General features: G+C 39.9%; 5 protein-coding genes and 1 pseudogene across 10 annotated transcripts; all 6 read left to right on the top strand.

Annotated features, from left to right (window-relative positions):
• Window positions 1–7,598: 7,598 nt before the first annotated feature.
• On the top strand, window positions 7,599–10,015 carry LOC311616665 (stonin-1-like; annotated as a pseudogene). The gene is made up of 2 exons: window positions 7,599–7,741; window positions 7,974–10,015. The product of its transcript is annotated as a stonin-1-like (transcript).
• Window positions 10,016–17,727: 7,712 nt separating this feature from the next.
• Window positions 17,728–105,612, top strand: LOC311616677 (guanylate-binding protein 1-like). 4 transcript variants are annotated; one of them, XM_084872349.1, is made up of 11 exons: window positions 17,728–17,955; window positions 20,225–20,443; window positions 20,953–21,080; window positions 29,729–29,838; window positions 30,103–30,299; window positions 30,663–30,905; window positions 32,445–32,725; window positions 33,495–33,707; window positions 34,470–34,572; window positions 34,854–35,035; window positions 38,387–41,981. In XM_084872349.1, the coding sequence occupies exons 2-11, from the start codon at window positions 20,254–20,256 to the stop codon at window positions 38,477–38,479; spliced, it is 1,740 nt and encodes a 579-aa protein (XP_084728475.1). In that variant the 5' UTR covers window positions 17,728–17,955; window positions 20,225–20,253; the 3' UTR covers window positions 38,480–41,981. The 4 variants fall into 4 exon arrangements, with proteins under 4 accessions (XP_084728475.1, XP_084728477.1, XP_084728474.1 ...); XM_084872351.1 differs by having other exon boundaries at window positions 20,235–20,443; window positions 38,367–38,825; XM_084872348.1 differs by having other exon boundaries at window positions 17,729–17,955; window positions 20,235–20,443.
• LOC311616676 (guanylate-binding protein 7-like) lies at window positions 49,527–77,890 on the top strand. The gene is made up of 12 exons (XM_084872347.1): window positions 49,527–49,606; window positions 51,356–51,432; window positions 54,116–54,311; window positions 57,313–57,440; window positions 64,167–64,276; window positions 64,492–64,688; window positions 68,214–68,459; window positions 69,709–69,989; window positions 72,733–72,945; window positions 73,921–74,023; window positions 74,347–74,537; window positions 76,977–77,890. The coding sequence occupies exons 3-12, from the start codon at window positions 54,122–54,124 to the stop codon at window positions 77,085–77,087; spliced, it is 1,770 nt and encodes a 589-aa protein (XP_084728473.1). The 5' UTR covers window positions 49,527–49,606; window positions 51,356–51,432; window positions 54,116–54,121; the 3' UTR covers window positions 77,088–77,890.
• Window positions 105,613–109,147: 3,535 nt separating the features above from the next.
• Window positions 109,148–140,193, top strand: LOC311616664 (guanylate-binding protein 6-like; the record flags this gene model as incomplete). 2 transcript variants are annotated; one of them, XR_014793968.1, is made up of 15 exons in its annotated part: window positions 109,148–109,337; window positions 115,845–115,972; window positions 120,037–120,146; window positions 120,355–120,551; window positions 122,333–122,578; window positions 123,696–123,976; window positions 125,765–125,977; window positions 127,024–127,126; window positions 127,454–127,647; window positions 129,601–129,655; window positions 130,587–130,626; window positions 131,026–131,204; window positions 132,200–132,251; window positions 136,310–136,488; window positions 138,641–140,193. XR_014793968.1 is itself a non-coding variant. In XM_084872331.1 (14 exons), the coding sequence occupies 14 exons, from the start codon at window positions 109,148–109,150 to the stop codon at window positions 138,722–138,724; spliced, it is 2,211 nt and encodes a 736-aa protein (XP_084728457.1). In that variant the 3' UTR covers window positions 138,725–140,193. The 2 variants fall into 2 exon arrangements, 1 of the variants encoding a protein (XP_084728457.1); XM_084872331.1 differs by lacking the exon at window positions 130,587–130,626.
• Window positions 140,194–152,526: 12,333 nt separating this feature from the next.
• On the top strand, window positions 152,527–201,184 carry LOC311617443 (guanylate-binding protein 7-like; the record flags this gene model as incomplete). The annotated part of the gene is made up of 20 exons (XM_084873805.1): window positions 152,527–152,716; window positions 153,534–153,661; window positions 157,777–157,886; window positions 158,097–158,293; window positions 159,993–160,238; window positions 161,131–161,411; window positions 167,617–167,829; window positions 169,045–169,147; window positions 169,429–169,622; window positions 170,458–170,628; window positions 187,984–188,188; window positions 191,203–191,330; window positions 194,418–194,527; window positions 195,272–195,468; window positions 196,131–196,373; window positions 197,367–197,647; window positions 198,454–198,666; window positions 199,080–199,182; window positions 199,421–199,614; window positions 200,732–201,184. The coding sequence occupies 20 exons, from the start codon at window positions 152,527–152,529 to the stop codon at window positions 200,849–200,851; spliced, it is 3,627 nt and encodes a 1,208-aa protein (XP_084729931.1). The 3' UTR covers window positions 200,852–201,184.
• A 35,830-nt stretch (window positions 201,185–237,014) lies between these two features.
• On the top strand, window positions 237,015–255,028 carry LOC311616675 (guanylate-binding protein 1-like). The gene is made up of 11 exons (XM_084872346.1): window positions 237,015–237,176; window positions 241,306–241,514; window positions 244,296–244,423; window positions 245,328–245,437; window positions 246,161–246,357; window positions 246,929–247,171; window positions 248,232–248,512; window positions 249,794–250,006; window positions 250,396–250,498; window positions 250,737–250,930; window positions 253,564–255,028. The coding sequence occupies exons 2-11, from the start codon at window positions 241,325–241,327 to the stop codon at window positions 253,681–253,683; spliced, it is 1,779 nt and encodes a 592-aa protein (XP_084728472.1). The 5' UTR covers window positions 237,015–237,176; window positions 241,306–241,324; the 3' UTR covers window positions 253,684–255,028.
• The last annotated feature ends 31,893 nt before the right edge of the window (window positions 255,029–286,921 follow it).

Raw genomic sequence — 286,921 nt, forward strand, 5'->3', positions numbered from 1 at the left:
TTGCTTTCTTCAGCTTTGTGACTGCCACCATTTTTGTTGGTGTTAATTTATCTTCTATAATTGAAACTTTGTAGCCTTAAGTGGAGGCCAAGGCAGGTGGAAAGCTTGGCTTCTTCTATTGCCAGGGTAACCCAAGCATCCTGCTCTCTCTGTGGCCACAGCCATCTTGTTTGGGTTAATTTGCATACTCACTCCTGATTGTCCAGTGTATTATGTTGACGATTATTGTGGCTTTAGGAAAACAACTCTGCCATGTGTTCGTATATCTAGCAAATACCAATCTAATCAATGTATTGCATTCTCTGCACAATCTATTCAGAAATGAATGTGATCCCTAGAATAAGATGGACTTTTCATGATCCTATCATCTTCACGCAATGTGGTGATAAAATGATAACATGCGTAGCTCACACAATAGCATGAAAGGCCATCAGGTACAATAGGTTTCTATAATAGGTGATACTCTTGTCTGAAAAAAAAAAAGCATTTGGACATTAAACACAGCACTGCAGTGCATGTTGGGAAATACTGAGCTTGAAGGTCATAGAGGGCTGGTTAGTCACCTGATACGACTGTGCCTGAAAAATCTCTATCTCAACCATCTCTCTCTCTCTCTCTCTCTCTCTCTCTCTCTCTCTCTCTCTCTCTCTCTCTTTCTCTCCATTCTTCTTCTTTTTTTTTTTTAATCCAATAAAACATAATACCCAAGTGTGGTTTGTGGTCCAGGCACCATCAAAAGCGTCTCCTAATTCAAACTTCAAGGAAATGTTACTTTCAGATTCTTCCTTCCTATAAGATCCAATGCTGATGGTGAAAGGGGAGACAGAATATCATCAGTCAACTTGGAATTCCTATACCATCAATACATGTGAGTAATATTGGGTCATGTAACTGGGTCAGTGAGTCCTTATAGAAGTTGTAGCCTCAGAAGAACTTGGACAGAGAACTATAGTTATAGCTAGGCAGACCTCACCCCTGGTCATTGGACAAGAGAAACTGCTGCCTCAGAAGATTCTTGGAGCAGAAAGCAAGAGGGGGATCATTAATGCTTCCCCTTCTCATTCCTACAAAAGCCTTTGCCATGCATAGCAAAACAATACCTTGAAAAGAATCAGCACAGCGGTGGTGAGAGGAGGCCAACTCTACCACAGACTGACTTCTCTCAATCCACATTGCCATTGTAATAGGCTGGCTAGTTCACAATCACTTGGACCTTTTCCTCGTTTCATATCTAACAAGACCGTTAAACTCAATAGCTAGGATGGTAATGGATAACTGAATAACTCTCAATTATATGTTTGCAGAACAGGTGTATTGTTGCCTACACCTTTGGAGTTTACACATCAACAGCTCAGAGAACATAGAAACTAAACTGCAGAAGATCCATACTTCAGTGGGACACTTATCAGCAATATACCCACAGTCCCACCTAGACACTTTTCTTTTAAAATCTCTTTAATTGGCTTAGTCCAGATTCACGAAGTTTTTAGTTTAGTTCCATCCTCCAGGGAGGACTGATCATGCTGCTGTGTCTGCTTCTCTTAGTGATCCCGATGAAATGCTGTCTCCAAATGAAAGGGAGGTTCTGTGAGCAAGCTGTACCCATGTAAGATGTTCAGGGACCATATCAGAACCAGCTCTGCCTCCAAAGTTTGGATGGGCAGTGGTCTTCCCAGATTTTATGTGCTTTTTCTGGTATTTTAGCAGCTGATCAGGGTGTGGGGGTGGACTATTGGTAAAGGCAGTCTAATGAATACACTCTTCTGACCCCTGCACAGCTGCATAAGAGACACCATTGGCCTAGAACATTTCATTACATGAAGATTAGGAGGTCACACCACCTATGCTCAGCTTATTGCCTTGTTTGGGAATATTTTTCCCTGTTCTGGGCTTGATGAGTGCTTTTTCACTATTCGTAAAGAGTATGTCACATGGCACCTTGCCAACTCCACTGCTATCTCTCTCCCTGGAGGTGAGAGAAGGGTGTCCTTCACTTGCAACCCAAGAGAGCTGTGTGCAGACAATCTCCCTGTACTAGCTCCAAGGCAAGGCCTGCTGGCCATGGGAGATTAGTGCTTGCTATTGAAACTGATCTCTTCTCTGTGTGAGTTATATCTTTCTTGAAGACCCTGACACCTGCAAAGCATGCAGTGTGTTGACGTCCTGGGACTGCTGTGCCTGGTGGTAACCATTATTATGCTTTTTGTTATCCTCCAGATAGTGGACCACTCCCACCAGTAACAGTGTAATAGGTGGCAACAGGTGGCACATTAGTTTTGTGTCAACCTAGGTAGGCTATGGTACCCAATTGTATGGTAAAACATGAGTGTAAATGTGATATTTATTTTTTTTTAGATGTAATTAATATTTTAAGCAGGAATGTTTGAATAAATCAGTTTATTCTCCATAATGTGAGCAGGCTTCAATATATCAGCTGAAGACTTCAAAAGCAAAGACTGAGATTGCCTAAAGAAGAATTTCTTTAAGATGGTAATATAGAAATCCTGATGTGTTTCCAACTTGGTGCCTGATAGATTTTGAAGTAAAGAATGCACTGTATGCTCTTACCTAAATTTTTAGCCTGCAGAATTTGTCAGCCCTACAATTGATCCATTTCCTTAAAATAAATCTCTGCCTCTGTCTCTGCCTCTCTTTCCTCTCCCCCTCTCATTCTTTTCCTTTCTGTATTGGTGTGTGTGTGTGCGTTTGTGTGTGTGCACGCGCGCGCGCAGCCTATAATATAAACACACATACAATTCTGGAGAATGATGACTGGTATACCATAACTACCAAACAAATTTAACAACTGTGTTGTGGAAGAGGAAGCAATTTTGAGTATTTCCTAGGCATATGGAAATACAAGATGAGCTTGAAATATCTGCAAAAATTAGTAACGTATAAAAACTGCATTTAAGAATGCATTTAAGAATGCATTTAAAATGATCCTGTGAACGACTAAAATTAAAATTAGCATTATTAATGTAAAAATTCAGAAGATAAATTCCACAGCAGGTTAGAGTCAATTGAAGAGAGATTGAATGACACAAATCAGGGAAAATGTAAGAAACACCTGGAATCAAAGTAGAAAAAATAATAAATTCACACCTGGATAAATCAAATTGTCTAAAGGTGTTTACAAAGAAAGGATAATTTTTTTTAAATGGTAAGCTGACTCCGTGGCAGTATCAATGGAGGTCTGACAAAAGTGCAATGATATTTTTAAGGTATTCAGAAAAATGTGATCCTCAACCTGCATGTAACCAAAACTAAAATGTTTCAAGTATAAGTGCAAAGTTCATATTTGGAGGGGAGAAAAAAATAAAGGAGGAGGAGGAGTAGGAAGAAGAGGTAGAGGAGAAACATGGAAAGAAAATGGCTACTTTTAGCCAAGGAGAGAGGCTTGGAACATATCTTTTCCATATAGTCCTCAGAAGAAAACAGCTCTGCTAACATCTTCCATTTAGATTTCTAGCCTCCAGGACTGTGAAAGAATAAATTTTTGTTATTTAAGTGGCCCAGTTTGTGGTAGTTTGTTATGGAAGGCTTGGCAAAATAATGTAGATTTTGGTACCTGGATGTTGTAACAAATACCTAAAAATGTGGAGGCTTTGGCATTGGATAACAGGCAGAGGCTAGAAGAGTTTTGAGTGAATAATACAACATTTCTATCGATAGATTGTCTTAAAAAGACTATTGATAGAAATATGGACATTAAAGGTGATTCTTGTGAGAGCTCAGAAATAAGAGGGAGACTGTAGCAAGAGCTTCTGCCATCTTAGAGAATTTGTATTTTGTCATGAATAAAATGTTGTTGGAAGTGTGAATGTTAAACTTGCCTCTGGTGAGGTCCTGAACAAAATGGGGAACTTACTACTGGAAACTATAAGAAAGCAATCTTTGTTATAAAGTGGTAAAGAACTTGATCAAATTGTATTCTAGTGTTTTGTGGAAACTGGAACTTAAAAGTAATTAAATTAAATATTTAACTGAGGAGATTTGTAAGAAAAGTTTTTGAATGTATGGCCTATTTTCTCTGTGCTGCTTATAGTAAAACCAGAGGCCCATTGCATGAAGAGATTCATGCAACAGGTCTTCCTTCCCTTGGCTACCAGCACCTGTTTCCCTCCCGGGACCCAGGCCTTTGCTCTGGCCAGAGTCTGCCTTCTTTTTCTTTTGATGCAGACTTTGGCTGGAGTCTGCCATCTTCCTCTTCACTGCAAATTATGGGAGTCTGCAGTCTTGTCTTCACTGTGGCACTCTGCTCCTATAGATCCCTTTGCCTCCACCCTCCCTCTCATAGCAGGCATGCTGCCCCACCTGGCCACTCTGTGCCTGGACCAGCTGGGAAGCTGCCATCTTTGGTCTTCTAATTTGCACACTTGCTCTGTTTGGCTCTGGGCTTAGCAGAGGTATGGTCAATTTACATGTTTGTCTATTATTAGGTAAGATGCAAGAGAAGACAGAAAAATTGAAGTAATCATTAAGCAAAAAGCAATGAGCACTTGATTTGGATGATTTGAATGATTCTCAGCCCATCCATATAGCATGTTCTGAAAATTGTGCCAAGGGTATGGCTGGACAACCATTTGCTAAACATATTGGATATTTGGCTGTAGATCCATTCAACCATCTCAGTAGAAACCAGGAATCAGGATGTAGTTATCCAGGAATGCTCTATGAAAGACCTTCTCTAATGGCTTGGACCCCTAGGAGGCCAAGATGTTTTTTGAGAATTTCACATTAGCAAAATTAATGGCAGCCTGTACCAAAAGTGACATATCTATGACCAAATGGAGGAAGAAGGTCTTTGAGGGTAGAGCCACAGATGTCACAGCCAGTGGGGTTGCTACTGCCTGTGATCCCAAAAGACACAGGCCCATGTGTAAGCTGATATGGTCCTTGCATCCAAAGGGGCTAGCAAGGCTGGCCCCCTACCCATACAATTTTCCCAGACTTGTCTGGATGGTGACTATTAGTAAAATGAGAGCAATCTTTGTAGAATGAGTGCAACCTTTCATGGCTTGCCAAGAAGTCTGTAACTATTTACTGAGATTTGTTGTATTGAGAATCTGTCTGATTTGCTGTACTGAGAATTTGTCCTTCTGCTCTGTCTCTCCCTTAGAGATTAAAAGGAACAAAGAATACATTCCTCTTGACAGACCTCCTATTCAGTGTTTTGTGTATAAAAAGCATTACACAGTTAATAAAGTTGCTCCAGTCTCTACCTGTAGTCCTCCCAATCCCGCTTTCCTGTCTTTCTTTCTTTTCTCAATTCCCACCTCCCTACCTCAGCCTGGTTCAACCTGTCAGGCTGGCCCTGGCACCCATGGGTCAGGATCATCTCCTCCTCAGTTCCAGAAGGCAGGTCTGCCACCCAGTGTAAGGGCATTGGTTTGCTGCTTAGGTGGTCTTGGTGGACAGGTATACCATTCCAATGGGGCAAGAAGGACAGAGTATGGAGCCAGAACAGATCATTCTCAAACTTTAAAATCTAATGTAATTTGTTGTACTAGGTTTCTGACTTCCTTAGGACCCAAAACTTCTTTATTCCTTCCAATTTTTCTCTTTTGGAATGTGTATGTCTATTTTATGTCTGTCCCATAATTGCATATTGGAAACAGGTAACTTGTCTGATTTCCCAGTACCGGATCCAGCCGGCATCACAGGTCCTGGAGGTAGGGCTAGGAGGTTTTAAGAGAAATAAAGACAAGAGAAAGCGGGACTTCAGGAGGACTGCTAGTCCATGATGAGACTGCAGTAACTTTATTAGTTGCAAGCATACATTTATGAGGCTTTTCTGGGCATTTCTCCAAGTGCCCCTTTCCCAGGACAAGGCCGCTCGTCAGCCCCTCAAGACATTCTTGGAAAAGATACATAGAGCAAGCGTCTGGTTAGATATCATTGAGAACAGCCTAGCTGAGAACATCCAGATAAGTCGTGCATCACGCGCACTCTCTAACAATGGGGCTATGGTCTGCCCTGTCCTTGGTTGACCCTGAAGGCTTAGGGGAGAGCAGGTAGGCGTCCCTACCCTGCGCTCAATCCCCTGTAGGAGAGCAGGTAGGCGTCCCTACCCTATGCTCCATCCTTGCCCTCGGGCCCCACGGAACACGACTTCCCACATCCGAGGTTCACAGTGGAAAGAAGTTTCTTCCCAGGATTATAAGATGACAATGATGGTGATGATGACAATGATAGTAACAAATAGAATAGTAACAGGAGCTCACATTCACAAAGTCATGTCTGAGCACTGAAGGATGCATTTTTCCACATTTTGTTTTACCAGGTAAAACACCCAAGGTGCTATGAACCAAACTTAAATGTAGATAAGAATGACACAAAGAATGCACTTTTAAACATTTAGATCTGTGGTTAACAAAATAGCCATGGTCCCATGCTCATGCATGTTAGACATTAATTAATTGTCTTACCAACAGGTGTAATATTTCAATTTTTGCTAAGCATTTAAAGGACTAATACAGGGTGCATAGGTAAGTGTAGAAGTGAGACGACCCAATCTAGATTAGTCAGTCAGAAATGCCTCCCTGAGAAAATGAGAGTTAAAATGAAGTTTTCATATGAGTGCAGTTGAGTTAGTAAATAACAAAGGAAGTGAATTCCAGGCAGAAGGAGATTTTGAGCAAATCTATTGATTGGGGAAGGTCCATGCAGTGAAGCAGAGATTGCCTAGGTTTAGAGAGGGGCAAGGCAGGAGCCAGAGTATGTTATCTTGCAGATCATGGAAGAGAGTGGACTTTACAATAATTGCAAAAGGAGACTTTTAAGATTTATTGGCAGAAAAAAATGACTCTATTCAACTTACATTTTAAAAATATCACTTGCTATTACATGAAGCATAAGTTGGAGAGAACCAGAAATAATGATTGTAAGTCATGGCATCTGCCCTGATGATAGCCCACCTGTCAATTCTTACATTAACCATACTGTTTTAGAAAGATTTGAAAGAGATAAATGTCATATACTTGCTTTTGAAAAGCAATAAGAAGGGAAGCAGTGGAATACTCTTATTCCCTCTAGATTTCATGCACTTCTAGATATTGCTTTTAAATGTCCTAATATAAATGTTTTTTCAGTCAGGCAAACAATTTCTTAGGTTAATTCAAGGCTATTTGAAATGGCATTTCCTAAAATATAATTCAGATAGAAACTGAAAGCACAATGAAGAACTATTTATTTAATATACTCAATTTTAGAAAACCAATTACTTTTTTTTGTTGTTGTTCAGGCAAAACGTGAACATAATTTCTTTAAAAAAGTTAAATTCACACCACACTGCATAAAAAGTATTCAAGAACAATTAAACCATTCTCCCTGAGGATGCTTTTGCAGACTCTCTCTAGTTATCTTCTTCTTTCACTGGGGCCACCTGTTTCACTGGCTAGAAAAATTAGATGCTGTGGGAAGCTGCTGTTTGGCTGGAATCTTCACTAAAGACCTAGAGTCCCCCTCCCCGACCTGCCCCTCTAACTCCCACCTTTCATCCCAGTGTGGATGGCAGCAGCCTGAGTCAGATCCTCAGCAGTGCTGTCCAGACAACACATCTGACTCATTGACAAGATCACAATCTGATTTCAAAGATGTGTTCTACGAACCCAGGCAACTGGTCACATTTGGTGATGACCCTGCATTTCAGTCTTATCAGAAGTCAAAGAATTTCTCTCCAGAGGATCAAGGCATCTATAGGCCAAGCAGACTTAAGCTGAACCTTTCTGCTCCTAAGGTAGCGGTTCTCAGCCTCTGGGTCATGACCCCTGTGGGGGTCGAACAACTCTTTCACAGGGGTCGCCTAAAACATCCTGCATATTAGATATTTACATTATGATTCATAACAGTAGCAAAATTATAGTTATAAAGTAGAAATGAGAATAATTTTATGGTTGGGGGTCACCACAACATGAGGAACTGTATTAAAGGGTCGTGGTATTAGGAAGGTTAAGAACCACTGTCCTAAGGAATTTCCCAGTGGGTCTTCCTCCACCTGTAGTACCCCTCTCCCATCTCTCATCATAGACTTCTACTTCAGTCCAGGACCTCCAAGTAACTCTCCTCTTTCTACACCTATCAAAGACTTCCCAGGAATTCCTGGCATCCTCAAAGCAGGGACTCATGTGCTCTATCCTATTCCAGAATTATTTTCAAACATTCCACCCATAACACCTGAGCAGATTCTTCCTTATTGCCTACTAAACCAACCTGTTTATACCAGGCTTCCTTATCTAATGATCACTCATGTACACCTACAGCTCCAAAAGCGGGTCTTCCAGATTAAGTTAGTCCTCCACAGGCCAAAAGTCTAGAGTTCCAAAGTGATGTTTTCCAGTTTCAGTATTTTTGTCAGGACTGTGCCTTTTCAAGTCCATTTTGGAAAGAAGAAGGCAATGCCTCCCAATTCACATTTGAAAAAGGGCCCCCATCAAGCAGCAAAGACATGACAATTTATCCAAAAAGCTGAAATCAGTGTTCACTCAGCTATATCTGTAAGAAGCTTGTCCATCACCAATCAGCTGAGAACCAAGACTCATTTGGAAATTTGTCTACCCAGTGTTTGCATGCTGAAGACACAGCCTCTAATTTTGTCCCCCACATGCTTTTCAAAAGTCAGCCCAAATCTGCATGGTCTTTCATGTGAGAATTTCTGAGAAGAACAACATGATGTTTTCCCATCAGTGGCTACCAACTTTTAAAGAAGTCTTACCTGGAGAAATTTTGAAAATATATTATGAGAGGAGGTTAGAAAACAGATTTACAGAGTTCTCAACTTTCTGAACCCAAACTTGAGAATTTTAGTGTGGCAGGGAAAATCCATACTGTGAAGATTAAACAGGAGTCTTACACAGAAAAAAGAAAAAAAAAAAAAAACTATTCTAAGACAGAATTAGTTCACAAGCCAGACATAGAACATATGCTAAAGTTGGGGTCCACAGAGTACCATGACTTCCTCAACTTTTTGACTACTGTAGAGGATCTAATGAAACTGCCAGCTGTTTCACAGCCAAGAATGAACTATGAGGAGCAAGACATTTTCCTTGAAATTGTGGACAACTTTGGAGGTAAAAATCACTAAAGAAGAAGGAAATTGGTTGAAAGTGCTGTGATAATTCAGATCTTTTGCCTCTGCTTTGTGAATGGGAACAGGAAGTGATTTTTAACACTGAATGATCTTGAGTTGCAAAAGTGAATTGAACACTATTTTGAAACTGACCCAGAAAAGAAGGGAATTGATATTTTTGAGTATAATTTTCATAAGTGTGTGAAAGCACAAGAGTTTGAGCAATGGAGAATCATTAAGTTTGTATCTCTGGATTCCTGCTGGTTTGAGCTGATGCATTTCAAGACCTCATATAATGGGGAAGACCTTCTATTTTCCCAAAGTCTGTAGTGGTTTTCCAGGGTGCACATGTGGAGCTTCAGGCCTTTGTTAACCTGCCCCCATTGCTTTGTCAACCTGCCCTCATCCCATGTCAGTTCCTTGAGGTCCTTTGACAACATAATGGTACACTTTCTGTCCCACCACAGTGGACCAAGGCTTTCTGGACCATGAACCTCCAGAGGAAGAAGTTCCTGAAGGCCCAGATGAACTGGAGGGCATGTATGGGGATTTCAATGAACCTGAATCTAAACCTATCATACACGTGTCACTGTGGGGTCAGCAAAATATGAGAGTGCCTACCATGGTATGGAAGATAGTCTGGCTTCCTGATAAACACTGAAATCCTGATCATCCCCATTGTTTGTCATACAAACTAGAACTTGGATCATACCAAGAAATTTCCTCTGATTGGTATCCATTTGCTACTATTCAGTTTGGGATGCTTGACCACTGTGCCTCAAAGACAGAGGTTAGGTCTCTGGGGGTAGAGAGTGATGTGCAGCCACAGAAACACATTCTGCTACAACTGAGAGCTTGCTACAACATCCAGGTTGAAATAGAAAAGAAGTGGATTAAAATCAATGGAGAAGATCCAGTTAAGCTGGTGACTGCATAAGTCAGTAGGAGTAGCAAGAGTTAATGATGACAACCCATTTTTCAAATATATAATTTATAGAAACCAGACATAGTTATGCCACTGTATAGTGAAGATGACTTTTGAATAGAGGGCTTAGGATGGGTCCAGTGGCTGTGTTTAGATAAGTTTAGACCTAAAACCAAACAATCTATATTTTATGCTTTTGATATGTTTATACCCAAGAGTTTGATCTAAAATGTGTCCATAATTTTCACGGTGTTTCTGCTTCCTATCAAAACTCAAAGGCTGCCGAGACCGGTTTCTCAATGGATAGAGTGTCGGCTTGGGGACTGAAGGGTCCCGAGTTCGATTCCGGTCAAGGGTATGTACCTTGGTTGCGGGCATATCCCCAGTAGGGGGTGTGCAAGAGGCAGCTGATCGATGACTCTCTCTATCTCTCTCCCTTCCTCTCTGTACAAAATCAATAAAATATATTTAAAACAACAACAACAACAACAAAAAAAAAAACACACAAACCTCAAAGGCATTGTTATTAAATGTGTGATCCACCAGGCAGTTTGGTTAAAGGGTTTTTGATTTTTGATTACTCAGTGGCTAATTGGTTTGTGCTTTGGATTAGTCAGGTGTCATATTCATTATCCTCCAGTCCTTATTTCTTCTTGTTATGTTAGCACCTGTATTGAAGTGTGAGACAATCAAAGGAGACATAAAACAAAATACTTAATTTTCTCACTTGCTTACCTCTGAAATGGGTCTAGGTGTAGAATAATAATGAAACCTCAAGCTAAAATGGAGGTGCGGAAGTATCTGTGACTCTGAATTATTTATCTTCCTGTCCTCTTACCACATTGTGAGTAATCATTGGCTGTATTTGGTACCTGTCTTTCCCCCCTGCTATTACTGTTTTCAAAATGTATTTGTATTCTGGTGTGTGTTACAAAGAAGCTCTTTCTGTTGGTATACATAATTTAGTACAAGCCACTAGGACCTATTGCTTTTTGCTTGGAGAGGTTTCTTTTAAAATGGAATCCCAGTCCTAGTTGGCTTTGCTCAGTGGGTAGAGCATCAGCCTGTGGACCGAATGATTCTGGGTTCAATTCCAGTCAAGGGAACATGCCCTGGTTGCGGGCTCGATCCCCAGTAAGGAGTGTGCAGGAAGCAGCTAATCAATGATTCTTTCTCTTCATTGATGTTTCTATCTTTCTCTCCTTCTTTTTTCATCTCTGAAATCAATAAAAACATCTTTTAAAAATGGAATCCCAGTATTAGACACCAATTAACATATTTATGCATACTAAAGATGAATTTTTAAACTTCATGACTAATCTTTCCCAAAAGTATAGTCTCTATGAATATATTTTAATAAAGTATTCTTTGTGATTAACACAATCTTTTCTTGAGTAGAAGTCTAATTCATGATTATTTTATGCTACTTCTACTGAATTCAGAGCAAAATGAAAGATACTAAGTTGTCTAGATTTTTTAAAAAAAATATGAATTTTTATTAATTTAGAGAAGAAGGGAGAGGGAGAGAGAGAGATAGAAACGTCAATGAAGAGAAAGAATAATTGATTGGCTGTCTCCTACATACCCCATACCGGGAAGAGAGCCCGAAACCCAAGCATATGTTCTGACCAAAGAATTGAACTGTGACCTCCTGGTTCATAGGTCAATACTCAATCACTAAGCCACTTTTGCTGGGCAATATTTTTTATTTCTGTTCTTTAATCAGCTAAATGTTTGATTTCGAATGAAAAGCCAATAGCATTAGCAGTTATAATTTTGTTTATAATTTTCTTTCTATATTTACATCAAAAGATAAAGTTTTAAATTCTATATTCTAGATATTATTTAGCCTGAAAAACAAAGTCATCCAATGGGTATTAACACGCCTTCAATTTATGTTGAATCTACAGTATAATTAGGAGGGTTTTTTTTTTCTATTTACTAGATTTGTTTAGAGTCAAAACTGATATAATAATGTTTTACCAAATAACATGTATTTGTTGGCCCAGAGTTTATGTGTTACGTTTTACTTAATATTGTGTTACATTCATTGTAATCTGTTTCAAAACCAGATTAAAACAAACATGTATGATGGTTTGGTTAAAAAAGAAGACCCAGATTCCTCAAAATATATAATTCTATTTAAGCTGCATGCCTCTGTCCTCACATAGTACATTTTCCCACAGAGTTTCCAAAGAAAGGGTGTCTGCACAAATCACAACTCTCACCATTTTTTTTTTAATTCTCATCAGATGACGTGTGATATGTTTATTGATTTTAGAAAGAGAGGAAGAGAGAGAGAGAGAGAGAGAGAGAGAGAGAGAGAGAGAGAGAGAGAGAGAGAAGAAAGAGAGAGAGAAAGAGAAATGAATAGATGTGAAAGAGAATTATAAATCAGTTGCCTCCTGTATTCGACTCTATATTAAACCTGCCACCTAGGTATGTGCCCTACCCAGGAATCAAACCTCAACCTTCTGGTGTATAGGATGACAATCCAACCAACTGAACAACCCAGCCAGGGCACAACTCTCCCATTTTCAATACAACTTCCTTCTGTCTTGCAGTGATAGAGGTACTAGATAATATATTACATAAATGTAAAACAAAATGTTTATTATTTTAACACTTTACTCCAAAATTCTTGCTAGAGTCATGTCAATCAATTTTAACCAAGAACTGCAAGGCAAACAAATATTTTATTTTTTAAAAATGCAACCTAGGTGACAAAGATTTGGATGAAATCCAAGGCTGAAACGGGGACAGAGTTTATGAAGACAGAAAAAGGGGGGATTTCAAAACAAGGTGTTTTGAAAGAGCTGTGGTATGTGTTCTCAAGCAGATTCAAACTATGCTGTACGTGATTGGTTGCTATTTCTCTTGCAAGGTGAAAAACTTGTTTTTCACAAAGAGTTCATGTAATATAGGCCAGTTCCAAGAACTGTATCAGGATGTGGGAGCTGGTTTAAACCACTTGAATAGCTCAGTTACTTTGCTGAGTTTACCAATTCAAATGCTAACCTCATCTGGAAACAGCTTTTCAGACACATCCAGAAATAATGTTTAATCTGGGCAATCTATACCCAATCAATTTGACACATAATGTTAACCATTACAAGTTTACTCCTTGTCAACTTGGCACTCATATGCATCTCCTTAAAACATACTTTCTCTGGTCACTGTGGTTCATTTCATTGACCGTTGTGAAATCAGTCAGACAGAGAAATCAAGTATCATATGAATTCACTTCTATATTGCCAGGGCTGATCAGCAGTTCCTGAGCGATGGATGAATAATTACTCTGATACTCATTTCTGTGAAAGAGAGGGCTGAGGACTGCTTGGCTTGAGAAGCCAAAGAGCCCCATTCACCTGCCTCCTTAGGCTTTTATTGTTGCAACCGACTGAACTAAAATTAACTTCTAGATACTATCAGCAGGGTACACATCCTTGAGAAGATCCATGCGTCTGCAGTGTTCTTTAAGCAAGGATGTCTAAAGACTAAAAACATAAAGATTCCAGTAAAATACCTGCGGGCTCAGACTTATTTGGAAAAGTCAAGGCAGGGATTGATGCCTTCAGCAATGTCCCCCTAAAGGCCCCTGACCTTTCAGAGATTCCCCCTTACAGACTTTCCATCCAAGTCCAGTACTTCCCCACAATATGTGGAATCTAAATAACAAAATAAATGAACAAACAAAACAGAAATAAACTCATAGGTACAGATAACCAATTAATGATTTTCAGATGAGTGAGGTGTTGAAGGAATAGGTGGAAAAAGTGAAGGGATTAAGAAGTGCATATTGGCAGGTACAAAATAGTCATGAAGATGTAAAGTACAACATAGGGAATATAATTTATAATCTCTCTTAACATATATATATATATATATATATATATATATATATATATATATGGCCAAATTATGCAAATAGACCAAATGGTGGAACAGCCAAACAACCAGTCACTATGACGTGCACTGGACCACCAAAAGCATGCGTGGAAATTCAATTACTTGCTTGATATCTCCACCTGTATATCCCATCATCTCAGTTGGTGCTTTGATCAATAAACTTTTTCTTACTCCAAACTCTGAAGCGTTGGACCCATGAACTGGGTTTTATGACACAATCTCTGCTCTGATCTGGATCTAGCACCTAGTGCAGCAGTGGCCATTTCTTGAAATAGTCACAGGACTACACCAAACTAAAAACTTTCAGCAGAGCAAAGGAAGCCATCAACAAAATGAAAAGACAACCTATCAAGTGGAAGAAAATATTTGCAAATCAATAAATGTGACACACCAAATAAACAAATTGAAAGATAAAAATCACATGGTCATATCAATAGACTCTGAAAATATGTTTCACAAATCCAACACCCATTTTTAATTTTAAAAAATCTCAGTAAAATGACTGATCATTTTTTTTAATTGTATTTTTTTAAATTTCCATTATAGTAGACATATTATATTAATTTCAGGTGTAGAGCATAATGACTTGACATTTATATACATTACAAAGTAATCATCACAATAAGTCTACTAACCATTTCTAACCAAGGCTATTACAATATCATTGACTATACTAGAGGCCCAATGCTCAAAATTCGTGGAGGGGGGTATCCCTCAGCCCAGCCTGTACCCTCTCCAATCTGGGGCCCCTAGAGGGATGTCTGACTAAACTAGCAGTTGGACATTCCTCTTGCAATCTGGGACTGCTGGCTCCTAAGTGCTCAATTACCTGCCTGCCTGATAACCCCTAACCACCTCTACCTGCCAGCCTGATGCCCCTAACTTCCCTCTCCTGCCACCTGATCACCCCCAACTGCCCTCCCCTGCAAGCCTGACTGCCCCCTAACTGCACTCCCCTGCAAGCCTGGTTGCCCCCTAATTTTCCTCCCCTCCCCTGCCAGCCTGATTGTCCCCTAACTGTCCTCCCTGCTGGCCTGGTTACCTCTTATTGCCCCCCTCCCGTTGGACTGGTCACCCCCAACTGCCCCCCACCTGCTGGCCTGGTCACCCCCAACTGCCCCTCCACCCCAGGCCAACTTGGTTGCCCCATGGGGGAGCCTGCTATTCAATCATTTGGTGATTCCCTCACTAACCTCCATTCTCCCCCCCCCCCCAACCCCCTCCATGCCAGCCTGGACATCCCACGCAGCCTGCTGTTCCATCATTTGGTTGTCTCTCTCTAACACCCCTGCCAGCTTGGTCGCCCCATGTAGTCTGCTGTTCAATCATTTGGTCATCCCTCACTAACCCCCCTGCTGGCTTGGTTGCCTCCACTGCCTTCCTCTGCTGGCCTGATCACCCCTAACTGCTCTCCCCTTCTGGCCTGATTGCCCTCAACTGCTCTCCCCTGCCAGCCTGGTTGCCCCTAACCACTTCTGCCTTGGCCCCCACCACCATGGTTTTGTCCAGAAAGATGTCTGGAAGATGTCTAGTCTAATTAGTATGTTACCCATTCATTAATTTAAATTCCCTATGCTGTACTTTATATCATAGTGATTTATTTATAATTGAACTTCTGTAGCTCTTTCCCCTTCATCTTCTTATGCATTCCCCAAACTTCTTCCCCTCAATTATCTCTATGAGTTAGTTTCTATATTATTTTGTTTGTTTATCTGTGTGGTTTTTTATATTCCACATATAAGTGAAATCATATGATATCTATCTTTCTCTATCCAAGATATTTCACCTCTAAGTCCATTCATGCCACAAATGTCAAGATTTTATCTATCTATCTATCTATCTATCTATCTATCTATCTATTTATTTAATTGAGCAACTAGGGGCTGGTGCATGAAATTCACACACCAGAGGGGGTGTCCCTCAGTCAAGCATGCGCCCTCTCCAATCTGGGACCACTCAGGGAATGTCCAACTGTTGGTTTAGGCCCAATTCTACACTGGCAGTTGGACATCCCTCTCACAATCTGAGACTGCTGGCTCCCAACCGCTTGCCTGCCTGCCAGCCCGATCATCCCCTAACCACCCCCCTGCTAGCCTGATCAATGAGTAACTGCTTGGCTGCCAGGCCGATTGCCCAAAATTGCCCTCCCCTGCCAGCCCAATCACCCTCAACTGCCATCTCCTGCCTGCCTGGTCGCCCCTAACTGCCTTACCTGCAGCCCTGGTCAACCCCCATGTCCCTCCCCTGCTAGCCTCATTATCCCCAACTGCCCTCCCCTGCTGGCCTGGTTGCCCACTTTTCTCATCTTTGACCACATGGGAGCAGCCATCTTGTGTGAAGGCATGAGGGTCAATTTGCATATTACCTCTTTATAATATAGGATATTCCATTTTATATATGTACTACATCTTCTTTATCCATTCATCAATTGATGGACATATAGGTTGTTTCCATAGTATGGTTATTGTATATAATGCTGTAATAAACACAGGGGTGTATATATATCTCTTTTCAAATCAGTGTCTTTTTTTTTTGGATAAATACCTGTAAGTGTAATTGCTGTCTGGTAGTTCTATTTTTTATTTTTTGCAGCCACACTGTTTTTCACAGTGGCTGTACCAGTTTACATTCCTGCTCCAACAGCCCTCCGGCTGGCCTGGTTGCCCCATGCAGCCTGCTTGTTCAGTTGTTCGGTCATCCCTCACTATCCCCCTTGCTGGCATGGTCATAGGCACCCATCTTGTGAGGGTTAATTTGCATATTACCTCTTCATTATATAGGATTATTATATAGGATTGTCTTTTTTATAACGTCCATTTTGACAGGTATTAAGTGATATTTCATTGTGATTTTGATTTGCATTCCCCTAATGATTAGTGATGTTGAGCATATTTCATGTGTATATTGGCTATCTCTATGTCTTCTTTGGAGAAATGTCTATCCAGATCCTCAGCCCATTTTTTAATAAGGGGTGTGTTTGTGTGTGTGTGTGTGTGTGTGTGTGTGTGTGTATGTGTGTGTTTGATGTTGAGTGGTATGAGTTTTTTAAAATATATTTTTAGTATTAAACTTTTATTGGATATATTATTTGCAAATATCTTCTACTCAATAGGTTGCATTTCATTTTGTTGATCATTTTCTTTACTGTGCAAAAGCTTTTTAGTTTGATGTATTTCCATTTGTTTATTTTTGCTATTGCTGCTTTTGCCTGAGAAGACATATTAAAAAAAAGTTATGGCTACGATTGATATCAAAGAGTTTATTGCTTATATTTTTTTCCTAGAAGTTTTATGGTTTCAGTTGCTACATATAAGTCTTGAATCCATTTTGAATTTATTTTTGTATATGGTGTAAAAATCTCATCTATTTTTTTTTTTCATGTATCTGTTCAGCTTTCTCAATACCACTTACTGAAGAGATTATCTTTTCTTTCAATTCTTTACAATTGTTCAGCATTTGGCTTATCTATTTAGTAAGTTAATTTTTCATCGGCATTATACAGCAATGTATTCTATATATGCTTACTCAATTTTATCAGAGAAAATTCTACCAATATCTTTAATGCAAAATACAAACATGCTCGCTATCTTAAAAAGGAAAAAAAAAAGTATATTTACATAGTTTAGACATACTTAGAGTTATTAACTGTAGAATTGTGGGTTCTCACTTCCCTGAGAACAATTTGAAATAGAAAACAAAAGTGAAACTCTTTTTCATCAATGTTATGCAATTTCTGAGAAATCAAGTCAAATACGCCCATCAGGCAAAACCACAGGACATGAGCTGCCCAGTCAGAGAGCTTGCCTCCTGGTCTTTCAGTTTCCGTTTGTGATGTTGGGAAACCAACTTCTAATCCTCTGCTCTGTGTGTGTGTGAAGGAGTGGGGAGAGACTATAAAGAAAAATAAAATCCCTACGACCTGGTTGGGAAGAAGTTTAGCACAAACCAGCACAGCTCAACTGAAAGACAGAGTTAGGACTCTTACAACAGTCTCCTGAAGCAGCTTTGTTAGCAGCTCTAAAAGATCCCTGCTGTTGACTTTATAGTTAAGGTAAGATTGGGGACAGGGTGGTAAAAGATGTGCAAGCGTCAGGAGGTTTTAAAAACATTTTATCCAGGATAGGCTGCATATGAACCTGGTGTGGGATATCAGACTTACTTAAAAACAAAACTGAGGTGCCGTCAGACAGGAAGCAGCATTCATTAAGTGTCAGCTACGTTTGCTTCCTGCTGAGCTAGACAGAAACTTGTGTAGAGACTAACCGGAGTTTGAAATGTCTTAACACTATTTTTCTCACTTTGCCAGTTTACGACCTATGGGGATCATAATTGCCACCTCAGTTATCTTAATCTTTGATAAACTCTGATTAAGTTAGTTCAAACGTCATCCTGAAAATTTCAACAGCTATAACTATTATTTTTGTGAGAAAGAGCAATGAATGATATGCAATGTAAATAGCTTGCTTACATCGTTAAAGCCCAAAAAAGTTAAAACCTAAAATAAATAATAAAGAGCTTTCATGAAAATGACTACTATATATTTTTAGTCATAGTCTTATACATTGTTTGAAGGTAGATTTCTTCCTTTAGAAATAGCATGAATCAATTAGCTTTTGATTTCTTGACACCCACCCTTTCCTTAAGTCCCTTTATGCTGGATTCTGTTTCTATTAGGCTAATGCCTCTGTTATTACTATCACTTGCTTCAGCAGTTGCCCAACTTGACCCTCATTACAGCCTGATAATTGTGTTTACTCCTCAGAACTCTCTTCTCTGAATCACAAGCTCCACACATCCTCCTTCTCCCTGATTTGCAGCCAGCCCATGAGCCATAGACTACTTGGCAGGAGTGATGATCAGTGTGCCCCCTGCGCCAGCCTGAAAACATGAGACTTTCATCCCCAACTCCAGCAGTGGGCCTGGGACGTGGGGCTTGCGTCCCCACCCCCTGTACGAGCTGAGCCCCAGGACATGAGGCCCTTGTCCCTGCCCCTGGCAACAGGCCCTAAGATGTGAGGCTTGAATCCCAGCCCCGTGCACCAGCCCGGGAACTTGAGGCTCATGTCCCTGACCCTGGCAACAGGTCCAGGGATGTGAGGCTCATGTTCCTTCCCCCTGCACTGGCCTGGGACATGAGGCTCCTGTCCCTGCCCCCCTAATTAATTCCCTTTTAATGTGCACAAATTTTGTACACCAGGCCACTAGTTACTTATAAAATGAAAGAAAATTGTTCTTTATAATAAGGCAAGGCAGAAGAGCTTAAATCTCAGCTAGCTTAAACATGTTTTATTAGGTTATAGGAATTGATGCCCCCAAATAAATGGTTAAGTATTATTTTTAAAATCTTTTCAGCCCTAGCTGGTTTGGTTTGGTGGGTAGGTCCCAGGTTTGATTCCAGTCAAGGGCACATGCCCGGGTTGCAGGCTCAGTCCCCAGTAAGTGGTATGCAGGAGGCAGCCAACCAATGATTCTCTCTCATCATTGATGTTTATATCTCTCTCTCCCTCTCCCTTCCTCTGTGAAATAAATTTTAAATATATATATATTTTTAAAGTTTTTGTTGTTGTTGAGCATTGACCCATGAACCAGGAGGGCATGGCTTGATTCTCAGTCATGGTACATGCCTGAGTTTTGGGATCAATCCCAAAGAGTGTGCAGCAGGAAGCCAATCAATGATTTTCTCTCATCATTGATGTTTTTCTCTCTTTCTCCCTTTCTCTCCCTCTCTGAAATAATTAGAATTATATTTTTTAAAGTAATTTCACATTCATAAAATGATCATGCCTTAAAAGTTTTGATTGAAAAAGGCACACCGATTGCTATATAAAATTATTTTAAACAACTATGATTTGTTCAATAATGCTATGTAATGACCTGCCAGGATTTATAATACACTTTGTCTGGACATACCCCTACATTCCAGAAAAGAAAGTTTAGATGGGGTAAAAGCAAGAACTGTAATATAATAAAGAGTGCTCATAAAGATTCCATATGGAGATTTCAGGGAAGTAAAAAATTAGAAGCATAGCAAACCAGAAACCAGCGGAGGAGAGTCAGATTCAAACTAGCAATAGATGAGATTTAGGGAATGGTTTTCCACGAGCCCACCACATATTTAAGAAGCAGCGGAGTACCCTATAGTAGACCTCTGGCAGATTTAGGACTTATTTTCCTATGACCTGCTTTGTTGTCATTAAATAATAATAATAATGCTTTCTTTAGAAACTTGGGCCATATTGGGTAGTAGAATGTCCCCAGATGCAGAAAGCAAAATGACTTTCTCTGCTTAGAAGCTGGAAATTCTAATCCATCCCATCTAGTCCCTTGCAGACAAGGTCTCACCCTGGACATGGCCTCAGAGATCCTCATGCCAGGCCCAGTGTGCCTCATTGAGAACATCGAAGGGAAACTGGTAGTTAATCAGGAAGCTTTGAAGATCCTGTCTGCCTTCACCCAGCCCCTTGTTGTGGTGGCTATTGTGGGCCTCTACCGCACAGGCAAATCCTATCTGATGAACAAGCTAGTTGGAAGGAATGAAGGTGAGTGACACCAACTAAGTCGTTCTTTTCACCCACACGCTCAGCATGAGCACAGGGATATGAGGAGAGAAAGTGAGAGATGGGCAGGAATATTGAAAGGTAATGTTTGGGCCATAGCTAGCTAATTACTTTCTGGGAGGTAAAGGACGGAGGTCTGTTTTTTTGAAATATCATCTCTTTTCCTTTTACTTAATAGCTCCTTGGAAAAAGCAAAATGTTTCCCAGTCATAAAGAGGAAGACATCAATAAAACAAACATATATAAAATTATACACTATTAAAATTTTAGGAGTATAATATTCATGTTTTTGAAAAAAAAAATCATCAAGTTTTCAAGCTTTGGTACCTGATACTCTTATTTTCCCATCTCTCTATTGCAGTTCAGATCAATATTGGTTCTTCTTTGCTCCATCTCCACATCTTGTTCTCCTTAAGCCCTAGCTTATTTGTCAAGAACACCTCTTATTGTCAGATTGCTCATCTATTGCAACCTCTCCACTTGCCCTGCAGGCTTCTCTGTTGGATCCTCGGTGCAGTCTCACACCAAGGGAATCTGGATGTGGTGTGTGCCTCACCCTGCAGATCCAAACCATACCCTGGTTCTGCTTGACACCGAGGGACTGGGAGATGTAGAGAAGGTAAGGAACAAGGATTCCTTTTGATCAACCTTCTCATCTCTGAACATTCTTTACAGAGAATATTTTTGTACTTCCACTTGAACAGAGTATATCTTTATTTCCCTTTCCATATTTAATAGACAAAGTTTGAAAACCTGAAGTGAGAAAAATATTTCTAAGCCAAAGTCATGATGGAGAGACTCCACTAATGTGGGGCTAGGTCATTAACCAAAATGCAGAAAGATGTTGTAAATAAAATCATTGTCCCAAGTCTGATCCTACAGAGAATAATGATTAGTACCCAGCTCTGGCTCAGAGTTCAAATTGGGGCTCTGGCAGCTGTAGCTCTCTGACTTCTCAAGAGTAAATCTCCTTAAATCTTTGATTTTCCTTTGATCTTACCTATCTTATCATGTAAACATACTTGAGCTTTTCCCACCTCTTTGCTGGTGTTTATTTAACAACCAGCCTCCTGGGGGTGGGGAGTTGAAAAAGACTTGCCTTGTAATACTTGCCAATAATCTAAATGCCCCATCATAGCTGAGTCCAAGCTTCCAAAGTGAAGTCAGGAAACCCAGGGTTTGGAATTTAATAGTCAGCTTCTGTGGGCTGGTGTAAGCTGGCTCTAGCACATAACTGATCTTTCCCTTGAATTTCCCTGTTGTTTAGTTTTTGTTTTGCTTTTGATTTACTATGAATTCTTCATAGTAGGGTCAACCTCAATTTGTGCTTTAGTTTCCTCATAGGTAACATGGAGATAGTTATAAATCTATCCTATAGTGTGGTGGGTGCTTCTCCTTCTTCCGTGTCCCGCACTGAAGGGGAGAAGGACAAGTTCCTGAGTGAAGGAGCTGGGGATTGAGAAAAAAGAAAGAGACAAGAGACAGAAATAGGTTCAAGCTGGGTGCCTGGGTGGAGGCTGTCACTTTGATGAAGGGACAGCCACCCCCACCACAGACAACACAGCACATTTATTAAGGGGAGATTAGAGGTCAAAAGGAGTTTCTATTCATTGAGACCTGGGTAAGTTCCTTTTTTTTGTACAAGGATGAGATTTAGCATATAAAGACCTGGGTAAGTCAAGGTCCTATTTGTTCCTCATTCCAAGCACATGGATGAAGAAAAGAAATCTGTACTGATTACAGTCTCCGACATTCTGGGAGGCTGTTTCCGGAGTTGGCCATGCCAGTCACCTGGGACTTAGCTGACATTAATTTAAAGGTCATGCATGTGCATTTCCAAGGGGGCCTCATACACTAAGCTTTGTTTTGAGTACTAGATAAGATTAAGTAGACTGCCTTGTGTATAATAAGTACTCAGACCACACTATCCCAGACAAGTGCTTGATTTCAACATTGCCTGGAAGCTGGCCCAGAGGGTGTCTGTGGGAGGGTCACGCATCAGAACTGCAGACCTCACCAGGGTCTGAGCAGATCACCCAGCAGTAAATCTGAGGGTCAGATTATTTTCTGAAAGAACTTTCAGCAGAGAGCAGGTTGGGGGCCAGACAGAGTGCCCTGGGAAAGAGGTGCAATCCTCTCCCCCTCCCACAAAAAGGAGGAGCCCCTTCCCCCACTTGTGGGATGGCTCATGGCTGGAAATCTACCCACGGGACTGGACATCTGGCCCCGTGGAAGCCTTGGGAGACATTTCTCCCAGCAAGAGCCAGCTATGCTGAAAGATTAGAGAGCCAAGCCAGGCTGTTTTTGTTTCTGTGTTTGTTTTTATCCCCTCCTGCTTGAGGTGGTGATAAGCAGGTGCTAGTGACCCAGGCAGAGCTGAGGCATTAGGAGAAAAAATGCCTGCCTATCCCTTCAGCAAGCTAAGAGCATGGTGCCCCAACACCAGTGTGTTTAAATCATCCTCACCAGGACCCCTCCTCACAGAGTCCAGATCCATGGGGGAGGGAAAGCAGTCCTGAAGCTGACTCAGTCCCTGGGCTAGGGAGGCCTTGCCCATGGATTACTTGGGGATCTGCCCTGCAGGGCTTGAGTCAGGTTGCCCAAGGTCAGGCAGGGACAGCAACTCATCAGAGAACAACCAGGGAGCAGAGGCCACATACCATGTGGTCAGATCCAACAACATTGGAACATTGGAGTAAAATCCAGCAAGCTCCACAAACAGCAAATGCAAAAGTTTTTTTGTTTGGGGGGATTTGGTTTTCCTTTCTCTTCTCTCTCTCTCTCTTATCTCTCTCTCTCTCTCTCTCTCTCTCTCTCTCTCTCTCTCTCTCTCTTATATTCTCTTATTGCTATCTTTCATTTCAGTCTATTTGTTTTCTATTTCTCTTTAATTTTATAACATTTTTAATTTAATTTTTTTCCTTTCTCTTTTCTTTCCCAGTTTTTTTTTTTTATATTCTATATTTTTATTGTATTTTATTATTACTTTTTAGGTTATTATTTTATTCATTTTTCCTATCTTTTATTTTTATAGTTATCCTGTTATATCATAAATCAGTGAGCTAGATACAAGATGCCTTAACAAGCCAATTAATTAGGAATCATCTTTATTACATCCCTTTCAGAGCAGAATATCTCTGTCAAATTCTGAACAAACAAAACAAGAAGCATTCTCTTTTTATATCTTTTCAGTTCTTTGTGAATGTTACTTTTGCAGATAACTTGTAATCTTGAGTATATATCTATAAAACAACTTATAACCTTGAGTACATATCATATCTAACAAACACCTGGCATGAGAATATTATCAGTATCAGTGTATCAGTTCCTTATGTTAGATGGGTAGCTTGCAAGGTCATACAGTTAAGTTTATCTTTTCTATTATTAAAGCTTAAAAAAAGTTATTTTATAGAATAAGAAACTGTCCAAAAATGACAGAGTTTACAGAACAAAGGACTATTTAACAATAGATGAGAATTTCAAACAGCAGTTTTAAACATCAGTTTTTCCAAAAGAGGGATTATTATGCTTCATTACCCATTGGTTTTATGTATAAGAGTCAAATCATTGATTCTTGTTTTATTTCTGGGAGGGAGTTATAGTGACCCCTGAGGACTATAAGCTTGGTGGAATTAATTTTCTGTTGAATAAAGTTAGTAAACCAGTTTATAAGACAGGATCCCAGACTGAGGGCCAGGAGTACATGCAAGAGGGTCTCAGCTTTAGTGGGTCTGATGAAGAATCCTGGATTTTCTATTCTGCCGGTGCAGCCTTAAGCCCAATGTGATGAAGCCACATTGGGATCCCATCGACCTTGACCTTGCCATGGGTATGGTCAAGTTGATGGTGTGTGGTCCTCTTTAGGTAGGAATTAGTCTTTGTGTGGTAAATTTCTTAATCCCAGAGTCACCAGAGTGGAAGGGATGAACTGGATCAGAAATTGGTATAGGCAGTACATCTCAGGCGTGCTTCTGGACTGCTCCTTGGGTGAACTATAAACCTATAAAAACTTGAGTAAAGATTGGTTAAGGATTTTAGCTTTTCTAGATTGGGATATTGTACTTATCTTTTAGAAGCTCTGCAAGCTTAGCATGGCTCCATGTAAGCTGGTGTGGTGGATAGGTCAGGGTCTGGAAGAGTCACTAGAATCTGCAGAGGCCCACTAGTTTTAGGGCAGCCCCCCAGGCTGTTTCATCCACATTTTAGTTCCCTCTTGCTTTGGGGGAGTCCCCTTTCTGGTGTCCCTTACAGTGGACCAATGACAAGCCCCCAAATGTTACACTCAGACTTCATGATCCCCAAGGGAGCCGAGTCCGATGCAATAAACAAAAGAGCCTCTTCCATGCTAGCATGGGCTCTGTCCCTCTCACGCTGACAGCATGGCGGAAGAGAGCTGAACTTCGACAGGTCAAGGGGTTTTATAAGGGTGGTGATGTCACTGCTTTGGCTGACCCTGATTGGTTGGGTGAGGGCTAGGGTCCAGTTACACAAAATGGAGGATAGCTCCACCCTGCTCGGCCCTGCCCCACAATACAAAATGGAGTCAGGATTTAGCCTTGCCCTGCCCTGCCCTTTCACTACTACCTTAGGTGCCAAATGGCTTCCAGTAGTGCCAGAATCTCTTCCTTATTTTTGATGTCCTTCCCAGCTGAAGTCAAAAGTCTCCATTCCTTATAAATAGCACTGTGTACATAATCTGTTGCAAATGCATATCTGCTATCAGAATAAATTGTTACTGATTTGTCTCTTGCCCACTGGAGAACCTGAATAAAGGCAATTAAGTCAGCCTTCTGTGCTGATGTTCCATGGTTGAGTGCCTGAGACCAGATGGTTTGGTCTAAGCCCCTTATCTATATACATAGAGGTGGAAAGACTTAGTTACATTTGGTAGTGCCAGTTGGCCCATCGTCCTTGTTCTGCTCATGTCTGCCTTACTGCCTGATATATCCCAGCAAGGATTCTGGCCCTGAATTCTTTCAGGGAAAATGGATGTCTATTGGGCTCCTCTGGCTACTTCCAAGCTGAAGAAAGATAGAGTTTTCTTTCAGAGCCAAGAGATCCTTGCTGTCTGTCATAGGGACAATGAGGTCTGGGCCCAGAAGGAGGTGGGCTTGTGACCTGGCAGAGACAAACTGTATTATAAAAATTAATATTATTGAGCAATTAGAATAGCAACAGTTATGACAAATGGTCTGGTGGAAGGGAAAGAAAACATTTCAGCTCTAATTACTTTTATGAAATAGAATTTTTATCTTTAAAATTACCCTTATGTATTTTAAAAGAGCTAAATAAAGACCAATTTATCTATTGCATTCAATTTGGCCTGATTGTTTGCACAAATATAATAAGAATGGTAACTGAAAATTTTTGCCAGAATTTCATGATTGAATCTTAATGTGCACCATAGGGCAGGGAAGCCAAGTCATCCAGTTGCCCTCAGGCCTGCCTGCAGTATCTGCTAAGTTAGGTGAATTCCTCTCCTGCAGTGACTCTACCAGGGCCCATTCCCTAGGCTTCTAGGCCCATCTCAGTAGCCCTCCTACTCTTCGTGGCCTAGAGTGTGTGGGGATCCCACAAAGACACAGAGGTGCCCTAATTGATCCCCTTAATAAGATAATAAATGTTGACTTCGATTACCATATATAACGATGACAAAAGTCTGAGAAATGTAGGTTGGTGAAGACAATTTGAGTCAAATATACAACTCTTTACAGAATTCTTTCACTGCTGCTAAGAGAGAATGGAAACATTCTGTGACTATAGAGAAGCCCGCCTTTCTTGGTGAGTGCAGCAAGTCTTGTGTTCCTTACATGTGGAGGGATCTTCCTGAAGGAGCTGAGCACTGTGTACAGCATGTGGAGGAGGAGGCATGCAGCCCAAGAATGCACCACTGGTCTCAGGGATCCTCAGGTGGAGGCGGAGGCTGGCGGCACAGCTGGCAGCTGGAGAGGCCTTAGTGGAGAGGACCCAGGTCCACCCCTGAGGAGGGGGCCATCCAGGCAGGTTTGGAACAGCAGCTCGTGAAGTGGAGATTTTCACGGCCTTTTCCGGGGACCTGAGGGTCTTTAGCGTCTCCACCGTCTCCTCTTCTTGTCTGGAGCATTTGGATCTCTCTCCCTTCAGTTTGTGAACCAGGGATGTAATTTCCTGTTTCAGCGCCCAGTAGGTCTTGGTCACCTTTCTGCAAGTGTCGGCAAAGCTGGGTATATTTAATGACTCTTTCTCATGCCTGGCATTGTCTAAGGGTGACTCTATTCCCCGGCACTTCTCTTTAGCAGCATTCAACTTAATGAGTTGGCATTTCTCCTCCATCTGTCCGGCCAGTGCCTTTGCCAGGTGCACTTCACATCTTATGTAAGGTTGACCCTGAACAGACAGAACAAATCTGATAATAACTATGAGACCCACCAAGAAGCGATGGCAGGTGGACATGCCAATATCTCCCATTGGAGGACATGGACAGGGAGGCATGGACCCTGGCCATTGGGCAGCAGCCCCACGCCCTCCTCACCCCACTTCCCAAGAATGGGCTCTGAGCCAGCTCTATGGAGGACCACAGCGCCTCCATAGACCATCAATACAGGGCTGCCACATGATCATGGAGCCTCCAGGCACAACAGAATCAATGACACCCCAACATCCCACCTAGAAATAGACAGCAAGGGCTACCTTCATTGGTCATCAGTGATATGGTTGAGATAGGGAAAGATTTGTAAAAACATATGCCAAATGTCCAATGACATTCAGTAGTCAATAGCATGTATGTTTTTGTATCAGTATAAATTAAAGTATAGTGAAAATAGCATAAAAAATTATCAGTGCTAATGACAGAACTATTCTATTCAAAGTTACATGTTTCTCACAATCATTTTTGTTTGTTCATTTAACATTGTAGGTCAGGGGCTTATTTTTATTTTTATTTTTTTAAATCAATCTTTGTTGTTCATATTATATTATTACAAAGGTTCCTCATTTCTTCCCCCCTCCACCAGGTTCCCACCTCACCGTCTGCCCCCTCCTCACCCCCCATTGTCTTCATCCATAGGTGCACAGTTTATGTTCAGTCTCTTCCTGCATCCACCACTCTCCCTTTCCCTGAGAACTATCAGTCCACTCCCCTCCCGTATCTCCGACTCTACTACAATCAACAGCTAATATTGTTCATCAGGTTTTTCAATCTCCTTTTTTTGTTGTTGTTGCTGTTTTTTGTTTTTTTTCAATTAATAAACTTTTACACTTCTAAGAATAAATTTTAAAATCTAATAATTTTAAACCTTGTTTTTTCTGCCCTGGGAATTGAGAAGCAAACTTGTTTACATGTAAACTTGCCCTTAGGCTATCAAAAGGGGTATCGATTCAAATGTAAATGAACACATTGTTTAAAGATAGCTGCTGGTTGGAATTGGATTACCTGTTCTGGGTGGGAAGGACTTGTCCTCCCCTTTCTCCATTAAAATTAAGGTGTTAGCTTTAAAACCTCTTTTTGGCAAGAGACCTTAAACTTTCAGAACTTTAAATTTTTCAGGTAGTAAATCAGTTACTTAGCATTTTCTCAAATCAATAATACCTCCACATGCCCAAGATACACTTCACACAAAAGACATTTCCAAATAGATCAACCAACCTCATCCAGACCCCACACAAGGCAGTCACGGATCAACACCCCAGCGCTATAATAACTCAACACATCCAGATCTAAGCCTTCATAACTTGATTTAGCAGACCCTCAAGTTCCCCCAAAAGTTTCCAGCCATATCTGAGAGGCAGCCCTGGGGCATGGGCAGGCGAGGAGCGAGCAGTTCCAGGCCTGGCCTCTGTTGCTCTGGTTTGTTCCACAACCAGCTGCTCCGGGTCTGACCACTGCCGCTCCCGACCTGGCTGCTCTGGGCCTGGTTTCTCCTGACCCGGCTGCTCTGGGCCCGGCTGCTCCGGGCCTGGTCGCTCTAGGCCTGGCTGCTGCTGCTCAGGGCCTGGCTGCTCCTGACCTGGCCGCTCCGGGCCTGGCCGCTCCTGACCTGGCTGCTCCCGGCTTGGTTGCTGCTACTCTAGGCCTGGCTGCTCCCGACCCGGCTGCTCTGGGCCCGGCCCCTCCGGGCCTGGCCACTCCTGGCCTGGCTGCTCCGGGCTGGGCCACCCTGGGCTTGTCCGCCTCCCCCCCAGGGCTGGCTGCCACTGCCCCGAGTCTGGCTGCTCCGGGCCTGGCTGCTGCTGCTCTGGTTTTGGCTGCTGCTGCTCTGGGGCCTGGCCGCTGCTGCTCTGGGCCTGGCTGCCACTGCCTTGGGCCTGGCCACTCTGGGCCTGGCCGCGGCAGCTCCAACATTTTTTTTTTTTTTTAAATGCTTTTATGTTGCAATGTTGGCTGCTGAGTTGAGTTCTGTCTTAGTCTTCTATTTTTCAAGATCTTCTTTGTATTCTGTCTTAAGTAATTTTACTATCTTTTGCTATAACTTGATTTCTTCACATTGAAAACTTCTTCGGTTTCTTCCTCCTCGTCCTGGAAGCTCAGCAGGCTGGCCTGCAGCGCCCCTTTGTTCTCCTCAGCCTCCTGTGTGGCTTCAGCCTGTTGCCGGGGTCAGCGCAGCACAGGAAGCTGCCCCCGGCCTCGGCTCCGTGGCATGTGATCAGCGGTCGAGGGCCCAGCGGTCAAAGCTGCCCCCGGCAGCGGCTCCTGCTCCTCATCGCATTCCTCCCAGTCTAGAACTTTTTTTCTCCTTCCACTAGGGGAGTCTAGCATCAGAGTCAACTGACTGTCCTCTGCGAGCAATGTGCGCGACTCCGGGGGCTCTGCTTTTCGCCACTCCCCTGGGATTTCGCCTCGCAGCCCTGTCTCCCTCTGTTTGAGCCTGGGTCCCCAGGGTCGGGCCTAGAACTGGGGCTCAGCACTGCCGATTCTGGGGTTCAGCCAGTCCAGGGCTTTTATTTTCTTCCTGCTAGGGAACGCCAGGCAGGCACCCAGCCTTCCCCTCCTCTCTGGCTCTGTCCTCTCTGCTTGCGCGTGCAGCATGTCTCTGTACCTTAGGCTTTTTCAGATCCTCTGATTTTCCTTCTGGTTTTCTCTTTCCTTCTTGTTGTAGAATTTTCAATCAGTCGACTACCTGGGCAATGTCCATTTTATATTTTAGTTGTATTCCATTGAAATTGTTGTGTGGGGCTGCGGTTAGGTGTCTACCTGAGCAGCCATCTTGGATCCTCCCAGCGGGCTTATTCTTAATGATTTCTCATCTGGGAATGCCACAAGACATGACTTACATTTGTTTTGACTTCTAGGGTGACCAGAACAATGATACTCAGATCTTTGCACTGGCAATACTATTGAGTAGTACCTTTGTTTACAACACCATCAATGTAATTGACCAGAGGGCTATCGATTTATTATAGTATCCTTTTATGATCCAGGATGGTACCAAAGCCAGAGAAAACTCTTCTATGCACCAGCTGTGTTTATGAACCTTTTGAATCAAACACAAACATAAAAACATGATAAACATTAAAAGTACAAGAAAAACAGCCCTTATACTTAGTGATGTTATGAAGAATTGGTTACAACCAAAAGAGAACATAATGGTTTAGGGATGTAAGGATTTCAATATGGGCTTAGATGAAATCCTATTTCCAACCAGTTTTCCTTAATTATATCTCAGTTATGTAATAGAACTGTCAAATCATCTCAGCACAGTATCTCCACCTGATCTTGATGGGGTTGAAGATGCAGCTGATGCTGTGAGCTTCAGTCCAGACTTAGTGTGGACTCTGAGAGATTTCTACCTGTCCCTGGAGGCAGATGGGAAACACATCACAGCAGATGACTACCTGGAGAACTCGTTGAAGCTGAAAGAAGGTAAAAGGGACTTCAATTTTGGAAAGGGAGAGAAAAGTAACATGAGGATATCTCTGTATGTAAATGGTTCCATTTATAGTTTCCTATATTTAATCACTTGGTTAAACTGCCAAGCAATAATGAACACTACTAATTTAAAGTGAACTATTAGATTCAATATGAGATACTATTACTCACTGTTCTTGGAGCAAATTATTTTCTTTCTTCCTTTTCATGATGGGTTACCTTTTAACTTTTTTTTTTTTTTTTAAGAGTTTTTGGAGATGTGTTGAAATAGATAACATCAGGAAAATTTATTCATGGGAAATACATTAAAATGAATGCTAGTTCTATACTAAATAAATCCCATTTTTCCTTCCCCAGACACTGATGAAAATCATCAAATTTTCAATTTGCCCCGTCGTTGTATACAGACGTTCTTTGCAAGAAAGAAATGCTTTGTCTTTGACTCGCCCATTCACCGGAAGAAGCTTGCCCAACTTTCAACACTGCATAACGATGAACTGGATCCTGAATTTGTGCAACAAGTGGAAGATTTCTGTTCCTATATCCTTCACCATTCCAAGACAAAAACTCTTTCAGGAGGCATCAAGGTCAATGGACCTCGTGAGTATCTTCCTTAGGATTTTCCTTCAACTCAACATAGAGACTGGGGCTTTCAAAAGTTTCTCCTTTCACTGTCAATGCTGAAAATCCTTCATCGGTTACGACTAAGAAAATTATATGAATCACATGATTCATATAGGTATCCAAAACATTCTTACTGATTTTTTTTAGTAATGCCTCTGAAATAGTATAAAATAGAAATATCATTTGAAGAAAAGGTCAAGTTAAAGAGTTCTATTCATAAGTGGTTCATTCTTGGACTAGACTAACCACATGAGTTGGCAACTTTTGTTCCATGAATATAGTGGATTAAGCACAAGATAATATACAGGTTCTCTGTAAAAAATGAAACTTACTTGATATAAACATTAAACAAACAGAGGCTCAAGTTGTCTAGAGCTTTAAAAGAATCTAAGCAAATATCTTGGACCAGACTTTTTTCTAAAGACACCATGCCTCAGAACTCTATGAATTATTGCTATACTCTTGAGCAATGATTTTCAACCCCTTGTGTGCCTCAATAATTCTTTTTTAAAAATATATTTTATTGATTTTTTTACAGAGGGGGAGATAGTTAGAGAGTTAGAAACACTGATGAGAGAGAAACATCAATTAGTTGCCTCCTGCACACCCCCTACTGGGGATGTGCTCGCAACCAAGGTACATACCCTTGACTGGAATCGAACCTGGGATCCTTGAGTCTGCAGGCCAATGCTCTATCCACAGAGCGAAACTGGATAGGGCTCAATAATTTTTAAAACATGCAATACCTGATTGTTTAGTCAAGGACACTGACTTCTTTTCCTTCAGAAAGTCAAATAAAAATATGACAACAGTTAATACAACAATATCTAGCTGGTATGAATGATTCTAAATTATACCTATTTTTTTTTGTCACATCAACAATAAAAAAAACAAATATATTTTGGTGTGCAGCAGAATTTTAGTAATAGTTTATGTGTGTCATGAGATGAAAAATGTTGAAAATCACTGTTCTAGAAGGATGGTGAATGCAAAGAAAAGTATAAAAGGGATAAGTAAAGGGGAGCCAGTCTAATTTGCTCACTTTGTGTTTTTTTCAGCTAATACGCATACCAGCTTTACATACTGAAGTGGCAGAGAAAAGGGAATTCTGAAGGAAAATGAATCCTGAGGAAGAGGGAAAGAAAGGAAAGAATAAAGAGGCAAACAAGGCCTATAGCAGTCTAATAAAATGAATAGGCATAATTTTAACCATTTCCTCATTTCTCAATAGAAAAAGGGTGGCATGAGGATGATTACATAGATATTGATATTTCTCCTTTGAACACTTTCTTTTCCTAAAGAAAGATCTGGCTTCTTAGTCACACAATTTTCAAACAAACAAACAAACAAACAAACAAACAAAAACAACCACGAATTTGAGCCACTTTAACTCAATGCAGAATACTGAAAAAGCTCGGGAATGCATTGCTAAATTAGCATTCTCAGAACTATCCAATTTTAGAGCATGCCCTCTTTTTTCTACAAATAATGCAAGTATCTCTTTCCTGTCTAAAGGTCTAGAAAGCCTGGTGCTGACCTATGTCCATGCCATCAGCAGTGGGAATCTGCCCTCCATGGAGAATACAGTCTTGGCCTTGGCCCAAATCAAGAACTCTACTGCAGTACAAAAGGCCATTGCCCACTATGACCAGCAGATGGGCCAGAAGGTGCAGCTGCCCACGGAAAACCTCCAGGAGCTGCTGGACCTGCACAGGACCATTCAGAAGGAAGCCATCGAAGTCTTCATCAAGAATTCCTTCAAGGATGTGGACCAAACGTTCCAGAAGGAATTAGAGGTAATTAGTATTCTTTGCTCTAGCTTCTGGGGCTTATACATGTAATACAAGTATTGCTATGAAATGCAAAATGGGAACTTAAGAAAAGCAATTCTTACTAGACTGGGAAACAATTACTCTTCCTTATTTGACTCTCACTTTTATTCTGAAAAGAAACAAACAACATGAAACTACTCTGAATTGTATGGATTTTAATACTTTAACACACACACACACACACACACAACTCACCATGTTATATAAACCCATAGACTAATTTTTTAAAGTTAATCTTATTCTTTAAAAATTGCATTTATAAAGTATTAATTAACTTTCTTTTTATATTAATCAAGTACACATTGCCAAATGGTTCTACTAAAATATCACGTCTCCAGGTTTAATAGCATTCACTCATAACATTCTAACCAATTATTTCACTGTGCCTTCTTGTTGGGAATCCAAGACACAGGAAAATGCAGAAAGAAGGAGTGGTTGTAAATGAGTAGGTTGTAAACAAAATTAGGGCGTAATGAGGGTAGGTATTTGTAGTCTGAAGATCACATCTAAAGCAGAAATATTAAGAGAAATGGGTTTCAGGAGAGTTGGAACACAAAACTAAAGTCATTTTTCTATACCATAACATCCTTGGATCTTTCCTAGGCTTGGTAGAAAGGATATAGTCTTGCTGTTGTTCTCTAGTTTCTAGAAAATCAATACTCTCTCAGAGAATCATTTATAGAAATACTGAAGTATTGCTAACATCTTTTCCGTGGCCTTTGCCCCTTTGAAGACCCTGCTGAAAGGAAAACAAGATGACTTTCGTAAGCAGAACTTGGAGGCATCATCAGATCGTTGCTCAGCTTTACTTCAAGATATCTTTGGTCCTCTGGAAGAATATGTGAAGCAGGGGGTTTATTTAAGGCCTGGAGGGCACCGCCTCTTCATTCAGAAGAGAGAGGAGCTGAAGGCAAAGTACTATCAGGAGCCTAGGAAAGGAATACAGGTATTCCTCGTTTCATACATTAATTGTGGGAAATTGTTGGGGGTTTGGAGTGGGGAAGGGCTTCTTTCCAAATCCAGGGAAGACATGAAGAAAGTATGTATACTCTAATGTAGCCGAAGAATTAAATTAAACTACCACCATAATCACCGGAATTGTGATTATGCTGCAACTATCATCATTCATGGCAACAAAGGGACTTTTTTGGTTACATGGGGCAGAATTGCAGTGATAGAAATGTGCAGGAAAAAACAGTAATTCATTGGCTTACATGAAACATTTAAATTTAGTTGCAACTACAGCTACATTCAGGATTTTAAACAATGGCATCAATTTTCCCCTACCTTTTTTTCTTTCCAAGTCCCACTTAGTTTTCTGTTCTCTTTTCCTACGGGCTTCATTCTCAGGTATGGCAGCAAAGAGGACACCAACATCTCCAAGTATAACTAGTTCTTTTGCCCTCAATCTCAGAGGAGAGAGAACATTTTCCCCAGCATCCATATCAGTCTGTAAAACATCCATATTGAGCATTTTCTCACCTATACCAAATTATTTTGTACCAAGTGTGCTGGGGGTGCTCTGCTTAGCCAGCTCAGAGTTTGTGCCCACTCTTATGACTGAAGAGGCTTGATTGACAGTTTCACTGAGTGCAGGCTGAGCAGTTCTGAGGAGGAAAAGATTCTGGGAAGAAAAGGCAGTAAAAAGGTTTACAACATGCCCAATCACCATTTCCTACTTTTAACTGCATGGTTTTGGGGTTCCTAGGCGGAAGAAGCTCTGCAAAACTATTTACAGTCCAAGGAGTCCATGAGTGATGGCATTCTATATGCAGACCTGGTTTTCACTGCGAAGGAAAAGGAGAGGAAAGGTGAGAGGAAAATGGAAGAAATGCAAGATAGAACTTTCTGTACATTTTCAATTTATTTGGCCTGGTTTACCTGGGGTCATTAAACTAGAGCAAGAACGGCAAAGATGACTTTTAGCTCTTCAAGTTTTATCCAAGTAGGGTGCCTACTGTCATCTGAAAAGGCAAAATGGCCCCAGGCAGTTTTCTCTCTGAAGCAGTAATAAGAAATAAGCAATAAGAGCAGGAGACAGAAGGAAGGACACTTTAATCCTAGAGGAATTTGTCATTTTCTTCTTTCTCAGAAGCTTATTTAAAAGCAGAGGCTGCAAAGGCTGACACACGAATGTTGGAGGAGTTTAAAAGGCACAACCAGCAAATGATGGAGGAGAGGGAGAGACAGCATCAGGAGCACCTGAGGCAATTGGAGATAAACAGAAAGCAACAGCTGGAAGAGCAACAGATGGCTATGGAACGTCAGCTCCAGGTACTCACCCGTTATTTCATCTCATCATTTTAATCATACCTCCCTCTCTGAATTAATTAGAGCATGAAACAGTGACAGAGAGGGAGAGACAGCATAACTTTATGGCTCAGGGAAAGGGCTCTGGAGTTAAACAGCCTGTTAAAAATCCCAGTTCCACATCTTACTAAATAAATGGCTTGGGCAAGTTATCTGTTCCTTAGTTTCCACTTGTGGAAAAAGGTGACAGTATTAACATTTCTTTTATAGGGTAATTTAATAATAAGTGAGTAAATATTTGTGTTTAGATTAGTGCTGAGCACAGAATAAGCATTATGCTTTGTTAAATAAGGATATTTCCAACTCACAGTAGTTAGTCTTTTTTGTTAAGTGGTTAATTGCTATAAACAATCTTTTCCTTTGGCCATAGATTATTTTGTTAAATTGATTTAATATTATGTCCCTGTTTTTGCCTTAGTTGTCACTGGTGCTGAGGCTTTTAACTTGCAGTTTGTTTCATCCAAGATCATTACCATCACTAGAGGCCTGGTGCACAAAATTCGTGCACAGAGGAGAGGGATGGTGTGTGTGTGTGTGTGTGTGTGTGTGTGTGTGTGTATGTGTGTGTGTGTGTGTGTCTCAGCTGCAGCCTCTCCTATTTGAGACCCCTCGAGGGACATCCAACTGCCCTCTCACAATCCAGGACTGCTGGCTCCCAACTGCTTGCCTGCCTGCCTTCCTGATTGCCCCTAACCACTTCTGTCTGCCAGCCTGATCACCCTAACCACTCCCATGCTAGCCTGATTGATGTCTAACTGCTCCCCTGCCAGCCGGTTTGCCCCCAACTTCCTTCCTCTGTCAGCCGGGTCATCCCTAACTGACCTCACCTGCAATGTTGATCACCTTCAACTACCCTCCCTTGCAGACCTGGTCCCTCCAAACTGCCTTCCCCAGCTAGCCATCTTGTGGTGGCCATCTTGTGTCCACATGAGGGCAGGATCTTTGACCACAAGGGGGCAGCCATCTTGTGTGTTGGAGTGATGGTCAATGTGAATATTACTCTTTTATTAGATAGGATAGAGGCCTGGTGCATGGGTGAGGGCCAGCTGGTTTGCCCTGAAGGATGTCCTGGATCAGAGAGGGGTTCCCTTGGGGCATGGGGTGGCTTGGGTGAGGGGCCTGTGGTGGTTTGCAGGCCATCCATGACCCCTGGTGACCCAAGCGGAGGCCCTGGTATCTGGAATTTTTTTATTTACCTTCTACAATTGAAACTTTGTAGCCTGGAGCGGAGCCAGCTTGCTCTGTGGTGGCAGCCATTTCTGTTTGGATTTGTTTACCTTCTATTTTAAAACTTTGTAGCCTTGAGTGGAGGCCTGGGCCTGCCAGGGTGTGTGGACAGCTTGGCTTCCTCTGTTGCTGGGGAAACCCAAGCCTCCCTCCTGATAGCCATCTTGATTGGGTTAATTTGCATGCTCACTCTGATTGGTTGGTAGATGTGGCTAATGGGCGTGGCTTGTGGGTGTAGCGGAGTGATGGTTAATTTGCACATTTCTCTTTTATTAGGTAAGATAACTCAATAAGCAGTAGTTCCTACTTACTAAGTACTGTACAAAGTACTTTAAGTGCATTCTCTCATCTAATCTGTTCATTATGAAGCAGAACCATTATGTCCCCATTTTTCTCATTAAAAACATTAGGTTCCAAAGAGATAACAAAATGTCATTATCACATATCCTAGAAAGTTATTCAAACTGCCTTCCCAGAGAATGAGAACTGCAGTATTTTTATTTCTGCAAACCTAGTATGAATTCTTATGTGAACACTTCCACCAGGGTGACCAGTCTACCTTAGGTCTTAGTTTTCCAGAAGCTCCAAGACATTTTTGTGAATACAGATCTATAGACTAGGGCAGCGTTTTTCAACCGCTGTTCCGCGGCACACTAGTGTGCCACGAGATGTTGCCTGGTGTGCCGTAGGTGCAGACAAGACAAGAATTTTATAATTTTTCACTATTTTGTTTACTTAATATTTCATAATAAAGTAATTATAAAATACTTTCTTTGTGTTTATTTGATTCCTATTCAAGAGAATTACTTTATATATAGTCAATATAGGCACAGAGTTAAATTTTTTATCATTTTCTAATGGTGGTGTGCCTCGTGATTTTTTTCATGAAACAAGTGTGCCTTTGCCCAAAAAAGGTTGAAAAACACTGCACTAGGGCATGATGGTCAACCTGGGATTCTTTTTTTTTTTTTTTTTTTTTAATATATTTTATTGATTTTTCACAGAGAGGAAGGGAGAGGGATAGAGAGTTAGAAACATCAATGAGAGAGAATCATCGATCAGCTGCCTCTTGCACACCCCCTACTGAGGATGTGCCCGCAACCAAGGTATATGCCCTTGACCGGAATCAAACCCAGGACCTTTCAGTCCGCAGGCCGACACTCTATCCATTGAGCCAAACAGGTGCTGGCTCAACCTGGGATTCTTGTTCTCCTCAGTCTTTCATCCACTCTGCCCTATAACTGTGGAGACTGGAAACAAATTCCCTGATCTAAGGCCCAGATGCATCACCTGATTGGGATTGTCACTTAGATACCCAGTTGTTGTATTAGCCTTTCTTCAAAGAATTAGATCTGATATTCCTCTGTGTAGAAATAAAAACTGAAGTTAAGATGTGACTCAGATTGCTCAAAGAGGAAGGGGGAAGGGACCACACGATGCAATTCTTGAAATACCAACCCTTCAGGAATTGAGAGATGGTGATGTTTCTGGAGTTAGAGAAAGAGATATGGGTGAATTATTTAGGTAGGAAACTAAACATGAGAGGTAAAATGGGCATGAATAAAAAGGAGAATTTAAGGACTGTCCTGTTTACTGATGGCTTAAAATAACTGAGGCTATGCCCTAGGCTCAGTGGCTAGAGCATTGTCCTGCAGACTCAAGGGTCCTAGGTTCAATTCTTGTTAAGGGAACATGCCAGGTTGTGGGCTAGATTCCTAGTAGAGGGCATGCTGGAGGCAGCTGATCAATGCTTTTCATCATTGTTGTTTCTATCTCTCAATCCCTTACCCTCCCTTTCTGAAATCCATAAAAAATATGGATTTCAGATCATCCTAACCACTCCCATGCTAGCCTGATTGATGTCTAACTGCTCCCCTGCCAGTCTGTTTGCCCCCAACTTCCCTCCTCTGTCAGCCTGGTCATCCCTAACTGACCTCACCTGCAGTGTTGATCGCCTTCAACTACCAAAGTTCTTAAAAAATAAGTGAGGATAGTCAATGATTTTGGCTTATCTTCCCCACCCCGCACTCCCAGTGATGTGGACATTACTTTTTGTTAATCTCTTTAGTTTTATTTCTCACTCTTTAGGAAGAGGCAGAAAAGCAGTTGAAGAGACAACAATCTGAAATGAGAAGCCTTCTGAATGAGTTTCTGGAAAAACGATCGCAAGCAAAATCTTGAAATGATGACTGTACCTTACTCTAAAGCTAAACATCTGAACTTCTTTTTATGTTCACTTTTCACTGAAGATAGAAAGAAATAAGAAAGTATAAAATGTGGGAGAATTACCACTTAAATAAAAGTTATAATAATGATATCAAACTTTTGTATTGTTATAAAGTTATGATTCTCATAATTGGTAAAATGTGCATTTCAATAGTTTCAGTGATGATTACTTCCTTGAAAAGATTATGAATTGTATAACAGAGGGCATTTGATCACTGCATTTATATGGTAGAGGTAATGGGCTGGTTCTCTCAGGGGAAACTTCCTCTTCTACTTCAATGCCATCTCTCTAATTTTCTCGGGGGGGGGGGGTGTGCAAGTGACCAGGGGAGGGGGGATGATTCACAATAGGCTCAGTCAAATGGGACTTAATCAACTGCTTAAGTTAGAAAGAACTTCCAGTATGGAAATTGTGTCATAGGCCAAAGAGCTAAAGAAGCTTTTCCTTTTCATTATCCTCATCAAGAGCTAAAGAAGCTTTTCCTTTTCATTATCCTCATCAAGAGTATAACTTAAACAGGACTCTTTATATCAAAACAGTTTATACTGAATTAAGTAATTGTGTGCTATGGCTTTATAAACCCTTAGAGCCTATAAATAAATGGTTTAAGAAATGCTAGGTAAAATGTGTCAAAATATTTGATGGGGCTCATTTTTTTAATGCTTGCTTTTAATGCTAAAGTTAAACAATCTTAATTCTTTGCAATCATGTATGAAAACCTACTGATTTTTATTAATATTTGTGACTTATATCTACACTAATAAAAGAGAAAGATGCAAATGACCTTACCTTCACTACACCCACCAATCAGGAGTGAGTATGCAAATTAACCCAACAAAGATAGCAGGTTAAATTGCATACACAGGTGCCCAGGAGGGTGGGGGTGGGGCAAGAGCTTGCATCATCACCATGGCAAAAACATAGGCCTTTCGCAGCACAGCTCCAGCTGCTCTGGACTCTGGGCAGCATGGGAGGGTGTAAAAGTGACGCCAGGCCAGAGGAAAGGCTGTACCAGCAGCCAGGGTAAGGAAGGCCCATTCTGCATGAATCTTCGTACATCAGGTATCAAGTACATATAAATTTGTATATATTTTTAAACATAAAAAAGCATAAAAAGTTTTAAATAACTCTACCACTTTGCTTTCCCAATTGTGAAAAGTCTATGGAGGCCTCCTGAATTTCTCTAAGGAAATTAACAATTACTTTAAAGACTGAAAATTGTGATTGGCGATGAAAAGTGGATTTATTTTGAGAATCCCAAATGCATAAAATCATAGGCTGATCCAGGTCAACCATCAACATTGACTGCAAGACCTAATCACTTCAAAAAGAAGACAGTGCTCTGTGCTTGGTGGGATCAGGAAAGTGCGGTGCATTATGAGCTTCTAAAAACAGGTGAAACCGTTAATACTGATTGCTACCAACAACAAATAATCAATTTGAATCACAGGGATCAGCCTAAACCAGCAGTCAAACATCCGGCGAGGGGTCCCAGATTGGAGAGGGTGCATGCTGGGCTGAGGGGAACGAATTTCATGCACTGTTCCACTAGTATTTTCATAATAGGACTGGACAACACAATTTTCTGTTACATCCTAAACTTTCTGTGCCTTTCTCCATAGAGTTTACACTATGCTCATTTGAAAACAGAGGTAGCTTTTGTAATTAATGACCCTGATCAGAAAGCATAATAAAATTTTTCTTATCCCCGAGAAGAAATGGTTACAGCTAGAAGAGGCACATGAATTAAATTCCCAAGGTGTCAAGGAGCCTGGAGCTCTAGCTTTTTGGGTGTTTATCTTACAAAAAAGATGAAGCCCAGATAGTGAGTTGTAAAGCTGACAGTAGTTTTATTTAGTCCCTGGAGAGTTTTATTTATATTCAGAAGTTTAGAAAAAGGACACTGGCTCATTGTTTCCAAAGAAACATTACATTACATTATATACAATTCACAGTAAGATTCAGTTGTTTCTGGAATTGTTTTACGGGTTGCCTGAAATAAACAATAGACTTTATTGGCCAGAAGAAGCAGCTGATTTCTCGGTATTAACCCCATTTCAAAGCAGCCCTGCCTTACTTCCACTTTCAGACTCATATTAACAGGATATGAAGTTTGAAATTTTGTCCTGAAATAGACAACAGAATTTTACTTTTATGAAGTAAATGGGGATAAACTATAGACCTTATCGTTGACAAAATATTAATCGGACTAAGTTGAGGATGGTAAGAAGAGAGACAGGAAGAATGGGTGCACCCATGCCCAATTTTTTTTCCTTCAGATTAGAGTTTACAATAGCCCTGAACTCTGTCCACACACTGACTGGTTATTTTAGGATCTGAGACTATTTTCCTAGAAGTGTGGGTGATTTTGGACTAGGCTTTAAATTTTCCAGTTATTTTCACAAAGGTCTCCAAATACCACCAACTGACCATGGCATGGAAGAAGAGGCATGCAGGGCATACTCTTTTACTTTTCTTTGTATTGGGGAGAACCCATTTATAATTATAGGCCCAACTGCCCTATTTATTAAAGACATCTCTCAGAAATTAAATCTTTTAAAATATATGTGTTATATGAGAACAGAAAATTGCTTAAGATCAAATGCATACAGTAGCTGAAATATCACAAAATGAGAAAAACCTTGATTAGATAAAATATTAACATTTGGAATTATCAGTTTTGTTAACTTAAGCCATTTTGCTAGGTGTACCCTATAATATCAGAATGATGTTAATTAGCATTTATTTTGTAATTTATATTAGCCCTTTTCTAATGTTTATGGCCATTTGAATATTGTCTTTTTGAAGTGCCAAAATCCTCACCCATCTTTTTCTACTGAGTATTCTGTCTTTGTAGAACTTATTTATATATTCTCTATATGGGTCATTTGTTATTTATATGTAGCTTCTTACATATGTGGCTTGCCCTTTTCCCTGTATTAATGGTGTCTTTTGATAAAATATCTTAATTTTAATATAGTCAAATTTGTCACTTTACAATTGTGTTTAGTACATTTTGTCCTACAAATCTTTCCCTGCCTTCAAATATTTGAAAATATGTTTCCATATTATTTTCTAAAGGATTTTATATTTAATTCTACAATCCTTCTGGAATTGTGTTTATGTATGTATAAGGTAAGAGTCATTTTCTTGTGGGTTTTTTTTTCCTGTGGATATCTGATTGGCCCAGGGCCATTTATTTAAAAGATCATCATTTCTGCCTATAACAATTTTGAGTGAACCCTGGCTGGCACTCCAGCTCCTGGATTTGTGAATGATGCTGGATAATATTTTAAAGGGGGCACCAACATAGATTTAGCATTACAATTTGTTTAGTTCATACTTAACTTTTGTTTCCACTGATTCCAATCCTCCCATTTAGGAATTTACTGGTATTTGTAACTCTTTCTTCAATTAAATAGTATATTCCATTGAAAATAAAGATAATTTTATTCATATTTATACTATGTTGAAATTTACTTGTACCTATATTCCCAGATGGAAACTCAGCGATGGAGAATAGAATGAAGAACAGATAAAGGAATAAATGTTTATAAAATATACATTTACAAAAACATTCACTGTTTAAAGCAATAATAATATTGTTCATTGAGTTTAAAATATCTAGAGAATTAAAAAGCAAGATAATGAGCCGAAACCGGTTTGGCTCAGTGGATAGAGCATTGGCCTGTGGACTAGAGGGTCATGGGTTCGATTCCGGTCGGGGGCATGTGCCAATAGGGTGTGTGCAAGAGGCAGCTGATCGATGATTCTATCATTGATGTTTCTAACTCTTTATCCCTCTCTCTTCCTCTATGTAAAAAAAATCAATAAAATATATATTTAAAAAAAAATCAAGATAATGAAACCAATTAAGTTGAGTAGAGGTTAAAATACGATCAAAGTATCTAAGATTTCTGCATTCTCTCAGAGGGGTATAAACATACCGAGTAATTTTGATGAGTCCAAATTGTGAACAATGTAATGCCCAAATATAAAACACATAAGAACATATTATATTTAAATACAAAATTACATTAAATACACTATTGTAAATTTGCATAATCCAATATGGTGCCCACTAGCCATATTTGGCTGTTGAAGACTTGCAATAAGACTAGTCATGTTGAAATGTTCTGTAAGTGTGCAATATGCATCAGATTTCCCAGGCTTAGTAAAACAAAGTATAAATTGTCTCATTAATAGCTTTTTTTGTATTGAATATATGCTGAAATAATATCCTGGAATTTACTGGGTTAAATACAATACATTGTTAGAATATATTTCACTAGTTTCTTTTTATTCTCTTAATGTGGTCACTTAAAATTTTAAATTACATATGTGTCTTATAATACATTTTTACTGGACAGAGCTGGTCAAAATGCTGCAGAAAATACCAGCATTGTTTGAGTGGATTAAAAGTTAAAACCAAATTCTATGGTGCAGTAAAATAAAGGAATAGAAAAAGATATATCACATAACTATCAACCAAAAGAAAGCTGGAGTTGCTATATTAATATCAGAAAAAATAAACTTTAAGGCCAATAGGATTAGTGGAGATAAGAAAAGTAATTTCATAATGATAGATGCTTCAATTTGCCTAAAATATATCAAGTATTTAAATTTGTGTTACATTTAAATTTAAATAGATGCTTACACCCCATAATAAGGCTACAAATTTATATATGGCAGAAATTGAGAAACAGAGGAGAAATCACAATCAAAGCTAGAGATTTTAAAATTGTCTCAGTAATTGTTAGAAAAGGCTAACAAAAATATAAAGCTAAAAAATTATGAGCAACATTATTAACAAAACTGGCCTAATGAATATCCATAGAACACTGGATTTTACAGGATATATTCTTTTTATTATTATTAATACTAGAGGCCAAGGGCATGAAATTCATGGATAGCAACGTATGTATCCCTCAGCCCAGCCTGAACCCTCTCCAATCTGGGATCCCTCTCACAATCCAGGACTGCTGGCTCCCAACTGCTCACCTCCCTGCCTGCCTGATTGCCCCTAACTGCTCCTGCCTGCCAGCCTGATCACCCCCAAACCACTTCCCTTCCAGCCTGATAAATGCCTAACTGTTCCCCTGCTGGCCCGAGTGCCCGTAACTGCCCTCTTCTGCTGGCCTGGTCAACCCCAACTGCCCTCCCTTGATGGCCTGGTAACCCCTAACTGCCTTCCTCTGCAGGACTAGTACCCCACAACTGCCCTCCCCTGCAGGCCTGGTTGCCCCCAACTATCTTCCCTTGCAGGCCTGGTCCCTCCCAACTGCCCTCCCCTGCTGGCCTGGTCTCCCCTAACTGCCCTTCTCTGCTGGCCTGATAACCCATAACTGCTCTCCCCTGCAGGCCATCTTGTGGCAGCCTTCTTGTGTCCACACAGAGGCAGCCATCTTTGACCACTTGGTGGAAGCCATCTTGTGTGTTGAAGTGACAATCAATTTGCATATTACTCTTTTATTAGATAGGATTTTTCAAATTCTAAATCATTATTGTAAAAAGTATTGCATATTTTCCCTCTTTTCCCCATTGACCTCTCCTGGCCCACCCTGCCCTCCACCCCAGGTCTTCACCAACCTATTGTCTGTGTCCATGGGTTATGCACATATGCATGAGTTCATTGGTTGATCCCTTTTCCCACCACCGACTCACCCTCCCATGCTCCCTCTGAGACTTGACAATCTGTTCGATGCATCTATGTCTCTGGGTCTGTTTTTGTTCATCAGTTTATGTTGTTCATTAGATCTCACGTATGAGTGAGATACTTATCTTTCTCAGATTGGTTTAGTTCAATTAGCATAATGCTCTTCAGGTCCATTTGCTGAGAGAACCAATTCCAGCATGTAATAATTACAAGGGTTCCGTCAAAAGGTTGATGAGACTTGGGGGGCTCAACAAGTGTGAGCCACATATGTAGTTTACCTGTTGAAAATGGCACTTCCCCCAAACCTGAATAGGATTGTTAACTGCCAGACAGCTCAGGGCATTTTACTGCCTCCTGTTGGCTAAACACCTGAACAGCTGTAAGCTATTCCCCAAACTGGCAATGCTTCTGTATATCTTTTGATAACTTACCCTTTGAAGTATATATTTCCACCTTGCCTTGGCACAAATTGTGTGATAATAAAAGCACAGGGTCCTAGACAAAGAAGAGTCTTTTGCTCCCTTTAGCTGAAGCTCCTCTGACTCCCAATGCCTTTCAAAATTATCTTTCATCTCTGGACTCTTTAATCATCTATGTGCAGCCCCTTCTTTCAGAATGCAGAACCCTTAGTAAGGCTGGGATAAGAACCCCGACATCCATCCATGCTGTTGCAAATGATAAGAGTTCTTTCTTTTTTACAGCTACATAATATTCTATTGTACATATGTACCACAGTTTTTTAATCCACTCATCTGTGGATGGGCACTTAGCTGTTCCCAAATCTTAGCTGTTTTCTCTGACCAGGTAAAATAATGTTAGAAATCAGGCATTTAGAAAAACCTACCATAAATATAAAATTTAAGAAATATGTTTCTAAATAGCTCAAATAGAAATTACTATAGAAATAAAAAAATCTTTTGAACTAAATTAAAATAAAAATACATTTGAGCCCTACCTGGTTTGGCTCAATCAATAGAGTGTCTGCCTGCGGACTAATTCTAGTCAAGGGCACATGCAGAGGTCGTTAGCTAGATCCCCAGTAGGGGGTGTGCAGGAGGCAGCCGATTAATGATTCTCATCATTGATATTTCTATCTCTCTCTCTCTCTCCCCTCTCTCTTCCTCTCTGAAATCAATAGTATATATATATATACATATATATATATACATATATATATATACAATAATATATATATAATAATATATATACACAATAATATATATATATATATTAAATTCTACATTTGAAATGTGCAGGATTCATTTAAAACAATATTTATAAGCAAGTGTAGAGTGATAAATGCATATGTTACAAAAGAAGATAAAATTAATATGACAAATAACAATCTTTCTCTCTCTTTCTCTGGACAGTGCAGAGTAGAAAAATAAGTGGTTTTAATCAAACAGATTTAATGTTTTAATCTCATTTAACTAATTGCTAGCTTTGTACACAGACAAAGTGGCTTTACATAGTCACATTTCTTAATTTCATGTGGAAAATGTTTGGAATTGTGTGAGTTCAGTCTCTACTTTCTCTTTCAGAAACATGAATGCCTTCTCAAGGAGAGATTCCAGGAACAGAGCAGGAAACTTCAAAATAAGCTGAGATATATCTAGATGAGAAGCAGAGAATCATTGTCAATGTGTAACATACTCTAAAAATCCCAAGAACATAACTTCCTAATCAGCTCCCCTCCCCTTCACTAGGAACACTTTAATTAGCAATGTCAGAAAGTTAAAAAATTGCCATGAAACTAAAATTAAAATCATGATGCTTGCAATTCTGTTGAGCCATAAAGTTTACAAAGATGAAATAAACCACAAAGGCAATGTATTTCCCTACAGAGTGATTCAATTCCTGCTGAATTATAGTAATAATGATTACTATGATTCTTACCTGGATTATTTATTTAAAAGCATGGTTACTGAATCTAGAAACACTTGAGATTGTATAATGGGATGCATTTTACAATGAGGAGGTTATCAGGTGGTCTGTTCTGAGTAGACTTGCTCTTCCTCACATAGGTCACCCTTCTAAGACATCCTAAGCCCCATACTATTGCTTAAGAGTTTCCTCTGGTCTTGGGATAGAGTTGGAGTGTTGTGATCCTAGGGCAGAGCTGATGGAAGTGAATAAAACCATGGAACACAGTAGATCATCACTCCTACCAAGTGGTCATTGGCTCAAGATGTAACAGGAATGAATATTTTATACTACTCTGACTAACAATGAAATGGAATTAGAATAAAACGTGCTAATAAACTAATGAAATGAATTCACACACTGACAGTTTGTGTATAAGGATATCACAGGCATCAGCAGTTTCAGTTTCTGCTTCTACAAGAAAAGGCCTTGACTAAGGACAAAATAAATAAATGGGACTACATCAAAATAAAAAGTTCTGGACAGCAAAAGAAACCATCAACAAAACAAGAAAGCCCACTGCATGGGAGAACATACACTGAGTGGCCAGATTATTATGATCTCTGAATTCATAATAATTAAATAATATATATACATTAGAGGCCTCGTGCATGAATTCATGCATGGGTGGGGTCCAGCCAGCCTGGCCAGAGCCGGGGGGGGGGGGGGGGCACATGGGCTGTTGGCCGACCTGCCTGCTGGTAGAACTCCTGGTCAAGGGGACAATTTACATATTAGCCTTTTATTATATAGGATATATACTGAGTGGCCAGATTATTATGCATTCAGAGATCATAATAATCTGGCCACTCAATGTATTAGCCAATGCTATGTCAGATATGGGTTCAATCTCCAACATTTACAGGAAACTCATACAACATAATAAGAGGTAGATAAATGATCAAATAAAAAAATGGGCAAAGGACCGAAATAGACACTTTTTCAAAGAGGACATACAGAAGGTTGAGATACATGTGAAAACATGCTCAAAGTCACTAATTATCTGAGAGATGCAAATGAAAACATCTCAATGTGGTAACATCTCACACCTATCAGAATGGCTATCATCAACTAATCAACAAAGGACAAATGCTGTCAAGGTTGCAGAAAAAAAGGTACCCTTATGCACTCCTGGTGGGAATGCAGTCTGGTGCAGCCACTGTGGAAAACAGTATGGAGTTTTTTCCAAAAGTTAAAAATGGAACTCCCATTTGTCCCAGTTATCCCACTTCTAGGACTGTATCCCAAGAAACCAGAAATACCAATCAGAAAGGATATATGCATCTCTGTGTGAATAACAGCACAATTTACAAAAGCTAAGATTGGGAAACAGCCTAAGTGCCCATCAGCAGATGAGTGGATTAAAAAGCTGTGGTACATCTACACAATGGAGTACTATTCTACTGTAAAAAAGAAGGAACTTTTACCATTTGCAACAGCATGGATGGAACTGGAGAGCATCATGCTAAATGAAATAAGCCAGTCAGAGAAAGATAAATATCACATGGTCTCACTCATATGTGGGATATAATGATCAATATAATTTGATGAACAAGAATAGATCCAGATACAAATGGCAGGGGAGGGAGGGGGGTTAGAGAGCAACCAAAGGACTTGTATGCATGCATATTAGCATAACCAATGGACACAGACATTAGGGCGGTGAGAGTTTGCCCAGGGTGGGAATGACTGGGGTGGGGGAAGGGAGGTCAATTGGGGAAAAATGAGACATATGTAAGACTTTAAAAAAATACAGAAAACAGAAACAAAAAGATATCAGAAAATAGAGGGAGGGGGGAAAAGACAATATGCAGGCTCAAGTAAGGTAAATATTGACCTTTGTCTGGGAAGATACCAGACAGGAAGATGACTACCCACCATAAACTGCTTTTAGTTTTAGAAGTTTTAATTTTGATTAACCTTTGTGGTTACTTTAGGTCTCTGAGTTTGCAAGGCAGTCATGCAAGGCCTTCCCTGAGCTAGTCAGGTTAGCATGTTACCCATTTTCTCCCACATAGAGTTCAATACAATGGATTGCAGTTTTTAGAAGTGAATTAAAATATCCCTGATATACAACTAAAATGTATATGCCAGCATTCTGACAGACACTTAAATTCAAATGTGATAGAGTAGCTTAACAGAAGTAGGAAACAAACTGATGAGAGAAAATGTTGGCACTATTTTTTTTTCAGCTTTATAAAAATATTGGTTATGTGTTTTGACTCATTTTAAATATTGATTTTTTTACTTCATATTTTTCAATTATTTGATTTTAAAAATGCCATCATATTCTATTTAATACTCCCCATCCCCACCAAATCTGGATACCCTAGTAGAAGAAAAAAAAAAAAAACACCTGCAAGTTTATGCAACAAAATATTTATAAATATGTCCGGACTATAAAAGTAGGCATTTTATATACACATACACAAACATACACGCAAACATGCTAGAATTTATATTGATAATGAAAAAAATCACTGTTGAAGGCAAAAAAATTTTTGAAAAAACAAAGAGAAAAGAATTGAACAAGATTTAAAAAATGAAATAAAAATAAGCAAACCACTTTTCTCTCTGAAAGGTGGGGAGGGAGCTGGAGGGATTGATTGAGGAAGAAAAAGAATGAAAGAGAACTCATGGCCATGGACAAGAGAGTGATGATTGGGGGAGGAGGGTGAGAGAATAGGGGGTGGAAATGGAGAGGGATGGGTGGAGGTGGAAGAGATCATAGAGGTGATAAATAGTGATGGTAAAGAAAAGAGAAAAAAGAAAAAGAAATGGAAAAAAAAAATGTCTGTGAAAGACAGGCTGTAGACCTCAGGCAGCCTGCTATTACTGGTTCACATTGGACCTGGGCTCTGTGTTCATTGTGGGGTCAGGGGAAGGAACACAGAGGAAGTGAGGGGAGGGATCAGCCTAGGAATCCCAAGCCCCTTATAAAAACCAATGCTTCCCTCCACCAGGACCAGTTTCTTGCCTTGGGGGTGGGAGTGGGGAGTGGCATGAAAACCCGAACAGTAGAATTACCAGAAAGAGATGTGTCCTTTCCGGGTAGAGGTCAATGGGGGGGGAGGAGACATATGTAATACCTTAAACCTGTGGTAGGCAAACTGCAGCTCACAAGCCACATGTGGCTCTTTGGCCTCCTGAGTGTGGCTCTTCCACAAAATACCACAGCCTGGACGAGTCTATTTTGAAGAAATGGCGTAAAAAAAAGTTTAGGTTTAAAAATTTTGGCTCTCAAAAGAAATTTCAATCGTTGTACTGTTAATATTTGGCTCTGTTGACTAATGAGTTTGCCGACCACTGCTTTAAACAATAAAGAATGTAAATTTAAAACAAAATAAACTAAAAAAAAATAGAAACGGTGTTCCACTTCCCCACATCCTCACCACAAGCCTCTTGACTATAGTATCCCGCTGATGTTCACTTCTAAAAAAGAACAGTCATTCAGAGGGCAGCTGAGAACTTGTGTGCTGACTGCAGGCAGCAACCAAGCCGGGTGAGTTTGAGGTAATTTGTCTTCCAGCCACTTGTCCTTAAACAGCAACAAATGCAGAAGGCAAGGCTGGGCACTGGCAGGGGAAAGGCGGATGGCACAGGGCTTAGGTGGCATGAGGCCAGCGAGAGATTTTGCTGTGGGCAGCTCAGGGACTCCATTTGGATGTGAGTGGCTGCCAGGCCGGAGAAGGCAGGCTCGCACAGTGTGTCCTGGATGCCGGCTCCCCTGGCACCGCCCAGGGCTGCAGGAGGATCCCAGCTAGGGAAGTGGAAGGGCATCTTGCCTCAGCTACAGAAAGGTGCTGAAGTCCTCTCTGGGACCAAATCCTGACCCCCTCACGGAGTCAAAGCTACTGATACATAAGAAATGAATCAGAATAATCTGAGATGATTGTTTAGAGGACAGGGGTGGGGTATTTTTAAATATCCTTTCAGATCTCTCCTGAAAAGGAAACTTTGGAAACCTATGATCATCAAATTCCATCTATTAGATTCTAATAGAATGATTTCATTCCAGTTTATTTGGAGTTAATGGCTTCTGGGTTTGGGTATCTCAGTACACTAGCATTTGAAAGTAATTTTTTTTTTTGTAAACACAACTATTTCTATTCAAAAATATTAAATATTCAGTCCAAGAAATAAACTCTGCAATTCTGCCTGCTTATAACAAGGCAATAAAAGGCTCGTGATTTACCACGTAACTGCTCTCAATCACCTATTGAAAAGCAGAGAAATGTTACAGAGGACTACTGTTAAACAAATTCAAAAAATGTATTTAGATACATTTTTATATCTTGCAATTTGCAGTTTACTGAATATATTAGCACATTTCAACACATTGCCTAACTTGCTCATTGTTCAACACTACATTAATTCTGGAAAAGTCTGTTTGTTAGGCAAGGATTCTTACTTTATCACACAGATACGAAAATGGAGGCTCACAGAGGTAAGTTCTTTTTTCAAGGTCTCATTGATAGTAAGTGATTTGAAGCCTGGTAACGACTCCAGAATCTGTGCTCCGACAACCCAGGACAGCTCTGGGTTCCTTCCACAGGACTCACTTCCCCTCAGTGTCATCCTTCCCAGCTGGTACTGCTGCTGCCAGAGTTCTACTCATGGGATGTGTCCTCCAGGTGCTCACAACTGGATAAAGATGTCACTGTTCACCTTCATTTAGAACTTAACCTTATTGCCCTCTTAGACTAAGGTGACCAGACATTCTGCTTTTGGCGGGACAGTCCCGATTTTTAACAATTTGTCCTGTGTCCCACGGCGTTTTTAAAAAGTCCCGATTTTTGGAAAGAATGCATGACAAGCTAGGGAATGGTGGGAGAACAGAAAGGGAATATACAGTTTTCGGTGGCCATGTGGCTATTTAGCCAGAATATGAGTTTTATATTGTTTTTGTTAATTTTATAATGTTAAACTTTAATAATAACAAATAATTGTTGAAAACTGATTATCGAGAACTGCTTATCAAAGTTCGCATTGTTGATCAGTTGTCCAAACCACCATAGTTTGGACCTAATGAACGATGGCATTTTTTGGGATTGGCAACAATGAAAACATTTTGTAACTGTCTCTCAAACGATACACATCATACTGGGTGCTAGTAAGCTAGTTAAACAAGTGATGTCATTACAAATCAGCTATTCAGATAATTTTGGTAAGTTATTTATTTATTTATTTCATAAATACATAAATCTTCTTGAATTTAGCAGACAGTACTCATATTATTTATATTTTATAGTTGCAGCAAAAGTCTAGTGCCAGCCTTAAAAGTGACATGACTTACATTCCGGCAAATTCAGAAGAAAAGTAACACAAGTTAGTATTTTTATTATTTAGAAAGAAATATATGATTAAAATTTAAATAATTTTTAAAATATAGTTACTTTATAACAATAAAATTAATTTAATTATAAACTAATTATAAAATATGTTCATGTAATTATGTACCTACTTACTGAGTTTTTAAGCAATATGTATATAATAATTTATAATATAATATGGACCAAATTTTCAATCAAGAACCACCCCCCTCCCAGCCCCTGCTCAATGGTGTCCCGCTTTATCAATGTTAAATCTGATCACCTTATCTTAGACTCAATTTTTAAACAATACTTACAAAGGATTCAGTATGCAACACATGATTTTAAGAGCATCATAAATTTTAACATATAGTTAATCTTCTTAATGATCTTAATGACCAATAGATTGTTATTTTTAAATATTTTAATATGTTTTATTGAATTATAGAGAAGAAGGGAGAGGGATAGACAGATAGAAACATTGATTAGAGAGAAACACTGATCAGCACCTGCACACCTTCTGGGGATCCAGCCTGCAACCCAGCCATGTGCTCTGATTGGGAATCAAACCTGTGAACTCTTGGTTCATGGGTCAGTGTTCAACTACTGAGTGACAGTGGCCAGGCTAAATTGTTATTTCTATTTATTTATTTATTTATTTATTTATTTTTAAATTTAAATTTCTTATTGTTTAAAGTATTATATATGTCTCCTTTTCTACCCATTGACCTCTCCCTCGCTGCTCCCACCACCAGCACATGCCCTCGCTCTCTACTGTCTGTATTCATTGTTTATGCTTATATACATGCCTATAAGTCCTTTCATTGATCTCTTAACTGCCCACTCCCCTCCGCTCCCTTTCCTGCTTCTATGTCTCTGAAACTATTTTTGTTTTTCAGTTTATGTTGTTAATTATATTCCACAAATGAATGAGATCATGGGATATTTATCTTTATGACTGGCTTATTTCACTTAGCATAATGCTTTCCATGTCATTCATGCTGTTGTGAATGGTAACAATTCTTTCTTTTTCACAGCAGAATAGTATTCCATTGTGTAAATGTACCACCATTTTTTAATCCACTCATCTGCTGATGGGCACTCAGGCTGTTTCCATATTTTAGCTATTGTAAATTGTACTGCTATGGGCATAAAGGTGCATATAATCTTTCTGATTTCTTGGGATATATTTCCAGAAGTGGGATTACTGGGTCAAATGAAAATTCCATTTTTTTTTTTTGGAGGAAACTCCATACTGTTTTCCACAGTGGCTGCACCAGTCTGCCTTCCCACCAGCAGTGCAGGAGAACTGCTATTTCTCTACTTCCTTGCCAGCACTTGTTGTTTGTTGATGATAGCCATTCTGACATGTGTGAGATGGTACCTCATTGTTGTTTAGATTTGCATCTGTCTGATGAATTACTGACTTTGAGCATATTTTCATATGTCTCATGGCCTTTTATATGTCCTCTTTTGAAAAGTGTCTATGTAGGTCCTTTGCCCATTTTGATTAAATTGTTTATTTTCCTTTTGTTAAGTTTTATGAATGAGATGGTTATTTTTAGTGTTGCCATTTTATGGAAGAATAAACTGAGGCACAGAAAGTACTCTTTCCAATGCACACATCTAGAAAAGTGTGGGAGCACATAAATGTTGGTTAGGATTGTCTTTGAGAAAGTGAAGAGACAGTTAAAGCACTTTGCTTCCTGTCCCTAATTGCATGAAATGCCCACTGTGATGAAAACAGTAAAGTAGGACCTCTCCCAGCTGTGGGGCTCTGGCAGCAATGGCTCACCCTAAAATGCCCTGGTTACAGCCTCTCTTCCCTGTCAGATCACAAACAAAAAATATCCTTTTACTCTAGTTAAGTAAATGAATTCCTGCATTCATAACTGTCCCTGTATCCTATAAAGGTCTGTATTGTAGTGTTTTAAGAGGGAGTCTCATTCTTTGTCTTCTTCTTCCTCTCAAAGTCTCCCCTCCTCCAACTGCTACAGCTCCCAAGATTCACTACATTTGTCCTCTTTATGGTCACAGAGCACATTTATTTATCTTTTGCTGAGAGGCCTATTCTGACCATCCTCTATTTAAATTCAGCCCCCCTGCTCTCTATCTCAGTTCTTGCTTGCTTTCTCCTAAGTGCTTTCCATCATATACCATGCATGCTGCTTATTTGCTTTCTGTATTGTCTGTCTCCTTCCACTAGAATAGAGCTCTACAAGGCAGGAATTGGTATCCATTTTCTTCACTACTTGATACCGAGCACTTAGACCAGTGCCTGGCTCATTGTAGATGCTCAGAAAATATATGCAGTTAATTAGAAACCAAACCATTCTGGAAGTCCGTGGATCTTCTCTGGTCACTCCTCATCTCCTGAATATCCCATTCTACCTCTACTCACCTTCAACATGTTAATGTTTTCAAATCTCCATCATCAGTGTTTTGTTTTGCTCATTTGTTTCTTTTATGCATCACATGGGGAGGGTTGTATTAGGGTTTATTTAAAAAGCAATATAATAATGTACATAAGGAATCTGTGCCAGGCCTTGACACACTAGGCTGAATACTTACCTTTTAGAAGCAGACAAAATGTAGGAGTCTGTTCAACACAGGGAAAGCTGACAAGCATGTGACTTGTGTAACCATTAGATATGATGTCTGGACCTTGTATTGTACTGAGTTGTTCCTCTGGGTTACAGCTCACCATGGCCGCTGGATTCAGCATGATGGACCCCATCTGTCTGGTGGAAAATCAGAATAATCAGCTGACAGTAAATCCAAAAGCACTGGAGATTCTAGACAAGATCTCTCAGCCTGTGGTGGTGGTGGCCATCATAGGTCTGTATCGGACAGGAAAATCCTACCTAATGAACCGCCTGGCAGGACAGAACCATGGTGAGTGTTGTTCTGGGGCGGGGACCATTTGTTTGGAGACAGGGGTAACACAGACTGAGCACACCTCTTTCAGGGTCAACTTTAAAAAAGAAACTAACTCGTTCCACTGACAAAAAGCTTTAACTGTCACCACCAAATAGATATCTTTTTAAAAATACGTATATATATATTTTATCGATTTTTTATAGAGAGGAAGAGAGAGGGATAGAGAGTTACAACCATCAATGAGAGAGAGTCACTGATCAGCTGCCTCTTGCATGCCCCCTACTGGGGATGTGCCCGCAACCAAGATACATACCTTTGACCAGAATCGAACCCGGGATCTTTCAGTCCACAGGCTGAGGCTCCATCCACTGAGCCAAACTGGTTTTGGCCACTTTTCCTTTTAAAAATGGTTTTACAAGCTGTGTATGCATTTGTAAGAATAACTTAAATATTATATAAAGGGAAATCCATGCAGGTATTCTTTTGAGTCTTGCTCCTTTTGCTCAACAAAAAGCTTAAGTTTTACCTAGTTTGTGAAATGTATATATAATTTATTCATTTTCACTATTTTATAATATGCTGAAAGTGAGAAGATACCATCACATATTTATCCATTTGTTGTTGATAAACAATGGTTTTGTTTCTAGTTTTTTACTTTTATGAATAAAGCTGACATGAATCTTCTTGTTCATATATCCTGGTGCACATGTGCGCAAACCCCAGAAATCAAATTGCTGGGTCATGGAGTATATATGTTGTCAGCCTTTCTAGACACTCTCAAACAGCTTCTCAAACTTTAAATGCAATGTATACTTTTATTAGCAGTAATTGAGAATTCTCCACATCCTCATAAAAATGTAGAAGACTTTTAAAATTTGGTTATCTGGTGATTGTATGGTTACATATTATTTGTTTCATTACAAATAAGTTTGATCTCACATATTAATTTTCTCTTTGCATTTTCTATTTCCTGAGGTCATTTTTCTTTTCTATTGGGTTGCCTTTTTTTTGTTCCTCCTGATTTTTAGAGTAATCTGCCTATGTCTTGTAACTCATTTCTCTCTCTGAAGACTACACACATTTCTATTTTAAATGTCTTCCTCTGTGTCTCATCAGCTCAGCATCACTTTGGATTAAACCTCAATAACTGAACTGCAATGATTAATAGCAACATCTCTCATTGTCCGCTCACTGGGTCTCTTTCTGTCTCTTCTCTCCTTTCCTTCTTTCTCCCTTTCTCCTTTTTGCTTCACAATCTTTCCCATTTGCTTCCAATAAAACATTTTTTCTTCATCTTTCCTGTAGAGAAATTCTAGACCCGGAGAGAACATTTTTTCTTGCCTATCTTAAATTCATTAAAAGTTCTTTTTTGAGAACCCTAACAGAGAGATATAAGTTAAATTCTACTCAAGATAACATCAGGTGGTAACGAGGTTATGTTTCATTGCTGAGAAAGCCCCATGCCTCAGAATATTTTAACACACCTAGGTATAGTCAATAATATTGTATTGTAATAACTATGTATTGTGCCAGCTGGGTCTTTGAAATATCAGTAGGAACACTTTGCAAAGTATGTGCTTGCCTAACTACTATGCTGCACAACTAAAACTAATACAAAATAATGTTGAAAGTAAACTGTAATCTTTAATACCTGAATTGTGATTCTAACACCCAACAGGAAAAAAAAAAAAAAGAAAAAAGAAAAAATAAAGATTCATGCCCAGTCAAGGTCCAGGAGGAATACCAGGCCACTACAATATTCCCTTGTTGTTAACTTTCTTTGAGAGTTTTTAACTCATAACTGAGAATGATGATATCCAATTACATCTACATTTCCTCCCTGAGGCACTGGAAGTTCAGATTATTCTGTATTATTTAGCAAACAATCAAATACTATCACGATGTAGAAGAATGAAAACCACCTCAAGCTTTATACCTTCTCTGTAAAGACCTCAGAGGATTTCTGAGAAAGTCCTAAGCCTCAAAATTTGAGTGGCTTGAGCCAAGCTGAACTTACTTCTGGTACACATTCCATCATTTCCATTTCTAGTCACCATTGAATGCAAAATTGGCCTATGCTGGATGTTAAAAATGTTAAACTGTTGGGCAAGATATATCACACATTCTTGGATATACCTCTCACTTGTTCCCCACCTGTAGTTTTAAGACTTTTGAAAGAGGAGCAACCAAGTTTCAGAGGTGTGTTTTTTGTTTTGTTTTGTGTTTTTTTTTTTTTTTTTGCCTTCACTTCCATTACATCCCCACCTGAGTCAGGGGAAAAACAAACAAACAAAAACACCTCATCATTTCATTGCAAAAGAGAGAAGAAATGAGAAACATATGGGAAGAAAAGGAAAGAAAAAAATCCAATAATGCTGATTATCAATCCACATCCTGGCAGAACACACAAGAACCTCTCAAACGCTGACTACGAGTGTTTGTTTATTAGAGGGACACATATAAGGTCATAATGATGTCACAGAAAACTAATAGGAGATGAGGAAGCACCCAGAGGGTGGCAATAGCAATGGTCAGGGAACTATAATCACTCCTATAGCCTGAACAGCCAAGCAGAAAGGGAAACCAGAATGTGGCAAAGACCAGCATTTTTGGATGGAGTGAAATGAAAGGGCTGTGACCCATCATAGAGTAACAGAGGCACTGGGACAGGATGGCTCACTACATAGTCTCATGCTGGCACCTCCCACTGGTAGAACTCTACTAGAATCTGAAGGACAAGGGAGCCCTTCAGTGCAAAAAAAAAAAAAAAAAAAGACTCTAAAGATCAATAGAGGTTACAGTAATTCTGAGATGTGACATAGCTTGAGCCATTGATAGCATGGAGTGAATAGGAAACACAGAGCATTTCCTGAGAAGGTCCTGAACATGTATAAAGGTTGAATAGGCTGTCCTTGCTAAAACTGAAGCAACCTTCCTCCCAGCCTGGCACTTACATTCTATGGGCAGCCTGGACTATCTGCTGTTACTCTGTACACTTTCTCCTCTTCCTTTGCAGGTTTCCGTCTGGGCTCCACTGTGCGGTCTGAAACCAAGGGCATCTGGATGTGGTGTGTACCCCACCCCTCGAAGCCCAACCACACCCTGGTCCTTCTGGACACTGAGGGCCTGGGCGATGTGGAAAAGGTAAGGCAAAGAGGCTTCTTTGTTCTTGATACTCCACTTACATTTTAATTTGCAAACTTTACTCAACTTCTATGATGTATTTCTATAAACTACAAATCCACTTAAGAATAATGAGGTTAAATTTTGTTTCCTTGAAATTACTTTCTTGGAAACTCAATATTTTCCTTGTTAGATATATATCTTCTTATTTTTACACTTGGTTGAAAGTTACAAGACAATAAATACTTATTGAGCATCTAAATTCTAAGGTTTTGTGTTAATTAGTACAGATCTGCATGATTGAGGAAAAGGCCCAAAGCCTAGTTGGGAGATATGAAATAAGCAATGTTATCAGAACAAGGATATAAGGAGTGACATATTTAAGCAGTCTTCAGGATAAGAAAAACAACCTGGAGGAAGCTATAACTATGGGATGAAGGCACTCTAGTAGTTAAGGTGCCTGAGGTTGATTGTCTTGAAGGTACGAAATATAAAAGTGGGGTTTTATTAAAATAACATCCCAAACTATTTAATAAAAGGCTAATATGCAAATTGACAGAACTGCAAATGGATGTCACTATTATGTGCAGATGCTCAACCCAAGAGTTGCCCCCTGGTGGTCAGTGCCCTCTCACACCAGGAGCCCTGCTCAGCAAGAGGCCTGAGCTAGGCTTATGGCTAGTGAGCACAGCAGAGGTGGCAGGATCCTCTCCCATCGCCTTGACAGTGCTAAGGATGTAAGCCTGCTGGCTTAAGCCCACAGGACCGTCCTAAGCCATCAGCCAGACATCCATGAGGGCTCCTGAACTGAAAGAGGGCTCAGGAAGAGCTGAGGGACACCTCGTGTGCCGGGATGTCATGCACCTGACTTATAGTATTGAAATAATCTCCCAGACCACTGCAGCTACACCATACATGTTGATTAAGGTTTTAGTACAAGTTTCTGGTTTCTAGAGATTAATTCCTTCCTGATTCTATAAATTCATGAGCTAGACTCACAAAAAACATAAATGAAATAGTTTTAGGTATTTTTCTTTGATGTGTTAGTTGCAGTCAATCTTGTCTTTATTTGTATTAAGCAGAGTCTGAAGTGCAAGTAGGAGCAGTGTATCTTTGGCTTTCAGTACCCAAAAATGTGTAGGGGCAGGAATTTAGATATTCTGAATTTTAATATTAATTTTTCATTGAATTTATTGGGGTGACACTGGTTAGCAAATTTTTTACAGGTTTCAGGTGCACAATTCTATAGCACATTATCTGTACACTATAGTGTATTTACCACCCAAAGTCAAGTCTCTATCCATCACCATTTATCCTCCCTATTCTCTCCTCCAATTTCTCCACTCTTCCCTGGCAACCACCACACTGTTGCCCTGTCCATGAAATCTTTCTTTTGTCTTTTTTTTCTTTTTTCTCAATACCTCCAACTTCACCCCCCATTCTTTCACTCAGCTCCAACAGTTGTCAGCCTGCTTTCTATCTATGAATCTGCCTCTATGTTTCTTGTTGGTTCATAATGTTCATTAGATTGTACATATGAGTAAAATCATAGGATACTCTTCTTTCTCTGACTGGGTTATGTCACTTAGCATAATTCAGGTTTAAAATACTCAATAACCTCAGTATAAGAGCTAGATGGTCTACTGATTGCTAACAGATTACAGTTTACAAAACCATCTTCTTTTTAGCTAATTACATTTATAAAAGAGCAAAACATAACTATCAACTGATAGCAGAAGAAGTACTTTCTGTCCATTCAACTCTAGAGTTTTTAGTAGTACCCAATTCTATTGCACAGTTACTCATGATTTACCATGAGTGTGTTATGTTCAGCCTCAACATCTATTCCTACCACATACATAACCACTACTTCAATCAAATAAAATAACATGTAGTGCCTTTGTATTAACACACTCTCTGACAATTCTGATTAACTTCTATAGATCCTTCCACCAGCATGGTCCCTTTCATACCAGAATCCCAAATTGTGTCTGCTCTTTAAAGCAAAGCCCTACTACTACTTTCAACTAATAGAATCGTATCTTATTCATATATAATCCCTTCTTGCCCTGAAATCACAAAGTAATTTTTCTGGGTTACCACACCCCCATTTGCTTTAAAACACACACACACACACACACACACACAAAACAAACAAACAAACAAACAAACAAACAAACACCTGGACTGTTTAATTAGATACATATCACTTTTTTTTCTTCATAATCACAGATGATCACATTTAAAGATACATTTTAAATCCTGAATATAATGCCAGAAATACAGCTTTGGGAAAAAATTTCTTTGTGAAAACCTTTATAGATATAGTTTATGTTTTTATAATTAGTATTATATAATATTTTTAAACATGAGTTACCTTAACCTCATATACCTTTTTTTTCTTTATTGATTAAGGTATTACATATATGTCCTTACCCCTCTTTGCCCCACCCATGCACCCAGTCATGCCCTCAACCCCCTGATGTCTGTGTCCTTTGGTTAGGCTTATATGCATGCACAAAAGTCCTTTGGTTGATCTCTGCCTCTTATCTATCCTCCCCTAAGTTCCCTCTGAGGTTTTTACAATCTGATCTATGCTTCTCCAGATCTGTTTTTGTTCATCAGTTTATGTTGTTCATGATATTTCACAAATGAATGAGATCATTGATATTTATCTTTCTCTGACTAGCTTATTCCATTTAGCATAATGCTATCCAGTTTCATACATGCTGTTACAAATGGTAAGAATCCCTTCTTTTTTACTGCAGCATAGTATTCCATTGTGTAAATGTATCACAAGTTTTAAATTCACTCATCTGCTGATGGCCACTTAGGCTGTTTCCAAATCTTAGCTAAGGTAAATTGTGCTGCTATGAACATAAGAGCGCATATACCCTTTCTGCTTGGTAGTTCTAGTGTCTTGGGATATATTCCTAAAAGTTGGATCACTGGGTCAAATGGGAGTTTCATTTTTAGTTTTTTAAAGAGACTCTATACTGTTCTCCACAGTGGCTGCACCAGTCTGCATTACCACCAGCAGTGTCCCAGGGTTCCTTTATCTCTGCATCTTCACCAGCACTTGTCCTTTGTTGATAATAGCCATTCTGACAGGTGTGAGATGATACCTCATTGTCATTTTGATTTGCATTTCTCAGATGATTAGTGACTTTGAGCATGTTTTCATGTGTCTCTTGGCCTTCCTTATGTCTTCTTTCAAAAACTATCTATTTAGGTCCATTGCCCATTTTATGATTGAATTGTTTATCTTCCTTTCCTTAAGTTGTATGAGTTCCCTGTAAATGTGGGAGATTAAACCTTAATCAGTGATAACATTGGCAAATATGTTCTTCCATGCAGTGGGCTTTCTTATTGTTTTGTTGATGGTTTCTTTTGCTGTAAAAAAAAGCTTTTTATTTTGATGTAGTCCTGTTTGTTTATGTTTTATTTATTTTCCATTGCCCCAGGAGTAGTATCAGTGAAGAAATCGCCTCAGCAAATATTTGAGATTTTGCTGCCTGTGGATTCCTCTAGTATTTTTATGGTTTCCTATCTTATGTTTAAGTCCTTTATCCATTTTAAGTTTATTTTGTGTATGGTGTAAGTTGATGGTCTAATTTCATTTTTTTTTATATGTATCTGTCCAATTTTCCCAATACCATTTATTGAAGAGACTGTCTTGACTTCATTGTATACTCTTGATTCCTTTGTCAAATATTAACTGAGCATAGTAGTTTGGGTCAATTTCTAGTTTCTCTATTCTACTCCAATGATCTACATGTCTATTCTTGTGTAAGTATCAGGCAGTTTTGAGAATAGTGACTTTGTAATACAGCTTGATATCTGGTATTGAGATCACTCCAATTTTGTTCTTCTTTCTCAGGATTGTTGCAGCTACTTGGGGTCTTTTTTATTCCAGATGAATTTTTGGAGAATTCATTCTAGATCTATGAAAAACACTTTGGTATTTTAATGGGGAGTGTATTGAATCTAGATTGCTTTGGATAGTATGGACATTTTAATGATGTTGAATCTACCAGTCTATGAACAGGGTATGTTCTTCCATCTGTTTTTATCTTCCTCTATCTCTTTTTTTCAGTGTCCTGTAGTTTTCTGAGTACCAGTCTTTTATCTCCTCAGTTAAGTTTATTCCTACATATCTTATTTTTTTTTGGTGTGATGGTAAATGGGATTGGGTTTTTTTGTTTGTTTGTTTGTTTGTTTGTTTCTCTTTCTGTATGTTCACTATTGGTGTATATAAATTCCACAGATTTCTGGATATTAATTTTGTATCCTGCTACATTGTTGAATACATTTATTAGGTCTAAGAATTTTTTGATGGAGTCTTTAGGGTTTTCTATGTACAGTATCTTGTCATGTGCAAATAATGAGTTTTACGTCTTCTTTTCCAATTTGAATGCCTTTTATTTCTTCTTCTTGTCTAATTGCTATGGCTAGCAGTTCCAGAACTGTGTCCAACAGGAGTGGTGAAAGTGAGCATCCCTGTCTTGTTCCTGTTCTTAGGTGGCATGGTATTAGTTTTGGCCCATTGAGTATGATGTTGGCTGTAGATTTGTCATATAAGGCATTTATTATGTTGAAGTATGATTCCTCTATTCCCATTTTTCTGAGGGTTTTTTTTTTTTTTTTTTTTTTTTTTAATCAAGAAAGGATTTTGTCAAATGCTTTTTCGGCATCAATTGATATGATTATGTGATTTTTATCTCTCAATTTGTTTATGTGATGTATCACGTTTATTGATTTGCAGATATTGTACTATCCTTGTATTCCCAGGATAAATCCTAGTTGTTCATGGTATATGATCTTTCTGATGCTGGATCTGATTTGATAGAATTTTGTTGGGGATTTTGGCATCTATGTTCATGAAGGGTATTGGCCTGTAATTCTCTTTCATTGTGTTGTCTTTATCTGGTTTTGGTATTAGGGTGATGCTGGCTTCATAGAATGAGCTTGGAATTGTTCCTTCCTCTTGAATTTTTAGGAATAATCTGAGGAAGATAGATTTTAACTCTTTCTTGAATGTTTGCTAAAACTCCCATATGAAGGTATCTGGCCATAGGCTGTTGTTTGCTGGAAGCTTTTTGATGACTGCTTCAGTTTCTTCCCTAGTTACCAGCCTATTGAGATTTTTAAATTCTTCCTCATTGAGTTTTGGAAGGTTGTATTTTTCTAGGAATATGTGCATTTCCTTAGTTTGTAGGAATAGAGTTGTCCATAGTATTTTGTAACAATCCTTTGTATTTCTGTGGAGTCTGTTGTTATTTCACCTCTTTCATTTCTGATTTTATTTATTTGGGTTTTTTCTCTTTGCTTCTTGGTGAGCCTGGCTAGAGGTTTATTAACCTTGTTTGTCCTGTCAAAGAACCAGCTCTTGGTTTCATTGATCTTTTGTATTATTATTTTGGTCTCTGTCATTTATTTTCTGCTCTGATCTTTATTATCCCCCTCCTTCTGCTCACTCTGAGCTTTTCTTGTTGCTCTCTTTCTAATTCTTTAAATTGTAGAATTAGATGTGATTTACTACCAGTTTTTCTTGTTTTTTAGAAGTAGTTGTGTAGACCTATAAACACCTCTCTCAGGACTATACTCATTGTGTCCCATATATTTTGAATTGTTGTGTTTTCATTGTCATTTGTTTCCAGGATGATTTTTATTTCTTCTTTTATCTCTTTAGTAACCAGTTATTATATGATTTTCCTTTTATGTTATAGCATTGGCTTGCACTCATAGAAAAGCTGATCACCTTTCAGTCTCCAAGTGTTTGAATTTTTTTTTAAATTGTTTTTTTGTAGTTTATTTCCAATATTATGCCATTGTGGTCTGAGAAAATGCTTGATATGATTTCAATCTTCTTGAATTTGGAGAGACTTTGCTTGTGACCCAATATGTGGTCTATCTTTGAAAATGTATCATGTGTACTTGAGAAGAATGTATTTCTGAGGCTTTCAGGTGAAATGTTCTAAAGATGTCAATTAAGTCCATATGATCTAGCAAGTCCTTTAGATTGCTTTTTCTTTGCTGATTTTTTTGTCTAGAGTACTTATCCAGTGATATCAGCAGGGTATTAAAGTCTTCTACTATTATTGTATTGTTGTTAATCCCTCCCTTGATATCTTCCAAGGGTTGTTGTTTTTAATGTATTTATCATAGTTACATCCTCTTGTTGTATCTCATTTGCCTTTTATGTTATAACATTGGCTTGTACTCCTGGCAGAGTTGATTACCTTGGATGCATTTACATGTTGCTATGTATATTTTCACTTCCAGAAAGTCATCTCTGAAAGTCAGAGATTTCCCTATGAAACTTTATATCCCCAAAACTGAATCCTGTGTCTGGCATTTTTTAAATTCACCAACTTCTCATTTTTTGCACAATGAGAAGTTGGTGAATTTAATTGACTTGCATTTGTGTCACTAATAAGCTCATGGTCAAAAGAAAGTTGCAAATACATCTTACCCACTTATCATTTCATACTTCTATGTTTTTGAGACTCATTTAAATCTTTGACACACACTTATATTGTCATTCACTTCTCTTAATTGCTAAGAAACATGGGCCATGAGAGGTCTCAATGTGAATACCCAAAATGAGGTTTGAATTTACCACTGTCTTTACAGTGTATGTTATTTGTTTTACTGTACAGTTTTAGTAGAGCTGGCATAGTGCATAAACAACTGAACGGGAGAATGAATTGTAGACACCTAAGTGCCCTTCTGTGTATTTTCTAGGGGGACTCAAAAAATGACTCATGGATCTTTGCCCTGGCCGTGCTTCTGAGCAGCATGCTTGTCTACAACAGCATGGGCACCATCAACCACCAGGCCCTGGAGCAGCTGCAGTATCCTTCCAGGAACCAAACCACCATGTGTCATGGAGGCTGTGGGAATGTAACTGAAACTATTTTGTTATTGTTTTCATTCTTCTTTCATCGTGTTAATAATCATGGTTGAGGAGAAAAGGACACTGGGTGAATAGATATGTTAAAAATTGTTTCTGGGTAAGATCTGAAAATTTTGGTAGGAAATGTTTCTCATTCCTTAGCTAAGATCTCAGCTATGTAACTGAACTAACAAAGTTAATCAGAGCCAAATCCTCCCCCAGCTCTGGCGAAGGAGGTGACTCAGCAGAGTTTGTGAGTTTCTTTCCAGACTTTGTTTGGGTGGTACGGGACTTCGTGCTGGAGCTGAAGTTAGATGGACGCACCATCACTGAAGATGAGTACCTGGAGAATGCCTTGGAGTTGGTTCCAGGTATCAGAGAATGGTCTGGGTGGTGGAGGTATAACATTTGACTCTTAGTTTAGAACTCACATTATATTACTGACCAGAGGACTATAATATAAAGTTGTATACGGCAATCTCTGAACTCCAGAGATGACTTGCTAGGGTGTAAATACACATGGCAGCATGTAAATGCCTGCAAGGTGATCAACCCTGCCAGTAGTTAAACCCAAGGTAGTATTTGATCAGTGAATCCTATAATACAATACTTAAGGTCATTTTTTATTTTTTATTGAATTGAGGCATGTGCTAATGGTGATATGAACATGACAGGTTGGGTATGGTTTCAATTGTTATCAATACTGAAAAAAGTCGAGTGACTGGAATTTAAGCTGGGTGAGGAAAATTGACACCATGAAAATTTGAGGATAGCAACTGGTGTCCTGACCAGTTTGGCTCAGTGGACAGAGTATGATTTATGATTCTGGTCAAGGGCATGTACCTTGTTTGTGGGCTCAATCCCCAGTAAGGGGCATGCAGGAGGCAGCTGATCGATGTTTCTAACTCTCTATCTCTCTCCTTTCCTCTCTGTAAAAAATCAATTAAAAAAAAAAAGATATCCTAGGGCTCAAATACTGTGTTCTGATTAAATTTAGAGCTCCTCTGCTTCTAGTTGGAGAATAATGCCCATCACATTGGAAGACAGGATCAAAAAGATATCAAATGACTCATTTTTAAAATATATTTCATGTTGTCTATTTTAATGGCCCCTCAAATTAACATATTCTTCTAGTAAGACTGTCAAATCATTCATTATCCCTCTTTTATAACATCACTTTTCATTCTATAGCCTATTATCATGTTAATAGAATAAATTCATTACACAGAATAAATTGTAGCAAAGAGAAAAATGGGTACCTAGATGCATTTTTGCTTATTTAATATTTTATTTATATATTCAAGAATCATTTATTGAATAACTGATATATGCCCAGAATTATTCAGTGTGACATTGTCACATCCAAAATAATCTGATTTAGAGAACAGGTAAGGTCTTAGGTGGCATTATATTAAGCTTATATATTTATATTATCTGTATTTTTAGAAGTTGTTCTTTACTGTTCTGAGTATTGTCTGTCCTGGAAATATCATAAATTGCCATATATCTACCAGGAAATATTTGACTCTGGTTTACAACCCACAATATATTTCTGACATAAGGACTATAATATCAAAAGTATTTCTTACAATTTGGGGGATTAATTGTATCATTCAAAAATATCTAAATAGCCGAAACCGGTTTGGCTCAATGGATAGAGCGTAGGCTTGGGGACTGAAAGGTCCTGGGTTTGATTTTGGTCAAGGGCATGTACCTTGGTTGCGGGCATATCCCCAGTAGGGGGTGTGCAAGAGGCAGCTGATCGATGACTCTCTCTCATCGATGTTTCTAACTCTCTACCCTCTCTCTTCCTCTCTGTACAAAATCAATAAAATATATTTTTTTTAAATCTAAATAATAGTCAAAACTTTGGACAACATGGAAAGTCTAAAGGAAACAGTCATAAGTTTCTTCAAATGGGATGAATGTCTTCATGCCTCCTCTTCTTCAGAAGTATTTCTTCCCCCCACACCCCCCAATTTTATTAAGGTATTACATGTGTACATATCTGCCATTACACCCCCAATCCCACTCCCATACATGCCCTCACCCCCCAGTGTCTTGCGTCCATTGATTATGCTTATATGCATGGATACAAGTCATTTGGTTGATCTCTTATCTCCCCACCTCTCCCTAAACTTCTTGCTGTAATTTGACAGTCTGTTTGAATTGTTACTGCCTCTGCATCTATCTTTTTTTGTTCATCAGTTTATAATGTTATTTATTATCCACAAATGAGTGAGATATATGGTATTTGTCTTTCATTTACTGGCTAATTTCACTTAGCATAATGCTCTCAAGTTCCATCCGGGTTACTGCAAATGGTAAGAATTCTTTCTTTTTTATGGCAGCATAGTACTCCATTGTGTAAATGTACCATAGTTTTCTGATCCAGTCATCTGCTGACGGGCACCTAGGCTGTTTCCAAATCTTAACTATTGTAAATTGTGCTACTATGAACATAGGGGTGCATATATTCTTTCTGATTGGTGTTTCTAGTTTCTTAGGATATATTCCTAGGAGTGGGATTTCTGGGTCAAATGGAAGTTCCATTTTTAGTTTTTTGATGAAACTCCATACTGTTCTCCACAGTGGCTGCACCAGTCTGTATTCCCAGCAGCAGGGCATGAGGGTTCCTTTTTCTCTGCATCCTCCCCAGCACTTGTCCTTTGTTGGTTTGTTGATGATAGCCATTCTGACAGGTGTGAGATGGTACAGCATTGTCATTTTGACTTGCATCTCTCAGATAATTAGTGACTTTGAGCAGGTTTTCATGTGTTTCTTGGCCTTCCTTCTGTCTTTTTTCAAAAAGATTCTATTTAGGTCTGTTGCCCATTTTTTATTAGATCACTTATCTTCCTTTTATTAAATTGTATAAGTTGCCTGTAGATGTTGGAAATTAAACTTTTATCAGTGATAACATTTGCAAATATGTTCTCCCATTCAGTGGTCTTTCTTGTTGTTTTGTTGATGGTTTCTTTTGCTGTAAAAAAAGCTTTTTGTTTTGATGTAGTCTCATTTGTTTATTTTCTCTTTAGCTTCCATTGACCTAAGAGTAGTATCAGTGAAGAAGTTCCTTTGGCATATGTCTGAGATTTTTCTGCTTGTGAATTCCTCTAGAATTTTTTATGGTTTCCCATCTTATGTTTAAGTCTTGTCTCTATTTTAAGTTTATTTTTGTGTATGGTGTAAGTTGGTGGTGTTGTTTCTTTTCTTCTTCTTCTTTTTTTTTTTTTTTTTTGCATGTATCTGTCTAATTTTCCCAACACCATTTATTGAAGAAACTGTCTTGACTCCATTGTATGATCATGCCTTATTTTTCAAATTTTAATTAAGCATAGTGGTTTGGGTTGATATCTGGGTTCTCTATTCTATTCTAATAGTCTATGTGTCTGTTCTTATGCCAGTACAAGGCTGTTTTGAGAACAGTGGCTTTGTAATATAAATTGAATTCTGGTATTGAGATCCCACCTACTTTTTTCTTCTTTCTCAGGATTTCTATGGCTATTCTTTTTTTTATATTTATTTATTTTTATTCCAAATGAAATTTGGAGAGGTTTTTTTCTAGGTCTGTGAAATATGCTATTAGTATTTTAATGGGGAGTGCATTAAATCTATAGATTGCTTTGTAGTATAGACATTCTAATTATGTTGATTACCCCAATCCATGAACATGGTATGTTCTTCCAAGAAGTATTTCTTTTATTCCTGGCTTTGCACAAAAAATAAAAGTAAATCTGTTTGGAGGAGATTAGCATTGTGTTCATTTTCATGATTTCATAGAAGAATATATGAAAGCACAGAGAAACAATAATGCAAAGACCCCTGGAAAAGTATGTCCTTTTCTGAAGACTGTCTCACCAATCAATGCTCTTTTTTATTTTTTTCCCCTGCAGGCGAGAATCCCCAAATCCAGCATTCCAACATGCCTAGAGAGTATATCAAGAAGTTCTTTCCCAAGCGAAAGTGCTTTGTTTTTGAACGCCCTACAAATAATATAATGTTGTTACAACATTTGGAAGGGGTGACAGAAAACCAACTAGAGTGCAATTTCCAGGTTCAGTCCCAAAATTTCTGTAACTATATCTTCACAGCTGCAAAAAGCAAGATTCTCAGAGAGGGAATCATTGTCACCGGAAATCGTAAGTCTCCTTTGTTACAGCATGTCCTTCTGCATTTTACTTCATGTGATGAAGCTGTGACTGTACCTAGGGTTTGTCAGTAGTTCTGTTTCCTGCTGTATGGGATATGGAAAAGCAGAGATTCAGTCTGCACATAGACATGCATGTTTTTCACTAATGTTTTCCTATCTGAGGGATTATTGAAAACTAATGTATCTCATGAAACTAGTAAACTAATGACATAAGCACAAGATGCTGTTAAGGAGAGGAATCTGCATGATGATGACAAGACCAATGAGATGAATGTATCTTGGCAAGGATACAGAAGATATTTTGTGAATTTACACCGTTTAGAAAATATATACAGTAGAACATAAGCCACTGAAAGTTCATTATAGCTTGAGAAGAAAATTTAACTATAGTCTTATGTTCAGGCCTAGATTCATAGATCTATACCCCTAGAGTATACCTACAGGGTCCTGGGCTGAGATGTACCCATGCTTGATTTAATATTTTAGTCACCATCCTAAAATGTTTGATGATTTTTTTTTATAGGGGCCCAAATTTTCATTGGAAATTATGCTCACAAAATTATCTACTTTACCTATCTGTAAAATAAACTCTTAAAATTTATTTCTATTGGGAAATGGTTCCAGAAAACTCTTGAACATATTGGTTGAAATCATTAAGTTTAAATTATCATGAGATGAATTTGAGAACCATACAAGAGAGAATGTATAGGAGATACAATGATGTTATTATAAGGAAGTGGATTTATCCTATATAATAAAAGACTAATATGCAAATGGACCAAACTGCAGAACAACCAGTCACTATGATGTGCACTGACCACCAGGGAGCAGATGCTCAAAGCAGGAGCTGCCCCCTGGTGGTTAGTGAGCTCCCACAGCGGGAGCATTGCTCAGCCAGAAACCAGGCTCTTGACTGGTGAGTGCTGAAGAGCAGGGAGCCAAGCAGTAAGAAACAGGGAGCAGGCTAGTAGTAAGGTCCCACAGTGTGAGAGACCACATGCCAGGCTGAGGGACTCCCCTACAGTGGACAAATCTCATGCACCGGGCCTCTAGTATAGATTATAAAGGAGGAAGAGACAAGAATGAGGACAAGGAGGAAGATGGGAAGAAAAGGAAAAAAGATAAAACAGGATTCTTCATTTCAACAAAATTGCTGTTATTTTTAGAATACTGATCTCTAAAGCTTATGAAACAAGTAAGAACTTCCTGCCATTTCTTAAATATCATGTGTCATTCAGGGCTGGGAACCTTGGCAAAGGCCTATGTGGATGCCATCAACAGTGGAGCAGTGCCTTGTTTGGAGAATGCAGTGACAACTCTGGCCCAGCTTGAGAACTCAGCGGCTGTGCAGAAGGCAGCCGACCACTACAGTGAGCAGATGGCCCAGAGAGTGAGCTTCCCCACAGACACCCTGCAGGAGCTGCTGGACCTGCATGCAGCCTGTGAGCGGGAAGCCATTGCAATCTTCATGGAGAACTCCTTCAGGGATGACAACCAGGTGTTCCAAAAGAAGCTTGAGGTAATAGGTCTTAGTATATATCCTTCCTAATTTCTGGTCTTGTAGATTGATGCCAACAAGTTTTTTATAGATAGTTCATATGTTTCTCATTTTAAGAAGTTTGGGTTCATGTGAGTGACTGGGCTCTATATACTACTATTCATCATTTTTCTGAATGATTGGTTCTTTATTTCCATTATGGCAAAGCAAAGTAGCACGTGTTTATTAACAGTTTACAGAAATACTCATTATTATGTCAAAATTCTTCAGGTGAGTTCCATAAGATGCATGGTTGCTTTGCTCTGTTTACCAAGAGCTAAAAACAAGATTTAGATGTTGTACACCTGAAACTAATATAATATCATTAGGATGCCTTCCCATCTTCATTGCAGCAATGGTGCATTGTATCCTGGTCTTGTTTCTAATATATTTGACTGACTCTCTGCTACCAACTAGAGAAAACTGCTTTTAAAGGCTCATGTGTTTAGATATGCCCACTTGAGTAATCTCCATTTCTTAAAGTTAGCCACTGCCATGTAAAAAAATCTAATCAGAAGATCAATATTTAGCATATGTATAGGCCTAGAGACTATTTGTGTGGATGCCAGAAGAGAGAACTCTGGAGGACAATATAATTGTGCCTAATAAAAACACCTTCGCCTTGTTTTTCAGTCTGTCATTGACCATCCTATGAGTTCCAAAACTCTTTACTTCAATACAGAAGAAAATCAATTTACACTAATAAAAGAGAAACATGCAAATTAACCGTACCTCTGCTACACCCACCAGCCAGGCCCACTAGCCAATCAAGAGTGGGCATGAAAGTTAACCCAACAAAGATGGCGGTGTCCATGGAGCTGGAGCGAGCAGGAGGCCTGGATTATCCCTGTCAGTAGAGGAAACCAAGCTTCCCACCAACGCTTGGCTATAAAGTTTCAATTATAGAAGATAAATAAATCCCAGACACCTGCTTCCAGCCAGTCCTGGCCTCTGCTCAAGGACGCACTGAAAAAAAAGTAAAAGAAAAAAAAAGAGGGTCTGGGAGCCATCAGCCCCTCACCCAGGCTGGCCAGGAACCCCTACCCTAAAGGGGGTGTGGCCAGCCTAAAAACAGCCTTCAGCCCCTCACCCAGGCTGGCCACACCCCCATGGAGTGAGGGTCTTTGCTGAGGGGCTTGGCCATCATGCAAACAGCCCTTAGCTCCTCACCCAGGCTGGCTAGGTACCCCAGTGGGGACTCCAACCCTGAACAGCTTGAAAACAGCCCTCAGTCACTCATCCAGGCTGGCTATGCCCCCACCAGAAGGGACCCTCACCCCATGGAGGCATGGCCAGCCAAACCACAACAGGCCCTTTGCCCAGGCTGCCCCATGCCCTGGAACCCCCACCCTGATCCGGGACACCCTTCAGGGCAAACCAGCCTATCCTACCCATGCACTAGGCCTCTATCTATACTAATAAATTGGTAATATGCTAATTAGACTTGGAGACCTTCCAGGAGACCTTCTGGGCGTTCTTCTGGACAAAGCCATGGTGGCAAGGCTGAGGTAGAGGCTGTTAGAGGACAAGAGGGAAGGGCAGTTGTGAGTGATCAGGCAAAGTTGGGATGGCAGTTGTGAGTGATTAAGCTGGTGGGTGGCAGGGCAATTGGGGATAAGCAGACCAGCAGGAGGGCTAGTTGGGGTCAAGCAGGACATCAGTGGGAATGAGTTGGAGGTAATCAGGACAGCAGGAGAAGGCAGTTTGGGGTGAACAGGCCATTAGGGGACAGTTGTGGGGTGAGCAGGCTGACAGGGGGGATAGTTGGGGACAAGCAGGCCAGCAGGCAGAGTAGTTAGGGGCAATTAGGCAGGCAGACAGACAGTTGAACAGTTAGGAGCCTGCAGTCCTGGATTACAAGAGGGATGTCCAACTACCAGCTTAGCCCCATCCCGATAAACTGGCAGTAGGACATCCTTTGAGGGGTCCCAGATTGGAGAGGGTGCAGGCCGGGCTGAAGGAAACGTGCACTGGGCCACTGGTAAAATTATAATTTTTAAAGTATAGCAAAAATTTATTTCCCTATATTTTTGTACAATCAAGCCCTCATTAAAATAATTCATGAGGACTTCAAAACTCTGTTCAGTGAACACTTACCTCATTAATGGACAATTGGTTTACTGTGTATATATTTTTATCCATAGCAATCCATTTTTGCAGAGGAAGGTCTAATTTCAGTTATATTGAACTTTCCATTGCTCATTGCCAATGGATGGACCACTGTAAATCTGATGCTTGATAAAGGAACCTTTATAATACTGGATTGCATATTTGATATTTGCTAACAGAATTGAATTTAAAGGTTCCTATCAAAGAAAAAACAATCTTTATCACTATGTAAGGTGACAACAATAATTAGACATTGTGGTGACCGTTTTTGCAATGTATACAAATATCAAACCTTTACATTGTACATCTGAAGCCAATATAATGTAATATCTCAACTTAAAAAATAAAACAACCCTGGATTTTATGTGTACCAGTCCCATCATTTCACAAATGTTGAGCCTGAACACAAGAGAATTGAGGAACTTTCCACAGGTCACACAACAAATTGGTCTAATCTGTGACTAAAATGAGTGAGCTTCTTGAGCATGGTCTATGGTTCCATGCTCCAGTCCAATTCGATGCCATCAAACTGTTTCTTCTAAGAGGATCACCACTGTCTCTTCCCTTCTTTTATAACAGCCTCTTTTCTTTGCATTTTTCCACATTTTTGTGCCAGGGCATCATAGAGAAAAAGAAGGAAAATTTTTTGCTGAAGAATGAAGAGGAATCTCTCAAATATTGCGAGGCTCAGCTTACACAGCTTTCAGGTCCGCTGATAGACGGCATTTTTAAAGGAACTTTCTCTATACCTGGAGGATACATTCTCTACTCAGAGGAAATGAACAAGGTTGAACAGTCCTATGAATTGGTGCCCAGGAAAGGAGTGAAGGTGAGGAATAAAACGAGGGGGAAGAGAGTTCTTGTGGGTTGTTTTGAAAATCTGAGACAATAGGTCCATTTGTGAAGACATAGCAAAGCATAGCAATATGTGTACATTTTTACCTTTTACATCTACAGTTAGTTAAATACTCTTAAATAAGCCAGAATTTTTCTCCTAAATATTTACTGTTAGGAATGTAGGTGAAAGAGAACATGTCTGTCTTTTAGGAAACAATGTAATAGTTTATCACTCTGTATAAGAGATACATAATTTTTCTCAATAAGCTGATGATCTTACCTAAAAAGGAATATAGTCTATTGGATTGGTAGGATAATGACTATCATGTAAGTATAAACTTATAGTGATGATAATAATAATGATGAAATGATGATGATGATTGATCTATATTGAGCACACACTTTCTAAACCAAGTATATTTTTATGTTGACCACTTAAGTTGATTATCACTTTAATCTTTAGAATAATATGACTTTAGGTACCAATGCCATCCCCATAATACAGTTGAGAAATGAGATGCACTGAGAACCTCATAAGTTACCTAAGAACATACCTCCAGCAAGTGGTATAGCTAGTGGGAAGGTCTGTGCACCTGGCATCCAGTCAAATCTCAGAAGGAAGTTTAGCACAGCTTCTTGAAAGAGGAGGTGGAAGCTGTAAGTTGAATTATAGATAATAGTATCTGAGTAAAGAAGGATAGATAAGCATCCAGTCAAGAGAAAAGAATGTGCAGATATTGTGTAAAATTGAGGAGGAGTGTTTGTAGTGCCATCATTAAGAGGAGGATGGGGTTGCCAAATAGAGTTTTTGGTGTTTTTTTTTTTTTTTTCCAACTAAAGATGTTGGATTTTTTTTTTTATTGTGGCCCATGAAGGAAGGGAACCACTGTTGGATTCTAAGAAAGATGATGAATTTACAGGGTCCAATTTGTAGTTTTCTTGAACAATGACTTCCTTGTTTCCTCAGGCAACAGAGGTCCTCCATAACTTCAGGCAGTCACATGCTGCAACAAAGGAATCCATCATGCAGATTGACAAGGCCCTCAGTGCTACAGAGAAAGCTCTAAAAGGTACTGGGGAGGGCTGTGAGAATGGGGGACAGGGAGGTTCCTGCAGTATCTCTCAAGAACATGTTTTTCTTGAAACAAGGTGTTTCCACAAAAGAATTAGAACAACTGGGCTAAATAAAAAAAAATAACCAGGTGAGTTTTAAATGCTACTTCAGGCAACCAGTGCCTTTCAATTATATTCTTAAACATGTTTTGCTGGTATTGTTAGTAAGAATATTCAGAGATTCCTCTCTGCCATTATAAAACCATTTTGGTCTTGACCTTTGAAAGCTACAGCTAGCTATAACTTATTTTCTTCTCCCTGTAAAACCACTGTGGGACAGCTGAACAAGCCAAGACAGAGGAATTGGGAAAAAAACAGGAGTTTCTAGCACAGATACTGAATGAAAACATGAAACAATTGGAGGCTCTGGAGATAAGGTTTTTGGAAATCAGTTCCCAGCTGAACGAGAAGATGAGAGAGCAAAACACAAAGCTGAATGAACAGGAAAACAATTTGCAGAACATGCTGATGGTAAGTCTTTGTGGAGTGTGGGCAATACCTAAATGATAGTCACCTAGTTTCCCACGAAGGGAAGACCAAACACTAAAGTCATAAACTGTAAAGTATATATAAAGATATATGATTCAGTGAAATGTCAAGTTAATAGGATCATTCTAAAACTCCAAGTCTTTAAGACTCAGAGCCTTCTGTGGCATTAGAATTAGGGGTTTCAAATAACAGATTCATCACTGTTTGTGGTGATTACAGGATCCTATTGTGCCCCAAGTGAATATGACTTCAGTTCTTAGGATGTTTGGTACAACCATCAAAGAGACCTGCCAATAGAGCCACTGGTCTCAAAGTATCAGATTGTATGTGATATGAAGTATGGGATAATGAAGCTCTAAAATGTGCTACACTGGTTTCCACAATGGCCTGCTCCATCCTACACATCCAGAGTAAATGCATTTTTTTTGCCCCCACCTCAAGTTTGATAACTGTATTTTCTAGAGAGTCAGCAGTAACTATTAAGCTTAATGTGTATGGTCATCCTGATTCAGTGGAATCAAGAAATAGAACTAAATCTCCATTCCTCCCAAAGAACATCTTTAGGATTGAAACTAAACCTCCATTCCTCCCAAAGAACATCCTTGGGATTTTCTAGCCCAAACACTAGTATACACTTCATTCTCATACTGCTTCTACCTGTGACCATCTCTGGTTACTAAAGGGTATTACTTGCAGGATAAAATCTCATGGGATCCTTTATTATTAAATTAGAGGCCTGGTGCACAAAATTTGTGCATGGGGCGGGGAGGGTGTGTGTGTGAGGAAGTGTGTCCCTCAGCCTAGCCTGCACCCTCTCCAATCTGGGTCCCCTTGAGAGATCAGGCCTAAATGGCAGTTGGACATCCCTCTTACAGTCCAGTTACTGATGGCTCCCAACTGCACACCTGCCTGCCTGATTGATGCCTAACCACTCCCCTGCCAGCCTAATTGCCCCTAATTGCCCTCCCCTGCTGGCCCGGTCACCCCTAACTACCCTTCCTTGCCAGCCTAGTCACCCCTAACTGCCCTACTCTCTTGGTCTGGTCACTCCCAACTGCCCTCCCCTGCAAGCTTTGTCCCTCCCAACTACCCTCCCCTGCAGGCCTGGTCCCTTCTAACAGCCCTCCCCTGCAGGCCCCCACCCCCCCGAACTGTTCTCCCCTGAAAGTCTTGTCCCTCCCAATGGACCTCCTCTGCCGGCCTGGTCCCCCTCCCCCAACTGCCCTCCCCTGCAGGCCTGATCACCCCCAACTGCCCTCCCCTGTTGGCCTGATTGTCCACAACTGCCCACCCCTGTCAGCAATCTTGTGGTGACCATTTTGTGTCCACATGGGGGCAGCTATCTTGTGTGTTGGAGTGATGGTCAATCTTACATATTACCTTTTTATTATATAGGATCACTAGTAAGCACTGCCAGGCACTGTGCAAAGGCTTTACAATCAATCTGTTATCAAATCCTTATTTTAAGTTATAGATACTATGATATTCTCTTTTTCAAATGAGGAAATTGTAATTTCATGAGGAATAAGTAATGTTTCAGAATCCTGCCTTGTGGAAGAATAGAAAGTGTGTCTATCCTACTTATTGGAGTTCAAGTGGATTTTCTTTCGGCCATACCTTGTATCTTTATCTCTGCAGGAGTCCTAATGAGTAAGAGGAAGACCCCGTGACCATATACAATATTAATCATGTAATTACATACCCATGCTACCTGTATCATCCTGTTCTCCAGGCTCTACTCCAAGTCATTGTTGTGTCCCCATGTCCACCCAGAAATACAGTGTGGACCGGCACAGGCCCCGACCTCCTCAACTTATTACCGTTTCCTTGCCTCATCAAACATCTGCCATGATTCTGAATCACGTAGTAATCTTCCCAATGGAATTCACTCATCTGTCTCACCTTCTTAGATAGATATTTGAGAGGGCACAGTGTTGAAGGAAAATATCAAAACAGTTCAAGTTGAAATAAATCTTAATGAGAAGAAAACAGAAAAAAAAAATGTACCATACTCTAAGAATGCTAGGATATTAACTTCCTAACCAGCTCCCTCCCTCCACAGGGGACTACTTGATTGAGCAACTTATAAAAGTCACACAGTTGAAGGAAAAAATGATATAATTTCCAGGAAGAGTGTAGTGCATGTGGGTGAAGAGGGCCAAGAATATGATTCAGTGTCCCTAAAAGTTTAGAAACTATAAGTAAACAGCATTTCTGTAGCTGAATAGAATTCAGAAATATTAATGAAAAACAGATACATTGGAGAGAGTGAAATATTAGAAATTGAGAAGTGCACTTAGTTCACAAATAAATTTCAAAAACTCATGAAAGATTAACATAGGTATTAAAAAGGGAAATAATTTGGCAAATGTGGGAAATGTTTTACATTGTGTGAGTTCACTCTTCATTTTTTCCTTTCAGATAAATGTACAGCATCTCAAGAAGAAATGCCAGGAAGATATCAAAACAGTTCAAGTTGAAATAAATCTTAATGAGAAGAAAACAGAAGAAAAAAAATGTACCATACTCTAAGAATGCTAGGAAATTAACTTCCTAACCAGCTCCCTCCCTCCACAGGGGACTACTTGATTGAGCAACTTATAAAAGTCACACAGTTGCCACTAAACTAAAATTAGAATCAGGATATTTATAATTGAACCAAAAAAACTGCAAATACAATGTTTCCCTACAGAGTGATTCAATTCTTGTTGAATATAGTAATAGTGATTAGTATTATTCTTACATGGATTCTTTATTTGAAAGCATGGTTACTGAGTCTAGAGACACATTAAATTGTATAATGAGATTCACTTTATAATGAAGAGATATCAGGTGGGTTGCATTCAGGATAGAATTGCTCTCCCTCACTTACCTCACCCGTCTAGACATCTTAGGCCCCTTGCTATTGCTCAAGGGTTTGTTTTGGTTTGGGGACAGAGTTGGAGTGTTGTGAATTTAAGGCAAAGCTGATGGAAGTGAACAAAGCCATGGGACACATTGATCATCACTCCTGCCAAGGAGTCTATGACACGTGGGCTGTCTGCAAATCAGGGAGACCTGGGACAATGGACTGCAAGGCCCAAAGAGAGTACAGTTCTTGGTTGGGTGGTGGCTAATGGTCTGTGGGCACAGATGGGACTCTGGGATACTGGTAGAAAAAGTACTTGCCTCTGTAAAAAATGGATTTATGTGTGGATGCTTCTCCTTCCATGTCCACAAAATTATTCTGGGTAGTTACTGTCCATCCAGCTCTCTGTCTTCTACTCTCTTTCCTTAGTCTTATTTAGTCTTATTCTCCCCACAATTCAGAAAGTAAATTCTACAGTCATAGAAAGGGGAATTTGAACTCAAACTTGAAAGAAATTTATTTTTATTTCTCTGAGAACTACATTATATATATATATATATATATATATATATATATATATATATATATATATATATATATATATATAAATTTTTTTCTTTTTTTTTTGGGGGGGGGAGGAATATTGACCTTCAATCACATCATATGCAAATGAAATTTGAGATGAATCATAGTCTTAAATGTTAAAGTGAGTATATAAAAGAAAGCTTCTGGGGAAAAATGGAAGGAATTTTTATAATCTTAGCTTGAAAGAAAACTCTCATGTACTGATGATGAGACTGAAATTGATGTCACCATCATGAAAAACATTATGGAGATTATTACCATTAAAAATAGAAATAAAACTATCATAAAATTCAGCAATTCCATTTTTGGGTATTTAGACAGAAAAAAAAGAAAAGAGAAGAAAAGAAAACACTAACTCAGAAAGATATATGTAGTTCTATTATTGGAATCTCTTTCACATCCCGCCTGGAAAGGGTTTCAATTCAGGGTTTAGGTTCTCACACAAATGAAAAGAGACTTGAAGAAATTCAATTTGGCGATATAGGGGGCCAGACGGTAGTCCAACTTTAGTGGGAGAACTACTCCTGCTCTGGCCCTGCCATCCCTTTTATTGAGGCTTTGGGGAAAACATCTTAGGCAAGATAAACAGAAATCTACATGTATCCCTTAGCCAGGAAATAACAGAAACTTACATGGGACAAACAAGGTGGAGGCTGCTTCAGCTAACAATGTCTCAACAGACGGGTGAGTAGTTAGAGCAATTAAGGTTGTTGACCAGCCTTCCTGGCTTCCTGTCAACATCTCTCTTTTAATGAAACTGATTTGTTTCCAGCATCCTATATTCATGGTAGCATTATTTATAATAACCAGTGTATGAAAACATTCTAAGGGTTCATTGACAACTGAATGGATAAAGAAAATGTGACATATACACTGAGTGGCCAGATTTTTATGATCTCTAAATGCATAATAATCTGGCCACTCAGTATATATAATATATTATATAATACTCAGCCATAACAAAAAATGAAAAGTTGCCATTTGCAACAATAAGGATGGACCTTGAGAGCATATGCTAAGAGAAATATATCAGAACAGAGAAAGTCAAATACCATATGGTATCCTATGTGGACAAAAAACAAAACAAAAAGCCCATTTATAAACAGAACTAGAGGCCTGGTGCACAAAATTTGTGCATGGGAGAGAGGAAGGTTGTCCCTCAGCCTGGCCTGCACCCTCCTGCAATCTGTGACTGATCAGGTAGAATCCCTAGGCCTGACTGGAGATCAGGGCTTTCCTTCCCCCAGCTGTTGGCAGCTGTTCTGGCTCCTGGATTTGTGAATGATGCTGGATAATATTTTAAAGGGGGCACCAACATAGATTTAGCATTACAATTTGTTTAGTTCATACTTAACTTTTGTTTCCAGTGATTCCAATCCTCCCATTTAGGAATTTACTGGTATTTGTAACTCTTTCTTCAACTAAATAGTATATTCCATTGAAAATAAAGATAATTTTATTCATATTTATACTATGTTGAAATTTACTTGTACCTATATTCCCAGATGGAAACTCAGCGATGGAGAATAGAGTGAAGAACAGATAAAGAAATAAATGTTTATAAAATATACATTTACAAAAACATTCACTGTTTAAAGCAATAATAATATTGTTCATTGAGTTTAAAATATCTAGAGCACACATGTCAAACACAAGGCCCGCGGGCCAAATCTGGCCCGCCAGGCCTTGCAATGTGGCCCGCACTGCGCTGTCATCACTGCACTCCGCTGCGTTCCATCACAATGACGCGCGGTGACATAGGAGGCTTGTGATCTCGCCGGCTGCCTCGCCGGCCGCTGTACTTGCTATCTATTACGCATGCGCATAGATAACAAGTCACGCGAGATTCAGGAGGCGTGACCTATAGTCCGGCATCCAATGTGGTTGTGCCGGTGGCAGAGCAGAGGAGAGAGTGAGTGTGCGGGCATAAAAATACACAGCAGAAGCTGCCAGTTCCTGGCATAAAGTGCAGGCATAAAAATCGCAACAGAATCTGCTATCTGTACCCAGCCAGGCATTTATTGACTGACTTTTTTTTTCTCCACTCCATCTGCCAAATCAAGCTATCCCTGTGCAGTTTTCAACTTTTTCCTTCTAACGCAGATTTCCAATAAACTACATCTTTTATTGCCAATATTGATCCCAAAATGTCCAGGAAAAGAAAAGGCAGACAATTTAATGACAAATGGGAAAATGAATACATGTTTGTGCTTAGAAAGGGCAAACCAGTGTGTATATTGTGTTATGAGACGGTGTCGGTGATGAAAGAGTACAATATACGTCGTCATTTTGACACCAAACATAATGTTAAGTATGGCAAATATACTTTGGAAGAAAAGCATAAAATTGTTAAAGAACTAAAAGGCAAACTACAATCACAGCAGCAAATGTTTACAAAGGCTACAGCGAAAAATGATGCTGCAGTGAAAGCAAGCTTTATAGTGGCTGAAGAAATTGCCCGTACTTCAAGGTGTTTTTCAGAGGGTGCCTTTTTGAAGCAATGCATGCTAAAAGTGTGTGAGCAAGTATGCCCAGACCAGATACAGAGTTTTCAAAATGTCAGTTTGTCAAGAAACACCATTGCAGATAGAGTTCAAGAACTCTCAGGAAATCTATCATCATAGCTGGCCGAACAGGCATGCAGTTATCTCGCTTTTTCACTTGCTATCGATGAAAGCACAGACAACACTGATATAGCGCAGCTGTCCATCTTTATACGTGCTACGAAGACCGACCTCTCTGTCACTGAGGAACTTTTGGATGTAGCTGCCATGCATGGGACTACGACTGGTAGAGATATATTTGAGGCTGTGGAGAAATCTATAAATAATTTTAAATTACCCTGGGAAAAGTTGGTGGGGCTAACTACCGATGGCGCACCTTCAATGTGCGGAGAAAAGAAAGGCTTGGTTGGACTAATGAAGGAAAGAATGCAAAAAAGTCACTGCCACACACCCTTGATTACTTATCATTGCATTATCCACCAAGAGGCTATGTGTGGAAAAGTTCTGGACATGAATGACATAATGACCACAGTCATTAAAACTATTAACTTTATACGGGCACGTGGCCTGAATCATCGCCAGTTCCAGCAGTTTTTACAGGAGGTGGGTGCAGAGCATGGAGACGTGCCATACCACACAGAAGTAAGATGGCTGAGCAAGAGCGCAGTCCTCAAAAGATTTTTTGAGCTCAGAGAACAAATTGCTCTTTTCATGGAAAGTAAAGGAAAGCCCTTGCCTGAACTGTCGGATCCCACCTGGCTATGTGATTTTGCTATGATGTGTGACATATGCGAGCATCTCGCCCAACTGAATCTGAAGCTGCAGGGATGCAAACAAGTCATCACAAAGATGTCTGACATGATCACAGCATTCCAGTGTAAACTTCAACTATGGAAGTCCCAACTGGAACAGGACAATCTTGCCCACTTTCCCGTTTGTTTGCGTATCTCAACCACTATTTCTGGTACTTTTCCTTGCAGTCGGCTGGCTACCAAAGTTAGCCATTTACTAAGTGAATTTGAGCGGCGCTTCTCTGACTTTAGAACACAGCACTCAGGCTTTGACATCTTTGCCAATTCTTTTACAGTTGATGTCAACAATGTGCCCCATCACCTTCAGATGGAGATAATCGAGCTTCAGTCTGACAGTGGCCTGAAATCAAGGTTTCAGGATGTTGAAATTGAGGACTTCTACCCTCTACTGCCCCCTGACTCAATGCCAGAGCTCCGACTTCATGCTACCCGTATTCTATCCATGTTCGGGAGCACCTATCTTTGTGAACAGATGTTTTCAATAATGAATCTGAACAAAAACAAGCACAGATCACGCGTTACCGATGACAACCTCCATGCTGTTTTGCGGGTTGCTACAGCCCAAGAAATAAAACCGAACATTGACTCATTGATCTGGGGAAAACAGTGTCAGACATCTAGCCAGAAAACAAAACAATGAGCATTTTAGGTATATTCCAATATTACTGTTTTGCTTGATACCAATATTACTGTTTTGCTTGATAGCATGTGACTTGGTTAACAGCACTGTTAAGGAAAAGATTGTTCCACTCATTTTAAATTCACATTTCTGGTTAACATTGTCAGTTTATGACTGTTCAGTAAACCATTCGGCCCGCGATTTAGGCTGGATTTTAGATTTTGGCCCCTTCTCTAATTGAGTTTGACACCCCTAATCTAGAGAATTAAAAAGCAAGATAATGAGCAGAAACCGGTTTGGCTCAGTGGATAGAGCGTTGGCCTGTGGACTAGAGGGTCACGGGTTCGATTCCGGTCGGGGGCATGTGCCAATAGGGTGTGTGCAAGAGGCAGCTGATCGATGATTCTCTCATTGATGTTTCTAACTCTTTATCCCTCTCTCTTCCTCTCTGTAAAAAAAAATCAATAAAATATATATTAAAAAAAAATCAAGATAATGAAACCAATTAAGTTGAGTAGAGGTTAAAATACGATCAAAGTATCTAAGATTTCTGCATTCTCTCAGAGGGGTATAAACATACCAAGTAATTTTGATGAGTCCAAATTATGAACAATGTAATGCCCAAACATAAAACACATAAGAACATATTATATTTAAATACAAAATTACATTAAATACACTATTGTCAATTTGCATAATCCAATATGGTGTCCACTAGCCATATTTGGCTGTTGAAGACTTGCAATAAGACTAATCATGTTGAAATGTTGTGTAAGTGTGCAATATGCATCAGATTTCCCAGGCTTAGTAAAACAAAGTATAAATTGTCTCATTAATAGCTTTTTTTGTATTGAATATTTGCTGAAATAATATCCTGGAATTTACTGGGTTAAATACAATACATTGTTAGAATATATTTCACTAGTTTCTTTTTATTCTCTTAATGTGGTTACTTAAAATTTTAAATTACATATGTGTCTTGTATTACATTTTTACTGGACAGAGCTGGTCAAAATGCTCCAGAAAATACCAGCATTGATTGAGTGGATTAAAAGTTGAAACCAAATTCTATGGTGCAGTAAAATAAAGGAATAGAAAAAGATATATCACATAACTATCAACCAAAAGAAAGCTGGAGTTGCTATATTAATATCAGAAAAAATAAACTTTAAGGCCAATAGGATTAGTGGAGATAAGAAAAGTAATTTCATAATGATAGATGCTTCAATTTGCCTAAAATATATCAAGTATTTAAATTTGTGTTACATTTAAATTTAAATAGATGCTTACACCCCATAATAAGGCTACAAATTTATATATGGCAGAAATTGAGAAACAGAGGAAAAATCACAATCAAAGCTAGAGATTTTAAAATTATCTCAGTAATTGTTAGAAAAGGCTAACAAAAATATAAAGCTAAAAAATTATGAGCAACATTATTAACAAAACTGGCCTAATAAATATCCACAGAACACTGGATTTTACAGGATATATTCTTTTTATTATTATTAATACTAAAGGCCAAGGGCATGAAATTCATGGATAGCAAGGTATGTATCCCTCAGCCCAGCCTGTACCCTCTCCAATCTGCGATCCCTCTCACAATCCAGAACTGCTGGCTCCCAACCGCTCACCTCCCTGCCTGCCAGATTGCCCCTAACTGCTTCTGCCTGCCAGCCTGATCACCCCCAAACCACTTCCCTTCCAGCCTGATCAATGCCTAACTGTTCCCCTGCTGGCCCGAGTGCCCCTAACTACGCTCCTCTGCTGGCCTGGTCAACCCCAACTGCCCTCCCTTGATGGCCTGGTAACCCCTAACTGCCCTCCTCAACTGGTCTGGTCTGCCCAACTGCCCTCCCCTGCAGGCCTGGTTCCCCCCAACTGCCCTCCTCTGCAGGACTAGTACCCCACAACTGCCCTCCCCTACAGGCCTGGTTGCCCCCAACTATCTTCCCTTGCAGGCCTGGTCCCTCCCAACTGCCCTCCCCTGCTGGCCTGGTCTCCCCTAACTGCCCTTCTCTGCTGGCCTGATAACCCATAACTGCTCTCCCCTGCAGGCCATCTTGTGGCAGCCTTCTTGTGTCCACACAGGGGCAGCCATCTTTGACCACTTGGTGGAAGCCATCTTGTGTGTTGAAGTGACAATCAATTTGCATATTACTCTTTTATTAGATAGGATTTTTCAAATTCTAAATCTTTATTGTAAAAAGTATTGCATGTGTTCCCTATTTTCCCCATTGACCTCTCCTGGCCCACCCTGCCCTCCACCCCAGGTCTTCACCAACCTATTGTCTATGTCCATGGGTTATGCACATATGCATGAGTTCATTGGTTGATCCCTTTTCCCTCCACTGACTCACCCTCCCATGCTCCCTCTGAGGCTTGACAATCTGTTCGATGTGTCTATGTCTCTGGGTCTGTTTTTGTTCATCAGTTTATGTTGTTCATTAGATCTCACGTATGAGTGAGATACTTATCTTTCTCAGATTGGTTTAGTTCAATTAGCATAATGCTCTTCAGGTCCATTTGCTGAGAGAACCAATTCCAGCATGTAATAATTACTAGGGTTCTGTCAAAAGGTTGATGAGACTTGGGGGGCTCAACAAGTGTGAGCCACATATGTAGTTTACCTGTTGAAAATGGCATTTCCCCCAAACCTGAATAGGATTGTTAACTGCCAGACAGCTCAGGGCATTTTACTGCCTCCTGTTGGCTAAACACCTGAACAGCTGTAAGCTATTCCCCAAACTGGCAATGCTTCTGTATATCTTTTGATAACTTACCCTTTGAAGTATATATTTCCACCTTGCCTTGGCACAAATTGTGTGATAATAAAAGCACAGGGTCCTAGACAAAGAAGAGTCTTTAGCTCCCTTTAGCTGAAGCTCTTCTGACTTCCAATGCCTTTCAAAATTATCTTTCATTTCTGGACTCTTTAATCATCTATGTACAGCCCCTTTTTTCAGAATGCAGAACCCTTTGTAAGGCTAGGATAAGAACCCCGACATCCATCCATGCTGTTGCAAATGATAAGAGTTCTTTCTTTTTACAGCTGCATAATATTCTATTGTACATATGTACCACAGTTTTTTAATCCACTCATCTGTGGATGGGCACTTAGCTGTTTCCAAATCTTAGCTGTTTTCTCTGACCAGGTAAAATAATGTTAGAAATCAGGCATTTAGAAAAACCTACCATAAATATAAAATTTACGAAATATGTTTTTAAATAGCTCAAATAGAAATTACTATAGAAATAGAAAAATCTTTTGAACTAAATTAAAATAAAAATACATTTGAGCCCTACCTGGTTTGGCTCAATCAATAGAGTGTCTGCCTGCGGACTAATTCTAGTCAAGGGCACATGCAGAGGTTGTTAGCTAGATCCCCAGTAGGGGGTGTGCAGGAGGCAGCCAATTAATGATTCTCATCTTTGATAATTCTATCTCTCTCTCTCTCTTCTCTCTTCCTCTCTGAAATCAATTTTATATATATATATATATATATATATATATATATATATATATATATATACACATACATACAATAATATATATTAAATTCTACATTTGAAATGTGCAGGATTAATTTAAAACAATATTTATAAACAAGTGTAGAGTGATAAATGCATATGTTACAAAAGAAGATAAAATTAATATGACAAATAACCATCTTTCTCTCTCTTTCTCTGGACAGTGCAGAGTAGAAAAATAAGTGGTTTTAATCAAACAGATTTAATGTTTTAATCCCATTTAACTAATTGCTAGCTTTGTACACGGAAAAAGTGGCTTTACATAGTCATATTTCTTAATTTCATGTGGAAAATGTTTGGAATTGTGTGAGTTCAGTCTCTACTTTCTCTTTCAGAAACATGAATGCCTTCTCAAGGAGGGATTCCAGGAACAGAGCAGGAAACTTCAAAATCAGCTGAGATATATCTAGATGAGAAGCAGAGAATGATTGTCAATGTGTAACATACTCTAAAAATCCCAAGAACATAACTTCCTAATCAGCTCCCCTCCCCTTCACTAGGAACACTTTAATTAGCAATGTCAGAAAGTTAAGCAATTGCCATGAAACTAAAATTAAAATCATGATGCTTGCAATTCTGTTGAGCCATAAAGTTTACATAGATGAAATAAACCAAAAAGGCAATGTTTTTCCCTACAGAGTGATTCAATTCCTGCTGAATTATAGTAATAATGATTACTATGATTCTTACCTGGATTATTTATTTAAAAGCATGGTTACTGAATCTAGAAACACTTGAGATTGTATAATGGGATGCATTTTACAATGAGGAGGTTATCAGGTGGTCTGTTCTGAGTAGACTTGCTCTTCCTCACATATGTCACCCTTCTAAGACATCCTAAGCCCCATACTATTGCTTAAGAGTTTCCTCTGGTCTTGGGATAGAGTTGGAGTGTTGTGATCCTAGGGAAGAGCTGATGGAAGTGAATAAAACCATGGAACACAGTAGATCATCACTCCTACCAAGTGGTCATTGGCTCAAGATGTAACAGGAATGAATATTTTATACTACTCTGAAAAACCATGAAATGGAATTAAAATAAAATGTGCTAATAAACTAATGAAATGAACTCACACACTGACATTTTGTGTATAAGGATATCACAGGCATCAGCAGTTTCAATTTCTGCTTCTACAAGAAAAGGCCTTGACTAAGGACAAAATAAATAAATGGAACTACATCAAAATAAAAAGTTCTGGACAGCAAAAGAAACCATCAACAAAACAACAAGAAAGCCCACTGCATGGGAGAATATACACTCAGTGGCCAGATTATTATGATCTCTGAATTCATTATAATTAAATAATATATATATATTAGAGGCCTAGTGCATGAATTCATGCATGGGTGGGGTCCAGCCAGCCTGGCCAGCGCCGGGGGGGGGGGGGGGGGGAGGGGGCACATGGGCGTTGGCCGACCTGCCTGCTGGTAGAACTCCTGGTCAAGGGGACAATTTACATATTAGCCTTTTATTATATAGGATATATACTGAGTGGCCAGATTATTATGCATTCAGAGATCATAATAATCTGGCCACTCAATGTATTAGCCAATGCTATGTTAGATACGGGTTCAATCTCCAACATTTACAGGGAACTCATACAGCATAAAACGAGGTAGATAAATGATCAAATAAAAAAAATGGGCAAAGGACCGAAATAAACACTTTTTCAAAGAGGACATACAGAAGGTTGAGATACATGTGAAAACATGCTCAAAGTCACTAATTATCAGAGAGATGCAAATGAAAACATCTCCATGTGGTAACATCTCACACCTATCAGAATGGCTATCATCAACTAATCAACAAAGGACAAATGCTGTCAAGGTTGCAGAAAAAAAGGTACCCTTATGCACTCCTGGTGGGAATGCAGTCTGGTGCAGCCACTGTGGAAAACAGTATGGAGTTTTTTCCAAAAGTTAAAAATGGAATTCCCATTTGTCCCAGTAATCCCACTTCTAGGACTGTATCCCAAGAAACCAGAAATACCAATCAGAAAGGATATATGCACCTCTGTGTGAATAACAGCACAATTTACAAAAGCTAAGATTGGGAAACAGCCTAAGTGCCCATCAGCAGATGAGTGGATTAAAAAGCTGTGGTACATCTACACAATGGAGTACTATTCTACTGTAAAAAAGAAGGAACTTTTACCATTTGCAACAGCATGGATGGAACTGGAGAGCATCATGCTAAGTGAAATAAGCCAGTCAGAAAAAGATAAATATCACATGGTCTCACTCATATGTGGGATATAATGATCAATATAATTTGATGAACAAGAATAGATCCAGAGACAAATGGCAGGGGAGGGAGGGGGGTTAGAGAGCAACCAAAGGACTTGTACGCATGCACGTTAGCATAACCAATGGACACAGACATTAGGGTTGCGAATGACTGGGGCTGGGGAAGAATGTCAGTTGGGGGAAAATGAGACATATCTAAGACTTTAAAAAAATACAGAAAAAAGAAACAAAAAGATATCAGAAAATAGAGGAGGGAAAAAGACAATATACTGGCTCAAGTAAGGTAAATATTGACCTTTGTCTGGGAGCTTACCAGCCAAGGAGATGACTACCCACCATAAACTGCTTTTAGTTTTGAAGTTTTAATTTTGGTTAACCTTTGTGGTTACGTTAGGTCTCTGAGTTTGCAAGGCAGTCATGCAAGGCCTTTCCTGAGCTAGTCAGGTTAGCATGTCACCCATTTTCTTCCACATAGAGTTCAATACAATGGATTGCAGTTTTTAGAAGTGAATTAAAATATCCCTGATATATAACTAGAATATATATGCCAGCATTCTGACACACACTTAAATTCAAATATGGTAGAGTAGCTTAACAGAAGTAGGAAACAAACTGATGAGAGAAAATGTTGGCAGTATTTTTTTTTCTGATTTTAAAAAATATTGGTTATGTGTTTTGGCTCCTTTTATTTTTATTTTTTATTATTTATTTATTTATTTATTTATTTATTATTTTTTTAAAATTTTTAATTAAATTATTATCTCTGTATATATACCATTACCCCCCCCCTTCCATATGCCCTCTCTCCCCAGAGTTTTGTGTCCATTGGTTGTACTTATATGCATGTATACAAGTCCTTTAGTTGATCTCTTATCTTCCTCAGATCTCCCTACCCTCCCTGCTATAATTTGACAGTCTGCTTGTTGCTTTACTGTCTCTATATCTATCTTTTGGTTCATCAGTTTATAATGTTCCTTATTATCCATAAATGAGTGAGATCATGTGGTGTTTTTCTTTCATTGACTGGCTTATTTCACTCAGCATGATGTTCTCCAATTCCATCCAGGTTGCTGCAAATGATGAGAATTCCTTCTTTTTCTGGCAGCATAATATTCCACTGTGTAGATGTACCATGGTTTTTTGACCCAATCATCTGCTGATGGACACCTAGGCTGTTTCCAAATCCTAGCTATTGTAAATTGTGCTGCTATGAAAATAGGGGTGCATATATTCTTTCTGATTGGTGTTTCTAGCTTCTTGGGGTATATTCCTAGGAGTGGGATTACTGGGTCAAATGTGAGTTCCATTTTCAGTTTTTTAGGTAACTCTATACTGTTCTCCACAGTGGTTGCACCAGTCTACATTCCCACCAGCAGTGCACCAGGGTTCCTTTTTCTCCGCAACCTCGCCAACATTTGTAGTTTGTTGATTTGTTGATGTTGGCCATTCTAATAGGTGTGAGATGTTACCGCATTGTTGTTTTGATTTGCATCTCTCGGATAATTATTGACTTTGAGCATGTTTTTATGTGCTTCTTGGCCTTCCTTCTGTCTTCTTTTGAGAAGATTCTATTTAGATCCATTGCCCATTTTTTAATTGGGTCATTCATTTTCCTTTTATTAAGTTGTATAAGCTGTCTGTAGATGTTGGAGATTAACCCTTTATCAGTAATAACATTTGCAAATATGTTCTCCCATACAGTGGGCTTTCTTGTTGTTTTGTTGATGGTTTCTTTTGCTGTATAAAAGCTTTTTATTTTGATGTAGTCCCATTTGTTTATTTTCTCTTTGGCTTCCATTGCCCTAGGGGCAGTATTAGTGAAGAAGTTCTTTTGGCATATGTCTGATATTTTGTTGCCTGTGGATGTCTCTAGTATTTTTATGGTTTCCTGTCTTATGTTTAAGTCCTGTATCCATTTTGAGTTTATTTTTGTGTATGGTATAAGTTGGTGATCTAGTTTCATTATTTTGCATGTATCTGTACAATTTTCCCAACACCATTTATTGAAGAGACTGTCTTGATTCTATTGTATGCTCGTGCCTCCTTTGTCAAATATTAATTGAGCATAGTGATTTGGGTCGATATCTGGATTCTCTATTCTATTCCATTGATCTATGTCTCTTCTTGTGCCAATACCAGGCTGTTTTGAGAACAGTGGCTTTGTAATACAGCTTGAAATCTGGTATTGAGATCCCTCCTACTTTACTCTTCTTTCTCAGGATTGCTGTGGCTATTCATGGTATTTTATTGTTCCAAATGAATTTTTGGAGAGTTCTTTCTAGGTCAGTGAAATATGCTGTTGGAATTTTAATGGGGAGTGCATTGAACCTATAAATTGCTTTGGGAAGTATGGACATTTTGATTATATTGATTAGACCAATCCATGAACATGGTATGTTCTTCCATCTGTTTATATCTTCCTCTATCTCTTTTTTCAGTGTTGTATACTTTTCCGAGTATAGGTATTTTACCTCCTTAGTTAAGTTTATTCCTAGGTATCTTATTTCTTTTGGTGCAATGGTAAATGGGATTTCCTTTTTAGTCTCTGTTTCTGTAAGTTCACTATTGGTGTATAGAAATGCCATAGATATCTTGGCATTAATTCTGTATCCTGCTACATTGCCAAATGTATTTATTATGTCAATTAGTTTTTTGATGGAGTCTTTTGGGTTTTTGATGTACAATATCATGTCATCTGCAAATAGGGATAACTTTGCTTCTTCTTTTCCAATTTGGATTCCTTTTATTTCCTCTTTTTGTCTAATATCAATGGCTAGCATTTCCAGTACTATGTTAAACAGGAGTGGTGAGAGTGGGCATCCCTGTCTTGTTCCTGTTCTTAGAGGGAATGGTTTTAGTTGTTGCCCACTGAGTATGATATTGGCTGTGGGTTTATCATATATAGCTTTTATTATGTTGAGGCATGATCCTTGTACTCCCACGTTGTTGAGAGTTTTTATGAGGAAAGGGTGTTGGATTTTATCAAATGCTTTTTCTGCATCAATTGATACAACTATATGATTTTTATCTTTCAATTTGTTTATGTGATGTATCACATTTATTGATTTGCAGATATTGTACCATCCTTGCATTTCTGGAATAAATCCTATTTGGTCATGGTGTATCATCTTTGTGATGCTCTGCTGGAGCCAGTTTGCTAGAATTTTGTTGAGGATTTTGGCATCTATGTTCATGAGGGATATTGGCCTGTAATTCTCTTTCATTGAGTTGTCTTTATCTGGTTTGGGTATTAGGGTGATGCTGGCTTCATAGAAGGAGTTTGGAAGTGTTCCTTCCTCTTGGATTTTTTGGAATAGTCTGAGGAGGATGGGTTTTAGTTCTTCCTTGAATGTTTGGTAAAACTCTCCTGTGAAGCTATCTGGCCCTGGGCTTTTGTTTGCTGGAAGCTTTTTGATGACTGTTTCAATTTCTTCCCGAGTTACTATTCTATTGAGATTTATAGATTCTTCCTGATTGAGTTTTGGAAGGTTGTATTTCTCTAGGAATATGTCCATTTCCTCCAGGTTGTTCAGTTTGTTGGAATAGTTGTTCGTAGTATTTTGTAACAATCCTTTGTATTTCGGCGGGGTCTGTTATTATTTCACCTCTTTTGTTTCTGATTTTGTTTATTTGAGTCCTCTCTCTTTGTTTCTTGGTTAGTCTGGCTAGAGGTTCATCAATTTTGTTTATTCTTTCAAAGAACCAGCTCTTGGTTTTGTTAATCTTATGTATTCTTTCTTTGGTCTCTATGTCGTTTATCTCCACTCTGATTTTTGTTATTTCCTTTCTTCTGCTTACACTGGGCTTTTCTTGCTGCTCTTTTTCTAACTCTTTGAGTTGTAGAGTTAGATAATTTGTTACCATTTTCTCTTGTTTTTTGCAATAGGCTTGTAGGGATATGAACATCCCTTTCAAAACTGCTTTTGCTGTGTCCCATAGATTTTGGATTGTTGTGTTTTCATTGTCATTTTTTACCATGATGTTTTTGATTTCTTCCTCGATTTTTCTGGTCACCCAGTCCTTGTTCAATAGCATGCTATTTAGTCTCCATGAGTTTGATTTATTTGGATTATTTTTATTGTAGTTGATTTTCAATTTGATGCCACTATGATCTGAGAAGAAGCTTGATATGATTTCTATCTTGTTGAATTTGAAGAGACTTTGCCTATGTCCAAACATGTGAAGAAGACTTTCAGGTTCATCTGGAAGGGGAATATATTTCCCTCATTGGGTTGGGATGAGATGAGTCGCTATCGTCGGTTGGTGAGAAACCATCATCCATTCTGGTCTGGATTTGCTCCCATGGAGTTGGGAGGCTGGTTTTTGGTGCTTTCTGTTTGTCTTTTATTGTTTTCTTTTGTGTTATTCTTGTGACATACTGGACGGATAAATTGGGACAGACTCAGACAACTCCTCTTTTTCTGATGGTTGATCATTTCAAGGATGTTAAGAGAAGAGCAAATGACCTCTCAGTGGAGGTCAAGAAAGGAAAATTATGACCATTTTGAAAAGAACTTAGAAGTTTACTAAATCAAATGATAAAAACTTAAATCTAAGTGTGTTGAATTGTTATAATATTGAAGGGTTGATCTAAATATGCCTTGCATAGTCTAGAGCACATGTGTCAAACACAAGGCCCGAGGGCCAAATCCAGCCCGCCAGGCCTTGCAATGTGGCCCCCACCGCGCTGTCATCACTGCACTCTGCTGTCAGTTTATGACATTGTCAGTTTATGACTGTTCAGTAAACCATTCGGCCCGCGATTTAGGCTGGATTTTAGATTTTGGCCCCTTCTCTGATTGAGTTCGACACCCCTAGTCTAGAGAATTGAAATTAGTCTATTTATTAAATATGCCTTACATTTTATTTGAAATGCATCTTTAAAAACTGTAAAAGTATTATTGATTTGGGAAATGCTAAGCATTTGATTTGCTACCTAAAAAAAATTTTTTTTTTAAAGCTCTGAAAGTTTAAGATTCAAATTGAATTGGGAGAAGTTATATAATGTGGTAACTAAATGCCTAGAGTATAGCAACTATTTTTGAGAAAACAAAATGTGTTTTCTCTTAAATAATTAAGAATTCAAAATATATTACTTGGTCTGATTTTAAAAAAATTAAAGAAAGAAACCTTTGATTTGTTTTAAAGCTGAGTGCTCTGACAGCTAGCCAACTGCCTCGAGTGGCCACTGGGATTCCTTTTTCCCAGAGGTGCTTTGTTTTCTGTCAGAGGGGAATCAACCTACCTAACGAAATTTATGTCTATATTTATTAATTTGAAGGTATGAATTTGTAACAATTATAATCCAGAAAGTTAAAAGCAGGGACCAAATTCTAAAGTTAACTACTGTTTGTTTCAATTGGCCATTTAAGGTTAATGTGATTAATGATTATAGTACATTGTAAAATTTTTAGAAGAAAAGGAAAATATTTTGAGGGACACTTGGTCCTTGTGTGTGTATGTCAACTCTTAATTTATAGTTTTAAAATCAGTAATATTAATGCAAACACACATAAACAGAGGACCTTTTCAGAACGTTCAGGGAGTCTGATTGCAGTGTAGGGGTCACCAGTTCCCCCATGCCACCTTCGTTGGCAATTTTCCCAGTGGATTGCCAGATGAAAACGCCCTGGTGGAAGCCACCTGGGACCTGCGCTGCTCCCTGTCTCCACCCACCCAGTGTCCATTCCTTCCAGGGGTTGTTTAGTGTAGCTGGAGGGGGCGGTGACAAGGAGGGAAATTTTCCTGTGACCCCCTTCGCCCCAATGAGACCCCCCCCCCCCCCCCGCCACCTCCCTCCCCTGCAACTCCTTGGACACTTAAAGGTTCTGTTAGGGGATTAAAAACGCAGTTAGAAATTCCCCCATTCCCCTTTTCAGGCTTATCAGAATCTGAGATCCTTATCTGTAGGAAAAATGTGGCAGTCTAAATTTCAAGCAGCTGGAGGCCTGGGAACAGGTGCTGGGCTCGCTCTCTCTTCCCTTTGCCTTCTCTAAATATTTTAAAATATATATTTTTTCTTCTCAGAGAAACCAAGATGGCCGCATAGGTAAACACCTAACTGCAGCCTCACACAACAATTTCAATAAAATACAACTAAAATACAAAATGGACATTATCCAGAACTACAGGAAAGTCAACTGACTGGAAATTCTACAATGAGGAGAAAAGAGAAAACCAGAAGGAAAATCAGTGCAGCTGTAAAACCCTCAGGTACGGAGACATGGTGCACGCACGGAGAGGAGGGAGACGGAGAGGAGGGGAAGGCTGAGTCCCTGGCTGGCATTCTCTAGCGCAGGGGTCTTCAAACTACGGCCCGCGGGCCACATGTGGCCCGCAGAGGAGTCTGATCCGGCCCGCCAGGTTTTTTGGGCAGTGAGAGCAGCCGAGGTGTTACAGTAGGAATTAGTAGTTCATATAGTCCAGCCCTCCAGCTCTCTGAGGGACCGTGATCTGGCCCCCACTTTAAAAAGTTTGAGGACCCCTGCGAAGGAGATAAAAGCTCCAGACTGTGCTGAGCCCCAGTTCCGACAGCACTGAACCCTAGTTCTGGGCAAGACCCTGGGGACCCAGACACATAAGGAGGGAGCCTGGGCTGTAAGGTGGAAACTCAGGGTAGCAACGAAAGGCAGTCCTGGAGGCGCGCACATTTCACACAGAGAACAGAGTGTTGACTGTGCCGCGGGATTGCCCTAGCAGAAAGGAGACAAAAGCTCCAGACTGCTCTGAACCCCACTTCCAACCCCACTTCCAACTGAACCCCAGTTCCGGGCTCATTGGGGGAGAGACTAGACTGTTTGGTAGCAGGCAAAAATCGAGGGCACCTTTCTCTCAGAGGTGCTTGCAGCGAGTACCTAAAGACATTAAGGAACACTGAGACTCAGGAGCCTCATAGGGCAGGGCTGACAGAAGTCAAGGCTGTAGGCTCCACCCTGAAACTCTGCCCCATCTACCTGAACACAAATACTTTTAAGGCTACCAAATCAGGGAAGCTGTGAAAATACCAAGACAAGGAAACAGATCACAAACAAAAGAAATGGAGGACAAAAAGTGACTGGATATAGAGTTCAAAACCATGCTTATAAGGTTTTTCAAGAATTTCCTAGAAAAGGTCGATAAGACCTATAAGGATATGAAAAGGGATCAACTAGAAATAATAAGAGATCAACAAGAAATAATAAGGGATTGCCGAAACCAGTTTGGCTCAATGGATAGAGCATTAGCTTGGGGACTGAAAGGTCCCGGGTTCAATTCCGGTCAAGGGCATGTACCTTGGTTACGGACATATCCCTGGTAGGGAATGTGCAAGAGGCAGCTGATCGATGAATCTCTCTCATCGATGTTTCTAACTCTCTATCTCTCTCCCTTCCTCTCTGTAAAAATCAATAAAATATATTTAAAAAAAGAAATAATAAGGGATAAACTAGAAATAAAGAATACATTGTCTGAAATAAAAAAATATTATACAGAGTCCTAAAAACAGAATGGAAGATTGAAAGAATCAAGTAAAAGATCTGGAACATAAAGAGCCAGAAGACACTCCTCAGCAGAAGCAAGAAGACAAGAGAATCAAGAAAATTGAAGATAATGTAAGAAACCTCTGGGACAACTTCAAGCGAACCAACATCAGAATTATGGGGGTTCCAGAAGATGAGAGAGAGCAAGATACCAAAAACATACTGAAAGAAATAGTGACAGAAAACTTCCCCCACCTGGTGAAAGAATTAGACTTACAAGTCCAGGAAGCACACAGAACCCCAAACAAAAGGAATTCAAAGAGGACCACACCAAGACACATCATAATTAAAATTCCAAGAGCAAAAGACAAAGAGAGAATATTAAAAGCAGCAAGAGAAAATCAGGTAGTTACCTATAAAGGAGTACCCATATGATTGTCAGCTGATTTCTCAACAGAAACCATACAGGCCAGATGGGAATGGCAAGAAATATTCAAGGTGATGAATAGCAAGAACCTACAGCCAAAAATACTCTACCCAGAAAAGCTATCACTCAGAATCAAAGGCCAGATAAAATAAAGCTAAAGGAGTTCATCACTGCCAAACCAGAATTATATGAATTGGTGAAGGGGGTTCTCTAGGAAGAGGAAGAAAATAAAGATAAAAATTATGAACAACAAATACATAAATATCAACAAGTGAATCTAAAAACCAAGGAAATTAAAAAATCTGATGAACAATATTAACTGGTGAATATAATAGAATCAGAGGTATGGAAGGAGTGAACTGACGATTTTCAGGGAAAAGGGGAGTATGGGGTGTGGGAAGCGACTGAACATAAACTGTGCACCTATGGATGAGGACAATGGGGGATGGGGAAAGGGCAGAGGGTGGGGTGGGAATCTGGTGGAGGGGAGCAATGGAGGGGGAAAAAATGAGGAACATTTGTAATAATATGAACAATAAAGATTTATAAATATATATATATATATATATATATATATATATATATATATATATATGTGTGTGTGTGTGTGTGTGTGTGTGTGTGTGTGTGTGTGTGTGTATACATGTAAAAATAAAGTTCTTACCTGTTTTGTTCCTCCTCAGTGTAGGTTGGAGTATTTTCTGTCACTTCTCTGTCTTTCACCTGATGGTTGGGCTTTTATTCCCCTTTTCTGATGTCATGTGACATTCTGGAATTCCTAAAGACCCATTAATTAGAAGTGAAGGATTTAGAGTAATGTGAAACTTAAAGTACTGCAAAGTAGTGATTGGACAACCATCAAAGGAATTTCTGAAAGCTGTAAAAACAGAAGGGTATCTGGATTTCACAGAATTCCTTAACTAGTTCAGTTTGACAAAAGCTCTGCTCTTGGTGGGTGTGCTCAACAAGATGTGGCTCCCTCTTCTCTCTTTCAAATACTGGGAGAGGCAGGCCACCAGTATTTCTCATGGCCTCCAGCACTGATTGCAGAGACTAAATTCCTGGAAGCTGGGGTTTCCCACATGCACCCAGGCACACTCACAGAGTGAAGACTTAAGCTGATCAGTAGGTGGAAGGAAGGATGGGGGCTGAGATGCCTGGCCTGATCCCTCTTGGCAAACTTGTAGGAAGGAGTTTCCAAGCTGGGAGAGGCAAATAGAGAAGACCAGAGGCTACCACCCCTTCCCAGGGAGGATCAGGGGCTCAGATATTTTTGCAGGGAGAGAGGCAGTGCATAATCACAGAAATCGCTGAATTTCTTCCCCAAAGAGCTCGTTTTATTTGAAACAGTGTGGAGACTTGAAGAAACTTTATAGCAAATTGACTTTAGAAAAAACACAAAGGGAGGTTTTCAGCAGGAAGCAAGCGACCTCAGATGGTAATACAAATCCACATAAAAAAAACAAAGAACACCAGTAAGGGAATTGTGTAATTATAAAAGACAGTATAAATTTTAATTATAATTATAAAAGATAGTATACAAATTTAATTATAAAAGACAGTATACAAATTTCCTCTTCTTTCTCCTCTTAACTGGTTCAAGAAGCAATTGTACACAACAATATGTATATATTAATAATTGTATCTTAGGGCCTATTTCATACTTAAAAGTAACATATTTAGCAAAGCAGAATAAAGGAGGTAAGTGGTTGCTCAGCCTATTGAAATAAAGAGATGTTACACGAGCTCATAGGAATACAGAGAAACAGAGACTGTATGAATGAAAGTTACTATAAGAAGCCCTATACATTTATTTTTCCTCCTTCAGCCTTTTTAAAAATAGAAAATCATGCAAATTGGTAATTATCAAAATGTATTGTTGGGGGTGTTATATATATATATATATATATATATATATATATATATATATATATATATGAAAAGTAGACAGGCCGACTGGCCAGTAGGTATGATGTGCAGTGACCACCAGGGGGAAGATGCTCAACACAGGAGCTGAAACCTCGGGAGGTTGGTTCTAGGGCATGTCCAGCCTGTCTCACCCAGTCCCACTCAGCCAGCCACCTTCTAATTCATTTCTTTTCTTTTTTTTTTTCTTTTTTTTTTTTTTCTAAATATATTTTATTGATTTTTTACGGAGAGGAAGAGAGAGGGATAGAGAGTTAGAAACATTGATGAGAGAGAATCATCGATCAGCTGCCTCTTGTACACCTCCCACTGAGGATGTGCCAGCAACCAAGGTACATGCCCTTCACCGGAATCAAACCTGGGACCTTTCAGTCTGCAGACCGACGCTCTATCCACTGAGCGAAACCGATTTTGGCTAATTCATTTCTTTTCAATGGTATGAATCTGTGCACTGGGCCACTAGCCCTATATATTGTAATAAAAACTTAATATGTAAATTGTCCCCTCAACCGGGAGTTCACCTGCTCTCTATGACATGCGCTGACCACCAGGGTGCAGGAGATGGCGGGTGTTGGTGATGCAGCACTGGCAGTGGGCAGCAGTGGAGGGGCTGCCAGGCCTGATAGCCCTGCGCTAGAGGGGGACTGTGGCAGGATGGTGGAGCAGGTGAGGGGGTAGCACCAGGCCAATGCAGGTGGGAGTGGAGGTTCAATCACCCCACAAATTGCCCTGCAGATGGCAATGAGTGGAGATGGGGGGTGTGGGGCCTCTGCCCAGCACCCAGTCACTGAGGGATCTGGGCACGGGGCCAGGACTCATCCCATCACCCCACAGACAGTGACTAGTGTCCGGCAGGCTTTGATCGTCCAATTGGGGCCAAGCTCTGGGCTGAGATGGGGAATTGGAATTGGGTGGTGGTGATCACTCTCCCATGGTTCCCGGGTAGGGGGCTCTGACCTCTTGTGGGCTACCTGGGTGCGGGATGAAGGGGACGGAGGTGCAGTGAGAATGTGCAGTGTCGGCCAAGCTTGCTCTCTCTCCCCCTGCTACCCTCTCCCAGGGTGCCATTTTCACTTGCTAGGGATACTCCTGTCCTCAGATGCTGAGCACCTGCTAGAAGCTGGCACCGAACCCACACCACTACTTCCTATTAGCCAGGCTGCAACCACCAGGACCACAGGAGCCAGTTGGGCTCCCTTTGGGTTCTCCCAAGAGCTGGTCTGTGAGGCCAGCTTGGAGAGTGTGCAGATGCCCATGCTGTACTCTGGCCCATGGTGTCCAACTATGCTCACCACATCTCTGCATGGGCTCCGTGACTCAGGTGGAGGGGGTGTTGTGAGGGCCCGGTGGCCCAGGTGCTGCCCAGAGCCCAGAGATCAGCTGAGACCTGCCCTTCCACACCAGACACCCACGCTTTGATAGTCAGCCCGGCCTAGGCATCGCACCCATGCATGAATTTTGTGCACCAGGCCTCTAGTGTAAATATAATGTGTAATATGTGTGTAAAATTAATAGCACTAAATGGAGGTAAGAAGGAATAGAGTTATAGAAGTAACCATTCTGTATTTCACTGGAATTAACTTAGCATACATTTCAGGTCTATTATTTTTCTTTTTAATTCATTGAATTCATTTGGGTGACATTAGTTAATAAAATTATATTGGTTTCAAGTGTACAATTATATAATAGATCATTTGAATATTGTATTGTATGTTCACCACCCAAAGTCAAGTCTCCTGTCACCATTTATTCTTTTCTCTCCTCTACCTTTCTACCCCCCTTTACCTCTGGTAATCACCATACTGTTGTCTGTATATATGAATTTTTGTGGTTTTTTGTTTAATTTCTCTACCTTTTGCACCCAATATCTCAATCCTCCCCCCCACCCCTGCTCTCTGAGGTCCTGGAGAGTATTATGTTAAGTGAAGTAAGTCTCTCAGAGGAAGACATATACCATATTATTAAACTTATATGTGGAAACTCATGAACAAAATAAACTAACAAAAAAATAGGAAATGGAATCATAGATATAGAGAACAGACTGAAATATGTTCCGTTAAATATTATATATATATATATATATATATATATATATATATATATATATATGCTCTGTGGCACTGCTAAGCAAACAACAAATCTCAAATTAAAATCCTTTCATTTTAGGACACTGTAACATAGGGGTGTCGAACTCAATCAGAGAAGGGGCCAAAATCTAAAATCCAGCCTAAATCGCGGGCCGAATCGTTTACTGAACAGTCCTAAACTGACAATGTCATAAACTGACAGCAGAGTGCAGTGATGACAGCACGGTGCGGGCCACATTGCAAGGCCTGGCGGGCTGGATTTGGCCCGTGGGCCTTGTGTTTGACACATGCGCTGAGTGTAACATAAAAGCAAACTAAATCCAAAGTGGGCAGAAAGAAAAAAATAGAGATTTATGTATGTGAATGTTACGATATTAGTGAACTAGATAATGGTGAAAAAAATCAGTGAAAGCATAAGCTGGATCTTTGGAAAGAGCAGCAATTTTGACAAACTTTTAACTAAACAGGCCAAGAAAACAAGAAAGGAGATTCAAACTTCTAAAATCAGAGATGAAAGAGGGGACATTACTGAAATAAAAAGAATTATATGGCAATACTATGGACAACTGTATGGCAACAAATTAGATTTAAAAATAAACAAATTATTAGAAAGACACAAACTACTGAAAGTCTCTCAAGAAGAAATAGCTCACCTGAATAGACTTGTACCAAGTAAAGAGTTTGAAACTGCCACCAAGAAAAGCTCAGGCCCAAATGGCTTCACTGGTGATTCCTACCAAACTTTCAAAGAAGAATGAATACCCATTCCTCACAAACTTGTCCCAAAATACAAAATCTCCTTAATGTTATCTTACCACATACTTTGTTTCTGTGTCTGAACTGTTTGAGAGTTCATTACAGAATACACAATAATCCACTGGTTATTTCCTTACAAATTTACCCGGAAGAGAGACCACAGCTTCTCCATCTTCTGCTGCTAATTACACAGTCCATATTGGCCACCTCCTGATGTCCATGCACACAGTTGACTGGTTGTGTGAAACATGTGTTTGTGATGGACAAGTTGTTTATCTCACAAAACTTCCTGAGCTGTTTTCCTGCTTAGTTTCTGATCCCCAGTCCAAATTTTTCGGTGACATTTGATTCTGCTTTATTTCCTTCTTGTGCATTCTAATCACCGATTGTTATCAGCACATCTTCTTTTGATGTGTCATCAATTTCTTTTTTAATACTTGCATGAAAGTATTCAATTTCATTTTATTCAGCTCAGTAAAATGAATAAGGAAGAGAGGGACAAAAATCATAGTAAAATGAAACAATGGTTTAGAACTTCCTTTGGCTGTCCAGTATGTGGGTCCAAATCCCACGTGTGCTGGGTTCCTGGTGTCAAAATCACCAAATGTGAGCGCCACTGTGGTTCTAAATTCTATACGGGTGTTACTAATTAAACTTAAGTTATTCCTCAGCATGGTATTATGTAGGTATTACTTGCCTTTTTTAAAATTTTTGATAGAGGTGATGTTTTAATGACACAGTCAACACCCACAATTACACGTGGCTCATCAAATAACCTGATTTTGGGGACAACTTTGTACAAAGCCAAGCAGAACATACAAGTGCACAAGTGACAGTTCCAGTGGGTTGTGTGCACAGGCATGGAGTTCAACGATGGGACACTCTGGAGCATCTCTAGATCCTTCAGGAAACCCCGGGAGTTGAGTCCTCTCTTCACTGCATACCAGTAGAGATAGGACTGGATGTCTTTAAATTCAACATTGTGATTCTCCCAGGTTGGTGAAGATACCTAGACAGGTGTGTCCTAGTTTGTTCCATTGTACCATTGTGCTATGAACTCCACTCTGATTCAAAGTGCACCAGTTCCCCCCAAACACTGCACACTTCCTATCTGCTTCTACCGGATTGCTGTGCTGTCCTCCCAAGGGCAAGGCAGGAAGCATGGGTCCGGAACTCTGTGAGGCCCAGGATCGGCAGATACTCTGGTGGTTTAGGTTACTGTCCTTAGAAATCTTCTGCTCCACCTTCCTCACTACAGGCAATACCCAGGCTGGTAGTCATCCACGTGATAAGCTCCCACTCCCAGGTTGATTTTGCGGGGATCCGCATCCTCCAAGATTTCTGCAGTGAGCTTACAGATGAGGACCAGCGAGGCCTGGGAAGTTCAGCAAATACTGATGAAGGCACCACAGAGAGAAGCTAGGCTCTTATGGTGCTGCCGCCAGGAGCCTGGAGCCAGCCACAGGTTCAGTCGTACTGGCTGGAGGAGACTCTCACCTTCATATTATTTGCATTTCACACAGCACTAAATACAATTTAAAATATTTAATGTATTTTTTTAAAAATATATGTATTTTTACTTATTTCAGAGAGGAAGGGAGAGGGAGAGAGAAAAATATCGACGATGAGAGAGAATCACTGATTGGCTACCTCCCCGACCACCCCTACTTGGGATCTATCCCCCAACCAGGCATGTGCTCTGACAAGAATCATACTATTTATTACCTCCCAGTTCATAGGCTGAAGCTCAAACACTGAGCCATACCCACCAGGCTGTGTAATGTTTTTGTTTGTTGGCTTGTTTGTTTGTTTGTTTGTTTGTTTTAAATACATTTTATTGATTTTTTACAGAGAGAAAGGGAGAGAGATAGAGAGCTAGAAATGTCAATGAGAGAGAAACATCGACCAGCTGCCTCCTGCACACCCCCCACCGGGGATGTGCCCGCAACCAATGTACATGCCCCTGACCGGAATCAAACCTGGGACCTTTCAGTCCGCAGACCAACGCTCTCCCACTGAGCCAAATCGGCTTCGGCGTTTGTTTGTTTTTAATAGCAGCTTATTGAGTGACAAGGCCCTAGTGATTATTTTGGGATTTCTTCAAATGATGAGTCAGTGTGCTAAGAGGAAGGTCAAATTAGGTTCATCCATGGCTCTGTGTTTGCAAATGTGAACTGAAATACTGGTGCTGTGTGTCTCCCTTTAACCTCACTGCTTAGGACAGTGAATCAATGTTTCTAGAAACTAAAAGTCTCTGGCCCTTGCCCTTGTTTTTCTCACAAGTGAGGATTATCTTGTGTTGAATTAGGACAAGTGCAAAGTATTTGTATTGAACACACATCCTTTGTAACTGGAAACAGAAACAAGCTCAGAGTTTCTCAGAAATGGACTAGCTGTCAAGAAAACAGAATTCTCTGCAAAAAAAAAAAAAAAAATTTCCTGTTTCTTTTTTTTTTTGGTTTGTTTGTTGTTTTTCATGTGAGTCTGTTTGAAAACCTTCCTAGGGACTTTTAATAATGCTGGGTAGAGAAAGGTATATTTCCTCTCTTCCCAGTGTACTTGGAGTTGCAGTCTCTAGAATACTTGTATTATTCTAAAAGATAGCCACAGATCCAATACTTTGCATGTTAGTATTATTATATTAAAATTCATGTGTATTTATGTGTTAGGGATTTCAAATGCTGTCCAGACAGACTCTGAATTTCAGGTGTGGGATGTTTTTATACTAAGCTGCTTTTCACATGAAGAACTCCATGCAGGATGTTCTAGGGTACTCAGGAGCAGGAAGTCATTGATTCAACTGGGGTCAGTGAGTCTCATATACAATGGAGGCAGGACCAATAATCAGCAGCATGTGCGTACAGAGAGTGTATGTGCGGTGTGCACAGCACTGTGCTAGGTGCTCAGGGGTGGATGAAGATTAATTGCACATAGTCATTGCCCTAAAAATGACTTAATCTTGTGGGTGACACCGACTTGCACCCAAATAATAAAAGCAAGTGAATGGATGAGAGAGGGAAGGAGGAACCCTCATTACTGAAGTAGCAAATCTCCCAATCTCAAATGGTAACATTTAAAAGTTTATCCTTGAGAAATTTATTTTGAGGTCAATGAGAGGAAATAGACTGAATTTTATTTTAAGGGTAAAAAATGGCCTGACAGTTATTCTAATTCATATTTTAAATTTACTTTGTAACCACCTATTCTGTTCTGCTGTCTATTCTAGTAAACTCAGTGCAGCACTTTAAATGATTTGTTTTAATAATAGAATCCATTATTTTCCAGTGTATTGTGTTGGCTCCACTTACCAACCAATTTCTCAGTGAAAACTAGGGGCACTTCATGACATTCCTCCAGAATTGGGATTATATTGGATATAATAAGCAAATATAAGCTGATTTATAGATACTGTTTTAAGCTAATCTCTTTCATTTGGTATATGTTTCATTGCTCTACTTATTTAAAATGCTTCTTATGGTTTTATTGGTTAATTTTATTATTGCATTATTATTTACCCATTTTTGTTTAATTATAGTTAAAAAACAAACAACATAACATTTACCATCTTAACTATTTTTATGTATGCAGATTAGATACACCTACATGTTAGTTATATTCACACTAGAGGCCCAGAGCATGAATTTCATGTGCAGGTTTGGTCCTTAGGACTGGCCTGTGATCAGGGCCAACTTCCCTGGCTGCCAGCAGTCGGCCCTGCCCCTGCTGACATCCAACCCCAGTTCTCCATTTGCCATTGGGTGATCAGAGCCTGCCATCTGGGGGGAGGGACTGCGAGGTGGTCAGTGCACCTCATAGCAATTGGTCGAGGGGTCCTTCTGTCTTTCAGTCAATTTGCATATTATACTCTTATATGTATAGATGTGCCCCAATCCTTCTACTTCAAGGGAAAGGGGCAAAGGAGGGCTGTTGAATGTGATAAGGGAGGCAGCAGGGTGAACTTTTTTCTTGGGGGAGTGGGGAGGAGAGTTTCCTCCTGATGAGGAGCTTCAAAGAACAGCAGCCTACTTCTGCTACCCTCTGTCTCCAGAGACACCATTTCTTATTGGCATCTGGCAGGACAGAGCAGTTGCAGGTACAGGACTGGGACCGCCTTTCTGCATGCAGCTCCCTGAAGAGTCTCTTCCAGCCAAGGAAAGCTTTGTTCTAACGATTTCTCCCAGAGCCAGGGCTGCTAGGTGATCTGGGACAGGAGGGAAGAATGGAGGTGGAGCAGGGCAGGAAGAAGTAATGGGTAGAAGACTCACGGTGGGGAAGGGAGAGGGTGAAATCTGTGTTTGAGTGTAGGGGAAGGTTTGGTACAGAAGGAGAGTTGGGGTCAGCATAGGAAGGTTTGGAGGTATTGGGGGAGTAGAGGGGCCAGTAGATGCCAGAAAAATGGAAAAGGTTCTACAGAATCAGGTGAGGGTTCACAAGGGTATTTACCCTTGCATTATTATTTATCCTGCTTCCCCCTGCCCCCCCCCGTTTGATTATAGTTAAAAGACAATAACATAGCATCTACCATCTTAACTACTTTTATGTATACAGATTTAATATACCTGCATGTTAGTTGTGTTAGTTCTACAGACTAAATCCCTTTCCCAGACCCTGCCATCCCAGGAAGGATGGGGAGGGGGTCCATAGCCAGGCGCTGAGCTCCCTACACTTTGTGCCTGAGGCTCCAGAACATGTGGCCAACACACCCCGCCCCTGCCACCCCATGGAAGTGCTGCCATTGGGAATGCATTTGCAGACACATGGATTGTTTTTCAGTTAGTGCTTTTTAATTCACCCTGTTTCCCACTTCTCATTTTTTTATTGAAAAGACAAGTTCTGCTGGTGTGTGTTCCATTGTGGGGCCGACAGGGATATTCTCCACAGGCAGAGATCCCATGAGAGGCAGAGACAAGAGGCCCAGCGAGACATGGGGAATGAGTAAAGAGGACCAGAGACCAAAGAACAGGGAGAGAGATTCACAGGGTGAGAAAGAAAGACACAGAGAACCAAGGAAGACTTAGGGAGGGACTCTGTGAGTGTGCTGAGAAGGCCTGCTTTGGGAAGGCAGATTCCTTTCAGAAATTCCTTTGATGGTTTTCCAATCACTACTTTGCATTACTTTCAGTTTCACATTACTCTAAATCCTACACTTCTAATTCATGGGTCTTTAGGAATTCCAGAAAAGTCACATGACATCAGAAAAGGGGAATAAAAGCCCAACCATCAGGTGAAAGACAGAGAAGTGACAAACTACTCCAACCTACACTGAGGAGGGAAAAAACAGGTAAGAACTTTATTTTGAATATAACAGACATTTTAGTCCATCATATGAGCTTAGTTTCAGAGTGGATTTCTTGGTTTAGAAGTAACCCAGGTTCTGGTTGCCAGGTAGAGAGGAAGGTGGGTGACAATGTGGAAAGGATTAAGGAGACACATTGGTAGTTATGAAACTGTCACAGGGATGTAAAGTACAGCCTAGGGAATGTACTCAATAATATTGTGATAATTATGTATTGTGCCAGCTGGGTACTATACCTACTGTGGCTTTCACTTCTTAAGTTATAGAAATCTCTAACAGCTACTTAGTATGCTGAAATTTATGCAGTATTGAATGCCAACTGTAATTTAAAATAAACTCTTAAAAATAAAATAAAACAATGCCCAGGTCCACTAGATCCAATTTCTTAGTGTCAACTTCTTTCTTATGCCTTACAAGTAGAATTTGGCCCCACTATGTTATGAAAAGTTTCTCTTTAAAGAATCCACTGTGGTGCATCACTAAAACCGACATTTTGTTTACCTGACCTCTCAGTGCTCTGAAGCAGTTTTGTCTCTGCTTTCTGGAATCTGCCTCTGAACTTTTTGGCTTGGCATAAATTTCATTCCTCACCTACTTCTCTAACAGCAAAAAAGCAGTGTCCTTTCCATTTTGATTTGGGTTCTAATCAACCTGGCCCTTTACTACTTTGCTGTAATATCTTCATTATTTTTAGCCTCCAGTGAGAACAGTCAGTATGGGGAGGAGCCAGATGCAGAAGAAGGGAGGGAGGGAAGGAAGAACTAGGACAGCTGAGAACTTGTCCTCTGTCTGCAGACATTTAGGTTCCCACTAAACTAGCTCTTCCAGGACCATGCTCATTAACAACAACAACAGGTGCCTAAGCCCAAGCCTCATATTGGAAGCACAGGCTTGGCTCTGGAGGGTAGGGGACAGCAGGAGGCTAGAACTGGGCCTGGCTACCAGCAGCTCAGAGTCTCTGTTTGGATCAGAGGCCTCTCTGTGAAGTGACCAGCGCTCATCCACCTTGTCTCCAGGGTGAGCTGCCCCTCTGGCACCCTCTCAGGGCTACACAAACAGCCCTCCATGGGGAGAGGAGGAACACATCCTCCCTCAAATGCCAAAAGGGGCTAAACCCTTCCTGGGATGGATGGAGTGAACCCCCATCCACTTGCAGAGGCTCCTGGTGGAGTCTCTCCCTCTCCATCCCACTCCCTCCTCAGACTGTCCCTGCACCACAACCACCATCTCCACCTCACTTCCATGCACTGGAGAAACTGAGAGAAAAGGTGGTCCTTGACTCACAGACAATTTAAATCCTGAAAGGTTGTCTCTGATTATTTTTGTATTTAAGAATACTTAATATTCCTATGAGGGCACAAAACTGTGTGATATAGAATACTTCATTCATCATCAACTGCTAGAAATAACTATAAGATCTAGACTGTTTGTTTACCAGGCATTATAAGAACCATCTCAGAATGTCTGTCATCCTTGCTGAGAAGTCAAGGCTTGGGGTAGTTTTCACCATCACTTCAGATGACTGTCTCTCCTGAGGAGGAACTTTGGAAACCAACTAACTCCACATAGGAGAATTATTTCATTTTACTCATTCATTTGAACTTAACAGCTTTTGGATTGGGCATTTCAGTTTTCTTACATTTTTTAAAATTGTTAACCTATCTATTCCTACCCCAAATTTTAAATATTCAGTTCAAGAAATAAACTCTGTAATTTCTCCTGCTTATACCACAGCGCTAGAAGATTCATGTTTTACTCTCCAACTCTGCTCCCAATCACCTTTAGACAAAAAAGAGAAATGGTACAGGGAAAGTATGTTAAAATTTTTTGTTATTTTCTGAGGAAAATATTTTAGACACCTTATTATTTGTTGGCAATTTGCAGCTTATTGAACATATAAACACATTTCAACACAATGCCTAACACTACATTAATTATTAATTATTGAGACCCTGTGTGTTACCAGACCCTACAGGGATGAGTCAGAAAGGAAGACTTGCTTTATCTATCACACTAAGAAAATGCAGGCTCACAGAGGTAAGTTTCTTTTCCACGGTCTCATTGACAGGAAGTGATTTGAAACCTGGTAGCCACTCCAGAATCTATGCTCAGATATCCCAAGACTGCTCTGGATAAAGAGATGTCACTGTTCAGCCCAAATCCACAGTGTCATTTAGAACCTAACCTCCCTGGCCTCTTACACACTCACCTTTAAATCAATACTAACATAGGATTCAGTAAGCAACACATGATTTTAAGAGCATTAAAATTTCATCATATATTTTGTTTTCCTAATGATGCTAATGAAAACAAGATCGTAATTTTTAGTGTTGCCATTTTATGGAAGAACAAACTGAGGCACAGAAATTACTCTTTCCAGTGCACACAGCTAGGAGAGCATGGAGCACATTATGTAGGATTGTCTTTGAGAAAGTGACGGCACAGTTAAAGCACATTGACTTCTTCCTGTCCCTTGATTGTATGAAATGCCCACTGTGATGAAAACACTAAAGTAGGACCTCTCCCAGCTTTGTTACTCTGCCAGCTCTGGCCACACTCAAAATCACCCTGGCTACTGACTCTCTTCCCTGCCAGCCTAGAAACAAAAAAAATGTCCTTTATTCAAGTTTAAATAAATGACTTCCTGCATTCATAACTGTATCTGAGTCTTATACCGATCTGTATTGTGGTGTTTGAGAGAGAGAGGCATTCTTTGTCTTCTTCTTCCTTTAAAAGTCTCCCCTCCTCCAATTGCTATAGCTCCTGGGACTTACTACATTTGTTCTCCTCAGAGTCACAGAGCACATTTATTTCTCTTTCTGAGAGGCCGATTCTGAACATCCTCTATTTATATTCAGCCCCCTTGCTCTCTATCTCAGTTCCTGCTTGCTTTCTCCTGAGCACTTTCCATCTAACATATATGTACTATGCATGCTGCTTATTTGCTTTCTGTATTGTCTGTCTCCTCCCATTAGAATAGAGCACCAAGGGGGAAGGAATTGGTGTCCATTTTGTTTGCCACTTGATACCGAGCACAGAGACCAGTGCCCAGCACATGGCAGGTGCTCAAAGTACATATGCAGTTAACAAGAAACGAAATCACTCTGAAACTCCAGGTATCTTCTCTGGTCACTCCTCATCTCCTACATGTCCCATTCTGCCTCTACCTAACCCCAATATGTTAATGTTCTTATGGCTCCATCATCCATCATCAGAGTTTTGTTTTGCTTTTCCTATTCTTTTAAGCAACACATGGGCAAGGTTGTATTAGGGTTTATTTAAAGAGCAATATGACAGTGTACATAAGGAATCTGTGCCAGGCCTTGACACACTAGGCTAAATACTTACCTTTTAGAAACATACATAATGTAGGCATCTGGCTTATAAGTTGCACACATACTGGTAGAGAGCTGACAAGCATGTGACTTGAGTAACCATTAGATATGACTTCTGGATCTTGTGTTGTACTGAGTTGTTCCTCTGGTTTACAGCCCACCATGGCCTCTGAATATACTCTTATGGACCCCATTTGTCTGGTGGAAAATCAGAATAATCAGCTGACAGTAAATCCAACAGCATTGGAGATTCTAGACAAGATCTCTCAGCCTGTGGTGGTAGTGGCCATTGCAGGTCTGTATCGGACAGGAAAATCCTACTTGATGAACCGCCTGGCAGGAAAGAACCAAGGTGAGTGTTGTTCTGGGGCAGGGGCCATTTGCTTGGAGATAGGGATAACACTGGCTGATCACAGGTACTTCAGGGTCATCTTAAAAAAGCCTAACTTCTTCCACTGAAAAAAAGGTTTTAACTGTTACCACCAAATAAATATCCTAAACCCCATTGTTCCACAAAACCTCACTCTTAGGCAGTAACAAGGAGTTCCCCAACTTAATCCAAAGGTCCATCTATTATTCTTGATCCCATCCACTCTTTTTGTTGAGGAGCTCAGCTCTAGCAATTATTCCTTTCTCTCTCATCATTTTTGCCCTAAACTTCAGGACCTTTTCAACTAGGACACAAATATAGTTCAACATGTCCTGTTTTTAAAAGGGATGTAATGAACAGACAGCAGTATATTCTATAATTATCATCTCTCACTTGTTCTAACATCCAATTTTTTGCTTATTGCTAAGCAAAACTTTGCTAAATTATACCCTCTTTTCTGTATCTAGTCTTTTCCAAAATGTGAGCTATAACACAAGAGTACACAAAACATACACATATACAAAGTTAATAAACATAAAGTGATCCTCTGTGTAATCACTGTCCATATCAAGAAATAAAACATCATAAGCACCCAAAAGCCCTAGATGTACCCTCTGACACCTCATCAGAGCTCACCAATGTTTTGATTTTCATGGTGCATGCTTTCACTCTTCCTTTATAAAAGTTGTTTTACAAGCTGTGAAGCATTTTTAAGAATAGCTTAAATATTATTAAAGAGATCTCCATTTAGACATCTCTTTGGAATCTTGCTTCTTTTACTTAACAAAAAATTTAAGTTTTATCAAATTTGTTATATGTATCTGTAATTTATTTATTTTCACTATTTTATAATATGCTATTGTGAGAAGATAACCATAATTTATTTATCCATTTTTGTTGTTGTTGTTGATGAACATTCATTTTGTTTCTAGTTTTTTACTTTTATGGATGCTGATATTAACTTGCTCAATTGTATATCCTGGTGCACAAATACACAAACTTACCTTGTGTGACAGACCCAGAAATATAATTGCTCAGTCTTGGAGTATAAATGTTTCAGCCTTTCTAGATACTTTCAAACTACTTTTTAAACTTTATATGCAATATACATGTTTGTATGCAATAACTGAGAATTCTCCACAATCTCATAAAAATTTGGTAAAGATGTTTAAAATTTGATAATTTGTTAATCTGGTGACATATATAGAGTTGCATAATATTTTCTTTATTACAAAAAAGTTTGAGTATCTTTTCACTTATTAATTTACTCTTTTCAGTTTCTATTTCTTGAAGTAATTTTTCTTACCTATTAGGTTGCCCCTTTTGGTTCATACTGGTTTTTAGAGTAATCTGCCTATAATCATTTCTGTACTTCATTTCTCTCTATAAAGACCACACACCATTTTTTTTGTGTGTGTGTGTCATACAAGGCAGAATACCATTTATTTATTTATTTTTTTGCTGTCCATTTAGCTTTTATTACTTGCAGTTTTATTTATTTATTTATTTATTTTTATTAAATTATTATCTGTGTACATATTTTAACATTGCCTTCCCCTCCCATACATACCCTCCCTCCCCAGAGTTTTGTGTCCATTGGTTGTACTTATATGTATGTATACAAGTCCTTTGGTTGATCTCTTATCTCCCCCAGATCTCCCCGCTGTAATTTTACAGTCTGCTTGTTGCTTTACTGTCTTTATATCTATCTTTTGGTTTGTCAGTTTATAATGTTTTTTAATATCCATAAATAAGTGAGGCCATGTGGTATTTCTCTTTCATTGACTGGCTTATTTCACTCAGCATGATGTTCTCTAGTTCTATCCAGGTTGCTGCAAATGATGAGAATTCCTTCTTTTTTATGGCAGCATAGTATTACATTGTGTAGATGTACCACAGTTTTTTGATCCAATCATCTGCTGACGGGCACCTAGGCTGTTTCCAGATTCTAGCTATTGTAGATTGTGCTGCTATTTCTGATTGGTGTTTCTAGTTTCTTGGGATATATTCCTAGGAGTGGGATTACTGGGTCAAATGGGAGTTCCATTTTCAGTTTTTTGAGGAAACTCCACACTGTTCTCCACAGTGGTTGCACCAGTCTGCATTCCCACCAGCAGTGCACCAGGGTTCCTTTTTCTCCACAACCTCGCCAACACTTGTCGTTTGTTGATTTGTTGATGTTGGCCATTCTGACAGGTGTGAGATGGTACCGCATTGTTGTTTTGATTTGCATCTCTTGGATAATTAGTGACTTTGAGCATGTTTTCATGTGCCTTTTGGCCTTCCTTCTGTCTTCTTTTGAAAAGATTCTATTTAGGTTCATTGCCCATTTTTTAATTGGATCATTCATCTTCCTTTTATTTAGTTGTATAAGCTGTTTGTAGATGTTGGAGATTAAACCTTTATCAGTGGTAACATTTGCAAATATGTTCTCCCACACAGTGGGCTTTCTTGTTGTTTTGTTGATGGTTTCTTTTGCTGTAAAAAAGCTTTTTATTTTGATGTAGTCCCATTTGTTTATTTTCTCTTTAGCTTCCATTGCCCTAGGGGCAGTATCAGTGAAGAAGTTCTTTTGGCATATGTCTGAGATTTTGTTGCCTGTGGATGCTTCTAGTATTTTTATGGTTTCCCGTCTGATGTTTAAGTCCTGTATCCATTTTGAGTTTATTTTGGGGTATGGTGTAAGTTGGTGATATAGTTTCATTCTTTTGCATGTATCTGTCCAATTTTCCCAACACCATTTATTGAAGAGACTGTCTTGACTCCATTGTATATTCGTGCCTCTTTTGTCAAATATTAATTGAGCATAGTGATTTGGGTTGATATCTGGGTTCTCGATTCCATTCCATTGATCTATATGTCTGTTTTTGTGCCAGTACCAGGCTGTTTTGAGAACAGTGGCTTTGTAATACAGTTTGAAGTCTGGTATTGAGATCCCTCCTACTTTACTCTTCTTTCTCAGGATTGCTGTGGCTATTCGGGGTCTTTTATTGTTCCAAATGAACTTTTGGAGAGTTCTTTCTAGGTCAGTGAAATATGCCGTTGGTATTTTGATGGGGAGTGCATTGAACCTATATATTGCTTTAGGAAGTATGGACATTTTGATGATGTTGATTCTACCAATCCATGAACATGGTATGTTCTTCCATCTGTTTACATCTTCCTCTATCTCTTTTTTCAGTGTCGTGTAGTTTTCCGCGTATAGGTCCTTTACTTCTTTAGTTAAGTTTATTCCTAGGTATCTTAATTTTTTTGGTGTGATGGTAAATGGAATTGCTTTTTTAGTCTCTGTTTCTATAAATTCACTGTTGCTGTATAGAAATGACATAGATTTCTTGTCGTTAATTTTGTATCCTGCTACATTGCCAAATTCATTTATTAAGCCAATTAGTTTTTTAATGGAGTCTTTTGGGTTTTTTATATACAATATCATGTCATCTGCAAATAAGGATAACTTTACTTCTTCTTTTCCAATTTGGATGCCTTTTATTTCCTCCTCTTGTCTAATTGCAATGGCTAGTACTTCCAGTACTATGTCAAAGAGGAGTGGTGATAGTGGGCATCCCTGTCTTGTTTCTGTTCTTAGAGGGAATGGTTTTAGTTTTTGCCCATTAAATATGATGTTGGCTGTGGGTTTATCATATATAGCTTTTATTATGTTGAGGTATGATCCTTGTTGAGAGTTTTTATCAGGAAAGGGTGTTGGATTTTATCAAATAATTTTTCTGCATCAATTGATATGACTATATGATTTTTATCTTTCAACTTGTTTATGTGATGTATCACGTTTATTGATTTGCGGATATTGTACCAACCTTGCATTCCTGGAATAAATCCTACTTGGTCATGGTGTATGATCTTTGTGATGCTCTGCTGTAGTCGATTTGCTAGAATTTTGTTGAGGATTTTGGCATCTATGTTCATGAGGGATATTGGCCTGTAATTCTCTTTCATTGAGTTGTCTTTATCTGGTTTTGGTATTAGGGTGATGCTGGCTTCATAGAAGGAGTTTGGAAGTGTTCCTTCCTCTTGAATTTTTTGGAATAGTCTGAGGAGGATAGGTTTTATTTCTTCCTTGAATGTTTAGTAAAACTCTCCTGTTAAGCCATCTGGCCCTGGGCTTTTGTTTGCTGGAAGCTTTTTGATGACTGTTTCAATTTCTTCCCAAGTCACTGCTCTATTGAGATTTTTAGATTCTTCCTGATTGAGTTTTGGAAGTTTGTATTTTTCTAGGAATATGTCCATTTCCTTCAGGTTGCTCAGTTTGTTGGAATAGAGTTGTTCGTAGTATTTTGTAACAATCCTTTGTATTTCGGCGGGGTCTGTTGTTATTTCACCTCTTTCGTTTCTGATTTTGTTTATTTGGGTCCTCTCTCTTTGTTTCTTGGTTAGCCTGGCTAAAGGTCCATCTATCTTGTTTATCCTTTCAAAGAACCAGCTCTTGGTTTTGTTGATCTTATGTATTGTTTCTTTGGTCTCTATGTCATTTATCTGTGCTCTGATTTTTGTTATTTCCTTCCTTCTGCTTACACTGGGCTTTTCTTGTTGCTTTTTTTCTAACTCTTTGAGTTGTAGAGTTAGATTATTTGTTACCATTTTTTTCTAGTTTTTTGCAATAGGATTGTAGGGATATGAACTTCCCTCTCAAAACTGCTTTTGCTGTGTCCCATAGATTTTGGATTGTTGTGTTTTCATTGTCATTTGTTTCCAGGATGTTTTTAATTTCTTCATTGATTTCTCAGGTAGCCCAGTCCTTGTTTAATAGCATGCTATTTAGTCTCCATGTGTTTGATTTCTTTGGATTTTTTTTATTGTAGTTAATTTCCAGTTTTATGCCATTATGGTCTGAGAAGATGCTTGATATGATTTCTATCTTCTTGAATTTGAAGAGACTTTGCCTATGTCCCAAAATGTGGTCTATCTTTGAGAATGTCCCATGTGCATTTGAGAAGAATGTATATTCTGTGGCTTTGGGGTGGAATATTCTGAAGATGTCGATTAATTCCATCTGGTCTAGCGAGTCATTTAGGATTGATATTTCTTTGCTGATTTTTTGTTCAGATGATTTGTCAAAGGGTGACAGTGGGGTATTAAAATCTCCTACTATGATTGTATTGCTATTAATCTCTCCCTTAATGTCCTCCAGCAGTTTTTTTTTTATATATTGGGTGCTCCCGTATTGGGTGAATATATATTTACCAGGGTTATTTCTTATTGTTGGATTGCTCCCTTTAGTATTATGAAGTGGCCTTCATTATCTCTTGTTATGTCCTTCACTCTGAGATCTAATTTGTCAGATATAAGTATTGCTACCCCAGCTTTTTTTTCACTTCCATTCGCCTGGAAAACCTTTTTCCATCCCTTCACCCTCAGTCTGTGTGCATCTTTTTTTCTGAGGTGGGTTTCTTGTAGACAACAGATATATGGGTCTTGTTTTCTTATCCAATCCGTTACCCTATGTCTTTTGATTGGAGCATTTAGTCCATTTACATTTAAAGTTATTATTGATAGATACTTATTTGACGCCATTTTTATTCTATACCCCTGTGTTCCTTCTTTGCTTTCTATTTCTTTAATTTTACAGTAGACCCTTTAGCATTTCTTGCATTGCTGGTTTGGTGGAGATAAATTCCCTTAGTCTGTTTTTGTCTGTGAAGCTCCTGATTTCACCTTCACTTTTGATTGATAGCCTTGCTGGGTACAGTATTCTTGGATTCAGACCCTTCCTTTGCATGACTTTGTATATTTCATCCCATTCCCTTCTGGCCTGATAAGTTTCTGTGGAGAAATCAGTTGCTAGTCTGATGGGGGTTCCTTTATATGTTACTTTCTGTCTCTCTCTGGCTGCTTTTAAAATTCTTTTTTTGTCGTTGGTATTTGCCAGCTTAATTATTTCAGAGACGAAGGGAGAGAAGGGAGTGACATAGAAACATCAATGGTGAGAGGGATTCATTGATTGGTTGCTTCCTGCATGCCACCTACTGGGAATTGAGCCCACAATGCAGACATGGCCCTTGACTGGAATCAAACCCAGAACTCTTCAGTCCTCAGGTGGATGCTCTAGCCACTAAGTCAAACCAGCTAGGGCCACACACCATTTTAATTTTCAAATGTCTTCTTCTGTGTCTCATAAGATCAGCACCATATGGGTTAAACCTCAATATACTGAACTCCAACGATTCCTAGAAATATCTCTCATTGTCTTTCACTATCTCTTTCTTTTTATCTCAATCCTCTCCCTTTCCTTTTTTTTTCTTCCTCTCTCCTTTTTGCTTTACAATCTTTCCCATTTGTTTCTAACAAAGACATCCTGCATATTAGATTTTTACATTATGATTCATAACAGTAGCCAAATTACAGTTATGAAGTAGCAACAAAAATAATTTCATGGTTGGGGGTCACCACAGAATGAGGAACTGTATTAAAGGGTTGCGGCAACAGGAAGTTTGAGAACCACTGCTCTATATGCTTTCTCCTCTAACTTTGCAGGTTTCCATCTGGGCTCCACTGTGCGGACTGAAACCAAGGGCATCTGGATGTGGTGTGTACCCCACCACTCAAAGCCAGACCACATTCTGGTCCTTCTGGACACTGAGGGCCTGGGTGATGTGGAAAAGGTAAGGCAAAGAGGCTTCTTTGTTCTTGATAATTCATATATATTTTAATTTGCAACCTCAATTCATCTTTTATGAAATATTTCTGTAAACTACAGATCCAATTAAGAATAATGAGGTTAAATTTTGTTTTCTTGAATTTACTTTCTTGGAAACTCAATACTTTCCTTATTAGGCATAGATGTTCTGATTTTTATAGTTGATTAAAAGGTACAAGATAACAAACACTTTTGGGGCATCTAAATTCTAAGGTTTTGTGTTAACAACTGTAGATATGCATGATTGAGGAAAAGGCCCAGAACCTCATTGGGAGATAAGAAATATGCAGTGCTATCAGCACCGGGTACCATAAACACAAGGAATGACCTACTTAACTAGCCTTTAGGATACAAAAAATATCGAGGAGGAAGCTATAATTATGGAATCAATGTGCTCTACCAGTTAAGGTGTGTGTGTGATTTATGGGCTTGAAGGTAGAAAACATGAAAATGGCATTTCAGTAGAATAACATATATATATTATGCAAATTAGCCAGGCACCAGGACCAGCTCAGGAGGAGGCTGCATCACAACTGCTCAGGAGGAGCTGCACATGCAGATGGGCTGGAGGGGACTGCGTGCTGCCCCTAGCCCCAGAGGACACACACCAGGGGTGGGGGTTCAGAGCACACCCTGGTGGGTGGAGGAAGTGGACAGAGCAAAGCAACCCCAGTCCCAGATACCTGGCAGCAGCTGGAGCAAAGCAGGCTGGCCCGGGTGCCTGGCAGTGGCAGGAGCAAAGGAGCCAGGGTCTTGGTAGATGGCAGCACAGCCAGAGCGAAGCAGCCTGTGGTCCTGGGTGCTGGAGGAAAGTGGGTGCTAGAAGCCAGGGGAAGGAAGGCCTATTCTTGCATGAATCTTTATGCATCGGGCCTCTAGTCCTATATAATAAAAGAGTAATATGTAAATTAGCCATCACTCCATGACAAAAATGGCGACATCCATAGCAGATGTTGGCAGCATCACCCAGGCAACGGGAGCCCATTATCTGCTCCTTTGCCACCAAGGGAGGCGAGGGGTCTCTGGCCAGAGGACTTAAAATGGGACACTGAGCTGGTGTTGCCAGAAGCAGCGGGAGCTCAGCATCCCAGCCATGGCTGTGCTGCAGGAGAGGAGGAGCCTGTGGAGCCAGGAGCCCAGTGTCTGCAAGGCAGCCAGCTGTGCTGCGGGAAGAAAGGAGCCTGTGGGGCCATGAGCCCAGTGTAGGGCCAAGGCTGTGAGGCAGGAAGGAAGGGACCTCTGGGGCCACACGAACCCAGAGTTCGCAAGCCCAGAGTCGAGGCAAAAGCGCATGGGAGAGAAGGATCCTGTGGGGTCCCAAGCCCAGAGTTCCCCAGTGCAGCATCTATGCCCAGGCCAGCCATGCAGCAGGGTCTTGAGCCCAGAGTCCCAGCGCCCAGAGTCCACGCCCCAGCCTGCCTTGGGCAGGAGAAAAGAAGTCTATGGGGCTCCAAGCTCAGCATCCCTGTGGCAGGGGAGGAACCAGAAAATTGTATCTTTCCAGTTCCTGATGCTGACAGAGCCCTATGGGTGCCAGGGTCCTCTACCTGCAGCCCCCCAGTTGCAGCCCAGCAGCCCAAGTCGCAGACTGGAAGCCCCCTGCCAGCAGTCCAGAAAGGACCAGTATGGCGCCGCAGGGGGAAGTGTCTGGCAGGCACACTACAGACATCAAATCACTGCTGCTGAGACCGCCCCCCCGCCACCCCCCCCCCACACACACACACACTCAAGTTGTATGGTCCAAGGGGGCCACTCCTGAGGCAAGGATCCCATGGCAGCTGATGCACAGCCAGGCAAGGAAGCTGGACCTGAAAGCCCAAATACCCGAGTACCTGTGCTGCAGGGCATTATGGGCTGGGGCCCTGAGGAGCATCTTCCCAGAGGCTGTGTGGAAGGAGGGGAGGAACCTCTGGCCAGAGGCCAGGTGAGAAATGCTGGTGTCTTTGCAGGCCAAGGCCAGGCTGAAGGACACCCTGCCCCACCCCACACGCCCGTGTATGAATTTCATGCACCGGGCCTATAGTATTTAAATAATATTCAAAATCACTTCAGCTAATCCAGACACATTAATTAAGGTTTTACTTTAAGTCTCTGGGCTTTATAGATGAATTCCTCCCTGACTACTATAAATTCATGAGCTAGACCCACCAAAAATATACATAAGTGGGATATTTTAATGTATTTTGTCTTTGCGATGTTATTTGCAGTCAATCTTGTGTTCTTATATGTATTAGCCACAGTCTACAATGCTAATAGCACAGTTGTCTTTGGCTTCCAAAACTGAAAAAAGACAAGGGGGAGGAATTAAATCCTGAATTTTAATATTAAATTTTAATTGAATTTATTGATGTGACACTGTATAATAAAAATTATAAAGGTTTCTGATGCACAATTCTATAGCACATTACCTGTATACTATATTGTGAGTTTACCACTTCAAAGTCAAGTGTCTATCCATCACCATTTATTCCCCCTATACCTTCCTCCAACTTCTCTCACCCCACTCCACTGGCACTCATAACACTGTTGCTCTTTCCATAAGATTTTTCTCTTCTTTTTTCTTTTTTGCTTAATACACACACACACACACACACACACACACACACACAACCTGTCAGCCTGCAGTCTATCTACGTGTTTGTCTCAATTTTTATACATTTTTATTGTTTTGAGAGAGAGAGAGAGAGAGAGAGGAAAGGGATTAAAAGAAAGAAACATGGACAAGAAAGAAACTTCATAGACTGGTGCCTCCTGCAGGACCTCTACTGGGGGATTGAGCCTGCAACTGGGCATGTGTCCTGATTGGGAATCAAACCAGTTCTTGACTCCTGGTTCCTAGGTCAACCACTGAACAACACTGACCAAGTATTCTGTTTCTATTTTGATTGTTAGTTCTTTTTTTTTTTTTTCCATTAGATTTCACATAGGAATGAAATCATGTGGTACTTGTCTTTCTCTGGTTGGCTTATTAGCATAATTCAAGTTTAAAGTACTCAGTATTCACCTTAGTGTAAACCCAAGATGATATACTGATTGCTAATAGATTATAGTTTACATAAAGCTTCTTCTTTTTAGCTAGTTACATTTGTAAAGGAGCCAAAACATAACTAATTGTCATCTGATAGAAGCCAAAATACTTACTGTCCTTGGAACTCTAGTGTTTTTAGCAGTATCCAATTCTATTGAAACATCATTCATGATTTACCTTGAATGTTATGTTCAGACTCAACATCTATTCCTACCACATACATAGCCAATACTTCAATCAAATAAAATAATATGTTATATCTTTGTATGAACACACTTTCTGACTATTCTGATTGGCTTCTCTAGATCCTTCCATCTACATTGTCTCTTTCTTTACACAGTTCCACATTCTGCTCATTCTTTAAAGCCCAGCTACTGTCAAGCTAATAGGATTGTATCTCCTTCAGACATAATCCCTTCTTGCCCTGAAATCACAGAGTAAGTTTTCTGGGTTTTGCATTCCCCCTTTGTCTTTTATGTTATCACATTAAGTTGTACTCCTGGCAGAGTTGATCACCTTGAATGCAGTTAAATGTTGCCAGGTATATTTGCACCTCCAGCACATCATCTCTGAAGGTCAGAGATTGCCCTATGAAACTTTATATTCACAAAACTAAATGGGGTATCAGGCATTTTTTAGTTGCACAATGAGAAGTTAGTGAATTTTATTGACTAGTATTTGTGTCACCAATAATCTCATTGTCAAGAGAAAGTTGCAAAGAAATCATTACCCACTTATCATTGCACACGACTATGTTCTTGGAACTGTTTTAAACATTTGACACACATGTACAGTGTCATTCACTTCTTTTAATTGCTAAAGAACTCATGCCTTGAGAGGAGTCAATGTAAAAACCCAAAAAAATGAGGTTTAAATTTAGCACTGTCATCAGTGTATATTCTTTGTCCTACTGTTCAGTTATTGTATTGCTGACACAGTGCATGAACAACTGAATGGGTGATGGAAGAGTAAATACCCAATACCTGTAATGCACTTTCTAGGGGGACTCTAAAAATGACTCGTGGATTTTTGCTCTGGCTGTCCTCCTGAGCAGCATGTTTGTCTACAACAGCATGGGCACCATCAACCATCAGGCTCTGGAGCAGCTGCAGTATCCTTCCAGGAACCCATCCTCCATGTGTCATGAAAGTTATGGGAAAATAACTGGGCCTCTTTTGTTGTTGTTTTTCCTCGTGTCAATATTCATAATTGAGGAAAAAGGGACACAGGGTGAATGGGAATGTTAATAAAAATGATTTCTGGGTGAGATCTGGATATTTTGGCAGGGTGCACTTTTCATTCCTTAGCTAAAATCCCAGCTATGTGACTGAACTAACAAAGCTAATCAGGACAAAGTCCTCTTACATCTCTGATGAAGGAGGTGACTCAGATAAGTTTGCAAGTTTCTTTCCAGACTTTGTTTGGGTGGTACGGGATTTCATGCTGGAGCTGGTGTTAGATGGATGCACCATCACTGAAGATGAGTACCTTGAGAAGGCCTTGAAGTTGGTTCCAGGTACCAGAGGATGGTCTGGGTGGTAGAGGGTTCAGTAGGAGGTTGGATTAACTGAGCCCTGCCATTCAGCACTAAAGGTCAATATAAATCTTTATTTTTTATTGCACTGAGGTCTGTGCTAATGGAGTTGTGTGTATGACAGATGGGTATGGTTTCAATTGTTATTATTACTAAAAATAGTCCAGTGACAGGATTTAAGCTGGCTGAGGGAAAAGAGAACCCAATATTAGAACAAAGATTTTAGGAAATTTGACACCATGAAAAAATTTTGAGGATAGCTACCTGTGCTAAGACTTCCTAAGGCTCAAATATTTGTGTTTCTGATTAAGTTTAGTGCTCCTCTGCTTTTATTATTTGAAAAATGCCCATCACTATGGATTATGGTTAACACAGAATCACAAAGTTATCAAGTAACTTTGTTTTTTAAATATATTTTATATGGTCTTTTTTAATAGCCTGCATAGTTACATCATATGTATATATGTAATATTTCCCCAAAATTTAACACATCCTTCCAGTAAAACTGCCAAATCCTTCATTGTCTCACTATTGTAACACCACTCTCTTTATTCCATAGCCTATTATCATGTTTATATAATTCATTAATTATACAGAATACATTTAGCCAAGAAGAAAATGAGTGGTACCTAGAAGCATGCCTATTTTTGCTAATTTAATCACTTACTAATTCATTCTAAAATCATTTATTGAACAGCTGACATATGCCCAGAAATTCTCTGTGTGACATTGTCATGTCCAATATAATCTGATACAAAGAAGAGGTGAAGTCTCCAAGTGACATTAGGTTACCTTACTTGTCTATGTTACCTGCTAAAAAGTCTCTGAACATATTAATATTCTATTTTTCCCCTTTCAAGTCCATTTATTGCAGATTTTCTGAACATTTATGTGATCAAAGATTCCCTTGAAAACCATATAATTTTTCCCCATGCAAATCTGTAATCTGTAATGCCTACTCATTCTCTCTCTCTCTCTCTCTCTCTCTCTCTCTCTCTCTCTCTCTCATCTCATATTCACAAATTATGGGGTTTATGAATCACATAATTTTATCTGTCAATAACAAGTTAGGAATTCCTGCTTTTTAGTTTTTCTAATTTTTGTTGTTGAAAGTATTACAGATGTCCTGTTTGTTTTTGTTTGTATGTTTATTTGTTTTTGCCATTGACCCCCTCCACTCCAAACCCACCCCTCCATTGCCTTCACCACTCTATTGTTTGTATCCATGGGGTATACATATATGCATATAAGTGCCCTGATTAATCTCTCCCCACTCAAGTCCCACCCCAGTTGTGTGCATTTTTTACTCTGATTTTTAGAAATTGTTCTTATTACTGTCTGTAGCAATATCATAAATTTCCATATGTCTACCAGAAAATATTTGAGTCTTACTTTAGAACCCACATTGTATTTCTGACATGAAGACTATAATATCAAAAGTATTTCTGACAATTTTGGGGATTAACCTATCATTCAAAAATATCTAATAAATACTCAAGCCATTGGAAATCATAGAAGGGCTCAGAAAAAAAAATCATAAGTTTATTCAGATGGGATAAGTTTCTTCTTCTTCCTCAGAAGTCCTTTTACTCCTGGTTCTGGACACACACACACACACACACACACACACAAATATATGTTTTGGAAAGATTATCATTATGTTGATTGTGATGATTAAATAGGAGATATGCAAGCACGATGGAAATGAACTTCCTTTTCTGAAGATTGTCTCACCAATCACTGCTCTTTTTTCTTCTCTACAGGGAAGGATCCCAAAATCCAGCAAGCCAACATCCCTGGAAAGTGTATCAGGAATTTCTTTCCAAAGCGAAAGTGCTTTACCTTTGACTTGCCTACAGCTGACAAAAAATTATTACACTGTATGGATGGGGTGTCAGAAAACCAACTAGCATCCAGTTTCAAGGAACAATCCAAAAATTTCTGTAACTATATATTCACAGATGCAAGAACCAAGACTCTCGGAGAGGGAATCATTGTCACTGGAAATCGTGAGTCTCCATTGTTACAGCATGTTTCTCTGCAGTTCATTGTGTGTGATTGTACTTGGGGTTTGTCAGCAATTTTGTTTCCTTCTCTAAGTAATGTGAAAAGGCATAGATACATGCCACACATAAAAGAGCATGTTTTTTCATAAAAGTTTCCCAATATGAGGGATTTTGAAGCCTACTGTGTCTCATGAAACTAATACACTAATGACATAAGCACAAGCTGCTGTTAAAGAGAGGAATCTGATGATGAGAAGACCAACAATGAGATGAGTATCTCTTGTTGAGGATACACAAGATATTTTGAGAATTTACAGCAGATAGAAAAAATATATAGCAGAATATAGGCTCTGAATGCTCATTAGAGTTTGAGAAGAAAAGTTAACTGTAGCCTTATGTGCAGGGCTAGATTCACAGATATACTCCCTGGGCTGACATACAAATATTAAACCAAATATAGGGCTGAGATTCCTGGAATTCTTGATATTTTAAAATAAGTTTTCATTGGGCAGAAACCGGTTTGGCTCAGTGGTAGAGCGTCGGTCTGCGGACTGAAAGGTCCTGGGTTCCATTCCGGTCAAGGGCATGTACCTTGGTTGCGGGCACATCCCCGGTAGGGAGTGTGCAAGAGGCAGCTGGTCGATGTTTCTCTCTCATCGACATTTCTAGCTCTCTATCTCTTTCCCTTCCTCTCTGTAAAATATCAATAAAATATATTTTTTTTAAATAAATAAATAAATTTTCATTGGAAAAATTTTCCCACAAATTATCTATTGACCTGTAAAATATACTCTCTTTAATTTTATTTCAATTTGGAAATGTATCTAGGGGACCCTTGAACATATTGGCTAAGATCTTTAAGCTTATATTATCATGTGATAAATGTGACAACAATAAAAGAAAATTGTATAGGAGACATAGTGATGTTACTATAAAGAAATGGATTCATGGAAGAAAAAGGAGGAGAATACAAGGAGGAGGATAAGGAGGAAAAGAAAAAGAGAACCAGAAATTTTCATTTCACTAAAATTTTTGTTACTGTTAGAATGCTGATCTCTAAAGCTTATAAAGCATGAGTGAGAACTTCCTGTCCATTTCCTGAATATCATGTATTATTCAGGGCTGGGAACTCTGGCAAAGGCCTATGTGGATGCCATTAACAGTGGAGCAGTGCCTTGTTTGGAAAATGCAGTGATAACTCTGGCCCAGCGTGAAAACTCAGCAGCCATGCAGAAGGCAGCCGACTACTACAGCGAGCAGATGGCCCAGAGAGTGAGCTTCCCCACAGACACCCTGCAGGAGCTGCTGGACCTGCATGCAGCCTGTGAGAAGGAAGCCATTGAGATCTTCATGGAACACTCCATTATGGATGAAAGGCAGGGGTTCCAGGAAGAGCTTATGGTAATATATTTTAGCACAGATCCTTCCTAATTCCTGTTCTTCTAGATTGATGCCCAGACATTTCCTTTTTGACCCATAGTTCATGTGTTTTCCATTGTAAAAGAACTTAAATTCATCTGATAGACTGTAGACTATAGCGGTCTATAGGTTAATATTTATTCTTTTTCTGAATGATTGGCTCCTTATTTCTATTATGGCAAAACAAATTAATGTGTGCTCATTAGTTTTCAAAAAACACACATTTATTAGTTCACAATACTTCAGTTGAGTTCCTATCACAAGATGTATGGATGCTTTGCTCTGTGTACCAAAAGCTGAAAACAAGATGTAAATTTTGCACACCTGAAACTAATACATCATAAGGAGGCTCATGGGAACTTCTCCTACATATTCAAGGCAGCAATGGTGCATTATATCTGTATCTTGTTTATAATGTTTGACTCACTCTCTGCCTCCAACTGGAGAAAAATGCTTTTAAAGAGCTGATGTATTTAGGTTTGCACACTTGAGTAATCTCCACTTCTTAATGTCAACCTGTGCCATATAATAATCTAATCATGGATCAATATTCAGCATATTCACAGCCCTAGGTACTGTAGTGTATGGACACTAGGCCAGAGAAATCTTGAGGACAACATAATTCTATTTAACATAAGCATATTCATCTTCTCTTTGAATCTGTCATTGACCATCCTGTGAGTTACAAAACACTCATTTCATACTCTAGTCAGTTTCACTCAGTGAATAGAGCATTGGTCCATGGACTAAAGAATCCCAGGTTTTATTCCCAATCAATGTATCTCTCTCACATTGATATTTCTCTCTGTCTCTTGCCCCTCCTTCCACTCAATTTAAAAAAAAAATAGTCAATGGGAAAATATCTGTGGGTGATGATTAAACACACACACACACACACACACACACACACACACAAAAGAAGAAGAAGAAGAAGAAGAAGAAGAAGAAGAAGAAGAAGAAGAAGAAGAAGAAGAAGAAGAAGAGAAAACCTCTCACTTCATAAGAAGAAAACCAACAGGATTGTAATTTTTTTTAAAGTATATTTTATTGATTTTTTTTTACAGAGAGTAAGGGAGAGGGATAGAGAGTTAGAAATATCAATCAGCCTCCTGCACACACCCTACTGGGGATGTGCCTGCAACCAACGTACATAACCTTGATCGGTATCAAAATTGGGACCCTTGAATTTGCAAGCCAATGAACGCTCTATCCACTGAACCAAAGGGTTAGGGCGGAACTGTAATTTTTCAAGTATAACAAAAAAAATAACTGTTTCTATAATTTTGCACAATTAAAACCTCATTGAAATAGTTCATGAGTTCAAAACTCTGTTCAGTGATCACTTTTCATTATTAAAGTGTATATACTTTTACTTATAGGGATCCAAATTTGCAAAGGAAAGTCTACTTCCAATCATATTGAACTTTCCATGCTCATTTTTGATGGATGGACCTCTGTTAATATTATGACTGATAAAGGAACTATTGATAATACTGGATTGCATATTTGGAATTTGCTAACAGAATCTAACTTAAAACTCATGAAAAGAAAACAATTTTTGTTACTACATAAGGTGACAGATAATAACTAGACATTGGGGTGATCATTTTGCAATGTATAAAGAATTATTCTTAACTGAGACTAAATTAGCTTCTTGGTGCTGCTCTATGATTCCATGCTCCAGACCACCTGTTTCTTCCATGAGGATCACAGTTGGGTCTTCTCTTCTAAGACCCTCTTTCCTTTGTACTTCTCAATATTCCCTGGCAGGGCATCATAAAGAAAAAGAAGAAAGATTTCTTGCTACAGAATGAAGATGCATCTGGAAAATTTTGCCAGGCTCAGCTTAAGCAGCTTTCAGAGCCCTTGATGAAAAGTATTTCAGAAGGAACTTTCTCTGTGCCTGATGGATACAAGCTCTTCTTAGAAGCAATAGACAAACTTGAACAGTCGTATAACATGGTGCCCAGGAAAGGAGTGAAGGTGAGATATAAAAAGAGGGGAGAAGATCAGCAGAGGAGGTCACAGAGTCTTTGTGTATCCTTTTGAAAATCTAAGATCACAGGACCATTTGTAAAGAGAGAGCAAAGTATGGTGATATCTGTACATCTTTATCTTTTATATCCAAAAATAGTTAATTACTCAAATAAACAATAAATACTTTTCCCATATATAAGATTTATTGTCAGGAATGTAGATAAAAAAATGACTTTCATTTAGGAAACAATGTAATAGTTTTGCACTCTGTATAACAGATACCATAATTTAAAAAACAATATTCACAAGAAGCTTATGATCTTACCTAAAAAGAAAATATAAATAGTCAATTTTGCAGGGATAATTGTTATCATACAGGTATACACTAATAGAGATAAAAATGATGATGGTGATGGCAAGTATATATTGAGCATACACTTGCTAAACCAAGTATATTCTTAGGTGCTATGTTTTGATTATCAATTCCATCATCAGAATATATGAATTTAGGTACTACTGTCATCCCCTTCATAAAATTGAGAAATGATATGCCCTGAGAAGCTAATAAGTGAACTAATCCGTAAGTGATAGAGGTGGCAAGGTATGTATATGTATGTGGCATCAAGTCAAATCTCAGAAGGAAGTTCAGCAAAGCTTCCTGGAAGAGGAACTACCGTAGAAGCTACAAGTTGAAATATCAATAGCTGCTATGAGTGAGGAAAGGGTAGATGAGCATCCAATCAGAAGAAAAATGATGTGCCAATACTGTGAACAATTGAGGAGTGTTTGTAGAACTGCACATAAACCTGGTTGTCTGGAACCTGAGGTGGGTGGTGGCTGGCATCATTAGAACAGGACTGTAGAGCTGGGAAAGAGGTTGCCAAAAAGGATTTTATTCTAACTAAAGTGATTGGAGTTTTTACTGTGATAATGGAATGAAGGGAACCATGGTGGGATCCTAAGAAAGACGATCAATTTACAGGGTCAGTTTTTCAGTTATGTTGAATGATGACTTTCCCAATAAGAAGAGTCTGTGCTCCTTGTTTCCTCAGGCAAGGGAGGTCATCCAGAACTTCAAGCAGTCCCAGGCTGCAACAAAGGAATCCATCCTGCAGGCTGACAAGGCCCTCATGGCTGGGGAGAAGGCTCTAGCAGGTACAGGGCAGGGCTGTGACCACTGAGGGTAGGGGACTTTCCCCCCAGTGCACATTAATGTGTGAGAGCTATCCTTCTTGAAACCAGGTGTTTCCACAAAAGGATTAGAATAACTTGGCTAAATCTAAAAATAACCAGGTGAGTTTTAATTGCTCCCTCAGGCAATCAGTGCCTTTCCATCATATTCTAAATCATATTTTGCTGGTATTGTTAGTAAGAATATTCAGAGAATCCCCTCTGATATTATCATTTTAGTCACTTACCTTTGATGAGTACAGCTAAGAATAGCTGATATTTTCTTTCCCCTGTAAAACCACTGTGGATCAGCTGCACAGGCCAAGACAGAGGCAATAGAAAGGGAACAGGAGCTTCTAAGAAAGACACTGAATGAAACATGTCAAAAACTGGAGGCACAAGAGAGAAGCTACAATAAAAACTTAGACGAACTGAAGGAGCAGTTAAAGAAAGAAAAAGAAACTGGAGAGAAAAGACTGGAAGAAATGAGGGAGCAAACACAGAAGGTAAGTCTGTGCATGGTATGGGCGAGGTCTAAAAATAAGTCACATGGTTTCTCATGAAGGGAAGAGCAAAAGTTTTAACTGAAGTTACAAATAAGTTCCTGAAATGTCAAGTTAATTGGATCATTCTAAAGCCCTAAGTCTTCAAGACTAAGCACCTTCAGTGGTATTTGAGCTTTGGGAGGTCAAATAACATGCTCCAGACCTCTGAACTGCTGTTTGTGGTGATTATAGAGTTTCCTTGTGCCCCCAAGAGGCTATGACTTCAGTTCTTAGGATGTTTGGTAGGCCCATCAAAAACATCTGAAATAGTGCTAACTGGTTTCAAAGATTCAGATTATACATGATATGAAATATGGGATGCTGAAAATTCTAAAATTTGTTGCATCATTTCCACATCAGCCTGCTTCTTTCTACATACCCAAAGTAAATGCATTTTTTGTCCCTCCCTGGACTTTGAGTGCCAGTGTTCTCCAGAGTCAGCAGTTCCCATTATGGGTCACATGTGTGTAGTCATCCTACTTCAGTGGAACTGAGAAATAGAACTAAACCTCCATCCTTCCTAAAGAATATCTCAAGTACTGGAACACATTCCTGGCATAGTTTTCAGGTCTGACCCAGACCCAACCCCTCTCCACCCCCAGAGGGATCCTGCTAAGGGCACATAGGTATATAATCCTACTACCAGGTCCAAAAGTTTGGAATCATTGGACAAAAACATCAAAAAAACTATTTGAATTCTACAATGATTATTATTTGGGTGAAAATGTAAATTGAATTAATGCATTATTGCTGGGTTTTGCTTAAACTCATAGTCTTTATTTCTTAACTAGAGGCCCTGTGCACAAAATTCATGCACGGGGATGAGTGTGACCCTACCCCCAGCCTGCACTCTCTCCAATCTGGGACCCCTCAAGGGATATCCAACTGTCATTTCGGCCTAGTCCCATTAGAATCAGTATAAATGGGCAGTTGGATATCCCTCTCACAATCCAGAACAGCTGGCTCCAAATTACTCTATTGCCTGCCTTCCTGATTTCCCCTAAACACTTCTGACTGCCAGCCTGATCGCTCCCTAACCACTCCCCTGCCAGCCTGATTGATGCCTAACTGCTCCTCTGCCAGCCTGTTTGCCTCTGACTGCCCTCTCTTGCAGGCCTGGTCACTCCCAACTGCCCTTCTCTGCTGGCCATCTTGTGGTGGCCATCTTGTGTCCACATAAGGGCAGCCATATTTGACCACATGGGGGCAGCTATATTGTTTGTTGGAGTGACAGTCAATTTTCATATTACTCTTTTATTAGATAGGATAGAGGCCTGGTACACTAGTGGGGACCAGCTGGTTTGTATTGAAGAGTGTCCTGGATCAGGGTGGGGGCTCCCTTTGTGTGTGGGGTGGCCAGGGTGAGGGGCATGTGTGGTTTGCAGGCCAGCCCTGGCAACCCAAGCAGAGGCCCTGGTATCTGAAATCTATTTATCTTCTATAATTGAAACTCTGTTGCCTTGAGCAGGACCAAGCCTGCTTTCTCTGTGGTCACGGACATTTTTGTTGAGATTTATTTATCTTCTATAGTTCAAACTTTGTAGCCTTGAGCAGAGAAGGCTAAGGAAGGCTAGGGCTACAGAACCTTAGCTTTATACATTGCAGGGGGCAGCTCAAGCTTCCTGCTCTCTCCAACTCTGTGGTAGCCATCATTTTTGGGATTTATTTATCTTCTATAATTGAAACATTGTAGCCTAGAGTGGAGGCCTGGGCCTGTGAAAAGCTTGGCTTCCTGCATTGCCAGGGAAACCCATGCCTTCTGCTCTCTCTGTGGCCGCAGCCATCTTGGTTGGTTTAATTTGCATACTTGGTTCTGATTGGCTGGTAGGCATGGTTGTAGGTGTAGCAGAGTGATGGTTAATTTGCATATTACTCTTTTATTAGATAGGATTCTAACTTCTGCTATATAAATAGGTTGAAGAGTTATCGAGGAAACTCCAGGAGAAAGAGATGCAGCAACATATTGAAGGTGAGTACAGCTAAAAACACTTTGAATATAAAAATAATAAATTGTACTTCAAAATTAATAATTCTGTTTTTTGAAAAAGCAGACTTTTAATTGAATGAAAAGGCAAGAGGCAGATAAGAAGTAGCTTTTTTTCAAATCACACAATGAATAAAGAACTTATATCTACAATGTTTCAAGGACATAAAACTCAACAAATGTGTCACTAATTTGAAGAGCAAACATCCCAAGTATGAGGGGGTATAAAAGATGTAATTTGAACAGATACTTCATCAAAAACATATATTTGGATGTCAATAAGCACATTAAACAACATCATTAGTTATTAACAACATCATTACTTATTATAATAGTGGAAATTGAAGCCACCATGAGATGCCAATATGAACTTCTAGAAAGGCTAAAATTAAAAGGATTGAATATCTCAAGTGTTGGTGCAGATGTGGAGCAACTGGAACCCTCATACCCTGCAGTGGGAAAGTAAAAATTTTAAATTGCTCTGGAAAACGGTTTGTAAGTTTCTTAAAAAGTTTAACAAATACCCACCGTGCAGTCTAATCATTTTGCTCCAAATGTATCCTTAGTAAAGTTGAAAGTTTATGTACATACAATAACTTGTTTGAAAATGTTTATAGCTGTTCTCTTGGTAATAGCCAATAATGGAAACAAGCCAAATGTCCATAAATAGATGGAGAACAAAATTGTACGCATCCATACCAAAAAAAATACTACTGAGAATAACATGAAATGAACTATTGATACATAAAACAGTGTTACGAAAATAAATATGCTGAGTTAAAGAAGACAGACAAAAAAAAGTCTACATACTGTATGATTCCATTTATATAAAATTCCAGAAAAAGCAAACTATTCTCTGGTGACAGAAACTGGCCAGTGGTTTTGCCTAGTGATGGAGATGAGGTTTTATGTTCAGGAGGAAGACCAAAGGGCATGAGGAGATGCTTCAGTCATAGGTATGTTCCTAACTTGATTGTGTTGTGGTTTGTCAAGTGTAAACATGTATCATAGATAGATAAAAATGCATTTGGCAATAAATAGTGTTACCATTATACATCATTAAAGCTGTCCAAAAATAAATAAAAATTCCAGATAGATGAGAAACCCTAAAAATGCTGTCAACAACATTATTGCATTGGAAATCATCATTGCAGTGCAAATAATAATATGTATGGTTCATGGGTCAAGGATATTTTTAACTGTTATTTAGAGTTGTCTTCTGCATACTCAGTGCAAACGCTATCACAAGAGGTTTTCTCTATGAAATAAGAATAAAACAAAAAAGATGGTGAGAAGGGCAAAATAAGCCATAACAATTTCACCCTCGTGTTTCTCTGCTTATTTTTCTTTGTCAGTGGAACGTTTAAAGGCTGAATCTGAAGCAACTCAAAGAAAAATGTTAGAGGAACAACAAAAAAAGAATGAAGAGAGGTGGGAGGAGAAAGAAAAAAATTATCAGGAGCATGTGAAAAAGCTTGAGGAGTTGGAGAATATGAGGGCAGAGGAAGCAAGGGATGCAACACACAAACTTCAGGTATTCAATTCTGTCATCGCCATTTTACTTCAACTGTACAGAATCAAAAACATTGCTTAGAAGGTAGAGAATTATGTCACTTTTCTAGCCCAATCACTAGTAGACACTGAATTCTCTTACTGCTTCTACCTGTAACCATCTCTAGTTACTAAAGGATAATTCTTGCAGGATAAAATCTCACTTAATCCTTTATTATTAGATCACTAATTCTACTTAATAAAAGAGTACTATGCAAATTAACTATCACTCCATTACACCCACCAGCCACACCCACCAGCCATTCAGAGTGAGTATGCAAATTAACCCCAATCAAGATGGCTGCCTCCACAGAGGATAGGAGGGAGACTTGAGTTTCCCTGACAATGGAGGAAGCCAAGCTTTCCACATACTCTGGCTGGCCCAGGCTTCCACTTAGGGACACAAAGTTTTAATTATAGAAAATAAATCCCGAGAAAAATGTTGGCAGTCATGGAGCTGGAGAGAGCAGGCTAGGGTTCCCTTCTCCCCACCCTCCCCTCCCCCACCTCCGGCAATGCAGGAAGCTAAGCTTTCCAGCTACCCTGGCCGGCCTAGGCCAGCACTCAAGGCTACAAAGTTCCAATTACAAACCCCAACAGAAATGGCTGCTGCCAATGAGCAAGCAGAAGGCTTGGCTTCACTCCAGGCTATAAAGTTTCAATTGTAGAAGGGGCAGGTCAAGCTTCCTGCTCTCTCCAGCTCTGTGGCTACCATCATTTTGGGATTTATTTATCTTCTATAATTGAAATATTGTAGCCTTGAGTGGAGGCCTGGGCCTGTGGAAAGCATGGCTTTCTCCTTTGCCAGGGCAACCCATGTCTCCTGTTCTCTGTGTGGCCACAGCCATCTTGGTTAATTTAATTTGTATACTCGGTCCTGATTGGCTAGTAGGCATGTTTGTGGGTATAGCACAGTAATGGCTAATTTGCATATTACTCTTTTATTGGATAGGATTCTAATTTCTGCTGTATATCTAGGTTGAAGAGTCATTGAAGAAACAGAGGAAAGAGATGCAGCAACAGATTGAAGGTGAGTACAGCTAAAAACACTCTGAATAAAAAAATAATAAATTGTACTTCAAAAATTAAGAACTCTGTTTTTTTTTTGTTTGTTTGTTTTTTCCCATTGATTTTTATTTATTTATTTATTTTTCATTAAATCGTTATTGTTCATATTATTACAAATGTTCCTCATTTTTCCCCCCTCCATTGCTCCTCTCCACCAGGTTCCCACCCCACCCTCTGCCCTTTCCCCATCCCCCATTGTCCTCATCCATAGGTGCAGTTTATGTTCAGTCTCTTCCTGCATCCTCCCACTCCCCTTTTCCCCTTCCATACCTCTGATTCTATTATATTCACCAGTTAATATTATTTATCAGATTTTTTAATTCCCTTGGTTTTTAGATTCACTTGTTGATAGTTATGTATTTGTTGTTCATAATTTTTATCTTTATTTTCTTCCTCTTCCTAGAGAACCCCCTTCACCAATTCATATAATTCTGGTTTGGCAGTGATGAACTCCTTTAGCTTTATTTTATCTGGCCTTCGATTCTGAGTGATAGCTTTGCTGGGTAGAGTATTTTTGGCTGTAGGTTCTTGCTATTCATCACCTTGAATATTTTTTGCCATTCCCGTCTGGCCTGCATGGTTTCTGTTAAGAAATCAGCTGACAATCATATGGGTGCTCTTTTATAGTTAACTACCTGCTTTTCTCTTGGTGCTTTTAATATTCTCTTTGTCTTTTGCTCTTGGAATTTTAATTATGATGTGTCTTGGTGTGGTTCTCTTTGAATTCCTTTTGTTTGGGGTTCTGTGTGCTTCCTGGACATGTAAGTCTAATTCTTTCACCAGGTGGGGGAAGTTTTATGTCACCATTTCTTCCTGTATGTTTTCGGTATCTTGCTCTCTCTCTTCTTCTGGGACCCCCATAATTCTGATGTTGATTCTCTTGAAGTTATCCCAGAGGTTTCTTACATTATCTTCAACTTTCTCGATTCTCTTGTCTTCTTTCTTCTTCAGAGGAGTGTCTTCTGACTCTCTTTGTTCCAAATCTTTGACTTGATTCTTGCAATTTCCATTCCATTTTTAGGACTCTGTATAATATTTTTTATTTCAGACAATGTATTCTTTATTTCTAGTTGATCCCTTTTTATTTCTATTTAATCCCTCTTCATATCCTCATAGGTCTCGTTTATTTTATCAGCCTTTTCTAGGAAATCCTTGAAAAACTTTATAACCGTGGTTTTGAACTCTATATCCAGTCACTTTTTGTCCTTCATTTTTTTCATTTGTGATCTGTTTCCTTGTCTCGGCATATTTGCTGCTTTCCTGAGTTGGCAGGGTGGCTTTGTGTGCTAAGGTTTTCTATATGGTTCAGTGTGTCAGTCTCCCAGTTACCTGAGGTAGACACTCTTGGTGCCCCCTTTTGTGGATTGTGTCTGCAGCCTTGTTGTAGTTAAGTCTTGATTGTTGTTGGTATCACTGAGAGGAACTGACCTCCAGGCCAATTGGCTGTGAGTATCAACTGTGTCTATGCCAGGAGACGGCCTTATTTGACTAGACTTGGAAAATTGCAAAAGCCTCTGCTCAGCTTGGATGGGGCGGAGTTTCAGAGTGGAGCCTACAGTCTTTGCTTACCGTTAGCCCCGCCCTATAAGGTTCCTGACTCTCAGTGTTCCTCGGGGTCCTTCAGTACTTGCTGCAAGCACCTCTGAGAGAAAGGTGCCCTCAAGTTTCGCCCTCTACCAGAGTCTAGGCTCTCTACCAGTAAGCCTGGAAATGGGTTCAGTGCAGTTGGAAATGGGGTTGGAAGTGGGATTCAGAGCAGTCTGGAGCTTTTGTCTCCTTCCTGTTAGGGCAATCCAGTGGCACATTCTCTGCATGCAATGTGTACGCCTCCGGGACTTCCTTTCACCATTCTCCTGAGTTTGCGCCTCACAGCCCAGACTCCCTCCATATGAGCCTGGGTCGCCAGGGTCTAGCCTAGAACTTGGGTTCAGTGCAGTTGGATCTGGGGCTCAGCACAGTCTGGAGCTTTTGCCTCCTTCCCACTAGGGCAAACTAGAAGCAGAGTCAACAGTCCGTCATCTGCGCACAATGTGCGCATCTCCAGGGACTCTGCCTTTCACCACTCCCCTGAGTTTCCACTTTACAGCCCAGACTCCCTCCTTATGAGCCTGGGCCCAGGGTATCACACAGAACTGGGGTTCAGTGCTGTTGGAACTGGGGTTTAGCACAGTCCAGAGCTTTTATCTCCTTCCTGCTAGGGAACACGATCCAGGCACTCAGCCTCCCCTCCTCTCTGGCTCCGTCCTCTCCCCATGCATGCACCATGTCTCCATACCTTAGCCTTTTACAGCTCCTCTGATTTTCCTTCTGGTTTTCTCTTTCCTTCTAGTTGTAGGATTTCCAGTCAGTCGACTTTCCTGTAGTTCTGGCTAATGTCCATTTTGTATTTTATTTTTAAAAAAATATATTTTATTGATTTTTGTACAGAAAGGAAGGGGGATAGAGAGTTACAAACATCAATGAGAGAGAGTCATCAATCAGCTGCCTCTTGCACACCCCCTACTGGGGATATGCCCGCAACCAAGGTACATGCCCTTGACCGGAATCAAACCCTGGGCCCTTGAGTCCCCAAGCCAACTCTCTATCCATTGAGCCAAACCAGTCCCGGCCCATTTTGTATTTTAGTAGTATTTTTTTGAAATTGTTGTGTGAGGCTGCAGTCAGGCGTTTACCTATGCCAACATCTTGGTTTCTCCCACGAACTCTGGTTTTTTTGAAAAAGCAGACTTTTAATTTAATGAAAAGGCAAGAAGCAGATTAGAAGTAGCTTTTTTCAAATCGCACATTGAATAAAGGACTTATACTATAATATTTTAAGGACGTAAAACTCAACAAATGTGTCACTAATTTGAAGGGCAAACATCACAAGCATGAGGGGTTATAAAAGATGTAATTTGAACAGATACTTCATCAAAAACATATATTTGGATGTCAATAAGCACATTAAACAACATCATTAGTTATTAACAACATCATTACTTATTATAATAGTGGAAATTGAAGCCACCATGAGATGCCACTATGAACTTCTAGAAAGGCTAAAATTAAAAGAACTGGATATCTTAAGTGTTGGTGGGGATGTGGAGCAACTGGAACCCTTATACCCTGCTGTGGGAATGGAAAATTTTAAATTGTTCTGGAAAACAGTTTGTTAGTTTCTTAAAAAGTTTAACAAATACCCACCGTGCAGTCTAATCATTTTGCTTCAAATATATCCTTAGTAAAGTTGAAAGTTTATGTACATACAATAACTTGTTTGAAAATGTTTATAGCTGTTTTCTTGGTAATAGCCAATAATGGAAACAAGCCAAATGTCCATAAATAGATGGAGAACAAAAAATTGTAAGCATCCATACCAAAAAAAATACTATTGAAAATAACATGAAATGAACTATTGATACATAAAACAGTGTTACAAAAATAAATATGCTGAGTGAAAGAAGGCAGACAAAAAAAAAAGTCTACATACTGTATGATTCCATTTATATAAAATTCCAGAAAAAGCAAACTATTCTCTGGTGACAGAAACTGGCCAGTGGTTTTGCCTAGTGATGGAGATGAGGTTTTATGTTCAAGAGGAAGACCAAAGGGCATGAGGAGATGCTTCAGTCATAGGTATGTTCCTAACTTGATTGTGATGTGGTTTGTCAAGTGTAAACATGTATCATAGATAGATAAAAATGCATTTGGCAATAAATAGTGTTACCATTATACATCATTAAAGCTGTCCAAAAATAAATAAAAATTCCAGATAGATGAGAAACCCTAAAAATGCTGTCAACAACATTATTGCATTGGAAATCATCATTGCAGTGCAAATAATAATATGTATGGTTCATGGGTCAAGGATATTTTTAACTGTTATTTAGAGTTGTCTTCTGCATACTCAGTGCAAACGCTATCACAAGAGGTTTTCTCTATGAAATAAGAATAAAACAAAAAAGATGGTGAGAAGGGCAAAATAAGCCATAACAATTTCACCCTCGTGTTTCTCTGCTTATTTTTTTTTTTTTTTGTCAGCCCAACGTTTAAAGGCTGAATCTGAAGCAACTCAAAGAAAAATGTTAGAGGAACAACAAAAAAAGAATGAAGAGAAGTGGGAGGAGAAAGAAAAAAATTATCAGGAGCATGTGAAAAAGCTTGAGGAGTTGAAGAATATGGGGGCAGAGGAAACAAAGGATGTAAAACAAAGACTTCAGGTATTCAATTCTGTCATCGCCATTTTACTTCAACTGTACAGAATCAAAAACATTGCTTAGAAGGTAGAGAATTATGTCACTTTTCTAGCCCAATCACTAGTAGACACTGAATTCTCTTACTGCTTCTACCTGTTACCATCTCTATTTACTAAAGGATAATTCTTTCAGGATAAAATCTCATGTAATCCTTTATTATTAGATCACTAATTCTACTTAATAAAAGAGTACTATGGAAATTAACCATCACTCCACTACACCCACCAGCCAATCAGAGTGAGTATGGAAATTAACCCCAACCAAGATGGCTCCCTCCACAGAGGGTAGGAGGGAGACTTGAGTTTCCCTGACAATGGAGGAAGCCAAGCTTTCCACATACTCTGGCTGGCCCAGGCTTCCACTTAGGGATACAAAGTTTCAATTATGGAAGATAAATCCCAAGAAAAATGTTGGCAGTCATGGAGCTGTAGAGAGCAGGCTAGGGTTTCCCCCCTCTACTCCCCAACCCCTCTCCCAGCAATGGAGGAAGCTAAGCTTTCCACCTGCCCTGGGCAGCCTAGGACAGCACCCAAGGCTACAAAGTTTCAATTATAGAAAGTAAACAAACCCCAACAGAAATGGCTGCTGCCAATGAGCTAACAGAAGGCTTGGCTTCACTCCAGGCTACAAAGTTTCAATTGTAGAAGGTCTCCATTTGGGTCGCTGGGGAGCCATGGCCAGTCTGCAGACTACCACAGGCCTCTCACCCAGACTGTCCCATACCCCAAGAGAACCCCCACCCAGGCACCCTTCAGGGCAATCCAGCTGGCCCCCACCCATGCACCAGACCTCTATCCTATCTAATAAAAGAGTAATATGCAGATTGATCATCACTCAAACACATACACATAAGATCAAGATTGCTGCCCCCATGTGGTCAAAGATCCTGCCCCCATGTGGACACAAGATGGCCACCACCAGATGAAGGGCAGTTGGGAGGGTCCAGGACTGCAAGGGAGGGCAGTTGGGGGCAATCAAGCCAATAAGGGAGGCCATTTAGGGGTGACCAGACTGGCAGAGGAGAGAAGTTGGGGGTAAACAGGTTGGCAGGGGAGCAGTTAGACATCAATCAGTCTGGCGGGGCAGTGGTTAGGGGGTGATCAACCTGGCAGTCAGAAGTGGTTAGGGGCAATCAGGAAGGCAGGCAGGCAAGCACTTGGGAGCCAGCAGTCCTGGATTATGAGAGGGATCCCAGATAGGAGAGGGTGCAGGCTGGGCTGAGGAAACTCCCCACCCCTTATGCACAAAATTTATGCACTGGGCCTCTAGTAAACAATAATTATTCATTGCCCAGCACTGTACATAGGCTTTATGGTCATTCTGTGATCAAATTGTCATACTATATTGTAAGTACTATTATATCCTAATTTTTAAATAAGGAAATTGTAATATCATGAGGGATAAGTATCATTTCTGAGTCCTGCCTTGTGCAAGAATAGCTGGTCTGTCTGACTGAGTGGAGTTCAAGGTGATTTTGTTTCCTCAGTACCTGGTATAACTTTATCTCTCAGACACCTAATGAAGTAAAACTGTGACCAGCTACAGAATTAACTATGTAAATACATACCTAGGCTCCCGTATCTTCCTGTTCTCCAGGATCTATTATGAGTCATTGCAGAGTCCAGATGTCCACCCAGAAATACAATATAGACTGGCACAGGCCCTGATCTCTTCAACTTGTTTTTGTTACCTTGCCACCAAGTTTTGGAGAGTTGTATTAAGTTCCCTGATCAATCATCTGCCATGATTCTGAACTATATAGTAAACTTCCCAATGGAATTCACTACTCTTTCTTGCCTTCTTAGATATATATTTGATAATATACACCACCTAGATCAGAGTTGAAGGAAAAAATGATATATTTTCCAGGAACACTATGATGCATGTGGGTGAAGAAGGCCAGGAATAGGACCACTAATATTTTAGAAACTATGAGAAAGAACATTTCTGTAGCTACATAAAGCCCAGAAATATTATTGGTTGGCATAGGAGAAAGTGATATAGTAGAAGTTAAGAAAGGCACATAGTTAAAAATAAATTTCAATAACTTATAGGTATTGGCAGGGGAAGCAATTTCACAAATGTGGCAACCACTTTAAATTCCTTTTTCTTTTAGGAATCTGAGCAGGAAAATGAGGAGCTTCGTAAGAGGAACAAGAACCTTGAAGAAAAGTCTAAAGAATCGTGTAACATATGCTAAAATTCCCAGGAACATAATTTCCTAACTAGCTCCTTCCCCTCACCCCACATCAGCCAGAGGGAACACCTTGAATGAGAAACCTCTGAATGTCAAACAGTTGCCTCTCAACTAAATTTAGAAGCATAATGTATGCAATTGATGTCATCCTTCAAATGATGGTTAGGTTACCTCCAAGTCTTGGTCCTTGTGCACAATGTCTCAGCAAACATGGGAGTGCAGATCTCTTTTTGATGTTTTCATTTCTTATATACATATCAAGAAGTGGGCTTGCTGGATCATACGATAGTGCTATTTTTTAAATTATTTGTTGGGAAAAGTACATACTGTTTTCTATAGTGACGGGACCAATAATCAATCCCACCAAGAGTGTACAAGGATTTGCTTTGCTCCACATTCTTGCCAGCATTTGTTTTCTTTTCTTTTTGTTTTTTAATACACATTCTGGAAAATGTGAGGTGATATCTCCTTGTGGTTTTCATTTGCATTTACCTAGTGATTAGTGATGTTCAATGCCTTTTGACAAACTTGTTGGTCATTTTTATGTCTTCTTTGGAGAAATGTCTATTCAGTTAATTTGTTCATTTTTAAAATTGGTTTATTTTTTTTTCCTATGGAGTTGTAGAAGTTCCTTATATATTTTGCATATGAACCTTTTATCGAATATATGGTTTGCAAATATTTTCTCGCATTCCAGGGGCTGCATGTTCATTTATTGTTTGTATCTTACAGTGTGAAAACCCTTTTTATTTTATAATCTTATTTGTCTACTTTGCTTTTGTTGTCTGTGCTATTGGTGTCAGATCCAAAATGGCATTGCCAAGGCCAATGTGAAGAAGCTTTCTCCCTGAGTTTTCTTCCAGCAGTTTTAAGATTCAAATCTTACATTTAAGTATTTGATCAATTTTGAGTAGTTTTGGGGTATAGTATTAGACAAGAGTCTAATTTATTCTGTGACAGGCAGATATCCAGTTTTTCCAGCACCATTTGCTGAAGAGGCTACTTTCCCCCATTGTGTATTCTTGACACCCTTGCCAAAGATGGGTTGACCATGTATGTGTGGATATACTTCTGGGCTCTCTATTCTGCTCCATTGTTCTACCTGTCAATTTTCATGCAAGTATCATACTGTTTTGATTACCATCATTTTGTAATATATTTTGAAATCAGTTAAGTGTGATGCTTCAAGCACTGTTCTTCTTGCTCAAAATATCATTGGCTATTTAGGGTCTTTTGTGGATCTGTATGGATTGTAGGATTTATTTTTATTTCTGAAAAAAAAATGTCATTAGGATTCTGACAAAAAATACATGGAATCTTTAGGTTTATTTGTGTAGTTTGACTATTTTAACTATATTCATTCTTTTTTTATTGAAAATAATTTTAATTGGCTAAGACCAGTTTGGCTCAATGGATAGAGCGTCGGCTTGGGGACTGGGGGGACCCAGGTTCGATTCCAGTCAAATATATTTTTTTAAAAAAAGAAAATAATTTTAATTGATCTCTCACAAAAGCATTGAACAAGCAAATAATATTAATAAAATTTTTAAACTATATTCATTCTTGAACACAAAATGTTCTTTCATTTATTTGTGTCTGTTTTAATTTCTTTCATCAGTGTTTTAGTTTTTATTATACAAATCTTATATCTCCTTGGTTAAATTTAATTCTAAGTATTTTATTCTTTATAATGCTACTGTAAATGGAATTCTTTGCTTAATTTATCTTTTGCATAATTTGTTGTTAGTGTATAGATATGTAACTGTGTCTTTTTTGTATGTTGATTTTTTTTATCCTGCAAAATTATGGAATTCATTTATTAGTTTTATAAATTTTATGCTGAGTTTTTTAGGATTTTTTACATATATTGCCATGAGTTTCCATTCTCTTAACTGGCAATTAATATTCACAACTCTCTCTGATATGCTAGTTCATGATGGACATACTTTGCTGGAATCACACATTTAAAGAAAAACATAACTGAAACATGACATCTAAACTACTTGTTCTCCCTAAACAGATATGCAGGAATGATTCTCATGTTTTTACTGTTACATTTGAGTGGCTTTCTAGGGCTATCTTAGACCATGCTGGGTCATTTACTGATTTTTCCCAGCCATGACTTTTGAAGTCATGGCAAGATGATTTCTTAATTTGGGGATAATAATGCAATTTGAAATAGAGCTGGATATAAAACCTCCCATAACACCCATGTGCCAATGCAAGACAACCCAAGAAAGTACTTGTGAGTGTAGTAGATTTTACTGAAGATATACAAGGCAGAAGATACCATTGTTAGTGCATCTTTGAGAGGAACCACAAATCATTAACTTCACAGAAACCCAGTCCAGCCTATTTCTTCACCTTGCCGGATACCCTCTCTCTTCTTTAGAATTTGGTTTTATTTATTTTATGACAAATTTGCTTTTAAAATCAAACAAAATTTCTTTGACAAAAAAATGGAGTCCATTTTATTGTTTATGTGTTTCTTTGTTTTTATGTTTGTTTTATAACGTGGAATTTTTGTTAGGCTAGGAAACATAATTTACTTCATAAAAGTTTATTTTGTTACTATAGGAATGCTAACTGCTGTTCATATGTTGTAGTTTACAGGATATACAGAGGTGAAATTAGGGCCATTCCTGAAGTTCTGTTTCCCCCAGACATATAACCACGTCTATGGTCCAGGCAAGGGGTTCAGCCCTTTGTCCCCAGGAAAGCTGCTCCCTGATCCTAACCACCTGAATCACCTCCCCTCAGACTTGCAAGGATCCTAACTCAGCTGTGTAATTGCTGAGGGATGGGGTACCAAAGGGTCCTAGATCATCAAGGAGATGGGAACAGTTATCATGCTCTTAGAAGGAACCCTACCCCAAATTCTAGATCCCAGGGAACTTGAAGTAAAGACAGAGGAAGAGTCACATAGAAGATATACCAATTGACCCTGTGAACTTAGAGGGAGCAGAAAACCAACCTCTGGATGTCTCAACTTTGATCTCTGGAAGGACACACTCTCACACAGGTGGGCATACATTTCTTCAAGGGAACTTTGATGCACCCTCATGTGAATAAAAGCACACCCACAGAGCACAAGCATACACACACAAGAATAAGTACATCCCAGAAATGAGAAAGACAGGAACACTCATGTGAGGGCCCTGTAGTGGTACCTGACCTGCTGTTTTCAATCACATGGACCATGTGGGGCTTCTTTACAGACCCACATAAGAGAACCCTCAGTCCCACCTTAAGATGGTGTCAGTCCCTGTCTAGAACATGCGGAATGGTCAAGGCCAGTTAGAGTATAGAGGCTTTGTTTAGAGTGCACTGGATGTCCAGGGCCACTCTGAGCATGGAAATATTAAAGAGTGTTTAAGGCTAAGATGTTATAGGCAGGTGCAAGGGTGCAGCAACCTATGCACTGGGCAAACATGCCCTTCTATAATCCATATGATTGATGTCATTATCTGGAAAGAAGCCTCTGTTGTCTAAGTAGTATAAATCATTACGGACCACCCAGTATGGGGCTGCTCCTATGTAAGGCAGGCTGCTATTATGTGGGGCTGCGTTACAATGAAGATGTATTACTGGCCAACAGGTGCAACTGCTCAGATAATGGCTATGGGTACAGAGGTGGCTGCTGCTGTGTAGGAAAGGCATTGTTTTCTAGCCAGTGTGTGGCTATCTGCTGTGTGGGACTTTGCTTTGAAGAACTGTTTTGTCTAGTGTCTCCTTCTTAGCAATTGGCTACATGGCTGCTGGCTCCTACAATAAAGATTTTCTTATACATCTACAATTTCTCATGGCTTCTCCTTCTACCACTAGCATCCAAGAATGTCCAACCCCTGGCAAAGGAGCTTGGACCCAAGAGTTGGCATAGTAGGGCAGGATTAGGACCTGTGCTTCCAATAATGATGCAGCGAGCAGAGGATAAAGGAGGAACTAAGGTCTCAACAGTTAGTACAGCGAACGGGGTTCAAGGAGGAGGAGGAACTTGCTCTGACACTTGGCCCTGTGAGTAGGATTCAGAAGTATGTGCAGGTTTGAGGAGTGAGTGTTCCCACAGGTGCGCAGTGTGGGAATATAATCACAGCAGCCTCAGAAGATAATTGGAGCCATAAAGCCTTTCCTGGTTTTTCTTACTAAGCTGGAAATTCTGAAACTTTTCAAGGAGGCTCCAGCCAGTTGATACTGTGCTCCAGGCCCTGGTACACAATTTCTAGAAATAAGGTTAGAAATGGCTGACACGGCCTCATCCACATAGAGCTCTTTTCCCAGGCCCTGAGCGAGTATGCTATTGAGAGTGGGGCAGGCAGACCATGGTAACTTCTACCCACTATGATCCCCACCCACAGCGTGTCCAAACCCAAAGTACCTCAAAAAGTAGCTGTTGGGCCTTCTAAGTATAAAAAGGAAATGAGGCCAAAGAAGGCAGTCATATGCCTGAGGTCACACAGTTTAATGGCAAAACTGAAGACTGAGTGCTGTACTCCAGACTCCTGTGGGCATTTTAGAGCCTGTAATGAAAATTGCACTGGAAAAGCACCTGGTGGCCCTGGGTATACTGCCCTCAACTCCCTGCTATCACACAGGGCTCCCATGGCTTGGGCTATGAGTGAGTAGGGAGACTGAACCCCTTGAGCAGTAACAGCTGACAAGGAAGGCTCAATGCCTTTTGCCTGAGGCAGCATCCATATAGACACTGCGGTGAAGATCTGAGGTCTCAACCCCAACAAAGAAACAGTGCCCTTAAATGACACACTGGATTTGATATTTTCAGAGCATTTCACCCCAAAACAGCAAAATATCATTTGCACTCAGCCCCTTTTCCAGATCCTGAATCCTTACTGCAAAAGGTTTGGGCATTCTGGCACCTTGAAAAGGGGCTGGAGAAGAAAATTCACTGGAGCGAAAAATGCAGAAAGTTCACCAGAAAGGTGGTAAGTACGCCAAAAGTGTGGGGAGATTCACCGCACACGAAGTGTGTACCAGCTTCCAAAGTTGCAAGTTGTAAGTGGGCGGGAATGTCTTTATTTCAAGCCATGCCATAAAGGGGTAGAATTTGAGTAAAAGGCAAAAACATCATTGAAAATTTTTAGCTTGTATGCTCAAGGATAAAGAAATTAAAATGTCAAAAGGAACTCTCTTAAATCAGGCTCAAGGAAACGAATGTTTTTGTCCTCTTTAAGTAGGTGGGCTTTGTTCAAACTGCATTATGCCTAATTCATATTGGGGATCAAAAGTCTGTAATACTTAAGGCCCCAGATCCTCCACCTCTAGGGTGGAAAGACTCAACACCTAGAGAAAATGGGGCTATCAATCCTTTCACAAAAGGACTCCTTCATGCTTTGTCTGAAAATTACCATATGACGCAATGGCATATTTTAGCTAACATAACTTTAGAGGCCAGTCAATGCTATGGAAAACAGAATAAAATAAGATCCATGAGAAGAACTCTGACTTATTAAGTCTTGTCTATTTGTCATTGGCACTTGTCTGTTGATTATTCTTTTATCTGTCTTGGTTGTTTATTGTTAGTCTATTAAGCGTGCCTTTAAATTAATTTAACAAGAAAAAAAAAAAAAAACAGTAGATAGGCCATTACTAAATATCTAAAGAAGTCCCCAGCCCATTAATTACTAGGTGATTTGGTGATTTTGAAAAATGGACACCCATTCTCAAGAATGCTATTAAAAGTCTCATTTTCGCCATGTTTTTATTTCCCAGTCTGTCATTTAAAATTTGGATAGATGAGACATTTCTCAGAATTTAGGGTTTTGAAAATGGCAAAAATGACACAAGGAAAATATACAGGGCTGTATTTGGGCTATAAGATTAGTGTTTTCATAATAATGGGCAGTTCTTAAATAATAATAGATCACATTCCAAGGTTAACATTAAAGCCACTGAAAATCAGTAAGTTATCTCTGTTATAGAATTTGTCAAAGTAAATGCCTTAGATAGTGATAACTGGCTTTGGAATCTTCAAATTGTTGAAACATGGATGAATGGATGTACCTAGCTAAAATGAAGAATTTGTGGTGAAGCTTATCAGTATTAATTAAAATGTCAAAAGGAACTCTCTTAAATCAGGCTCAAGGAAACGAATGTTTTTGTCCTCTTCAAGTAGGTGGGTTATAAATATATTAATGATGAGGGTCCAGTCACTCAGGATAGGGCTGACTGCACTCTCTGTTGGAGGGAAGGGCCAGTTGCTCTTCTCCCCCTGTAAAAGCAGAGAACCCAGCAGTCTTAAATGTTATTTCTAAGGAAACATGTGGCAGTTTTAAAATTCAAAGGATCTGGAGACTTGCTCACTTATCCCCCTGCCTTTCCATCAGCCTTCTGCATGACGGGTGAGGGTACTCACCAGCCTCATATGTCTAAACATACTTTTCCTAAGTCTTTGGTAACTTAAACCTTTGGAGCATTACTGAATTAAATAACAAAAATTATTAAATATCTAGATATTTTAAAATGACAAAATACTGAAATATTAATCTGAGTTTGCTCATATAAAAAAATCTAGGAATGAATCTATTAATTATTTATGTCTGGCATTATATTTGAAATATATCCTTAAAAATGTGAAGGTATTGCTAATCTAAGAAATGCTAAGTATTAAACTTGCCAACTAAAATTTAAGGCTTCTAAAAGTTAAAAGTTCAAATAAAATTGGGAAAGATTATATAGTTATAATCATAAAATACATAAAATTTAGAAATTCATTTTTAAGAAAAATAATTTTTGTATTTTCTCTCAAGAAATTTGTAGTTCAAAATATATTATAGTCTTTATATGTACTATGTGTAATAAAATTTCAACCTAGGATATAACATTTTATTGGCCTAATTAAAAAAGAAGATTAATTTTATGGTCTGCACCAATTTTTTAATATAAAAACCTATTTAAAATACCAAAACCGGTTTGGCTCAGTGGATAGAGCATCAGCCTGTGGACTGAAAGGTCCCAGGTTCAATTCCAGTCAAGGGCATGTACCTTGGTTTCGGGCACATCCCCAGTAAGGGGTGTGCAAGAGGCAGCTGATCGATGTTTCTCTCTCATCGATGTTTCTATCTCTTTATCCCGCTCTCTTCCTCTCTGTAAAAAAATCAATAAAATATATATATTTTTAGAAACTATTTAAATTTAATTAATTACTTTTAGAATAATTACAAAAATATATAATATAATCTTTGGGTTATATATTTGATAGGTTTTACAAGTTAAATTTCAAGACTTTAACTGAGAGATAGCTTTGGGATATTTCAAGGGCCCAGAAATGATTCAAGGGTTTACTCTCTTCTTAAAAAAAATATTTTTGAAATAAATTAGTCCAGTATAATATACTTGAAATCATGTGGGGAGCTTTATGAAAAAAAATTAATAACTATATTATATTTATATACATATATTTTAAATATGATAAAGGTTTCATTCAACCTCTAAGCTTGGCAGGACAAAGTTGCTGAATACTTCTTAAGCAGAACCAGGTTATTCAGCAGTGAAATTTTAAGATGGAAGCCCTCAAACAGCCTGCTTATTAAAAATGTTGGAGGGTGGAGTGGCATTTATACCTCCTAGGTCAAATGTATTACTTTACTTTTTAAAGATGCCTAGTTTAGCTGCTTAAAATATTAAACTCCCTGTCAGTCATCAGTGACTGACACTATACTTTCCATCTGGAAGACAAAGCAGGTTGGGTGCTTAGGATGTTAATAAATTATCTTTTGGCTGAAACCAGTTTGGCTCAATGGATAGAGCATCGGCTTGGGGACGGAAGGGTCCCGGGTTCGATTCCGGTCAAGGGCATGTACCTTGGTTGCGGGCATAACCCCAGTAGGGGGTGTGCAAGAGGCAGCTGATCGATGACACTCTCTCATCGATGTTTCTAGCTCTCTATCTCTCTCCCTTCCTCTCTGTACAAAATCAATAAAATATATTAAAAAATAAAAAAATAAAATAAATAAAATAAAATAGCTTTTGCAATATAATCAAGGTATCATATAAACTCAGTTATATAAAAAGCCAATATTTTATAAGCAATTGGGTCTAACAAAGTCCAAAGTAAAAATTTACATAGAAATACAAATGAGTACTAGCAAAAAAAAAAAAATACCGTTTAAAAGTAAATTTTAAGCTTAATGAAAAGGAGAAATTTTAAAGTATTTTCCTCTACTATTTACAAAATAAAAGTTACTATTTAAGCATTAAATATCGCCATTAATAAGACACAATAAGTAAAAAGAGTTACTTTTACTTGATTGTGCCAGTGGATCTCCTGTGTCTGGATGAGGACACAAAAGACAAAGCCTGCAAGCCAATGCTTTATTTTATAGTCTGATTAAAACAAGGGTAAATTAACACACACACACACACACACACACACACACACATATAATCTTGTTTTGGCAACACGTGCTGCACCTCCCATAGCCCATTAGCTACTTTAGAAGGAATTAAGGAGGGTTAAAAGGTCAGGCTTAATAATGCTAGGAGAGCTCTGCCCTTCAAGCTGGGACTTGTTTGTGGCCCTCCCACAGGTCAATCCTGGAGCCACTCCCAACACTTGACATGTATGCATTGCAGTATTGGCCAGCATACCCCTCTCCTATTGGTATTTCTGAAAAGTAATCAAGTTTGTTGCTCTGTTTAAAAGGAAAAAAAAAAAAAGAAACTCCCTAAAAGTGGCCTAGAAATTACTATGAGAGAAAAAAACAGGAAGAGATTCCCTTAAAATATCTAGAAAACAGTAATTAAAAATCAATATATTAGGCCTCAAAAAGAAAAGTAAGTAACTTGCATTTTGCCTCACTAAACAAAGCTTATACATCTGCCTCAAGGGCCTCTAAAATTCCAACTTGAAAAGCAAAAAAGGGGGGAATAGTGAAGAAATCTCCTGTAAGTAAACTACATCAAGCCTTAATTAATTTTTCACTTGTAATGCTAATGGCAAGACACCCATAGAATTACACTGGTGTCAGAATAAACCAAAGGAAAATAGTCTGGTTAAATGGAAAGATCCCAAGTCTGGTTTATGGAAAGATCCCCTTTTTAACATTTGGCTGAGAATATGTTTGTGTATTTCCAGAAAACTCCTCCAAGCCCATGTAGATTCCTGCAACAGATCTGAGAGAAGAACTGACCAGACTATACCAACCACAAATAGCAGTAACCCCAAGCAACATGCTGATGAGACTGAGAAGAAACAGTCCAGAGATAAGGGTTGATAAAGATGCCTTGTCATTCTACTAGTCATCAGCTGTGCGTTTATACAGGTTGCCCTGGACAAAGTCAAAGAAGGTTGGACCTGCATTGACATTGCCCACAATTTGTCCACACCAAGAACTCGAATATCATTGCTTTCATGTCACAGAGGACAGTAGTTGAGAAGGAACCCATACTGTACTATTCGCCCACTAAGGAGCCTACTGCAAACTAGTTCCTTAAATGCCTGACAACAATTTTTTAAACAGACATGAAAGAACTCAATCCTTTTCATTGAATCTAAAAGTCTTAAAGGACGTCAGCTCTCCAAATGGCACACACCTTTCTAAATTTATTAAGAAAATAAAAAGGGGGAAATGCTGAAATGACCATTTGCATGTTAGATCTTTATCGTATAGGACTAGAGGGCCAGTGCACGAAATTTGTGCATGGAGGGTGAGGGTCTCCACAGCCCAGTCTGCACCCTCTCCCATCTAGGACCCCTCGGGGGATGACCAACTCCCTGGGATTGGGCCTAAACTGGCAGTCAGACATCTCCCTCATAATCCTGGACTGCTGGCTCCTAACTGCTCACCTGCCTGCCTTCCTGATCAACCCTAACTGCTTCTGCCTACCAGCCTGATCTCCACTAACTGCCCCCTCCCATTGGCCTGGTCGCCCCTAAAAGCCCCCCTCCTACCAGTCTGGTCACCCCCAATGGCCTTCCCACAGGCCTGGTCATCCCTAACTGCTCCCCACAAGGCTGGCCTGGTCACCCCTAACTGCCCCTTCCCTGCCATCCTGGTCACCCCTAACTGCCACCTCCCACTGGCCTGATTGCCCCTCACTGCCCTCCCTGTGGCCTGGTTGCCCCAAGCAGCCTGCTGTTTGGTCATTTGGTCATCCGTCACTATCCCCCAACCCCCTACTGCCAGCCTGGTGGTCCCTAACTGCTCCTCCCCCTCTCCCCCCGCCAACCTGGTCAACCTAACTGCCCTCCCTCACCGCCCTGGTCACCTCACAAAGCTTGCTGTTCGGTTGTTTGGTCATCCTTCACTAACCCCGCTGCCTGCCTGGTCACTTCATGCAGCCTGTTTGATCATCTGTCCAGTTGTTTCGGTTGTGAAGCCCCTGGCTCTTTATATATATGGATTAGTATATCGTTTTAGTCATTTTCAATATATTTTCTTATTTTTTTGTTGTTTTTTAAACATGTTTTTATTGTTTTTTAGAGAGAGAAGAAGGAAGCGAGAGATAGAAACATCAACGGGAGAAAAACATGATTGTCTGTCTCCTGCACTGGGGATAGAGCAGGCAATCCAAGAATATGCTCTGATTTGGAATCTAACAAGTGACCTCTAGGTGCTTGAGTCCAACAACTGAGCATGCTGGTCAGACTGAACACTTACAATTTCATTTGTATTTTTCTATTGCTTTATTAGAAACAGGCTCTCAAATTATACTGTCCTCACTTCCTCCCCCACCAAATCTGGATCCACCCTTGTATAAACAAGAAACCAACAATATGTAACAGAAGAATAGTGACTTTGGGTTATAAAATCAAGAACTTTATACACAGGTTTTTATTTGTTTGCTTATTGTTGTTTTCTTGCTAATGAGACAAAATTATGCTGAACAAAAATAATTGATCAAGTGAAAAAATTTAAGGAAAAGAGATTAAAAAAAACACAAAAAAAACAAGCCTCTTTCCTCACAAAACTACCCCTGCTGTCCCTTGGCTCACATTCAGCCTACTGCTCTGTATTCCTTGTGGGTTCAGGAAACACAAGCCACCTGAGATGGGACCAACCTGGAATTCTGAGAACAGGTATGGAGGAACCTCAACTTTCCTCCCAGGTCAACTGCTCTCCTGCCTCAGTTAAAAAATAAATAAATAAATAAATAAATAAATAAATAAATAAATAAATAAAAGAAGAGGGTGAGGGCAGGGACCGCCAGGGGAGACCCAATGATTCAGTTCTCAAAGAAGCGCATGGCCTTTCAATTTGGGTTCTTATCAACCCGACCAAAAACTGCTTGGCTGTAATATCTGGCACGTCTTTCAGCTTTTAAAGAGGACAGTCAGTATCTGGAGGAGCCAGACGCAGGAGGAACACGCGAGGAAAGAGCCAGGACAGCTGAGAACTTGTCCCCTGTCTGCTGCACAGGAGTCACGGAGACAAGTAAGTTCGCTCTTAGACTTACTCTTCCAGGCCCATGTTCATTAATATCATCAGCAGCAACAATAGGTGCCTAAAAGCACACCCCACACTGGAAGCCCAGGCTTGGCACTGGAGGGCAGGAGACAGAGGGAGGCTAGTACTGGGCCTGGCTGCCAGGAGCTCAGAGACTCTGTTTGGATCAAAGGCCTCTCTGTGAAGTGACCCAGCGCTCATCCACCTTGTCTCCAGGGTGAGCTGCCCCTCTGGCACCCTCCCAGAGCTACACAAACAGCCCTCCATGGGGATAGGAGGAACGCATCCTCCTTCAAATGCCAAAAGTAAACCCCATCCACTTGCAGAGGCTCCCGGTGGAGTCTCTTCCCCTGTCCCCTCTGTCCCTCCTCAGACTGTCCCTGACCACCACCATATCACCTCCCTACCCCCATCTCCCCACCTCCAGATATAAGAGAATCTGAGAGAAATGGTGGTCCTTAATTTACAGACTATTTAAATCTTAAGAGATTGACACAGATTCTTTTTTGTACCAGCAATGCTTATTCCAAAGGTAGCACAAAGCTCTGTTACACAGAATAATTCAATTTCATGCTCACTGATCAACTGTGAGGAATACCTATAAGATCTAATCGTGCTTGTTTACCAAGCATTGTTTCTCGTGTGTGGTACATTCTAGAACCATCTCAGAAAATCCTGTCATACTTGCTGAGAAGTCAAGGCTTAGGATAGTTTTTACCATCACTTCAGGTGACTGACTCTTCTGAGGAATAAACTTTGGAAACCATCGAATGCCACACAGGAGAACTGTTTCATTTTACTTCTTCATTTGAACTTACCAGCTTTTGGGTTGGGTTTTTCAGTTTACTTGCATTCTGACCAAAATTTTAAACTTTCAGTTCAAGAAATAAACTCTGCAATTCCTCCTGCTTATACCCACTATGATAAAACAGTAAAGTTGGGCCTTGCCCAGCTGTGGAACTCTGGCAGATCTGGGCACACCCTAAAACATGCTGGCTACTGCCTCTCTTCCTTGTCAGCCTAAAAGTAAGGAATAATGTCCTTTGATTCCAATTAAATGAATTTCTGCCCCCATTAATTTATCTGGGTTCAGTAATGCTTTGGCCTATTGTGTACTTTTTAATCTTTATTGTTGAAAGTATTAAATAGGTTGACCCCATTGACCTCTTCTAGCCTGCACCTCCCCCTCCCCCAGGCCTTCACCACATTACTGTCTGTGTCCACTGATTATACACATACGCAAACAAGTTATTTGGTTAATCACTTCCCACCTGCCAACCCCCTCCTTCCCTCTGAGATTCCATAAACTGTTCCATGTTTACATGTTTCTGGATCTGTTTTGTTCAACAGTTTATTATGTTCTTTAGATTCCAGGTATGAGTGAGATCATGTGACACTTGTCTTTCTCTGTCTTATTGTGTGCTTTTTAAATATATTTTTATTGATTTCAGAGAAGAAGGTAGAGGGAGAGATAAAAATATCAGTGATGAGAGAGAATATTGATCAGGTGCTTCACACCCTCACTAAGGATTGAGCCCTTAACTGGGCATGTGACCTTGACTGGAATCAAACCCAGGACCCTTCAGTCCACAGGCTGACGCTCTATCCACTGAGCCAAACTGGCTGAGGTTATCCTATTTATTTTGAGAGGGAGCCACATTCTTCATCTCTTCATCTTCCTTTCAATGTATCCCTCTTCCAGCACTCTCCTGCTCTGGAATTCACTAAATTTGTCCTCCTCAAGGTCAAAGATCACATTTATTTCTCCTTCTCTGAGAGGCAGAGCTTCCCTGACCACCCTCTATAGAAACTCTATAGAAACTCATCTAATATACATATATAATGCATTCTGCTTATTTGCTTTCTGTATTGTCTGTCTCCTCCCACTAAGATAGTTTCAGGAGGCAGGAATTGGTATCCATTTTGTTCACCACTTGATACTGAGCACATAGACCAGTGCCCAGCACATGCTAGGTGCTCAGAGAACATATGCAGTTAATATGAAAACGAATCACTCTTGAACTCCAGGTATCTACTCTGGTCACTCCTCATCTCCTACATGTCCCATTCTGCCTCAACTCGCCCCCCAGTATGTTAACCTTCTCAAAGGTTCCATCATCAGTGGTTTATTTGATTTTCCCTTTATAATCCTTTTATGCATCACATAGGCAAAGTTGTTTTAAGGTTCATTTATAGATCAATATAATGATGTACATAAGGAATCTGTAGCAGGTCTTGACACACTAGGCTAAATACTTATCTTTTAGAAACATACAAAATGTAGGAAACTGATATATACTCTCCAGGAGTGTAAAGCTAATATGCAAATGACCTCTGTAACCATTAGATATGACTTCAGGATCTTGTGTTGTACTGAGTTGTTCCTCTGGGTTACAGCTCACCATGGCCTCTGAATATACTCTGATGAACCCCATCTGTCTGGTGGAAAATCAGAATAATCAGCTGACAGTGAACCCAACAGCACTGGAGATTCTAGACAAGATCTCTCAGCCTGTGGTGGTGGTGGCCATTGCAGGTCTGTATCGGACAGGAAAATCCTACCTGATGAACCGCCTGGCAGGAAGGAACCATGGTGAGTGTTGTTCTGGGGCGGGGGCCATTTGCTTGGAGACAGTGATAACAGAGGCTGATCAAACCTTTCTCGTGACCATCTTTAAAAAAGACCTCATTCTTCCCGGTGAAGAAAACTTTTAAGTTTAATTGCTAGATTTATAACTTCAACCCCATCTGTTCACAAAAGGTCACTCATTTGTGTTTGTTCAGTAATAAAGAGTTCCCTAGCCCTATCAAAGATCCATCCGTAGTCAGCTCAGCTCCAGAAAGTATTCCCTTCTTTTCTCCTACATTACTTCTGCTCTAAACTCTAGCATAGAAATATTGTTCAATAGTTACTGTTTGTAAAAAGGGATAGGAGGTAAACAAATAGCAGTGTATTCTGTATATCCCATATTTCAATGGGGATACCTTCCATTTGTTTGCTTCATTTCATAGCAAAACTTTGATGCATTCTTTCTCTCTCTCTCTCTCTCTCTCTCTCTCTCTCTCTCTCTCTCTATATATATATATATATATATATATATATATATATATATATATATATATACTATCAGTAGTATTTCAAGCTATGTCACAGTACAGAATTAATTACATTAATTCTGTACTGTGACATAGCTTGAAATACTACTGATAGTATGAGGTAAATTGAGGACACAGTGTTTCTTGAGAAGGTCCTTAATATGTATAAAGGTCAGATAGACTGCTCTTGCTGAAATGAAAGCAACCTTCCTCCCAGCCTGGCACTCAGATTCTGACAAGTTTAACCAATGTAACCTATGGGCAGCCTGGACCATCTGCCGTTACTCTATACACTTTCTCCTCTTCCTTTGCAGGTTTCCGTCTGGGCTCCACTGTGCAGTCTGAAACCAAGGGCATCTGGATGTGGTGTGTACCCCATCCCTCGAAGCCCAACCACACTCTGGTCCTTCTGGACACTGAGGGCCTGGGTGATGTGGAAAAGGTAAGGCAAAGAGGCTTCTTTGTTCTTGATACTCCACTTACATTTAAATTTGCCATCTTGACTTTCACAGTGTATTTCTCTAAACTACAAATTCAATTAGGATTAAGGAGGCAAACTTCTATTTTGTCTAATTTACTTTCTTGGTAAGCTCAATACTTTAAGAATAGATTTCTTTTGTTTTTACACTGGGGCAAAAAGTGCAAGTTAATACTAATTGGACAGCTGCATTCAGGGCTTTGTGTTAGGTACTACAGATATGGCAGTGAATGAAACAAAGACCAAGAGCGTGGTGGAGAATTAAGCAATATGCAATGTTATCAGAACAGAGAATGATGGATATAAAAATTGGGATCCTAACCCAGTCATTCCCAGAGGAACCTGTAATTCATGGGTCCTACTTGTTAAGTTGTAAGAGATTAATGGGATTGGAGGTAGGACCCATGAACATGGGTTACAGTGAAATAATCTACTTAAAATCTCCAGAAAAGCGCCAAAACCGGTTTGGCTCAGTGGATAGAGCGTCGGCCTGAGGACTGAAAGGTCCCGGGTTCGATTCCGGTCAAGGGCATGTACCTTGGTTGCGGGCACATCCCCAGTAGGGGGTGTGCAGGAGGCAGCTGATCGATGACTCTCTCTCATTGATGTTTCTAACTATCTCTCTCCCTTCCTCTCTGTACAAAATCAATAAAATATAAATTAAAAAAAAATCTCCAGAAAAGCTTCAACTACCAGAAATATGTATTCTCTAAAGATGAAATTTGCACTGACTTCCCTAAAAACATGAATTAGACCCACCAAGAGCACTATTATGGGATAATATAAGTGTTTTGTATTTGTTGTGTTACTTGCAATTCAATCTTTTCTCCTCATTTATGTTAGCATGAGTCTAAGTTGAAAGTACCACTAATGAACGTTTGGCTTCCATTATTGAGAAGGAAAAAAAAAAAAGATGGGGTGGGAGAATGAATTTAGTAAATCTGGATTTAAAGAGCCTCTAGTTCTGTGGATAGTTTCCTTCCCTCAAGGGCTAACAGCCCTGCCCCTCTGATTTACATAAACATATTTCTAAATTACTATAATTTTATTGGTGAGCTCACTGATTCGCTCAGTCCTACAACATTGGGGAAGGCTTGATCCAGTCCATCTTCCACAATTGCTTCTGCCATCCAAGTGAAAAGCTACAGTGACCACATTTCAAATGTGTTAGCTTTTGCCATCTGGGGTGATTTTCTTGGTGTGATTTACAAAGTGCTGTCAGTAAAGGAATGCTTGAATTGAAGAGGGATCTGATTCAAGGGTACATCATGTATAACTTAAGCTTTGACCAATAAATACTTTCTTGATCTCTACTTCCCAGTATAGTAAGTACATGAGTCAGTCATCCAGATACTGGGACCTAGGTGAGAAAAACCTTTTATTTAAGCTGGCTGGGTTACTAACCTTGGACTATAAGAGATGGTTTTGAATGTACAATTTATAATAAAGAAAAAAAAACCTAACTTTTAAAACGGTTTTTGAACTAGTCAGTTGTAGTTTTAGCTCAATAGCCTTATTCTGATTTGTTGTTGTTTGTTTGTTTGTTTTTTGTTTTTTAAGAAAGTTGTAGACCTAGGGAAATCTAAATCTGATGTATGCCTACAGCGTTAGAAGAGGGTGCAAGGGCACTCTTTAACACCAAGGTCTTTTGATAAATGAGGTTTTATCACACTTCTTCAATAACTAACAGTCTTGACGAAACTGGTTCTGCTCAGTAGATAGAGCCTCGGCCTGCGGACTGAAGGGTCCTGGGTTCGATTCCGATCAAGGGCATGTACCTTGGCTGCTGATTGATGATTCTCTCTCATTGGTGTTTCTGGCTCTCTATCCCTCTCTCTTCCTCTCTGTAAAAAATCAATAAAAGATATATATTAAATAAATAAGTAAGTCTTCAATTGTGCATTCTAATTCTCTACGTACTAAACTCTGAATAGTTTTTAAATGAGCTCTTCACTGACATATTTCATTCAGTCCTCTATGTCCCAGATTTACTTAAAAATGAGAGCCCTTCTATGTCCCAGGTTTACTTATAAATGAGAGCCCTCTTTTGTATTATGTAACAGCAATATTTGCCATCTTATTTTCCCAAAATAACCCAATGAAACTACAAAATGGTACTGGAAAATATTCAGTATGTCAAGGAAAAAATGACAAAAGGTTTTACTAAAATTTTTAAATCACATTTAGCATTGACATCCCTTTGAATAAACATGAAATTTGTTTTTTACCTAAATGATGAAGATTTGTGGCTTTTAAAAAAGTAGATAGTATTTAAAACTAGAGGCCTAGTGCATAAAATTCATGCACTCTGGGGGTAGTGGGGTGTCCTCAGCCTGTCCTGCTCCCTCTTGCAGTCTGGGAGCTCTTGGGGGATGTCCAGCAGACAGCATAGGCCCAAAATCAAGCCTAAGAGGGGAGTCAGGCATGCTTAGTGCTGCCATGGAGGTGGAAGAGTCTCCTCCGCCACCACGCCACCACCGCTGTGCTCAGTAGCCATGAGCCCGACTTCTGGCTGAATAGCACTCACCCTGTTGGAGTGCACTGACTACCAGGGGGCAGCTCCTGCATTGAGCATCTTTCCTGTGGTGATCACTGTGGGTCATAGCAACTCATCATTCCACTGTTTGGTTGATTTGCATATTAGCCTTTTATTATACATGATAATGGCATTATGATAATTCTGTACATGAACTTGTACTTTTAACAACAGATCTGGATTGTTATCCTTGGCTTACTGTGTAACTAATATTGTGTGGTCCACCTATGACTTTGAATAACTAAGGGTTCCATTAAGTTAGCATTTTATTTGGATTAAAAAAAAAAAATTAGCCAGTCTCTGTTTTTCTTCCAATGCTTAATTAGAAGTGAAAGGTAGAGGCCCTCCAGAGTCAGCAGTTCATTTAAAAGTCCCTTTCTTAAAGATGTTACATGTTCTCAGATTTTTCATGGATTTATTTTTTAAGTACCTGCTTAGGCACTTGAGGTGAAACACTTATCGTAGCTTTTCCACATTGGAGTTCCTCAAACTTAAAGTTTTTACTAGTTCCTAGTGTTTAGGACACTAAGACTGTTGCAGAGAGGGTGCAATTCATACATCACAGGCCTGAGAAGGCTTTGTGGTTTCCGACTGAAACACACAAGTCAGCTTCTGTAGCTTAAGGTTTCATTTCCCACCATTATTCTACTTGTTTTACATCACTTATTAAACTGGGTTCCCTTCAGGTTTTATTTTCGTTGTTTATGTGATGAAAAACATAATCCTGTAATTTGACTTGCTAATATTACATTGCTATAACATACAATGCAATATTACCTCATCTTATAGCTATCAAGCTTGTTTTATGGAAAAACAAAAACAAAAACACACACACACACAAAAACTAAGACCTAAGTAAGTCTAGATTTAGCCAGTTTACGTATAATTTGTATGTTAGTGATGGATTATATTGTAAAATGAGAGATAAATAGGGAAAATGTGCCTGTTGAGAAAAAGATCAGTGCATTTATACAGTTAAACTTAAGTGTTCACATTTTAGAATACAGACATCGTTTACAGTTTGGCTTTGATAATGTTCCTTTCATTAAGTTTATAGTAGTAAGTGTATTTTCATTTTATTTTTACATCTTTAAAGTAAAGTATGATTAAAAAAAAAAATGGTAGTGTTTTTGCCCTTGCTGATGTAACTCAGTGGTTAGAGCATTGGCCTGCACACTGAAGGGTTGAGGTTTTAATTTCCTGTCAAGGGCACGTACCTGGGTTGCAAGTTCAATCCCAGCCCTGATCAAGGTGGAAGCAGGTGGCAACCAATAGATGTGTTTCTCTCACATCTATGTCTCTCTCTCTCTCTCTCTCTCTCTCTCTCTCTCTCTCTCTTCCTCTCTCCTTCCCTCCCTCCATTTTATTCATTCCACTCTTTCTTAAAATTCAGGGGACAAATATACTCGTGAGCATTAGCAAAAAAAAAAAAAAAAAAAATAAAAAGTAATTTTTAATTTTTAGTTTTCATTTTAATTTTTAAAATCAAATCAAACAAACAAAACAATAGACACCTAAGTCCCCTGCTTAATGCACTTTCTAGGATGACCCTAAGAATGACTTGTGGATCTTTGCCCTGGCTGTGCTCCTGAGCAGCATGTTTGTCTACAACAGCATGGGCAGCATCAACCACCAGGCCCTGGAGCAGCTGCAGTATCCTTCCAGGAACCAGACCTCCATGTGTCATGGAGGCTGTGGGATTGTAACTGAGACTATTTTTGACGTTGTTGTTTTCTCATGTCAATGATCACGGTTGAAGTGAAAAGAACACATGGTGGATAGGAATGTTAATAAAAATTGTTTCTGGGTGAGATCTGGAAATTTTGGCGGGGAGCATTTCTCATTCCTTAACTAAGATCCCAGCTATGTGACTGAACTAACAAAGCTCATCAGGGCAAAATCCTCTCCCAGCTCCGGTGAAATAGAGGACTCAGCCGAGTTTGCAAGTTTCTTTCCAGACTTTGTTTGGGTGGTTCGGGATTTCACGCTGGACTTGAAGTTAGATGGACGCACCGTCACTGAAGATGAGTACCTGGAGAAGGCCTTGAAGTTGGTTCCAGGTACAAAAGGATAGTCTGAGTGGCGGAGGTTTCAGTGGGAGGTGTGGTTAACTGAGCCCTGTTTCTCAGCACTTAAGGTCAATCTTTATTTTTTAATGAATTGAGGCCTGTGCTAATGGTGATATGTGTAAGACAGGTGGGTATGGTTTTAGTTGTTATTATTATTGAAAAAAACTCAGGTGACCAGAATTTAAGTTGGCTGAGAAAATGTAGAATCCATTGTTGGACAAAATTATTTTTAGAAAAACTGACACCATGAAAAATAACTTAGAGGATTATTGCCAGTGCTACAACTTTTTAAGGCTCAAATATTTGTGTTACTTATTAAATTCAGAGCTCATCTACTAGTATTTCTATTTAGCAAAAAGAGTTCATTAGTATGGAAGATGATAAACACAGAACCACAAACATATCAAGTGACTTTATTTTTGAAATATATTTCGTGTTGTCTATTTTAATAGCTTGCATGGTTACATTCTTCATATGAAGATATTTATATGAATGTTTCCCTCAAAAAAGAATCATTGACATATCCTTCCTACAAGACTGTCAAATCCTTTATTATTTGTTTTTGATAACATCGCTCTCTTCATTCTATAGCCTTTTACAATATTTTAAAATATTAAACTCAACACTGAGTACATTTAGCAAAGAGAATAATAGGTAGTACCTAAGAACATATTCATTTTTGCTTATTTAATAATTTATTTATTCATTCAAGCATCATTTATTGAGCAGTTGATAGATGCCTAGAATTGCACTGTGTGTGACATTGTCACATTCAATATAACCTGATATCTGATATAGAAAACAGGTGAGGTCTCCAAATAGCATTAAGTTAACATTACTTTCTGATGATGTCTGCTAAAAAAAAAAATCTATGAATGTATTTATATTGGCTGAATTTTTAACTCTGATTTTTAGGAGTTTTTCTTTACTGTTCTGAGTATTGTTTGTCTTTCACTTGAAACTTTTCCCAGGAGTATCATAAATATCTTTATTTCTACCTGAAAAAAAAAAATCACTTTTACTTTATAGCTCACATTTTATTTCTGACATGAGGTCTATAATATCAAAAGTATTTCTGGCCATTTTTGAAATTAATCTATCATTCAAAAATAATAAACAACTGAAACCGGTTTGGCTCAGTGGATAGAGCATAGGCCTGCGGACTGAAAGGTCCCAGGTTTGATTCCGGTCAAGGGCATGTACCTTGGTTGTGGGCACATCCCCAGTAGGGGGTGGGCAAGAGGCAGCTGATCGATGATTCTTTCTCATCGATGTTTCTAACTCTCTATTCCTCTCTCTTCCTCTCTGTAAAATATCAATAAAATATATATTTTTTAAAAAAATAATAATAATAAACAGTTAAACCATTGGACACCATGGAAGGGCTAAGGAAAATAATCACAAATTTCTTCACTTGGGATAGATGCCCGTCTCCTGTCTTCTCCAGAAGTCCTTTCTATGCTCCTGGCTCTGGAAATAAATAAATAAATAAATAAATAAATAAATAAATAGTACAATTTCTATACTTTGGTAGATTATTAGCATTAATAAAAGTAGATTAAATGATTAAATAAAAGGAGACTTACAGGAACCAGTGTTACAGTGATGCAAAAATCCCTGGAAACGAATGTTTTCAACCTCCTTGCCTAAAGACTGCTTCATCAGTGATTACTGTTTTTCTTTTTTATAGGCGAGGATCCCCAAATCCAGAAATCCAACATGCCTAGAGAGTGTATCAAGAAATTCTTTCCAAGGCGGAAGTGCTTTGTCTTTGAGCACCCTACAAATGACAAAAAAGTATTACACTATGTGGAGGAGATGTCAGAAAACCAACTAGAATGGAATTTTCAGGAGCAATCCAAAAATTTCTGTCAATATATCCTTACACATGCAAGAACCAAGACTCTAAGAGAAGAAATCATTGTCACTGGAATTGGTGGGTCTTCATTGTTACAGAAAGTTTCTCTGCAGTTCAGTGTGTGTGGTTGCACTTGGAATTTGTTGGTAATTTTGTTTCCTTCCCTTTGTGATGTGGAAACCCAGACATTCATGCCACACATAGACATGCAAGTTTTTCATTAAAGTTCCCCTATATGAGGGATTATTGAAGCCTACTGTGTCTCATGAAATTAATACACTAATGACATAATCACAAGCTGCTGTTAAGGAGGGGAATCTGCCTCATGATGATAAGAGCAATGAGATGGGTGTGTCTTATTGAGGATACACAGATATTTTGAGAATTTATACCAGTTAGAAAAAATATATAGCAGAACATAAGCCTTTGAAATCTTATTAGGGTTTGAGAAGAAATGTTAACTATAGCCTTATGTGGAGGGCAGACACACAGTGCCGTCTGGTGAATTGGGCCCAGGTTTGGTGTAATCATTAAGTTGTCACCGTCCTGAAATTCTTGATTTTTTTTAAAGTGGCCGCACATTCAGTTTAGGATAGTGCCCACAAATTACCTACTTTACTTACCTATAAGATAAACTCATTTTATAATTTCAAAGAGAAATTATTCTAGGAAATTATTGAATGTGTTGGATGAGATTATTATTTCATACTAGAATGTGATGAATTCATAAATAATAAAAAAAGAGTGAATAGAATAGATAGTAATGTCATTATGAGAAAGTAGACACATAAAAGTAAAAGGAGGAGGGTACAAGGATAAAGACAAGGAGGAATATGGGGAGAAGAAAAAGAAAACAGAACACTTCATTTCAGTAAAATTGTTGTGATTTTTAGAATGCTGATCTTGAACACTTGTAAAAACAGTGAATGAGAAAATCCTTTTAATTTCCTAAATATATTGTGCCATTCAGGGCTGGGCACTCTGGCAAAGGCCTATGTGGATGCCATCAACAGTGGAGCAGTGCCTTGTTTGGAGAACACAGTGACAACTCTGGCTGAGCAAGAGAACTCAGTGGCTGTGCAAAAGGCAGCCGACCACTACAGTGAGCAGATGGTCCAGAGAGTGAGCTTCCCCACAGACACCCTGCAGGAGCTGCTGGACCTGCATGCAGCCTGTGAGAGGGAAGCCATTGAAATCTTCATGGAACGCTCCTTCAATGATGACAACCAGGTGTTCCAGAAGAAGCTTATGGTAAGACTAGAGACCTGGTGCAGAAAATTCGTGCACAGGGGAGTGTGTCCCTCAACCCAGCCTATACCCTCTCCAATCTGGGACCCCTCAAGGGATGTCTGACTGTTGGGCAGTTGGACATCCCTCTCACAATCCAGGATTGCTGGCTCCCAACTGCTTGCCTGCCTGCCTTCCTGATTGCCCTTAACCTCCTGCTTCTGCCTGCTAGTCTGATCAACCACTAACCACTCCCCTGCCAGCCTGATTGATGCCTAAATGCTCTCCTGCCAGCCTGTTTGCCCATAACTGCCCTCCCCTGCAGGCCTGGTCACCTCTAACTACCCTCCCCTGCAGGCCTGCTCCCCCCCCCCCAACTGCTCTACTCTGCAGGCCTTGGTCCCCCCAAACTGCCCTTCCCTTCAGGCCCAGTCACCCCAACTTCCCTCTTTTACCAGCCTGGTCACCCCTAACTGCCCTCCCCTGCTGGCCTGATTGCCCACAACTGCCCTCCCTTGAAGGCCTGGTCCCTCCTAATAGCCCTCCCCTGCTGGCCATCTTGTGGTGGTCATCTTGAATCCACATGGCGGCAGCCATCTTTGACCACATGGGGCAGCGATCTTGTGTGTTGGAATGATAGTCAATTTACATATTACTCTTTTATTAGATAGGATATCTTAGCTTACATCCTTTCTAAAAACTGCCCTTTTATAATGACTTCTAGACTCCCTTTTTGTGACTCCCAAGTTCACATGTTTCTAACTGTAGAATGAACCTGGATTTTTCTGAGTGACTGGCCTCTACAGAATACTGTATATGCTTTTCTAAAAGATTATTTTTTATCTTCTATTTTTTGCAAAACAAAAGATTGTGTGCTTAGCAGAGTTCAAAAACACACAGTTCTTCAGGTCAGATTCTAAAACAATATATGTACCACATGCTGAAAACAAGGTTAAAATGGGCTTATATGATTAACTGAACGTTCTGGGAAACTTCTTTCCATCTTCAAGCCAGCAATGACTCATCATATCTTTTTGTATTGTTTCTAATTTCTGTGACTACCTACTCTGCCATTAACTGGAAAAATCTTTTAAGGGGCTCATGTAGTTAGGTAATGCCCACCTAAAAATTTCTATCTTAAATTCAAGCTGGGTTGTATAACATAATCTAGTCATATGATTAATATTCATCACACCCATGGATCCAAGTACTATCTAGGGAGTTGACACCAGGGGAGAGAACTCTTGAAAAGCATTAACATTCTACCCACTATCATCACCTTCACTGAAAGTTTATCTGAGTGTGCCTTTGATTATTTTACAGGTTACAAAAATCTTTCAGTTCATATAGAATAAAACCAACTTCATTAAAATGTCGAAGTACAGCAAATACATTTTGTTTCTATATTTTTGTACAATCAGACCCTCATTGAAAAAAAGTATGAGCAGTTTAAAACTCTGTTCACAGACCACTGAACTCCTTAGTAGGCAATTGATTTGCTATGCATATATTTTATCCATAGCAACCCAAGTTTGTAGAAGAAAGTCATATTGAAGTCTCCATTGCTCATTTTTGGTCAACCCTACTACTGATAAAGAAACCATACATAAAACTGGGTTGCATAATTGAACAATGCTAGGGAGTAAATCCTACAACTTCTCATCCAAAGAAAAATAAATGTTTATAACTATACTAGTGGCTCAGTGCATGAATTTGTGCACATTGAAAGAAAATTAATTAGAAGAAATATATCACTATTCACTCTGTCTCTATAATAAACGTGTCAACCAAATTATGATCAACAATGATAGAGACATGAATGCAATTGATTGGCACCAGTGAGTGCTTTATATGTATCATGCATGTGCAAGTCAACTTAGCCTTTTATAGATATATAGAATAAACTTGCTTAATTAGACCTGCTTTCTGATGTAGCTAAATTTTTTCCAGCCCAGTGAAGCATCCCAACTTCTCTTTCAGTAATTGTCAGCAACACAGCAGTAAATATCAACATGAAACAGATTATTGTTGTAGATTTTTCAAAGGGTAAATGAAATATTTAACTGCAGCAGTGTTTGACTATATTCTGTGCAGTGAGAAAACCTGACGTCATTTTCAAGGTCCACCATTTCTTACTTCTTTTCATATGGCTCGAGTTTTTAAGCTTTCTAAATCTCTGTTTTCTGGCTAATGAAAAGAAAATAGGATTCCACTGAGTCTCCTATCTACCAACTCCAGGACTTCTGGAAGGATAAAATGAAATAAAGCATGGGAAAACACTTCACAGACATTTGGTTAAAGTAAGAAATATTTCCACCTGGTTATAAAGCCTGGGCTGAAGAAACTCCAAAGAGGCTAGTCATTGCTAGAGAGAGGAAGCTGGGCATTGCCAAGTAATGTCATTACCCAGATAGACAGTTAGCATATCAGTCGTTTATATATAGATAGATAAAGTGAGTGATGTTAATGACTTATTGTGGTGATCACTTCACAATGTATACAAATAATGGTTCACTAAGTTGTATACCTGAAACTATTATAATGTCATGTGTCAATAATATATCAATTGGGAGGAGGGGGAGGCACCATGTCTACAGACCTCATAATTTCACAGGGGTTGAGCCTGAGCCAAAGTGAATAAGGGACTTTCCATGATGCCTGGTCATTCCAATTCCCAGTCCGCCCTGATGCCATCGCACTGCTTGTTTTCCTTTTACTTTTTCCTATTACAGTTGACATACAATATTATATTAGTTTCAGGTATACAATATAGTGATTAGAAATTTATATAACTGACAGAGTTATCGCCCCAATAAGTCTAGTACCCTTCTAGCACCAGACAAAGTTATTACAGTATTATTGGCTTTATCCCCTATACTGTACTTTAAATCCTAGTGACTGTTTTCATAACTGATAATTTGTACTTCATAATCCCTTTTCCTGTTTTCCCCATCATCCCAAACTGCTTCCCATCTGGCAATCATCAACTTGTTCTCTGTATAAGTTTGTTTCCATTTTGTTTTTACATTTCCTTTAGTTTTTAGATCCCACATCAAGTGAAATCATATGGTATTTGTCTTTCTCTGTCTGTCTTCTTTCATTTAGTATAATACCTTCTCAGTCCATCCATGTTGTCACAAATGGCAACATTTCATTCCTTTATATGGCTTGATGATATTCATTGTATATATGTACCATTTCTTTGCCAATTACCTGTTGATAGACACTTAAGTTGCTTTCATATCTAGGCTATTGTAAATAATCCTGCAATAATGTGGGGGTGCATATACCTTTTCAAATTAGTGTTCTGGATTTCTTCAGATAAATGCACAGCAGTGGCATTGCTGGGTCATACAGTAGTTCTATTTTTAGTTGTTTGAGGAGTCTCCTCACTGTTTTCCATGGTGGCTGCACAAACTTAAAATACCACTAACAGTACATGATGGTTCTCTTTTCTCCACATCCTTGCTTACACTTGTTGTTTGTTGACTCATTGATTATAGCCATTCTGACAGGTGTGAGGTGATATCTCACTGTGGTTCTAATGTGCATTTCCCTGATGACTAGTGATATTAAGCATCTTTTTATGTCTTTTGGCCCTCTGTATGTCCTCTTTGGAAAAGTATCTATTCAGGTCTCCTTTCAATATATTAATTGGATGTGTGTGTGTGTGTGTGTGTGTGAAATTGTATGTGTTCCTTAAAAATTTTGAGTATTGATCCCTTATCAGATCTATCAGGTGTTATTGGCAAATATCTTCTGTTCACTGGGGTGTTTCTTTTTGTTTTTGTAGATTGTTTCAAATAATTTAGTTTGATGTAGACACATTTCTTTTGTTTATTTGTTTGTTTGTTTGTTTGTTTCCCTTGCTTAAAGACACACACATTTACTAAGAGTGATGTCAAAGATTTTACTGCCTATGATTTATTTTAGATTTTATATCTTAGATTTTAGTCTGTAACACATTTTGAGTTTATTTTTTGTATGGATCTGTTCAGTTTACCCAACACTATTTACTGAAGAGACTGTCTTTACCCCATTGCATATTCTTGCTTCCTTTGTCAGACATTAATTGACCATATAGGGGGAGGTTTATATCTGGTATTTCCATTCTCTTCCATTGACATTATGTGTCTGTTTTTATGTGTGTACCATGCTGTTCAGGTTACTATAATTTACTGTATAGTTTCATATCAAGTAGCATGATACTTCCAATTTTGTTCTTCTTTCTCAAGATTGCTTCGCTTATTCAGGTCACTGCTTGTACCAGACTTGGAGTTGCTTAGCAAAAGGTATAGTACATGCCAAGGCCAACCACTGCTTTGTAGGGGTTTCTAGGCTTTTCAAAGATTTTAAAATCTTTGTGAGCTAAGTCAGGCTGCTTGTGTGGAAAAATGACTGGAAGCAATTGGACCAAGTAAAAACTGGTTGGAATAGTATCTCAAGGAATTTCCAGTGTAATCCTATGTAATAAAGAGGGAATATGCTAATAGACCATCACTCACAGCTGAGGCCAAGTTCCCATACGGAGCCTTAATGAGCAATCAGCAGGGACCTGAAGCTATGCCCTCCCCTGCCCCCGTGGGGCTTGACAGGGGACCTCAAGTTGCACTTCCTATCCTGGTGGGCTAGGGAACCTCAGGCCACACCCCCATCCAGCAGGGTTTGATGGGGTCCTGAGGCTGTACCCTGCTGCCTAGCTGGACTGACAGGGGACTTCAGGCCATGCTTCCCACGCAGCAGGGCTTGATGGAGGACTTCAAGGCATACCCCCAGCCCCGGTCTGGGTTGAGGAACCTCAGGCCACACCCCTTATCCTGGCACCAAGCTAGGGGACCTGAAGCTATGCCACCTGCCCAGCAGGGCTTGACAAGGGTGGGACTGGCTGGGTCTGGATCTAGTCGAATGTGGGGAGCCAGCCCGGTCTGGGTCTCATGCAATTTTGATGTGCATGTGGGTGGGTGGGGACTTGACTCTGGGTGCCATGGTGAGCCCCAGACTCTGATAGGAGGAAAGTTTTCATATACATTTTACTAATTTTCTTTCATCTCTGACACTTCTATCATAGAGAAAGGGCAAACAGCAACATTAAATTATCTCCTCTAATTAATCCCCTTTTAATGTGCCTGAATTTTATGCACCATGCCACTAGTCTGTATAAATAAAAGCCCAGTGACCAAATGGTGCAATGATCAGAACTACTGGAATGACTGGTTTCTATGAGTTCCACTGTGGCGCCCAACTGGCCCGATCCAGGACCTGATCGGCACCCCCAACTACCCGCAGCCTCTCTTCCCAACCAGCCCTGCCCCTGATCTAGACCCACCCATCCTGATTCGGGCTGGGCCAGCCAGCCCCACCCTTGATTGGATTCCCCCACCCTGATCAGTGGTGGGGCCAGCCGGCCAACTTCCTCCTGCCCTTTCCCTGAGCCAGTAAAACTCCTGTGTCAGCCCCTGATAGGCCTTGCAGAGGAACCCCACCCGTGTATAAATTTGTGCACCGGACCTCCAGTATAAATTATGTTAGCCGTGTTATTGGAGAGCTCAAATTTGGTGCCCACTTGTGTTTTCCAGCTCTGTGGGAGAGTGCTTATCAAAGGAGCAATGGACACCTGCCCCCACTTCTCCCCAGAGAGAGCCACCCTGACCTCAGCCCCTGCACCTTGGCCCTGACACTAATCCACTACATTCTTCCCTATATGCTGCCCTGGAAAGACTAGGGCAAGTGAGTTTGTGAGCAAGTGAGTCCTTTCCTAAGCCCTTCAAAGAGAATGCCTGAGACTCCCAAAGCTCTCCTCGTTCATTCACAATCCCTACAGGTTTTCACAGACAGACATTGTGGGAATTCCTCTTCCTGGTACTGGTTCCATGAAGTAGTCAAGGGAGTGTGGACTGGGACCCATTATTCCACAGAAGGGCGCTCAGCTGCTGAGCTATCCCTCCCAATTCTTAATTGCCACACATAAGTGTGAGACCTGTGCCTCCTACCAGTCTTATCGTGGCATCTTCTTTATATTTTCCATAACAGAACTTCTTTTCAGATGGGTCTTGATGGGTTGTTCTATAATTTAGTTGTAAATTCAGTGTGGTTCCAGAGGAGATGAGCACAGCAGTTTCCTACTTCACCATCTTGACAGCAAGAAGACCGCTTCTTACAAGAGGATCACAGTTGGACCTTCCCTTCTAACAACTTCTTTCCTTTGGGTTTCTCCACATTTCCATGACAGGAAACCATAACCATGAAGAAGGAGTATTTCTTGCTGCAGAATGAAGAGGCTTCTGGCAAATATAGCCAGGCTCAGCTTAAGCAGCTTTCAGAGCCCTTGATGGAAAGTATTTCAAGAGGAACTTTCTCTGTGCCTGATGGATACAAGCTCTACTTAGAAGCAATGGATAAGCTGGAACAGTCGTATAACATGGTGCCCAGGAAAGGAGTGAAGGTGAGATATAAAAAGAGGGGAGAATGTAGGGTACTGGGGTTAGAGGGTCTTTGTGGATGCTTTTTTTTTTTAAATCTAAGACTACACCACACCATATATGGAGAAACGCAAAGCATAGGAAGATCTACATTTTTTGTGTTTTATATCCATAATAAGTTAGACACTTTTACATAAACCAGAAATGTTTCTTCCTAAATGTGAGCTTTACTATTATCCAAAGTCTAGATGAAATAAAACATTTGTTTTATTTAACAAACAGTGCAATAGTTTTGTGCTAAGTATAGGAGATATATAATTAAAGAAACAACATTCTCAAGTAGCTTATGACCTTACTGAAAAGGGACATATAAATAGTCAATTGGATATAATCAGATATGGTCAGCATACAAGTATACACTGACAGTGATGCTGCTGATGATAATAATGATGGTGATGCCTAACATATATTGAGCACTCACTTTCTATTACACGTTTCATCTTAAGTGCTGTGTTTGGATTATCAGTTTATTAGAATAATATCATCCCCATTATACACTTGATGAATGAGCTGCACTGAGAAGCTAATAAGTTTCCTAAGAGCAGACAGGCAGCAAGTGGCAGAGCTGGTAGGAAAAGTCTGTGTACCTGGCAGCCATTCAAATCTCAGAAGGAAGTTTAGCAAAGCTGCCTGGAAGAGGAGGGAGAAACTACAAGTTGAAGTATCAATATATGCTATCTGAGTAAAGGGTAGATGAGCAACCAGTCAGAAGAAAAGGAAAGTGCACTCATTACAATGGAGGATGAGTATAGAACTGTACATAAGCCTGGATGTCTGGAACCTGGGGTGGATGGTGGCTGGCATATTAGGATAGGAAGCTGGAGAGACAGGAAAAAGGTTGCTATTAAGGGTTTTATTCTAACTAATGAGGTTTGCCTTTTTAAATGAAATATATGTATTTTTTTAATTTAAGAGAGAGAGAGAGAGACATCAGTTGGTTGCCTCCCACACATGCATGGGCTGGGGATAGAACCCACAACCTGAGTATGTGTCCTGAGTGGAAATCGATCCCACAACCATTTGGCATAAGGTTCAAAGCTCCAAACAACTGAGCCACATGGGCTAGGGCTGGAATTTTTATTGTGACTGTGGAAGGGAACCACTGTGGGATCCTAAGAATTATGAAGAATTCACAGTCAATTCCTCCTTTTCTGTTTTTTATTTTTATTTTTTTCCAGGCACATGAGGTTCTCCAGAGCTTTGTACAGTCACAGGCTGCAACAAAGGAATCCATCCTGCAGGCAGACAAAGCCCTCACGGCTGAGGAGAAGGCTCTAGAAGGTACAGGACAGGGCTCTGATCACAGATGGGAGGGGAGGTTCCTGCAGTGCCCTGCAACAGGTGTGAGAGCAAAACCCTCCTGAAACAAGGCGCTTCCGGTCCTGTTAAACAAGTCAACTAAACTGAAACTAACCAGGGGAATTCTGGTGGCTTAATTGGCCAATTAATGCCTTTCTATCACATTTTCCTTACCATTTTAAAGTCCCTTTAGTCTCTGCACTTAGGAGGGTACAGCGGGGCATAAATTATTTTCTTTCCTCTATTAAACCCTTGGGGAACAGCTGAGCGTGCCAAGAATCAGGAAGCTGAGAAGGAACAGGAGCTGCTAAAACAGAAACAGAAGGAACAGCAGGAAAAATTGGATGCTCAAGACAAAAGCTTCCAGGAACACCTTGTCCAACTGAAGGAGAAGATTAGGAAACAAAGTGAAAGCCGCCTGAGGGAGCAGGAAAGAATACTGGAGCACAAGCAGAAGGTAAGTCTGGGTGGGATCTGGGCTGTGGATAGAGGACAATCAATCACCTGGATCCTCGTGAAGGGGAGGACAAAACACGTAACTGAAGTCATAAACCCTGAAGGAAACCCAAAGGCATGTAAGTTAGTGAAATGCCAAATTAATCGGGTCATTCTAAAGCCCTAAGTCTGTGACTTGGCACCTTCTGTGGCACTAGAGTCTGTGCAAATGACATGCCACAGACTCCTGAACAGGCTCATTGTGCCCCCTAGTGAATAGGATGTTTGCTACAACCATCAAAGAGACTTCAAGTAGCTCCATCTGGTGGAAAGTGTCAGATTGTGCCTGATATGCTATATAGGATGCAAAAAGCTCTAATGTTCACTGCATTTGTTACCAGATCTGCCTGATTTATTCTGTGCACCCAGAGTAAAATGCATGCTCTGTTCCAATCTGGAGTTTTATAACCAGTGTTCTATAGAAAGTCAGAAATTCCCATTATAGTTACATGTGCGTAGTCATTCTACTTCAATGGAATTGAGAAATAATTTGAATTGAACCTCCAAATTTTTCAAAGAGCATCCTCAGGGCTGGAACAGATTCTAAACATAGTTGTCAGGCTGACCCAACCCAGCTTCTCCTCACTCCCAGTGAAATCACACTGAGGGATTTTCGAAGGACATAAAGCATGGATACTCCCACTATGAGATCCAAATATTTGGGAAATTTTGGACAAATGTATCAAAGAGCATCTAAGTTAGTGGAAAAATAGAACATGTGCTTAGCTGTTGCAGTTGTTAAATACAAAGTGCTGCTAATTGGGATTTTCAAAATGGAATTCTCTCCTCTTCTATAGATTCTAGAAGAACTACTTATTGAGGGATTTGAAAATGAATCTGAGAAGATGAGGAAAGAGATAAATCAACTAAAAGAAGAGATCCAAGAAACTGAAAACATCTGGCCTTCAATCTTTATAGAGCTCTTTTATATGGCAGCCAGCGTACTACTGGAGCACTCCCTGGTCCAATGAAGAAAACAGGCCAGTTTTCTTTTTTAGAAAGGCTGAAAATGTTTAGGAAAGACATTATAAAGAGCTCCTTATATTATAATAGCATATCATTGTGGTTCATTTTATTTGTATGTGTGCCATGGTAGTTTTGCCCAAGAAAAGTTTAAAAATAAAGTGATTACAAAAAAAAAACCCCAGAATTTGATGTGCCAAACAAAAAAGAAAAACAAGCTCCATTTTGATTGAATTAATTTAAAGAAATGAAAAACAAGGTATAAGATGATTTATTCATACTAAATGTTTAAGAAAGGCAGAAAGACAAATGGTATGATGAGAAAAATATTGGCAATCTGTATTATTATTGTTTTTTATTTCTTTAGCTATAATGGTCCTTATGAATGTGGGAGCAAAGAGCAACAAATACATTTTTTAAATGGGCAAAAGTATAAGAGATAAAACATTTAACTTTCCTGATTGTAAAGATATGCAAAGTAAAAGTAGAAGGCACTTGTGTCCTCTGTTAGAAGGATATATTTATAGGACATTAGGTTGGCAAAGGTTTTAGGAACCTGGCAGTCTCTCCTGTTTGCTAGGGACAATACACATAGGGGCAAATACACATTAAAATTTTAAATGCTCAACAGAAAGAGTGTACTTATTACAGCAAGAAACAGAAGTTACAAGATATGCATCTAAATTTTGTTGTCTGTTGGGCCTCTCAATAGGTCCTGGAATTTCTCCCAAATTTATGTTCAGATATAATATCTACTAGGATGTCAATTGGAATCATCTCCAAGTTCCTGCCCCACATTTATAAAGATGGTGAATTAGAAGAAAAAAATTTTTTTTCAGGGTCAGCTCATCACTTTAAGAATTCTGTTCAGTGGTGTAGGGCTTAAGACCTTTGTCGTTAGAGTGAACTTCGGTGGGTTGCTTCTCCTTTTTCTGCATCCCGCACGGGAGAAGGACTGGTTCCTGAGTGGAGGAACTGGGGATTAAGAAATAAAAGAAAGAAAGAGATAAGGTGGCAGAAATAGATTCATCTAGCTGGTTGCCGGGTGGATGCTGTCACTCTGATGGAGGAACGGTCAACACCCACCACAGACAACACAGCGCATTTATTGATTTCCAGAGGGGGGGTTAAGGTCAAAGAAGTTTTCCGTGTGCCCAGGCCCTATTTATTCCCTCATTCCTGGGATTTAGCATATCAAGACCTGGGTAAGTCAAGGTCCTATTTGTTCCTCATTCCAAGCACGTGGATAAAGATAAGAAATCTGTACTGATAGTCTCCCACATTTTGGGAGGCCGTTTCCCAGGGACAGCCATGCCAGTCACCTCGGACTCAGCTGACATTAATTTAAAGGTCATCCATGTGCATTCCCAAGGGGCCCTCTACAGTGAACAGCTTGTAATTCCACACACTGTGTGTAGTCTATTGACTCTGGACCTTTGCACACAGGACACAGACTTCTTAAAGACCAGGCTGCTCACCCTATTCCCTTTATTTGCCAATTTCTATTCCTCCTCACCCACTGCTATTTCCTGGTTTCCTGAGATTGCATCAGGTTTCTTCCTTGGGCTAAACATTGTGCTGTGATTCCCCAGCTACCGCACTTTTATATAACTACAAAATTAAAATGACCTGTTTACAATTGTCTCTCTTAATATCTCGTGATCTCATCTACTTACTTGGTAATCTTTGTCACTATATATTTGGCTCCTACCACATACACAGCAGGTGTTCAAAAAAATAGGGGTGATTCTATGAGCTGCCATCCATCAGGGTCCCAATTAGCATTTTCTTACTATATTAACTGCTCTCTAGGTTCTCAAAATAAAGGACACAGCTTTAGGAACTGGTGAAGTATGTACTTAATGAGGCAGAAAGGATATGCACACCAGTCTGGACCTGCTGTCCTGCCCTCTCTGAAGGATGGGACCCTCCATGCTCTCTGGGTTCCTCAAGCTTCTCTCCCATGACAATTACCTAGCAATGAGGTCACAAAGTGCAGTCATGACATTTAAAACAGTAAAGAAAAAGGCAGTTTTTTGTATTCTCATTTGCACCCTAATTCTTGTGTGGCTTTAAGGTGCTTTGTTGAAAGAAAACTATGCTTTTGCTATAAAGATCAATTTCTCATTGAATATGATCCCCACAGCTGTCAGAGGGGCAGAATCTACAAGCACAGCCTGTAGATTGGTGAGATCATGTAGGGTGGTGAGATCATGCTCAGTAGCGTTTCATTTTCCCCATTCAATGCCACTGGAATCAGAAGCCCTGCACTGGATCCAGCCCCCAGACAACTGGTATCACTATAGGAATGTTCAGAATGCTGCACATCTGGATGGTGGGTAAAGGGATGAGACACAGTAATGAGTTCTGCTTCCCAATCAAATCTCCTCCACACACATGAATAAAAACATGAATTATAAACAGTTAACAAGATAATTGTGATATAAAATAATCATACTTAGAGAAAGGAAGAATCAGAAGTGAGGTGAAGGACAGCAAAAGCAGATAATCTTTAAGCTATGGTCAGAAATTGGCTTACCTTGAAATAAGTTTATACAAATCTTAAGAATAGGCTTCAGGGAAAAGGCCTCTTCCATACTTAAAAATTAATAAATAAGTGTTTAAGTTATTGAAAAGATCAAAGTGATAACATTGTAATTGACTAGTTATTAATATTAGAAAAGCAACAAAGAGAAGGCCAGATATTATAGGTATGTTCCCCACAAAACATTCAAAGGGAAAATGGACACATGCCCAATAAAGTGAGGATGACATAGGAAAAGTATTTATCTGTCAGTCACCCTCGGGAACAAAAGTCATTGGCCAGATGGATGTGGTTGTTGCAAGGGCACAAAAATTTGGGATACATAATCCCCTATGGCTCATGGCTTATGCTTGGTTTCCTGATGTCTACTGATGAACCCACACACACAGTGGACTGATGGACTGCAGCTAGCCTGATGCTGTACTGGGCTTTGCTCCACTGTGGAACAGAAACTCTGGACACTGGCTTTGCCTCTAGCCTGATGCTGTATGGAAACCCCAGGTACACTTCTGACTGGACTAAGGAAAGTGGGACTTTAGAAACACAGGGATTTAATTCCATGCAAATAATAATCACTTGTTCTGTGCAAGTCTCAGAAAATTATTTTTCTCTGGATATATACCTCCAGCAGCACCCAGTGGGGAAGAGGAATCCCCATTTGATCAAAAATTAAAAGATCTATTCAAGAATGTTTTCAACAATTTTTTTTTTTTTGGGGGGGGGGGGGAAGGCAGGCCACAACCATGGTTTTCATTGTGAGAAGTGAACCACTTTGGACATTTTTACATTCCTTTCACTAATTCTCAGATGTGGCTATAGCCTGCCTCACCAGTGATCTCATCTTCTACTGCTATTGTCTAATCCTCACAACATTTATTTATTACTAGAGGCCCAATGCAAGAAATTTGTGCATGAGGGGTGTGTGTGTGTGTCCCTCACACCTTCTCCAATCTGGGACCCCTCAAAGGATGTCCGACTGCCCATTTAGGCCAGATCTTGGTGGGATCAGGCCTAAACGGGCAGGTGGACATCTCTCTCACAATCCAGGATTGCTTGCTCCAAACCACTCGCCTGCCTGCCTGCCTGATTGCCCCTAACCACTCCACAGCCAGCCTGATCAACACCTAACTGCTCTTCTGCTGGCCCAATTGCCCCTAACTGCCCTCCCTTGCTGGCCTGGTCACCCCTAATTGCCTTCTCCTGCCGGCCTGGTCATCCCCAACTGCCCTCCCATGCAGGCCTGGTCACCCGCAACTGCCCTCCCCTATAGGCCTGTCCCCCCCCCCCCCCCCCCCCAACTGCTCTTCCCTGCAGGCCTAGTTCCTCCCAACTTCCCTCCCATGCAGGCCTGGTTGCTCCCAACTGCCCTCCCCTATAGACCTGGTTGCTCCCAACTGCCCTCCCCTATAGGCCTGGTTGCCCCCAACTGCCCTCTGTTGCAGGCCTCATTACCCCCAACAGCTCGCCTCTGCCAGCCTGGTCACACCTAACTGCCCTCCCCTGCAGGCCTGATCACCCCTAACTGCCCTCCTCTGCAGGCTTGGTCCCTCCCAACTGCCCTCCCCTAGCCATCTTGTGGTAGCCATCTTTGACCACATGGGGGAGCCATCTTGTGTGTTGGAGTGATGGTCAATTTGCATAATAACTCTTTATTATATAGGATGGTAATTCTAAGTGGTACAGAGGGGATAAGATGCAGGAACTCTTTAGAAATACAATAAAAAATATTAAAAATAATAGAAGTGCCTTTTCTCCTACAATATAGGAAAAGGCTTATCAAAGCAGGAGTATTGACAAAACAGTGCTAGATGCCTTCCTTTTCCTTCTGCAGCCTCAGGTTAAGTGCTGCCAATTATGACTATACTAGAGGCCTGGTGCACAGGATTAGTGCACTGGTCGGGGGCGTGGCCTGCTGGGATCTGGCACTGTGGGAGCACTACTAATCCCAGTCAGCAGAGCAGCATTCCACCTGTGGGAGTGCACTGACCACCAGGGGCCAGCTCCTGCATTGAGCTGGTTGATGTTTCTCGTTGGTGTTTCTAGCTCTCGATCCCTTTCCCTTCCTTTCTATAAAAAATCAATAAAATATATATATATTTAAAATAATGATAAAATAATTCACAATCATTGAAGAAGTTCATAACACACAGATGATGTGTATTTTATTTATTTTTTTTGCCATGTGTTAAGGGCATGACAGGCTGGAGGTAGCACAGTGTGACTGGGGGCTCCTGTGGGGTCTCATCCAGAAGCTGAAGGGATTCACCTCCTCCTAGCCTCAAAGGTTTGCGCTGCCATCCACAGGGGCGTCCTCACTGTCACCTTGCCGCATGGGAGAACAGAGTAAGTTCCCAGGCTCGTGTGGGTGCCACCTCTTTGGTACGCAGTTGGGGGCTTTCATGGTTCCAGCCCCGCGTAGGCCCCGAGCAAAGTGGACATAGATGGACACAAAGGCTCTCCATCTGATAGCACTTTCTGGGGTGGAAGTCCAGCCAAAAAAATGGGAAAGGATTGCTGCCTGTCCTCCCGCGACCGCTCCCTGCCTGGTTTCCACCCTCTAGGGGTCCTCAGGAAGCCCTTTGTTGTGGGGTTGAACCCTGGGTTGAAAATAAGACCACTGGAGGCTGATGATTGATTAAAAAAAGCAGGCAAAGATTTATTGAAAAACTGGACAGGACAGCTGCGAGGGCACCACACGCAGGTGGAGTCTACATGACCAACCACAGGAATTTTTCTTTGTTCTAAATTCTAAATTCTAAAGGCTGGGAACAGCCTGCTGGGGACATTGGAATGTGGCTCTATCTTGCAATAGCTGATAATACAGAAGCAGAGCTCAGTGGTTAATCTCTAAAGGTTATCTAAAGTTTCTACCCCTGAAGCTACTGAGTCAGTGGGAATCAATCTCCTGTATTTCTGGTCCCAGGCACACGAAAATTGCCTTAGCCTCCAGGTCTCCACCTGGAAGCTGAGGTAACTACCCTATGTTTAAGCAGGTGCAGAAGCCAGAATAGCAGGGTTAAAATTCAAACAGCAGTTTTTACCTGAGATGAATATTCTTAATGTCTTATTTCACCCTTCACTATTGGTGGCAGCCAGCGAAAACGTGTTCAAACCCTGACACCGGATTTTGGCCAAAAGATCAACTGAGGACCAATTGCTATCTGTGCCAGTGATGGAAGCGGGATGTGGCAAAAACTAGGGAACTCCTTTATCATCTGTCCTTACTTGGCTCATGAAGGACTTGTCCCTGTCAGCTTCCTCTTTTCATGGTGTCAGTTCTCCAAATTGACTGCAGCTATTTTAGGAAGGCTAAAATGTAAACCATCCAGTCGCTTGAAAGGAATTCAGTTTTGCTGACCTTAAAATGCTTTTGGGATCTTCATGCTTAGACCGCTGATGAAAAACAAAAGCATGGAATGCATTGTTACATATTAAACTGTCCCCCACATTAAATTCTGCCAGGGCTTTGAAAAAGTACAGTAAACGTTTTGGGAGGTAGTGGGCCTTTGGCTGTCAGACAGTTCTCAATAGTCCCTACTTAAAAGTCCTTTTAAGTTGTAATGGCCTGACAAAGTAGTGAGAGAAGGGGAATTAACTATTGTGCTAAAAGGAAGTAGAGACCTTAATATCTGAAAGTCCCGTCTAGTAGTAGTTTTAACTGAGCCTTAAATTTTTCTAAAATAGCGAGTGTTATAGTTGCTTTACCATTGTTGTGAATGAGTGGCGTGAATTTTTTTAGAGAAAATACTTTAGTCATTTTAAAAATCCTCTTGTGTTTGGTAGCATAATTCATTCTTATTTTTAGCAGAGGGCAGAGACATAGAGAAGAGTGTAAAGAATGGTCAAATACAGAACATTGTTCAGAAGGTATGGCCATAGAATTGTAGATTAGCTTCTTTCAGTCTGTTTTCTAGTTACTTGGCTTTCTGCCAAGAATAATTTGATTGACTAAGGCATTTCTCATCCAATCACAAAAGCCTTTATTATGGATTTGTTTTGTTTTTGTTGAAACAAAAACAACAATATGATGTCAAAAGCAACCAAAGACAAATTATACATTCTTTAAAAAGCAGGAATTTATAATTAATGAGGTTTTCAATAAGACAAGGTCAGGATATTTTTGAAATGTTGGGGGAAAATAGCTGTTAATCTTGCTTTTATAATGAAAATAAAAGATAATAATAATGAAATAATGTGCTAAACAAATAATATCCTAAATAGGGTTTTAAATAAGTAGAGAAATAATCCATACTCCAAAATTAAAGAAATTAACTAAAAATGGTATCTACAAATCAGTTTATATATGCCTGTTATATCCAATATAAACCCAGTTCTGAAGGAACTTTACAAAGTGCTCCTGATTTTTACTGAGAAGAATTGGTTGGTAAGGGAAGGCAAAACAATGCACTGGAAACTAATGGCCTCTTTATTATTAAAACAAAATATAAATAATAGTCATTTAAAGTGTGGTGCTGAGTTTACTAGGATAAATGGACCACAGAACAGAATAGATAGTTAAGAAATAATTTTAGCCGAGACCAGTTTGGCTCAATGGATAGAGCGTTGGCTTGGGGACTGAAGGGTCCCGGGTTTGATTCTGGTCAAGGGCATGTACCTTGGTTGCGGGCATATCCCCAGTAGGGGGTGTGGAAGAGGCAGCTGATTGATGACTCTCTCTCATCGATGTTTTTAACTCTCTATCTCTCTCCCTTCCTTTCTGTACAAAATCAATAAAATATATTTAAAAAAAATAATAATAATTTTAATTTGAATAAGAACAACAGGTCATTTAAAAAAAAAAAAACCCACCAAATTTCAATCTATTTCCTATGAATGACATCAAAGTAAATTTCTCTTGGGTAAAATTTTAAATGTTCCAATTTGAGATCTTGAGACTAGCTACTTCAATTAGCAGGGCTCCTCCTTCCCTCTCTCGCTAATACCTTTGCTTTTATTATTTGAGTACAAGTTAGTCTTTTCCACCAGATTAAGTAGTTTTTAGGGCAATGGCTAGGTATAATTAATTTTCATCCACCCCTGAGCACCTAGCACAGTGCTGTGCACACACATACACTCTCTGTACGCACATGCTGCTGATTATTGGTCCTGCCTCCATAGTATATGAGACTCACTGACCCCAGTTGAAGTAAATGACTTCCTGTTGCTGAATACCTCAGTGGTCAGCAAACTCATTGATCAACAAAGACAAATATCAATAGTACAATGATTGAAATTTCTTTTGAGAGCCGAAAACCGACTTTTGCACATGGGCCATGAAGTTTCAATCACACTGTATGGGCGCACCCGCACATGGTATTTTGTGGAAGAGCCACACTCAAGGGGCCAAAGAGCCCCATGTGGCTAGCGAGCCGCAGTTTGCCAACCACTACCCTAGATTCTAGGGCCTAGAACATCCTGCATGGAGTTCCTCATGTGAAAAGCAACTTAGTATAAAAACATCCCACACCTGAAATTCAGAGTCTGTCTAAACAGCCTTTGAAATCCCTAAGCACATAAATTCATGTGAAATTTTAATGTAATAATACTAACATGCAAATTCACTGGATCTGTGGCTATCTTTTAGAATAATACAAGTATTCTAGAGACTGAAACTCCAAATACACTGGGAAGAGAAGAAATATACCTTTCTCTACCCAGCATTTAAAAGGAAAAGTCCCTAGAATGTTTTTCTAACAGCCTCACATGAAAACAAAAGGCACAAAAACTGCACAGACTTCATAGTACTAAACAAGAAAGAACTGTTGCCTTGACATATAGTCTATTCCTGCTTCCACTTACAAAGGATGTGTGTTCAATACAAATACTTTCCATTTGTTCTTAGTGGACACAAGATATTCCTCACTCATGAGGAAAATGAGTCAGAGACTTTTAATTAATAAAAGGTCAGACTGTCGCAGGCAGTGAAGATAAAGGGGAACTCCCAGCACCAGTGTTTCAGTCCACATTTGCAAACAGAGCTATGGATGAACCTAATTTGACCTTCCTTTTTTTTCTCCAAGAAAAAGAGGATTTTAAGTATAATAATGTTACCAAAACTGTACTAACATAGTATGATATCATAAAAGTTGTAGGCAATATTAAAAATCTGCATAAAACAGGATTGCTTTTATTATATTTAAAAGTATTTTTCCTCTGTCTCAATTTTTATTAATCAGTTTATGTTGTTGTTCATTATTTCCCACAAATGAGTGAAATCATGTAATATTTATCTTTCTCCAACTGGCTTATTTCACTTAGCATGATGCTCTCTAGGTCCATCCATGCTATTGCAAATGGTAAGAGTTCCTTCTTTTTTACAATGGTGTAGTATTTCATTGTGTAAATGTACCATAGTTTATTAATCCATTCATCAGGTGATGGGCATTAGGCTGTTTCTAAACCTTAGCTATTGTAAATTGCACTGCTGTGAACATAGGAGTGCATATATCTTTTCTGATTGGTGTTTCTGATTTGGGGGGATATATTCCTAGAAGTGTATTATTACTGGGTCAAATGGAAGTTCCATTTTTGATATTTTGAGAAAACTTCATTCTGTTTCCCACAGTGGTTGCACCAGTCTGCATTCCCACCAGCAGTGCATGCGGGTTCCTTTTCCTCTGCATCCTTGTCAGAACTTGTCGTTTGTTGATTTGTTGATGATAGTCATTCTGATAGGTGTGAGATGTATGTTATTGTTGTTTTGATTGGCATCTCTCAGATGACTAGTGAGTTTGAGCATGCTTTTATATATCTCTTGGCCTTCTGTATGTCGTCTGACCTTCTTTTTAACACACTGACTCATCATTTGAGGAAATCCCAAATCAATCACCAGGGCCCTGTGACTCAATGAACTGCTATATGTTAAGTCTGATCAAATAATTGAATCGATACTCCTCCCCTGGGAACTGACCTTCAGGCCACTTCACAATGGACATTCCACTTGCTAAGACCATTATCTCTCCCCTCTGTGCTTTCCCAGAATCTTGACCTGCACAAAGAATTATCCACCCAGAAAAAGCCTGCCTAGAGTCCTTTAAAAACCTCTGACTCCCATCTTTCGGTGCTGGTGCCATTTTGAGGTTCAGCCCATCTGGTATCCAGGTGACCTAATCCTATATAATCCTATATAATAAAAGCATAATACTGTATGAAAATCGACCAAACAGCAGAATGATCAGTTGGCAGGGTGCGGGGCCAGAGAGCAGGCTGCATCAGACCAGCCAAGGTGCTTACCAGCAGGCAGAGGGAGGGAATGGCAATAAGGGGGTGAGGGGTGGTGACCAACTGTGGCTGATGGGCAATTGGGGGGGGCCTGCCTGGTCGCCTCCCACAGAGGGAGGCCACCAGTGCTGCTGCAGTGGGGTAATGGGGGTGGTGGTGGGCTGACCCCACAGAGATAAGCCTGGCAATATCTGCAGCAGAGTGATGGGGGCGACGCTGGACCTATCTCACAGAGAAAGGCTGGGCAAAGATCACAGCAGGGTGATGGGGGTGGCGCCATCCGCTATTCCTAATTGGCCCACCAGGTCGTCTCTCACAGAGGGAGGCCAGACTGTGTCTAAGGCCATCAGTAGGACACCCTCTAGGACTCCTGAACTGTGAGAGGGTATAGGCCAGGCTGAGAGACCCACCTACCAGTGCACATATTTTCATGCACCAGGCCTCTAGTCTATATTATAAAAGCCTAAGCCACTGTTACAACCTGTTGACCAACCAATAAGTTGCTATGACACGCACTGACCACCAGGGGACAGATGCTCAATGCAAGAGTTGCCTCCTGGAGCACTGTGCATTCTCAAAGCCAATTTCCCGCATCCACTCAACCATTTACAGTTCCTTCCTCCAGCCAACTGGCCCTGATTGGCCTCGATCAGGACTGGGCAAGATGGCCCCGATTAGCCCAGATCCCCCGCCAGGCCAAGGGACCCCACCCGTGCACAAATTTGTGCACCAGGCCTCTAGTGAATTCATAATTCTTTAGCCCTTTCTGCCCATTGTGTTCCTCCTTTGGCGACCCTAACAAAATCAACAAACTACTGTGGCTCAATTGGTCAGGTGCTGTCCTGTGCAGCAAAAGGTTGCAGGTTCAATTCCATGTCAGGACATTTGCCTGGGATATGCATTTGATCCCTGGTCTGGGACATATGGAAGGTTGTTTTGCTTTATGTCAATGTTTCTTTCTTTCTTTCTCCCTATCCCTTCCTCTCTCTCTCTCAAAAAACAACAACAAAACAACAACAAAAACCAAGCAAACAAAAACATTAAATATCTTTAAACTCTATTTACTCCTGTATAAAATGCAAATAATATTTACATTATATGCATGTGCTGAAGAATAAATTGAATTTAGTTAATAACAACTGTAAAGAGTTTAGAACCACAGTAGTGTTTGGTGATTGTGACAACAGGCCCCATACTGTGAAATAGAAGGAAGTGGCAAACCATTGCTGTGTTTTTCTATTCATTTCCTCCCCCCCCCCGCCTTCCTTTTTCATTTTACTGAGCTGAATAAAATGAAATTGAATGCTTTTATGGCAGTATTCAAGAAGAAACTGACCACACACCAAAATAAGACATGCTGATAACCATCAGTGGCTAGAAGGCACAAGTAGAAAATCAAATGTCAGAATCAAATGTCATTGGTAAATTTGGACTGGGCATCAGAAACAAAGCAGGAAGACAGCTCATGAAGTTCTGTGAGACAAACTAGTTTTTCCATCACAAACACGTGCTTCACACAACCAAAAGGACAAGTGTCTACAAGGACATCAGCAGACAGCTGATATAGAAGGAAATGGACTTGTGATTGGAAGCAGAAGATGTATTTCCTTTAAAAAATTACTCTTCCAGCTAATATTTTAGAGAAATATACAGTGGATTATTGAGACATTCTTTCTGTAACTACCTCTCAAGTAGTTCAGACAGAGTGGTAAAATAACATTACAGGAATTTTGTATTTTTAGCCAAGTTTGTGAAGAATGGATATTAATTTTTCTTTCAAGGTTTGATAGAAATCACCAGTGAAGCCATTTGGATCTGAGCTTTTCTTGGTGGTAGTTTCAACCTCTTTACTTGTTACAAGTCTATTCAGATGAGCTATTCTTCTTGGGGCAGTTTAAATAGTTTGTGTCTTTCTAGAAATTTGCCCATTTTTAAATCTAATGTGTTGGCATACAGTTGTTCAAAGTATTTCCCTATAATCTTTTTATTTCTGTGATGTCAATAGTACTGTCCTCTCTTTCATTCCTGATTTTAGTAATTTGAGTCTCCTGTCTTCTCTTCATGGCCAGTTTAGCTAAAGTTTGTCAAAATTGCTGATGTTTTCAAAGAACCAGCTTTTGTTTTCACGGATTTTTTTCCCTATACTTTCCCATTATCTAATTCATTAATATCATTTACATAAATCTCTATTTTTTTTTTCTTTTCATTTTGCTTACTTTGGATTTAGGTGGCTCTTATTTTACAGTGTCCTAAGGTGAAAGGATATTGAGATCCGTTATTTTCTTAGTTGTGCTCCAGGGCATGCACTTCATGTTCTCTATCTATGACTCTATTTTGTTTGTTAGTTTATTTTGCTCATTACATTTCACAAGTAAGTACAATCATATGGTATTTATCTTCCTCTGACTGGCTTAATATAATACTCTCAGATCTTCAGAGGGGAGAGGGGTTGAGAGATTGAGTGAAAAAGGTGAAGAAGTTAAGAAAAAAAAACCCTCATATACATAGACAACAGTATTATGATAACTAGAGGCAAGGGGGTGGAAAGGTAGAAGAGGAGTAGTTAAGAAAAAAACCCTCATATACATAGACAACAGTAATATGATAACTAGAGACAAAGGGGGCGGAAAGGTAGAAGAAGATGGCAGACTTGGGTTTGGGTGGTAAACATACAATACAATATACTGATGATGTGTTATAGAATTGTACACTTTAAACCTGTATAATTTTATTTACCAATGTCACCCCAATAAAGTCAATAAAATTAAAAGGAAAAAGAATATACCTGGAATTTTTGCCAAATTAATTCCAGTAATATACAAAACTATTACTCCTGAGAATTATATTCCCTTTCCCCCTTTCAGTGCTATTTTTTACATATCAATATATATTACAAATCACATCTGTATATGTAACAACCCCAACAATACATTTTGAAAGTTATTCACTTATATAATTTTATGTCTTGAAAGAAGCTGAAGGAGAAAGAATAAATGCATAGGGCTTGTTACATTAGCTTTCTGACTTACAATTTCTGGTTCTCTTTATTCCTGAGTTCACTTTACTATCAGGTATCATAGCTGTATTCTATTGTTGATAAATATATTACATTGAAGTATGTCATGGACCCTGCAATATAATTGTAGTATACAATTGCTTTTCCAACCAGTTAAGAGAAGAAGGGAAAATAAATCTGCATTTATATTGTCTTTTATAATTACACAATTCCCTTAGTGCTGTACTTTCTTTTTCTACGTGGATTTGTATAACCATTTGAAGTCACTGGATTCCCCCTGAAAACCTTCTTTTGTGTTTTTTCTAAAGTCATTTGCTAGAAATAAAGTTTCTTCAAGTCCCCATACTGTTTCAATAAAATCAGTTCTTTGGGGGAGAACTTCAGAAACAGACTGCCTCTCTCCCTGGGTAAATATCTCTGAGCCACTGCTCCTCCCTGGGCAGGGGTGGTAGCCTCTGGTCTTCCCCACTTGCCTCTCCAAGCTTGGAAACTCCTTCCTACAAGTGAGCCAGAGGGAGGGTGAGCAGGCCAGGCAATCTCAGTCTGCTATGCATCAGCCAGAGCCTTCACTCTGTGAGTGGGGCTGGGTGCAGGTTAGGAGCCCCAGCCTCCAGGAATTTAGTCTCTGCAACTCAGTGTTGGAGGCAATGAGAAATACTGTGGCCTGCCTTTCCCAGGGACATACCTTACCCAGCTTAAAAGAGGGAAGAGGGAGATGCATCTTGGTGACCACACTCACCAGGCACCAGAAATGGAGCTTTGGTCAGACTGAACTGTAAGATTAGAGTCACTCAAGGAATTAGGCTGACACAGCAAGCAAGCAGGAGGGAAATTAATTAGAAGAAATGGGAGAATGGAGCCACAACAGGGGAAGGTTAGCACTCAGTCTTCGCTGTCCTTGAGGTTGAATTTTATGTGCAAAACTACAGGAGGCAGAGGCTGGGGGATATAAGTGTTCTACTAGTGCTTGCCCTTGAGGCTGTGGACTGTAAGCTGCTGTTATCCTGCTGCCTCACCCTCAGTGTGACTGCCTCCTGTTGCACCAGATAGGGTGACTGCAGGTTGTTCCATGAAAGTCCTTTTGAGACTTTCTAGTCCACCTGAGCCAAATATCCTTGGCTGGCCTGTCATGATAGCTGATTTTTACAAAATCCTACCCTCCCGTTTTCAGAGTCTGCAGAAATTCCTTTCATGGTTGTTGAGTCACTGCATTCTGTTCAGTGCTTTCAGTTTCACATTACTCTAAACCCTTAATTTCTAGTTAGGAACTTTAGGAAGTCAGGACAGCCACGTCACATCAGAGTTTAAATAAAAGCCCAAACATCCAATCCAGTGAAAGGCAGAGAAGAAACACCACTGCAACCTACACTGAGGAGAAAAAAAAAGGTAAGAATTATTTTCTCATCAAGGCAGCTTTCTCCCATGTCTACAGGAACTGTACTCCGAGAAATAAAGTCCAGGATAAGGTTGGGACAGGGTGGGAGTGATTTATAAGGGTCAGTTCATTTTCCAAAAAACAATGAGCATGAAGATAAGGTTGAAGCAGAGCCTGTGTGGAGCAGACGATGAGAACCAAACCCATTGATATCATGTGGCAGCAATCCCTAAGCGTTTCTACTGTGCTTGGAGGAATTAGACAGTAGCAGACATGGGGCTAAGCTCAGACTTTGAAATGTATTACAATTGTCTTTCTTTTTGCCAACATTGTGTTGTCTGCAGACACAGTTAAATCACCATTGTCTTTGATGGAACTTGTTAAATCTGCTCTGACTGCAGCTGACACAATGAAAGAGCTACAGATATGTTGTTTTCGTGAGAAAGAAGCATAGAAAATGAGATGCAGTGTAAACAGCCACCTGACACTGTTAAAAAAGAAGAAAGAAAAACCTGAACCTCAGACTGAAATACAAAGATTCACAAAAACAGCATAAATTTTAATCATATAGATGAGCTTTGTTTCACAGTGGATTACTCATTGAAAAATAACTCAGGTTCTGGTTGCCAGATGTGAGAGAGGATGGGGGCTGGGTGAAAATGGGGAAGGGATTAAAAAAATACAAATTGGAAGTTACAAAACAGTCACAGGGATGTAAAGTAAAGCCTAGAGAGTATAGTTAATAATCTATAATAATAAAAAGGCAATATGCTAATTAGAACAGACATCATTCCAGACATCTTTCCTGATGAAGCTCCAGCTGGACAGAAGCCAGCTCTGGTCCTGAGTGCCTGCAGTGGCCTGAGGGAAGCCAACTAGGGTCCTTGGTGCCTGCAGGTGGCCAGAGGACAGAAGCCCGGGTCTCAGGTGCCAGAGAGATGCTGGTACTAGTAGCTCGGGGAAGGAAGGCTTACTCTTGCACACATTTTTGATCATAGGGCATCTAGTCTATATAATAAAAGCCTAAGCAACCATTACTTTGGAACAACCAGAACAACCGGTTGCTATGATGCACACTGACCATGAGGGTTTAGAAACTCAATGCAGAAGCTGCATCCTAGTGGTCATTGCGCTCCCTTAGCCAACCTCGTGCAACTGACCAACCTCCTGCGACCCTTTCCCCGGCCAGCCGGCCAGCCTCTGCAGCCCTTCCCACTCTCATCTGGCCAACCTCCCAGACCCCTTCACCTGGCTGGCCAATCTCCCTCAGCCCCTTCCCCTGTCTGGCCGGCCCTGATCAGCCCAGATCCAGACTCAGTGAGATGCTCTGATGAGCCCTGATCTCTGACCAGGCAGAGGGACTCTACCTGTGCACAAATTTGTGCGCCAGGCCTCTAGTGCTATAATAATTATGTATGCTGACATGTAGATACTAGACCCATAGAAGGGATCCTTTTAAGGTATACGACTGTCTAACCACTATGTAGTACACTGAAACTCATATAATATGGATCGTCAACTGTAATTTTAAAAAAATAACAATTTTTAAAATAAAATAAAATAAAAAATAGCACCAGTTTACTAGATGCAATTTTTTAGGGCCAACTTCGTTCTTACCCCTTGCGAGTAGAATTTGGTCTCACTACATTACTAAAAGGTTTTCTCTTTAATGAATCTGCATTGCTAAAGCCAACATTTTGTTCACCTGAACTCTCTGTGCTCTCAAGTAAAATTGCTCTTGCTTTCTGGAAACTACCTCTGAATTCCTTAGGTTGGCGTGAACTTTACTCATCACCTACTTGTCTCACAACCCTCTCTCTCTTCCCTTTCAGCTCTTCCTCTCTCTCTCCTTCCCAATATTCTCCCCTCCTGTATTCTTCCTGCTTCTCCTCCTCTATCAAATGGAAAAACAGAACAAAACAGAAAACCTACAATTGTATGACTGGAATTATATTTTCATCAAACCACCTAGGCTCTCCTGATCTTTTAATTTATATTTCATAGTCTTTTGTTACCTTACACCACACTTATGTACATACATACAGGTTTTGGATAACATTCACTATTTGCAGTTGTGCAGTCTTACCCCCTTTTAGTTGGAGGCTAATTTTGTGAAGCTAATGAAGTTAATGTATAGGAACCCTTGCTTGCACAAGCCCATATCAAGGCTTTGAACAGGTCCCTAGTCATGTTTTAAATACAGTCATACATTTTTTAAAATAAAATTAGCAAATATAAGCTTATTGGTTCCACTTCCAGAATAACAGTATAAACAGTTCTGTGAACCCTCGCTTCCGCAAAATAAGAACTAGTAGAAAAAACACACATTTTATATCTGTGAAAAATGCCCTGCCTGTTTTTGCACATCTAATTAACCCTTAGATGAAGAGTGGATTAAATGTTTGTGTTAGGGGTATGTGCAGGAGACAACCAATACAAGGGTCTGTTTCACATTGATGTTCCTCTCTCTCCATCTCGACCCCTCCCTCCCAATCTCCCTAAAAATCAATGGAAAAATATCCCCCTATAAGGATTACCAACAAAAAGAACATACATCAAATGATGAAAGATTTATTCTCAAAAGTCTTTATTCATAGTAAAATTAATTAACAAATAAATATTAAACCAAAATAACAAATAAATGTTAAATAAAATATCAAATATTGTATATTTTATGTCTAGAAAATAAATTTTTTTATTATATTTTTATTGATTTCTATAGAGAGGGAGACAAAAAGGTGGAAACATCAATAATGAGAGAGGCACATTGATTGCCTGCCTCTTATGCATCTCCTATTGGGGATCAAGTCTGAAACCCAGGCATGTACACTGACCAGGAATTGATCCCTGACCTCCTGGTTCATGGACCCATGCTCAACCACTGAGCCACACCAGGTGGGCTCATTTTTTGAATATTTTATTGAGAATCGAAAAAGAAAGGTTTCTGTGGTAAATTAAATATTTTGTTCATGAAAGTGGTTAAATGTTGATTTCCTTGTAATACCAGTATTTTTTAATGTACTCCTTCAATTGCACTTCTGTAACTTTCTAAAATAATATCGATCTTCCCCTCATCCATCTCACTGTTCACACAGAATTTATGGCCATGTTGCGGAATTTTATGACTCTATCTTCATGGTGGAAGTTCTTGGTCTACTGAGAATGGAAGTTCTAATCCATCCCATCTCTTTGCTTGCAGATAAGGTGACACCCTGGACATGGCCTCAGACATGCACATGCCAGGCCCGGTGTGCCTCATTGAGAACACTAGCACACAACTAGTGGTTAACCCAGAAGCTTTGAAGATCCTGTCTGCCATTACACAGCCTGTGGTGGTGGTGGCCATTGTGGGTCTCTACCGCACAGGCAAATCCTACCTGATGAACAAGCTGGCTGGGCAGAGAAAAGGTGAGGGGCACCAGCTAAGCTCTGCCAGATCCCTTCTTCTCCACCCACACTCTCAGCTTTGAGTTCAGTGTTACAGGAAGAGCAAGGTAGACATGGGGAGGAATATTGAAAGCTAACTTTTAATCTGTAGTTATCCTCTTATCTTTACAATGATGTGAAAGAGTCAACTCACTGTCTCTTCCCACTTTCCTTGATTTTCCTTTTAAAAGCGTAATTTGTATTATTTTCCTAGAATTCTATGTTTGATTTTTTAAAGAATCACTGTATCATTTCCAACAACTCTACCATATTACATTTCTCCCAGAAATGCACAGGACTCTAATTTATCCAAATTCTTGCCAATACCTGCTATTTTGCTGTGTGTGTGTGTGTGTGTGTGTGTGTGTGTGTGTGTGTGTGTTTGTTTGTTTGTTTTTAATGTATTTTATTGATTTTTTACAGAGAGGAAGAGAGAGGGATAGAGAGTTAGAAACATCAGTAAGAGAGAATCATCGATCAGCTGCCTCTTGCACCCTCTCCCCCCCCCCCACTGGGGATGTGCCCACAACCAAGGTACATGCCCTTACCAGAATTGAACCCTGGACCCTTCAGTCCGCAGGCTGACCCTCTATCTACTGAGCCAAAATGGTTTCGGCATGTGTGATTTGTTTTTATTGTTGTTGTTTGTTTTTATTGACTTCAGACAGGGTGAGAGATATATAGAAACATTAATAATGAGAGAGAAACATTGATTGTCTGCCACCTGAAAGCCCCACTCTGGGGATCAAGCTCACAACCCAAGCTGGGAATTGAACCATGAACTCCTGGTTCATAGGTCCACACTCAACCACAAACCACAAGCCAGGCTGTTATTTTATTTGTTTGATAGTGATCATCCTAACGGTGTCAAATACTATCTCATTGTGGTTTTGATTTGTATTTCCCTGATAGATAATGCTATTTATTATCTTGTTATGTGATTATTGGTATTTGTATTTTTCTTTAAGGCAATGTCTGTTTAAGTCCTTTGCTCGCTTTTTCATTGGCTTGTTTGTTTTCTGGGGTTGCATTGCAGGACTTCTTTATATATTCTGGATATCAATCCCTTAACTAAGAAATATTTTTCCCCATTCCATAGGATACCTATGAAACTCTGTTGATACTATCCTTTGACCCACAAAAGTTTTAATTTTGAATCCAACTTATCTATTTTTTTCATTGTTTATGCTTTTTATGTCATATCCAAGAAATCATTCCAAATTCAATATTATGAAGTTTTCCCCCTATATTTTCTTCTATGAAATTTATAGTTTTAGCTCTTACTTGTAGGTCTTTGAACTATTTTGGTTAATTTTCTAGAAGAAAAAGCTTTATCTCTTGCACCATAAAGTGTGATGCTGACTGAAGGATTTTCATATATAACTTTAATTATGTTGAGTTAGTTTTCTTTTAGACCTAATATGTTAATGGTTCTATAATAAAAAGGTGTTGAATGTTTTTATGTATTGGATATATTTACCTGTTTCTCTGTAAAATCAATATTGATTGTAGTTTTTTATTAATGTACTAAAGGCCCAGTGCATGAAATTTGTGCATGTGGGGGGGGTCCCCTCAGCCCAGCCTGCACCCTCTCCAATCTGGGACCCCTTGAGGGATGTCCAATCCTACTGGGATCAGACTTAAATGGGCTGTTGGACATCCTATAATCTAGGACTGCTGGCTCCCAACTGCTTGCCTGCCTGCCTTCCTGGTTGCCCCTAACTGCTTTAACCTGCTAGCATAATCACACCCTAACCACTCCCCTACCAGAATGATTAATGCCTAAGTGCTCTCCTGCCAGCCTGTTTTCCCCTAATCGGCCTCCCCTGCTGGCTTGGTCCTACCAACTGCTCTCCTCTGCAGGCCTGGTCCCTCTCAACTGCCCTCCCCTGCTGGTCATCTTGTGGTGGCTATCTTGTGTCCACATAGGGGAAGGATCTTTGACCACATGGGGGCAACCATCTTGTGTTTTGGAGCAATGGTCAATCTGCATATTACTCTTTTATTAGATAGGATAGAGGCCTGGTGCATGGTAAGGGCCAGCTGTTTGCCCTGAAGGGTGTCCCGGATCAAGGTGGGGGTTCCCTTGGGGTATGGGCTATACTAGGCTAGGGGCCTATGGTGGTTTACAAACTGGCCACACCCCCTGGTAGCCCATGTTGAGGCCATGGTATCTGGGGTTTATTTATCTTTTACAATTGAAACTTTGTATTCTGTAGTGGAGCCAAGCCTTCTGCTTGCTCCGTGGTGGCAGCCATTTCTGTTGGGATTTATGTGTCTTCTATAATTGAAACTTTGTAGCTTTAAGCCAAGGCCTAAGCTGGCCTGGACCGACCAGGATGTTTGGAAATCTTGGTTTCCTCCATCACTGAGGAAAACTCTAGCCTCCAGCTCTTACAGCAGCTTGGCTGCCACCATTTCTGTTTGGATTTATGTATATTCTATCATTGTAACTTTGTAGCCTTGAGTGGAAGCCTAGGCCAGCAAGGGTAGGCAGAAAGCTTGGCTTTCTCCATCCCCAGGGAAACCCAAGTCTCCCTCCTGCTCTCTGTGGCCATATGCTCTCTGTGGCCATAGCCATCTTGGTTGGGTTTATTTGCATATTTGCTTCTCATTGGCTGGTGGGAATGGCTTGTGAGTGTAGTGTAGTGATGGTTAATTTGCATATTACTCTTGTATTACATAGGATTTTTATTGATTTCAGAGAAGAAGGGAGAGGGAGAAAGAGTTAGAAACAACAATGATAAGAGAAAATTATTCATCAGCTGCCTTCTGCACATCCCACATGGGGAATGGAGCCAATTATTAGGACATGTACCCTGCCCCACAGTGGAACCATGACCTCCTTGTTCTTAGGTCAATGCTCAACCTCTGAGCCATGGCAAACAGGCCATTGGTTATAGTCTCTCATTACCTTGTTATGTTCACATTTATCTTCATTTTAAGACACATCTGCTATGAAAACTCAACTCCTTCCCTCTTCTGTCCCCCTGAAGGCTTCTCTCTGGGCTCCACGGTTCAGTCTCACACCAAAGGCATCTGGATGTGGTGTGTGCCTCACCCTAAGAAACCAAACTACACCCTAGTTCTGCTTGACACTGAGGGACTGGGAGATGTAGAGAAGGTAAGCATTGAAGATTTAGTTTGGACACAATCCCCTCATTTCTGGGTATTGTCTACACTATTTAATATTTTTACTTCGTTTTTTTTAAATTTTATTATTTTAATTTTTATTCAAATAAGAGCTGGCACTACAGCATATGTGTTTTTTTTTATTTCTTATTACATGCTAAGAGACTGAGTTTGCTATCAGGTATAATAAAAATATAAGGCAGAATCCTAGAAGAGCATAGTGATCATTAGATAGGTTTATAATTATTAACAAGAGGCTATAAGCTAAACCAATTAGCACAGATGCATAAAGATACTACAAACAAAATCAGCCATGAATTGTCTTTTTTTTTTTACTTTTTTTAATTTTTTAAATAAATATTTATTGTTCAGTTAATTACAAATGTTCCTCTTTCCCTCTCCCCACAATTGCTCCCCTCCACCATGTTCCAACCCCACCCTCTGCCCCTTCCCCATTTCCCATTGTCCTCATCCATAGGTTCATAGTTTTTGTTCAGGATCTTCCTGCACCCCCCACTTCCCTTTTCCCCAAAAATCGTCATTCCACTCCCCTTCCATACCTCTGATTCTATCATATTCACCAGTTAATATTTTTCATCAGGTTTTTTAATTCCTTTGGCTTTTAGTTTTACTTGTTGATAATTATGTTTTTGTTGATCATAATTTTTATCTTTATCTTCTTCCTCTTCCTAAATAACCCCCTTAAGCAATTCATATAATTCTGGTTTGGCAGTGATGAACTCCATTAACTTTTTTTTTTTATTTGTGAAGCTCTTTATCTGGCCTTCAATTCTGAATGATAGTTTTGCTGGGTAAAGTATTTTTGGCTATAGGTCCTTGCTATCCATCACCTTGAATCTTTCTTGCCATTCCCATCTGACCTGCATGGTTTCTGTTGAGAAATCAGCTGACAAACGTATGTATGGGTGCTCCTTTATAGGTAACTACCTGCTTTTCTCTTACTGCTTTTAATGTTCCCTCTTTGTCTTTTGCTCTTGGAATTTTAATTATGATGTGTCTTGGTGTGGTCCTCTTTAGATTCCTTTTGTTTGGGGTTCTGTGTGCTTCCTGGACTTGTAAGTCTATTTCTTTTACCAGATGGGAGAAGTTTTCTGTCACTATTTCTTTTAATATGTTTTTGGTATCTTGCTCTCTGTCATCTTCTGGGACCCCCATAATTCTGATGTTGGTTTGCTTGATGTTGTCCCAGAGGTTTCTTATACTATCTTCAACTTTCTGGATTCTCTTGTCTTCTTGTTTCTGCGGAGGAGTGTCCTCTGGCTCTTTGTGTTCCAAATCTTTAACTTGATTCTTGCGATCTTCCAGACTGTTTTTAGGACTCTAATATTTTTTATTTCAGACAATGTATTCTTTATTTCTAGTTGATCCCTTTTCATATCCTCATAGGCCTCATTTATTTTATCGGCCTTTTCTAGGAATTTCTTGAAAAACCTTATAAGCATGGTTTAGAACTCTATATCCAGTCACTTCTTGTCCTCCATTTCTTTTGTTTGTGATCTGTTTCCTTTTCTCTTCATTTTCACAGCTTCCCTGAATTGGTAAGGTGGCTTTGTGTGCTAAGATGTCCTATGTGGTTCAGTGAATCAGCCTCCCACTTACCTGAGGTGGACAGTCTTGGTGTAGCCCTTTGTGGGCTGTGATGCAATCTTGTTGTTAAGCCTTGCTTGTTGTTGGTATCACTGGGAAGTGTTGATCTCCAAGCCAATTGGCTGTGAGGATCAGAAGTGTCTCAGCTGGGAGGGTTTCTGTATTCCGCTTGGATAGGGCAGAGTCTCAGGGTGGCACAGACAAGCTTTGGTGAATCCCGCAAGATTGGTTGAAGGTGCACACACCTCTTTGGTATAGGCGCAGCCAAGCTTTGGATTCCTGTCTGTCCCTCCCTAGCAAACGAGAAAGCTAGCCACTGAAAGGGCTCTGTGCTTTGCTTGGATGGGGGTGGAGTCTCAGGTGGTAAAGGCAAGCTTTGGTCAGCCCTTCCCTACGAGCGTCTGGTTTCTGAGTCCCTCAGTAATGACCGCTGGTTTCACACACCTCCAAGAGATTTCTGCCTGCTGCCTGACATTCTGGCCTCTCCCTGTCTGGGGCCTTCTATCAGAGCAATAGGGTGGTTCTGTTTTCCTCCTGAACAGGAAAGCCAGCTGGCATTAGCTGTCCGCCCTCTCCGTGAGCCAGGAGTAAGCTAGTAGCGAACTTGGCCCACCCTCTCTGTGCTCCACAAGCAAGCCAGGAGCGAAGTAGGGCAGCCACCTTATTGCACCCACAATTCACCCCACCTTCACAGTTCCTGAGGTTCAGCGTGCTTTCTCTCTCCTTCCCAGATGGTAGGACTTCCTCTCAGCCTGCCATCTGGCACTTTAAGGCGAAGTTTCCCTTGTTTTCCAGTTCTAAATTCAAATTTGTTGTGGTAGGCTGCATTCGGGTGTCTACCCTATGCCGCCGCCATCTTGATTTCTTTCTCCTGTCCTATAATACAAAAAACTTTAATTAAGGATTAATGTTCAGAAGACCTAAACTGTTGTGGGGATGTAAACACTGTCATTAACACATTGGCCTTAGCAAATTATTTCACTTCTTTTAACCTCAGCTTTCTGATCTGTAAAAATAATACAAATAGTCTATATTTGCCTCAAAGTATTGTTTTGACTATTTAATAAGAATGAAAAGTGTTAGGTGAACAGTAATGACTAGATATAATAGGTATAAGTATTATTACTCTTACATAAGTCAATTTTGGTGTAAAAACATAGAGAAAACCAAATTGCATTTAAGGCTTTAGAGAGCCCACCAATCTGAACTACTGGTATTTCTTTTGCAATTATCTGCCAGTGGTCATAAGAGGTCTTAGTGAGAATATGTGTAACCAAAAATAATAACCAGAAGAATAGTCAAAGTCCAAGTCCTACTAACAATCATTTTCTTTTGGGTTTGTTTTCTTCTTCTAAGTCATTAATCTAAAAAAAAGCCACTGGACTAAACCAGAATCCATTTACTACTGCTGATCTGGAAAGTGCCATGAGAATAAAACATAATCTTGGCCCAAATGTGTTCTGATTTCCAGGGTGACAACCAAAATGACTCCTGGATCTTTGCGCTGGCAATACTGCTGAGCAGCACCTTTGTGTACAACAGCATGGGGACCATAAACCAGCAGGCCATGGACCAACTGCAGTATCCTTTTTGTGATCCAGAACAGCATCAAAATCAGAGGGTAGGTGCCAAGAACAAATTCCAGCTTGTAATAATTACAAGAGTTTCACCAAAAGGTTAGTGAAGCTTGGGCAGCTCAACAATGGCTGAGCTACATTTGTAGTTTACCTGTTGGAAACAGCTAAGGCACTTCCCTCAAACCTGAATAGGATTATTGTTAACTGCCAGACAGCTCAGGATATTTTATTGCCTCTTGTTGGTCAAACTCCAGAACAGCTATAGGCTATTCCCCGAACTGATAAGGCTTCTCTACCCTTTGATACCATACCTTTGAAGTGCATTATCTCTAGCTTGCCTTGGGACAAATTGTGTTTGTTGAATAAAAGCAAGGGCCTGAGTGAAGGAGTAATCTCCAGTTCCGTTTAGCTGAAGCTCCTGTGACCTCCAATCCCTTTCAAAAATATCTTTTATCATCTTTGGACTCCTCTTGAATCTACAAGCAGGCCTTTTCTCCAGAATGCTGAACCCTTTGTAAGGCTGGTAAAAGAACCCAGGGAGGAAGCCCTGTACCTAAAAGCCAGCTCCCAGAATGTGAATCCTGGTGAATCAAGCACAATAAGAGAAAGTATAAAAAATAACTCAAGGGCAGGAGGAATTAACACTTGAGTTAGAAACAAAGCAAAAAGAAAGGTTTGGAATATGTGGGACTAATATGGCATGAGAAGCACTGTTCATTCACACCATTTTCCTTAGTTTGCTACTCAGTTATGTGACAGAGCTGACAGACAAGATAAGAGCAAAATCTTCACCTGATGCAAATGAGGATGAGGACTCAGCTGACTTTGTGAGATTCTTTCCAGATTTTGTGTGGACACTGAGGGATTTTTCTCTAGATTTGGAAGTAGATGGGCAACCCATCTCAGCAGATGAGTACCTGCAGAATTCACTCAAACTCAAGCAAGGTAAAGGGGACTTAGAACTGATTATTGGGAACCACAAGCCATGAGAAACCATGATCTTTTATTTTTCTACTTAGTGTTTTTACATGTATAGTTTTTTACTTCTTCTCAGCTGCTAAATTCTAAGAATTAATTTTGAATTATCTTCTCCCCTGTTCTAAGAACAAGTTTCTCTTTCTTTCACCTTTCCCTGTACTGTGATCAGTTTGATTTTTATCTGCCTGCTTAGGGATTGTGATGCTGTAATTAGCCAAAGAATATGGAGTAGAGTGGGCATTTATTTAAATAGATTAAAGCATAACAATGCACTGGACCAGGGGTTTCAAAACTATGGTCCACAGGCAAATGATGGCCAATGCAGCCTGCCAGCTATCATAAAAATAGGTTTTAATGGATGAATACTACCCTGTTTCCCCAAAAATAAGACAGTGTCTTATATTAATTTTTTCTCCCAAAGTTAGGTCTTATTTTGGGAGGATGTCTTATTTTCGGAAAACACGGTATGGAGATGGTCCATGTCTGCTTTCATGCTATAACGCAGAATTGAATATTTGGAAAAGAAACCCCCTGACCTGCAAAGTCTAATATATGTACCATTTGGACATTTACAGAAAAAAGTTTCCAAGCCCCTATATTAAACAAAGCCCTTTTTTGCCTTTCTACAGGTACCAGTCCTAAAGATAAAAATTTTAACCTGCCCCGACTTTGTATCCGAAAGTTCTTCCCAAAGAAGAAATGCTTTATCTTTGATCGGCCCACCAATCGGAAGAAGCTAGGCCAACTTGAGACAATGCATGATGATGAGCTGGACGCCGAATTTGTGCAACAAGCTGCTGACTTCTGTTCCTACATCTTTACTAATTCCAAAGTCAAAACTCTTTCAGGAGGCATCCAGGTCAATGGACGCCGTAAGTCCACTTCCTGGTCATTACTCACACTGTTAAGACTATTATTACTGTGGCACATTCTAGATGACACAAAATTTCTAATAGATTTTATTAATCAGATTTCGTGTGTGAGTAAAAATAGAAAAGGACAAATCAAAAAGCTCTATTGCTTAAAATTGCCTTAATAAGCTGGACCTGTACTATTCCATATAATAGCTACTAGACAAGTGTAATAGCTATATTTATCTAAAATTAAATGTAGATTAATTAGAATTAAAGAAAATTAACAGTTCTGATTACATGGGTGGGGGCTGCAATATTGGGCAACACATATAGCACAGGACCATCATCACAGAAAGTTCTCTTGGACAGTGTTCTTCCAGAATGAATAAAATGAAGGACTCCTTTTTAAATTTATTTTTAGTTTTTTAATCCTCACCCAAGGATGTTTTTCCATGAATTTGAGAGGGAGAGAGAAACATTAATCCCATGTGCACCCCAACTAGGGATTGAACCCAGAACCTAGGTGTGTGCCCTGACGAGGAATCAAACCCACAACATTTTGGTGCATGAGACAACGCACCAACCAACTGAACCACATGGCCAGGGCAGAGGACTTCTTTTTAATTGTTTCACAATTATTGATTTTATAAATGCTTCTTACAGACCAGAACTGATGATAAAAACATGAATTAGACGTAAATTTTAGGTCCTAATGGTGCTTAGGTGTAAAGCACATGCACTCTATAAATACAAGTCTATGGTGCCTAGAACAGAGGTTCTCATCCTTTGATGTGGATCCATATCACCCAAGATCTCGCCAGAGGAGTATTTAATTCAGTTCATCTGGAACAGAGGCTGAGAGTCTGCATTTTTAACAAACTTCTAGATGATGCTGAGGATATTGATGCTGTGAGCCAAATGAGAGTTGAGAGATATCACTATATTTATAGATGATGGACTGTTTCCTCATCCCACCTACAACAAATGTTATCTTTTGTTCTCTATTTGTAGGGCTGGAGAATCTGGTGATGACCTATATCAATGCAATCAGCAGTGGAGACCTGCCCTGCATGGAGAACGCAGTCCTGGCCTTGGCCCAGATAGAGAACGCGGCTGCAGTGAAAAAGGCCATTGCCCACTATGACCAGCAGATGGGGGAGAAGGTTGAACTGCCCACAGAAACCCTCCAAGAACTCCTGGACCTGCACATGGCGAGTGAAAAAGAGGCCATTGAAGTCTTCATGAAGAATTCCTTCAAGGATGTAAACCATTTATTTCAAAAAGAATTAGCGGTAATTTTTTTCTTATGTGTATATGGATTAGGGTGTTAGAAAGCGAAGTACTACTAGAAGATAAAATGGTTATTTATCAGGAAAGAAGGAATTTTTACAAGACTTCAAAATGATAAAAACCACTATTTTTTATTATTATAGTAAGAAGAACCAATTTTATTATGATTGACTTAAAGTTTTGAACATTTTTTCCTTTTTTGCATAAACTAGCACTCTTTCTCATAATTTGGTTAAATGCATGCATGTAACAATCAGAGCTTTTCATCAAGTTACATGCTTGCTGTTATTAGACTATTAAACATTATAGCCCAAAACAAAGAAAGATGTAGTCTTAGTTATCTTGAGCAGGCTTATATTGAGCCACATTTCTTCCATAAACAATTGCTGTTCCAATCTGACAGCAGAAGTTTCTTTTTAAAGGTGTATGTGTAGGATTAGAGAACCTAGTCCTGACCTATGTCAATGCCATCAGCAGTGGGGACCTGCCCTGCATGGGAATGCAGTCCTGGCCTAGGCCCAGATAGAGAACTCAGCTGCAGTGCAAAAGGCTGTGGCCTCCTATGACCCGCAGATCGGTAACATAAATGCTAACATAAAGCTAGCAATCTCTACCATGAACTTCACCTCCAAGGAGAAAGGGTCTTCAGTAGAAAGACAGGATCAGGAGAAAGGTTGTGGTCCTGCAAAGGTGCCTGTAAGTTTTTTTGCAGGATCACAGACTGGTTTTGGAGAAGCCTTTCCAAAAATCCTGAGGTTGAGCTAACATTTCCTCTGTATTCTTTCTACTTCCTATTTTCACATTAAAGGCCCAGCTAGAAAAAAGGCGGGATGACTTTTATAAAGAGAATATAAAAGCATCATCGGATCGCTGCTCAGCTTTACTTAAGGATATCTTCCATTCTTTAGAAGAAGATATAAAGCAGGGGGTTTATTCTAAACCAGGAGGATATCGTCTCTTAATGCAGACTGTGAATGAGCTCAAGAAAAAGTATCTTCAGGAACCCAAGAAGGGAATACAGGTAACCAGCATTTATCTGTCTCTCTGTTCTTCCCCTCAACCCCACACTTCCCTTCCTCCAGTCTCCCTCCACCTCCTTTCTTTAAATCTGCTCTCTCCTTGATTACTTCATTCCTCATCCCATATGGGACCACAGCACCAACAAAAGAAAGCCCTCACTCAGAGAACAGGGACTCTCAATCTATATTTATATCGATTTCTTACAAAGGATTCTGCCTCATCGGGTGCCAGGCTTGGCCAACCTGGAATATGTGCCCAGCTTGTGATAGGGGCAACTAGGCCAGCACAAGGACCAGGCCTCAGCAAAGCAATTTCAATAGGAAAACATGATGGGAATATAGGAATAAGTACTCCCAGCATTGCCTAGCACTTCCAGCAATTTCCTACCTTAAGCCCATTTTCTCTCGGTCTTAGAGTGAAGAAATTCTTCAGACATACCTGATGTCCAAGGAGTCTGTGATTGATGCAATTCTACAGACAGACCAGAATCTCACAGAAAAGGAAAAGGAGATCGAAGGTGAGGAGCAAGTCAAGAGAATAGATAGCCTCAACAGCTTTTAAAAGTTTAAATAATTTGGCTTGGAGAACCTGGGGTCCTTAAACAAAAGCCAGATGAGCAAAGATGCCTACTACTAGGCAAAGTCAGTCTCAGTGGGCAAATGCAGTCAGCAGCAACATTGTCAGGTGAGTTCACAAAGAAGAAACAGCGAGGGGATCACCCACATGAATTTGTCTTCTTCCTTTCCTCCTGGCAGTGCAACGTGTGAAAGCTGAATCTGCAGAGGCTTCAGCAAAAATGCTGGAGGAAATGCAAAAGAAGAATCAGCAGATGATGGAGGAGAAAGAAAAGAGTTATCAGGAACATGTGAAACAACTGACTGAGAAGATGGAGCAGGAGAGGGCCCAATTAATGGCAGAGCACGAGAGGGCTATGGCTCTTAAACTTAAGGTATGTAATGGCATCACCTTGAAGTTTCTCTTTTTCTGTTTTCTGTCCACTCTCCCTGACCTGCTGGTCTATCTGTTAGAACATGAAACCCAGAAGAACCTTGCTTGCCCAATTATACCTTTCAATATCTGTCTATCTGCTTGAATCGAAGCTTGCCTATGTGTGGTTATTAAAATATATATATATATATATATATATATATATATATATATATATATATATATATGTATGTATATGTATATAAATTTACCCTTTATCTCATATCCAGTCCTTCATCAGTACATTCTTCAATCAATGGTAGCTATTATCTTCGAGGCATTGTAAATATGTCTTATCTGTATTTCTTGCTTAATATTATATGAAGCAAGAATTGCTGAGTACCTATACCTTAGGAGAAGAAACAGAGATTCAGAAAAGATGAGCTTGTACAGGGTCACACAGATTGGTAAGATATCTGAACCACCTTCAAACTTAGAGGAATCTACAATTACTGTTTTTCTGTCACATCTGGTATGACTTCGGTTCTAAGAGAACCTTTATTAGCAAAAGGACTCCGTGCCTCTCACTCCTGACATTTGTTATGCCCTACTTCTAGTTTGTGTAGTGAGTTTTCTGCAGAAATCCAGTGTGGAAACTTAGGGGCCTTGATGTCCTTACTTATATCCTGTTACTCTTGCCACCAAGCTTTGGAGGCTTAAATCAAATTCCCTGATCTAAGATTCAGGCACTTCCTTTGATTTTGAGAATTTTTATTTCTGTCATGTGTATGTATATGAAAGTCTGTGTGTGTGTGTGTGTGTGTGTGTGTGTGTGTGTGTGTGAGGATCTATAAGATTTGAAAAGAAACATATGATTAAGATGGCTCATATATGTTATATAGAATTATTGGTGCTTATAATTTAATTTTTTTTCAATATATTAGAAGGTATAAGCCAAAATCTCTCTTAGCTAAAGGAAGCTCAAGAAAAGCAATCATGCTTCTAGGATATCCAAGAGAAATATAATATTTATGGTAGAGAAAATTTCAAGAAGAAATGAAATACTAAAAATATGGAAACTAGAAGTTGAAATTTGCTTACTGCTGTACTTTATTTACTCTTTATTTGTCCCTTTTTAGGAACAGGCCTTGTTACTAAAGGAAGGATTCCAAAATGAGAGCAGACAACTTCAGAGAGAAATAGACAGTCTCAAGAATAACATGGCAAGACCATCATCGGACCCTTGTACCATAATCTAAAGACCTAAGGGGAAGAGCTTTCCCGGACACTCTGCCCAAGGCATAACTCAAGCAGTTTTAGAATCTGGAAAAATGTCACAACTTGAGAAAAAGTGACCTTCTTTAAGCTGATTAAATAAATAAATAAATAAATAAATAAATAAATAAATAAAACCATCCCCTAACATACATACTTAATGGTAATAAATGGAATGCTTTGTCCCTAACTCAGAAATAAAGCAAGGATGTACAGTCCCTCTGCTACTGTTAAACAGTATAATGAAGGCTTCCTACAATATGGCAAAAGAAAGAAAGAAGAAAGCAATAAAAAAATAAATTAAAAAAAAGAAATAAGGAAGGAAGGAAGGATTGATGAAATGAAGAAAGGGAGGGAGGGAGGAAGAAAGATCAGAAAGTGTAAAATAAAACTGCCTTTATTCTCACACAATACGATTATCCACACAGAAAAATCCCAGGAAATTTGCAGCAAAAGCAAAAAACAGCAAAAACAAAAACTCTTGGGACAAATATGTGAGTTTAAAAAGGTTGTAAGATTCCAGGCCAATACAGAAAAACCCACATTCAACTGTTTTTTTATATTAAAGCAATGGACTATTGGAAACCAAAAATTAAAAAAACAATACCATTTACAATAGCCGTTTTTAAAAATGGAATACTTATATAGAAACATAACTAAGCAGACACACAATCTTCTATTCTAATGCAAGTCAAGCATTCTAAGACCAAGAGATTATGGGATTGATCATGATATATGAATTTCTTTAGATTCCAACTGCATTGTTGTTTTAATGATGTTGCTTTTACTCATTGTAGAGAAGAAGGTTCAAGACCCTTACTTCTAAACATATCTCTGACAAAAGCATGTGCCTAGTATTAGTTGTTTCCCTGAGCACTAAAAATATTTCAATTGTGGGGGACAGGGGTATTATAGAAGGATTCAATGAGGAATAAAAAGGGAAAGCTATAACACAACAATAAATATAAATTAAATATATATATCCACTGTGTGTTAGGCTTTTATCCAAACATAAGAAGAAAAAAATATGGCTCAGAATTCAGTGCCATATAATATGCCTACTACTACTACTATTACACACACACACACACACACACCCTACCCTTCTCACTCATTGTCAGTCCTTTGACAGACAGGATTTCACAGAACACAAGACAGGAAAACTTAGAGTTTTTCCCCCAAAGCTATGTTTAAAACAGAGTCCCTAGGGAGTTAGATGAGGCTTCATGAAAAGCAGCCATTGCTTAGGCTACATGGCTCATTCATTCAAAAAACATTGGTTTAATATCTATCATATATTCTGCCAAGGAATGGGAGTATAGTTGTAATCCCTCTCTTAAGGAGCTCATAGTCTAGTGGGGAAAACAGGAATTAAATAATACAGAAAGCTAAATACCCAAGAAATTGAGAGGAGAGGATTTCTGATTTAGGAAGGAGTTGATCTAATCCCTCTACCCCAGGATATCTCAGGTGGCTCCTTAGTATGTCTTAACCATATTTCCCTTATCAGGCACTTAGTGAAAAAAATAAATCAAATTTGCAAGGGAGAAATTGAGAGATAGCACCTATCACCTGGCCCCAAAAAACCCTGTTTAATTAACAGTGTGTCATGCTCACTGTGTCTCTCTTGGAGTTATTGGTAAAGAAATGAAGAAATGAAGAAAGCAATGGGTCCCATTTACTGGCCAATATTATTATTACTCTTCACAGTACTTTATCACTACCTTTTATCACCAGTTTGTTCATGTTTATTGTTTGTCTCCCCTACTGTACAAGTGGGCAGGAACGTTACCTGTTTTATTATTATTATTATTATTATTATTATTATTATTTTGAAAAAGCAACTATTTTTTAAAATATATTTTATTGATTTTTTAGAGAGAGGAAGATAGAGGGATAGAGAGTTAGAAACATCAGTGAGAGAGAGACATCAACCAGCTGCCTCCTGCACAACCCCCACTGGGGATGTGCCCACAACAAAGGTACATGGCCTTGACTGGAATCAAACCCTGGACCTTTCAGTCCATAGGCCAATGCTCTATCCACTGAGCCAAACTGGTTTCGGCCTATTTTTTTAAAAAAATAATCTTTATTGTTCAGATTATTACAAATGTTCCTCTTCCCTACCCCCCCACAATTGCTCCCCTCCACCAGGTTTCCACCCCACCCTCTGCCCTTTCCCCATTTCCCATTGTCCTCATCCATAGGTGCACAGTTTTTATTCAGTCTCTTCCCAAACCCCCACTCCACTTCTCCCTGAGAATCATCAGTCCACTCCCCTTCCATACCTCTGATTCTATTATATTCACCAGATAATATTGTTCATCAGATTTTTTTTTAATTCCCTTGGCTTTTATTTTCACTTGTTGATATTTACATGTTTTTTGTTCATAATTTTTATTTTTATCTTCATCCTCTTCCTAAATAACCCCCTTAAGCAATTCATATAATTCTGGTTTGGCAGTGATGAACTCCTTTAGCTTTTTTTTATTTGTGAAGCTCTTTATCTGGCCTTCAATTCTGAGTGATAGCTTTGCTGGGTATAGTATTTTGGGCTGTAGGTTCTTTCTATTCGTCACCTTGAATATTTCTTGCCATTCCCGTCTGGCCTACATGGTTACTGTTGAGAAATCAGCTGACAATCATATGGGTGCTCCTTTATAGGTAACTACCTGCTTTTCTCTTGCTGCTTTTAATATTCTCTCTTTGTCTTTTGCTCTTGGAATTTTAATTATGAGGTGTCTTGGTGTGGTCCTCTTTGGACTCCTTTTGTTTGGGGTTCTGTGTACTTCCTGGACTTCTAAGCCTATTTCTTTCACTAGGTGGGGGAAGTTTTCTGTCACTATTTCTTCCAATCTTCTTTCGGTATCTTGCTCTCTCTCTTCTTCTGGAACCCCCATAATTCTGATGTTGGTTCACTTGAAATTGTCCCAGAGGTTTCTTACACTATCCTCAATTTTCTGGATTCTCTTGTCTTCTTGCTTCTGCGGAGGAGTGTCCTCTGGCTCTTTGTGTTCCAAATCTTTGACTTGATTCTTGAATCTTCCAGACTGTTTTTAGGACTCTGTGTAATTTTTTTTATTTTTTATTTCAGACAATGTATTCTTTATTTCTAGTTGATCCCTTTTTATTTCTAGTTGATCCCTTTTCATATCCCCATAGGTCTCGTTTATTTTATCGGCCTTTTTTTGGGAAATTCTTGAAAAACCTTCTAAGTGTAGTTTTGAACTCAATGTCCATTCTTTTCTTTTCCTCCATCTCCTTCCTTTGTATCCTGCCTCTCCTCTGCATTTTAGCTTCTTCCCTGATATGATGGAACAGTTTTGTGTGCTAGGTGTTCTGGTAGAGCCCAGTAGCACAGCCTTCCCAGTTATCTGAGGTGGACAGTCTTGGTGTAGCCCTTTGTGGGCTGTGTGTGCAGTCTTGTTGTGAAGCCTTGATTGTTGTTGGTATCACTGGGAAGCGTTGATTTCCAAGCCAATTGGCTATGAGTATCAGTAGTGTCTCAGCTAGGAGGGCTTCTGTACTCTGCTTGGATCAGGTGGAGTCTCAGGGTGGCTTAGACAAGCTTTGGTGAGTCCCACAAGATTGGTTGCAGGAGTGTGCACCCCTTTGGTATAGGAGCAGACAAGCTTTGGATTCATCCCTCCTTAGGAGAGTCCTATTCATGGTGAATGAGAAAGCCACCCTTAGGGAGGGCTTCCATGCTCCGCTTGGATGAGGCAGAGTCTCAGAGTGGTGCCGACAAGCTTTGGTTTCTCGTAATGGCTGCTGGCTTCACACACCTCCAAGAGATCTCTGCCCACTGCCTGACAGTCTGGCCTCTCCCTGACTGTGGCCGTCTATCAGAGCAATAGGGTGGTTCTGATTTCCTCCTAAACAAGAAAGCCAGCCACGAATTAGCTGTCCGCCCTCCCTGCATGCTTGGAGTAAGCCAGTAGCAATCTCAACCCGTCCTTTCCACATTGCAAGTAAGCCAGCAGCGAACTCAGGCGGCTGCCTTTTCTTGTGCATAGATTTCTGCATCTTTACAGTTCTCAAGGCTCAGCTTGCCTTCTCTCTCCTTCCCGGTTGGTAGAGCCTCCTCTCAGCCAGCCATCTGGCACTTCAAGGTGATGTTTCCCCGTTTTCCAGCTCTAAATTCAAAATTGTTGTGGTAGTGGATGGAATTGGAGAGCATCATGCTGAGTGAAATAAGCCAATCAATGAAAGAGAAACACCACATGACCTCACTCATTTATGGATAATAAAGAACATTATAAACTGATGAACCAAAAGATAAATATAGAGACAGTAAAGCAACAAGCAGACTGTCAATTTACAGTGGGGAAGGGAGGGAGATCTGGGGGAGATAATAGATCAACCGAAGGACTTGTGTAGATGCATATAAGTACAACCAATGGACATAAAACTCTGGGGAGGGAGGGTATATATGGGAGGGAGGGAGGGGGGCAAAAAAAATCAATAAAATATATTTTTTAAAAATTGTTGTGGTAGGCTGCATTCAGGTGTCTACCCTATGCTGCCACATTGGTTTCTCCCTACCTATTTTGTTTATCACAAACTCCGCCATCTAAAAGGGCTCCTGGCATGTAGTAATCCAAACAATAAAAATTTAAAACACAGGAGTGAACAACTTAATGAATAGTTTATCATCCCAACACTATTCCTGATGCTTCTCCCTGAAAATTTAACATTTGATTGTTTAATATCACTTGAATATTAGAGAAATTTGATAGTTATCTAAATTCTTGTACTATTTAGAGTGCAGTCTTCTCCTTCTCCCTCTCTGTCTCCATAAAAAAAAAATTATCATTATTCCTTCTTTATAGCCTAGAGAACCTAGTGTTGATTTATGTTCCTGCCATTGCTCTGGGGATCTAGCTGACAGGAAGCAGGTAGTGCTGACCAGCAACAGTGCCAAGAGGACACTGCACCCTAAGACAAATTGAAGGAGCAAAGGGCAGTCCCCACTGAAACTCTCCAGGATCTGAGATCCTGCATAAAGCCTGAAAGAGAGAGGCCTTTAAAAACTTTAGAGCTCCATCCTGCATGTGAACCAGGAATTCAGGAGGCTAAGCCACATTGAGAGAGGAAACATACCCTTCCTGAGAAGGGCAATTCATACCAGGTTCTAACAGGGATTCTCACTTGTGCAGTGACATATTCAAACACGATTAGCCGGAACCACACACCGAGTCCACGCCTTTTTAAAAACTTCATAGAATGTGAAAAACTTCTCACTGACTCAAATAACCACTGCTTATATTAAATTGCTATAAATCCAGTCAAATGAGCATGTGGATAGACAGTAAAACAGACAGATAGATAAATACATACATAGTTACCCTGGACTGCCTTTCTGTGGGTAATGTACAATGTTTATTACAATATTTGAAATATGTCCTATTTATAAAGGACATTATTACCTGGCTGTAAAGAATCAACTTACCTACCAAAAAAATCTTGCATTTAAAATAACGATATGAGGTTGAAAAGTGGACATAACTCTTTTTTGATAAATATAATTGTATATATTTAATGTGAAGTATTATTTTATTTCTTTATTATTTTTCTATGTTCTTATTGATTGTTAAATAGATAAGAGAAAGGGATAGAGAGAAACATCAATGATAGAGATACAAGAATTGTCTGCTGGTTCATGACGATACAGGACCTTGTCTGAACATCATGATCTCAAAATATGAGCTAGGAAGTGTCACTGAAATCTGGTCATGCGCCTCACCACACACCTAGCACATCTTGTCAACAGGAAGTGTTGGCTTGACATGATAACTTAGCATACTTCCAATGGCAGTTAAAACACATGTCAGTTCCTCAAACATCCTTCTGCAAAACCTTCACACACATTTCAAACGCATCCTTTTCTCTTCTGTACATATTTGTGCTGTTGGAGGCAACAAAGGAGGCCCACCCTCGGACCCCAACAGGCACATGTGGAGACTGCCTCCCCCCTCCCGCCTGGGATGGAACATTGACACCCGCCTTCTAAGTGTCTCGTGGTGGCTAAGTGGAGGCCTCCCATTGACCAACATGCCAGCCGGATGGAAAATGCCTTCACGTGGACACAGCCCCTGTTCGAAGACAATTTATCTTGTCTGTAACCTAGGTTAGCGATTTTCAACCCATGAGCTACAAAATTTTAAAGCATGTAGTGCACCCTCCCTTAGACCTCACATAAATGAGAAGAGTCAACACAACAATGGCTGTTCAGTATGAATTAAAATTACACTTATTTTCTAGGTTAAAAAAAAAAAAAAAAAGAATTGGCTGCCTACTGGGGATCGAGCCCACAACCCAGACATGTGGCTTCACCAGCAATCAATCTGATGACATCTTGGTTCATGGGTTGTTTTCTGGGGGGAGTTGGTGGGATGATGAAAATTTCTCATTGATTATAGCGATGGTTGCACAAATATATATATATATATCTATATCTATATATATATATATATATATATATATATATATATATATATATACCATTAAATTGTACCTTTAGAAGTTGTGAATTGTACACCATATGATCTATATCCCAATAAACCTGTCTGGTTGAGTTTTTTAAGATTATATAGCCTGCATTCATGCAGTGCTGGGTGCTTTAGTCAATCTTGTCATCTTCTGAGACCTCCTTTTTTTTCTCTAAGACTTTTTTTTTTTAATCTATCTGTAGTTCCTAAATACTATTCATTATTATGTACAGTAGTATAGGTGACTAGGTGACTAGTCCATTATTCCAAACAAGGTTTATGTCCTACCTTTGTATATTCAACAACCTTTTAATATATTCTGCCAAGCAAAGGTCATCTTCTATGTATCATCATTATAGAAAACCTTCCCAAATTAGCATACCCCTGCATGCACACTATAATTCTCATCTCTGAAGTTCGTGGTGGATTCAATCAGAATCTATGGTGAACTGAGCAAAAGGAATGGGATTGGTTCTACATGTAAGTTTTATTCACCTGTGAAAACCCCTTGCAGTACTGTGTCTGTTCTAATAGAAACAGGGTACTTACTTAATCAGGTACATTACTTTTTCTCCAAAGCTAAGGAATTAAGAGATGACTTCTCCTACCTAATAAAATAGTAATATGCAAATTAACCATCACTCCACAAGCCATGCCCACAAATCATGCTCACCAGCCAATCAGAGCAAGTATGCAAATTAACCTCAACCAGCCACAGAGAGAAGGAGGGAGGCGTTTCCCCGACAATGGAGGAAACCAAGCTTTCCGCCTGCCCTTTTCAGAGTAAACCTTCACTCAAGGCTACAAAATTTCAATTATAGAAGGTAAACAAATTCAAACAGAAATGACTGCCACCACTTAGCAAGCAGGAGGCTTGGCTCCACTCCAGGCTATAAAGATTCAATTGTAGAAAGTAAATATATGCCAGATACCAGGGCCTCTGCTTGAATTGCTGGGGGATGTGGCTGGCCTGCAAATCACCACAGGCCCCTTGCTCCAGCTACCTTATACCCCAAGGAACTCCCACCCTGATCTTGGACACCCTTCAGGGCAAACCAGCTGGCCCCCACCCATGAGCAGGCTTCTATCCTATCTAATAAAAGATTAATATACAGATTGACCATCACTCCAACATACAAGGTGGCTGCCCCCATGTGGTCAAAGATCCTGCCCCCATATGGACACAAGATGGCCACCACAAGAGGGCCAGCAGGGGAGGGCAGTTGGGAGGGACCAGGCCTACAAGGGAGGGCAGTTATGGATGATCAGGCAAGTAGGGGAGGGCAGTTGAGAGAAATCAGGCCTGCAAGGCAGTTGAAGGCAATCAACCCTGCAGGGGAGGGAAGTAAGGTGTGACCAGGATGGCAGAGGAGGGAAGTTGGGGGCAAACGAGCTGGCAGAGGAGCAGTTAGACATCAATCAGGCTGGCATAGGAGTGATTAGAGTGTGATCAGGCTGGCAGGCAGAAGCACTTAGGGGCAATCAGGAAGGCAGGCAGGCAAGCAGTTGGGAGCCAGCAGTCCTGGATTGTGAGAGGGATGTCTGACTGCCCATTTAGGCTTGATCCCACTGGTAGTCGGACATCCCTTGAGGGGTCCCAGAATGGACAGGGTGCAGGCTGGGTTGAGGGACAACCCCCACCCCGGGTGAATTTCATGCACTGGGACTCTAGTTTATAAGAAACTATCTTCCTTACCTTCATTCTTTTTCCCCCCAAATTATTCTGTCTACACACATTTGATAACAAGATTTTAAATTATGGTACGCTAGATATGGTGGAAACCTTCCCCCTACAAAACACCTATAAGTGGCAAAAGAAATATTACCAGCACTTTGAAATATATCAGTGTGTTTGCAAGAACATAAAGTTGAAGGAAACAAATATAGAAAATGAGAAGAAAATCATGGTAATACCTGGAAGCTGAAGCTGTGACCATTCTGAAGCAAGTGTCCATCTTTGACTCTTAATGACCATATGAAGAGCAGAGGAGGAAGTCTTGGTGCTGATATTGGTAGGATTTCCTAATTGGAAACTTAGAATGAATTGGAAATCTTCCCAGGAAAGGATAGGCTAATAAGTATTTGTTTACAGCAGAGGAAAAATTACCTGTTGACCTGCATTAGAATTTAAAAATAAAACCTTTCCCTTACCTGAGCATTGGATTGAACTCACTTACATCACAGGTGTGATTTCAGAAACTGCTTAAAATAGGCTGGCATTGATGGGGCCCCAGGACACATGGCAGCAGCAAGTCCTTTCTGTTTTATTCTCTTTTTGTTTTTGTTTTTTGTTTTGTTTTTATTGTTTAAAATATTACATATATTATAAACATATAAGATATATGTTTATAATATCTTCTTTTACCCCCCATTGACCTTTCCCTAGCCTCCCCTATTCATTGTCACATGCCCTCATCTCACCCCCACCCCAGTGTTTTGTGTCCATTGGTGTGCTTATATCCATGCATACGAGTCCTTTGGTTGATCTATTTCCCTCCTTCCCCAACACTCCCCAACTTTCCCACTGTAATTTGTAAATCTGTTCAGTGCTTTACTGCCTCTGTATTTATCTTTTTATTCATCAGGTTATAATGTTCTTTATTTTCCATAAATGAGTGAGATCATGTGGTATTTTTCTTTCATTGCCTGGCTTATTTCACGTAACTTAATGCTCTCCAGGTCCATCCATGCTGCTGCAAATGGTAAGAATTTCTTCTTTTTTATAGCAGCATAGTATTCCATCATGTAGATGTACCATAGTTTTCTAATCCACTCATCTGCTGATGGGCATTTAGGCTGTTTCCAAATCTTAGCTATGGTGAATAGTGCTGCTATGAACATAGGGGTAAATATATCATTTCTGATTGGTGTTTCTAGTTTCTTGGGAAGCAAATCCTTTTTGTAAGGTTGTGTTCAATTTGGACTCAGAGGATTCCCACAGAAGAGTCCAAAGAAACATGGGGCCAAAACACAAACTCAAGGGTGCAGTCCCACACAAGCAAGAGATACAAAGTAAAAAACCAATGGCAGAAAGAACCACTAGATTCCAGACACTGTAATTTTGAGCTCAGGCTATAAAATAAAATGTTTACACTATTTAATAATATTATATAAGAAAGAATATTTCAAGGGACAAGATGTCATAAAATACTATAATGCAAATTTTGAAAAAAAAATTATTTAAGCAAAAAAGTTTTTATTGGATGGATAATATAATTAATCTTTACAAGATAACAATAACCTTCATTGTTATAGTTATCACATTAATTTTTGACTGTTAACTATCACATAACCACCTAAGTAAAAGAAGTATGTATCTATCATTCTACTTTTTATTCAATCCCAGCGGTTTCCTCACTTTACTTTCTCCCACCTCCCTAATCTATTACCAGTGGATTTCATATAACCCATTTATGTCTCCCTCTTTGATTGTAATGTATAAAATCAGGTGAAAAACTGCCATTCTCTGAAGCATTATCCGAATACATTGAAATTCTGCTTCCCAGCAATTGTGAACAGTTTGGCAAAAAAAAAAAAAAAAAAAAAAAAAAAAAACTTACAGAAATTCTCTACAGATTTGAATGCTTTTAATGCAGTTCAAAACTAACTGGTGGCCCGGCTGATGAGGCTCAATGGTTGAGCTATGAACCAGGAGGTCGCAGTTCAATTCCCAGTCAAAGCACATGCTTGGATTGCCAGCTTGATCCCTAGTAGGGTTGTGCAGGAGGCAACTGATCTGTGATTCTCTCTCATCACTGATGTTCCTATCTCTCTCTCCTTGTCCCTTCCTCTCTGAAACCAATAAAAATATATTTTAAGCCGGGACCAGTTTGGCTCAGTGGATAGAGCGTCGGCCTGTGGACTGAAAGGTCCCGGGTTCAATTCCGGGCAAGGGCATGTACCTTGGTTGCAGGCACATCCCCGGTGGAAAGTGTGCAAGAGGCAGCAGATCGATGATTCTCTCTCATCCCTCTCTCTTCCTCTCTGTGAAAAATTAATAAAATACATTTTTTTTAAACAACAACTCTGGAGAACAAAGATGGCAACATAGGTAAACACTTATACTTGCTGCCTCCCACAACCATATCAAAATTACAACTAAAATACATAAAAACTATTATCCAGAACCACGGGAAACCTGGCTGAGTGGAAGAACTACAACTAAAAAAATAAAGAACGAAGACTATTGAGACTGGTAGGAGTTTAGGGGGGTGTGGAGGTGTAGAGGTATATAGGGGGCTGGTACCTGGGTGTGCTGCTTTTTAATCAAGAAGGATTAAAGCTCCCATGTGCTCTGAGCTCCAATGCCTGGCAAGACTCTGGGAGACCCAGGCACATATGGGAAGAAACGGGACTGTCTAGCATCAAGGCAGGAATGCAGGGGCAGCTTTCTTACAGATAGAGGTTTACTCTGCAGTGGTCACAGCTCTCTATTGCAGGACTGACTGGCATCCATTGCTGTTTGCTCCACCCTGTAGATTCCCTGAGATCCCACTCCACCCAATTTACAACCCTACCCAAGATGTGGGCAGCGGCTTTTGCATATGAATGGCCTGTCTTTTCTCAGCCTAAAACCTGTCAAACTGCAGCTGGGTCAGGAAACTCCAAAGCTATCTAAAAAAGGAAAAGGCAAGCACTGCATCAGCCTGCCTTGCTTCACAGCTGAGCTTAATCTGGGCACTTCCAAACCCCATACAAAGAAGAGAAATCTGCAGATCTCTCTGTAGCTCCTGCTGGGTGGTCCCAGGCAGTAGCTGACTTTGCACCTTTTTGGAGATCCAAGAACCAGTGTACCCAGTGGTCAGAGTGAGACCATACCAGATTACAACTCTTCATATCCATAAGAGACACACTCAAGGTGCAGACTCAGTGAGCATCAAAGCCCCACTGAAGCAAGTCCCGCCCCATGAGGGTGTCTCCTGCACAGCAGCTCTTCTACTGTAGACATAGCTGGTCCTCACAGTCAATTGGCCAAAAGTAAGCAAACACAGGGAAGCAGCCAAAATGAGGAAACAAAGAAATGTGTCACAAATGAAATAAATGGAAGACAGCAAACTACTGGATATAGAGTTCAAAACCAGTTATAAGATTACTCAAGAATCTCCTAGAAACTTATTGAGACCTTTGAGGAACTTAGTGAGACCTTCAAGGATCTTAGTGAAAATGAAAAAAAAAAAAATAACATGGAAAAGAATGAGTCAGAACTTAAGCATACACTGTCTGAAATAAAGACTAATACACAGAGATTCAACCATAGGATAGAGGATACCAAGAATAAAGTCAAAGATTTGAAATGCAAGGAAGCAGAAAACACCCAACTGGAAAAGCAAAAAAATTAATAATAAGAAGAATCCAAAAATTTGAAGATAGTGTAAGGAGCTCTGGGACAACTTCAAGCATATCAACATCCAAATTATGGGGTGCCAGAAAAAGAGAGAGAGCTAGATATTGAAAATCTATTTGAAGAAATAATGACAGAAAACTTCCCCTACCTGGTGAAAAAAATATACTTACAAGTCCAGGAAGTACACAGAACTCCAAACAAGAGGAATCCAAAGAGGACCACAACAAGACACACCATAATTAAAATGCCAAGGGCAAAAGACAAAGAGAGAATCTTGAAGGCAGCAAGAGAAAAACAGTTAGTTACCTACAAGGGAGTACCCATATGAATATTAGCTGATTTCTCAACAGAATCTATGCAGGCCAGAAGGGAGTGGCAAGAAATATTAAAAGTGATAAATAGAAAGAACCTATAACCAAGATTACTCTACCCAGCAAAGCTACCATTTAGAATGGAAGGTCAGATAAAGTGCTTCACAGACAAGAAAAAGCTAATGAAGTTCATCACTGCCAAACCAATATTATATGAAATGATGAAGAAGATTCTTTAAGAAGAGGAAGAAGAAAAAGGTAAAGATAAAAAAATAAATATGATCAACAAAGTGACAACAAATACATATCTATTAACAAGTGAATTTAAAAATCAAATGAGGCACTCTGTTCCATGATTCCATGTCTCTGGATCCACTAAGTTCATCAGTTTATTTTGTTATCTAGATTCCACAAATGAGTTGAAATCATTTGATACTTGTCTTTCTCTGACTAATTTATTTCACTTAGCAAAATACTCTCCAGGTGCCTCCATGCTGTTTCAATGGCATATATGGATTCTGAGCCCTGTCTTGAAGCAGAAACAGAGAGCAACGGATGGTCTTGAGTTGTGAGTGTTTATTTGCAAGCTGGGAGAAAGCGAACACCAGAAGAAACTGCTGGGGGGCCGCTGACAGAGGTTCCCCTCACAGGGAAGCACCCACGTGGACTACATCCCTGCCCAGAGCTACCTACCGGCTTGGACAGGGAAACCTTGCCATCTTGAGAGGAAGATAGGATCGTGTCAGAGGCCTGAATATCCACAGCCGCAGTGACCACCAAGCAGCTGTGACCCCCAGAACGCGGATCCCAGGTGACGCGAACACCTGGCCTCACAGAAGTGCCCCACAGAGAGAGAGAACTACACAACCAGACATCCAAGATGATGGGGAGACCAAAAAACACCCCGCATATGAAAGAAAAGCAGGCTTCACCAGAAAAGGAAGTAAACGAGATAGAGGCAAGCAACCTACCAGAGCAAGAATTGAGAGTAATGATGATAAGATGGCTAAAAAGAATGGAAGACTAATTTGACAATATGAGTAAGAACCAAGAGGAATTGAAGAAGAACCAAGAGGAAATGAAAAATGACATTGCTACTGTAAAGAACTCAATAGAAAGCATCAAGAGTAGATTAGAAGAAGCAGAGGACTGCATCAGTGAGCTAGAAGACAAGATGGGAAAAAATACCCAATTAGAACAGCTTCTGGAAAAAAAATTTAAAGAACAGGAGGAAAGTCTAAGGGAACTTTGAGACAATACAAAACAAAACAATATTAGAATAATAGGGGTTCCAGAAGGAAAGGGAACTGAGGAAGACATGGAAAACGTTTTTCAAGAAATAATGACAGAAAACTTTCCTGAGATAGAGACGAAAAAACCCACACAAATCCAAGATACTCGCAGAGTCCCAAGCAAAATGTACCCCAGAAAACCGACCCCTAGGCACATTATTATTAAGCTGGTAAACACCAACGACAAAAAAAGAATTTTAAAAGCAGCCAGAGAGAGACAGAAAGTTACATATAAAGGAACCCCCATCAGACTAGCAACTGATTTCTCCAAAGAAACTTATCAGGCCAGAAGGGAATGGGATGAAATGTGCAAAGTCATGCAAAGGATCTGAATCCAAGAATACTATAACCAGCAAGGCTATCAATCAAAAGTGAAGGTGAAATCAGGAGCTTCGCAGACAAAAACAGACTAAGGAAATTTATCTCCACCAAACCGGAAATGAAAGAAATGCTAAAGGGTCTACTGTAAAATTAAAGAAATAGAAAGCAACGAAGGAACACAGGGGTATCGAATAAAAATGGCGTCAAATAAGTATCTATCAATAATAACTTTAAATGTAAATGGACTAAATGCTCCAATCAAAAGACATAGGGTAACGGAATGGATAAGAAAACAAGACCCATATATCTGTTGTCTACAAGAAGCCCACCTCAGAAAAAAAGATGCACACAGACTGAGGGTGAAGGGATGGAAAAAGGTTTTCCAGGCGAATGGAAATGAAAAAAAAAGCTGGGGTAGCAATACTTATATCTGACAAATTAGATCTCAGAGTGAAGGACATAACAAGAGATAATGAAGGCCACTTCATAATACTAAAAGGAACAATCCAACAAGAAGAAATAACCCTGGAAAATATATATGCACCCAATACGGAAGCACCACAATATATAAAAAAAAACTGCTAGAGGACATTAAGGGAGAGATTAATAGCAATACAATCATAGTAGGAGATTTTAATACCCCACTGTCACCCTTTGACAAATCATTTAAACAAAAAATCAGCAAAGAAATATCAATCCTAAATGACTTGCTAGACCAGATCGAATTAATCGACATCTTCATAACATTCCACCCCAAAGCCACAGAATATACATTCTTCTCAAGCGCACATGGGACATTCTCAAAGATAGACCACATTTTGGGACATAGGCAAAGTCTCTTCAAATTCAAGAAGATAGAAATCATATCAAGCATCTTCTCAGATCATAGTGGCATAAAACTGGAAATTAACTACAATGAAGAAAATCCAAAGAAATCAAACACATGGAGACTAAACAGCATGCTATTAAACAAGGACTGGGTTACCAAAGAAATCAAGGAAGAAATTTAAAACAAACTGGAAAAAATGACAATGAAAACACAACTATCCAAAATCTATGGGACACAGCAAAAGCAGTTTTGAGAGGGAAGTTCATATCCCTACAAGCCTATTGGAAAAAAACTAGAAAAAATGGTAACAAATGATCTAACTCTACAACTCAAAGAGTTAGAAAAAGAGCAACACGAAAAGCCCAGTGTAAGCAGAAGGAAGGAAATAACAAAAATCAGAGCACAGATAAACGATATAGAGACCAAAGAAACAATATATAAGATCAACAAAACCAAGAGCTGGTTCTTTGAAAGGATAAACAAGATAGATGGACCTCTAGCCAGGCTAACCAAGAAACAAAGAGAGAGGACCCAAATAAACAAAATCAGAAATGAAAGAGGTGAAATAACAACAGACCCCGCCGAAATACAAAGGATTGTTACAAAATACTACGAACAACTCTATTCCAACAAACTGAACAACCTGGAGGAAATGGACATATTCCTAGAAAAATACAACCTTCCAAAACTCAATCAGGAAGAATCTAAAAATCTAAACAGAGCAGTGACTTAGGAAGAAATTGATACAGTCATCAAAATGCTTTCAGCAAACAAAAGCCCAGGGCCAGATGGCTTCACAGGAGAGTTTTACCAAATATTCAAGGAAGAACTAAAACCTATCCTCCTCAGACTATTCCAAAAAATTCAAGAGGAAGGAACACTTCCAAACTCATTCTATGAAGCCAGCATCACCCTAATACCAAAACCAGATAAAGACAACTGAATGAAAGAAAATTACAAGGCAATACCCTTCATTAACATAGACGTCAAAATCCTCAACAAAATTCTAACAAATCAGCTCCAGCAGAGCATCACAAAGATCATACACCATGACCAAGTAGGATTTATTCCAGGAATGCAAGGTTGGTACAATATCCGCAAATCAATAAACGTGATACATCACATAAACAAATTGAAAGATCAAAATCATATAGTCATATCAATTGATGTAGAAAAAGCATTTGATAAAATCCAACACCCTTTCCTGATAAAAACTCTTAACAAGGTGGGAGAACAAGGATCATACCTCAACATAATAAAAGCTATACATGATAAACCCACAGCCAACATCATACTCAATGGGCAAAAACTAAAACCATTCCCTCTAAGAACAGGAACAAGACAGGGATGCCCACTATTGCCACTCCTCTTTGACATAGTACTGGAAGTACTAGCCATTGCAATTAGACAGGAGGAGGAAATAAAAGGCATCCAAATTGGAAAAGAAGAAGTAAAGTTATCCTTATTTGCAGACGACATGATATTGTATATAAAAAACCCAAAAGACTCCATTAAAAAACTAATTGGCTTAATAAATGAATTTGGCAATGTAGTAGGATACAAAATTAACGCCAAGAAATCTATGGCATTTCTATACACCAACATCGAATTTATAGAAACAGAGACTAAAAAAGCAAGTCCATTTACCATGGCACCAAAAAAATTAAGATACCTAGGAATAAACTTAACTAAGGAAGTAAAGGACCTATACATGGAAAACTACATGACACTGAAAAAAGAGATAGAGGAAGATGTAAACAGATGGAAGAACATACCATGTTCATGGATTGATAGAATCAACATCATCAAAATGTCCATACTTCCTAAAGCAATCTATAGGTTCAATGCACTCCCCATTAAAATACCAACGGCATATTTCACTGACCTAGAAAGAACTCTACAAAAGTTCATTTGCAACAATAAAAGACCCTGAACAGCCACATCAATCCTGAGAAAGAAGGGTAAAGTAGGAGGGATCTCAATACCAGACTTCAAACTATATTACAAAGCCACTGTCCTCAAAACAGCCTGGTACTGGCACAAAAACAGACATATAGATCAATGGAATCGAATTGAGAACCCAGATATCAACCCAAATCACCATGCTCAATTAATATTTGACAAAGGAGGCACGAATTTACAATGGAGTCAAGACAGTCTCTTCAATAAATGGTGTTGGGAAAATTGGACAGATACATGCAAAAGAATGAAACTAGACCACCAACTTACACCATACACAAAAATAAACTCAAAATGGGTACAGGACTTAAACATCAGACGGGAAACCATAAAAATACTAGAAGCATCCACAGGCAACAAAATCTCAGACATATGCCAAAAGAACTTCTTCAGTGATACTGCCCCTAGGGCAATGGAAGCTAAAGAGAAAATAAACAAATGGGACTACATCAAAATAAAAAGTTTTTATACAGGAAAAGAAACCATCAACAAAGCAACAAGAAAGCCCACTGTGTGGGAGAATATATTTGCAAATGTTATTACTGATAAAGGTTTAATCTCCAACATCTACAAACAGCTTATACAACTAAATAAAAGGAAATTGAATGATCCAATTAAAAAATGGGCAATGGATCTAAATAGAATATTTTCAAAATAAGACAGAAGGAAGGCCAAAAGGCACATGAAAACATGCTCAAAGTCACTAATTATCTGAGAGATGCAAATCAGAACAACAATGCTGAACCATCTCACTCCTTTCAGAATGGCCAACATCAACAAATCAACAAACGACAAGTGTTGGCGAGGTTGTGAAGAAAAAGGAACCCTCGTGCACTGCTTGCTGGTGGGAATGCAAACTGGTGCAACCACTGTGGAGAACAGTGTGGAGTTTCCTCAAAATACTGAAAATGGAACTCCCATTTGACCCAGTAATCCCACTCCTAGGAATATATCCCAAGAAACTAGAAACACCAGTCAGAAAGGATATATGCACCCCTATGTTCATAGCAGCACAATCTACAATAGCTACAATCTGGAAACAGCCTAGGTGCCCGTCAGCAGATGATTGGATCAAAAAACTTTGGTACATCTACACAATGGAATACTATGCTGCCATAAAAAAGAAGGAATTCTCATCATTTGCAGCAACCTGGATAGAACTAGAGAACATCATGCTGAGTGAAATAAGCCAGTCAATGAAAGAGATATACCACATGGCCTTACTCATTTATGGGTATTAAAGAACATTATATACTGACAAACCAAAAGTCAGATATAAAGACAGTAAAGCAGTGGTCTTCAAACTACGGCCCGCGGGCCACATGCAGCCCCCAGGGGAGTCTGATCCTGCCCACCAGGTTTTTTGGGCAGTGAGCGCAGCCAAGGTGTTACAGTAGGAATTAGTAGTTCATATAGTCCGGCCCTCCAGCTCTCTGAGGGACCGTGATCTGGCCCCCACTTTCAAAAGTTTGAGGACCCCTGCAGTAAAGCACAATCAGACTGTAAAATTACAGCAGGGAGAGTAGGGAGATCTGGGGGAGATAAGAGATCAACCGAAGGACTTGTATACATGCATATAAGTACAACCAATGGACACAAAACTCTGGGGATGGAGGGTATGAATGGGAGTGGGGGCAATGTTAAAATATGTACACAGATAATAATTTAATAAAAAAATGAAATAAAAAATTAAAAAAATGAAAATATTAAAAAATAAAAATAAAAATCAAATGAATAAAAATTCTGATAAACAGAATAAACAGGAAAATGTAATAGAATGTAACAGGGCATGGAAATGCAGTGGACTGACAATTCTCAGAGGGAAGAGAATGTGGGAAGTGCAGGAAGACATGGAACAAAGATCTTATATGCATGTATGCAATACCTGTGGATGTGGACAGTGGGGTGGTGAGTGCCTGGGATGCGGTGGGAACTGGGTGAAGAGGAGCTATGGGGAGAAAAAAAAGAAACATCTGTAATAATCTGAACAATAAAGTTAAAAACAACAACTCACCAGTGGAGATCCATTATTAATTTATAAAAAATGTTTATTTTTTAAAACTTGAATGCATAGGTATGTTTATATAATAGTTGTTGACTGCACATTCTAATGTCCTTGTTTTTCGTTTTGTATTAAGGAGCTACAATGAAGAGCCCACTAGGAATGCTGACAATGATGTAAATGATTGGCTCTCTGGGATATAAATTATAAATCAATATTAGCTAACAGATCAGCATACTTATGCCATACCATATAAAAATATTCCTGTTTGGAATATTTAAAGAAAAAAGGGACCACAGAAGTAGCATCAGGTGACCATGAAGATGCAAGAAGAGAAGCCATATCCTTCTTGCAAATGATAAAAATTATGAATGAAAAAGGGGACCCTCATCTTTGGACTGGAAGTTATTGATCTCCCACTGGCAAGGCTGACCCTTAGCTTTTGATCCAGGGAGCCCTCAAGTCTTCTGATCTGAATACCAAGTCCAACTCTACTGAGACATGAACAATTAAGTATTCTCACCTGTTGCCATAAAACATTCAATTCATCCAACTCTTTTGTTTTGATTTCATCCTAACCAAGAAATCTGTTTCCTTTTCTGTTTTTGGTCCTTGTCACTGTAATATTTGACAGACAATCAATAAAATAAACTTTTATTATCTTTATTGCATGGCCACATAGGTTGGTCACTGGGAACCAATTAGCCAACACTATTGATTCAAATCTTCACAGTTTGTCTGAAAGTTGTATTTCTTAGTGTATATAAATAAACTAGAAGTCTGGTGCACAAAAATTCATGCAATTTTGGGGCTTGGGGGAATGTCTCTCATCCCAGCCTGTCTCCTCTCACAGTCTGGGAACCCTCAGGAGATGTCCTAAGCCCCAGTCTGGCCTCCCTCTGAAGGAGGCAACCAGCTGATCAGGGGAAGGCACTGCCCCCATTACACCCTCCCTGCTTCTGCCTCTGGCCTCCCTCTGTGGGAGGTGACTGGGCCAATGAGGGGAAGGTGACATCCCATCATGACTCTACTGCTGCCACTGCTGGCTGCCTCCTCGATGCCTGAGCCTTGGCCCTCCCAGCCACTGAAGCTTGCCTGAGCCTCCAGTCAGCCTTGGGCAGTGGCGGCCTCCATCTGTAGCTTTCCTGAGCCTTGGGCCAGACCTGAGCATCAGCAGCTGCCATCCACTGCTTTCCTGATCCTCAGGCAGCCGCTGAGACTTTGTCCAAAAGGATGTCTCAAAGATATCCACTCTAATTAGGATATTATCCTTTTATTAATATATATTGATCCTTTGTCTCAGTTGTAGAGCATCAGTCTACGGACTGAAAGGTCCCAGGTTTGATTCTGGTCAAGGCCATGTACATTGGTTGCTGGCACATCCCCAGTAGGGGGTGTGCAAGAGACAGCTGGTTGATGTTTCTCTCTCATCAACATTTCTAGCTCTCTATCTCTCTCCCTTCCTCTCTGTAAAAAATCAATAAAATATATATTTTTAAAATAATAAAATAAAAATAAAATAAAATCTACACTAATAAAAGAGAAAGATTAAAGTTGACCATAACTCCACAACACTCACCAGCCAATCAGGAATAAGTATGCAAAGTAACCCAACAAAAATGGCAGATTAATTTGCATACACACAGGCACCGAGCTGCTTGGATTCTGAGAACATCCTTGAGACCCAGGCCACTCCTAGCCTATAGGCCCACACATAGGCCCTGAGTGGCTGAGGACCAGAATGCCCCCAGCCCTCTAGGACTATGGGCACAGGCACCAAGCAGCTAGGGGAGGAGAGGGAATAGCCACCGCATCACCATGGCAACGTGACTGATGTTCTCACACCACAGCCACTTGCACATGCGCCAGCACCAAGCAGCAACCCAGGTCCACACCCCAGCCCAGCACCCACAACATGGGGCTTCCAGCCTTGGGGGCATGCCCCCAGGCTGCAGGGACATGCTCCTAGTCCAGTGGACACAACACAGGGAGTCCTCTGTGCATGAGCTGCAGAGGGAACACCTTTTCTTTTTTCTTTTTAAATATATTTTATGATTTTTTTTTTTACAGAGAAGATGGTAGAAGGATAGATAGTAAAAAACATCGATGAAAGAGAAACATTGATCAGTTGCCTCTAACACACTCCCCACTGGTGATGTGCCCCCAACCAAGGTACATGCTCTAAACAAGAATCAAACCTGGGACCCTTCAGTCTGCAGGCTGACGCTCTATCCACTAAGCCAAACCAGTTTGAGTGTAAAAACCTTTTTTGACCACTCATTGGCTAATATCCTGTATGCCACCACTTGCAGTGTTCTTGGTTACTTGAGAAATAAGAATCCAAAAAGGTGATCTAGGGTTTTCCCTCAATACTACCAGAAGGAAAAATGAAGGTTCGCTGCTGGAGGGGCTAAGAAATGTCATATCCTGCCCGATCCTGTGTAGCTCAATGGAGAGAACATCGGCTTGCTGAGAGCAGGGTCCAGGTTTGATTTTGATCAAGGGCATGTACCTAAGTTGCAGGTTCCTCCCTGGCCAGGGGCCAGGTCAGGGCTCCTGCAGGAGAAAACTAATGAATTGTTTCTCTCACTTTGATGTTTCTCCCTGTCTCTACCTCTCTCTTTCACACTCTCTAAAAATCAATGGAAACATCTTCAGGTGAGGATAAAAAAGGAAAAAGAAAAGAAAGAAAGAAAGAAAGAAAGAAAGAAAGAAAGAAAGAAAGAAAGAAAGAAAGAAAGAAAGAAAGAAAGAAAGAAAGAAAGAAAGAAAGAAAGAAAGAGAGGATCCAAGATGGCTGCGCCCAGGTGAACACCTAGCCGCAGCTGCACACAACAATTTCAATAAAATACAACTAAAATATAAAACGGACATTGCCCAGAACTACAGGAAGGTAGACTGACTGGAAATTCTACAACGAGAAGCAAGGAGAAAACCAGAAGGAAGCGCGGAGGAGCTGGAAAAGCTCAAGGTACGGAGACGCGGTGCGCGGAGAGGAGGGGGAGGCGGAGTGCCTGGTGAGCGTTCCCTAGCGGAAAGGAGATAAAACTCCGACTGTGCTAGGCCCCCGACTGCTCTGAACCCCAGTTCCCCAGACCCCGGGGACCCAGGCTCATCCATAGGGAGCCGAGCTGTAAGGCGGGACCCCTGGGAAGAGGCGAAAGGAGGTCCCGGAGGCGCGCACACTGCGCGCAGAGAAGGGACGGTTGGCTGTGCCTCGGGATTGCCCTGACGGGAGGGAGACTGGGGCTCCAGACTGCTCTGAACGCCACCTCCAACTCCACTTCCAACTGAACTGAACCCCAATACCGGGCTCATTGGGGGAGAGCATAGACTGTTTGGCAGCAGGCGAAAATCGAGGGCACCTTTCTCTCAGAGGTGCTGGCAGCCAGTACTGAAGGACCCTCATAAGGTGGGGCTGATGGAAGCCAAAGTTGCAGGCTCCACCCTGAAACCCCGTCCCATCTGTAACTGTGAAATACGACAACAAAATAGATCACAAACGAAAGAAATGGAGGATAAAAAGCGTCTGGATATAGAGTTCAAATCTACGCTTATAAGGTTTTTTAAGAATTTCCTAGAAAAGATGGATAAGACCTATGAGGATATGAAAAGAGATCAACTAGAATTAATAAGGAGTCATCAAGAAATGATAAGGGATCAACAAGAAATAAAGAATACATTGTCTGAAATAAAACATATTTTATGAGTCTTAAAAACAGAAGGGAAGATCGCAAGAATCAAGTCAAAGATTTGGAACATAAAGAGCCAGAAGACACTCGTCCACATAAGCTAGAAGGCAAGAGAATCCAGAAAATTGAAAATAATGTAAGAAACCTCTGGGACAACTTCAAGCGAACCAACATCAGAATTATGGGGGTCCCAGAAGATGAGAGAGAGCAAGATATCGAAAACATACAGAAAGAAATAATGACAGAAAACTTCCCCCACCTGGTGAAAGAATTAGACTTACAAGTCCAGGAAGCACACAGAACTCCAAACAAAAGGAATCCAAAGAGGACCACACCAAGACACCTCATAATTAAAATTCCAAGAGCAAAAGACAAAGAGAGAATATTAAAAGAAGCAAGAGCAAAGAAGGCAGTTACATATAAAGGAGCACCTATACGATTGTCAGCTGACTTCTCAACAGAAACCATGCAGGCCAGAAGGGAATGGCAAGAAATATTCAAGGTGATGAATAGTAAGAACCTACAGCCAAAGATAATCTATCCAGCAAAGCTATCACTCAGAATCGAAGGTCAGATAAAGAGCTTCACTAATAAAAAAAAAAAGCTAAAGGAGTTCATCACCACCAAACCAGAATTATATGAATTGCTGAAGGGGGTTCTTTCAGAAGAGAAAGTAAACAAAGATAAAAATTATGAACAACAAATACGTAACTATCAACAAGTGAATCTAAAAACCAAGGAAATTAAAAAAAAAAATCTGATGAACAATAGTAACTGTTGAATATAATAGAATCAGAGGTATGGAAGGGGAGTGAACTAATGATTCTTGGGGAAAAGGGGAGAGGGGGTCGTGGGAAGAGACTGAACATAAACTATGCACCTATGGATGAGGACAATGGAGAATGGGGAAAGGGCAGAGGGTGGGGTGGGAACCTGGTGGAGGAGAGCAATGGTGGGGGGGAAAAAAGGAACATTTGTAATAATATGAACAATAAAAACTTATTTAAAAAAAAAAGAAAAGAAAGAAAGGAAGGAAGGAAGAGAGAAAGAGAGAGAGAAATGTCATATCTTAAAAATACCTGAAGGAAGTTGTCATTTTTTTCATGATGAAGGGACTAGAGACCATGTTGATGAAAACACCTTGGCATCTACAGTGGCTGGCAGTGACTGCCGCAGCTGGGTGATGGGGCTGCAGCCTTTCCCTGATCAGCCTGGTTGCCTCTTACAGCAGGAGGTAGACTACAGGGAGTGGGCCTAAGCTGCCAGTAGGACATCCTTGAGGGCTCCCAGTCTGTGAGAGGGGGCAGGCTGGGCTGAGGGACTCCCCCGGCCAGTGCATAAATTTTGTGCACCAGGCTCCTAGTAACAAAAAGCAAAACAAGGTTTTCTTGAATGGATAATATAATTAACCTTGACAATTAAGTCAGAAAGTAACATAATTTTGTAAAAAACAATTGTGAAGCTGAAACTGGTTTGGCTCAGTGGTATAGCTTCGGTCTGTGGATTGAAAGGTCCCAGGTTTGATTCCGGTCAGGAGCATGTACGTTGGTTGTGGGCACATCCCCAGTAGGGGGTGTGCAAGAGGCAGCTGGTCGATGTTTCTCTCTCATTGACGTTTCTAGCTCTCTCTTTCCCTTCCTCTCTGTAAAAAATCAATTATATATATATATATATATATATATATATATTTTTTTTTTTTTTTTAAAGCAGTAAAACATAATTCATGAGGATTTCAACAACATGAGGTCAGAATATTTTTGAAATGTCTGGAAAAATAGCTATCATCCTAGATTTTATACCAAAAATAAACCATTAGGAACTGTTAAGATAAAATACATTTTCAGATACCCCAAACACAGGGGCAGTTGTTTAAACAAGAAATTCTCAGTAAAGGTGCTTTCAAAAAGAAAATTTCAACATCATGTAAATGATTTCAGAATGAAGGCCTGGGTACAGTAAGTGACAAAGAAGAAAGATAACAGCAAATATATGGGATCATGTAAACATATATAATAGAACTACAAGTGCATTTTTTTTTTCATTTCCCAGGATTTTTATCAAAGGGAGTTTCCAAGGAGTGTAAACCATAGATGCAATATTACTATGCTTACATTACTAAGATTATGAAGCCTTTTTTGTACACTTTAGACCAAAATCAAACTCCTGGGTATATAGGAAATGAAGCAACTAATCAGAGGAGATTGCAATAGAAAATTCCACTGGGAAGAATTATTGTTGCTATCTCCCTACCCCCGCCCCAACTTGCTTTCTCCTTATACCTTCCCCATAGCACAATGAATGCTATTGCTTGCCTTCTCCCTCCATAACTGCAGTAGAATTAGAACTTCAAAGATTCTCTATAAAGCTAACATGTGCTTCCTAGATTTTGGGAACATGTCTAAAAACATCTAAAAGTCAGATGGCTAAAGCACTTTGTGGCAACAGAGGGGAAAGGAGAGGATTAGAGCTGGGAGCAGCCTGCAATTCCAAGGAGATAGGTGTGCATACATCTTTCCCTTGAGAAAAAACTGGGAGGTCTCTAGACTTGAGTCATGACATATAATATGTATACAAGAGGTTTGGATCACGAAATTTGTGCACTGGGAGGAGGAGGCAGGGTGCCCCTCAGCCCAGACTATATCCTCCCCAATCTAGAACCCTGGAACTGCTGCCTCCTAACCACTTACTTGCTGGCCTGAATGATGCCTAACCACTCCCCTGCCAGTCTAACTGACACCTAACTGCTCCCCTGCCTATCCAAACACCCCCAACTTCCCTCCCTTCAGGCCTGTTCCCCCCCAACTGCCCTCCTTTGCCAGCCAACTTATAACATGTGGGGCTATCATCTTGTGACAACATGGGGGCAGCCATCTTGTGACTATGTAGAGTGGACATCTTGTGACATGAGGGCATGAGGGTTAATTTACATATTGCCTCTTTATTATATAGGATTTTTTTTCATAAAGTGCAATTGTTGTTGCACTGGCAATAATTTTGATTAAACACTGAATAGAATCATATCCTAGGATAGCAGGATTTCAGAATCTCTGGCTGTTATTTTTTTCCAGTTTTATTAACTTTTATTATTGACTTTTTAGGCAACTTTCAAGTATACAATAATGTACTAAAAAAAGTAGCTCATAAAAGTTCTACTTCTATAATACCTGAAGTTTGTACCTTTTGACCACTTTCACCCATTTTTGTCCATCCCCTAGATTTGAGTCATCTTGAAAGGTCATTACATGGCAAGGTGAATTTGTTAGGGGCAGAAATAGAATACTTTGGGAACCAGCTACAATTGTAAGAAATATTAATCATGCTATGTTAACCATGATGGTTCTGTTCTGATTAGAGAAAGCACATTCTGAACTCACTGAAATTTGTACGCCCTGAGACATGGGAGCTAACATGGGAATGCAGTCCATCCTCCTTCCAAGAACTGCCCATCATTATGTAAAAGATTTATACCCTCATGGCACCTAGTTCTGGAGGCACCTGCTCTTTAGAATCTCTTGCCCCTATTACCTGCAATCAGGTAAGATTAGGCTCCTGTGGTTCCCAAAAAGAGGTTCCACGTGGGCTCCAAGCCTAAAATGCATTTCTTCTGCAATGTCTTCATTGTGCATCAGCACTCCTACAAATCCTCCTGAACTCACCATGCAGGTCGTGGTATGCATCAAAGAAAACAATCGACAGAGTAAAAAGGCAACTCACAGAATGAGAGAAAATATTTAAAAATTACATATCTGATATTCAGAATATATAAAGAACTCCTAAAATTCAAAACAACCCACCTTAAAAATAATCAAAGGAATTGAACAGGTATTTCTCCAATGAAAATATAAATATGAAACGATGCTCAATATCATTAATTATTACAGAAATGCAAATTAAATATCACCTCACACCTATTGGGATGGCCACTATCTAAAAAGTAATACAACAAATATTGATAAGGATATGGAGTAACCAGAACTGTTTTGAAATGTATGTAGAAATGAAAAATGGTGCAGCTGCTATGGAAAACTTCATGATAGCTCATCAAAAAATTTTAAAAAGTCATGACTCACAGACACCAAAGAGCCCTGAGTCAGAGGGAGAGGGCTGTCCCCAACCTCCATGCTTGTCATCTCTTACAAATGAATTTAAATGAGAAAACTCCAGGTGGTTGCATTGTGATAAAGCCAATTTATTAAAGCATGCACCTTTATTAAAGTAGTAAGGCAGATAAATCTATGCATCTGGCTTATGAAGCACGGAGGGAATATCAGCTAATCTGAAGAGTGAGTTGAGCTGGCATCTGAGGTGTGATATACCCTCCTGTGTCTATAGGTTTCAAAATTCCTCTGCTGAATATAGTGGTAGAGATTAATTTTCAAGTTCTAACTCCTTCTAGAAACCCAAGCCTCATCTGTCAAAAACTAAGAAGGGTTCTTCAGAAGTATAATCCATCTAAGCCTGGGCCATCCATCTAATGGGCTGATGGGATTAATTGTTTGCTGAGACCCTTAGGTCCACAGGTCCACAGGCCGACATTCTACTTAATGAGTCAAACTGTCTAGGTCCCCATTGGTTTTTAGAGAGCAGGGAAGGGAGGGAGGGAGGGAGAGAGAAGCATTGATGTGAGAGAAAGATACATGGATCAGTTGCCGCCTGCACAGGTCCCAACCCAGGTTGGGGAGGCCTGCAACCCAGATACATGCCCTTGATGGGGAATCAAACCCTGACCCTTCTGGTCCATGGGCCAACGCTCAAATTATTGAGCAAAATGGACCCTTTTTTGCTTTTTAAAATTTTATTGAATTGATTGTGGTGATATTAGTTAATATTATATAGGTTTCAAATGTACCCTTTTAAAAAAAATTGTTGTTGATTTAAGAGACAGGAAGGGAAGGTAAACATATAATTCATTAAAAAAATAGGTTTTTAAATAAGTAGAGCAACAATTCACACTCCAAAATGAAAGCAATTAGCTAAAAATGGTATCTACAAATCATTTTAGATTTGCTTGTTATATCCTATACTAGAGGCCCAGGAGAATAAAATTCATGCATGGTGGGGTGGGTGTCCCTCAACCTGGCCTGCACTCTCTCTAATCTGGGACCCCTCAAAGGATGTCCTACTGCCGGTTTACAGGGATCAGACCAATACTGGCAGTCAGATATCCCTCTGAGAAACCGGACCTCTCTGCCTGCCTGATTGCCCCTAACCATTATGCCTGCAGGTCTGCTCGCCCCCAACCGACCCCCTCCTAGCCTGCTTGCCCCCACCTCCCCTCCCCACTGGCCTACTCCCTCCCAACTACCCCCTGCTGGTCTGCTCACTCCAAACTGCACCCCCCTGCTGTCCTGATCACCTCTAACTGACCCCCACTGACAGCCTGCTTACCCCCAACTGGCCCCCTGCTGGTCTGCTTACCCCTAACAGCCCCTGCAGTCTCATCCTGTCCTAATTACTCCCTGGTGATCCAAGGTCCCAGCCCCTCCATTTTTCTTTTTTTTCCCCCCAGAGCCTTCTTGAGAGAAGGCCATTGCTGGCTAGAAGCAAGTATCTAGGATTTATTTATCTTCTATAATTGAAACTTTGTAGTCTTGAGCAGAGGCCACAGCTGGCCAGGGCAGGCAGGAAACTTGGCTTTCTTCATTGCCAGGATAACCCAAGCCTCCTGCATGCTCCATCTCTTTGGCCAGCCGGCATTTTGGTTGGGTTAATTTGCATACTCACTCCTGATTGGCTGGTGGGCTTGGTTGATGGGTGTGGTGGAGTTAATTTGCATGGTTAATTTGCATGTTTCTCTTTTATTAGTATATATAATTCCAATTCTGGAGGAACTTCATGAAATGCCCCTGATTTTTACTGAGAAGAATTGGTTGGTAAGGGGAGCCAAAACAATGCACTGGAAAATAATGGACTCTATTATTAAAACAAATTAAAAATAATAGTCATTTAAAGTGCTGAGTTTACTAGAATAAACAACAGAACAGAACAGGTGGTTAAGAAATAAATATAAATATGAATAAGAACAACTGTCAGGCCATTTTTTCCCCTTAAAATAAAAATCAATCTATTTCCTCTCATTGACCTCAAAATAAATTTCTCAAGGATAAAATTTTAAATGTTACCATTTGAGATTTGGAGACTTGCTACTTCAGTAATGAGGGCTCCTCTTTCCCTCTCTCACTAATTCATTTGCTTTTATTATTTGGGTGCAAGTCGGTGTCACCCACCAGATTAAGTCATTTTTAGGGCAATGACTATGTGTAATTAATCTTCATCCACCCCTGAGCACCTAGCACAGTGCTGTGCACACCGCACATACACTCTCTGTACGCACATGCTGCTGATTATTGGTCCTGCCTCCATTGTATATGAGACTCTCTGACCCCAGTTGAATCAATGACTTCCTACTCCTGAGTACCCTAGAACATCCTGCATGGAGTTCTTCATGTGAAAAGCAGCTTAGTATAAAAACATCCCACACCTGAAATTCAGAGTCTGTCTGGACAGCCTTTGAAATCCCTAACACATAAATAAACATAAATTTTAATATAATAATAATAACATGCAAATTATTGGATCTGTGGCTATCTTTTAGAATAATACAAGCATTCTAGAGACTGAAACTCCAAGTATTGGAAAGAGAGGAAATATACCTTTCTCTACCCAGCATTTAAAAGGAAAAGTCCCTAGAATGTTTTTCAAACAGCCTCACATGAAAACAGAAGGCACAAAAACTACACAGACTTCATTGTAGGAAACAGGAAAGAGCTGTAATCTTGACATCTAGTCTATTTCTGAGAAAATAAGAGCTACTTCCTGTTTCCTGCTTCCACTTACAAAGGATGTGTGTTCAATACAAATACTTTCCATTTGTCCTTAATGAACACAAGATAATACTCACTCATGAGAAAAACAAGAGCCAGAGACTTTGAATTGGCAAAAGGGCTATCAGACTGTCATAGGCAGTGAGGATAAAGGGAGACTCAAAGCACCAGTACAGTGGTGCCTCACACAACGAACTTAATTCTTTCCAGGAGCAAGTTTGTTATGCGAAAAGTTCGTTATGTGAAACGCGTTTTCCCATAACAATACATGTTAAAAAAAAATAATTCGTTCTGTAGCATAAAATATGCTAAGATGACATAAAAAAGATAAATTTTTTGTTATTATTTTTATTTAGATACATCTAAAAACATAATTTTTTTAAAAAAAAAACACACATTTTTTTAATTTTAAGACAAAGTAGAGTCTACTGAATCTTGCACATCTTCATCCATTTTCTGCTTTTTGGCCGATGGTTTCATGAAAAACCTGTCCAAAGTCTTTTGTTTTTTTCTTTTCTCCAACATCTGCCGGAAATAACGGACAAGAGTATCGGAGTAAAGATCGTTGATCCTGTTTGCTTCAGCTGAATCCGGATAGTGGGCATTGGTAAACTCCTGAACTGCTTTCCATTTGACCAGGATGTTCTTGATGTCAGCAGTTGGGATTGGTTGATTGTTTGATTGTTGCTCCTCGTTATCAGATGACGCTTCCCTTTGAGCATTGTCCTGTTGCTGGACCAGAAGTGTCAGCTCTTCTTCGTGTTCCTCAATAAGCTCCTCTACATCCTCTTCCTCTACCTCTAATTCCAACCTTTGGGCCACTGTGATGATGTCCTTCACCACTTCTGTGTCATCAACTACTGCTTCTTCCTGGGTCCACGAAGGCACAAGCATCTTCCAAGCAGAAATGAGGGTCCTTTGTGACACTTCTTCCCAGGCCTTCTGTATAAGTCGTATTGCCATAAGGGCATCAAATTTCTCCTTCCAAAACTTTCGGACAGTCATATTGTCTCCACCAAACTCGCATTCTTCAAACACCTTATTAAAGAGGGCTCTAGTGTAGAGTTTTTTAAAGTTCGCAATAACTTGCTGATCCATTGGCTGAAGAATGGATGTGGTGTTTGGTGGCAAATACTGCACCTTGATAAAAGGATAATTTTCCTGCAATATTTCCTCTAGGTCTTTTGGGTGAGAAGGGGCATTGTCAAGTATCAGAAGGGCTTTGAGCGGCAGTTCTTTTTCCAGCAAGAATTTCTTCACGGCAGGAGCAAAGGTTTCCAGAATCCATTCGTTGAAGATAACTTGGGTCACCCAGGCTTTTTGATTGGACTTCCAATGGATGGGCAGTTTGGACTTAATAACGTTATTTTTCTTGAAAATTCTTGGATTTTCAGAGTGATAAACCAATAGAGGTTTGATCTTGAGGTCTCCGCTGGCATTAGACGAAAACATAAGGGTAAGTCTGTCCTTCATGGCTTTGTGTCCTGGCAATTTCTTCTCCTCTTTTGTAATGAAGGTTCTGCTCGGCATTCTTTTCCAGAAAAGACCCGATTCATCGGCATTGAACACTTGTTGTGGGAAGTATCCTTCATCCTTAATACATTTTTGAAAGTTAATAGAGAACTTTTCTGCTTCTTTCTTGTCAGCACTGCCAGCCTCACCATGTATAGTAACGCTGTGGATTCCACACCTTTTCTTAAATCTAAAAAACCACCCCCTGCTGGCTTTGAATTCTTCTTCATTATCTTGATTGCTGCTACTTCCAGGGACGTTTTTCTTTAGATCTTCATAAATTCTCTTGGCTTTGTGACAGATAATATCTTGGGTTGTTACGTCACCTTTCACCTGCCTGTCCTTAATCCAAATCGCTAATAGCCTCTCCATTTCCTCGTGGATTGAAGACCTATGTTTTTCATGAAATAGTTTTGATACTCCTTTGGCTACTTTGGCTGATTTGATTGCATCCTTATTTGTCAAAATGGTGAAAATGGTGGTCTTGCTGAGGCCAAACTCTTTGACGAGGTCACACTGTTCTACCCCACATTCACTCCTTCTAATTATTTCCTGTTTCATTTCAACAGAAATCACCTTCCTGCTTTTTTTAGAAGCCATGATATAAAAAAAATATTGAGTTTAACTTAAAAGGACGACTGCCGTGATACGTGCGTGATTTAATTCATAATGAAGAACGATTGCCGCGATATGTGCTTAAGTTAAGCGCAGTGACTAACGACTGCCTACAGTGCCTGCACGGAAGGATGCAATACATCGGCAGGGATCATGGAAGCTCAGGCGAAGCAGTCGTGGAAGCTCGGGCAAAGCGGTCGTGGAAGCTCGGGCGACTTCGTTGTGTGAAACGAAGTTCGTTGTATGAATCATGAAATGAAGTTCGTTGTGTGCAGCGTTCGCTGTGCGAGGCGTTCTTTATGCGAGGCACCACTATATTTCAGTCCACATTTGCAAACACAGAGCCATGGATGAACCTAATTTGACCTTCCTCTTAATACTCATCATTTGAGTAAGTACTCATCATTTGAGGAAATCCCAAATCAATCACCAGGGCCTTGTCATTCGATGAACTGTTATTAACAAACCATTAGCCCTGGCTACTGTGGCTCAGTTGGTCAGGTGTTGTACTGTGCAGCAAAAAGTTGTAGGTTCTGCCCTAGCCAGTTTGCCTTAGTGGATAGAGCATTGGCCTGCAGACTGAAGGATCCCAGGTTCCATTCCAGTGAAGGAAGCCCAGGAGAGGTTGTGCAGGAGGCAGCCAATCAATGATTCTCTCTCTTCATTGATGTTTCTGTATCTCCCTCACCCTTCTTCTCTTCTCTGAAATCAATTAAAAAATATATATATATATATATATATATATATATATATATATATATTTTTTTTTTTTTTTTTTAAGTTGCAGGTTCAGCCTAGTCAATTTGGCTCAGTGGATAAAGGGTCAGCCTGCAGACGGGTCTGATTACAGTCAAGAGCACATACCTTGGTTGCAGGCTGCTCCCTGGCCAAGCCCTGATCAGGATGCATGCAGGAGGCAAACAATCGCTGTGTTTCTCTCACCTCAATGTTTTTCCCTCTCCCATTCTCTCTAAAAAAGGTCAATGAGAAAATGTCCTCAGTGAGGATTAACAAAAAACAAAAAAAAACAAAAAAAAAAAAATTGCAGGTTCAATTCCAGGTCAGGACATTTGCCCATGTTCTGCTCTCACATTCTTTCCCTTTCCCCCTCCCTTCCTCTCTCTCAAAAAATTAAAAACAAACAAACAAAAATATTAAATATCTTTAAACTGTATTTACTGGTGTGTGAAATGTAAATAATAAAGCCTACATTATATGCAGGTACTGAAGAGTAAGTTGAATTTAGTTAATGACACTTATAAAGAGTTTAGAACCATAGCAGTGTTTGCTTTTACTAGGCATTTGGTGACTGTGACACTGTTATATTGTAAATGAGCGAGCTGAACATAAGATGCATTAGTAAGCCAAATTAATTAATTTAGAGCCTTTATTATGATAGCGGTCTCAGAGGAGTAACCTCCCAAGACTGAAACAGTATGGAGGAAGTTTTCCCTTTATTCCTTCCTCCAGTCCCTTTGTCTCCCAAATATGGGTTTTCTGGACCTTTTGCAGACTTTACAAAGAGCTTTATGTAGGTGTTTTCCAGGCAGCTTGTAACCTTGAGCACAGCACAACTCAGTAGCCTTGAGCATGGTATATTTTCAAGATAACTGGAGGACACTTGTTTAGGCGAGTAGCCAGGGATGGCGGCAGAGCAGCTTGCAAGGTAAGATAGTTGAGCTTATGTTCCCTATTATTCAAGCAAGCAAGCATATTAATAGACGCCAAGAAGAGCAGGGTTAAAGTTTCAAACAGCAGTTTTTACAGAATAGAGATTAAGGTAGCAAGATGGAGTGCCTCTGCTTCAACAAAGGGACCCAGCACATGTGGGGTTAGGACCCACCACACTGCACAGCAAAAGGAAGTGCTAAACCATTGCTGTTTCCCCTCTCTTCCTTTTTAATTTTACTGAGATGAATAAAATGAAATTGAATGCTTTTATGCAAGTGTATAAGAAGAAATTCAAAACAAGACATGCTGATAACAATCAGTGACTAGAAGGCACAAGTAGAAAATAAAGCAGAATCAAATGTCACTGGAAAATTTGGAGTGGGGGTCAGAAACAAAGCAGGAAAACAGCTCATAAAGTTCTGTGAGACAAACAACTTGTTCATCACGAACACGTGCTTCACACAACCAAACAGACAACTATTTACACAGACATCAGCAGATTGCTAATATAGAAGGAAATGGACTATAATAATTGGAAGCAGAAGTTGTATTTCCTTTAAAAATTACTCTTCCCTCATTTTTTAAAGGAAATATATAGTGGATTATTGAGGCATTATGTCTGTAACTCTCAAATACTTTAGACAGAGAAAGAAAATATTTGGTAAAATGACATTAAGGAAATTTTATATTTTTGGCTAAGTTTGTAAGGAATGAGTATTTGGTAGAAATCACCGGTGAAGCCATTTAGGCCTGAGCTTTTCTTGGTGGTAGTTTTCAACCTCTTGTTACTACAAGTCTATTCACATGAGCTATTTCTCCTTCTTCTTCTTCTTCTTCTTCTTCTTCTTCTTCTTCTTCTTCTTCTTCGTCTTCGTCTTCGTCTTCGTCTTCGTCTTCGTCTTCGTCTTCGTCTTCGTCTTCTTCTTCTTGCTATTTCTTCTGGAAACAGTTTCAGTACTTGGTGTCATTCTAGGAATTTGTCCATTTTTAATCTAATTTGTTGGCATACAGTAGTTCATAGTATTGTCCTATAATCTCTTTTATTTCTGTGATGTCAATAGTAATGGCCCCTCTTTCATTCCTGATTTTAGTAATTTGAGTCTCCTATCGTTCTTCATTTCCAGTTCAACTAAAAGTTTGTCAAAATTGCTTATCTTTTCAAAGATCCAGCTTTTGCTTTCACTGCTTTTCTTTTTTGTATATTTTCCCATTGCCTATTTCATTAATATCATTTACATAAATCTCTCTTTTTTTTTTTCGTTTTGCTAACTTTGGATTTAGTTTGTTCTTATTTTACAGTGCCCTAAGGTGAAAGGATATTAATTAAGAACTGTTGTTTTCTTAGTGGTGCTCCTGGACATGAATATAAATATTTCTCAGAATATACTTTAGTCTGTTCTCTGTAGCTATGACTCTGTTTCTATTTTGTTTGTTAGTTATTTTGTTCATTAGATTCCACATATAAGTAAAATCATATGGTATTTGTCTTCCTCTGGTGGCTTATTTCACTTAGCATAATACTCTCCAAGACCACACAGGTGAGGGAGATTGAGATATTGAGTGAAAGAGGTGAAGAGATTGAGGAAAAAAACACCAAAAACCCTCATATATACAGACAACAGTATTATGATAACTAAAGGCAAAGGGGGTGGAAAGGTACAAGAGGATAAAGGGGCTAAATGATGATGGCAGGAGACTTGGGTTTGGGTGAAACATAACCCAATACAATATACAGACGATATATTACAGAATTGTACACTTTAAACCTGTATAATTTTATTTACCAATGTCACCCCAATAAATTCAATAAAATTAAAAGGAAAAAGAATATACCTGGAATTTTTGCCAAATTAATTCCAGTAATATTCAGAACTATTACTCCTAAAAATTATATTGCCTTTCCCCCTTTCAGTGCTATTTTTTACATATATATTACAAATCACATCTGTATATGTTAACAACCCCAACAATACATTTTCAAAGGTAATCACTTATGTAATTTTATGTCTTGAAAGAGCTGAGGGAGAAAAAATAAATGCATAGGGCTTGTTACATTAGCTTTCTGACTTAGAATTTCTGGTTCTCTTTTCTTCCTGAGTTCACCTTACTATCAGGTATCATAGCTGTATTCTATTGTTGATAAATATATTACATTTAAGTATGTCATGGGCCCTGCAATATAATTGTAGTATACAATTGCTTTTCCAACCAGTTAAGAGAAGAAAGGAAAATAAATCTGTCTTTTATAATTACACAATTCCCTCAGTGCTGTACTTTCTTTTTCTACGTGGATATGTGTTACCATTTGAAGTCACTTGCTTCCTCCCTGAAAACCTCCTTTTGTGTTTTTTCTAAAGTCATTTGCTAGAAATAAAGTTTCTTCAAGTCCCCACACTGTTTCAATAAAATCAATTCTTTGGGGGAGATTGTCAGAGAACTCTGTGATATGCACTGCCTCTCTCCCTGGGTAAATATTTCTGAGCCACTGCTCCTCCCTGGGCAGGGGTGGTAGCCTCTAGTCCTCCCCACTTGCCTCTCCCAGCTTGGAAACTCCTTCCTACAAGTGAGCCAAAGGAAGGGTGAACAGGCCAGGCAATCTCAGCCTGCTATGCATCAGCCAGAGCCTTCACTCTGAGTGGAGCTGGGTGCAGGTTGGGAGCCACAGCCTCCAGGAATTTAGTCTCTGCAACTCAGTGTTGGAGGCAATGAGAAATACTGTGGCCTGCCTCTCCCAGGGACATACCTTACCCAGCTTAAAAGAGGGAAGAGGGAGATGCATCTTGGTGACCACACTCACCAGGCACCAGAAATGGAGCTTTGGTCAGACTGAACTGTAAGATTAGAGTCACTCAAGGAATTAGGCTGACACAGCAAGCAAAAAGGAGGGAAATTAATTAGAAGAAATGGGGAGGGGGGGAACGGAGCCACAACAGGGGAAGGTTAGCACTCAGTCTTCGCTGTCCTTGAGGTTGAATTTTATGTGCAAAACTACAGGAGGCAGAGGCTGAGGGATATAAGTGTTCTACTAGTGCTTGCCCTTGAGGCTGTGGACTGTAAGCTGCTGTTATCCTGCTGCCTCGCCCTCAGTGTGACTGCCTCCTGTTGCACCAGATAGGGTGATTGCAGGTTGTTCCATGAAAGTCCTTTTGAGACTTTCTAGTCCACCTGAGCCAAATGTCCTTGGCTGGCCTGTCATGAACTAGTTACAAAATCCTACCCTCCCATTTTCAGAGCCTGCAGAAATTCCTTTTATGGTTGTTGAGTTACTGCATTTTATTTAGTGCTTTCAGTTTCACATTACTCTAAACGCTTAATTTTTATTTAAGAACTTTAGGAAGTCAGGACAGCCACGTCACATCAGAGTTTAAATAAATGCCCAAACATCCCATCCAGTGAAAGGCAGAGAAGAAACACCACTGCAACCTACACTGAGGAGAAAAAAAAAGGTAAGAATTATTTTCTCATTAAGGCAGCTTTCTCCCCATGTCTACAGGAACTGTACTCTGAGAAATAAAGTCCAGGATAAGGTTGGGGCAGGGTGGGAGAGATTTATAAGGGTCAGTTCATTTTCAAAAAAAACAATGAGCATGAAGATAAGGTTGAAGCAGAGCCTGTGTAGGGCAGATGATGAGGTTCAAATCCATTGATATCATGTGGCAGCAATCCCTAAGCGTCTCTACTGTGCTTGGAGGAATTAGACAGCAGCAGACATGCGGCTAAGCTCAGACTTTGAAAAGCATTAAGGTTGTCTTTCTTTTTGCCAACATTGTGTTGTCTGCAGACTCAGTTAAATCACCATTGTCTTTGATGGAACTTGTTCTGTCCCCAACCCGGGGGCAACAATGGGGGTCCGCAGGAACCACCTAAGAGAATGAAACAAACAAGGAACACGGAAGAACGGAGACAAGACAAGGTTCTGATCAAGCCTCGACTTTATTCTTTGAAATGGCTGTATATATACAGCAGAAACAAAGGGGGGCTGGGTTGCCTATGCAGAGGGGTCTTTGGCATCTAGCAACACAGGATTGGCTAACTGCCAGGGCAGTGTAACATTCCAAGGTGTAACATTCCAAGGCTGGGTTATCTATGGGGGAGGATCAGGAAGGGGAAGTTGCAAAGATGTTAAGCGGCAGGTTAATCTTATCTTCTGGCCAAACCCTCAGGGCACCGCATAACTTCTGCTAGAAGGAACTTAATTCTATTTTCTTAAGACTGAGTTGCTTGTCTCAACTCTGATGGCTCCCGGCATCGTTCAATCTGCTCTGACTGCAGCTGACACAATGAAAGGGCTACAGATATGTTATTTTCATGACAAAGAAGCATAGAAAATGAGATGCAGCGTATACAGCCACCTGACACTGTTAAAAAAGAAGAAAGAAAAATCTGAAAGTCAGATTGAAAGATGAAGATTCACAGAAACACCATAAATTTTAATCATAGATGAACTTTGTTTCACAGTGGATTACTCATTGAAAAGTAACTCAGGTTCTGGTTTCCAGATGTGAGGGAGGATGGGGGCTGGGTGAAAATGGAAAAGGGATTAAGAAATACAAATTTGCAGTTATAAACTACTCTGTTTCCTCTAAAATAAGACAGTGTCTTATATTAATTTTTGTTCCCAAAGATGCGCTAGGTCTTATTTTCAGGGGATGTCTTGTTTTTCCATGAAGAAGAATATGGTACACATTTATTGTTAAATGAAAATAAAGGAAATTTATTACCTGTATACGGTACGGTAGTATGGTAGTTGTCAACACAAACCAGACAAACTGTGAATTCTACAGTATCAAGAATTTACTCATTTATTCAATGACAATCATGTCATCATCTTCTGGAACATCCTCATAACAATCAAATTCCTGAATTTCCTGGTGAATTTCTTGTGACTCCATTTCTTTCAGAATCAATAGACCAAATCTCTCATGTTTAGGCTAGGGGGGCCTTATTTTCAGGGGATGCCTTATATTTCACTCAGAAGGAAGCCTGTAAGTAGGTATTATTTTCGGAGGATGTCTTATTTTCGGGGAAACACGGTAGTCAAAGGGATATAAAGTAAAGCCTAGAGAATATAATCAATAATCTATAATAATAAAAGGGCAATATGCTAATTAGATCAGACATCCTTCCTGATGAATTGCAGCCAGCTCTGGTCCTGGGTGCCTACAGGTGGCCAGAGGACAGAAGCCCGGGTCTCAGGTGCCAGAGGGATGCTGGTACTAGCAGCTGGGGGAAGGAAGGCTTATTCTTGCACACATTTTTGTTCATAGGGCCTCTAGTCTATATAATGAAAGCCTAAGCAACCATTACTTTGGAATAACCAGAACAACCGGTTGCTATAATGCTCCCTGACCATGGGGTTGGGGGGCCTGGGGAGGCAGAAGCTCAATGCAACAGCTGCATCCTAGTGGTCAATGTGCTCCCTTAGCCAACCTGTGCAACTGACCAACCTCCTGCAACCCTTTCCCCGGCCAGCTGGCCAGCCTCTGCAGCCCTTCCCACTCTCATCTGGCCAACCTCCCAGGCCCCATCCCCTGGCTGGCCAATCTCCCTCAGCCACTTCCCTTGTCTGGCTGGCCCAGATCAGCCCAGATCCAGACTCAGTGAGACGCTCTGAGGAGCCCTGATTGCTGGCCAAAGACCCCACCCCTGCACAAATTCGTGTACCAGACCTCTAGTAATGTAATAACTACGTATGCTGACATGTAGATAGTAGACCCATAGAAGGGATCCTTTTATGGTATACAAATGTCTAACTACTATGTAGTACACTGAAACTCATATAATATTGATCATCAACTGTAATTTAAAAAATAACAATTTTTTAAACAAAATAAAATAAAAAATAGCACCAGTTTACTAGATGCAATTTCTTAGAGCCAACTTCTTTCTTACCTCTTGCAAGTAGAATTTGGCCTCACTACATAACTAAAAGGTTTTCTCTTTAATGAACCTGCATTGCTAAAGCCAACATTTTGTTCACCTGAACTCTCTGTGCTCTCAAGTAGAATTGCTCTTGCTTTCTGGAAACTGCCTCTGAATTCCTTGATTTGCATGAAATTTACTCATCACCTACTTGTCTGACAACCTTCTCTCTTCCCTTTCAGCTCTTCCTCTCTCTTCCCCAGTATTTTCCCCTCCTGTATGCTTCATGCTTCTCTTCCTCTACCAAATGAAAAAACAGAACAAAACAGAAAACCTACAAGTGTATGACTGGAAATATTTTTTCATCAAACAACCTAGGCTCTCCTTACCTTTTAATTCATATTTCATAGTCTTTTGTTCCCTTACACCATACACATGTACACACAAACATGGTTTTGGACAACATTCTCTATTTGCAGTTGTGCAGTCTTACTCCATTTTAGTCGGAAACTAATTTTTTGTGACTCTAATAAAATTAATGTATAGAGAACCTTGCTTGCACATGCCCATATCAAGGCTTTGGACAGGTCCCTAGTCATGTTTTTCATACAGTCATTCATTTTTATCAAATTATCAAATATAAGTTTATTGATTCCACTTCCAGAATAGCAGTATAAACAGTTCTGTGAAGCCTCACTTCTGCAAAATAAGAACTAATAGAAAAACACACATTTCATTTCTGTGAAAAATGCCCTGCCTGTTTTTGCACAGTAGTTACAGTGTTAACCTTTGGATGAAGGATGGATTGAATGTTTGTGGTAGGGGCATATGCAGGAGGCAACCAATCCAAGTGTCTGTTTCACACTGATGTTCCTCTCTCTCTGTCTCTCCCCACTTCCTCCCACCCTCCCTCAAAATCAATGGAAAATATCCTCCAATGAGGATTACCAACGAAAAAAAATGTGAAAATTGTCCAAAGAGTATACATCAAATGATGAAAGATTTATTCAAAAAGTCTTTATTCATAGTATAATTAACAAATAAATATTAAATTAAATTAATAAGTAAATATTAAATAAAATATTAAATACTATATATTTCATAAAATAAAATATTAAACACTATATATTTCATACTATATATTAAATAAAATTTTAAATATTATACTAGTATATATTTTATTTAATTTTTTATATTTTTTATAAAAAATTTATATTTTTTTATTAATTTCTAGAGAGAGGGAGACGGAAAGGTGGAAAGATCAATAATGAGAAAGAAATATTGATTGGCTGCCTCTTATGCATCTCCTATTGGGGATCAAGCCTGAAACCTAAAGGTTCTGAAACCTCAAGACCTCCTTGTTCATGGGCCATGCTCAACCACTGAGCCACACCAGGTGGGCTCTAGTATGAATATTTTTTGAGAATCTGAAAAGAAAGTTTTCTATGGTAAATTCAAGATTTTGTTCATGAAAGTAGTTAAATGCTGATGTCCTTGTCATATCAATATTTTTTTAATGACCTCCTTCAATTACACTTCAGTAACTTTCTAAAATAATACGGATCTTCCCTTCATCCATCTCACTATTGACACAGAACTTCTGGCCGTGTTGGGGAATTATATGACTCTATCTTCTGGATCAAAATAGCATGGTGGAAGTTCTTGGTATACTTAGAATGGAAGTTCTAATCCATCCCATCTCCTTGCTTGCAGATAAGGTGACACCCTGGACATGGCCTCAGACATGCACATGCCAAGCCCGGTGTGCCTCATTGAGAACACTAGCACAAAACTGGTGGTAAACCCAGAAGCTTTGAAGATCCTGTCTGCCATTGCACAGCCTGTGGTGGTGGTGGCCATTGTGGGTCTCTACCGCACAGGCAAATCCTACCTGATGAACAAGCTGGCTGGGCAGAAAAAAGGTGAGGGGCACCAGCTAAGCTCTGCCAGATCCCTTCTCCCCCCCACACTCCCAGATTTCAGTTCAGTGTTACAGGAAGAGTGAGGTAAAGATGGGGAGGTATATTGAAATCGAGGTTTTAATCTATAGTTATCCTCTTATCTTTACTATGATGTGAAAGAGTCAACTCACTGTCTCTTCCCACTTTCCTTAATTTTCCTTTTAAAAGCATAATTTGTATTATTTTCCTAGAATTCTATGTTTGATTTTTTAAAGAATCACCATATCATTTCTAACAACTCTACCATTTTACATTTCTCCCAGAAATGTACAGAACTCTAATTTGTCCAAATTCTTGCCAAAACCTGTAATTTAGCTCTGTGTGTGTGGTGTTTTTTGTTGTTGTTTGTTTTTATTGACTTCAGACAGGGAGAGAGATATATAGAAACATTAATAATGTGAGAGAAACATTGATTGTCTGCCACCTGAAAGCCCCACTCTGGGGATCAAGCTCACAACCCAAGCTGGGAATTGAACCATGAACTCCTGGTTCATAGGTCCACACTCAACCACAAACCACAAGCCAGGCTGTTATTTTATTTTTTTGATAGTGATCATCCTAATGGTGTCAAATAATATCTCATTGTAGTTTTGATTTGTATTTCCCTGATAGCTAGAGCTATTTATTATCTTGTTATGTGATTATTGGTATTTGTATTTTTCTTTAAGGAAATGTCTGTTCAAGTCCTTTGCTCACTTTTTCATTGTCTTGTTTGTTTTCTGGGGTTGCATTGCAGGACTTCTTTATATATTCTGGATATCAATCCCTTAACTAAGAAATATTTCCCCCCATTCCATAGGATACCTATGAAACTCTGTTGATAGTATCCTTTGAACAACAAAATTTTAATTTTGAATCCTACTTATCTATTTTTCTTTTGTTGTTTATGCTTTTTGTGTCATATCCAAGAAATCATTCCAAATTCAATATTATGAAGTTTTCCCCCTATGTTTTCTCCTATGAAATTTATAGTTTTAGCTCTTACTTGTTGGTCTTTGAACTATTTTGGTTAATTTTGTAGGAGAAAAATCCTTTTCTCTTACACCATAGAGTGTGATGTTGGCTGAACGATTTTCATATTTAACTTTTATTATGTTGAGTTAGTTTTCTTTTACTCTTAATTTGTTAATAGTTCTATAATAAAAAGGTGTTGAATGTTTTCATGTACTGGATATTTGAATTTCCATGTTTCTCTGTAAAGTCAATACTGATTGTAGATTTTTTTATTAATGTACTAGAGGCTCGGTGCACAAAATTTTTTCATGGGGGGTGGAGTGTGTGGGGAGAGGGTGTCCCTCAGCCCAGACCAGACCCTATCCAATATAGAACACCTCAAGGGATGTCCAATCCTACTGGGATTGGGCCTAAATGGGCAGGTGGACATCCCTCTTACAATCCAGGACTGCTGGCTCCTAACTGCTGGCCTGCCTGCCTTCCTGGTTGCCCCTAAACACTTCTGCCTGCCAGCCTGATCACTCCCTAACCACTCCTCTGCCAGCATGATTAATGCCTAAGTGCTCTCCTGCCAGCCTGTTTGCCCATAACTGCCCTCCGTTGCAGGCCTGGTCTCCCCCCAACTGCTCTCCCCTGCAGGCCTAGGTCCCTCCTAACTGCCCTTTCCTACAGGCTTGGTCGCCCCCAACTTCCCTCCTCTGCCAACCTGGTCCCTCCCAACTGCCCTCCCCTGCTGGCCATCTTGTGTCCACATAGGGACAGCCATCTTGTGTGTTGGAGTGATGGTAAATTTCCATATTACTCTTTTATTAGATAGGATAGAGGCCTGGTGAGGGCCAGCTGGTTTGCCTTGAAGGGTGTCCCAGATCAAGGTGGGGGTTCCCTTGGGGATGGGGTAGCCTAGACTAGAGGCCTATGGTGGTTTGCAGACTGGCCATGCTCCCAGGTGACCCAAGTGGAGGCGGTGGTATCTAGGGTTTATTTGTCTTCTACAATTGAAACTTTGTAGCCCGTAGGAGAGCCAAGCCTTTTGCTTGTTCTATGGCAGCAGCCATTTCTGCTGGGATTTCTGTATCTTCTATAATTTAAACTTTGTAGTTTTAAGCCAAGGTATGGGCCAGCCTGGGCCATACAGGGTGTGCTGAAAGCTTGGCTTCCTCCATCATCAGGGGCAACCCTAGCCTCCTGCTCTTATAGCTGCCTGGCTGCCATCATTTCTGTTTGGATTTATGTCTATTCTATCACTGAAACTTTGTAGGCTTCAATGGAAGCCGAGGTGAGCAAGAGCAGATGGAAAGCTTGGTTTCCTCCATCACCAGGGAAACCCAAGCCTTCCTCCTGCTCTCTATGGCCATAGCCATCTTGGTTGGGTTTATTTGCATATTTGCTTCTGATTGACTGGTGGGCATGGCTTGTGAGCATGGCTTGTGAGTGTAGTGTAGTGTTGATTAATTTGCATATTACTCTTGTATTACATAAGATTTTTATTGATTTCAGAGAGGAAGGGAGAGGGAGAGAGTTAGAAACATCAATGATAAGAGAGAATCATTGATCGGCTGCCACCTGCACACTCCACACTGGGGATGGAGCCCATAACCAGGGCATGTACTTTATCCCGTCGTGGAACCATGACCTCCTGGTTCTTAGGTCAACACTCAACCTCTGAGCCAAGCCAGACAAGCCATTGGTTATAGTTTCTCATTACCTTGATTATGTTCACATTTATCTTCATTTTAAGAAACATCTGCTATGAAAACTCAACTCCTTCCCTCTTCTGTCCCCCTGAAGGCTTCTCTCTGGGCTCCACAGTTCAGTCTCACACCAAAGGCATCTGGATGTGGTGTGTGCCTCACCCTAAGAAACCAAACCACACTCTAGTTCTGCTTGACACTGAGGGGCTGGGAGATGTAGAGAAGGTAAGCACTGAAGATTTAATTTGGACACAATCCCCTCATTTCTGGGTATTGTCTACACTATTTAATATTTTTTCTTTTTTTTTAATTTTATTATTTTAATTTTTATTCAAATAAGAGCTAGCACAAACCATATGTGTTTTTTTCATTTCTGATTACATGCTAAGAGACTGAGTTTTGCTATCAGGTGTAATAAAAATATAAGGCAGAATCCTAGAAGAGCATAGTGGTCATTAGATAGTATTCTAATTATTAACAAGAGGCTATTAGCTAAATCAGTTAGCACAGCTGCATAAATGTACTACAAAAAAAATAAGCCATGAATTCTGTCCTACAGAAAACTTTAATTAAAGATTAATGTTCAGAAGACCTAAACTGTTGTGGGGATGTAAACGCTGTCATTAACACATTGGCCTCAGCAAATTATTACACTTCTTTTAACTTCAGCTTTCTGATCTGTAAAAGTAATGTAAACAGTCTATATTTGCCTCATAGTATTGTTTTGACTATCTAATAAGAATAGAAAGTGTTAGGTGAACAATAATGACTAGATATAATATTATAGGTATAAGTCTTATTACTCTTACATAAGTCAATTTTGGTGTAAAAACATAGAGAAAACCAAATTACATTTAAGGCTTTAGAGTGCCCACCAATCTGAACTACTGGTATTTCTTTTGCAATTATCTGCCAGTGGTCATAAGAGGTCTTAGTGAGAATATGTGTAACCAAAAATAATAACCAGAAGAATAGTCAAAGTCCAAGTCCTACTAACAATCATTTTCTTTTGGGTTTGTTTTCTTCTTCTAAGTCATTAATCTAAAAAAAAGCCACTGGACTACTGCTGATCTGGAAAGTGCCATGAGAATAAAACATAATCTTGGCCCAAATGTGTTCTGATTTCCAGGGTGACAACCAAAATGACTCCTGGATCTTTGCGCTGGCAATACTGCTGAGCAGCACCTTTGTGTACAACAGCATGGGGACCATAAACCAGCAGGCCATGGACCAACTGCAGTATCCTTTTTGTGATCCAGAACAGCATCAAAATCAGAGGGTAGGTGCCAAGAACAAATTCCAGCTTGTAATAATTACAAGAGTTTCACCAAAAGGTTAGTGAAGCTTGGGCAGCTCAACAATGGCTGAGCTACATTTGTAGTTTACCTGTTGGAAAACTTCCCTCTAACCTGAATAGGATTATTGTTAACTGCCAGATAGCTCAGGATATTTTATTGCCTCTTGTTAGTCAAACACCAGAACAACTGTAGTCTATTCCCCTAACTGATAGGCTTCTCTACCCTTTGATACCATACCTTTGAGTATCTCCACCTTGCCTTAGGACAAATTGTGTTAAATAAAAGCTGGGTACTTAGTGAAGGAGGAGTCTCCAGTTCCCTTTAGCTGAAACTCTTGTGACCTCCAATGCCTTTCAAAAATATCTTTTATCATCTTTGGACTCCTCTTGAATCTACACACAGCCCTTTTCTCCAGAATGCTGAACCCTTTATAAGGCTTGTAAGACAACCCCGGGAGAAAGCCCTGTATTTAAAAGCCAGCTCCCAGAATGTGAATCCTGGTGAATCAAGCACAATAAGAGAAAGTATAAAAAATAACTCAAGGGCAGGAAGAAATAACACTTGAGTAAGAAACAAAGCAAAAACAAAGGTGTGGAATATGTGGGACTAATATGGGATGAGTAGCACTGTTCATTTACACCATTTTCCTTAGTTTGCTACTCAGCTATGTGACAGAGCTGACAAAAAAAATAAGGGCAAAATCTTCACCTGATGCAAATGAGGATGAGGACTCAGCTGACTTTGTGAGATTCTTTCCAGATTTTGTGTGGACACTGAGGGATTTTTCCCTAGAATTGGAAGTAGATGGGCAACCCATCTCAGCAGATGAGTACCTGCAGAATTCACTCAAACTCAAGCAAGGTAAAGGGGAATTAGAACTGATTATTGGGAACCACAAGCTATGAGAAACCATCATCTTTTTTTTTATTTAGTGTTTTTACATGTATAGTTTTTTATTTCTTCTCAGCTGCCAAGCTCTAAGAATTAATTTTGAATTATCTTCTCCACTGTTCTAAGAACAAATTTCTTTTTCTTTCACCTTTCCCTGTAATGTGATCAGTTTGATTTTTATCTCCCAGTTTAGGGCTTGTGATGCTATAATTAGCCAAAGAATATGGAGTAGAGTAGGCATTTATTTAAAGAGATTAGATTAAAGCATAACAATGTGCTAGGCCAGGGGTTGGCAAACTATAGCCCACAGGCAAATGATGGGCAATGCAGCCTGCCAGCTCTCTTAAAAAAAAAAAAATGTTTTTACTGGGTGAATACTATGTAGATGGTCCATGTCTGCTTTCATGCTATAATAGCAAAATTGAATACTTGGAAAACAAACCACTTGACCTGAAAGCCTAATATATGTACCATTTGGACATTTACAGAAAAAGTTTCCAAGTCCCTATATTAAACAAAGCCCTTTTTTGCCTTTCTACAGTTCCCAGTCCTAAAGATGAAAACTTTAACCTGCCCCGACTTTGTATCCGAAAGTTCTTCCCAAAGAAGAAATGCTTTATCTTTGATCGGCCCACCCATCGGAAGAAGCTAGGCCAACTTGAGACAATGCATGATGATGAGCTGGACGCCGAATTTGTGCAACAAGCTGCTGACTTCTGTTCCTACATCTTTACCAATTCCAAAGTCAAAACTCTTTCAGGAGGCATCCAGGTCAATGGACCCCGTGAGTCTTCTTCCCGGTCATTAGTCTCACCGTTAAGGCTAAAGAAAGGTGGAATAGCATCCGCCTAGTTTCAGACTTGAAAAATACAAATATACTACTATTACTGTGGTACATTCTGGATGACACATTTTTAATAGATTTTATTAGACAGATTTTGTGGGTGAAAATAGATAGAAAAGGAGAAGTAAAAAATCTCTATTGCTTAAAATTGCCCTAATAACCTGGACCTGTACTATCACATATAATAGCTACTAGACAAGTGTAGTAGCTTCATATAACTGAACTTACATGTAGAATAATTAGAATTAAAGAAAATTAAGAATTCTGATTACATGTCTAGGGGCTGCATTATTTGTCAGCACATATAGCACAGGACCATCATCACAGAAAGTTCTCTTGGACAGTGTTCTTCCAGAATGAATAAAATGGAGGACTCCTTTTTAAATTTATTTTTAGTTTTTTAATCCTCACCCAAGGAAGTTTTTCCATGAATTTAAGAGAGAGAAACATCAATGTGTGAGGGAAACATTAAACAGTTGCTCCTGCATGTGCCCCAACTGGGATTGAACCTAGGTGTGTGCCCTGACCAAGAATCACATCCACAACCTTTTGGAGCATGGGATGATGCTCCAACCAACTGAGCCATCTGGCCAGGGCAGAGGACTTCTTTTTAATTGTTTCACAGATATTCATTTTATAAATACTTACCACGGACCAGAACTGATGATAGGGACATGAATGTGAGGTAAATTTCCTGTCATAAAGGTGCTTAGGGGTAAAGCACATCTACTCAATAAACACAGGTCTATGGGGCCTAGAACAGAGGTCCTCACCCTTTGATGTGGATCCATATCATCCAAGATCTCGCCTGAGGAGTATTTAATTCAGTTCATCTGGAACAGAGGCTGAGAGTCTGCATTTTTAACAAACTTCTAGGTGATGCTGAGGACATTGATGCTGTGAGCCAAATGAGTGTTGAGAGATATCACCAGATTGTAGATGATGGACTGTTTCCTCACCTAACCTACAACAAATGTTATCTTTTGTTCTCTATTTGTAGGGCTGGAGAGTCTGGTGATGACCTATGTCGATGCCATCAGCAGTGGAGACCTGCCCTGCATGGAGAACGCAGTCCTGGCCTTGGCCCAGATAGAGAATTCGGCTGCAGTGAAAAAGGCCATTGCGCACTATGACCAGCAGATGGGGGAGAAGGTTGAACTGCCCACAGAAACCCTCCAAGAGCTCCTGGACCTGCACATGGCGAGTGAAAAAGAGGCCATTGAAGTCTTCATGAAGAATTCTTTCAAGGATGTAGACAATTTATTTCAAAAGGAATTAGCGGTAATTTTTTTCTTATGTTTATATGTATTAGGACAATGGTCAGCAAACCTGGCTCTCGAGCCACATGTGGCTCTTTGGCCTCTAGAGTGTGGTTCTTCCAGAAAATACCACGTGGGCACACTCACGTACAGTGCGATTGAAGGAGTACCCTAATTAAGTGAATAAGAATGTACCTACCTATATACTTTAAGTTTAAAAAATTTAGCTCTCAAAAATTTTAATCATTGTACTGTTGATGTTTTGCTCTGTTGACTAATGTGTTTGCCTACCACTGGATTGTGGTCTCAGAAAGCAAAGTACTACTAGAAAACAAAACGGTTATTTATCAGGAGAAAAGGAATTCCTACAAGACTGCAAAATGATAAAAACCACTATTTGTTATTAGTATAGTTAGAAGAACCAATTTTATTTCGATTGACTTAAAGTTTGAACTTTTTTTTTCTTTCATGCATAAACTAACAATCTTTCTCATAATTTATATGAATGCATGCAGGTAATCATTAGAACTTTTCAGCAAGTTACATGCTTGTTGTTATCAGACAATTTAATGTTATAGCCCAGTGGTCAGCAAACTGTGGCTCGCCAGCCACATGTGGCTCTTTGGTCCTTTGAGTGTGGCTCTTCCACAAAACAACACAGCCTGAGCAAGTCTATTTTGAAGAAGTGGCGTTAGAAAAACTTTAACTTTAAAAAATTTGACTCTCAAAAGAAATTTGAATCTTTGTACTGTTGATATTTGGCTCTGTTGACTAATGAGTTTGCTGATCACTTTTTAGCCAATAGAAAGAAAAAAAAAAAAGATGTAGTATAGTTATATTGAGCAGGCTTACATTGAATCACATTGCTTCCATTTGCAATTGCTGTTCCAATCTGAAAGCAGAAGTTTCTTTCTAAAGGTGTATGTGTAGGACTAGAGAACCTAGTCCTGACCTATGTCAATGCCATCAGCATGGGGGCCTACCCTGCCTGGAGACCACAGTCCTGGCCTCGGCCCAAATAGAAAACTCGGCTACAGAGCAAAAAAGCCCTGGCCCCCTATGACAGGCAGATGAGTAACATAAATGCTAACATAAAGCTATCAATCTCTGCCATGAACATCACCTCCAAAGAGAAAAGGACTTCAGTAGAAAGACAGGATCAGGAGAAAGGATGTGGTCCTGCTGAGGTGGCTGTAAGTTTTTGCAGGATCACAGACTGGTTTTGGAGAAGCCTTTCCAAAAATCTTGAGGTTGAGCTAACATTTCCTCTGTACTCTTTCTACTTCCTATTTTCACATTAAAGGCCCAGCTAGAAAAAAGGCGAGATGACTTTTATAAAGAGAATATAAAAGCATCATCGGATCGCTGCTCAGCTTTACTTAAGGATATCTTCCATTCTTTAGAAGAAGATATAAAGCAGGGGGTTTATTCTAAACCAGGAGGATATGGTCTCTTAATGCAAACTGTGAATGAGCTCAAGAAAAAGTATCTTCAGGAACCCAGGAAGGGAATACAGGTAACCAGCATTTATCTGTCTCTCTGTTCCACCCTTCAACCCCACACTTCCCTTCCTCCCAGTCTCCCACCACCTCCTTTCCTTGGGTCTGCTCTCCCCATGATGGCTTCATTCTCCCTCCATGTGAAATCACAGCACCAATAGCTCAAAAAGTAGAGCCTTCCCATGAGAAGAGACACTCTCAATCTGTACTTATACCAATCTTTTACAAAGGATTCTAGTTTATCGGGTGGCAGGCCTGGCCAACCTGGAGCATGTGCCCACCCAGTGACAGGGGCACCTTGACCAGCACAAGGAACAGGGCCAAGCGAAGTGATTCCTACAAGAAAAGATGGAATAAGCGCTTCCAGTGATTTCCTATCACTAATGCCATTTTATCGGTGTCCTAGAGTGAAGAAGTCCTTCAGACATACCTGATGTCCAAGGAGTCTGTGATTGATGCAATTCTACAGACAGACCAGAATCTCACAGTTAAGGAAAAGGAGATCGAAGGTGAGGAACAAGTCAAGAGACTAGATAGCCTCAACAGCTTTCAAAAGTTTAAATAATTTGGCTTGGAGAACCTGGGGTCCTTAAACAAAAGCCAGATGAGCAAAGATGCCTACAACTAGCCAAAGTCAGTCTCAGTGGGCAAATGCAGTCAGCAGCAACAATGTCAGGTGAGTTCACAAAGAAGAAACAGCGAGGGGGTCACCCACATGAATTTGTCTTCTTCCTTTCCTGCTGGCAGTGCAACGTGTGAAAGCTGAATCTGCAGAGGCTGCAGCAAAAATGCTGGAGGAAACGCAAAAAAAGAATCAGCAGATGATGGAGGAGAAAGAAAAGAGTTATCAGGAACATTTGAAACAACTGACTGAGAAGATGGAGCAGGAGAGGGCCCTATTAAAGGCAGAGCATGAGAGGGCTATGGCTTTTAAACTTAAGGTATGTAATGGTGTCACCTTGAGGTTTCTCTTTTTCTGTTTTCTGTCCACTCTCCCTGACTTGTTTGTGTGCCTATTAGAGCAGGAATACCATAAGGTTATTGCTTGCCCACTTATTACTTTCAAGCCCTGTCTGTCTCCCTGATTTGGAGCCTGCCTACATCTGGTTACTTAACAAAATTTATTATCCTTTATCTCTAAATCCAGTCCTTTATCAGTGTACTACAGGTCCAGTGCATGGATTCATACAATGTTTAGGTCCCTTGGCCTGACCTGTTCCATCTCATAATTTAGGACGTGTCGGTGAATGTCAGAACAATGATTTTGGCCAAATCCCAACAGGCCAGGCCAAGGCACCCCACCAGTGCACAAATCTATGCACTGGGCCTCTAGTATGTATATAAGATCTTTGCTTAATCTCTTCTCAATCTCCCCTGTCCCCTCCTCCTTCTGAAATTCATCAGTCTGCTCCATGTTTCCATGCCTGTGCATTGAGCAGCTGCCCTCTGAGGGTCAGTGCATGTCATAGCTACCAGTCGAACAGTCAAATTGTTCAATGGTCATTTAGGCTTTTACATATATAAACAAGAGGCCCGGTGCACAAAATTTTGTGCATGGATAGGGTCCTTCGGCCTAGCTGGCAATCAGGGCTAATCAGGGCCTCCCTCTGGCTGCCCCAGCAACAAACTTTCCCCAGTTTCCAGCTGCTGGCTGGAGCTTTCCCTCCTCTGGCTGCCAGCTTACAGTTGGGGCTTCCACTGGTGGTCAGCGCACATCATGGTGAGTGTCCGAACTTCCAAGGGGACAATTTGCATATTGCCCTTTTATTATAGAAGATTATTCAATCAATGGTAGCTATTATATTTCAGGCATTGCAAATATATCTTATCTGTATCTCTTGCTGAATATTATATGAAGCAAGAATTGCTGTTTCTTAGAAGAAACAGAGGTTCAGAAAAGATGAGCTTTTACAGGGTCACACAGATCGATAAGATATCTGAACCACCTTCAGACTTAGAGGAATCTACAATCACTATTTTTCTGTCACACCTGGTGTGACTTTGGTTCTCAGAGAACCTTTATGAGCAGAAAGACTCTTTGCCTCTCACTCCTGTGTCTGCCACTCCTGCCTGTTTGCTATGCCCTACTCCTAGTTTGTGTAGTGAGTTTTCTGCAGAAATCCAGAATGGACAGTTAGGAGACTTGATGTCCTTATTTATATCCTGCTATTCTTGCCACCAAGCTGTAGAGGCTTACCGTATTTTCCGGCGTATAAGACGACTTTTGAAACGAAAAAAAGTCAACCGAAAATCGGGGGCAAAAGACCAAAATTACACAAAAATTACCTGCAGATCTTGATGGCAAAGTAAGTCTTTTCTTTGAAGTGGGGTGGGGGGGGGGTAGTCTTATACAGCAAATATAGGACTGAACCTATGTTTGAACTGTAAAATTAGGGGTTCGTCTTATACTCCGGAAAATACTGGTAAGTCAAATTCCCTGATCTAAGATTCAGGCACTTCTTTTGATTTTGAGAAATTTTATGTATGTATATAAAAGTCTGATTATGTGTGTGTGTGTGTGTGTGTGTGTGTGTGTATAAGGGTCTATAAGTTTTGAAACGAAACATAATTAAGATTGCCCACATAGGTTGTATAGAATTAATGGGACTTATAATTTAAGTTTATCAAAATATTAAAAGGTATAAGCCAAAATTTCTCTTACCTAAAGGAGATTCAAGAAAAGCAATCATGCCGAAAACGGTTTGGCTCATTGGCAGAGAGTCGGCCTGCGGACTGAAGGGTCCCGGGTTCGATTCCGGTCAAGGGCATGTACCTTCGTTGCTGGCACATACCCAGTAGGGGGTGTGCAGGAGGCAGCTGGTCGATGTTTCTCTATCATCGACGTTTCTAGCTCTCTCCCTTCCTCTCTGTAAAAAATCAATGAGATATATAAAAAATAATTTTTAAAAAATTAAAAAACAAGATAAGCAATCATGGAGCTAGGATGCCCAAGTGAAAGTGTCCTATAGAATAAAAGCTTGATATGCAAATTGTCCCCTCTATTGGGAGTTTGACCAGGAGTTCGACTGCTCCCTATGATGTGCACTGACCACCATGGGGCAGTGAGGAACATGGCGAGAGTCTGTGACCCAGAGCTGGCAGAGGGTGGCAGTGGAGGTGCTGCCAGCCCTGATTGGCCCCAATGAGATTGGGACTGTGGCAGGATGGTGGACCAGGTAAGTGGGCAGCACCAGGCCAAGTTGAGTATGAGCTGGGCCCCATCACCCCACCAGTCTAGATAGCAACTAATGGCACTGAGGTAACCTGGTGGGGCCCGATGACTCAGAAGGAGGGGGTTATATGTACAGGGGCCCAGGTGCTGCCCAGGACTCAGAGGCCAGCTGGGACCTGCCCTTCCACACCAGATCCTTTGGCCGGCCAAGCCTAGGAACCAATCGCACCTGTGCTTGGATTCCATGCACCACACCTCTTTGAATGAATATTTATAATAAAGAAAATTTCAAGAAGAAATTAAATACTCAAAAAAATAAAGAACTATAAATGTGGAAACTAGCCTGAAGTTGAGATTTGCTTACTGCTGTACTTTATTTACTCTTTATTTGTCCCTTTTTAGGAACAGGCCTTGTTACTAAAGGAAGGATTCCAAAATGAGAGCAGAACACTTCAGAGAGAAATAGACAGACTCAAAAATGACATGGCAAGAATGAATAAGAATAAATGTATCATAAGCTAATGACCTAAGGAAAAGAGATTCCCTCTTCATTCTACCCAAGGCATAACTCAAGCAGTTGAAGAAACTTGGCAAATGTCACAACTTGAAAAAAATGTGACCCTCTTTAAGCTGATAAAAGAAATCTACAAAAAACAAACAAACAAACAAAAAAAAAACCACCAACACCTAACATACATTCTTAATGATAATAAATGAAATTCTTTGCCCCTAACTCAGAAACAAAGCAAGAATGTGCAGTCTCTCCTTTCCAGAAAACAGCATAACGAAGGCTTCCTACAATGTGGCAAAAGAAGGAAAGAAGGGAAGAAAGGAAGAGAAGGAGAGAAGGAAGAAGGAAGGGAGGGAGGGAGGGAGAAGGAAAGGAAAAAATCAAACTGACTTCATTCTCACATGCAATGATTATGTACATAGATAAATCCCAGAGAATCTACAACAAAAAAGCCAAAAACAGCAATATAAACTCTTGGCACAAATACATGAGTTTAACAAGGTTGTAAGATTCAAGGTCAATTCATAAAATCCACTTTCAACTGTATTTTTATATAGAAGCAATAATCTATTGAAAATCAAAAATTAAAAAATAATACTATTTACAATAGTTGTTTTTTATTTTATTTTATTTTATTATTGATTATGGTATCACATAATTGTCCTCATCCCCCCATTCCCATCCCAAACCCCTCCCTACATATGCCCCCACCCCCCTGTTGTCCATGGCCACTGGCTAGGCCCATATGCATGCACACAAGTCCTTTGGTTGGTCTCTTCCCCTTACCCCCACCCTCCCCTTCTTTCCCTCAGAGGTTTGAGAGTCTGATCGCTGCTTTTCTTTCTTTGAGTCTGTTTTGTTCATCAGTTTATGTTATTCATTATTTCCTCTAGATGTGTGAGATCATGTGATCCAAGAAATATCCTTGTAAGAACCTAAACTGCGACAAGCCATAATGGTTATGCTGAGAGGCAAATGAATCAGTCTGTAGTGAGTTCTTTTCTGGGCCAACAGTTCTTTTGAATCCCAATTTCAATGTCAAATAGTTCCTTATGTGTACATGTCAGCCATGATATTTCAGATCTGGTTGGTGGACAAATGGTGGTGATGCAGGTCTGACCATCTCTGGTTTGGTCCTGGGCATCCTTCAGCAACACGCAGCTGCTGTCTGCTGGTATGGTGAGGCATCGTCAGTATCTTCCATCTCTGAATTGTGTCTCTTCTGTCTTCATGGCTGGAGCATTTCTGTCTATTCCTCTATGTTACAGGATTCCAGATGATTTCGGAGTTGTTTTCTGAAAATATACAAACATATTCTCAACCAAATGTTAATAAAGGGATATTCTCTTTAAATTTGACTTGGGATTCTTTTTCATTTTTTTTCCCCAAATAATTTTCCTCTGGCTTGTTTTGACACCATGTGTGTATTTTCATGGGTATCCTGCTGTTAGCGTTTCGAATGAAGGTTAATTTTCTAAAGTACAAATTTTTTAGATGTAAATTATTCTCAGGATATTTTTCCTTACATGATATTCTTCCACTGTCACCCCCTTTTTTAATTTAAATAATAGGAGACTTTTGGAAATTTTATAATGTAGTCTTAATAGCTTTTACATTTTAATTATTTGTGCTACACTATGACTGCTTTAGGTTCATAACATGTTGTGCAATTTTACCATGAGACGCTATTCCAATAAGAATTTTTGTTAACACTTTAGGAACAGCTTTTTGTACAGTACAATCAGTTTTTCTAGAATATTCATTTATTTCCATTAGCCACAATAATTTCCTCTGATAAATTGGCTACTATTCATGTGTCAAACTCAACACTCTAGCAACAATCTTATTTACCATGTGTGTATTAGTGGAATTGATTATTTGCCTTCTTGAGAAGGGCCTGAGTATTCCTGCTACTAGGCTGGACCTGGATATTAAAAACCCATTTGCCCACCCTATGGGTACAAGACCTCTCAAACAAGTGAGAGGGCAGCTGCTATCAACCAATCTCTGTCTGTTACCTGGATCCCAATTTGAGCTGTGCATGGGAAGCTAAGCAGCCATGGGGGAAGGAGACCTCCCTCAGAATGGGAGAAGATTCAGGAGTCGGCCACGTTGCAGGGGGGGTGGTAAGGGTCTGTGCCCCACCTCTGTTGACCCCCAAGTTTTCTCCTGATGGCCCCTCTGCAACTGCCTGTCTTAGGTTGTTCCTTCCCTGAGGGATCTTACCCATCTTTGGATAACCAGCCATCCTACAGGGCCAAGCAGGGTGATGTGAGGTTTAGTTCTGTCTCCTTGGTAGCCTATGCCCTCATGGGCTCCACACCCAGCACCTGCCTTGTGATCCCCTCACCTGCAGGCAAGGCCCGGGCATTGATCTCATATTTTTGGAATATCTGGAAGCTGATAGTGCTGACCAGCAGCAGTGCCAAGAGGACACTGCACCCTAGGACAAATTGAAGGAGCAAAGGGCAGCCCCACTGAAACCCTCCAGGAGCTGAGAGCCTGCAAAAAGCCTGAAAGAGAGAGGCCTTTAAAAGCTTTAGAGCTCCATCCTGCATGTGAACCAGGAATTCAGGAGGCGAAGCCACACTGACAGAGGAAACATACCCTTCCTGAGAAGGGCAATTCCTACCAGGTGCTGTCAGGGATTCTCACTTGTGCAGTGACATGTTTAAACACTATTAGCCAGAATCCACACACTGATTCCATGCCTTTTTAAAAATTGTGTAGAGAGCCCTACCCAGTTTGGCTCTCTCAGGGAATAGAGCATTGGCCTGGGGACTCAAGAGTCCCATGTTCGATTCTGGTCAAGGGCACATACACAGTAGTGTGCAAGAGGCAGCTGATCTATGTTTCTCTCTCATTGATGTTTCTAACTCTCTAACCCTGTCCCTTCCTTTCTGTAAAAACTCAATAAAATATATATTTTTTAAATTAAAATAAAAATTGTTCAGAGACTGAAAAAAGTTTCTCACTGATCAAGTAACCACTGGTAATATTAAGTTGCTGTAAATCCAGCCAAATTCGCATGTGGATAGACAGACAGAAAAGAAGGCAGATAGATACATATTGTAGATACATGTTACCTTCGGGCTCAGCTGATAAAAATAAAAAGAATGTCCATGTGCCTTCTCAGGCTCTCTACAGTTTATAGCAGAGGAAAAATTACCTGTTGACCTGCATTAGAATGCTACATAATAAAAGAGTAATATGCAGATTGACCATTACTCCAGCACACAAGATGGCTGTGTCATGTGGTCAAAAATTCTGGCCCCACGTGGACACAAGATGGCCACCACAAGATGGCCAGCAGGAGAGAGTAGTTGGGAGGGCAGTTGGGGGCCATCAGGCCAAGCAGGGGAGGGCAGTTAGGGGTGACCAGGCCTACAGGGAGGGCAGTTGGGAGCCATCAGGCCAGCAGGGGAGGGCAATTAGGGGTGACCAGGCTAGCAGAGGAGAGAAGTTGGAGGCAAACGGCCCTGCAGGGAAAGGCATTTGGTGGGGACCCAGGCCTGCAGGGGAGGATAGTTAGGGATGACCAGGCCTACAGAGGAGGGCAGTTAGAGGCCAACAGGCTGGCAGGGGAGTGGTTAGGGTGTGATCAGGCTGGTAGGCAGAAGCAGTTAGGGGCAATCTTACTGGGATCAGGCCTGAACAGGCAGTTGGATATCCCTCGAAGTGTCCCAGATTAGAGAGGGTGCAGGCTGGCTGAGGGACACCCCCTACCCACCACGCACGAATTTTATGCACCAGGTCTCTAGTTTAAAAATAAAACCTTTCCTTTACCTGAATGTTGGATTGAACTTACCTACATTACAGGTGTGGTTTCAGAAACTACTTAAAATGGTCCTTCATTGATGGGTGCCCAGAACATCTGGCAGCAGCAACTCCATTTTGGAAAGCTGTGTTCCACTTGAAATCAGAAGATTCCCACAGAATAATTCCTGGAAACCTGGGTCCAAAACGCAAACTCAAAAAAGGGTGCAATCACACAAGCAAGAGATACAAAGTAACAGACAAACGGCAGAAAGACCCACTAGGATCAGACGCTGTAATTTTGAGCTCAGGTGATAAAATAAAATGATTATACTGTTTAATAATATAAGAAATAATATTCCAAGAGACAAGATATCATAAAATACTATAAAGCAGATTTTGAAAATAAAAAAAAATTAAGCAGAAAAAGTTTTTCTTGAATGGATAATATAATTAATCTTTTTTCAAGATAATAACCTTCATTGTTATAGCTATCATCTTAATTGTTGATGACTAACTATCACGTGCCCACTTAAGTAAACGAAGTATGTGTCAGAGGAGGCAAAATGGCAGCAGAATAGACAGACATATCCCAAGCCTTGCCCCCGAGCAGATAGAGCAGACAGCTATATCAAACAATATCCACCCCGAATTGGTGAAGTGGACACAGCTGGTGAGACAATCCACAGCCAGGAAGGGCTGAGGATGATGGTAAAACCACGGTTCTGGTCTGTAGAGAACTATGAGACATCAGAGCCCAGAGGATAAGAGGGCTCAGTACTGAGGCAGTGGCACTTGGGACGAGCCTAGAGTCTGACTGTGGAAAGGAGGTCCGTAGGTCTGCTGGTGGCAGGGGATTCTAGATCAGAGTGCACTGTCAGAGGGGGCATTCTGGATGGCTGCCCAGAGCATGCTGTGCCTGGAAGAGAGTGACTGGCAAAGGCCCAGCTCTTCCCCTCTCTGTGGTCTTTCCTTTCCTTCTCTGAACCTAGTTCATAGGACCTTTTGGATAAGGACATTCACCCATGGGTGAGGTGCAGACTTGTGGAGACTGGGGAGAGGAGAGGGTCCAGGAGAGAGGTGGCCACAAGTCTGGCACTGAGTCATACCGGACACACAGGACCTGGGCAGCCATTTTATCCTGAAAAGATAGCCCCTCCCTGCAGTCTCCAGGCAACCAAGAGAGCCACATCCAGAATACCCTCTGAATGGTACAAAGGATAAAAATAAATAAATAAATAAATAAAAATCTGAAGAGTCCCTGAGAGTCCATAGGGACTAGTCTAAAGAGAGACCTTCAGTCCCAGCAATAGAAAACTGAGAGTCTGAAGACAGTATGGAAGAGTGGGATCTTAAACCAGCCAAAAGAATGACACTTCATTTTTTCATTTTATTATTACTTTGTTATCTTACTTCACTTATTTCTATATTTTCCCTTTTTCATTTGTTTCTTTTAGTTTCTATTTCTTTTCATGTTATTGTTCTATCATTCTAATTTATTTCTAATTTTATTTTTTTATTTTTATCCCATTTTTAAAACATTTTTTATAAATTTATTAACATTATCATTATTATCATCATTATTATTATCATTATTATTACTATTATTTTCTTCACTTTCTTCTTAACCACTCATCCCCTTTCTACTTCCTCTGTACTGAACTGAGGTCCCCCATATTCATCCATTTGTTAACCTTACTTTCTGTATATAAGATCCTGCCCCCACCCTCTTTATTGGGTATTTGGTCTTTATTGTGATTTACCTGCTTAGTTTATCTCTGGTATTTTCTTCCCATATATATTTTTTTCTTTTTTCTTTCTTTTTCTTCTTTTTATTTTCTCTCATACCATTTTTTTCTCTCTTCAATATCATTTGTGCTATCTTTTCTCTCCTCTAATTCTCTTTCAATGGTGTTCAGTTATATTGTGGTTATCTGTGTTGTGAGTACATTCGTTGTTTTTTTTCCCTTGTGTAGTGTCTTGTCCAGGTGAATTTTTAAAAAAATATATTTTATTGATTTTTTTTTACAGAGAGGAAGAAAAAGGAATAGAGAGTTAGAAACATTGATGAGAGAGAATCATCGATCAGCTGCCTCTTGTACACCCCCTATTGAGGATGTGCCCACAACCAAGGTACATGCCCTTGACCAGAATCGAACCTGGGACCTTTCAGTCTGCAGGCCGACTCTCTATCCACTGAGCCAAACTGGATTTGGCTCGAGGCGAATTTTACCTTGTCCAGTAATGTGCTAGAGAGCAAGCCATGAGAGGAGACTTCATCCACGAGCAGGTCAATAACACTCCACACCAAACTACAGAGGCAGGAAGAAGGCGGCAGTGAGGGTGAGAGCTTGAGTGAGTAAAGGAACAAAGAAGAATGTGTGGTCATGTGGGGTGGGTGTGTGAGTGACTGAGGCACATTTAGATACCACAGGACCTTTGGAGGCAGGCTAGCTGGGCTCAGGTAATTAGGCAGCCTAAGCTACCACTGCAAACAGTCCCATAGAGGCCAGCTCTACCTCAGAGGCCTTGCCTTTTTGAAGGGGAGAGATGTGGTGACTGGGAACCCAGCCTCATCTCCACTCAGGGTGCCATCAGATAACATCCAGGACTCTACAGCCACCTCTGCCAGGGACCTGCTAACTCAGCTGCAGTACCATGGTAACTGAGACTCCAGCCACCCTGGGCACAAGCTCCTGTGAGTTCCTAAGCACGCTCCTCTCTGACCTGCCCAACGCTTTACCCAGGGCACTGATACCATGCGAGTGGCAAGCCATGTGAGCAGCCTATGCCCACAGGAGGAGCATCAGCCCTGCGAGCAACCTGCCCTTGTCCAAGGAGCATCAGCCCTGTGAGCAACCTGCCCTTGTCCGAGGAGCAGCAGCCTCGTGAGCAGCCCGCCCCCTGCAAGGAGCAGCAGCCCTGTGAGCAGCATCCTCCATTTGTGAAGAAGCAGCCCTGTGAGCAGCCCACCCCCATATGAGGGCCAGCATCTTAATGCAGCCTACCTATGTCCAGGAGCAGTAGCCCTTTGAGCAGCCCACCCCCATCCAAGGAGCAGCAGCTACATGAGCAGCCTGCCACCACTGGCCAGTAAAAAACAAGATGAAAAACTGTCATTCTCTGGAGCATTATCCCAATACATTGAAATTCTGCTTCCTGGCAATTGTCAACAGTTTGGCTCAAATAAAGTCACAAAAATTATTTACAGGTTTGAATGTTTTTAAGTTAACAAAATCATATGCCTTTGATGCAGCTCAGAACTCACTGGTGGCCCTGCTGGTGTGGGCCAATGGTTGAATATCAACCTACGGACCAGGAGGTCACAGTTCAAGTCAGGGAACATATCCAAGTCACCAGCTGGATCCCTAGTAGGGGGTGTGCAGTAGGCAGGTGATCAATGATTCTCTCTCATAACTGCTGTTTCTCTCTCTCTTTCTCTCTCTCTTTCTCTCTCTCTTTCTCTCTCTCTTTCTCTCTCTCTCTCTCTCTCTCTCTCTCTCTCTCTCTCTCTCTCTCTCTCTCTCTCTCTCTCTCTCTCTCCCTCTGCTTTTCTCTCTGAAACCAATAAAAATACATTTTCAAAAAACAACTCACCCATGGAGATCCATCATTAAATTATCAAAAAGATCTGTTTATTTTTTTAAACTTGAATGCATAGGTATCTATACTAAAAATAGAGGAATATGCAAATTGCCAGGGTGCTGCACAGTAACAGTAATGACCAAACAGCAGGCCACAAGGGGCAATCAGAGTGGCAGGGGGGTTAGTGAGGGATGAAAAACATGAAGGCAGTTATTTAAACAAGAAATTCTCAGGAAAGGTATTTTTAAAAAGCAAATTTCAAGATCATGTAGATGATTCCAGAAGGAAGGCCTGGGTGCAGTAAGTAAAAAAAGACAGATAACAGCAAATATATGGGTTCATGTAAACATATATAATAAGACTGTAAGTGTTAGGACAAAGTAACCAGAAAAACCAGGCAAGCACTGGGGAGATGCAGAAGTTCACCTTTATTCCAAATGCAGCTTTGCTAGCTCGGGGGGGAATAAGTTCCCCAAAAGCTGAGCAACCCTATTCTGATGAACCTTAATATATATATTATATATTCCCAAGATTTTAATTTGGGGAAGGTGAGGCCTAACTAAAAGCTATTCTGCTGAAAAGTAGGTCATAAAATATCTTCTAGCTGACGCCTGCTTGCCACCGGATGCAAACATCTACGCTAGTATCTTGGTTTTAGTTCAAGCCTCTGCAAACTTGTTCCAGGATGTGGGTTTGCTCTGCACATGAATAGACTGATTATAGGTAAGCAAGCATCCTGTCATTGCTGGGGGCTGGGTTAAGCTGTCTTTTCACTGCTCCTATAATATAATCATCGAAGATGTCCTTATCCATTACATAGTGCCTTTTTTTTTCCATTTCCTAGGCTTTTTATCAGAGGGAATTTACCAGGCGTGTAAACCATAGATGCAATATTACTATGCTTACATTACTAATGGTGTGAAACTTTTTTGTACACTTTAGACCAAAATCAAACTCTGATGTATGTAGAAGATGAAGCAACTAATCAGATGAGATTGTAGTAGAAAATTCCACTGGAGAGAGTTACTGGTATGTTGCTATCTCCCCAACCCTGCTCCATTTTGCTTTTCTCCTTATACCTTCCGCATAGCACAATGAATGCTATTGCTTGCTCTCTCCCTCCATAACCTCAGTAGAATTAGAACTTCAAAGATCCTCTTGAAAGCTGACATATGCTTCCTAGAATTTGGGACACTAAAATTTATGCCTAACACTCTCCCTCCAGTGAGCACACCTGTGCCATTCCCTTCCAACTCTCCTCCTACTACTGCCCACATAAATCCCCTAACTTATAAAGGACCCCAGGAGACTTGCAACCAGGAAGCAATGGGCAGAAGCAGCTTGTCCCAGACTAACCTCTTGAACCTGTCTCCAATGCCCCCTTTTCTCTGGCTTCCTAATGAGCCAAAGTAGCCCAGTCTAGATTCTCCTATTGCTTCTTCTATGCCCTTGTTTCACTCTCCTAATTATATTTTTGCCATGGCCAATAAATTCTTGCTTTCTTTTCTACACTTTTTCACTTGATTAAAATCTTTTCCTCAAGAAGACAAGAACTGAGGTCTCCTTATTCCCTCATCCCCGTAATAAGGCAGATTTAATTACTCAAACAATTTTTATTATAAAACTAAACAAAAAAGTGTCTGTGGCGTTGGCTTTTTTCCCCTTGCCCACTTTAAATCAGTAGTAAAACAAGCATTAGAAAAGACACAACTCTTTTTGGTGTTTCTGACAAAAGTTGAAAGAGTGAAAACATAATTATGAAAGATTTCTCTCAGATATTTGGGTTGAGCTTGCAGGCCAATGCCCTGAAAATGGTGTTTTTTTTTTTTTTTTTTTTATTGTTGGTGTTTGTTTTTTTAATATCAGATTCAGTTACTTTCTCTCCAGCCTGGAGGAGTTCATTAAAAAAAAAAAAGATTTGTGCCTAAGTCATGTCTAAAAACATATAAAAGTCAGAGAGAGGCTTGCTAAATCACTATGTGGCAACAGTGGAAAAAGGAGAGGATTAAAGCTGGGAGCAGCCTGCAATTCCAAGGTAGGTAGGTGTGCATACATCTTTCTCCTGGACAAACACTAGGAAGAGTCTAGACTTGAGTCATCATCTGTATTATATACACTAATATAAGAGAAAGATGCAAATTGACCATATCTTTGCAATGCCCATCAGCTAATCAGGAGTGAGTATACAAATTAGCCCAGCAAAGATGATGGGTTAATTTGCATACACAGATGCCCAGTAGCTGAGGGCAGGACACTGACACTACCCCAGTTGCTCTGGGCAGTGTGGGAAGGCAAAAATGTGGCTCTAAGCAAAGCAAAGTTTGTGCTGGAAGCCAGGGTAAGGAAGGCCAATTCTTCATGAATCCTCATGCATCAGGCATCTAGGTTTTTGTTTTGTTTTGTTTTGGTTTTTGTTTTGGGTTTTTTTGCTTTTTAAATATATTTTATTGATTTTTACAGAGAGGAAGAGAGAGGGATAGTCAGAAACATCGATAAGAGAGAATCATCGATCAGCTACCTCTTGTACAACCTCCACTGGAGATGTGCCTGCAACCAAGGCACATGCCCCTGACCAGAATCGAACCTGGGACTCTTCAGTCCCCAGGACAACGCTCTATCCACTGAGCCAAACCAGTTTCAGATAGGCATCTAGTTTTTATTCAAGTGTGATTGTTATTGTACTGGCAATAATTTTGATTACACACTTATTTAGGATCATATCCTAGGAAAACAGCATTTCAAAATCCCTGCCTGTTTTTTTTCTTTCAATCCCTGACTGTTCTGTTCTTCCAGTTTTATTGAGATATAATTGACATATAACATTGTATGTGTTTAAAATGTACAAGGTAATGATCATATATATCATTGCTCAGCCCAGCCTGTACCCTCTCCAATCTGGAATTCCTCTCACAATCCAGGACTCCTGGCTCCCAACTGCTCACATGCCTGCCTTCCTGATTGCCCCTAACTGCCAGCCTGATAATCCCTAATCACTCCCATGACAGCCTGATTGATGCCTAATTGCTCCCCTGCCAGACTGATTGCCCCTAACTGTCCTCCCTTTTAGGTCTGATCCCCCCCACACACACCTGCCTTTCCCTGCAGGCCTGGTCACCTCTGAAGGCCTTGTCACCCCTAACTTCCCTTCCCTCCAGGCTTTATCTCCCCCAACTGCCCTCCATTGCAGGCCTGGTCCCTCCCAACTGCCCTTCCCCTTGGCAATCTTGTGGTGGCCATCTTGTGCGCACATTCACTACATTACATTTTTATTTTTTATCTTTTACTTAAGAAACTACATTTTTCCTCACTTGATTTTAACTTTTTTAGTATATGTGCTCCGAAGCGAGCACTGATTTTAACTTTTTTTTATATTCACAACCAAGCTTTATTATTTATTAGATGTAAACAAGCATATCAAAGGTTATGGGAGAGGGAGTAGGGCTAGCTTCTGGACTGGAGAGGAACCTTAAAAGGGTTGCTAGTGAAGGGAATATAGGTGAAGGGAATCTGGGACAGAGGGAATGGTGCTTACTCTCCAGGGAGAATAGTGAGGAAGTCACTGCCTCCCAGGTTCCCCTGGAGATGTAGTCTGGTTGCCTGGCTGTATGGTACTCATCGATGAGCCCCTGCACAACCTCCCTGGATCTGTCCAGTTCATCAAGTTCTCCTTCAAGATGTCCTCCTTTCAGAACTGCTCCAGGAAGGCCTCCCAATTCCACAGCTTGTCACACTGCTTGCAAGAACTTTCAAATAGCGAGGAGATGCTGGAGTGGTTGGCCATCATAAGCCCACTGACCCAGTGGGCAGAGGGCAGGTAGGAAGACTAATTTTAGGGAAGTAAATAAAATGGAGGCAAGCAATATTATAAGAGAAAAAACTCAGAGCAATGCAAAAGAATTATTTTTTCTTCTCTTTGTTTTCTCTCTTACATTTTTTCCTTGTACCAATATTATTTTTGCATTCTTTTCCATCCCCTAATTCTCTGGACAGGGACACTTGGATGCTGGCTAGGCCCCAGGGGATAAAGTTGGGCAGTTTCCATTCCCAGATCCTCTGCAGGCTCTTATGGACCTGATATAGATTAAAGAATGGGAAATTATATGTATATATATATATATATATATATATATATATATATAATTATAATTTTAATATATGTGATTTTTATATATATGATTTTTCTTTAAAATATATATGTTAATATTTTCTTTCTTTTTTGTACCATATTTTCCGGCATATAAGACGACCTAATTTTACAGTTAAAACATAGGTTTAGGCCTATATTCGCTGTATAAGACTACCCCCCACATCAAAGAAAAGTCTTACTTTGCCGTCAAGATCTGCAGGTAATTTCTGTGCAATTTTGGTCTTTTGCCCCGATTTTCGGTTGACTTTTTTTCGTTTCCAAAGTCGTCTTATACGCCGGAAAATACGGGTATTTTGTTTTTTACTTTTCTTCTTATATACTCATTCTCATTCTACCTCCTCTATACTGAATTGTGGCTATTTCCCCATGCACTCAATTCCTTGATCTTACCTTATGGAAATAAGCTCTTCTTCCTCAGAAGCATCTGGGTGTTTGTTATTTGGATGGTTGTAGTTTACATTTATTGGATTAGTTGTTTTTTTATTGGGGTTTTCTCCCCATACACATATATTTTTCTCCTCCTTTTTTCTTCTCTTTGTTTTCTCTCTTATATTTTTTCCTTGTACCAATATTATTTTTGCATTCTTTTCCATCCCCTAATTCTCTATTCTCTAGTGGTCATCGTTATTTGGGGTTATTAGTATCATGAATCCATTTGTGTTTGGTGTCCTGTGTGTTCCTATTGTGTTGTATTTTGTGCCTTTAAGTCAACACAGGAGAGAGAGAGCTACATAACCAGACACCCAGAGAGGCACAATCATGGGGAGACAAATAAATAGCCCGCATATGAAAGAAAAGGAGGAATAACCAGAAAGGGAAGTAAATAAAATGGAGGCAAGCAATAGTATAAGAGAAAAAACTCAGCAATGGTCATAAGGTCACTGAAAAGGCTGGAAGACAAATTCAACAATATGTGTAAGAATTAAGAGGAAATGAAGAAGAACCCAGAAGAAATAAAAATGTTATCGCTGCAATAAAGAACTCAAAGGAAAGCATCAAAAGTAAATTAGAAGAAGCAGAGGACTCCATCAGTGAGAAGACAAGGTAGGAAAAAATACCCGAGCAGAGCAGCATCTAAGGGAAAAAAAACAAAAAAACAAAAAAAAAAAACCACTTAGAAAAAAAGGAGGAGAGCCTAAGGGAACTTTGAGATAACACAAAATGAAACAACATCTGCATAATCAGGGTGCCAGGAGGAGAGAAAACCAAGCAACAAATGGAAAACCTGTTTGAACCCTAGCTGGTTTGGCTCAGTGGATAGAACATTGGCCTGTATATAGAAGGGTCCCGGGTCCGATTCTGGTCAAGGGCATATGCCTGAGTTATGGGCTTGATCAATAGTGGAGGGCATTCAGCAGGAAGCTAGTCAATGATTCTCTCTCATCTTTTATGTTTCTGTTTCTCCCTCTCCCTTCCTCTCTGAATTCAATTAAAAGAAAATACTAAAAAGAAAAGAAAACCTGTTTGAAAAAATAATAACATAAAAGTTCCTTGATATAGAGAAGAAAAAACGTACACAAATCTACAGTAAAAAACTCACAAAATCCCAAACAAGATGAACCCCAAAAGACTAACACCAAGACATATTATAATTAATTTGAAAACACCAAAGACAAAGTAAAAATCTTAAAGGCTGCCACAGACAGACAGAAAGTTATCTACAAAGGATGTCCCATCAAACTAGCAACTGATTTCTCAACAGAAATAAATCAGGCCAGAAGGGAATGGCATAAAATATACAAAGTCATGCAAAGCAAGGGTCTGAATCCAAGAATACTGTACCTAGCAAGGCTATCAATAAAAATTGAAGGAGAAATCAGGAGCTTCACAGACAAAAAGGGACTAAGGGAGTTTATTACCAGCAATGCCAAATATGCTAAAGGGTCTGCTGTAAAAAGAAGAAATAGGAAGCAAAGAAAAAACACAGGCATAAAGAATAAAAATAGCAACAAACAAGTACCTATCAATAATAACTTTAAATGTAAGTGGATTAAAAATATCTTAATGAAAATAGATGGGGTAGCTGAGTGTATAAGAAAACATGACCCATATATCTTCTGTCTATAGGAAATTCACCTCAGAACAAAAGACTCACACAGACTAATGGTGAAGGGTTGGAAAAGGGTTTTTAAGGCAAATGGAAATGGAAAAACAAAAAAAAGCAATATTTATATCTGACAAATTAGACCTCAAAGTGAATGCTACAGAAAGAGATAAGGAAAGCCATTGCATTTCATAATACAAAAGAGAGCAACTCAACAAGAAGATATAACTCTGGTAAATGTATATGCACCTATTACAGGAGCACCCAAATACATGAAAAATTTCTGGAGGATATCAAGGATGAGATTTACAGCAATATAGTCATTTAATACACCACTAACACCACTGGACAAATCCTATAAACAAAAAATCAGCAAGGAAACAACAATTCTAAGTAACTCACTAGATCAAATGAAATTAATTGACATCTTGAGAACATTTCTCACAAAAGCCACAGAATAAACATTCTTTTCAAGTGCACATGGTTTATTCCCAAAGATTCACCACATACTGGGACACAGGCAAAGTCTCTTCAAATTCAAGGAAATTTTATCAAACATCTTCTCAGATCAAAATGGCAAAAAATTAGAAATCAATGACAATAAAAACAATTTTTAAAAAAATCAAACACCAGGAGGCTAGATAGCATGCTATTAAACATGATTGTGTTACCAAAAAGATCAAAGAAGAAATAAAAAACATCCTGGCAAGAAATGACAATAAAACACAACAATCCAAAATCTATGAAACACAGCGAAAGTAGTCTTGAGAGGGAAGTTCATAGTTCTACATAGGCCTATCTCAAAAAATGGGGGAAAATGGTAACAAATTATCTAACCCTACAATTCAAAGAGTTAGAAAGAGCATAACAAGAAAACCCAAGCATAAGCAGAAGAAAGGAAATAATAAAGATCAAAGCAGGGATAAAAGACATAGGACCAAAAGATCAATAAAACCAAGAGCTGGTCCTTTGAATGGATAAACCAGATTGATGAACCTCTAGCCAGGCTCACCAAGAAACAAAGAGAGAGGGCCTAAATAAATAAAATCAGAAATGAAAGAGGCAAAGTAAAATCAATCCCACAGAAATACAAACGATTATGAAAAAATACAATGAACAACTCTATTCCAATAAAATGGGCAACTAAGATGCAATGGACATATACTTAGAAAAATGCAAGCTCCCAAAACTCAATCAAGATGAATCAAAAATACTAAATCAGCCAATTACTACCAAAGAAACTGAAGCAGCAATCAAAAATCTTCCAGCAAACAAAAGCCATGATCTGGTTGACTTTACATGGTAGTTTTACCAAGAACTAAAACCTATCCTCCGCAGACTATTCCAAAAAATCCAAGTGGAAGGCATACTTCCAAGATCATTCTATGAAGCCAGCATTACCCTAATACCAAAACCAGATAAGGACATCATAAGAGAGAGAGAGAAAGAGAGAGAGAGAGAGAGAGAGAGAGAGAGAGAGAGAGAGAGAGAGGACTACAGGCCAATAACCTTGATAAATATAGATGTTTATATCCCCAACAAAATTCTAGCAAACCAGATTGAGCATTACAATAGAAAGATCATACAACATGACCAAGTGGAATTTATTTCAGGGATGCAAGGATGGAACAATATCTGCAAAACAATAAATGTGATACATCATATAAACAAATTGAGATTTAAAAAATCACATAATCATATCAATCAATGCAGAAAAAGCATTTGACAAAATACAACATCCTTTCTTGATAAAAACTTTCAGCAAAGTGGGAATAGAGGAATCATACCTCAACATAATAAAAGCCTTATATGACAAATATACATCCAACATGATACTCAATGGGCAAAAATTAAACTCATTTCTCCTAAGAACAGGAACAGAACAGGATGCCCACTTTCACCACTCCTGTTTGATATAGTACTGTAAGTACTAGCCATAGTGACCAGACAACAAAAAGAAATAAAAAGCATCCAAATTAAAAAAAAGAAAAAGTAAAACTGTCCTTATTTACAAATGACATGATACTATACATAGAAAATCCTAAAGATGCCATCAAAAAAGCTACTAGACTTAATAAATGAATTTATTATCCTGCAATGTAGCAGGATACAAAATTAACACCCAAATATCTATGGCTTTTTTATATACCAATAATGAACTCACAGAAAGAGAAATGAAGAGAACAATCCCATTTGCCATTGCACACAAAAAAATAAATAAATAAAAATAAAAAATAAAAATTTAGATGCCTATAAAGAACTTTAACTAAAGACATAAAAGACCTGTACTCAGAAAACTATAGGATATTGAAAAAAGAGATAGAGGAAGACTTTAGCAAATGGAAGAACATACCATGTTCATGGATTGATAGAATTAACATCATTAAAATGTCCATACTACCCAAAGCAATCTACAGATTCAATACAATCTCCATTAAAATACCAGCGGCATATTTCAAAGATGTAGAGCAAACTCTCCAAAAATTCACCTGGAATTAAAAAAATAAAATCCACAGCAATCCTGATAAAAGACAAAGTTGGAAGGATCACATTACCAGATATCAAGATATCTTATCAAGCCATGGTTCTCAAAACTGCCTGGTACTGGCACAAGAACAGACATACAGTATAGACCAATGGAACAGAACAGAAAACCCAGAAATCGATCCAAACCACTCTGCTCAGTTAATATTTGACAAAGGAGATAAGAGCTTACAATGGAGTCAAAACTGTTTCTTTAAAAAATGGTGTTGGGAATTTGGACAGATACAGTCAAAAAAACTAAACTATATCACCAACTTACACCTTACACAAAAACAAACTCAAAATGGCTAAAGGACTTGAATATAAGATGGGAAACCATAAAAATCATACAAGACTCCAGAAGCAGCAAAATAGCAGACATATGTCATAGCAATATCTTCACAGACACAGCTCCTAGAGCAGTGGTTCTCAACCTTATTAATGCTAAAACCCTTTAATATAGTTCATCATGGGGGAGAAACCAAGATGGCGGCATAGGTAAATGCCTAACTGCAGCCTCACACAACAATTTCAAAATATACAACTAAAATATAAGGTGGACATCATCCAGAACTACAGAAAAGTTGACTGACTGGAAATTCTACAACTAGAAGGAAAGAGAAAACCAGAAGGAAAATCAGAGGAGCTGTAAAAGCCTAAGATATGGAGACATGGTGCACACATGGGGAGAGGTCAGAGCGGGAGAGGAGTGGCGGCCAAGTGCGTGGTTGGCGTTCCCTAGTGGGAAGGAGATAAAAGCTCTAGACTGAGCTGAGCCCCAGTTCCAACTGCACTGAACCCCAGTTCTGGGTGAGACCCTGGGGACCCAGGCTCATACAGAGGGATTCTGAGCTGTAAGGGGGAAACTCGGGGGAACGGCGAAAAGCAGAGCCCCAGAGATGCGCAGAGGACAGAATGTTGACTGTGCCACTGGATTGCCCTAGCAGGAAGGAGACAAAAGCTCCAAACTGTGCTGAGCTCCAGTTCCAACTTCACTGAACCCACGTTCTAGACTAGACCCTGGGGACCAAGGCTCATATGGAGGGAACCTGCGCTGTAAGGCAGAAACTCAGGAGAGCGGCAAAAGGAAGTCCCAGAGGTGCACATATTACATGCAGAGAATGGAAGATTGGCTGTGCCGCTGGATTGCCCTAGCAGGAAGTAGACAAAAGCACCGGACTGCACTGAATCCCACTTCCAACAGCACTGAACCCCATTTCCGGGCTCATTGGGGGAGAGACTAGACTGTCTGGTAGTGGACAAAACTCGAGGGCACCTTTCTCTCAAAGGTGCTTTCAGCGAGTACCAAAAGACACTGAGGAACACTGAGACTCAGGAACCTCATAGGGTGGGGCCGACAGGAAGCCAAGGCTGTAGGCTCCACCCTGAAACTCCGCCCCATCCAAACCGAGCACAGAGGCTCTTGAATAAGGCTGTCTCCTGGCATAGACACAGCTGATCCTCACAGCCAATTGGCCTGGAGATCAATTCCTCCCAGTGATACCAACAACAATTAAGACTTAACTACAAAAGGCTGTACACACAGTCCACAAAGGGGTGCACCAAGATAACTGGGAGGGTGACCCACTGAACCATATAGGACACCTTAACACACAAAGCCACCCTACCAACTCAGAGAAGCAGTGAAAATGCCGAGACAAAGAAACAGATCATAAACGAAAGATATGGAGGACAAAAAGCAACTGGATATAGACTTCAAAACCACGCTTATAAGGTTTTTCAAGAATTTCCTAGAAAAGGCTGATAAAATAAACAAGACCTATGAGGCTATGAAAAGGGATTAACTTGAAATAAAGAATACATTGTCTGAAATAAAAAATATTATACAGAGTCTTACAAACAGAATGGAAGATCTCAAGAATCAAGTCAAAGATTTGGAGCACAAAGAACCAGAGCACACTCCTCCACAGAAGCAAGAAGAAAATAGAATCCAGAAAGTTGAAGATAGTGTAAGAAACCTCTGCGACAACTTCAAGCGAACCAACCTCAGAATTATGGAGGTCCCAGAAGATGAGAGAGAGAAAGATACCGAAAACATATTGAAAGAAATAGTGAAGGAAAACTTCCCCCACCTGGGGAAAGATATAGATTTACAAGTCCGGGAAGCACACAGAACCCCAAAGAAAAGGAACCCAAAGAGGACCACACCAAGACACATCATAATTAAAATGCCAAGAGCAAGAGACAAAGAGGGAATATTAAAAGCAGCAAAAGCAAAGCAGGTAGTTACCTATAAAGGAGCACCCATACGAATGTCAGCTGATTTCTTAACAGAAACCATGCAGGCCAGATGGGAATGGCAAGAAATATTCAAGGTGATGAATAACAAGGACCTACAGCCAAAAATACTTTACGCAGCAAAGCTATCACTCAGAATCGAAGGCCAGATAAAGAGCTTCACTAAAAAAAAAAAAAAAAAAAAAAAAAAAAAAAAAAAAAAGCTAAAGGAGTTCACCACCACCAAACCAGAATTATTTGAATTCCTGAAGGGGGTTCTTTTGTAAGAGAAAGAAAATAAAGATTAAAAATTATGAACAACATATATGTAACTATCAACAAGTGAATCTAAAAACCAAGGGAATTAAAAAAAATCTGATGAACAATATTAACTGTTGAATATAATAGAATCAGAGGTATGGAACGGGAGTGAACTGACGATTCTCTGGGAAAAGAGGACTGAGGGGTGCGAGAGGAGACTGAACATAAACTGTGCACCTATGGATGAGGACAATGTGGGGGTGGGGAAAGGGCAGAGGGTGGGGTGGGAACCTGGTGGAGGGGGAAAAAATGAGGAACTTTTGTAATAATCTGAACAATAAAGATTTATTTAAAAAAATAATAATATAGTTCCTTATGTTGTGGTAACCCCCAACCATAAAATTATTTTAGTTGCTACTTCATAACGTAAATTTGCTGCTGTTATGAATCCTAATGTAAATATCTGTGTTTTCCAATGGTCTGAGGAAACCCTGACAGTGGTTCTCAACCTGTGAGTCACTACTTCTTTCACAGGGGTCACCTATACCAATTCCAGCATGTAATAATTACAAGAGTTTTACCAAAAGGTTGGTGAAACTTGGGGGGCTCAAATAGGGTGAGCCACACATCTAGTTTACCTGTTGGAAACAACTAAAGGGCATTTCCACCAAACCTGAATGGGATTGTTAACTGCCAGACAGATCAGGGAATTTTATTGCCTCCTGTTCGCCAAACACCTGAACAGCTGTAGGCTATTTCCCAAATTCACAATTTTTCTGTATACCCTTTGATAACTTACCCTTTGAAGTGTATATTTCCACTTTGCCTTGGGACAAACTGTGTTGAATAAAGGCAGGGTCCTGAGTCAAGGAAGAGTCTTCTAGCTCCTTCAATTGAAGCTCCTCTGACCCCCAAAGCTCTAAAAAATATCTTTCATCTTTGGACACTTTAATCATCTACACATAGCCCTTTCTCCAGAATGCTGAACCCTTTGTAAGAATGGGAAAAAGAACCCTAGCATCATGGCACCCAATGTGGGTCACCAACACTTTTCAAAAGAAGACATACAGAAGGCTCAGAGACATATGAAAACATGCTCAAAGTCACTAATCATCGAAGGGATGCAAATCAAAACAACATTGAGATACCATCTCACACCTATCAGAATGGCTATCATCAACAAATGACAAGTGCTGGCGAGGATGCGGAGAAAAACCGAACCTTTATTCACTGCTGGTGGAAATGCAGACTGGTGCAGCCACTGTGGAGAACAGTATGGAGTTTCCTAAAAAAAAACAAAACTAAAAATGGAACTTCCATTTGTCTCAGTAATCTCACTTGTAGGAATATATCCCAAGAAACCAGAAATACCATTCAGAAAGGATGTGTGCACCCCATATTTATAGCAGCACAATTTACAATCGCTGAGATTTGGAAATAGCATAAGTGCCCATGAACAGATGAGTGGATTAAAAAAGGTGGTATGCCGAAACCGGTTTGGCTCAGCGGTAGAGCATTGGTCTGCGGACTGAAAGGTCCCAGGTTCGATTTGGGTCAAGGGCATGTACGTTGGTTGCGGGCATATGCCTGGTAGGTGGTGTGCAAGAGGCAGCTGGTCAATGTTTCTCCCTTATTGACATTTCTAGCTCTCTATCTCTCTCCCTTCCTCTCTGTAAAAAATCAATAAAATATATTTTAAAAAAACAGTCGTACATCTACACAATGGAATACTATGCCATTATGAAAAGGAAGAAAATTTTACCATATGAAACAGTATGTGGAACTAGAGAGCATTATACTAAATGAAATAAACCAGCTGTCAAAAGATAAATATCACATGATCTCACTTATATGTGAAATATAATGATCAACATAATTTGATGAATAACAACCAATCCAGGGACAAAATGGTGGAAGAATAGATGGGTGGATTCTGAGCCCTGTCCCGAAGCAGAAAGAGAGCAGCTAATGGTCTTGAGCTGTGAGTGTTTATTAGCAAGCTGGGGGACAGTGAACACCAGAAGAAACTGCTGGGGGGCCGCTGACAGGGATACCCCTCACAGGGAAGCACCCTTGAGCTGTGAGTGTTTATTAGCAAGTTGGGAGACAGCGAACACCAGAAGAAACTGCTGGGGGGCCGCTGACAGGGATACCCCTCACAGGGAAGCACCCACTTGGGCTACGTCCCTTCCCGGAGCTACCTACCTGCTTGGACGGGAAATCTCGCCATCTTAAGAGGAAAATTGGATCGTGTCAGAGGCCTGAATATCTACAGCCGCAGCGACCACCAAGCAGCTGTGACCCCCATAACATGGATCCCAGGCGGCGCGAACACTTGGCCTCACAGGAGTGCCCCACTGCATGGCGAAAAGGTCGGATTTCGAGGGGAGAGGGTGGAGAGTGCTTCCGGTGAAGACAGAAGCCTGCGCACACAGAGCGCGCAGAAGCTGGAGGAAAAGGGCAGTGATTACAAGTAGAAGCCCTAGCTGTTGGGCAGGTGTCACCCGTGAAAGTGGACAGGGCACCTAACAGGGGAGATATCTAAAGAGCAACACATTTGGATCTGGCTCGGAGAGTTGCGGGAGATTGCAGTTGCTCGGACTTTCCCCCTCCCCCCTCCATAGTTCCTGCTGCAGAGAGGACGGGGGGGGGGGGGGGGGGGAAGCTGGAGAGGCTCTAGAGTCTGGGAAGTCAACCTAGAAACACTGCCATCCAGAGGCTAATTCACAAATTGACTCTAGTGTAATAAAAGCAAAGCAATACCTGCCTAAAAATCAGGACTAGATCATAACAATAGAGGAAGCAAATGACCTTCATTACTGCAAATTTTATTTAAATTTTTAAAATTTTATTATTTTTTAAAATTTTTAAATTTTTGTTTTTTATTTTTGTTTTCATTATTTACAATGTTTACTAAAGAAACTACTTTTTTTTCTTTTTCCTCACTTGATTTTATCTTTATAATTATTACATTGCATACGTAATCAACATTATTACTACTACTAATTTACCTTTTTCATCTTATTTTCTTTTGTTTGTTTTTCTTATTTTTATTTTATTTTATTATATATATATATATATATTTATTTCAGGATTACTGTTCTACAGTCTTTATCTATCTTTCCTTCTCCAATGCTTTATTCTATCTCAACCCTACCTTTATGCCTTCACTCTCTTTCCGACCTTTTCCTTTGGTACCTTGTTTATCTTAACCCTTTCCTGCTCTAGATTTTCCCCATTCCCTCTGTCTACCCCCTCCTAAAATTTCACCCTACTTGTATATATCTAATTTCCAACTCCCTGCTCCAAGCCCATTCACACCTCCCTCGCAGCTGTCCTAAAAACAAAACAAAACAAAACAGACTTTCTCTCTAACTCTTTGAAGTTATATGTTGAATGTTAACTATACTGAAGTTGTATGCTTTTTTTTATAAGATTGATTTGCCTATTCCTTTTGTTTGAATGTATGTTTTTGTTAGCTGGGTTCTAGTCACCTTTATTGGTGGTTATTAATATCGGAAACACATTTCTATTCAGTGCCTTGTGTGTTGAACCTGGTTGTGTTATATTTTGTGCCTTTAAATCAAAGCAGGAGAGAGAGAACTACATAAACAGACATCCTAAAAAGAGAGATCATGGAGAGACAAAAAAAAAACAAAAAACAAAAAAACAAAAAAACAGCCCGCATATGAAAGAAAAGCAGGCTTCACCGGAAAAGGAAGTAAACGAGATAGAGGCAAGCAACCTACCAGAACAAGAATTCAGAGTAATGATCATAAGATGGCTAAAAAGAATGGAAGACTAATTTGACAATATGAGTAAGAACCAAGAGGAAATGACGAAGAACCAAGAAGAAATGAAAAATGACATTGCGACTGTAAAGACCTCAATAGAAAGCATCAAGAGTAGATTAGAAGAAGCAAAGGACCGCATCAGCGAGCTAGAAGACAAGATGGAAAAAAATACCCAATTAGATCAGCTTCTGGAAAAAAAAATTAAAAAGCAGGAGGAAAGTCTAAGGGAACTTTGGGACAATACAAAACAAAACAATATAGATTAATATGGGTTCCAGAAGGAAAGGGAACTGAGGAAGACATGGAAAACATATTTCAAGAAATAATGACAGAAAACTTTCATGAGATAGAGAAGAAAAAACCCACACAAATCCAAGATGGTCGGAGAGTCCCAAGCAAAATGAACCCCAGAAAACCGACCCCTAAGCACATTATACAATAATTAAGCTGGCAAACACTAAGGACAAAAAAATTTTTTTTTAAAGCAGCCAGAGAGAGGCAGAAAGTTACATATAAAGGAACCCCCATCAGACTAGCAACTGATTTCTCCAAAGAAACTTATCAGGCCAGAAGTGAATGGGATGAAATATACAAAGTCATGCAAAGGAAGGGTCTGAATCCAAGAATACTGTACCCAGCAAGGCTATCAATCAAAAGCGAAGGTGAAATCAGGAGCTTCACAGACAAAAACAGACTAAGGGAATTTATCTCCACCAAACCAGCAATGCAAGAAATGCTAAAGGGTCTACTGTAAAATTAAAGAAATAGAAAGCAAAGAAGGAACACAGGGGTACAGAATAAAAATGGCATCAAATAAGTACCTATCAATAATAACTTTATGAGACTGACGCACTACCTACTGCACTAACGAGGAACCTGTATCAATAATAACTTTAAATGTAAATGGACTAAATGCTCCAGTCAAAAGACATTGGGTAACGGATTGGATAAGAAAACAAGACCCATATATCTGTTTCTACAAGAAACCCACTTCAGAAAAAAAGATGCACACAGACTGAGGGTGAAGGGATGGAAAAAGGTTTCCAGGCAAATGGAAATGAAAAAAAAGCTGGGGCAGCAATACTTATATCTGACAAATTAGATCTCAGAGTGAAGGACATAACAAGAGATAATGAAGGCCACTTCATAATACTAAAGGGAGCAATCCAACAAGAAGAAATAACCCTGGTAAATATATATGCACCCAATATGGGATCACCCCAATATATAAAGAAACCGCTGGAGGACATTAAGGAAGAGATTAATAGCAATACAATCATAGTAGGAGATTTTAATACCCCACTGTCACCCTTTGACAAATCATCTAAACAAAAAATCAGCAAAGAAATATCAATCCTAAATGACTCGCTAGACCAGATGGAATTAATCGACATATTCAGAACATTCCACCCCAAAGCCACAGAATATACGTTCTCATCAAGCGCACATGGGACATTCTCAAAGATAGACCACATTTTGGGACATAGGCAAAGTCTCTTCAAATTCAAGAAGATAGAAATCATATCAAGCATCTTCTCAGATCATAGTGGCATAAAACTGAAAATTAACTACAATGAAAATAATTCAAAGAAATCAAACATATGGAGACTAAATAGCATGCTATTAAACAAGGACTGGGTTACCAGAGAAATCAAGGAAGAAATTAAAAACATCCTGGAAAAAAATGACAATGAAAACACAACAATCTAAAATCTATGGGACACAGCAAAAGCAGTTTTGAGAGGGAAGTTCATATCCTTACAAGCCTATTGCAAAAAACTAGAAAAAATTGTAACAAATGATCTAACTCTACAACTCAATGAGTTAGAAAAAGAGAAAGAAGAAAAGCCCAGTGTAAGCAGAAGGAAGGAAATAACAAAAATCAGAGCGGAGATAAACAACATAGAGACCAAAGAAACAATACATAAGATCAACAAAACCAAGAGCTGGTTCTTTGAAAGAATAAACAAGATAGATGAACCTCTAGCCTGGCTAACCAAGAAACAAAGAGAGAGGACCCAAATAAACAAAATCAGAAACGAAAGAGGTGAAATAACAACAGACCCCGCCGAAATACAAAGGATTGTTACAAAATACTACGAACAACTCTATTCCAACAAACTGAGCAACCTGAAGGAAATGGACATATTCCTAGAAAAATAGAACCTTCCAAAACTCAATCAGGAAGAATCTAAAAATCTCAATAGAGCAGTGACATGGGAAGAAATTGAAACAGTCATCAAAAAGCTTCCAGCAAACAAAAGCCCGGGGCCAGATGGCTTCACAGGATAGTTTTACCAAACATTCAAGGAAGAACTAAAACCTATCCTCCTCAGACTATTCCAAAAAATTCAAGATGAAGGAACTCTTCCAAATTACTTCTGTGAAGCCAGCATCACCCTAATACCAAAACCAGATAAAGACAACTCAATGAAAGAGAATTACAGGCCAATATCCCTCATGAACATAGATGCCAAAATCCTCAACAAAATTGTAGCAAATCAGCTCCAGCACAGCATCACAAAGATTATACAACATGACCAAATAGGATTTATTCCAGGAATGCAAGGTTGGTACAATATCCGCAAATCAATAAACGTGATACATCACATAAACAAATTGAAAGATCAAAATCATATAGTCATATCAATTGATGTAGAAAAAGCATTTGATAAAATCCAACACCCTTTCCTGATAAAAACTCTTAACAAGGTGGGAGAACAAGGATCATACCTCAACATAATAAAAGCTATACATGATAAACCCACAGCCAACATCATACTCAATGGGCAAAAACTAAAACCATTCCCTCAAAGAACAGGAGCAAGACAGGGATGCCCACTATCGCCACTCCTCTTTGACATAGTACTGGAAATACTATCCGTTGCAATTAGACAAGAAGAGGAAATATAGGCATCCAAATTGGAAAGGAAGAAGTAAAGTTATTCTTATTTGCAGATGACATGATATTGTATATATATATAAAAAAAGAATCCATTAAAAAACTAATTGACTTAATAAATGAATTTTGCAATGTAGCAGGATACAAAATTAATGGCAAGAAATCTATGGCATTTCTATACACCAACAGCGAATTTATAGAAACAGAGACTAAAAAAAGCAATTCCATTTACCATCGCACCAAAAAAATTAAGAGACCTAGGAATAAACATAACTAAGGAAGTAAAGGACCTATACACGGAAAACTACACGACACTGAAAAAAGAGATAGAGGAAGATGTAAACAGATGGAAGAACATACCATGTTCATGGTTTGGTAGAATCAACATCATCAAAATGTCCATACTTCCTAAAGCAATCTATAGGTTCAATGCACTCCCCATTAAAATACCAACGGCATATTTCACTGACCTAGAAAGAACTCTACAAAAGTTCATTTGGAACAATAAAAGAACCGAATAGCCACAGCAATCCTGAGAAAGAAGAGAAAAGTAGGAGGGATCTCAATACCAGACTTCAAACTATATTACAAAGCCACTGTTCTCAAAACAGCCTGGTACTGGCACAAGAACAGACATATAGATCAATGGAAAAGAATTGAGAACCCAGATATCAACCCAAATCACTATGCTCAATTAATATTTGACAAAGGAGGCACGAATATACAATGGAATCAAGACAGTCTCTTCAATAAATGGTGTTGGGAAAATTGGACAGATACATGCAAAAGAATGAAACTAGATCATCAACTTACACCATACACAAAAATAAACTCAAAATGGATACAGGACTTAAACATAAGACGGGAAACCATAAAAATACTAGAAGCATACACAGGCAACAAAATCTCAGGCATATGCCCAAAGAACTTCTTCACTGATACTGCCCCTAGGGCAATGGAAGCTAAAGAGAAAATAAACAAATAGGACTACATCAAAATAGTAAGATTTTTTACAGCGAAAGAAACCATCAACAAAACAACAAGAAAGCCCACTGTGTGGGAGAACATATTTGCAAATGTTACCACTGATAAAGGTTTAATCTATAACATCTACAAACAGCTTATACAACTAAATAAAAGGAAGATGAATGATCCAATTAAAAAATGGGCAATGGACCTAAATAGAATATTTTCAAAAGAAGACAGAAGGAAGGCCAAAAGGCACATGAAAACATGCTCAAAGTCACTAATTATCCGAAAGATGCAAATCAAAACAACAATGCGGTACCATCTCACACCTATCAGAATGGCCAACATCAACAAATCAACAAAAGACAAGTGTTGGCGAGGTTGTGAAGAAAAAGGAACCCTCGTGCACTGTTGGTGAGAATGCAGACTGGTGCAACCACTGTGGAGAACAGTGTGGAGTTTCCTCAAAATACTGAAAATGGAACTCCCATTTGACCCAGTAATCCCACTCCTAGGAACATATCCCAAGAAACTAGAAACACCAATCAGAAAGGATATATGCACCCCTATGTTCATAGCAGCACAATCTACAGTAGCTAGAATCTGGAAACAGCCTACGTGCCCGTTAGCAGATGATTGGATCAAAAAACAATGGTACATCTACACAATGGAATACTATGCTGCCATAAAAAAGAAGGAATTCTCATCATTTGCAGCAACCTGGATAGAACTAGAGAACATCATGCTGAGTGAAATAAGCCAGTCAATGAAAGAGAAATACCACATGGCCTCACTCATTTACGGATATTAAAGAACATTATAAACTGACAAACCAAAAGTCAGATATAAATACAGTAAAGCAACAAGCAAACTGTAAAATTATAGCAGGGAGGGTAGGAAGATCTGGGGGAGATAAGAGATCAACGGAAGGACTTGTATACATGCATATAAGTACAACCAATGGACACAAAACTCTGGGGAGGGAGGGTATGTATGGGAGGGTGGGGCAATTTTAAAATATGTAAAATAAATCAATAAATAAATAAAAGCTGAAAAAAAAAAACCAATCCAGAGACAAATGATAGAGAAAGGGGGCGGGGGGGGGGGGTTTCAAAGAGCAACCAAAGGTCTTAAATGCATGCATATTAGCATAACCAATCGACACAGACACTAGGGTCATGGGGGGCTTGCCTGGGCTGGGAATGGCTTGGGAGGATGTCAATTAGGGGAAGAGGACACATATGTAAAGCTTTAGACCACATGTGTCAAACACAAGGCCCGCGGGCCAAATCCAGCCCGCCAGGCCTTGCAATGTGGCCCGCACTGCGCTGTCATCACTGCACTCCGCTGTCAGTTTATGACATTGTCAGTTTATGACTGTTCAGTAAACCATTTGGCCCGCGATTTAGGCTGGATTTTAGATTTTGGCCCCTTCTCTGATTGAGTTCGACACCCCTACTTTAGACAATGAAAAATAAAAAAATAAAAAGGACACTATTCATTTTCCTTGAATGACTAATAAACTAGTGGCATGAGAGAATCATTCCATATGAGTTAAAAAATGAATAAAGTTGCTTTCTTCTTAGACAGACAAAATATTAACTGCATTAAAAATTAAGAAAAATGCCAAATTTTGCCGGAACCTGCCAGCAACGAACAGTGCCTGAATGAGGGGGTGAGGATAAGAAAAAGACAGGCAAGAACAGATGGGGTCAGGAAGGCTCAGACCCGAGGTCTGTAGACGCGAATTTTATTTTCCAACCTTTAAATACAATTCTGAAGGAGGAAATATTTATTTCAGGAAATCCTGCAGGTGGCTGTTTCTGTTAACATGATGAGTTCCTGTACAGATAAGTTCCTCCAGCAACTGACCTTTTACAACCACCTGACCTTTTACAACCACCTATCTTCCTCTTAACTCGCAGCTCCTTCTGCGTCAGCAGGCTCCTATCAATTGTTTTACCCTAAAGCAAAGACATCTGCAGTTAGCAGCATTCCTAGGGGTAGTAGCAATTTTCCACTTAGGTTAATGGAAAGGGGGGCACATGGAGAGCTGTGTCCTACACCCATGTCAGGATTTAGGCATATAGGACCTCTGCATTCAGGGCAGCTCCCCACAAAATTTGAATAAAACCAAAATAAATGTTAAATGCAGAGCAAATAATATGTTAGACAGGGAAGAAAGTATATATGTATCAAAGTTAAAAGTTGAAAAAAAATAAAGAATGTTAATAATGTGTGGAACTTAAAAACAAGTAGAGGAACAAATTAAAATATTGAGATGCCACTGCAAAGAGAAAAATTGAAAAAGAGAACTGTATGTGATATACATGAAAATATTAACAAGAGCCTTATAATACCAACTAGTGACCTAGTACACAAAATTCATGAACATTAGAAGGGAATTAATTAGCCAAAACCTTTTTTGGCTCAGTGGTAGAGCACTGTTCTGCGGACTGAAGGGTCCAGGGTTCGATTCCGGTCAAGGGCATGAACGTTGGTTGGGGGCACATCCCCAGAAGGGGGTGTGCAAGACGCAGCTGGTCGATGTTTCTCTCTCATCGACGTTTCTAGCTCTCTATCTCTCTCCCTTCCTCTCTGTAAAAATTCAATAAAATATATATTTTTTTAAAAAGGCAATTAATTAGAGGAAATATTTTAATTTTGCACTTCCTCTAAATGGAAGTGTCAGAGATGAAAGAAAATTAGTAAGATGTATATGAAAATCTTCCTCCTCTAAGAGTCTGGGCATGCCATGGGACCCAGAGTCAAGTTCCCACTCACACACGTGTAACTCAATTTTGTGCGAGACCCAGACTCAGACAGCACCACCCCCATTGGGAAAGATCCAGAATTGGCCAGCCCCACCCCCGTCAAGCTCCACCAGGCAAGGAGCACAGCCTCAGGTCCCCTATTAGCACCACTGGGAAGGGGGCATGGTCTCAGGTCCCATGGCCCAGCACAGGGCCTGGGGCATAGTCTGAGGTCCCCTGTAAAGTCCCGCCACGTAGGGGGTGCAGCCTCAGGTCCCCGTTCCCAGCCTGGCACCACACAGCCTCAGGTTCCTCCTGATGGCTCATTATTTACTGATACAAGAACCTCGCCTCCACTGTGGACTCAGCCATCTTGTTATGCGAACCCTGCCTCAGCTGTGGGTGCTGTCATTTTGCCATGGCATGACAGAGGCAGGGTCAATTTGCATATTACCTCTTTTATATAGAATGCTCTTTCTACCTGCTGGATTGAATGATCTTAGTGTGCATGGAAATTTTCCCCCATTATCAATCTTTGGAACAGAATTTTTGGACTGGAACACAGGGTGTTCCCCTGGGCAGAATGGTTCCCAGACTCCTTGTCCATAGGAGTTGAAGAATCAATCCAGGGAAAGAAGATGTTATAGCCAAGGAGGAAATTTATTCAAGAACAAGTACAGACTCCCATGTGGAGAGGGGAAGAGAGTCTTACAGCACAGACTCCCACTTGGGAAGAGGAAAAGAGTCCCACTGAGTTCCTTTTCCCTTTGGCTTAGAAAGGCTGCAGATGCCGGTGCCTTGACATTCTCTCTAGTTGGCCACTCTTCCCTTGGACTTGTTATTACAGTAACTTCTGAGCTCAAAGGTCCAACCTCACATGGGACCTGTGAGGGTTTCCTCCCCTCCATCCTTATTGTTTAGCTATTTCCTTTGGGCTTTCTTCTCCTTCTGGATGAGGGGCTTCCTTCGCTTTATTTTGTAATTATAGACCTTCTGCTGTTCCCAGCTCCCTCAGGCTATGGAAATGTACCTGTTGCAGCTTCTTGGTTCTCCTGTTCTATACAAATATCCCTTCTGCTGCTTTGCAGCCCTGTATTTTTTTCATGGTCTAAAATTCTAAAATTTCTAAAATTTCCTAAATCTATTTCACCCCCAAAAACTTCTGTTTCATCTTTATTTCTAAAAGTAGGAGATAAACAACTCATTCCCAGACCCTCCCATGGGGAAGCAAGCTGAGAAAAGCCAGTAAACCAGGATAGGGAAACTGAGATAGATATTTAAACAGCAATGGAAACCGTCTAGAAAATCTAGATGCCAAGCAGTGGGGAGCCATTTAGTAAATCCCATCTTCCCTAAATCTGGGACACTTAAGAATAAATGGTTTGCAATTTTCCTCCCCAACCAGAGGGTAAATAGCTTAAATCACCCTATTCAGGAAAACAAACAGCAAAAATCCAGAAGGCCCACTTTCCAACCAAACCCAAGGACAGATGAAGGTAAGAGAATAAACCTTATGTTGGTACATCAGCATGAAGCTGGTGAATATTCTAATGAGATCCTCCCTAACACATCCTCTAAATGCCCAGCCTTTAAAACCCCTCAAAAGAAAGGTCCCGCCTGGACTGGTTTGGCTCAGTGGGTAGAGATTCCGCCTGAGGACTCAAAGGTCCCAGGTTTAATTCCAGGCAAGGGCATGTACCTTGGTTGCGGGCACATCTCCAGTAGGGGGTGTGCAAGAGGCAGCTGATCGATGATTCTCTCTGATGTTTCTAATTCTCTATCCCTATCTCTTCCTCTCTGTGAAAAATCAATAAAATATATATTTTTTAAAAAGGTCCAGCTTTCCCCTCTCCCCCCTCTCCCCTAGGAGCACGCCTGCACCTCCCCCTCCCCATCTTTCCCCACAGGCAGGCATCTCCTCATCTCTAAGGAACCCCACCAAGTTTGCAACTAAAGAAGCAATAGGGAGGAGCAGTTCATCCAAGGAAATTCCCTGAACCTGTTCTCTACACCCCCATTTCTCTGATTTCTTAGTGAGCCAAATCAGACTAGCCTGTGCTCATTTCCCCAGCCCTTTCTTATTCACTTCCCAGCTCTAATAAACATCCTCTAAAATTCACTTGCACTCATGTTGTGAAACTTTTCCTGCATGAAGTCAAGAACACACACACTACCCACTACTGCCAGGCACTAGGCAGACCCCCTCAGGGCCAGGTCCCCTTTCTGGTCACAATGTGACTTACATTCTGCCAAGCAGACTCACCACAGTGAGACTCAGATGCAGATGTGAGCCCCACAAGATGCTCTTTTTCATGGGGCAATTGTTTTCTTAAAAACGTGAAGGTGGGTGTTGATGTAAAAAAAAACATTCAAACCCGTAAAGAATTTTTATGAGTTTATTTGAGCCAAACTGTCAACAACTGCCAGGAAGCAATATCTCAATGGATTGGGATAGTGCTTTGGAGAATGGCAGTCTTACATCTATTTTCATACATTGAAATTAAAGGAGGGACATAGGTGAGTCACATGAAATCCACTGGTGATAGATTAGAGATGGGGAGAAAGCAAAGCAGGTGGGATGAGAGGGAGGGGAAGGGGGAGGTGGAAACCTCTGGGATTGGATAAGAAGTAAAATGAAAAGACACATACTTAGGTGGTTATAGGAACAATTAACGTGATTACAAAGAAGGAATTTGGGGTATCTGTCCCATTAGCTTATGCCCCAAGGAATCTGGAAAAAGGGAAATTATAAGTTATGCAGACATTTCAGGATATATTATTATAGATGCTAAAAGACAGATTCAGATTCACTTAAGGTAAAGGTTGACCTTGTCAGTGAAGATAGCAGCCTAGATCATAACTACCCACCATAAACCAATTTTAGTTAAACTTTAATTTCAGACCATCCTCTGTGGTTACTGGAGGTCCCTGAGTTTGTAAGACTGCCATGCAGGCCTTCCCTGAACTTGTCAGGTTAGCCTGTGGCCCCTTACATCCACACAGGAGAGTCAGTCCCTCAGAGCTGACATTTATGACATTTATGGCATGTGATATGGAGGCCACATGGCAGGACCTGTGGTATTTTCTCTGAAGAAGCCTTTATTGAATGTGTTGTGTTGTTTCTTACTGAATAGCTATATAATCAGGCTCCCTACCCATCTTCAGAATTAACTCTCACCTATAAAATCAAATAATCTCGTCAAGTCCCCGAAAATGGTGAAAGAACAACAAATCATATTGGGAAAATGGATTATTCATACACAAAAGCATTAAGTTGGAACCTTAAGCCATATATATAAATTAACTCAAAAATATATTAAAGATCTAAATGTAAGACTGAAAACTATAAAACTCCTAGAAGAAAACAGGGAAAAGCTTCATGACATTGGATTTGGCAATTGTATTAGATATGACACCAACAGTACAGGAAACCAAAGCAAGTATCTTATTTAATAAAAAAGTAATATGCAAATTAACCATCATTCTGCTATAGCAACAAGCTATGCCCACCAGCCAAATAGAACAAGTATGCAAATTAACCTAACCAAGATGGCTACAGCCACAGAGAGCAGGAGGGAGGGTTGGGTTTCCTGAGCAACAAAGGAAGTCAAGTTTTCCGCCTTCCCGTGCCAGCCTACGCCTCCTACAAAGTTTTAATTATAGAAAGTAAACAAATCCAAACAGAAATGGCGGCAGTCATGGAGCAAGCAGGAGGCTCGGCTCCGTTCCAGGCTACAAAGTTTCAATTGTAGAATGTAAATAAATTCTAGATACCAGGGATTCCACTTGGGTCTCCAGGGACGTGTCTGGCCTGCAAACCACCACAGGCCCCTCAATCAGGCTGCCCCATGCCTCAAGACACATTAGGTTGAGCCCTAAGGAAACTGGAAAAAGGTTATACTCCACCCTGATCCAGGACACCCTGCAGGGAAAATCAGCTAGCCCCCACCCATGCACCAGGTCTCTATCATATCTTAAAAAAAAAAAAAAAAAAAAATGATATGCAGATTGACCATCACTCCAACACACAAATGGCTAAATCCATGTGGTCAAAGATCCTGCCCCATGTGGACACAAGATGGCCACCACAAGATGGCTAGCAGGGAAGGGAAGTTGGGAAGCACCAGTCCTGCAAGGGAAGGCAGTTGGGGGCAATCAACCCTGCAGGGGAGGGCAGTTAGGGGTGACCAGGCTGGCAGAGGAGGAAGTAGGGGGGAAATAGGTTGGCAGGGGAGCAATTAGACATCAATCAGGCTGGCATGGGAGTGGTTAGGGGT

This window comes from Pipistrellus hanaki (assembly GCF_964339955.1).
Source record: "Pipistrellus hanaki genome assembly, chromosome: 2".
In the NCBI taxonomy this organism is placed as follows: domain Eukaryota; kingdom Metazoa; phylum Chordata; class Mammalia; order Chiroptera; family Vespertilionidae; genus Pipistrellus; species Pipistrellus hanaki.

Excerpts from the sequence above, each read along its gene's own strand:
- LOC311616677 (XM_084872349.1), top strand. The coding sequence starts at position 20,254 with ATGGCCTCAGAGATCCTCATGCCAGGCCCAGTGTGCCTCATTGAGAAC. Across the intron at positions 21,081-29,728 it reads GACTGGGAGATGTAGAGAAG|GGTGACCAGAACAATGATAC; the intron begins GTAAGGAACAAG and ends TTTGACTTCTAG. Across the intron at positions 32,726-33,494 it reads CGTTCCAGAAGGAATTAGAG|ACCCTGCTGAAAGGAAAACA; the intron begins GTAATTAGTATT and ends GCCCCTTTGAAG.
- LOC311616676 (XM_084872347.1), top strand. The coding sequence starts at position 54,122 with ATGGCCGCTGGATTCAGCATGATGGACCCCATCTGTCTGGTGGAAAAT. Across the intron at positions 68,460-69,708 it reads AATCATTGTCACCGGAAATC|GGCTGGGAACCTTGGCAAAG; the intron begins GTAAGTCTCCTT and ends TGTGTCATTCAG. Across the intron at positions 72,946-73,920 it reads TGCCCAGGAAAGGAGTGAAG|GCAACAGAGGTCCTCCATAA; the intron begins GTGAGGAATAAA and ends TTGTTTCCTCAG.
- LOC311616675 (XM_084872346.1), top strand. The coding sequence starts at position 241,325 with ATGGCCTCAGACATGCACATGCCAAGCCCGGTGTGCCTCATTGAGAAC. Across the intron at positions 248,513-249,793 it reads TATTTCAAAAGGAATTAGCG|GCCCAGCTAGAAAAAAGGCG; the intron begins GTAATTTTTTTC and ends TTCACATTAAAG. Across the intron at positions 250,499-250,736 it reads TAAGGAAAAGGAGATCGAAG|TGCAACGTGTGAAAGCTGAA; the intron begins GTGAGGAACAAG and ends TCCTGCTGGCAG.